The 231,000-nt window shown below is 42.6% G+C and overlaps 14 protein-coding genes across 23 annotated transcripts; 10 read left to right on the forward strand and 4 right to left on the reverse strand.

The window, feature by feature from the left end:
• The first annotated feature begins 18,761 nt into the window (after positions 1-18,761).
• On the forward strand, positions 18,762-23,279 carry LOC106570836 (perforin-1-like). Its single transcript, XM_014143397.3, has 3 exons — positions 18,762-18,859; positions 19,150-19,350; positions 20,243-23,279. The coding sequence occupies exons 2-3, from the start codon at positions 19,192-19,194 to the stop codon at positions 20,501-20,503; spliced, it is 420 nt and encodes a 139-aa protein (XP_013998872.2). The 5' UTR covers positions 18,762-18,859; positions 19,150-19,191; the 3' UTR covers positions 20,504-23,279.
• Positions 23,280-32,381: 9,102 nt separating this feature from the next.
• On the forward strand, positions 32,382-34,903 carry LOC145860857 (perforin-1-like). Its single transcript, XM_082961563.1, has 3 exons — positions 32,382-32,466; positions 32,887-33,087; positions 34,118-34,903. The coding sequence occupies exons 2-3, from the start codon at positions 32,929-32,931 to the stop codon at positions 34,376-34,378; spliced, it is 420 nt and encodes a 139-aa protein (XP_082817689.1). The 5' UTR covers positions 32,382-32,466; positions 32,887-32,928; the 3' UTR covers positions 34,379-34,903.
• A 10,406-nt stretch (positions 34,904-45,309) lies between these two features.
• dhfr (dihydrofolate reductase) lies at positions 45,310-55,138 on the forward strand. Its single transcript, NM_001141901.1, is given in 6 exon segments — positions 45,310-45,519; positions 45,944-45,993; positions 48,804-48,909; positions 50,455-50,581; positions 51,670-51,785; positions 54,954-55,138. Coding segments are annotated over 6 exon segments (573 nt in total). The 5' UTR covers positions 45,310-45,427; the 3' UTR covers positions 55,036-55,138.
• Positions 55,139-70,170: 15,032 nt separating this feature from the next.
• On the forward strand, positions 70,171-74,221 carry ankrd34bb (ankyrin repeat domain 34Bb). Its single transcript, XM_014143443.2, has 5 exons — positions 70,171-70,466; positions 70,773-71,010; positions 71,250-71,650; positions 72,458-72,620; positions 72,697-74,221. The coding sequence occupies exons 1-5, from the start codon at positions 70,264-70,266 to the stop codon at positions 73,468-73,470; spliced, it is 1,779 nt and encodes a 592-aa protein (XP_013998918.1). The 5' UTR covers positions 70,171-70,263; the 3' UTR covers positions 73,471-74,221.
• Positions 74,222-77,851: 3,630 nt separating this feature from the next.
• fam151b (family with sequence similarity 151 member B) lies at positions 77,852-85,623 on the reverse strand. Of its 2 annotated transcripts, none has more exons than XM_045695355.2 (6): positions 85,395-85,623; positions 84,894-85,019; positions 84,475-84,634; positions 82,703-82,923; positions 82,412-82,547; positions 77,852-80,380 (listed from the first exon to the last, which is right to left on the reverse strand). In XM_045695355.2, the coding sequence occupies exons 1-6, from the start codon at positions 85,522-85,524 to the stop codon at positions 80,233-80,235; spliced, it is 921 nt and encodes a 306-aa protein (XP_045551311.2). In that variant the 5' UTR covers positions 85,525-85,623; the 3' UTR covers positions 77,852-80,232. The 2 variants fall into 2 exon arrangements, with proteins under 2 accessions (XP_045551311.2, XP_045551312.2); XM_045695356.2 differs by lacking the exon at positions 77,852-80,380 and adding an exon at positions 81,455-81,530.
• A 6,424-nt stretch (positions 85,624-92,047) lies between these two features.
• Positions 92,048-112,559, reverse strand: ccdc125 (coiled-coil domain containing 125). Of its 2 annotated transcripts, none has more exons than XM_082961564.1 (13): positions 112,418-112,559; positions 111,568-111,705; positions 111,073-111,266; positions 107,056-107,111; positions 106,760-106,846; positions 106,586-106,663; positions 105,837-105,922; positions 105,642-105,724; positions 105,306-105,427; positions 99,819-99,923; positions 95,572-95,722; positions 94,131-94,243; positions 92,048-92,934 (listed from the first exon to the last, which is right to left on the reverse strand). In XM_082961564.1, the coding sequence occupies exons 2-13, from the start codon at positions 111,702-111,704 to the stop codon at positions 92,524-92,526; spliced, it is 1,623 nt and encodes a 540-aa protein (XP_082817690.1). In that variant the 5' UTR covers position 111,705; positions 112,418-112,559; the 3' UTR covers positions 92,048-92,523. The 2 variants fall into 2 exon arrangements, with proteins under 2 accessions (XP_082817690.1, XP_013998879.3); XM_014143404.3 differs by having other exon boundaries at positions 107,056-107,114.
• Positions 112,560-121,334: 8,775 nt separating this feature from the next.
• rad17 (RAD17 checkpoint clamp loader component) lies at positions 121,335-136,647 on the reverse strand. Of its 2 annotated transcripts, none has more exons than XM_014143407.3 (17): positions 136,522-136,647; positions 135,266-135,360; positions 134,891-135,157; positions 134,716-134,796; positions 134,185-134,365; positions 133,684-133,826; positions 133,412-133,464; positions 133,177-133,302; positions 132,958-133,027; positions 132,571-132,682; positions 128,810-129,010; positions 128,385-128,479; positions 128,165-128,311; positions 124,960-125,088; positions 124,586-124,706; positions 122,538-122,595; positions 121,335-122,412 (listed from the first exon to the last, which is right to left on the reverse strand). In XM_014143407.3, exons 2-17 carry the CDS (start codon positions 135,308-135,310, stop codon positions 122,097-122,099), a joined length of 2,145 nt encoding a protein of 714 aa, XP_013998882.3. In that variant the 5' UTR covers positions 135,311-135,360; positions 136,522-136,647; the 3' UTR covers positions 121,335-122,096. The 2 variants fall into 2 exon arrangements, with proteins under 2 accessions (XP_013998882.3, XP_013998881.3); XM_014143406.3 differs by lacking the exon at positions 136,522-136,647 and adding an exon at positions 135,722-135,874.
• Positions 135,886-144,260, forward strand: ak6 (adenylate kinase 6). The gene is made up of 5 exons (XM_014143408.3): positions 135,886-136,155; positions 136,564-136,656; positions 141,881-141,939; positions 142,109-142,254; positions 142,774-144,260. The coding sequence occupies exons 1-5, from the start codon at positions 136,119-136,121 to the stop codon at positions 142,961-142,963; spliced, it is 525 nt and encodes a 174-aa protein (XP_013998883.1). The 5' UTR covers positions 135,886-136,118; the 3' UTR covers positions 142,964-144,260.
• Positions 144,261-145,262: 1,002 nt separating this feature from the next.
• Positions 145,263-152,016, forward strand: marveld2b (MARVEL domain containing 2b). 2 transcript variants are annotated; one of them, XM_014143409.3, is made up of 7 exons: positions 145,263-145,383; positions 147,708-148,943; positions 149,053-149,088; positions 149,389-149,567; positions 150,205-150,376; positions 150,601-150,651; positions 151,140-152,016. In XM_014143409.3, the coding sequence occupies exons 2-7, from the start codon at positions 147,729-147,731 to the stop codon at positions 151,257-151,259; spliced, it is 1,773 nt and encodes a 590-aa protein (XP_013998884.2). In that variant the 5' UTR covers positions 145,263-145,383; positions 147,708-147,728; the 3' UTR covers positions 151,260-152,016. The 2 variants fall into 2 exon arrangements, with proteins under 2 accessions (XP_013998884.2, XP_013998885.2); XM_014143410.3 differs by lacking the exon at positions 145,263-145,383 and adding an exon at positions 145,400-146,856.
• Positions 152,017-153,844: 1,828 nt separating this feature from the next.
• oclnb (occludin b) lies at positions 153,845-174,082 on the forward strand. 3 transcript variants are annotated; one of them, XM_014143411.3, is made up of 9 exons: positions 153,845-153,989; positions 155,713-155,825; positions 156,155-156,863; positions 157,269-157,436; positions 162,498-162,613; positions 163,530-163,637; positions 170,103-170,274; positions 172,301-172,342; positions 172,465-174,082. In XM_014143411.3, exons 2-9 carry the CDS (start codon positions 155,764-155,766, stop codon positions 172,561-172,563), a joined length of 1,476 nt encoding a protein of 491 aa, XP_013998886.2. In that variant the 5' UTR covers positions 153,845-153,989; positions 155,713-155,763; the 3' UTR covers positions 172,564-174,082. The 3 variants fall into 3 exon arrangements, with proteins under 3 accessions (XP_013998886.2, XP_013998887.2, XP_082817691.1); XM_014143412.3 differs by having other exon boundaries at positions 153,855-153,989; positions 155,718-155,825; XM_082961565.1 differs by lacking the exon at positions 153,845-153,989 and adding an exon at positions 154,026-154,043.
• Positions 174,083-176,685: 2,603 nt separating this feature from the next.
• gtf2h2 (general transcription factor IIH, polypeptide 2) lies at positions 176,686-181,675 on the forward strand. Its single transcript, NM_001141701.1, is given in 11 exon segments — positions 176,686-176,716; positions 177,899-178,003; positions 178,495-178,609; positions 178,704-178,790; positions 178,910-178,960; positions 179,313-179,367; positions 179,586-179,691; positions 179,822-179,912; positions 180,279-180,474; positions 180,576-180,746; positions 181,044-181,675. Coding segments are annotated over 10 exon segments (1,182 nt in total). The 5' UTR covers positions 176,686-176,716; positions 177,899-177,947; the 3' UTR covers positions 181,298-181,675.
• A 4-nt stretch (positions 181,676-181,679) lies between these two features.
• Positions 181,680-201,320, reverse strand: erap1b (endoplasmic reticulum aminopeptidase 1b). Its single transcript, XM_082961566.1, has 20 exons — positions 201,084-201,320; positions 200,189-200,582; positions 199,668-199,838; positions 197,778-197,916; positions 196,827-196,961; positions 196,424-196,544; positions 196,095-196,249; positions 190,657-190,770; positions 190,269-190,400; positions 189,836-189,967; positions 189,662-189,745; positions 188,685-188,842; positions 188,359-188,438; positions 188,073-188,256; positions 185,386-185,542; positions 185,012-185,196; positions 184,727-184,888; positions 183,718-183,858; positions 183,367-183,448; positions 181,680-183,084 (listed from the first exon to the last, which is right to left on the reverse strand). Exons 2-20 carry the CDS (start codon positions 200,542-200,544, stop codon positions 182,899-182,901), a joined length of 2,874 nt encoding a protein of 957 aa, XP_082817692.1. The 5' UTR covers positions 200,545-200,582; positions 201,084-201,320; the 3' UTR covers positions 181,680-182,898.
• A 462-nt stretch (positions 201,321-201,782) lies between these two features.
• Positions 201,783-217,356, forward strand: naaladl1 (N-acetylated alpha-linked acidic dipeptidase like 1). 3 transcript variants are annotated; one of them, XM_082961567.1, is made up of 19 exons: positions 201,783-202,209; positions 202,519-202,691; positions 203,605-203,822; positions 206,068-206,187; positions 208,795-208,987; positions 209,412-209,505; positions 209,674-209,778; positions 209,874-209,959; positions 210,190-210,309; positions 213,075-213,160; positions 213,365-213,428; positions 214,021-214,088; positions 214,373-214,464; positions 214,650-214,743; positions 214,852-214,933; positions 215,165-215,338; positions 215,950-216,037; positions 216,131-216,308; positions 216,525-217,356. In XM_082961567.1, exons 1-18 carry the CDS (start codon positions 202,013-202,015, stop codon positions 216,279-216,281), a joined length of 2,205 nt encoding a protein of 734 aa, XP_082817693.1. In that variant the 5' UTR covers positions 201,783-202,012; the 3' UTR covers positions 216,282-216,308; positions 216,525-217,356. The 3 variants fall into 3 exon arrangements, with proteins under 3 accessions (XP_082817693.1, XP_045551315.1, XP_013998889.2); XM_045695359.1 differs by having other exon boundaries at positions 216,131-216,223; XM_014143414.3 differs by having other exon boundaries at positions 201,784-202,209; positions 203,605-203,726; positions 216,131-216,223.
• A 201-nt stretch (positions 217,357-217,557) lies between these two features.
• On the forward strand, positions 217,558-229,004 carry LOC106570847 (palmitoyltransferase ZDHHC19). Of its 2 annotated transcripts, XM_014143415.3 has the most exons (8): positions 217,558-217,817; positions 217,948-218,069; positions 218,898-219,037; positions 219,456-219,637; positions 219,723-219,825; positions 219,974-220,065; positions 228,293-228,612; positions 228,861-229,004. In XM_014143415.3, the coding sequence occupies exons 1-8, from the start codon at positions 217,693-217,695 to the stop codon at positions 228,929-228,931; spliced, it is 1,155 nt and encodes a 384-aa protein (XP_013998890.3). In that variant the 5' UTR covers positions 217,558-217,692; the 3' UTR covers positions 228,932-229,004. The 2 variants fall into 2 exon arrangements, with proteins under 2 accessions (XP_013998890.3, XP_045551316.2); XM_045695360.2 differs by lacking the exon at positions 228,861-229,004 and having other exon boundaries at positions 219,974-220,091; positions 228,293-228,582.
• Positions 229,005-231,000: the final 1,996 nt, after the last annotated feature.

Genomic DNA, 231,000 nt, shown 5'->3' on the forward strand with positions numbered 1-231,000 from the left:
CTACAGACCCTGGTTCGATCCCGACTGTATCACAACCGGCCGTGATCAGGAGTCCCATAGGGCAGCATACAATTGGCAAAGCATTGTCCGGGTTCGGGGAGGGTTTGGCCAGGTTAAGCCATTATTGTAAAATAAGAATTTGTTCTTAAAACCTCTTTGGGCTAGACGTGCCGCTAACGACCCACCTCGACAACATCCGGTGAAATTGCAGAGAGCGAAATTCAAATTACAGAAATAGTAATATTTAACATTCATGAAAATACAAGTGTCATACATCAGTTAAAAGCTTAACTTCTTGTTAATCCAGCCGTTGTGTCAGATTTCAAAAAGGCTTTACGGCGAAAGCACACCATGCGATTATCTGAGGACAGCGCATTCGCCAGTACGCGTAACAAACACTACAGCCAAAATGGGAGCCACTTAGAAAAACTACAAATTCTAGCTCATTTTTCCAAAAACCAGCATGAAACTCTTTGTAAAGACTGTTGACATCTAGTGGAAGCCCTAGGAACTGCAATCTGTGAGGTTTTCCCTTCATATTAAAAATGACAGCCATAGGAATCAATGGTGGGCTGAAATTTGTTTTTTTCTGGATGGTTTGTCCTCTGGTTTTTGCCTGCCATATCAGTTCTGTTATACTCACAGACATTATTTGAACAGTTAAAGAAACTTTAGAGTGTTTTCCATCCAAATCTACCAAGTATATGCATATCCTAGCTTCTGGGCCTGAGTAACAGGCAGTTTACTTTGGGCACGTTTGTCATCCAGACGTCAAAATACTGCCCCCTAGCCCAAAGAGGTTTTAACTTCTTATGGCTTGAATCCCGTTAGCAGGATTGATATGACAACAGCCAGTGAAAGTGCACGGCGGCAAATTCAAAGCAACAAATATCTCATAATTCAAATTTCTCAAACATACAAGTATTATAAACCATTTTAAAGATAAGATTCTCCTTAATCTAACCACAGTGTCCGATTTCAAAAAGGCTTTACGGCGAAAGCAAAACATTAGATTATGTTAGGACAGCACCTAAACAAGAAAAACCACACAGCCATTTTCCAAGCAAGGAGGGGCGTCACAAAAACCAGAAAGTCAGCTAAAATGATTTACTAACCTTTGATGATCTTCATCAGATGACACTCCCAGGACTCAATGTTACAAAATACATGTATGTTTTGTTCGATAAAGTTCATAATTATATCCATAAACCCCATTTTACATTGGCGCGTGATGTTCAGAAAATGTATTCCCTCCAAATCCACCGGTGAATAAGTACATCAATTTACAGAAATACTCATCATAAACGTTGATAGAATTTACAACAGTTATTGAAAGAATTATAGATATACTACTCCTTAATGCAACCACTGTGTCAGATTTTAAAATAGCTTTTTGGCTAAAGCACATTTTTCAATATTCTGAGTACAGAGCTCAGCCATCAAAGCAAGCTATACAGTTACCCGCCAAGTACTGGAGTCAACTAAACTCAGAATTAGTATTATAAATCTTCCCTAACCTTTGCTGATCTTCGTCGGAATGCACTCCCATGACTCCTACAAGAAATGTTATTTTTGTTCGAAATACTCCATATTTATGTCCAAATACCTCTGTTTTGTTTGTGTGTTCAGATCACTATCCAAAGGCATAACGCGTGAGCGTAAAACAAGAGACAAAAAGTCAAACAGTTCCATTACCATTCGTAGAAACATGTCAAACAATGTTTACAATCAATCCTTAGGGTCTTTTTAACATAAAACATCGATAATATTCCAACCGGACAATAGCGTATTCATTACAAATATGCTTTAACCTCTCTAGGGTCGGCGGGACGAAATCGTCCCACCTACGTAACAGCCAGTGGAATCCTGTGGCGCGTTATTCAAATACCTTAGAAATGCTATTACTTCAATTTCTCAAACATATGACTATTTTACACCATTTTAAAGACAAGACTCTCGTTAATCTAACCACACTGTCCGATTTCAAAAAGGCTTTACAACGAAAACAAAACATTAGATTATGTCAGCAGAGTACCCAGCCAGAAATAATCAGACACCCATTTTTCAAGCTAGCATATAATGTCACAAAAACCCAGAAGACAGCTAAATGCAGCACTAACCTTTGATGATCTTCATCAGATGACACACCTAGGACATTATGTTATACAATACATGCATGTTTTGTTCAATCAAGTTCATATTTATATAAAAAACCAGCTTTTTACATTAGCATGTGACGTTCAGAACTAGCATACTTCCGGTGAATTTACTAAAAATTTACTAAATTACTCACGATAAACGTTCACAAAAAGCATAACAATTATTTTAAGAATTATAGATACAGAACTCCTCTATGCACTCGATATGTCCGATTTTAAAATAGCTTTTCGGTGAAAGCACATTTTGCAATATTCTAAGTAGATAGCCCGGCATCACAGGGCTAGCTATTTAGACACCCAGCAAGTTTAGCACTCACCAAAGTCAGATTTACTATAAGAAAAATGTTATTACCTTTGGTGTTCTTCGTCAGAATGCACTCCCAGGACTTCTACTTCAATAACAAATGTTGGTTTGGTCCCAAATAATCCATAGCTATATCCAAACAGCGGCGTTTTGTTCGTGCGTTCAAGACACTATCCGAAAGGGTAAAGAAGGGTGACGAGCACGACGCATTTCGTGACAAAAAAATTCTAAATATTCCATTACCGTACTTCGAAGCATGTCAACCGCTGTTTAAAATCTATTTTTATGCAATTTTTCTCGTAAAAAAGCGCTAATATTCCGACCGGGAATCTGCGTTTAGGTAAAAAGACGAAAGAAAATAAAGCATGGAGTCGACTCGTGCACGCGCCTAAGCCCATTGTCCTCTGATCGGCCACTTGCCAAAAGCGATAATGTGTTTCAGCCTGGGGCTGCCTCGATATCATTCAGCTTTTTCCCGGGCTCTGAGAGCCTATGGGAGCCGTAGGAAGTGTCACGTTACAGCAAAGATCCTCAGTCTTCAATAAACAGAGACAAGAAGAACAAGATCTTGTCAGAGAGGGCACTTCCTGTAAGGAATCTTCTCAGGTTTTTGCCTGCCATATGAGTTCTGTTATACTCACAGACACCATTCAAACAGTTTTAGAAACTTTAGGGTGTTTTCTATCCAAAGCCAATAATTATATGCATATTCTAGTTACTGGGCAGGAGTAGTAACCAGATTAAATCGGGTAGGTTTTTTATCCGGCCGTGTCAATACCGCCCCCTACCCCCAACAGGTTAAATATGCTCTCTCTAATTCTCTTTCTCTCTTTCTTTCTTTCTCTCTCTCGGAGGACCTGAGCCCTAGGACCATGCCTCAGGACTACCTGGCATGATGACTCCTTGCTGTCCCCAGTCCACCTGGCCGTGCTGCTGCTCCAGTTTCAACTGTTCTGCCTGTGGCTATGGAACCCTGACCTGTTCACCGGATGTTCTACCTGTCCCAGACCTGCTGTCCCAGACCTGCTGGAACACTGACCTGTTCACCGGACGTGCTACCTGTCCCAGACCTGCTGTTTTCAACTCTCTAGAGACAGCAGGAGCGGTAGAGATACTCTCAAAGATCGGCTATGAAAAAGCCAACTGACACTTACTCTTGAGTTGCTGACTTGTTGCATCCACGACAACTACTATGATTATTATTATTTGACCATGCTGGTCATTTATGAACATTTGAACATCTTGGCCCCCCCACTCTGAAGTTTCTAAAACTGTTTGAATGATGTCTGTGACTATAACATAACTCATATGGCAGGCAAAAACCTGAGAAATAATCCAACCAGGAAGTGATTTGTAGTTTTTCTATCTAATCCCTGTTCAAACTACAGTGTCTGTGGGGTCATTTTGCACTTCCTATTAGATAGAAAAACTACAAATCACTTCCTGGTTGGATTTTTTCTCAGGTTTTTGCCTGCCATATGAGTTATGTTATAGTCACAGACATCATTCAAACAGTTTTAGAAACTTCAGAGTGTTTTCTATCCAAAGCTAATAATTATATGCATATCTTAGTTTCTGGGAGTGAGTATGAGGCAGTTTACTCTGGGCACATCAGTCATCCAAGTGACTCAATTCTGCCACCATCCATAAGAAGTTTTAACTGACTTGCCTAGTTAAATCAAAATAAAAATAATCCTTGCCACTTTGTCTTCTCAATTCCTCTCAAAGCTCTGAAGCTGGAGCCTTATATCTCCCTCTCTAACTTTAAGCATCAGCTGGGCTGCAGGCCGCCGCTGAAGACTCTGGGCTGCAGGCCGCCGCTGAAGACTCTGGGCTGCAGGCCGCCGCTGAAGACTCTGGGCTGCAGGCCGCCGCTGAAGACTCTGGGCTGCAGACCATCGCTGAAGACTCTGGGCTGCAGACCGTCGCCACAGAACTACCCACCACAACTGGATCAAGCAGCGTGCCCGGGAGGAGATGGATTCCTGGTCTCTGGAGGAGTTGGAGGAAGGGATAGACTGGACTTGGTGGCAAGTATTGGAGAGATACAGAAGCCTGCCGGGGAAGCAGGTGATGGCAGCGAGAGAGGAACAAGCACGGCAAGGACGGAAGCACGAGAGGCAGCCCCCCAAAAAATGGGGGGGGGGGGGGGGGCACACGGGTAGATTGGCGGAGTCAGGGTTGAGACCTGAGCCAACTCCCCGTGCTTATCGTGGTGAGCCTGTGCCTGCTCCTCGCACTCTCCCTCCAGTGAGTCTATTCAGCCTGGTATGCCCTGTGCCTGCTCCACGTACCAGGCTGTCAGTACGTCTCCTCAGTCCGGTGAGACCCGTTCCGGCTACACGTAAGAAGCCTCCAGTGATGATCCATGGTCCGAAGCCTCCAGTGATCATCCATGGCACGAAGCCTCCAGTGATGATCCATGGCCGGGAGCCTGTAGGGATGATCCATGGCACAAAGCCTCCCGTGATAATCCATGGCCCGGAGCCTCAAGTGATAATCCATGGCAAGAAGCCTGTAGGGATGATCCATGGCCCGGAGCCTGTAGGGATGATCCATGGCACGAAGCCTCCAGTGATAATCCATGGCCCGGAGCCTGTAGGGATAATCCATGGCCCGGAGCCTGTAGAGATAATCCATAGCACGAAGCCTCCAGTGATAATCCATGGCCCGGAGCCTCCAGTGATGATCCATGGCACAAAGCCTCCAGTGATGATCCATGGCTTGGAGCCTGTAGCAACGGTCCCCAGTACAGAACCTGATGAGACGGCCTACAGTACGGAACCTCCTAAGACAGCCTACAGTACGGAACCTCCTAAGACAGCCTACAGTACGGAACCTCCTGAGACAGCCTACAGTCCGGAACCTCCTGAGACAGCCTGCAGCCCAGAGTCTTCAGTGGCGGTCTGCAGCCCAGTCTTCAGCAGCGGTCTGCAGCCCAGAGTCTTCAGCGGCGGTCGGCAGCCCATATTCTTCAGCGGCGGCCTGCAGCCCAGAGTCTTCAGCGGCGGCCTGCAGTCCAGAGTCTTCAGCGGCGGTCGGCAGTTCAGAGCCTCTGGCGATGATCCACGGTCTGGTTCCTCCGGCGACACAGAAGCGGGGGGATCAGCGGGCAGAGTGGGGGCTACGCCCCGAACCAGAGCCTCCGCCAAGAATAGATGCCCACCCGGACCTTCCCCTATAGGTTCAGGTTTGCGGCCGGGAGTCCGCACCTTTGGGGGGGTTACTGTCACGCCCTGACCTGAGAGAGACGGTTTATTTCTCTATTTTGTTAGGTAAGGGTGTGGGGTGGGCATTCTATGTTTTGTATTTCTTTGTTTTGGGCCGAGTATGGTTCCTAATCAGAGGCAGCTGTCTATCGTTGTCTCTGATTAGGAATCATACTTAGGCAGCCTTTTCCCACCTGTGTTTGTGGGTAGTTGTTTTCTGTTTTGTGCTTCTGTACCTGACAGAACTGTGCGCTTTCGTTTCCCCTTTGTTATTTTTGTTCGAGTGTTTGTTTGATTCAAATAAATAATCATGAACACGTGCCACGCTGCATCTTGGTCCCCTCTCTACGACAGTCGTTTCAGCTTTGCTTTATCTTGGCCAGGTCGCAGTTGTAAATGAGAACTTGTTCTCAACTGGCCTACCTGGTTAAATGAAGGTGAAATAAATAAAAAAAATTATAAAGAATCTCATTGGAGGAAGAGAACCATGGGAAGGACCTTGGACCCTCTCCTCTCCGCCAGTGCACTTTGAGGGGAACTGAGGAAACAATGACATAGGAAGCAAGGATTTTGACAGCTAGTACTGTTTTTAGACACAGCCCAATAAGAGATCCTGTCCATCTTTTTCTGCTATTGACCTGTAGCGATGGGACTTAGGAACTGGGTGACACATTCCTTATTACCTTGTTTTACAATGGGTGGGTTAAAAGCGCATTCCAGCCAGTGTCTATTCCAGAAGTTACCACTGGCTAAATCTATGATGTTGAAATGCTTATTTGCTCTGTTCCATCTGACTGCTCAATCCACTGTCTCATCAGCCCAGCCAGGCAATTTATAAACTTGATCTCCACAATAAAAAGCATGTAGACATTATCTCATATTTCTTTTAGACTAACATTTCATTTTCAACATCAGAGATTTGTATAAACCTTGCTGTCTGTCTCTCTGACATTTGCAACATTGTTTCAATATTGTAACGGTTGTTGCAAGGAGTAGATCAAAGCGCAGCGTGGTACGTGTTCATGATGTTTATTAATAACTGAACACTGAAACAAAAAAAACAAAGTGGAACAAAACGCAACAGCTCTGTCAGGTGAACACACCAAACAGAAAACAACTACCCACACCAACCCTGTGGGAAAAGGCTACCTAAGTATGGTTCCCAATCAGAGACAACGATAGACAGCTGTCCCTGATTGAGAACCATACCCGGCCAAAACAAAGAAATACCAAAACATAGAAAAAAGGACATAGAATGCCCACCCTAGTCACACCCTGGCCTAACCAAAATAGAGAATAAAAACCTCTCTATGGCCAGGGCGTGACAAATATTCAAATTTGATCTCCAGCTGTCTCATATTAATGAACGTGTCGGGAGTCGGGACAAGAATCAGCTGCCATCATTATTATGGATATATACAAAGAAATATAAATTGAAAAAAGTTCAAATGAAACAAAGTGCACCTAGTTTTCAGTCTTTCCAGCTTCAGTTTGAAGTGATTGTGTTAGCTGTGTTGTTGGCTAGCTCCTCTCTGAACAACAGTGTCCACATTTCACTAGAAAACAGTTTAAGCAAATGCAAATGCATCTTAAACTGCATCAGATTACCTGATGTTGAGTTTATTTTTTGCTTATGTAGGTTTAAACATCAGATTGGCTTTTAGCTTGTTTTAAAAATCTCTTGGCAGGAGAGGGTGTGACTGCTTCCCAAATGGCATCCTATTCTCTTTGCACACTACTTTTGACCAGGGCGCATAGTAGTGCACTATATAAGGAAAAGGGTGTCATTTGGGATGCATCCTATGTTCATATTGGTGCTAGATACCACTGGGAACGAACCACATGTGGTTTAATATGAGCTTATTCTGCATGCCGCGGGGGCTTTATAAAGTTGTACGAGGCCTTGGGATAACTTGGGTGACGTGAGAAAGGCACATCTTTAGCCTCAACAGGTGAGTCTTCATCCATTTCTTGTCCCGCTTCCCTTCCCCCCACTGTCTTTCTCTTTCAGTCTGTGTATTGATTTTTCTCTTGCTCTCTTTTCCTCTCTCTTTCTCTCTCTTTCTCTTTCTTTCCCTCTCTTTCCCTCTCTTTCCCTCTCTTTCTCTCTCATTCTCTCTTTCTCTCTTTCTCTCTCTTTCCCTCTTTCCCTCTCTTTCCCTCTCTTTCTCTCTCTTTCTGTCTCTCTCTCTCTTTCTCTCTCTTTCTCCCTTTAGCAATGTTTTTGTTCTCCTCTCTGAACAATGTGTTTGTACTCTGTTTCCAACTCTTATCGACACCCTGGTAACATGTGAATATCTTTGTCCCCACATCCTTCCCCTCCACTCCCCTACTCTCTCTCTCTCCCACTCCCTCTCCCTCACAGAATTTTGCCTTCTCCCACTTCACAATGTCCTCATCTTGGCTGTCGTCCACTCATTATTATTACTTTATTATTATAATATGATTATTATTATTATGACTATTATAATTAGTATTATTGTTATTATATTATTATAATTATATTATTACTATACTGTTATTATATTATTATTATTATATTATTATTATTACTATATTATTATTATAATTATTATATGACTATTATTATTATTATATAATTATTATATAATTATTATATAATTACTATTATATGTTTAGTATTATGTGTTTATTATTATTACATTATTACTATTATTAGTATTATCATATTATTATTATTATTATTATATGTCTATTATTATTATCATTATTATTATTATTATTCTAATTATTGTATTAGTATTATTATTATAGAAATATATAATTATTATTACATTATTATTATTATATATGTATTATTATTACATTGTTACTATTATTATTATCATATTATTATTATTATTGTATTATTATTATGACTATATTATTATTATTTGTATTATTATATTATCATATTATTATTATTATTGTATTATTATTATGACTATATTATTATTGTATTATTATTATGACTATATTATTATTATATTATTATGATTATTTGTATTATTATATTATTATTATTATCATATTATTATTATTATTACTAAATTATTATTATATTATATTATTATTATTAATAAGTATATTATTATTATATTATTATTAAATTATTATTACTATAATAGTTATTATTATTATTATGTATCATAGGGAGAGTTTCTCGCCTCAACTTGATAAAGGAATTTATATGTTTAAAGTAATGACTAAATAATTCCACCCTGAAATGTATTTAACTGTGTGAAATGTATTAAAATTATAAGACTATAATCCAATAATGTGTGTGTAAGACAAGTTAAGACAAAAAACATTGTGTTACTATGTAGCAAGGTGAGAAATGTATAGTTGAGACAACAAAGGACAACTGAACTACAGATGACCTAGTTATAACTCTGAAAACTGACAACAGGAAAGAGGCCCCTTCAAAGGCCCCTCTAATCTAGGGAGGAGAGGAATGGCTAGAAACTGCCAGGCTGGTAGAAAAGTGATAAAAACTAGGAATGTGAACTGTGGAAAAAGATACAACCCGCCTAAAAGAAAGGTGGAGTTTCTATTGACAAGAATGAAGGTGTGTGTGTGTGTGTGTGTGTGTGTGTGTGTGTGTGTGTGTGTGTGTGTGTGTGTGTGTGTGTGTGTGTGTGTGTGTGTGTGTGTGTGTGTGTGTGTGTGTGTGTGTGTGTGTGTGTGTTATAAAGACTGTGTTCTCATTTTTGACTTCAGAGTACTCTGAATAAAGGTTTGATCTATTGCAGACTGGGGGCTTTGTCTAATTCTTCATTAACCAGGGTCTTACAAACTTCTGGGAATTGGTCATAGTTATAAAATAGTTCAGTTACAACATTGGAATGACATTTCTCGTGACACAACTTCTGATGCATTATTCGATTATTTAAATTAGTACCTCTACTCTACCCCTCTTTTCTGTTTACGTCAAGGTGTGGTGCCACCAGCATGGCTGACCCCATGTGGAGCGTTGAGTCCACCTCTGAACTGAAGCTGGAGGTGTGACTTAAAGTAGACAATATAGGGCCTGATAAACAATAGCACAACCATATGGACTTTTGCACAGCACTTTGATCATTGAAATACTTGAAATACATTGAAATACCTTGAAATCCATTGATGTATTTTGGTGTTCAATTTATTTTAAATTTTGTATGTCTTAATAAATGTGTTTGCACTGGTGAAACAAATGTTAGGTTTTTTATTGTAAATGTGACTAATAAAAACCCTTTTCAGTAAGGGGACCCACAGTGTGTTCTGTTAGTATGTTCTGTCAGTAAGGAGACCCACAGTGTGTTCTATCAGTGTGTTCTATCAGTATGTTCTGTCAGTAAGGAGACCCACAGTGTGTTCTATCAGTGTGTTCTATCAGTGTGTTCTGTCAGTAAGGAGACCCACAGTGTGTTCTATCAGTGTGTTCTATCAGTATGTTCTGTCAGTAAGGAGACCCACAGTGTGTTCTATCAGTGTGTTCTATCAGTATGTTCTATCAGTGTGTTCTATCAGTATGTTCTATCACTATGTTCTGTCAGTAAGGAGACCCACAGTGTGTTCTATCAGTGTGTTCTATCAGTATGTTCTGTCAGTAAGGAGACCCACAGTGTGTTCTATCAGTGTGTTCTATCAGTATGTTCTATCAGTGTGTTCTATCAGTATGTTCTATCAGTAAGGAGACCCACAGTGTGTTCTATCAGTATGTTCTGTCAGTATGTTCTGTCAGTAAGGAGACCCACAGTGTGTTCTATCAGTATTTTCTATCAGTATGTTCTGTCAGTAAGGAGACCCACAGTGTGTTCTATCAGTATGTTCTGTCAGTAAGGGGACCCACAGTGTGTTCTATCAGTATGTTCTGTCAGTAAGGAGACCCACAGTATTTTCTATCAGTATGTTCTGTCAGTCAGGAGACCCACAGTGTGTTCTATCAGTATTTTCTATCAGTATGTTCTGTCAGTAAGGAGACCCACAGTGTGTTCTATCAGTAAGGGGACCCACAGTGTAGAAGGGCATCCTCTACTACACCTATAGCTACGGAGGGTCTAGAGGGGGTCAGTCCCAGCAGGACGGTTCCTACGGAGGGTCTAGAGGGGGTCAGTCCCAGCAGGACGGTTCCTACGGAGGGTCAAGAGTGGGTCAATCCCAGCAGGACGGTTCCTACGGAGGGTCAAGAGTGGGTCAATCCCAGCAGGACGGTTCCTACGGAGGGTCTAGAGGGGGTCAGTCCCAGCGGGACGGTTCCTACGGAGGGTCAAGAGCGGGTCAGTCCAAGCAGGACGGTTCCTACGGAGGGTTTAGAGTGGGTCAGTCCCAGCAGGACGGTTCCTACGGAGGGTCTAGAGGGGGTCAGTCCCAGCGGGACGGTTCCTACGGAGGGTCAAGAGCGGGTCAGTCCCAGCAGGACGGTTCCTACGGAGGGTCTAGAGGGGGTCAGTCCCAGCAGGACGGTTCCTACGGAGGGTCTAGAGGGGGTCAGTCCCAGCAGGACGGTTCCTACGGAGGGTCTAGAGGGGGTCAGTCCCAGCAGGACGGTTCCTACGGAGGGTCTAGAGGGGGTCAGTCCCAGCAGGACGGTTCCTACGGAGGGTTTAGAGTGGGTCAGTCCCAGCAGGACGGTTCCTACGGAGGGTTTAGAGTGGGTCAGTCCCAGCAGGACGGTTCCTACGGAGGGTTTAGAGTGGGTCAGTCCCAGCAGGACGGTTCCTACGGAGGGTTTAGAGGGGGTCAGTCCCAGCAGGACGGTTCCTACGGAGGGTTTAGAGGGGGTCAGTCCCAGCAGGACGGTTCCTACGGAGGGTTTAGAGGGGGTCAGTCCCAGCAAGACGGTTCCTACGGAGGGTTTAGAGGGGGTCAGTCCCAGCAGGACGGTTCCTACGGAGGGTTTAGAGTGGGTCAGTCCCAGCAGGACGGTTCCTACGGAGGGTTTAGAGGGGGTCAGTCCCAGCGGGACGGTTCCTACGGAGGGTCTAGAGGGGGTCAGTCCCAGCAGGACGGTTCCTACGGAGGGTTTAGAGGGGGTCAGTCCCAGCGGGACGGTTCCTACGGAGGGTTTAGAGGGGGTCAATCCCAGCAGGACGGTTCCTACGGAGGGTCAAGAGTGGGTCAGTCCCAGCAGGACGGTTCCCACTAGATGGGGGGGGAAAAAGCCTTTTCATCAAAATTTATGAGAACAGAAATGTGCTTTTTGGTCTTCATTAAAGGTTAGGGTTAAGCATTAGGTTAGCAGTGTGGTTAAGATTAGGGTTAAGGTTAGGGTAGATTTAAAATCAGATTTTAAGAAGATAAATATTAGAAATAGACTCAGGACCTCAGGACTTTGCCACTTGCCCAGATAGTGACAACCCAGCAGGACTAGAAGCAGGGACATCACCATGACCTGGCTCTAAAGGGTTTAGCCCTGAATGATTTTTGGTCAGATCTGAATCTTTTGCACAGCTGCAATGGTGAAAATGCCCCGCTTAGTTCATAGAGCCTTGGTAACATGAAAAACCTGGACGTTATCCTATAATCAGGGGTGTAGTGCTGCCGGTACGCAGCAGAGTGTCCTCACAATGGTGCTATGTCTCGCAAGATCACTTAATGATGCATTAGTATTCTACATAACAAACTGAATATAATAGCATAGATAATGTTAGGCTACTGTTAGACCAAAAACACCACATCATTTCTCATGGCAATTTAAGATGATTGTGCTGAAATGTCACGTTTTTTTCTTTCATGCGGCCAGAACTCAACAGCACGTGACTTAGGCTAAATATGATTTGATTTGTATCTGTTTCATAATTTTCCTTCAATTCGCAAGGGGCTGAATGTATCTCACCTGTGAAACGGTGCCACTCTGTCTCTTTATGTGTAGGCCATCTATCTGATATTGTCTGGTCATACTCTTTTTGACATTGTTGCCTCTCGTAGCACTGAATGCAAGGGAAGCAAGCGAGCATTTGGCCTCCCCTTCATAAAAAATTTAATAATCATAATAATAACCAATCATCACTGAGAGAAACTGAGTGAGCTCAATTGTGAATGGTCCTGGCGCACCAAAACAAAAAGTGTAAAAGAAAGCCAGTTTGGATTTGGCTTCACAACGAGAGCAAAACGTCATTGACAGAGACAACTTGAATTGTTGCATCTCGTTGTGTTGTTGTCCTCCAGTGGCTATCTAGCTATAATTAACCCTTTTCTAAATTAGCCATGGATGGAGATAGGGATAAATTCATACATTGTTGTGCCCCTGAACTGAGAGGATGGAAGATCAATATGTAGCTAGACGTAGGAGGTTAATGTTAACTAGCTGGCTCATCATTGCCCATGAAAATAAGGTAGGCTAGCGAGCAAGCATTTTAGACAGGAAGCCTAGGACAACAAAATATAAAAGCGTGAACAGGTCAACATTCACAAAGCTGCTGGGCCAGATGGATTATCAGGATGTGTACTCAAAGCATGCGCAGACCAACTGGCAAGTGTCTTCCCTGACATTTTCAACCTCTCCCTGACCGAATCTGTAATACCTACATGTTTCAAACAGACCACCATAGTCCCTGTGCCCAAGGAAGCGAAGGTAACCTGCCTAAATGATTACCGCCCCGTGGCACTCACGTCGGTAGCCATGAAGTGCTTTGAAAGGTTGGTAATGGCTCACATCAATAGCATCCTCACGGACACCCTAGACACACTCCAATTTGTATACCGCCCCAACAGATCCACAGATGACACAATCTCAATCTCACTCCACACTGCCCTTTCTCACCTGGACAAAAGGAACACCTATGTGAGAATGTTGTTCATTGACTACAGCTCAGTGTTCAACACCATAGTGCCCTCGAAGCTCATCACTAAGCTAAGGACTCTGGGACTAAACACCTCCCTCTGCAACTGGATCCTGGACTTCCTGATGGGCCGCCCCCAGGTGGTAAGAGTAGGCAACAACACGTCTGCCACGCTGATCCTTAACACTGAGGCCTCTCAGGGTGTACTTTGTCCCCTCCTGTATTCTCTGTTCACCCACGACTGCGTGGCCAAACAAGACTCAAACACCATCATTAAGTTTGCTGACGGCACAATAGTGGTAGGCCTGATCACCGACAACGATGAGACGGCCTATAAAGAGGAGGTCAGAGAACTGTCAGTGTAGTGCCAAGACAACAACCTCTCCCTTAATGTGAGCAAGACAAAGGAGCTGATCGTAGACTACAGGAAAAGGGGTGCCGAATAGGCCCCCATTAACATCAACGGGGCTGTAGTGGAGCGGGTCAAGAGTTTCAAGTTCCTTGGCGTCCACATCACCAATGAACTATCATAGTCCAAACATACCAAGACAGTCATGAAGAGGGCACAACAAAACCTTTTCCCCCTCAGGAGACTGAAAAGATTTGGCATGGGTCCTCAGATCCTCAAAAGGTTCTACAGCTGCACCATCGAGAGCATCCTGACCGGTTGCATCGCCGCCTGGTATGGCAACTGCTGACCATAAGGCGCTACAGAGGGTAGTGTGAACGGCCCAGTACATCACTGGGGCCAAGCTTCCTGCCGTCCAGGACCTATAAAATAGGCGGTGTCAGAGGAAAGCCCATAAAATTGTCAGAGACTCCAGTCACCCAAGTTATAGACTGTTCTCTCTGCTACCACACTGCAAGCGGTACCGGAGCGCCAAGTCTAGGACCAAAAGGCTTCTCAACAGCTTCTACCCCCAAGCCATAAGAGTGCTGAACAATTAATAAAATCGCCACCGGACAATTTACATTGACCCCCCCCCCCCCTTTTGTACACTGCTGCTACTCGCTGTTTATTATCTATGCATAGTCACTTCACCCCCAACTACACTACCATTCAAAAGTTTGGAGTCACTAAGAAATGTCTTTGTTTTTGAAAGAAAATACATTTTTTGGTCCATTAAAATGACATCAAATTGATCAGAAATACAGTGTAGACATTGTTAATAATGTTGTAAATGACTATTGTAGCTGAAAACGGCAGATTGTTTATGGAATATATACATAGGCGAACAGAGGCCCATTATCAGCAACCATCACTCCTGTGTTCCAATGGCACATTGTGTTAGCTAATCCAAGTTTATAATTTTAAAAGGCTGATTAACCATTAGAAAACCCTTTTGCAATTATGTTAGCACAGCTGAAAACTGTTGTACTGGTTAAAGAAGCAACAAAACTGGCCTTCTTTAGACTAGTTGAGTATCTGGAGCATCAGCATTTGTGTGTTCGATTACAGGCTCAAAATGTCTTGAAACAAATAACTTTCTTCTGAAACTCGCCAGTCTATTCTTGTTCTGAGAAATGAAGGCTATTCCATGCGAGAAATTGCCAAGAAACTGAAGATCTCGTACAACATTGTGTACTACTCCCTTCACAGTACAGCCCAAACTGGCTCTAACCAGAATAGAAAGAGGAGTGGGAGGCCCCGGTGCACAACTAAGGAAGAGGAAAAGTTAATTAGTGTCTAGTTTGAGAAACAGACGCCTCACAAGTCCTCAACTGGCAGCTTCATTAAATAGTACCCGCAAAACACCAGTCTCAATGTCAACAGTGAAGAGGTGACTCCGGGATGCTGGCCTTCAAGGCTGAGTTGCAAAGAAAAAGCCATATGTCCGCCTGGCCTTTAAAAAGAAAAGATTAAGATGGGCAAAAGAACACAGACACTGGATAGAGGAACTCTGCATAGAAGGCCAGCATCCCGGAGACACCTCTTCACAACGTGTCATTGTAACACAGGAGTGATGGTTGCTGATAATGGGCCTCTGTACGCCTATGTTGATATTCAATAAAAAATCAGCCGTTTACAGCTACAATAGTCATTTACAACATTAACAATGTCTACACTGTATTTCTGATCAATTTGATGATATTTTAATGGACAAAAAATGTGCTTTTCTTTCAAAAACAAGGACATTTCTAAGTGACCCCAAACTTTTAAACGGTAGTGTACGTGTACAAATTACCTCAACTAACCTGTACCCCCACACACTGACTCGGTACCGGTGCCCCCTGTATATAGCCTCATTATTGTTGTTCTTATTGTGTTACTTTTTACTATTACTTTTTATTTTAGTCTACTTGGTAAATATTTTCTTAACTCTTCTTGAACTGCACTGTTGGTTAAGGGCTTGTAAGTAAGCATTTCATGGTAAAGTCTACACTTGTTGTATTCGGCGCATGTCACAAATAAGGTTTGATTTGATTTGGAATGAGAAAGCCATGTAACAGATGAGGGGTCAGACAAGGGAGGAGGAGGTCTAGCTACTCTAGCTGAGTATTGTTGGATTACAATTGTTTATGGAGGGGCTCTACGCTAGGCTTGGGGCTCTAGGGTGTAGGAGTAGTAATGGGTCTACTGTAGAGGCTCTAGGGTGTAGGAGTAGTACAAGTAGGGTGAGTACTTGCATGAACGCATGCACACACACACACACACACACACACACACACACACACACACACACACACGAGAGAGAGAGAGAGAGAGACAGAGAGAGAGAGAGAGAGAGACAGAGAGAGAGAGAGAGAGAGACAGAAATCAGAACCATGGACTGCCATGGCTGATTGGACTAAATTGTTTTTAGTTGTCACTGTATTAGACTAAGCAGAGGTGATTTGATAATGTTGAAATTGTGCTGGAATAGCACCTGTTTTCATTGAGACTTAAGGTAACCCTCCGTGGTTCTAAATCAATAGTTGTTTCGTAGTCCAAAAATGTCAAACATTTACTTGCTTGACCCTGCTGTAGGTCATGGAGTTGTTTGTTACATGCAATATCTTTTGTGGACTTCACTGGATAGAGGTCGCTCTCTGGTTTTATGATTAAACAAATGTGTGGTTGAATTCATTCTTTCCCTGTGTCTTCTTAATGTATTGGCCTTTAGGCATATGAACTAACAGGTTATAGAGCAAACAACGCAATTATCACAACACATACAGTTGAAGTCAGAAGTTTACATACACTTAGTTTGGAGTCATTAAAACTCATTTTTCAACCACTCCACAAATTTCTTGTTAACAAACTATAGTGTTGGCAAGTCGGTTAGGACATCTACTTTGTGCATGACACAAGTCATTTTTCCAACAATTGTTTACAGACAGATTATTTCACCTATAATTCACTGTATCACAATTCCAGTGGGTCAGAAGTTGACATACACTAACTTGACTGTGCCTTTAAATAGCTTGGAAAATTCCGGAAAATTATGTCATGGCTTTAGAAGCTTCTGATAGGCTAATTGACACTATTTGAGTCAATTGAGTTTGAGTTTATTTTATTTTTACAGGGACAGTGCACATTAATCAACGTTTCAGTAAAAGTGCCGGTTTTAGCCAGCCGGCTAATTTTCAACCGCAGGTGTACCTGTGGATGTATTTCAAGGCCTACCTTCAAACTCAGTGTCTCTTTGCTTGACATCATGGGAAAATCAAAAGAAATCAGCCAAGACCTCAGAAAAAAAATTGTAGACCTCCACAAGTCTGGTTCATCCTCGGGAGCAATTTCCAAACGCCTCAAGGTACCACGTTCATCTGTACAAACAATAGTACGCAAGTATAAACACAATGGGACCACGCAGCCGTCATACCAGTCAGGAAGGAGACACGTTCTATCTCCTAGAGATGAACGTACTTTGGTGCGAAAAGTGCAAATCAATCCCAGAACAACAGCAAAGGACCGTGTGAAGATGCTGGAGGAAACAGGTACAAAAGTATCTATATCCACAGTAAAACAAGTCCTATATTGACATAACCTGAAAGGCCACTCCACAAGGAAGAAGCCACTGCTCCAAAACCGCCATAAAAAAGCCAGACTACGGTTTGCCACTGCACATGGGGACAAAGATCTTACTTTTTGGAGAAATGTCCTCTGGTCTGATGAAACAAAAATAGAACTGTTTGGCCATAATGACCATCGTTATGTTTGGAAGAAAAAGGGGGAGGTTTGCAAGCCGAAAAACACCATCCCGTCCGTGAAGCACAGGGGTGGCAGCATTATGTTGTGGGGGTGCTTTGCTGCAGGCGGGACTGGTGTACTTCACAAAATAGATGGCATCATGAGGATGGAAAATGATGTGGACATATTGAAGCAACATCTCAAGACATCAGTCAGGAAGTTAAAGCTTGGTCGCAAATGGGTCTTCCAAATGGACATTGACCCCAAGCATACTTCCAAAGTTGTGGCAAAATGGCTTAAGGACAACAAAGTCAGGGTATTGGAGTGGCCATCACAAAGCCCTGACCTCAATCCTATAGAACATTTGTTGGCAGAACTGAAAAAGCGTGTGTGAGCATGGAGGCCTACAAAGCTGACTCAGTTACACCAGCTCTGTCAGGAGGAATGGGCCAAAATTCACCCAACTTATTGTGGGAAGCTTGTGGAAGGCTACCCGAAACGTTTGACCCAAGTTGAACAATTTAAAGGCAATGCTACCAAATACTAATTGAGTGTATGTAAACTTCTGACCCACTGGGAATGTGATGAAAGAAATAAAAGCTTTAATAAATAATTCTCTCTACTATTATTCTGACATTTCACATTCTTAAATAAAGTGGTGATCCTAACTGACCTAAGACAGGACATTTTTGTTAGGATTACATGTCAGGTATTGTGAAAAACTTAGTTTAAATGTATTTGGCTTAAGGCCATGCTGAACTAAAAAGCATACTTCATGGAGAATCCCTATTGAAAGGGCTTTTCTTTTTAGTCCAGGACCAAGTTTAATTTGTGTCCAGGAAACTAGCCCACAAAGTGTTCATTTCAAAGCCTGGCCTTCATTTCGTCAGCATCAGAGGTTAATAATACTTGTAGGTGTTGCTGTTGTTTAGCAACACAGAGTGTTATCTCATTGGTGGAGGCATCACTGAGAACAGGCCACCTGTCTCCATTGGCCCTCTGTGTCCCAAATGACACACTGGCCTAGATAGTGCACTACTTTTGACCAGGATCTATAGGGCTCTGGTCAATAGTAATGCACTACTTTTGACCAGGATCTATAGGGCTCTGGTCAAAAGTAGTGCACTATGTGGGGAATAGGGTGTAATTTGGGACAAAGCATCTGTGTTGTGGGAGTATGATGAGGGTGTATTGTGGATGCACAGGTGACGTCTTTATAAACAGTGAGAGGGTATAGGAAAAACCATAAGTAGTTGTTTCTCCCTGAGACAGACAGACAGACGCTCGTCTCCAGACTCTACAGAACACAGGTATTATGACCTTTTAGGAGTCATGTAACGAGAGTTTACTTTATAATGTATTATATTTGAAAATGTACATTATGTAAAGAACTCACTGGGCAAAAACTGGTTGAATCAACAATGTTTCCAAATCATAAAAATCAACGTGGAAATCTGATTGGATTTGCAAAAAGTTATCAATGTAACCTATATCCAATGACATTGTGAATTTTTTTGTTGATTTCATGTTGAATTTACATTAGTTTAATTCTCTCTTTCTGCCTCTCTTCTCTGTCTCTCTCCCCCTCTCTCTCTCCTAGTTGTCTTCCCTCCACGGATCAAGCCCTATCTGACTGAGAGACATGTCCTCCTCCTCTCTTCTGTGGTGCCTGCTGGTGGTGTGTGTTCTGACTGTGGTTCAGATCTATGCAGCAGAGGAACGTAAGGTCCTCAAGGTGTTCAACCTCAGAGCCAGTGACCTGGACAGCGACCTACTAGGGATTCCTGATGCCTACGTCGAGGTAAATCTCTCCTCACCTGAGTCACCTGTCCACCATCATTATTAGGGGGAGGGGGGACTTTATGTAAATCTAAACTAAGAATATATTAGGATTATTAGGATAATTATCATCATTATCATAATTCATAGAATTAGTTAGAGGACTCGTCTTTGTATCTGAGCATGGGCAGTGCTATTAAGGCCACCTCCATTTTTATTAAGTAGCACATTTTCTTATTATTTATTGAGAAAAAAGTATAAAGCTTATAATTGGTATTTTACTGCCACCTGCAGGGTTGGAGGCCTGAACCAAATCTTGTGTGATTCATTTATTGTGGCCACCAGATAGAGGTGATGAAGCTTAAAAACATTTGTAATCTATAGTTAACCCAATTTGAAGAAAAAGAAAATGCTCTACTTGGCTGATCCATCCCAACCCATAGGAATACCCACCGGTTTCGAAAACAAAAATGACATTTTTTTAGTCTTAATTTAAGGTTATGCATAAGGTTAGCAATGTGGTTAAGATTAGGTTGAAAATCAGATTCTACGAAGATACATTTTAGAAATAGGCGGGGTTTATGACTTTGTGGTTGTGGTAACTAGTGACGACCATACCCGCCCAGTTGACAACTTTAGAAGGGATACTGCGAGATTCTGGCAATTCTATTTTCTACTTACCCAGAGTCAGATGAACTCGTCGATATCATTTTTTATGCCTCTGCATGCCGTATGAAGGAAGTTACAGGTAGTTTTTCGAGCTAACGCTAGATAGGTATGCTAGGTTACCTGTAGAATTCCAGTCATTGTGCTATGCTAGCATACACTAATGTATCCTCATCGGCAAACAGGTTATATCCATGACGTTTCCTCTAACTAACTCTATGATCATAATCATTCTCATTATTATCCAGGTGTTCAGAGCTTACGGCTTTCTCGGGAGGACAGAGGTGAAGAACAACAACGCTGACCCCGCCTGGGAGGAGGAGTTCAGCTTCCTCAACGCCCATGAGAACAACACCTTGAGGTTGGAGGTGTACGACAGCGACATTTTCTTTGACGACCTGCTGGGGACCTGCGAGTGCTCCATCAAGATCGGAACTTGGCAGCATCAATGTTTCCTCAAGACAGGCGGGACCCTGTACTACTCCTACATCCTAGAGCCTCTACAATAGACCCTGTACAATTCCTACACCCTTACAGTAGACCCTGTACTGCTCCTACACCCTAGAGCCTCTACAATATACCCTGTACTACTCCTACTCCCTAGAGCCCCTACAGTAGACCCTGTACTACTCCTACACCCTAGAGCCCCTACAGTAGACCCTATACTACTCCTACTCCCTAGAGCCCCTACAGTAGACCCTGTACTACTCCTACTCCCTAGAGCCCCTACAGTAGACCCTGTATTACTGCTACACCCTAGAGCCCCTAGCCTAGAGTAGATCCCCCTCCATCAACTACTGTAATCCAACAATACTCAGCTAGAGTAGCTAGACCTCCTCCTCCCTTGTCTGACCCCTCATCTGTTACATGGCTTTCTCATTCCAAATCAAACCAAACCTTATTGAAGCCAGCAGCCACCATATTGGTTCTCCTCATAAAGAGCAGTCCTCCATAGGATGTCACGGACAAAATTACATGTATTTAAGTCTTTCTTTGTTGTAGTGGGGACAGTAACATTGGTACTTTTTAGAAAGGCTACTTTATTATACTTTAAAAGTATGCATTAAGGCATCTATAATAGATTATACTTGGCAAAAACAAATGTTGACGATAATAAATGCATTTCTATATATTCCCAAATTGTTTTAACAACGGTAAAGGAGTTGAATGGTGAAGGAGTTGAATGGCTGCGCAGTGACTTCCAAACAGTGGCCAATGTTCGTCATCTAGGGTTTTTATACACATCATTGATTCCTACACCCTCAACTAGAGAGTATGCCTGCTCTTACCAACAACAACATCCGGCCCCCATCTAACCCCTCTCCTCTGACATGGATTTCTTGTTCTCCTCAAACTGAGCTGAAAAACCGTCCTCCCCCTGACCTCATCCTCAGGCTCATCATAACAGAGTAGATTCTAGAACATTGAGCAGTACAAAACTCCACCTCCCCCCAACAGTTAGTTCATTGTAATTAGTGTCTACACTGACATCTCTCTCTCAGTCTCCCACCTTGTGTATTTGAAGTTTGACTCAGTTATATGACCCAGATCTGGTTGTCCCACTGTAGTTACAGGGTAGGTCATCTAAAGTTTTACAAGTACCGTGTCTATTTACCTTATGAACTGCAGTAGTGAATGAGTTAACCTCTGTCACTCACTGGTGTCTGGACTGCTGTCACTGTGTCTGGACTGCTGTCACTATGTCTGGACTGCTGTCACTGTGTCTGGACTGCTGTCACTGTGTCTGGACTGCTGTCACTGTGTCTGGACTGCTGTCACTGTGTCTGGACTGCTGTCACTGTGTCTGGACCGCTGTCACTGTGTCTGGACTGCTGTCACTGTGTCTGGACTGCTGTCACTGTGTCTGGACTGCTGTCACTGTGTCTGGACTGCTGTCACTGTGTCTGGACTGCTGTCACTGTGTCTGGACTGCTGTCACTGTGTCTGGACCGCTGTCACTTTGTCTGGACCGCTGTCACTGTGTCTGGACCGCTGTCACTGTGTCTGGACTGCTGTCACTGTGTCTGGACTGCTGTCACTGTGTCTGGACCGCTGTCACTGTGTCTGGACTGCTGTCACTGTGTCTGGACCGCTGTCACTGTGTCTGGACTGCTGTCACTGTGTCTGGACTGCTCTGGTCCTCACTTTAGTATGACATCAATGAATACAAATCTTGTTTCCCTGCACAATGGTCTCAGTCTGGCTCTCTCTAGTTCTTCATTGAAATACTAAATTACCATACTCATGTTATATAAATAAAAGCTAGCCTACAATTTGACAAGGAGGCTTACATCTTTTCAATCATAGTCTATTACCATGTTTAGTGTGGAGACCAGTCTTTGGCCACAAATTGTCAATAAAACATTGGAATTATGATATCAACAAGGTAATTGAACCTCTGTTAGAGATAATGGAATGTCTGTGAGAAAAATAATACAATTCCTAGAGAGAGAAATTAAGAAAACCTTTTAAGCTGAATGTGTTTGTTTACGGTCATAGTGACTAAATAGCAGCATCTTCCTGATTCAACATCGGTTCTCTTTCACAACAGCTAAAAATGTAAACAATCGAATAACATAGCCTTTCCCCTGCAAAGAACGTTGTTGTTTTTGGGGATTGTGATCAAGTAAGAAAGTAGTATTGAGCTATTTTTGGTATACCCGGCCAGATGTACAGATAGCTAAACTGGATTCTTCTTGTGCTGTAAGGAAACATGTTTTAAATGAAGCAATGTTGGAATGAGACGTACCAAACACATTTCAGGCCAGCTTGAACAAACACAGGTGTGGAAAAAACGTGTTGCCATGGGTATACGTCATGATGACAGATGATAAGTCACTCAGCTATTAGTCCCTGTTGTGTTCCAAATGGCACCCTATTCTCTATGTATGGGCCCTGGTCAAAAGTAGTGCACCATATAGGGAATAGGGTGCCATTTGGGATGGAATCCTTGTAAAGAACTAGTAACCTCCCCTTTATGGACACATTGGGCTGGCTGTGTATGAAAACATTACTAGCTGTCAAATCCTTGCTTCCTCCCTCCTTGTTTCCTCAATTCCTCTTAAAGATCATTGGAGGACAAGGTCCATGGGAGGGACATTGGATCCTCTCCTCCAATGAGCTTTAAGAAAGAGGTTACTGGTTGGTTACTGGGAGTCTGGGAGTAATAATGATGAGAATTCTGCCACGCTAAAGATAAGCACCTCATTGTCAAATTGTAGGCTAGCTGTTATTTCAACAACAACAAAAAATGGTAAAAAATAAATGTTTTATGAAGACTGTGAAGGCTGAAAGTATACCATGAGTAAGTATATCATTTGTATCTATTATTTGTTATTTGCTAACTTTTCTGTGAAAGGCAGTAGCATGAACCGTAATTTACGGACTATAAGCCGCAACTTTTTTCCCACGCTTTGAACCTCGCGGCTTAAACAATGACACGGCTAATATATGGATTTTTCCTGCTTTTTTTTTAAAGGAGATGACTTCAGTGGTTTCAGTGCACAGGAGGAGGAAGATAGTGACCAATGACTTTCTTGGTAGGCTACTGTTTACTGCTCATTTTTTATTTTTTGTTGCAAGCCGTGTTTCGTTAAAGCCTATTTATTTTTGTTACAAGCCGTGTTTTGTTAAAGCCTATTTATTTTTGTTACAAGCCGTGTTTCGTTAAAGCCTATTTATTTTTGTTACAAGCCGTGTTTCGTTAAAGCCTATTTATTTTTGTTACAAGCCGTGTTTCGTTAAAGCCTGTGTAAAGTTCATTTGTTTCAATGTACCGGTAGGCACCTGCGGCTTATAGATATGTGCGGCTTATTTATGTTCAAAATAAAAAATAAAAATTAATTCAGTGGGTGCGGCTTATATTCAGGTGCACTCAATAGTCCGGAAATTACGGTATTCATGGATGCAAAGGGAAGCCAGGCTTCCCCCCCCAAAAAAATTATTTAGTCTCTCTGTGTTCTCATAATTTTCCTTCAATTTGCAAGAGGCTGAATGTACACTACCGTTCAAAAGTTTGGGGTCAATAAGAAATTCCATTGTGCTCCAGTAGCTTCTCCACTGGTTATAATACATGATGATGTAATAATATAACAATAACATTGTGCTCCACTAGGCTTCTCCACTGGTTATAATACATGATGATGTAATAATATAACATTGTGCTCCACTAGGCTACTCCACTGGTTATAATACATGTAAATCATATGCCGTGTGTGGTCAACTGAGCATTCCAGCAGCGTTTTGATTGGGACAGTGCCATTGCGCATCTTTGAGACAAGCATGGGAACTCATCTTGATAAATCAATGTCATATGTTTGTTTTCACTGAATCTCTATTTTGATATTTGGGAAAATATTTGCCTGGGACAATGTTAGCTTAGTTGAGGTGAGAGCTCATGATCATTAGTCTAGCAAGTCAAAGCAATACACTTATTCTCTACACACACACATTAGCCCTACAGCCACTAGCTGATTAGCCTCCTTGACGTCTTCTGGAACTTTACAATACTTTTCTGATGCATTTCAGTCACTTAGCCTACTGATGCAAATACTGTATATATTTTTACACTTTTCCAATAGGCTGTTCAAGTAATTTGATATATTTTCTTATTAGCATTATAAACATAGAACCTGTGCTACAATGGTTAAAAAGGGCATAAGGCCTGCATCGTTTCTATGACAATATAACTAAACCACTATTGGCTAAACAGGGAAAATAATTGATTAGATACAAATACTTGTTCATTGACTTACTGACTTTACTCTCTTGTAATTGTAGGCTACTTGCTGATAGACCCTTTTAAATAGGATATTATTGTAAAAGTAGGCGTATCTATGCAATAACCTCATGGGATCCTGACCACAATCCATTGAACAAATAACAAGAAGTGTTGATTATTTGGCATTGGGGATGAAAACAAAGCCACAATAAGAGATAGGCTACTGTAAGTGCTGCAGATCAAGTCAAATACATTTGTCAAATGATAAAGGCCTAGTTGCTCCTGTCGTGTCTTTGGCTATGCTGGATTAAGTGATATGACATGCTAACCTATAAAATCCTTTCTCTGTAATTAATATTACCTGATTAAGCTAATCATGTAAATGTAATTAACTAGAAAGTCGGGGCACCACGGAAGAACGTTTATAGAGCCGTTATCTTCCGAATAAACTCTTAAAATACTTAGTAATATTTTACATCGATAGCAGTCAATATTAACCCTTATTTTATTTTCAGTCTCATAATGAAAGTTGTAAGTTCTTGGCTATCTTCACGAACCCTGGCTAACAAGTTGAATCAGCAATACAAAATTGGGTTTAATTATTTATTTACTAAATACCTAAACTAATCACACAGAATTACAAATACACCGAATACAAATGATGTCATACATGATGGCTGGTTACACAAAGGAAAGGGGGTTGGGCTTGAATGAAAGAGCGGGAAGACTTAGGAATAAAGAAACAGCAGCTATGCTATCGTAAATACATTATTTTATGCATTCTAAATTACCGCCCATTTGTAAAAGGAAAATGCAATAAATATTTACTCTGAGCTGCGCTTCGGTAGATTGGTCGTAGATGCTGGCCGGGTTGGCCAACAGATCTTCCTGTCCTCGGAAGAATGTCTCTGGTGGTAAATTGGATATGTGGTGGTATCTTCGTCTGTCTGTTAGACTGGATCCGTCGTCCGTCCTTTCCTAGCCCCCGTCTACAGCGGCCGCTGCTAACTCAACGGCTAGGAAGTATCACTTCTGTAGTGAATAAACTCAAAGTTCATACCATTCGCCACCAAAGCTCAAGCCGAGGTTGGCTTAGTTCTGTACTTGACGTGTGTCCTTCTAACGTAGAGGCTGCAGACCTCACGTACTGGAACATGTGGTTTTCTTTTCGTCAAAGGCTTATATAGTGGAGAGGGGGAAGGATGTGTTTCATCGTTTATAACCCCTGTCTCTTCACAGGGGTGGGCCACTGATCAAGCAGGGCACTTTCCTTATGAAAACCCAATTCTCTCATTTGGAAGCTAAAATTACATTTAATCTCCTAACAAACAATTTCAATATCAAACATTTCAATTGCATAACAATTCCATGTTACTCTGATAACTAGAGGGTGTATACTTTCTCAGGTACAGTTTATGTCGTCCTGTCATCAGTCATAATGTCTCAGATGACAACCGAACTGACATCCATACTCATTACGTTCCCAAGCATATTTCCAACTGGTTTTATTACCAAAATATGGTTCCTTTTCCCCATTTGTTTGATGTTCCCAGACTCTCTATATTTAACACAGGCTATTCAAGTCCTTCAGTAGGGTCAGAAAGAGAGGGGAAGGGAGAAAGGTATTTATGGGGGGGTCATAAACCTTACCCACAGGCCAACGTCATGACACTCCTGTCTGTACAGAAATAAATGAAATCATTGAAAATACGTCAGAGAGCATCATTTAGCCACAGAATAAAAATGGTTATTGTGTTTTGTCACATCACAAGCACATACAGTGGGGAGAACAAGTATTTGATACACTGCCGATTTTGCAGGTTTTCCTACTTACAAAGCATGTAGAGGTCTGTAATTTTTATCATAGGTACACTTCAACTGTGAGAGACGGAATCTAAAACAAAAATCCAGAAAATCACATTGTATGATTTTTAAGTAAATAATTTGCATTTTATTGCATGACATAAATATTTGATACATCAGAAAAGCAGAACTTAATATTTGGTACAGAAACCTTTGCAATTACAGAGATCATACTTTTCCTGTAGTTCTTGACCAGGTTTGCACACACTGCAGCAGGGATTTTGGCCCACTCCTCCATACAGACCTTCTCCAGATCCTTCAGATTTTGGAGCTCTCGCTGAGCAATATGGACTTTCAGCTCCCTCCAAAGATTTTCTATTGGGTTCAGGTCTGGAGACTGGCTAGGCCACTCCAGGACCTTGAGATGCTTCTTACGGAGCCATTCCTTAGTTGCTGGCTGTGTGTTTCGGGTCGTTGTCATGCTGGAAGACCCAGCCACGACCCATCTTCAATGCTCTTACTGAGGGAAGGAGGTTGTTGGCAAAGATCTCGCGATACATGGTCCCATCCATCCTCCCCTCAATACGGTGCAGTCGTCCTGTCCCCTTTGCAGAAAAACATCCCCAAAGAATGATGTTTCCACCACCATGCTTCACAGTTGGGATGGTGTTCTTGGGGTTGTACTCATCCTTCTTCTTCCTCCAAACACAGCGAGTGGAGTTTAGACGAAAAAGCTCTATTTTTGTCTCATCAGACCACATGACCTTCTCCCATTCCTCTTCTGGATCATCAAGATGGTTATTGGCAAACTTCAGACGGGCCTGGACATGCGCTGGCTTGAGCAGGGGGACCTTACGTGCGCTGCAGGATTTTAATCCATGACGGCGGAGTGTTACTAATGGTTTTCTTTGAGACTGTGGTCCCAGCTCTCTTCAGGTCATTGACCAGGTCCTGCCGTGTAGTTCTGGGCTGATCCCTCACCTTCCTCATGATCATTGATGCCCCACAAGGTGAGATCTTGCATGGAGCCCCAGACCGAGGGTGATTGACCGTCATCTTGAACTTCTTCCAATTTCTAATAATTGTGCCAACAGTTGTTGCCTTCTCACCAAGTTGCTTGCCTATTGTCCTGTAGCCCATCCCAGCCTTGTGCAGGTCTATAATTTTATCCCTGATGTCCTTACACAGCTCTCTGGTCTTGGCCATTGTGGAGAGGTTGGAGTCTGTTTGATTGAGTGTGTGGACAGGTGTCTTTTATACAGGTAACGAGTTCAAACAGGTGCAGTTAATACAGGTAATGAGTGGAGAACAGGAGGGCTTCTTAAAGAAAAACTAACAGGTCTGTGAGAGCCGGAATTCTTACTGGTTGATAGGTGATCAAATACTTGTGTCATGCAAATGAATTACTTAAAAATCATACAATGTGATTTTCTGGATTTTTGTTTTAGAGTCCGTCTCTCACAGTTGAAGTGTACCTATGATAAAAATTACAGACCTCTACATGCTTTGTAAGTAGGAAAACCTGCAAAATCGGCAGTTTATCAAATACTTGTTCTCCCCACTGTATAGGTCTACCGTCGGGAATCCCACAATTGGGCAGCCCACGTGGCAAATATCGAACAGCTGACTGTTGAGTTGTGTCTGTCAATGTGTCTGTCAATGTGTCTGTCAATGTGTCTGTCAATGTGGCTGTCAATGCGTCTGTCAATGCGTCTGTCAACGTGGCTGTCAACGTGGCTGTCAATGTGTCTGTCACGTCCTGACCATATGTATTTCTATGTTCAGTTTCTAGTTTGGTATTTCTATGCTGGTTTTGTTTGGTATGATTTCCAATTAGAGGCAGCCGGTTGCTGTTGTCTCTAATTGGAGGTCATATTGAAGTTGATGTTTGTCCCACCTGTTTTTGTGGGTGATTAATTCTTGAGTAGTGTGTTTTCTCTCTGCATCACAGTTTGTTGTTTTGTGTATTCAAGTATTTAGTGTTTGCATTTTGTTTCACAGTTAATAAAATATGTGGAACTATGAACTCGCTGCATTTTGGTCCGATCCTTTTGACAGCCGTGACAGAATCACCCACCAAAAATGGACCAAGCAGCGTGGTAAGGAGTATCCGGAGGAATGGACTTGGGAGGAGATTTTGGATGGTAAAGGACCCTGGTGGCAGGCTGGGGAGTATCGTCGCTCGAGGGAGGAAATCGAAGCAGCAAAAACAGAGCGACGATACTACAAGGCTCTATATGCACCGAGAGGCAAGGCTGAGAGGCAGCCCCCCAAAAAAATGTTTTGGGGGGGGGGGGCACACGGTGAGTTTGGCGATGTCAGAGGGAGACCTGATCTAACTTCCCGTGGTTATCGGAGAGAGCCGTGGAGTGAACCGGAGCCGGTCAAGGAGTCAAGCGCGGAGCTCAACGCAAGATTCCGGAGAGAGGTACTTGCATCGAGAGCACTGCGGAGTGGGCGTGCTGAGGCGAGAGTGGATGAACAAGCAATGGGTTATGGTGTGATGCGCACTATATCGCCCATACGCACTCACAGCCCGGTGCGGTCGGTGCAAGCTCCTCACCGGTGTAGGGCGAAGATGGTCATTCAGCCAGGAAGGAGTAGGCCTGCTCAGCATGCCTGGTCTCCAGTTCGCCTCCATAGTCCGGTACGTCCTGTGCCTCCTTCCCGCACTCGCCCTGAGGTGCGTGTTACCAGTCTGGCGCAACCTAGGCCAGTCCCACGCATCAGACCTCCAGTGCGCATGCCCAGTCCGGAGTGTCCTGTCCCTGCTCCCTGCACTCGTCCTGAGGTGGGGGTTACCAGTCTGGCGCCACCCATGCCAGTACCACGCATTCAGGATTCCAGTGCACATTCCCAGTCCAGAGCTTCCGGCGACAGTTCCCCGTCCAGAGCTTCCGGCAAAAGTTCCCCGTCCAGAGCTTCCGGCGACAGTTCCCAGTCCAGAGCTTCCGGCGACGTTTTTCAGTCCGGAACCTACTGAGACGGCCTACAGTCCGGAGCCTACTGAGATGGCCTATAGTCCGGAACCTACTGAGACGGTCTACAGTCCGGAACCTACTGAGACGGCCTACAGTCCGGAACCTATTGAGAGGGATCTTAGCCCGGAACCTCCAGCAACGCTCTCTAGTCCGGAGCCTCCAGCGACGCCTCCCAGTCCAGAGCCTCCAGCGACGCCTCCCAGTCCAGAGCCTCCAGCGACACCTCCCAGTCCGGAGCCTCCAGCGACGCCTCCCAGTCCGGAGCCTCCAGCGACGCCTCCCAGTCCGGAGCCTACAGCGACGCCTCCCAGTCCGGAGCCTACAGCGACGCCTCCCAGTCCGGAGCCTACAGCGACGCTCCCCAGTCCGGAGCCTCCAGCGGCGCAACCCAGTCAGGACCCTTCAGCGGCGGTCTGCAGCCCAGAGCCTTCAGCGGCGGTCTCCAGCCCAGAGCCTTCAGCGGCGGCCTGTAGGCCAGAACCTCCACCGGTGGTCTGCAGCACAGAGCTTCTGGTAATGATTTACAGTCCGATTCCTCTGATAATGATCCACAGGCTGGTGTTACAGAAGCGGAGGGATCTGCGGGCGGAACGGGGGTCACACCCTGAGCCGGAGCCACCTCCGTTGCTGGAGGATCGGAGGGAGAGGAAGGTTCTGGGTATAACACTAGAGCCGCCATAGACTTTTGTCACCCACCCTACCCTCCCTTTGGTTTTTGTTGTTGGGGGGGTTGTTGTTTGGGGGGGGGATTGTTGTTGTTTTGTGTAGGTGCGGTCGGAGTCCGCACCTTTGGGGGGGGTACTGTCACATCCTGACCATAGTAAGTTCTTATTTTCTATGGTAGAGTAGGTCAGGGCGTGACAGGGGGTGTTTGTCTATGTTTTGTACTTCTATGTTCAGTTTCTAGTTTGGTATTTCTATGTTGGTTTTGTTTGGTATGATCTCCAATTAGAGGCAGCCGGTTGTCGTTGTCTCTAATTGGAGGTCATATTTAAGTTGATGTTTGTCCCACCTGTTTTTGTGGGTGATTAATTCTTGACTAGTGTGTTTTCTCTCTGCATCACGGTTTGTTGTTTTGTGTATTCAAGTATTTAGTGTTTGCATTTTGTTTCACGGTAAAAAAAATATGTGGAACTACGAAAACACTGCATTTTGGTCCGATCCTTTCGACAGCCGTGACAGTGGCTGTCAATGTGTCTGTCAATGAACAGCAGGCAGCAGCTAAAAGGATTTCATAATATAAAAAATACAATTACGGGGGAAAAAAACAGTGTGGATGAGTGAGTGCCACTGGAAAGTTGGTTAAGTATAATTTCCTCCTCATACAATCTGTGTATCCATACTTGTCATTGGCCTATGCTATTGGTTGCATTTAAGACAGGGTCATTTGTTTTATTTATCTAAGTATGTCAACGTTGGAGTAGCCATTTTGGTCATTTGTGTGCTATTAAGAAATATTCTTGTAACGTCTCCAGTCATGTAAAATGACGTAGCATTTCATGAAATCAGATTTGAAAAGGCAATTTTTTCTTAGACCCGCGTATACGACGACATGCATGCAATGCTTTATTAAATGTGATCTGTTTTTAACCCCCCAGTCAGCCCCTGGTCTTCAGGGCTAAGGACCAAATGTTATGAAACTCTGGTTATGCCCCTGACCAGCAGGACCTCAACCTTTACACAACGCTGACCTTTGACCTCTGACCCCACGCTCATTCCAAACACCCTCTTGACCTAAGAGATGCACATACTAAGTACCCACCGCTATCACAGTGTCTGATTATCATATTTAAGTGCATTCGTTAATGAACTAACCCCAATAACTGAGCATATGCCAAATGCTCCCTATGACCTTGTCTCAACTGAATATTGGCTCACTCATCGGATATGACGATGGCATCAACAGAGAAACCTGCATCTCAGTTTTATGGTCTCAGTCTGGATATTTATTTTATCACGTAAAGTGTTTAGTTTTTATCTTAATATTTGTCAGTGATTATGAATTTGAATTTTCATGGATTTCCCTTTTTGAACTTTGAGGGCTGATTTCCCAGACCCAGATTAAGCCTAGTGCTGAACATAAAAGCACACTAATGTCACGCCCTGACCTTAGAGAGCTGTGTTATTTCTCTATTTGGTTAGATCAGGGTGTGGGGTGGGCATTCTATGTCATGTATTTCTTTGTTTTGGCTGAGTATGGTTCCTAATCAGAGGCAGCTGTCTATAATTGTCTCTGATTGGGAATCATACTTAGGCAGCCTTTTTCCCACCTGTGTTTGTGGGTAGTTGTTTTGTATTTTGTACCTGAGGGAACTGTTGGCTTTTCGTTTTGTTATTTTTTGTTCGGGTGTTTCTTTGTTTAATAAATTATGAGCACTTACCATGCTGCGCTTTGGTCCCCTTCTTCCGACGAACGCCGTTACAACTTAATGGAGAGTCCCTGTTGAAAGGGCTTTTCTTTTTAGTCCAGGACCAAGTTTAATTTGTGTCCAGGAAACTAGCTCACAAAGTGTTCATTCAAAAGCCTGGCCTTCATTACATCAGCATCAGAGGTTAATAATACTTGTAGGTGTTGCTGTTGTTTAGCAATACAGAGTGTTATCTCATTGGTTGAGACATCACTGAGAACAGGCCACCTGTCTCCATTGGCCCTCTAACTGTGTCCCAAATGACACACTGGCCTAGATAGTGCACTACTTTTGACCAGGATCTATAGGGCTCTGGTCAATAGTAGTGCACTACTTTTGACCAGGATCTATAGGGCTCTGGTCAAAAGTAGTGCACTATGTGGGGAATAGGGTGTCGTTTGGGACAAAGCATCTGTGTTGTGGGAGTATGTTGAGGGTGTATTGTGGATGCACGGGCGAGGTCTTTATAAACAGTGAGAGGGTATAGGAAAAACCATCAGTGGTTGTTTCCCCCTGAGACAGACAGACAGACGCTCGTCTCCAGACTCTACAGAACACAGGTATTATGACCTTTTAGGAGTCATGTAACGAGAGTTTACTTTATAATGTATTATATTTGAAAATTGACATTATGTAAAGAACTCACTGGGCAAAAACTGGTTGAATCAACATTGTTTCCACAAAAATACAAAAATCTATGTGATGACTTTGTATCAACGTGGAAATCTGATTGAATTTGCAAAAAGTAATCAATGTAACCTAAATCCAACGAACAACCAAATGTAAATCAGAAGTAGACTTTGAACTGTGAACAGTGGGTCTTGTCCTGATATTTCCTGTTCCCTCTATCTTCCAGTTATTTATGTATTTTAATGTCTCTCTTTTCTTGCTCTTCTTGCTCTGTGACATGCGCTTAGGGAAACAGGTGATGTGTTTATATTTTCTCCTTTCTTTCATCTCCCTATCCCCCCTCTCTCTAGTTGTCTTCCCTCCACGGATCAAGCCCTATCTGACTGAGGGACATGTCCTCCTCCTCTCTTCTGTGGTGCCTGCTGGTGGTGTGTGTTCTGACTGTGGTTCAGGTCTATGCAGCAGAGGAACCTAAGGTCCTCAAGGTGTTCAACCTCCATGCCACTGACCTGCACAGCAGCCTGCTAGGGACCCCTGATGCCTACGTCGAGGTAAATCTCTCCTCACCTGAGTCACCTGTCCACCATGATAGCTGATGTGTGATGTTAGGATTATTCAATCCCGGGCTGTATCACTACCGGCCGTGATCGGGAGTCTCATAGGGCGGCGTATAATTGGCCCAGCGTCATCCGGGTTAGGGGAGGGTTTGTCTTTGTAAATAAGAATTTGTTCTTAACTGACTTGCCTAGTTAAATAAAGGTAAAAAATTATTAGGATCATTTTCAGCATTAATATCATAATTCATAGAGTTAGTTAGAGGACTCGTCTTTGTATCTGAGCATGGGCAGCGCCATTAAGGCCATCTCCATTTTTTAGTAGTCAATTTTCACAAAGCTTATATAGGTAATTTACTGCCACCTGCAGGGCTGGAGTCCTGAACCAAATCGTGTGTCATTAATTTCATTAAAGCTAAAGTTAACCTAATTTGAAGAAAGAAACAATGCTCTCCTGATCTGCTCTCTGCTGATCATCTGCTCTCCTGATCAGCTCTCCTTGGCTGATCACTCCCGACCCATAGGATTACCCACTGGTTTCCACTAGATACCACAGCCACAAAGAAAAAGTATGCATTAATTTAAGGTTAGGGTTAGGTATGAGGTTAGCAGTGTGGTTAAGGTTAATGTTAGGGTTGGGGTTGGGTTTAAAATCTGAATTTTACAAAGATAAATTGTAGAAATAGGTGGGGTTCATGACGTTGTGGCTGTGGTAACTAGTGACGACCATACCCACTCAGTTGACTACTTTAAAGGGATACCGCGAGATTCTGGAGATTCTATTTTCTATTTACCCAGAGTCAGATGAACTCGTCGATACCATTTTTTATGCCTCTGCGTGCCGTATGAAGGAAGTTACAGGTAGTTTTTCAAGCTAACGCTAGCTAGGTATGCTAGGTTACCTGTAGAATTCCAGTCATTGTGCAATGCTAGCATACACTAATGTATCCTCATCGGCAAACGGGTTATATCCATGATGTTTCCTCTAACTAACTCTATGATCATAATCATTCTCATTATTATCCAGGTGTTCAGAGCTTACGGCTTTCTCGGGAGGACAGAGGTGAAGAACAACAACCATGACCCCAGCTGGCAGGAGGAGTTCAGCTATCTCAACGCCCGTGAGAACAACATCTTGAGGTTGGAGGTGTACGACAGCGACATTCTCTCCGACGACCTGCTGGGGACCTGCCAGCGCTCCATCAAGAACGGAACTTGGAAGCATCAATGTTTCCTCAAGACAGGCGGGATCCTGAACTACTCCTACACCCTAGAGCCTCTACAGTAGACCCTGTACTACACCTACACCCTAGAGCCCCTACAGTAGATCCTGTACTACTCCTACACCCTAGAGCCCTTACTGTAGACCCTATTCTGCTCCTACACCCTAGAGCCCCTACAGTAGACCCTGTACTACTCCTACACCCTAGAGCCCTTACTGTAGACCCTATTCTGCTCCTACACCCTAGAGCCCCTACAGTAGACCCTGTACTACTCCTACACCCTAGAGCCCCTAGCCTAGCATAGAGCCCCTCCATCAACTACTGTAATCCAACAATACTCAGCTAGAGAAGCTAGACCTCCTCCTCCCTTGTCTGACCCCTCATCTGTTACATGTCTTTCTCATTCTCCTGAGCTGAATGCTAGGGTCCTCCTCTCAGGGAACCCAGCCTCTACTATACCTACCAATGATGTTTATAAACCCTTGATGCTGATGCTATGTATTGGCCAACGAGATGCATTGAAGCCAGCAGCTGCCATATTGGTTCTCCTCATAAAGAGCAGTCCTCTGTCACTCACTGTGTTTTGACAATGAGGCTTACATCTTTTCAATCATAGTCTATTACCATGTTTAGTGTGGAGACTAGTCTTTGGCCACAAATTGTCAATAAAACATTGGAATTATGATATCAACAAGGTAATTGAACCTCTGTTAGAGATAATGGAATGTCTATGAGAAAAATAATACAATTCCTAGAGAGAGAAATTAAGAAAACCTTTTAAGCTAAATGTGTTTGTTTATGGTCATAATGACTAATTGGCAGCATCGCAGAACATTGGTTCTCTTTCACAACAGTTAAAAATGTAAACAATTAAATAATATAACATTTCCCCTGCAACGAATGTTCAGCTATTTTTGGTATACCCGGCCAGATGTACAGATAGCTAAACTGGATTCTTCTTGTGCTGTAAGGAAACATGTTTTAAATGGAAAGATGTTGGAACAGGGCGTACCAAACACATTTCAGGCCAGCTTGAACAAACAAGAGCGAGTGAAACAGCGCCCCTCTTTCTCTGTATGTGTAGGTCATCTATCTGATGGTGTCTGGTCTTAAAGAGTATAACATTGTTTGCCGCCACGTAGCATTGAATTCAAGGGAAGCCAGCGAGCATTTGGCATCCCTTCCAAAAAATATTTAAAAAATTGCCAATCAGCGTTGCGCTAAACTGAGTGAGCTCAACTGTGAATGTTCCTGGTGCACCAAAAACATCACTCCAGTCACATCACATCGAGAGAAAAATGTCATTGACAGAAATTGAATTGTTGCATATCGTTGTGTTGTTGTCCTCTGGTGGCTAACTAGCTAACTAAAATTGGCACTTTCATAAATTAACCATGGATGGAGATAGAGATTTGGACTTGTGGTTTTACTTAATTCTCCGTACTGGCCAATGATTATAACGGAAATTCTGATCCAACCATAAATTCCTGCATTGTGCCCCTGGCCTGAGAGGATGGAAGTGCAATATGTAGCTAGATGTAGAAGGCTAATGTTAACTAGCTAATGTTGCAAATGAAAGAAAGTTAGGCTAGCACGCAAGCATTTTAGTCAGGTTGCCTACGGCAACAAAAAATACAAGTGTGTATGACAGAGTGATAGACCATTTCATCAACATGAAAGAGGTGGATGGCATTGGCATTTCTCGACAAGTAGGATGAGTCAACATATTTTCTACACACACACACACACACACACACACACACACACACACACACACACACACACACACACACACGCACAAATCAGAAACATGGACACATCATATTAAGCTTATGTTGATTGAACTAAACTGTTTTTGGTATCTTTTAGTTGTCACTGTATTAGACTAAGCAGAGGTGATTTGATGATGTTAAAATATTGAAGTTGAAATGGTGCTGGAATAGTGGAGGCAGCTCCTGTTTTCTTTACAACTTGCTGTAACTCTCTGTGGTTCTATAGTTGTTTAGTGGTCCGAAAATGTCGGAAACATTAACTTGCTTGACCGTGCTGTAGGTCATGTAACTGTTACTGTACATGCAAAATGCTTTGTGGACTTCACTGGACAGAGGTTGCTATTCGGTTTTGTGATAAAACAAATGTGTGGTTAAATGTATTCTGCCACTCTGTCTTCTTATTGTCTCGGCTTTTGGGCCTATATATCACTGTCGCAAGGCATATTAATTAAGAGGTTATAGAGCAAACAACACAATTATCACAACACATAGGTTGTAATATGGCTTTTTTTCTGGCTTGGTTTCCCCAGTGATTTTACCCACGCACCACTACTGGTGAAGGGAGCATCAGTAGTACCAAAGAATCGCTAGACATTCACTCGCTAGATGCACAACTAAAGGGCCAGATGCACAACTAAAGGGCCAGATGCACAATTAAAGGGCCATATGCGCAATTAAAGGGCCAGATGCGCAACTAAAGGGCCAGATGCACAATTAAAGGGCCAGATGCACAATTAAAGGGCCATATGCGCAATTAAAGGGCCAGATGCGCAACTAAAGGGCCAGATGCACAATTAAAGGGCCAGATGCACAATTAAAGGGCCATATGCGCAATTAAAGGGCCAGATGCGCAATTAAAGGGCCAGATGCGCAATTAAAGGGCCAGATGCGCAATTAAAGGGGAATTACACAAGAAAATCCAAATTTTCTTTCAGACCTAAATAAAATTGTTTTCTGATGTGAATTAGGGATAATGAGTGGGGCAGCTGTCTAAGGCAGTGCTAGAGGCATCGCTACACATCCTGGTTCGATTCCATGCTGTATCACAACTGGCCGTGATTGAGAGTCCCATAGGGCGGTGCACAATTGGCCCAGCGTCGTCCAGATTTGGCCGGAGTAGGCCATCATTGTAAATAAGAATTTGTTCTTAACTGACTTGCCTAGTTAAATAAAATAAAAATTAAGCTGTAACATGGACATCACATTTAATCTACAGCTCGAAAATATAAGATAGAATTTGGGTGGAAATGACAGATTTATAGGGCTCGCCTTTGAGTTGTTTATAAACCATTATTTTACCAGGTATATTGACAGAACAGAAACATACTTTTTACTTATTTATTTATTATATTTCACCTTTATTTAACCAGGTAGGCCAGTTGAGAACAAGTTCTCACTAAGGACCTGGAGAAGAGTTGCAGGGGAGAGAAAAAAGAGAACAATGTGCCTATTTGAAAGCTAGAAAATTTGAAAATTAGATATTTTTTTAAGTAGCTCTAATCCCAGAAAAGGTTGAAGACCTCTGACCTACACTGTGGTTGTAGTGGAAGATGGGTTCCTTAAAAGGAGGGGTCTAGTTGAGGGTGTTGACTACAGTAATAGACATTGTTCTAGATGAAAGGAGTGGTCTAGGTTTCAGCTCAGGTCTGAGGAGAATGAGAAAGCTGATGGGGTGAGACATGGGACATTGTGGTAGATATAGATAAGAGGACTAAGAGATATGGGACCAGACGTTGTTGTAGATAAGAGGACAGAGATATGGAACCAGACGTTGCTGTCACACCCTGATCTGTTTCACCTGTCCTCGTTATTGTCTCCACCCCCTCCAGGTGTTGCTTGTTTTCCCCAGTGTATTTATTCCTGTGTTTCCTGTCTCTCTGTGCCAGTTCATCTTGTATGTTCCAAGTCAACCAGCGGTTGATCCACTGCATAATAACAGGCCCAATTTAGAGAGAGTATAAAACACATAATGCCATTCCATTCTATCAAAAGCTTTCTCTGCATCCAGCGATACTGCTACTTCTGGATACTGGAGAGAGCTAGCCCCTTGACTTAACATGGAAAAAGTCTCTTCATGTTGTTGGAGGATAGGCCACCTGGTACAAACCCCACCTGGTACAAACCCCACCTGGTCTAAGTGTACAAGGTGCAGGGCAAGGATCCTAAGAGATAGAAAGATGGATTAGCTGTCCTTTACCTCATCCTTGTAGCCTCTGAATGTTGTACATTCTACCCCTTTAAACATAACATACTGTACAGTCCCTTCAGTCCCCTCCACTCTAAAGGTGATAGCAACATACAAATGGTCAGTTCTCAAGCATTGTCTCAGCCAATGAGCGTCCACGGTGCTGGCTATGAGACGGCAACGCCCTATACTACGTGGCAAACAGGGATTTGAACTGAAATCTTTGTCGTGTTCCAAATGGAATTTGGGATGAAGCCCGGGTTAACAGAGATGGTCTCATTACATAATGAAAGGTAGGTTAGGGTACGCCTGTGAGAAAAGGCTTTCCTCCAACAGCTGGGTGACAACAGGGGCCAAGCAACGATACTATATTGAGGGTGATTACGGGGTTATCACAGGCCAAAACACATATCCTCTCATAGTAAGTAAATTAAGCCTTGGAAAAGTAAGTCTTGTCTAAGCCAGACCAGCCCATAGAGGCAGGAGCCCATCTCCTGTCTCTGTAATGTGACTGAGGCAGCTTGATGTTCAAGTACACCCCCTGAACAGGACGCCAGTAGCCTACAAGTACACCCCCTGAACAGGACGCCAGTAGCCTACAAGTACACCCCCTGGGCAGGACGCCAGTAGCCTACAAGTACACCCCTGAACAGGACGCCAGTAGCCTACAAGTACAACCCCTGAACAGGACGCCAGTAGCCTACAAGTACACCCCCTGGGCAGGACGCCAGTAGCCTACAAGTACACCCCCTGAACAGGACGCCAGTAGCCTACAAGTACACCCCCTGGACAGGAGCGCCAGTAGCCTACAAGTACACATCCTATGATACAGGCTAGAAAACAGCAGAAGCAGGTCAGCAACAACAGGTGTCCTTTCCCCCAAAGTCACTATCAGCAGTGGTGTTCCTCCTCTGGTCCCAGCTCAATCCCGCCAGATTTACCCAGGTCAGTCCTGGGATTACAGCAAACCAAAAATCCTGCAGTTACTGGCCAACTCTCTAGCCTATAGGCTACTGCCACCCTTCATATCCATCATACAGAGCAGATGAATAACATCAACAAACCGCAACATCGACATACATAAAACCACCATATTGAAACTATAGGCTACAGTAGGCCTGATGTGCAATACCTATGAGTAAAATCCTGTAACCTGACTGTGACCATGGGGGCTACTGAACAGTGTTTTGTTAATAATGTAAATACTAAAAAAAATTAAGTAAAGAGAGAAACAGAGAGAGAAACAAACAGAAACAGAGAGAAACAGAGGGAGAGAGAGAGAGAAACAGAGAGAAACAGAGAGAAACAGAGAGAGAAACAGAGAGAGAAACAGAGAGAAACAGAGAGAAACAGAGAGAGAAACAGAGAGAGAAACAGAGAGAGAAACAGAGGGAGAGAGAGAGAGAAACAGAGAGAGAACAGAGAGAAACAGAGAGAGAAACAGAGAGAGAAACAGAGAGAGAAACAGAGAGAAACAGAGAGAAACAGAGAGAGAAACAGAGGGAGACAGAGAGAGAAACAGAGAGAGAAACAGAGAGAGAAACAGAGGGAGAGAGAGAGAGAAACAGAGAGAAACAGACAGAGAAACAGAGAGAGAAACAGAGAGAGAAACAGAGAGAGAAACAGAGGGAGAGAGAGAGAGAAACAGAGAGAGAAACAGAGAGAGAAACAGAGAGAGAAACGAGAGAGAGAAACAAAGGGAGAAACAGAGGAGAGAGCAGAGAGAGAAACAGAGGGAGAGAAACAGAGAGAGAAACAGAGAGAGAAACAGAGAGAGAAACGAGAGAGAGAGAGAGACAGAGAGAGAAACAGAGAGAGAAACAGAGAGAGAAACAGAGAGAGAAACAGAGAGAGAAACAGAGGGAGAAACAGAGAGAAACAGAGAGAGAAACAGAGAGAGAAACAGAGAGAGAAACAGAGGGAGAGAGAGAGAGAAACAGAGAGAGAAACAGAAAGAGAAACAGAGAGAGAAACAGAGAGAGAAACAGAGGGAGAAACAGAGAGAAACAGAGAGAGAAACAGAGAGAGAAACAGAGAGAGAAACAGAGGGAAGCAGAGAGAGAAACAGAGAGAGAAACAGAGAGAAATAGAGAGAAACAGAGAGAGAAACAGAGAGAGAAACAGAGAGAGAAACAGAGGGAGAGAGAGAGAGAAACAGAGAGAGAAACAGAGAGAGAAACAGAGGGAGAGAGAGAGAGAAACAGAGAGAGAAACAGAGGGAGAGAGAGAGAGAAACAGAGAGAGAAACAGAGGGAGAGAGAGAGAGAAACAGAGAGAGAAACAGAGAGAGAAGTAGAGAGAAACAGAGAGAGAAACAGAGGGAGAGAGAGAGAGAAACAGAGAGAGAAACAGAGGGAGAGAGAGAGAGAAACAGAGAGAGAAACAGAGGGAGAGAGAGAGAGAAACAGAGAGAGAAACAAACAGAGAAACAGAGAGAGAAACAGAGAGAGAAACAGAGAGAGAAACAGACAGAGAAACAAACAGAGAAACAGAGAGAGAAACAGAGAGAAACAGAGAGAAACAGAGAGAGACAAAGAGAAACAGAGAGAGACAGAGAGAGAAACAGAGAGAAACAGAGAGAGAAACAGAGGGAGAAACAGAGGGAGAAACAGAGAGAGAAACAGAGAGAGAAACAGAGAGAAACAGAGAGAGAAACAGAGAGAGAAACAGAGAGAGAAACAGAGAGAGAAACAGAGAGAAACAGAGAGAGAAACAGAGAGAAACAGAGAGAGACAGAGAGAGAAACAGAGAGAAACAGAGAGAGACAGAGAGAGAAACAGAGAGAAACAGAGAGAGAAACAGAGAGAGAAACAGAGAGAGAAACAGACAGAGAAACAAACAGAGAAACAGAGAGAGAAACAGAGAGAAACAGACAGAGAAACAGAGAGAAACAGAGAGAAACAGAGAGAAACAGAGAGAGACAGAGAGAGAAACAGAGAGAAACAGAGAGAGACAGAGAGAGAAACAGAGAGAAACAGAGAGAGAAACAGAGAGAGAAACAGAGAGAGAAACAGACAGAGAAACAAACAGAGAAACAGAGAGAGAAACAGAGAGAAACAGACAGAGAAACAGAGAGAAACAGAGAGAAACAGAGAGAAACAGAGAGAGACAGAGAGAAATAGAGAGAGAAACAGAGAGAAACAGAGAGAGAAACAAACAGAGAAACAGAGAGAGAAACAGAGAGAGAAACAGAGAGAAACAGAGAGAAACAGAGAGAAACAGAGAGAAACAGAGAGAAACAGAGAGAGAAGTAGAGAGAAACAGAGAGAAACGAGAGAGAAACAGAGAGAAACAGAGAGAGAAACAGAGAGAGAAACAGAGAGAGACAGAGAGAAACAGAGAGAGAAACAAAGATACAGAGAAACAGAGAGAGAAACAGAGAGAGAAACAGAGGGAGAGAGAGAGAGAAACAGAGAGAGAAACAGAGGGAGAGAGAGAGAGAAACAGAGAGAGAAACAGAGAGAGAAGTAGAGAGAAACAGAGAGAGAAACAGAGGGAGAGAGAGAGAGAAACAGAGAGAGAAACAGAGGGAGAGAGAGAGAGAAACAGAGAGAGAAACAGAGGGAGAGAGAGAGAGAAACAGAGAGAGAAACAGAGGGAGAGAGAGAGAGAAACAGAGAGAGAAACAGAGGGAGAGAGAGAAACAGAGAGAGAAACAAACAGAGAAACAGAGAGAGAAACAGACAGAGAAACAAACAGAGAAACAGAGAGAGAAACAGAGAGAGAAGTAGAGAGAAACAGAGAGAAACAGAGAGAGAAACAGAGAGAGAAACAGACAGAGAAACAGAGAAACAGAGAGAAACAGAGAGAAACAGAGAGAGAAACAGAGAGAGAAACAGAGAGAAACAGAGAGAAACAGAGAGAGAAACAGAGAGAGAAACAAAGATACAGAGAAACAGAGAGAGAAACAGAGAGAGAAACAAAGATACAGAGAAACAGAGAGAGAAACAGAGAGAGAAACAGAGAGAGAAACAGAGGGAGAGAGAGAGAAACAGAGAGAGAAACAGAGGGAGAGAGAGAGAGAAACAGAGAGAGAAACAGAGGGAGAGAGAGAGAGAAACAGAGAGAGAAACAGAGGGAGAGAGAGAGAAACAGAGAGAGAAACAGAGAGAGAAACAGAGGGAGAGAGAGAGAGACAGAGAGAGAAACAGAGAGAAACAGAGAGAGACAGAGAGAGAAACAGAGAGAGACAGAGAGAAATAGAGAGAGAAACAGAGAGAAACAGAGAGAGACAGAGAGAGAAACAGAAAGAAACAGAGAGAAACAGAGAGAAACAGAGAGAGACAGAGAGAGAAACAGAGAGAAACAGAGAGAGAAACAGAGAGAGAAACAGAGAGAGAAACAGAGAGAAACAGAGAGAAACAGAGAGAAATAGAGAGAGAAACAGAGAAACAGAGAGAGAAACAGAGAGAGAAACAGAGAGAGAAACAGAGAGAAACAGAGAGAAACAGAGAGAAATAGAGAGAGAAACAGAGAAACAGAGAGAAATAGAGAGAGAAACAGAGAAACAGAGAGAAACAGAGAGAAACAGAGAGAGAAACAGAGAGAGAAACAGAGAGAAACAGAGAGAAACAGAGAGAAACAGAGAGAAACAGAGAGAAACAGAGAGAGATAGAGAGAGAAACAGAGAGAGACAGAGAGAAATAGAGAGAGAAACAGAGAAACAGAGGAGAAACAGAGAGAAACAGAGAGAGAAACAGAGAGAAACAGAGAGAGAAACAGAGAGAAACAGAGAGAGACAGAGAGAGAAACAGAGAGAAACAGAGAGAGAAACAGAGAGAGAAACAGAGAGAGAAACAGAGAGAAACAGAGAGAAACAGAGAGAAACAGAGAGAGAAACAGAGAGAAACAGAGAGAAATAGAGAGAAATAGAGAGAGAAACAGACAGAGAAACAGAGAAACAGACAGAAACAGAGAGAGAAACAGAGAGAAACAGAGAGAAACAGAGAGAGAAACAGAGAGAAACAGAGAGAGAAACAGACAGAAACAGAGAGAGAAACAGAGAGCAACAGAGAGAAATAGAGAGAAATAGAGAGAGAAACAGACAGAGAAACAGAGAAACAGAGAGAAATAGAGAGAGAAACAGAGAGAGAAACAGAGAGAAACAGAGAGAAATAGAGAGAGAAACAGAGAGAAACAGAGAGAAACAGAGAGAAATAGAGAGAGAAACAGACAGAGAAACAGAGAAACAGAGAGAAATAGAGAGAGAAACAGAGAGAGAAACAGAGAGAGAAACAGAGAGAGAAACAGACAGAGAAACAGAGAGAAATAGAGAGAGAAACAGAGAGAAACAGAGAAACAGAGAGAAATAGAGAGAGAAACAGAGAGAGAAACAGAGAAACAGAGAGAGAAACAGAGAGAGAAACAGAGAAACAGAGAGAAACAGAGAGAGAAACAGAGAAACAGAGAGAAACAGAGAGAGAAACGAAGAGAGAAACAGAGAGAAAAACAGAGAGAAAAACAGAGAGAGAAACAGAGAGAAACAGAGAAACAGAGAGAAATAGAGAGAGAAACAGAGAGAAACAGAGAAACAGAGAGAAATAGAGAGAGAAACAGAGAGGGAAACAGAGAGAGAAACAGAGAAACAGAGAGAAACAGAGAGAGAAACGAAGAGAGAAACAGAGAGAAACAGAGAGAGAAACGAAGAGAGAAACAGAGAGAAACAGAGAGAGAAACGAAGAGAGAAACAGAGAGAAAAACAGAGAGAAAAACAGAGAGAGAAACAAAGGGAAGCAGATGTGTGATCAGAGGACACATTCTAAGGAAGTGAAGGAGGAGGAAGAGGAGGAGGAGAAGGAGTGGATACTGATACTAATGATAATAATGATGATAATGTCAATAATAATAATCATCATCATGTGAGGTCCAGGTCATACCTCTTCTCTGAAGACGGTCTCTCTTCACAGTCTCAAACTGCCCACTCTTTTAAAAGACTACACAGACCCCCCCATGCCAACGTCACCACACTTCTAATCACACACACCCATCCCTCACCCTCTCCTCACCTCTCACCTCCCCCTAACCTACCCAACGCATCATACCCATCTTATCTTTCAGTGTTATGGTACAATTTTGATTGTTTATTTCACTTTTGTTTATTATCTACTTCCCTTGCTTTGGCATTGAAAACATATGTTTCCGATGCCAATAAAGCCCTTACATTGAAACTGAACTGAATTGAATTGAGAGAGAGAGAGAGAGAGAGAGAGAGAGAGAGAGAGAGAGAGAGAGAGAGAGAGAGAGAGAGAGAGAGAGAGAGAGAGAGAGAGAGAGAAGAGAAAGAGAAAGAGAGAGTAAACTACCTTACAAAAGTAGCCTTGCTAGGCCTAGCATTTCTAGGCCCAACATTTCTTCTCTCCACTGTATTTAGATTTCCCCCTGTTATCTATACATTGACATATACAGTATAGTATGTTCCAAAAATTACCTATAGAGGGCAGGGGCTAATATTTGAGAAATGTACTCCAAAGGACTGCCTCGAAGAAGCGTTGGGCCATACCACAGATAGAACAATGAAACCGATATTTCACTGGATGTAACATTTGTGACGCATATGCTTGGCGTTTCCACTCAATCCCAAAAATGGTAGTGAGAGGAAGTCCACTGGCTGGCAATGGGAGAAGATTGAAGAAGATGGTTTTTGACCAACATTCTGTAAGTTTTCTCATCGATTAAACATTTGATCTCAATACAGTTTTTTCTTCCCAAAATTAAAATCTACTATGAACAGAGTGAACTAGGTTTTGTATACTTTACCCTTTATCAAAATTGTACAAAAAAAATGCGTTGTTCGGAAGGAGAGCAACGGCGAATTTAGTTATTGCACACGCGCACTTCACGGAGTAGGCGTTCTCTAACTGAAATATGCAGATATATGCTAGAACAGGCCAATAGGATCTTGCTAAACCGTGCTTGGTTCTGCCCACTATGGCTCATTTGTTCCCATTGGAAACGACAGGCTGTGGTCTATCTGGGTTTAGTTATACAAAATCTTTGGCCACACCACACCGTTATCATATCCGGTTAAATACGTATCTCTGTTGGCGGGAACTGTACAGTAGTCCACAGTTGGCTGCCTAGTATATCTTCACTGTATATCTTCATTTTGGTTGAGCTAAAAATCATTTTTCATCATTGCACTTTTTCGTCAAGTTAAAATGTCTCGTGTGCTGAACTGCATTGTGGCTGTTTGTCCTGATATGGGGATTGGAAATAACGGGAATCTACCTTGGCATCCGAAGAGACTCAAGTAAGTAACGTTAGCCTAGCTAGCTAGCTACCGTCGTTAGCCTCATTCATTCATTTAGTTTCAACAGCTAGCTAAGCCATCTACAACAATAGCCTATATACACATCATATCTGTTTCAACTAGCTGGCAACGAATGGAAAGCTAACAACATTGTTGAAATGGCAAATATTGGTCTATTGATGTGTGGTACAGAAATCTAGCAAGAAATCTAGCAAGTCAGCTTGCTGATAATGCAATGAATGACAACGTTGGGGATCCAAAGTCCAGGGTTTGCACAAGGCTCAAGTATCATGGCATATAACAGGAAGTCATAATTTCTGTAGTTAACCCATAAAATTGACTTCACAGTTTCTCTACATTCTTACTGGACTGTTGTTTTTCCTCCTTGTCTCACATACAATAATGATGTTGACTTCTTTTACAGTAATGAATTTAAGTATTTCCAGAAGATGACAATGACGTCTTCAGTGGAAGGTACAGTGAGTTTCCATACATTTGACATGTTATTCATTTTAGCAGATGTTCTTGTCCAGAGCGATTTACAGTTAGTCCATTCATCTTAAGATACCGTAGCTAGGTAGGATTACCACATATCACAGGTATAAAAAGTTACTTTTTCCTCAATACAGTAGCTTTATCAGTAGAGTCATAGCTGGGTGTGTGGTGGGGGTAAAGGGCTGGTTCAGGTTATTACATATTATTTGTATTTTTTTAACCAATGAGGTGTAAATCACATGAGTTTACTCCACGCACGGATACAGTCATTGGCTGGTTCAGTTGTGAACACTGTGACAGTTGTAAACATGAAACGGTATTATTAATGACCACTAGGTGGCAGTATAGCACCATGTGCACAGTATCATGAGACGAAATATCATCTGGTAAATATTATTTTTAAAGGGCAATTCCGCCACTTTTTAACCTCGTATTCATTATCTCCAGCACCAAACCGTTTCCATGATCGGTGGTTAAAAAAAACATAAAAAAATGCCTCTCTGTGACATCACAGGGTAGGATTAAAAGTTTTTTAATAATTGTGATTTTCAAAACCTGCAACGAGTTTCTAGCCCAAGGGAGAGTATTTTCTTTCTCCCCACGTCACCGCGAATCTCAGTGTTTGAAAATCATTGTTTTTAAAATGTCATTGTTTTTGATGATGTAATCGGTGTAACTTTTTTACTTTATTGTCTACAAAACTTAGAAATGCACTGTTTTCACATATGTAGACACTGGTATTGTGCTCATCATAATGAAAATTAGGTTCAAAAGTGGTGGAGTTGCTCTTTAATAAAAAAAATAAAAAACACTCGTGGTCCAAATGAATACACCGGTACATACCCTCACTGCTTTTACAGTACTGAGTCCAAAGTCAGGAGCATCTACAGTATATAAACCAAATCAAATTTTATTGGTCACATACACATGGTTAGCAGATGTTAATGCGAGTGTAGCGAAATGCTTGTGCTTCTAGTTCCGACCATGCAGTAATATCTAACAAGTAATCTAACAATTTCACAACGACTATCTTAAACACACAAGTGTAAAAGAATGATTAAGAATATGTACATATAAATATATGGATGGCCGAACGGCATAGGCAAGATGCAGTAGATGGTATAGAGTACAGTATATACATATGAGATGAGTAATGTAGGGTATGTAAACATTATGTAAAGTGGCATTGTTTAAAGTGACTAGTGATACATTTATTACATCCAATTTTTAATTATTAAAGTGGCTAGAGATTTGAGTCAGTATGTTGGCAGCAGCCACTCAGTGTTAGTGATGGCTGTTTAACAGTCTGGTGGCCGTGAGATAGAAGCTGTTTTTCAGTGTCTCGGTCCCAGCTTTGATGCACCTGTACTGACCTCGCCTTCTGGATGATAGCAGGGTGAACAGGCAGTGGCTCAGGTGGTTGTTGTCCTTGATGATCTTTTTGGCCTTCCTGTGACATCGGGTGGTGTAGGTGTCCTGGTGGGCAGGTAGTTTGCACCCGGTGATGCGTTGTGCAGACCTCACTACCCTCTGGAGAGCCTTACGGTTGTGGGAGGAGCAGTTGCCGTACCAGGCGGTGATACAGCCCGACAGGATTGTGCATCTAAAAGTTTGTGAGTGTTTTTGGTGACAAGCCACATTTCTTCAGCCTCCTGAGGTTGAAGAGGCGCTGCTGCGCCTTCTTCACCACGCTGTCTGTGTGGGTGGACCATTTCAGTTTGTCCGTGATGTGTACGCCGAGGAACTTAAAACTTTCCACCTTCTCCACTACTGTCCCGTCGATGTGGATAGGGGGGCTGCTCCCTCTGCTGTTTCCTGAAGTCCACGATCATCTCCTTTGTTTTGTTGACATTGAGTGAGAGGTTATTTTCCTGACACCACACTCCGAGGGCCCTCACCTCCTCCCTGTAGGCCGTCTCGTCGTTGTTGGTAATCAAGCCTACCGCTGTAGTGTCGTCTGCAAACTTGATATAACATCTCACTCATCACATGAGCTGAGCACCTATATCACATGTTCTGTCATCATCAAATGTCATTCCCCTGTCCTTTTCTGGATGACTTTCCTCACTATATTCCAGTCCTGTTCTTTCTACCTGGTAGTTCATTTCACCCACCTGGTTCCCTAGATCTGAAACAGTCCTAGATTAGAATGAGAGCATGAAAACAAAAAGTGTTTTTGCCCTTCAGTTCTGGAATCAAACAGTCCTGTGCTAGACTGTAGGCCTGGCCTAGCCCTGAGACGTGGCCTCCATAGACACCATAGCAGGCCTCAGCCATGTCTCAGGGCAGTGTAGGACCCTGAGCTATTCTTGACCAGGGGAAACTCATGTCTGTCTGGGATTGGTTAAATAAACAGAATGTTGTCATCTTCTCTGACTGGGATTGGTTAAATAAACAGAATGTTGTCATCTTCTCTGTCTGGGATTGGTTAAATAAACAGAATGTTGTCATCTTCTCTGACTGGGATTGGTTAAATAAACAGAATGTTGTCATCTTCTCTGTCTGGGATTGGTTAGGTTAACAGAATGTTGTCATTTCTGTCTGGGATTGGTTAGGTAAACAGAATGTTGTCATTTCTGTCTGGGATTGGTTAAATAAACAGAATGTTGTCATTTCTGTCAGGGATTGGTTAAATAAACAGAATGTTGTCATTTCTGACTGGGATTGGTTAAATAAACAGAATGTTGTCATTTCTGTCAGGGATTGGTTAAATAAACAGAATGTTGTCATTTCTGTCTGGGATTGGTTAGGTTAACAGAATGTTGTCATTTCTGTCTGGGATTGGTTAGGTAAACAGAATGTTGTCATCATGGGGCGGAAGACGTGGTTCTCCATTCCAGAGCGGAACCGGCCACTCAAGAACAGGATCAACATCGTTCTCAGCAGAGAACTTAAGTAAGAGGCATGGAGGACATCTGTAATGACAGTCACTTACCAGCTACTCATTTCTATACAATGTGTTCATCATCCTGTGTTATCTGTACCTGCAAGAGGATAGTATAGGGAAGGTTGTCTTCCTCTGTGTGTCTATTAGTGTCATAAGGGACAATGTAATACTGAAGCCATTAAATACTATGAACCAAAACACATTGTTACTACCATGTTGTCTTAACATTACTAACGTGTTGCCCTGACATTACTACCGTGTTGCCCTAGCATTACTACCGTGTTGTCTTAACATTACTCCCGTGTTGTCTTAACATTACTACCGTGTTGTCTTAACATTACTACCGTGTTGCCCTTAACATTAATTCCATGTTGCCCTTAACATTACTACCGTGTTGTCCTAACATTACTCCCGTGTTGCCCTGACATTACTCCCGTGTTGCCCTAACATTACTCCCGTGTTGCCCTGACATTACTCCCGTGTTGCCCTGACATTACTACCGTGTTGCCCTGACATTACTCCCGTGTTGCCCTAACATTACTCCCGTGTTGCCCTGACATTACTCCCGTGTTGCCCTAACATTACTCCCGTGTTGCCCTGACATTACTCCCGTGTTGCCCTGACATTACTCCCGTGTTGCCCTGACATTACTCCCGTGTTGCCCTAACATTACTACCGTGTTGTCTTAACATTACTCCCGTGTTGCCCTGACATTACTCCCGTGTTGCCCTGACATTACTCCCGTGTTGCCCTGACATTACTCCCGTGTTGCCCTGACATTACTACCGTGTTGCCCTGACATTACTACCGTGTTGCCTTAACATTACTACCGTGTTGCCTTAACATTACTACCGTGTTGCCCTAACATTACTACCGTGTTGCCCTAACATTACTACAGTTTTGTCTTAACATTACTACCGTGTTGTCTTAAGATTACTACCGTGTTGTCTTAACACAACTACCGTGTTGCCCTAACATTACTACCGTGTTGCCCTAACATTACTACCGTGTTGCCTTAACATTACTCCCGTGTTGCCCTAACATTACTACCGTGGTGTCTTAACACAACTACCGTGTTGCCCTAACACTACTCCCGTGTTGCCCTAACATTACTCCCGTGTTGCCCTAACATTACTACCGTGTTGTCTTAACATTACTCCCGTGTTGCCCTGACATTACTCCCGTGTTGCCCTGACATTACTCCCGTGTTGCCCTGACATTACTCCCGTGTTGCCCTGACATTACTACCGTGTTGCCCTGACATTACTACCGTGTTGCCTTAACATTACTACCGTGTTGCCTTAACATTACTACCGTGTTGCCCTAACATTACTACCGTGTTGCCCTAACATTACTACAGTTTTGTCTTAACATTACTACAGTGTTGCCCTGACATTACTACCGTGTTGCCTTAACATTACTACCGTGTTGCCTTAACATTACTACCGTGTTGCCCTAACATTACTACCGTGTTGCCCTAACATTACTCCCGTGTTGCCCTAACATTACTCCCGTGTTGCCCTGACATTACTCCCGTGTTGTGGTAATGTCAGAAAGCCTCCAGCCGGGGCTCACCACCTGGCGTCAGACTTCCGCTCAGCACTCTGCCTGCTGGACATGGCTGAGATGGCAGAACGGGCCGACCAGGTCTGGGTGATCGGGGGCAGCTCTCTGTACAAGGTAAGAAATACACAGGCCTTAGCCATTGGTCCTTCATGTGGAGGATTGGATAGGGTCCATTTGGAATGGGTCAACAGTCTCTGAGCATGGCCTTGCACCAGATGGGAACTTGTGTAGAGGGATGTGGTAATAAAGACAGACTTGTAGAGAAATGGGTTTTGAGTGAGTGGGCGCTTTGAAACTGTTTACTAGAGTGGGAACTTCTTTAGTGTTCTAAACGTATTTTACCTCAGAAACTTGTGACGCAAGACCTCATTGACGACCTTGGTGCATTCTCCACTGTCAAAAAACACTGAGACACTTTTCAATTATGCTATTTGTCCACTAATCTGAAAGAAATTGAAAGTAGAAAAGTTTCAATCTCCATACACACACGCACCTCATACCTTTCTTTCCCTCGGTAGGTTGTCATGGAGACCTCATCGCTCAAGGATGCTTTTGACAATACAGCACACGCTCTTGAAGTCTCTTCACTTCTCCACACACACACACACACTCTCTCTCTCCACCTCATATCTCCATCTAAAGTGTTAACTCTTTAAATGTTAAGTTTGGGACTTTAGACCTTGACTATTTTCCATTTAACCACATAACCTTATGAACACACAAACTGTCCGGGTCGATCTACAATGGGGCATTTTAGTAGAAAATAACATCTTGGGTCTATTTGTCAAGAGTTTCAGAGTTGGAGTGCTGATCTTAGATCAGGTCTTCCCCCCCTTAATAATCTGATTCATTATGTTCTAAAGGGCAAACTGATCTTAGATCAGGTCTCCCCCCATCCTTAATAATCTGATTCATTATGTTCTGAAGGGCAAACTGATCTTAGATCAGGTCTCTCCCCCCCCCCCCCTTAATAATCTGATTCATTATGTTCTAAAGGGCAAACTGATCTTAGATCAGGTCTCCCCCCCCCCCCCCCCCCGCCCCCCTTAATAATCTGATTCATTATGTTCTAAAGGGCAAACTGATCTAAGATCAGTACTCCTACTCTGAAATGATTGACAAATGTGAGTCTCGGTCTTTAAATCCCAAACGTATACATTGTGTGTATTTATTTGTTGTTTATTTGTTGTCTGGTTTCCCAGGAGATGATGGAGAGTCAGGGGACCAGGAGGTTGTTTGTGACACGGATCCTGCAGCAGTTTAAGAGTGACACCTTCCTGCCTGAAATCAACCAAGACCAATACCGCCTACTGCCAGAGTGAGTATCGCACGCGTGCACACACACAGACATTCTGAAAGTATTCAGACCACTTCCCTTTTTCCACATTTTGTTACGTTACAGTCTTATTCTGAAAATAGATTCAATTAAAAATCTTCATCAATCTACACACAATACCTCATAATGACAAAGCGAAAACAGGTTTTTAGAAATGTTTGCAAATTAATACAAAACCCCCCCCCCAAAAAAAACAGATACCTTAATTTCATAAATGTTCAGACCCTTTGCTAATGGACTCGAAATTGGGCATGCTGTTTCCATTGATCATCCTTGAGATGTTTCTACAACTTGATTAGAGTCCACCTGTTGTAAATTCAATTGATTGGACGTGATTTGGAAAGGTGCACACCTGTCTATATAAGCTCCAAGAGTTGCCAGTGCATGTCAGAGCAAAAACCAAGCCATGAGGTCGAAGGAATTGTCCGTAGAGCTCTGAGACACGATTGTGTCGAGGCACAGATCTGGGGAAGGGTACCAAAACATTTCTGCAGCATTGAAGGTCCCCAAGAACACAGTGGCCTCCATAACTCTTAAATGGAAGAAGTTTGGAACTCTTCCCAGAGCCGGCCAAACTGACCAATCGGGGGAGAAGGGCCTTGGTCAGGGAGGTGACCAAGAACCCAATGGTCACTCTGACAGAGCTCCAGAGTCCTCTATGGAGATAGGAGAACCTTCCAGAAGGACAACCATCTCTGCAGCGATCCACCAATCAGGCCTTTATGGTAGAGTGGCCAGACGGAAGCCACTCCTCAGTAAAAAGCACATGACAGCCCACTTGGAATTTACCAAAAGGCATCTGAAGGACTCTCAGACCATGAAAAACAAGATTCTCTGGTCAAAAATATCATCAAGGACAACAACCACCTGAGCCACTGCCTGTTCACCCCACTATCATCCAGAAGGCAAGGTCAGTACAGGTGCATCAAAGCTGGGACCGAGAGACTGAAAAACAGCTTCTATCTCACGGCCACCAGACTGTTAAACAGCCATCACTAACTCAGAGAGGCTGCTGCCTACATACAGACTCAAATCACTGGCTACTTTAATACATTTAATAAATGGATTTAATAGAGGTATCACTGGTCACTTTAAATAACGCCACTTTAATAATGTCTACATTACTCATCTCATATGTATATACTGTATTCTATACCATCTATTGCATCCTGCCTATGCCGTTCGGCCATCGCTCATCCATATATTTATATGTACATATTCTTATTCATCCCTTTACACTTGTGTGTATAAGGTAGTTGTTGTGAAATTGTTAGATTACTTGTTAGATATTACTGCACGGTCGGAACTAGAAGCACAAGCATTTCGCTACACTCGCATTAACATCTGCTAACCATGTGTATGTGACCAATAACATTTGATTTGATCTACTGTAACAGAGAGGGACAGTGCATGTTGGCCCTTCAGAGGGGGAATGACACACTGGACTTGGGTTCTTGGTTCCCGGACCATTTGCCATGCAGCTCCAGGTGTTAGAGAGCACATCATTTAGGGTCGAGTCTACAAAACCCTAAGTAAAAACACAGTTAAAAAGGTGTTTTAAGATCTTAAAAATGTAAGATCTTTCTTAAAAGGAGGGGGTTATGCTAATGTGCATTTGCAGTGAATAGGCTCAGTTCAAGTCACGTTCTGAGGTTTTTATAACAGACAAAACAAAATGTGTTGCCACAACAACAGACATCCAGGCTGCTTTTCAAAGGTAAAACATCAAACACATCCCTTATGATTAGAATCATTTGTTTTGGTTATTAACTAGCTCGTCCCTGAACACAGAGAGAGAGAGAGAGAGTGTACTCATGGTGATGTCACCTTACTGAATGTTCTACCTGTCACCTTTTACTGAGACGTTCCGTGTGTTCTACCTGTCACCTTTTACTGAGACGTTCCGTGTGTTCTACCTGTCACCTTTTACTGAGACGTTCCGTGTGTTCTACCTGTCACCTTTTACTGAGACGTTCCGTGTGTTCTACCTGTCACCTTTTACTGAGACGTTCCGTGTGTTCTACCTGTCACCTTTTACTGAGACGTTCCGTGTGTTCTACCTGTCACCTTTTACTGAGACGTTCCGTGTGTTCTACCTGTCACCTTTTACTGAGACGTTCCGTGTGTTCTACCTGTCACCTTTTACTGAGACGTTCCGTGTGTTCTACCTGTCACCTTTTACTGAGACGTTCCGTGTGTTCTACCTGTCACCTTTTACTGAGACGTTCCGTGTGTTCTACCTGTCACCTTTTACTGAGACGTTCCGTGTGTTCTACCTGTCTGTATCCTCCTAACAATACATTTCTCTGACATCGCTGTCATGTTAGTGGTCACACTGATGCCTGCCAAGCGTGTGTGTGTGTGTGTGTGTGTGTGTGTGTGTGTGTGTGTGTGTGTGTGTGTGTGTGTGTGTGTGTGTGTGTGTGTGTGTGTGTGTGTGTGTGTGTGTGTGTGTGTGTGTGTGTGTCAGATTGCACACAACGAGACGTGGGAGTGAGACAAGTTTTCTACCAGACTGGTGCCTCTGGGTTTATCCTCTGTTTGTTGATGTCTGTCTGTCATCATGGCGATTTAGGATCAGATTAAGCCATGGAGATCAGATTAAGCCATGGAGATCAGATTAAGCCATGGAGATCAGATTAAGCCATGGAGATCAGATTAAGCCATGGAGATCAGATTAAGCCATGGAGATCAGATTAAGCCATGGAGATCAGATTAAACCATGGAGATCAGATTAAGCCATGGAGATCAGATTAAGCCATGGAGATCAGATTAAGCCATGGAGATCAGATTAAGCCATGGAGATCAGATTAAACCATGGAGATCAGATTAAACCGTATCTCAACTCAATGATAAATGTTTTTGTCTTCGTGGGGTCAACTCTCTTCTCATGAATGTTATCTAAGACAAATTTAACGGAGACAAACCCACAAGATGGTGTCGTTATGGTGTAAAGTACCATCTTGACCAAGTTTACGATGGCCCTAAAGAATTGAAAACGGCCAACCTGGTTTCAGTGAAGAGCCGAAATCATGGTCCTTGTTGTTGTGTGGTTGAGTGGAGCTGGAGGATAGATTTGAGTGGTTGTGTTTCTCTCGGTCTCTCTCTCTTTCTCTCCTCTCCTCTCTCTCTCCTCCTCCTCTCTCTCAGGTTCCCAGGAGTCCCACAAGATTTACAGGAGGAGGCGGGGCTACAGTACAGATTTGAAGTCTACGAAAGCATCGACCAATGAGCTATAAACACACCCAGGAAAACATCCTGTGGTTGTCATGTAAATATTTTCTCGCTGCTCATTGTTGTCACTCAAATGTAATTAATAAAATGTCTTTAATTCCATTACAAGTTAATTGTGATATTTTCACCGAAAAGAAACCTGGTTGTTTTGTGTTTTTTCTTTCTCCTATTCCTTTCTTTTTTGGTTATATTTTATTTCCTTGGATATTTTTTTCACAGAAACAGACTTTACAAACATTGAAACATTTTATTTAGATTTCTCGCACAAACCCATTAAAAACAGTGGTTTCTAAGGTAGATTGTTCCACTCTTGACTGCGTCAATGGGCCCTGGTCATAGGTAGTGTGCACTACGTAGAGAATAGAGTGCTGTTTGGGATGCAGCCTGAGACATGACTGCTCATTCCAAATGAGACATGGCATGAATATGCAGAAGGTTTCACTAGAAAGCTAATTAACTCACCAGGTGTCTGGAGTGGCCTATCACAGGAGAGGAGTACACCTTTCCATCTCACACACACACACACACTGTGGCTTTAATCATGTTAACCCTGCTCAATTAGGCCCCACTGCCCTGGCTGTAACTCGCGAGAACACACACTAGGACACACACTCCACACAGAACACACACACCTTGATTGGCACTTAAAGGAGAGTCATTATACAGAGATCAGAGCCATGTGCCCCTCAGCCTGCCGTGCACTGCCATGCACACGAGAGAGTCTGGGAAATGTTGAAGAGAACAGACATTAGCATTTCTGATGAGAGACACTCACTCGTATTATCACACAAACACACGGTGAGCGAGCACCTGTTTCTGGAGGAGATACACAAAAGCTGACTTGAAGGCGGATCGAAATCTGTAAATAATGAGATGAATTTACAGAACTGAATCCCATTTTTGTGTGCTAGCCTTTTTTGATAAATGTGATATTTTAACACACTTGTGACTTTAATCTGACCTAGGTCAGCCTCTTTCTTTGTCCATGAGTGAACTACTTCTGTATGACTCTGGGTGAGTAGTTAGTCTTGGACGTGAAGGACGCGCTATAAACGGTCTTATTCCTGTCTTCACAGGCTGAGCACAGTGCTGACAGGGTGTTGGGTTGTTCAAAAGGCCGTCTTTATTACCTCAGCCTTGAGTGACCAGGACCTGACGCTGTCTGACTGCCGAGTCGTCACACAGATCGATGGAGACTTGGACTGTTTTAACACCTGGAATATTCAACAGTTATGGCATAATGCCAGGGGACATACACACACTCTGTCTCTCCGTCTCTCGCTCTAATACACACATATACACACACCCCACAGAGTGTGAGTTTTCAATACAACAAAAAGACAAGGGGAGTGTTTACCTGTGCTCAAGCTCAACCTCAGACCCATGTTTTGTACCATCAGAGAAGTCCTCATTGGCTGTCCTGTGTTCTTCACTGAGAAACCAGCATTCCTCACTATTAACTATCCTCCTGCTGTCAACATTCTACTCTCCAGTCTCCTCACTATTAACTATCCTCCTGCTGTCAACATTCTCCTCTCCAGTCTCCTCACTATTAACTATCCTCCTGCTGTCAACATTCTCCTCTCCAGTCTCCTCACTATTAACTATCCTCCTGCTGTCAACATTCACCTCTCCAGTCTCCTCACTATTAACTATCCTCCTGCTGTCAACATTCTCCTCTCCAGTCTCCTCACTATTAACTATCCTCCTGCTGTCAACATTCTCCTCTCCAGTCTCCTCACTATTAACTATCCTCCTGCTGTCAACATTCTCCTCTCCAGTCTCCTCACTATTAACTATCCTCCTGCTGTCAACATTCTCCTCTCCAGTCTCCTCACTGTATTCTCTCCATCCCTGTCACACTCATTCTCTCCTCCCTCTCTCTCTGTGTCTGTCTCTCTCCTCCCTCTGTTGCTCTTTCTGTTTCTACACCCTCCCTCTCTCTCGGTCTCTCTCTCTCTCTCTCTCTCGGTCGCTCCCCTCCCTCTCTCTCCTCCCTCTGTCTCTCTTTCTCCTCCCTCCCTCTCTCTCTCTGTGTCTCTCTCTCGCTCTCTCTCCTCCCTCTGTTGCTCTCTCTCTCTTCCCTCTCTCTCTCTCCTTCCTCCCTCTGTGTGTCTCTCTCTCCTCCCTTCCTCTCGCTGTGTCTCTCCTCCCTCTGTCTCTCTCTCTGTCTCTCGCGCTCTCTGTCTCCCTCCCTCCCTCTCTGTCTCTCTGTGTCTCCCTCTCCTCCCTCTCTCTCTCTGTCTCTGTCTCTCTCTCCTCCCTTCCTCTCTCTGTGTCTCTCTCGTCTGTCTCTCGCTCTCTCCCCTCTCTGTCTCTCTCCTCCCTCCCCCCCTCCCTCCCTCCCTCCCTCCCTCCCTCTCTCTGTCTCTGTGTCTCCCTCTCCTCCCTCCCTCCCTCTCTCTCTCTCTCTGTGTCTCTCTCTCTCCTCCCTTCCTCTATCTGTGTCTCTCTCTCTCTCCTCCCTCTGTCTCTTTCTCTCTCTCCTCTGTCTCTCGCTCTCTCTCCTCTCTGTCTCTCCTCCCTCCCTACCTCCCTCCCTCTCTCTCTCTGTCCCTCCCTCCCTCCCTCCCTCTCTCTGTCTCTCTGTGTCTCTCTCTCCTCCCTCCCTCCCGCTCTCTCGGTGTCTCTCTCCTCCCTCCCTCTCTCTCTCTCTCTCTGTGTCTCTGTCTCTCCTCTCTCTCTCCTCCCTCCCTCCCTCTCTCTCTGTCTCTCTGTATCTCTGTTTCTCTCTTTAAAGTGGCAGGGTTGTTATCTTCCTCTTCCCCAGCTAGCCATCAGAACTGTCACACCTGCTCTCCTCCTCTCCCTCTCCACTCTATTCCTCCTCCTTTCTCCCACTCAAAGGATCTCTCACTCATAGATCACACTTCTATCTATCGCTCTCCTTGTCTCTTTGTTCCTCTGTAGTTGTGTTCCTCGGTAGTTTTGTTCCTCGGTGGGCATCTTTTGGTGCATTGTCAACTGTTCAAGCAGGATGTATAACAACAGTGAAGAGAATCCCAGGTGATTTGAGGGGTATAGCAAGATAATCAAAGGTAATTTTATGGATACAGGGCCATACAACTCATGGTGAGTTCCTTCATTGAAACAACTTATGTATATGCTGTGAATACATGTGATGCTGTGAATACATGTGATGCTGTAAATACATGTGATGCTGTGAATACATGTGAGTATTCAAACCAATTCCATTTAAATTCTAACCAGAAAGTAAACCAAATTCTAATTTGACATTTTCCTAATTGAAGAGAATTGGATTTTGGAATGTCAGTGTACTTCCTGAATTGACTGGAATTGACCCCAACACTTAATACTGAACAAACAAAGAAATGTAGTAAAATGATATTAACTGGACAAGACATACGTGGATGGATGAGGAGGTGGGAGAAATGCTCATTTTGACAGAAAAAATGAACTAGTACTATCTGTGTGAACGAGTGAAAAAGAATGGACTTTTGTTTACATTTGCAATTTTCACTATAGCGGTAGTTGACTAGATGGTATGCTAGGTTTATTGCTTTTGAATTCTCTACATGTCTGTTTGTGCACTAATAGTTCCCTACGCTGTGTGTAAATCCGTTCCTGGGACATCTGAGTGCAAGATATTGGCACCTCTCTTAAGTATTACCTTAGTCACGATTACTGATATATACAGTGACTCAATTGTAGACATGGGACTTCATCATCTCCTAACCACAGTCTGTTTGCCTTCTACTCGAGTCTGGTCGTTATGGAAAATATTATTATATTATTATTATTATGGAAAATATTGTTTACAATAACCACCTTCCTATGTGCAAACGGAAAAAATACCCTGCAAACAAACACACACACACATACGCAGGCAAGCAAACACACACACGCAGGTAAGCAAACACACACACACACATCTCCACTTGAAGTTGCTATCAGTCTTTTGAAGGAGGGGGAATTGAATTGTGGGGTAGAAAAACCATTTACTTCAAATTATTTAATAGATGTATTGAGGCATATTAAAGAACCAATGTCGCCTATCTGTTAATCTATAACTGAGACACACACACAGTAACACAGTAACACACAGTAACACAGTAGCACACAGTAACACAGTAGCACACAGTAACACAGTAGCACACAGTAACACAGTAGCACACAGTAACACAGTAGCACACAGTAACACACAGTAACACAGTAACACACAGTAACACAGTAACACACAGTAACACAGTAGCACACAGTAACACAGTAGCACACAGTAACACAGTAGCACACAGTAACACACAGTAGCACAGTAACACACAGTAGCACAGTAACACACAGTAATACACAGTAGCACAGTAACACACAGTAGCACAGTAACGCACAGTAATACAGTAATACACAGTAACACACAGTAGCACAGTAACACACAGTAGCACACAGTAACGCACAGTAACACACAGTAATACACAGTAGCACAAAGTAACGCACAGTAACACACAGTAGCACAGTAACACACAGTAGCACAGTAACACACAGTAATACACAGTAGCACAGTAACACACAGTAGCACAGTAATGCACAGTTAACACAGTAATACACAGTAACACAGTAAACACACAGTAACACACAGTAGCACAGTAACACACAGTAGCACAGTAACACAGTAGCACAGTAACACACAGTAACGCACAGTAACACAGTAACACTAATACACGGTAGCACAGTAACACACAGTAATACACAGTAACACACAGTAATACAGTAATATAAAGTAACACAGTAATACACATTAAAACACAGTAATACACAGTAACACACAGTAATACAGTAATATAAAGTAACACAGTAATACACATTAAAACACAGTAATACACAGTAACACAGTAATACACAGTAACACAGTAATACAGTAACACACAGTAACAATGTAATATAGTAACACAGTAATACACAGTAGCACAGTAACACACAGTAACACAATAACACACAGTAATACACAGTAACAGTAACACAGTAAAACACAGTAATACAGTATCACAGTAACACACAGTAGCACAGTAACACACAGTAGCACAGTAATACACAGTAACACAGTAGCACAGTAACACACAGTTAACACACAGTAGCACAGTAGCACAGTAATACACAGTAACACAGTAATACACAGTAACACAGTAATACACAGTAACACACAGTAATACACACTAACACACAGTAATACACACTAACACAGTAATACACGGTAGCACAGTAATACACAGTAACACACAGTAATACAGTAATACACATTAAAACACAGTAATACACATTAAAACACAGTAATACACAGTAACACAGTAATACACAGTAACACAGTAATACAGTAACACACAGTAACAATGTAATATAGTAACACAGTAACACACAGTAACACAATAACACACAGTAACACAGTAATACACAGTAACAGTAACACACAGTAAAACAGTAACACAGTAATACACAGTAAAACAGTAACAGTAACACACAGTAACAGTAACACACAGTAACACAGTAATTACATTTACATTTAAGTCATTTAGCAGACGCTCTTATCCAGAGCGACTTACAAATTGGTGCATTCACCTTATGATATCCAGTGGAACAACCACTTTACAATAGTGCATCTAAATCTTTTAAGGGGGGGGGGGGTTAGAAGGATTACTTTATCCTATCCTAGGTATTCATTAAAGAGGTGGGGTTTCAGGTGTCTCCGGAAGGTGGTGATTGACTCCGCTGTCCTGGCGTCATGAGGGAGCTTGTTCCACCATTGGGGTGCCAGAGCAGCGAACAGTTTTGACTGGGCTGAGCGGGAACTGTGCTTCCTCAGAGGTAGGGGGGCCAGCAGGCCAGAGGTGGATGAACGCAGTGCCCTTGTTTGGGTGTAGGGCCTGATCAGAGCCTGAAGGTATGGAGGTGCCGTTCCCTTCACAGCTCCGTAGGCAATCACCATGGTCTTGTAGCGGATGCGAGCTTCAACTGGAAGCCAGTGGAGAGAGCGGAGGAGCGGGGTGACGTGAGAGAACTTGGGAAGGTTGAACACCAGACGGGCTGCGGCGTTCTGGATGTGTTGTAGAATAATAATGTAATACACAGTAATACACAGTAACACAGTAATACACAGTAATACACAGTAACACAGTAATACACAGTAACACAGTAATACACAGTAACACAGTAATACAGTAGCACAGTAACACAGTAATACACAGTAATACAGTAACACAGTAACACAGTAATACAGTAACACAGTAATACAGTAACACAGTAACACACAGTAACTTTAACCAACGAACTAGAACAGTTCATTCAAATATTTCAGTGATGTATAATGTATCAACTAATTAGAAAGCCTTTATAAAAGTAATCTTACTCAGAGTATTGTAACATACAACATCATCTCAACCCTGCTCCATCTAGAAAGGAGACCCCCCCCCCAGGGTTCAGGTGACTCATGCAGAGTGCTTTTTTTTTAATTCAATATTTGTATTATGTCTATACATACAGTAAGAACCAGCAGCCTTTTCATTTGTCTGACTGTGACACCGTTGCCCTGCTGTAATGACGCAGAAACGTGTGTGTGTAAAGAGCGAAGCAGGTTTGAGGTGTTGATTTTATACCTTCTTTTGATAAACAAACTTATCTCAAATACATGTATATCATGTTGTGTCTGTGCTCCGTTTGTAGTTCATGTCCCTCTTTACTGTGTGTGTGTGTGTGTGTGTGTGTGTGTGTGTGTATGTGTGTCTCAGTGTGTGTGTGTGTGGGGGGGGGGGGGGGGTGACTAGAACGAGGTCAGCCTGCCTTACACTCTGAAAACTGCACATTGAAATATCACTTATAAATAACACATCCAGCCGGGTGTGATAAGTGGTGGACTTGACCTCGCATCTCAGATACACACACAACACAACACAACACAGATATACTCAGACACACAACACAGATATACTCAGACACACACACACAACACAGACATGATCAGACACACACACACACAACACAGACATGCTCAGACACACACAACACAGATATACTCAGACACACACACACACACAACACAGATATACTCAGACACACACAACACACAACACAGACATGCTCAGACACACACACACACACACAACACAGACATGCTCAGACACACACAACACAGATATACTCAGACACACACACACAACACAGATATACTCAGACACACACACACACACACACACACACAACACAGATATACTCAGACACACACACACAACACAGACATGCTCAGACACACACACACCACACAACACAGACATGCTCAGACACACACAACACAGATATACTCAGACACACACACACACACACACAACACAGATATACTCAGACACACACAACACAGACATGCTCAGACACACACACACACACAACACAGACATGCTCAGACACACACAACACAGATATACTCAGACACACACACACAACACAGATATACTCAGACACACACACACACAACACAGATATACTCAGACACACACACACAACACAGACATGCTCAGACACACACACACACACAACACAGACATGCTCAGACACACACAACACAGACATGCTCAGACTTTCCATCATCTTGACTGATTCTAAATATATATAATATATCCTGATATCAACAGCAAACATGGGGGGGAAAAAGCTTGTCTACATTTTCAAGGAAGTTAATTATAATGTACTTTAAAGGACATTGCATTGCTCAGAAACTTGATGTCATTTTGATAGAGAATATTTTTCATATTAATATTTCCCCATCTCATTTTCTAACATTTTCTCTACAAGATTTGTTAACTTTTCTAATAAATTCTACAAGTAGACGATGGTCTAATTCCTAATGGATGATTTAGGTCAGATCATTCGAATCAATTTCCAAAATGAAAATGTATTCAACACCATTTTGTTGAAGGTTCTGTTTCTCTGTCAAACGGAACAACAAAACCCCACAGGCTCGTCACGGTCTTTCTGACATCAATGACAGAATGACTCTCCTTTTTTCTTCTTCTTTTGTCTGCGAGTTGTGTTCCCCACTCACTCTCCAACCCAAACGGTTTGAAATCGTTCCTGTATTCCGCTGGCTGCCACTGAGTTGGCTGTCATCATGCATTCTCTCTGTACTCAGGCAGTTTGAAGGCCAGGGCCGGCTCTCAAAGCAAAGCACTAAAAGAGGTTTAAATGCCACCCTACAGAGAGAGCCCTTGTCACCAGCCCTGCTGCCTCTCAGGGTGCGTCCGCACCCTATTCCCTATATACACTGAGTGTACAAAACATTAGGAACACCTTCCTAATGTTGAGTTGCAACCCTCTTTGCACACAGAACAGCCTCAATTCGTCAGGACATGGACTCTACAAGGTGTTGAAAGCGTTCCACAGGGATGCTGGCCCATATTGACTCCAATGCTTCCCACAGTTGTGTCAAGTTGGCTGGATGTCCTTTGTGTGGTGGACCGTTCTTGATACACACAGGAAACTCTTGAGTGTGAAAAACCCTGCAGCACTGTAGTTCTTGACACACTGAAAACAGTTCGCCTGGCACCTACTACCATACCCCGTTCAAAGGCACTTAAATATTTTGTTTTGCTCATTCACCCATAAGGGATCGTAGCTTTCAGCTGGATTCACCTGGTCAGTCTATTTCATGCAAAGAACAGATGTTCCTAATGTTTTGTACGCTCAATGTAGTGCACTACTTTAGACCAGAGGCCTATGGCACCATATTCCCTACATAGTGCACTACTTTAGACCAGAGGCCTATGGCACCTTATTCCCTAGATAGGGCTCTGGTCTAAAGTAGTGCACTATGGGAATAGGGTGCCATTTGGTATGGATCCTGACTGTAGAGCTCACACTTCCTGCTGCTGCAAACACATGCAGCCACACACTGGCCAAATACACACACTCAAGTTGTACAACAGATGTAGAACGCATTTGGCAAAACAGTTGTGATACAACAGAGTTTTTCAGCACAATAATATTTACACAAGCATTGCGTCATAGCCGGAGTATATTGTCAGATATACTGTACACACGGCTGGAATGCTGTTTCAGCCAATCAGCCAGCATCAAGGACCCAAACTACCCGGTTTATGATATAGAATAATTATAGGCCTAAATCGGTTTCTCAACTCACCTGACATGAAATGAAAGGAAGGAGGGAGGAGGTCAGAGACCTGGCCGTGTGGTGCCAGGACAACAACTTCTCCCTCAACGTGATCAAGACAAAGGAGATGATTGTGGACTATAGGAAAAGGAGGACCGAGCACACCCCCATTCTCATCGACGGGGCTGCAGTGGAGCAGGTTGAGAGCTTCAAGTTCCTTGGTGTCCACATCAACAACAAACTATCATGGTCCAAACACACTAAGACAGTCATGAAGAGGGCACGACAATGCCTATTCCCCTTCAGGAGACTGAAAAGATTTGGCATGGGTCCTGAGATCCTCAAAAGGTTCTACAGCTGCACCATCGAGAGCATCCTGACTGGTTGCATCACTGCCAGGTATGGCAACTGCTTGGCCTCCGACTGCTAGGCATCTCAGAGGGTAGTGCGTACGGCCCAGTACATCACTGGGGCCAAGCTTCCTGCCATCCAGGACCTCTATACCAGGCGGTGTCAGAGGAAGGCCCTAAAAATTGTCAAAGACTCCAGCCACCCTAGCCATAGACTGTTCTCTCTGCTACCGCACAGCAAGCGGTACCGGAGCGCCAAGTCTAGGTCCAAGAGGCTTCTTAACAGCTTCTACCCCCAAGCCATAAGACTCCTGAACAGCTAATCAAAGGGCTACCCAGACCAATCTTTTACGCTGCTGCTACTCTCTGATTATTATCTATGCATAGTCACTTGAATAACTCTACCTACATGTGCATATTACCTCAATTACCTTGACTAACCGGTGCCCCAGCACATTGACTCTGTACCGATACCCCCTGTATATAGCCTCGCTATTGTTATTTTACTGCTGTTGTTTAATTATTTTTTTTATATATTTTTCTTTATTTAAACTTCTTAAAGCATTGTTGGTTAAGGGCTTGTAAATAAGCATTTCACTGTAAGCTCTACACCTGTTGTATTCGGCGCATGTGACAAGTAAAATTCGTTTTGATTTCAAAGCCCTTTAAGTCTTACAACAATAGTATCCTTGGTCCTCAGAGCTGACATGTTGGCTTCGTGTCACAGACTTCATTACCTGTTGGTTCCCGTGTTTCCTCAGTCACTCGGTTACTGTAGTTGGCAGACACTAACCCCTCTACTTCAATACAAAAGGCAGCTGAATGCAGCATATTTTTTATCCATCCATCCACGTACATCTTACCTGTTGAAATTATCAAACACACACACACTGCGATGATGAATACACACGCAAACACACACACTGCGATGATGAATACACACACAAACACACACACTGCGATGATGAATACACACACAAACACACACACTGCGATGATGAATACACACGCAAACACACACACTGCGATGATGAATACACACGCAAACACACACACACTGCGATGATGAATACACACGCAAACACACACACTGCGATGATGAATACACACGCAAACACACACACTACGATGATGAATACACACACAAACACACATACACACACGTATTCTCTCTCTCTCTCGCTCTAAAAGTCAGTTGCTATGGTAGCAACAGAAACACAAGGCCAAGCAGACAATGAGTTTGTGTTGCATACCGTCATATAGAGTTGTTTTTCGTAAGTTTACATATACCTTAGCCAAATACATTTAAACTCTGTTTTGCACAATTCCTGACATTTAATCCTAGTAAAAATTCCCTGTCTTACGTCAGTTAGGATCACCACTTTATTTTAAGAATGTGAAATGTCAGAATAATAGTAGAGAGAATGATTTATTTCAGCTTTTATTTCTTTCGTCACATTCCCAGTGGGTCAGAAGTTTACATACACTCAATTAGTATTTGGTAGCATTGCCTTTAAATTGTTTAACTTGGGTCAAACGTTTCGGGTAGCCTTCCACAAGCTTCCCACAATAAGTCGGGTGAATTATGTGTCAGATGCTCCCTAGGAGAGGTGGGTGTGAAGTCAGGCGTAGGAGAGGAATAATATAGAGAAGGCGTTTATTAAAGAGTCCATCCAGAGAACAGGCACAGGACCACAACAGCAGCCCACTAAATAATCTGGAACACAGTCCAGGAAATACACCTGTCTAACAGAACAAAATAAAACGCAACCCAAACCAACGACAGGTACACAAACAATCCCGCACGAAACCAAACTGGTAGGGCGAGATTAAATACCCCACTAATTAACCTAAACTAGACACAGGTGAAACACAAGACAGACAATTCCAAACAAAAAGAAAAAGGGATCGGTGGCAGCTAGTAGACCTGCGACGCCGAGCGCCGCCCGAACAGGAAGAGGAGCCACCTTCGGTGGAAGTCGTGACATTATGGCGCATTCCTCCTGACAGAGCTGGTGTAACTGAGTCAGGTTTGTAGGCCTCCATGCTCGCACACACTTTTTCAGTTCTGTCCACAAATGTTCTATAGGATTGCGGTCAGGGCTTTGTGATGGCCACTCCAATGCCTTGACTTTGTTGTCCTTAAGCCATTTTGCCACAACTTTGGAAGTATGCTTGGGGTCAATGTCCATCTGGAAGACCCATTTGCGACCAAGCTTTAACTTCCTGACTGATGTCTTGAGATGTTGCTTCAATATGTCCACATAATTTTCCATCCTCATGTGCCATCTATTTTGTGAAGTACACCAGTCCCGCCTGCAGCAAAGCACCCCCACAACATTATGCTGCCACCCCTGTGCTTCACGGATGGGATGGTGTTCTTCGGCTTGCAAATCTCCCCCTTTTTCTTCCAAACATAATGATGGTCATTATGGCCAAACAGTTCTATTTTTGTTTCATCAGACCAGAGGACATTTCTCCAAAAAGTACGATCTTTGTCCCCATGTGCAGTTGCAAACCGTAGTCTGGCTTTTTTATGGCGGTTTTGGAGCAGTGGCTTCTTCCTTCCTTGCTGAGTGGCCTTTCAGGTTATGTCGATATAGGACTCGTTTTATTGTGGATATAGATACTTTTGTACCTGTTTCCTCCAGCATCTTCACAAGGTCCTTTGCTGTTGTTCTGGGACTGATTTGCACTTTTCGCACCAAAGTACGTTCATCTTTAGGAGACAGAACGTGTCTCCTTCCTGACTGGTATGACGGCTGCGTGGTCCCATTGTGTTTATACTTGCATACTATTGTTTGTACAGATGAACGTGGTATCTTCGGGCGTTTGGAAATTGCACCCGAGGATGAACCAGACTTGTGGAGGTCTACAATTTTTTTTCTTAGGTCACTGAGTTCGAAGGTAGGCCTTGAACTACATCCATAGGTACAACTCCAATTGACTCAAATGATGTCAATTAGCCTATCAGAAGCTTCTAAAGCCATGACATAATTTTCTGGAATTTTCCAAGCTGTTTAAAGGCACAGAGTCAACTTAGTGTATGTAAACTTCTGACCCACTGGAATTGTGATACAGTGAATTATAAGTGAAATAATCTGTCTGTAAACAATTGTTGGAAAAATGACTTGTGTCATGCACACAGTAGATGTCCTAACCGACTTGCCAAAACTATAGTTTGTTAACAAGAAATTTGTGGAGTGGTTGAAAAATGAGTTTTAATAACTCCAACCTAAGTGTATGTAAACCTCCGACTTCAACTGTAGTCACTCTAGGAGCTTCAGTGTTGCATAGCGTCATATAGTCACTCTAGGAACACAGGGTGACAGCGGACAAAGTATTTTTCCTTCACAGAACACGTCATGAAGAGAGACCCTTTGTATGTACTGAAACTGTCGGGGGGAGAGGTGTGTGTGTGTGTGTGTGTGTGTGTGTGTGTGTGTGTGTGTGTGTGTGTGTGTGTGTGTGTGTGTGTGTGTGTGTGTGTGTGTGTGTGTGTGTGTGTGTGTGTGTGTGTGTGTGTGTGGGAGGAGTGGGGAAGACGGGGGTGAAGAGACTTCATTTACTCATGTCTCTCTTTCCATCCCCTCACTGTCCTTCCCCACTCGCACAAACACCGCCCCTCAAATCGAGCGGAGGTCGTCAGTGTTGTATAACATGTTGCGTCTGTCTGTTAAGTGTCTTCTTCATGTCCAGGTACCAAGGACAAGAAAACCAGGCCATTTACATTAGGCTCTTGAATACAGGACATGTGTCAGTGTATTGCACAAGATTTTCCCAGCTCAGGAGGAACTCATGCCTTCTGAGCCTGTTTGTAGACAGACTGAATGGGTTTTAATGTTGTACAGCAAAGCTTGGGCCCAACTAGTCAAGCAGTATGTTAGGTGGGGGAGTTTCATAGCATTGAAGTACTGTTTCACTACCCCTGTAGTCAAACAATTCTGTATGAATCGGAAATTGGCTAGGTTGAATTTGGTAATTTGAGTTACCTTTTTCACCTACTTTTAAAAAAATGGTTGAAATCAAGTATATTGCCATGGTACTTCAAATCAAATACCACCTGGAGCTTCTCCTCTGACACATAGACATCTGTCTCAGTCAGTAGCATCAGTTGCCCCCTTTGTGAAGAACATGCAGACAGTTTCTTTTCACATTGAGATGCAAACATGAGTCACTGAGCCACTTTGTAACCTCGACCATTACATTTGAACTTCAGACCCAGTACAGACAGAAGGCAGATCATTAATGTACAGGCTGAATAGGAGGGGCCCCATTACTGACCCTTGGGGCACACCCACATCATAGCTGAGAGTGGGAGACAGCTCATTGATCACTCTGACACACTGGGTTCTGCCTTCAAGGTATGATTTCATCCATCTGATGGCTTAGGGGGAAACATTGAACTTGAACAGTTTTGTGATGAGAACCTCATGGTTAATAGTGTCTAGAAACACAGCCATTAATATAGTCAGAGGTCTTTGACAATAAAGAGGAGAGACTGTAGGTGAGCAGGACATCATGAGTGGTCCAAGACAGTATCAATACATCATGTGTGGTCCAAGACGGTATCAATACATCATGTGTGGTCCAAGACAGTATCAATACATCATGTGTGGTCCAAGACAGTATCAATACATAATGTGTGGTCCAAGACAGTATCACTACATCATGTGTGGTCCAAGACAGTATCAATACATCATGTGTGGTCCAAGACAGTATCAATACATCATGTGTGGTCCAAGACAGTATCAATACATCATGTGTGGTTCAAGACAGTATCAATACATCATGAGTGGTCCAAGACAGTATCAATACATCATGTGTGGTCCAAGACAGTATCAATACATCATGTGTGGTCCAAGACAGTATCAATACATAATGTGTGGTCCAAGACAGTATCAATACATCATGTGTGGTCCAAGACAGTATCAATACATCATGTGTGGTCCAAGACGGTATCAATACATCATGTGTGGTCCAAGACAGTATCAATACATCATGTGTGGTCCAAGACAGTATCAATACATCATGTGTGGTCCAAGACAGTATCAATACATCATGTGTGGTCCAAGACAGTATCAATACATCATGTGTGGTCCAAGACAGTATCAATACATCATGTGTGGTCCAAGACAGTATCAATACATCATGTGTGGTCCAAGACAGTATCAATACATCATGTGTGGTCCAAGACAGTATCAATACATCATGTGTGGTTCAAGACAGTATCAATACATCATGAGTGGTCCAAGACAGTATCAATACATCATGTGTGGTCCAAGACAGTATCAATACATCATGTGTGGTCCAAGACAGTATCAATACATAATGTGTGGTCCAAGACAGTATCAATACATCATGTGTGGTCCAAGACAGTATCAATACATCATGTGTGGTCCAAGACAGTATCAATACATCATGTGTGGTTCAAGACAGTATCAATACATCATGTGTGGTCCAAGACAGTATCAATACATCAAAGTGCACTAAGGTTGGGCAACTCTGCTCCTCTGGGGCCTTCTGTCTTTCTTTCAAATCAGCGTCAGGTTTAGACCTGGGTTATCTTGTGTGAACATGCACTCAACCCAGGTCTAAATCTGACGCTATCTTGTGCTCAAATACTGTTGTCTGGATTATTTAGTGACCTGTCCATTTGTATTCCCACAGGGCCTTGACCAAATTGCATATACATAAATTACAGATGACCCTATAAGAAACAGTACAGGTACCTGCATTAGCGTGACCTTTCACCTTTAACCCTGCTGTCATGGAAGACACGATGGTGGTGCGTACGGACGGGAACTCTCTGCTCAAGGCTGTGTTCCTGAGCCGACTGCGTCTGACACGCCTGCTGCTGGAGGGAGGGGCTTACATCAACGAGAGCAACGAGCGCGGCGAGACGCCCCTGATGGTGGCGTGCAAGACGCGCCACACGGACGCACAAAGCGTGCCCAAACACAAGATGGTTCGGTACGTTAACGAGTAGGAACACCGCTCAGCAGAGCAGGAGTGTCCAAATGGGCCAGTGCAGGCTTTTACTACATACAGTTAAACAGCCAAAATAGTTACACACCTGACTTAACACAGTTTGTATTGAAGACTATGATTGGATAATTAGTTAAATCAGGTGCTATGGCTGGAGCAAAATCCTGCACCAAAAACATCCCTTTATGAATAATATTGGCCACCAATGGCCTGCCGTAGTGTCCATAAGACCCTGTACCTCCTCTTCAGGTGTTTATGTTTATGTTGTATTGATCAACATTACATCAACAGGTACCTGCTGGAGAGCGGAGCTGACCCAAATATCCAGGACAAGACCGGTAAGACGGCCCTGATGCATGCCTGTTTGGAACAGGCGGGGGCAGAGGTCCTCTCTCTACTGCTGGGAAGTGGAGCTGACCCCAGCCTGGACGACCACTCTGGCTTCTCAGCACTGGTCTATGCTGTCAACGCAGGGGAGAACGAGGCCCTGAGAGTCCTACTGGATGCCTGCAAGGCCAAGGGCAAGGAGGTAAGGATGTGGGTTTGATTCCACTTGGAAGGGTTGCAAAATTCTGGTAACTTCCCCAGAAATCCTGGTTTGAGGTTTCCTGCTGATCTCCTTCTGATTCCTGGAATCCTCCAACCAGGACTTCTGGACATTTTGGGAAAGTAACCAGAGTTTTGCAACCGTTTGCTGGGGCCACCCATTTGCACCCTCTACTAGAAGTGGCTTTGGATTAAAACCCATCTGATGGCCTTTTATTACAGGTCATCATCATCACCACGGACAAGCTGCCGTCAGGACGCCAGATGACCAAGCAGTACCTGAACGTACCCCCGCCTCCCGACCTGGAGGAGCGCCTGCACTGCACCCCTGGCTCTGCTGCCTGCTGCATGCCCCCCTCAGAGATCCAGCTCCGCACCCCTCCGCAGGGCACCTCAGCCACTGCCTCACCCCAGCCAGGGAGCCCCCTCCTGGGCCTCAGGGAGCACCACCACCAGGGTGGTGGAACAACCATCTCTGGTTCTGCTGGTTCTGGTTCTTCTCAGCCGGGCTCCCCGACCAGGGACCCTAACTTGTTTCGAGGCCCCGGTCCTGGGGTGGTGAAGCTGTTCCATCCCCAGCGGCTCCACTCTGAGCCCTGGGTGCAGCAGAACAAGGCCTCCAGGTAGGTAGCCTAGACTAGGTTAGAGAAGTGCGCCAGCAACTGGAGGGTTACCGGTTTGAATCCTATATCTGTCAGGGAAGAAAATCTGGTCCGGAGTGGGTCGGCAACTGGAGGGTTACCGGTTTGAATCCTATATCTGTCAGGGAAGAAAATCTGGTCCGGAGTGGGTCGGCAACTGGAGGGTTACCGGTTTGAATCTTATATCTGTCAGGGAAGAAAATCTGGTCCGGAGTGGGTCGGCAACTGGAGGGTTATCGGTTTGAATCCTATATCTGTCAGGGAAGAAAATCTGGTCCGGAGTGGGTCGGCAACTGGAGGGTTACCGGTTTGAATCCTATATCTGTCAGGGAAGAAAATCTGGTCCGAAGTGGGTCGGAAACTGGAGGGTTACCGGTTTAAATCCTATATCTGTCAGGGAAGAAAATCTGGTCCGGAGTGGGTCGGCAACTGGAGGGTTACCGGTTTGAATCCTATATCTGTCAGGGAAGAAAATCTGGTCCGGAGTGGGTCGGCAACTGGAGGGTTACCGGTTTGAATCCTATATCTGTCAGGGAAGAAAATCTGGTCCGGAGTGGGTCGGCAACTGGAGGGTTACCGGTTTGAATCCTATATCTGTCAGGGAAGAAAATCTGGTCCGGAGTGGGTCGGCAACTGGAGGGTTGGTGGCATCAGTGTCCTAGATACTATCTCCTGCCCTTGAGCAAGGCAATTTAACCCCTAAACTGCTCACAGGGAACTGCACTAGTAGCTTCCCATTGGTCCAGCCTCTCCAAACAAATATGTATGTGGGTATTCTTCTTCCTCCAGCCTGACCGAGGAGCTGCTGGACATCACCCCAGAGGAAGAGCTCTCCTTCCGGGTCAACAGCCTGGTTTTCTCTGGGTCCGGAAGGGTGGGGCCCGGGGCACATCCGATCGTCGCCCGCCACCAAAGTATCGACCCCAAGGATGCCACGGGGCAGCTGGAGCAGGTCATGATAATAATAAAACAAATAACTTATCATGTGCCTGTATAATAATTAATTAGTATATTTTTTTCTCTTTCAGGTGGTTGGGAGTGAGGGAGGTGGCGGGGGAGGAGGAAGAGGAGGCCTGAGTAGGAAGATGTCTTACGACAGTGCTGCAGCTTATTCCCACCCAAACCTCCTGCACCGGGGGGACGGAGGAAGCTATGGAGGCTACCCCTGTGGCGCCCATGAGCCTGTCCTCCCCGTAAACAAAACCTCTCCAGACTGTTGCCTTCCCAACCTGGCTGTGTCCAGCCTGAGAAATGTGGTCCGCCGCCGCAACATTGGTATAGACCATTACAGCTCTGACTCCCAGCTTCCCCAGTTTGGCAGCCACAGCAGCCACCTAGAGAGTGGAGACTCCTCCAGGTGTGTTGTAGGGGGAACTGAGAAGCGTAAACTGGTCAGTAGTAGATCCTCCACACTGTCGGGCTCCAGGGAGTCCCTGGAGAGTGGTGCCCAGAGAAGAGGCCCTGCAAACCTGGAGAGGAGAGGCTCGGGGGCCCTGCTCCTGGATCACATCTCCCACACCCGCCCGGGGTACCTGCCCCCTCTCAACCCCCACGCACCCATACCCGACATCGGGGTCAGCCCCACCTCAACCTGCCCCAGCCTGAGTGGAAGCACCAAGGCACTGAATCTGAACGGGGGTGTTGCAGGGCTGGGATCAAAGCCTCTTGTCCCCTGTGCTCCTGCCATCCCCAGAGATCTGAAGTCAAAGCAGACACTGCTGAGGAGACACTCCATGCAGACAGAGCAGATTAAACAGCTGGTCAACCTCCAGGAGATAATCCATGCAGACAGAGCAGATTAAACAGCTGTTCAACCTCCATGAGCTCTTTCGGCCAATAAGACGAACGATGCTAGATTGATCCCAGATCTGTTTGTACTGTCTTGTCAATGTTACTCCTTGGCAAAACAGCACAAACCGTTCTGGGACCAGGCTAAAAGGTTGCATTTTCTTTGTGTCTGGCTACTGTGTGCTTGGCTGACTGTGATCGCTTCCTATGTCAAGCATTGTTGCTGCTGTGTGACAATGACATCGTGCTGCTGTGACCATGGCATCGTTAACAAATAACTTCTTACCAGAAGACTTATTGCTCATCCCAGCTTTTTCAATGTGCTTAATTACACTTATTTTGCCAACCAGACTTGTCATTCCATCAAGCTCATGAAGGAATAACGATTGGTGCATCAGGACCATTGAGAACACGCCAGGAAACAGGGCTCTTATTTAATTAATTAATCGATCGATCTCCGTTTGAAGCCTGAGATGCAGAAATTGCATGGCACAACAGACAGAAATGCTTTTAACTAGTGATGTGTTTTTTAAAAATCTATAGTTACAATCGCAATATTATTTTGGGACGATATTACATCGATACTCTTTGCCTTGTAGCGTTAGCTTGCGCTAGTCGGCTGTACCAACGCCAAAACTCCGGTATTTTTCATCCTGTAGCTTGTTCTCCATCTTCTTTTGAAATAGTGAGCCAACATGTTTTCAGCGCTTTTATTTCCATTACGTGTCATAAAGAATTTTCCCATGGCTCTCTTGTCTCTCTGCAGCAGAGCAGTGGAGGCTGGTGGGAGGAGCTAAAAGGTGGACAGGCTCATTGTAATGGCTGGAATTAAATAAATGGTTTAGATATGTTTGTGGTTGATACCGTTCCATTAATTCCATTCCAGCCATTACAATGAGCCCGTCCTTCTATAGCTCCTCCCACCAGCCTCCTCTGCAGCAGACATATACTGAGTATACAAAACATTAAGAACGGCTCTGTCCATGACAGACTGACCAGGTGAAAGCTATGATCTCTTATTGATGTCACTTGTTAAATCCACTTCAATCAGTGTAGATGAAGGGGAGGAGACAAGTTAAAGAAGGATTTTTAAGCCTTGAGACAATTGAGACATGGATTGTATTCGTGTGCCATTCAGAGGGTGAATGGGCAAGACAAAATATTTAAGTGTATTTGAACAGGGTATGGTAGTAGGTGCCAGGGGCACCGGTTTGAGTGTGTTAAGAACTGCAACGCTGCTGGGTTTTTCATGCTCAACAGTTTCCCGTGTACATCAAGAATGGTCCAGCACACGAAGGACATCCAGCCATCTTGACACAACTGTGGGAAGCATTGGAGTCAACATGGGCCAGCATCCCTGTGGAACACTTGACACCTTGTAGAGTCCACGCCCTGACGAATTGAGGCTGTTCTGAGGGCAAAGGGGGGTGCAACTCAATATTAGGAAGGTGTTCTTAATGTTTGGTATACTCAGAGTATAGTGAGCAATGTTTGGGACATAAAAAAATCGCAATAACATCGCAGTATCGAATCGTAATACATATAGAATCGTGAGAATCACAATGCATATCGTATCGGCACCTAAGTGTCATGATAATATCGTATAGTGAGGTCCCTGCCAATTCCCAGCCCTACTTTTAACACATGGAATGAATTGGAATGAACTTTGTTGCAAGCCTTGAATTCTATAAACTCTCTGACAAGGACAGAATCTTCAAAGGGAAGGGGAAAGTGGGGCATTCTCTAACTAAATCATTCTCTGACTAAATCAATGACAGACTGAACGGAGTTGGCAAGACAGCACAAACACATCTGGGACTCAAGCGAACTCCTCTGACTGTCGAAGATCAAACTCACTAAGGAAAATGTACGCGTCAAAAGGGAAGAACGAAAACAAAAAAATGAAAACAAGACGATCAAGCTTCTTGACAATAAGGAGCAATGTTCTGCTTTAAAGTGATTAGTAAGAATTTCAGAGCATCCAATTATTGTCTTTACATTTTATTCAACAGGGTTGTTTTGTACACCATTTGACGAGGTAGTTGTGTTACCTTACACGTGTTCTGTTGTGCTCCTTCACTGCTAATTAAATACGTATTTTTAAGCTGAACAGGAAGTTTCAAGGGTGTCATCTTATATATAATGTATTAATATAATATGTATTCATATATATGTATTCATATATAATGTATTAATATAATATGTATTCATATACAGTGAGGGAAAAAAGTATTTGATCCCCTGCTGATTTTGTACGTTTGCCCACTGACAAAGAAATGATCAGTCTTTCATTTTAATGGTAGGTTTATTTGAACGGTGAGAGACAGTATAACAAAAAAATTCAGAAAAACACATGTCAAAAATGTTATAAATTGATTTGCATTTTAATGAGGGAAATAAGTATTTGACCCCTCTGCAAAACATGACCTAGTACTTGGTGGCAAAACCCTTGTTGGCAATCACAGAGGTCAGATGTTTCTTGTAGTTGGCCAACAGGTTTGCACACATCTCAGGAGGGATTTTGTCCCACTCCCCTCTTTGCAGATCTTCTTCAAGTCATTAAGGTTTCGAGGCTGACGTTTGGCAACTCGAACCTTCAGCTCCCTCCACAGATTTTCTATGGGATTAAGGTCTGGAGACTGGCTAGGCCACTCCAGGACCTTAATGTGCTTCTTCTTGAACCACTCCTTTGTTGCCTTGGCCGTGTGTTTTGGGTCATTGTCATGCTGGAATACCCATCCACGACCCATTTTCAATGCCCTGGCTGAGGGAAGGAGGTTCTCACACAAGATTTGATGGTACATGGCCCCGTCCATCGTCCCTTTGATGCGGTGAAGTTGTCCTGTCCCCTTAGCAGAAAAACACCCTCAAAGCATAATGTTTCCACCTCCATGTTTGACGGTGGGGATGGTGTTCTTGGGGTCATAGGCAGCATTCCTCCTCCTCCAAACACGGCGAGTTGAGTTGATGCCAAAGAGCTCCATTTTGGTCTCATCTGACCACAACACTTTCACCCAGTTGTCCTCTGAATCATTCAGATGTTCATTGGCAAACTTCAGACGGGCATGTATATGTGCTTTCTTGAGCAGGGGGACCTTGCAGGCGCTGCAGGATTTCAGTCCTTCACGGCGTAGTGTTACCAATTGTTTTCTTGGTGACTATGGTCCCAGCTGCCTTGAGATCATTGACAAGATCCTCCTGTGTAGTTCTGGGCTGATTCCTCACCGTTTTCATGATCATTGCAACTCCACGAGATGAGCTCTTGCATGGAGCCCCAGGCCGAGGGAGATTGACAGTTCTTTTGTGTTTCTTCCATTTGCGAATAATCGCACCAACTGTTCTCACCTTCTCACCAAGCTGCTTGGCGATGGTCTTGTAGCCCATTCCAGCCTTGTGTAGGTCCACAATCTTGTCCCTGATATCCTTGGACAGCTCTTTGGTCTTGGCCATGGTGGAGAGTTTGGAATCTGATTGATTGATTGCTTCTGTGGACAGGTGTCTTTTATACAGGTAACAAGCTGAGATTAGGAGCACTCCCTTTAAGAGTGTGCTCCGAATCTCAGCTCGTTACCTGTATAAAAGACACCTGGGAGCCAGAAATCTTTCTGATTGAGAGGGGGTCAAATACGTATTTCCCTCATTAAAATGAAAATCAATTTATAACATTTTTGACATGTGTTTTTCTGGATTTTTTTGTTGTTATTCTGTCTCTCACTGTTCAAATAAACCTACCATTAAAATGAAAGACTGATCATTTCTTTGTCAGTGGGCAAACGTACAAAATCAGCAGGGGATCAAATACTTTCTTCTCTCACTGTATAACGTATTAATATAATGTATTAATATAATATGTATTCATATATAACATATTAATATAATATGTATTAATATAATGTATTAATATAATATAGTAATATAATGTATTCATATATGTATTAATATAATACAATGCATTAATATAATATATATGTATTAAAATAATACAATGTATTAATATAATGTAGGCATATGTATTCATATAATGTATTCATATATATGTATTAATATATATTCATATAATGTATTAATATAATATTCTAATGTATTAATATAATATTTTCATATAATATATTAATATAATGTAGTCATAATATATTCATATGTATTAATATAACATATTTATATAGAATGTATTAATATAATACATTAATATATAATGTATTAATATAATACATTAATATATAATGCAGGGGTTCTTAAACTTTTTCAGCCTAGGACACAAATGACAAATCCTGTTTTCCTGGGACCCAAGCTTAGGAAAATATGCAACTATATGTACAAATTGGTACATTTCATTGCCCTTATGCCTAAAAAAAATGCAATATAGACAAAAAACAATAACAATGAAATACCCCATAGATTTATTTTCATGTTTATTTTTCCCCATTCAAAACACTCTTACATATCTGTCTAGGTTGGAACTGTTGCTGTTAAAACACTATAAATCATTTTCATTCTAAACTGGAATAAACTGATTGATCACATCACACAGATATATAAACAGAACACACGTGGCGTGTCATGTGGCGTTTAATCAAAAGCTTTGATTTGGGAATTCTAAATTCCAACAGAACAAAGTGTATAAATCAATATCAAATATTTCAATGCCCTTGGACACGGGAAAAATGGGTCACCTTTTTTTAAACACAAATTCTACCTGATTCAAAGTACCGACAGGCTTTTTGACCGTGCAACCCTAAGTAACAGTACAGATTAAAACTAAAACAAAAAAACAGGTCTACTGTACATCTTACTGTATACATTATTGTTGATTGAAAGTCTAGGTTTGAACTGTTGCTGTTAAAATACAATACATATATTTTATTCTGAACTGGAATAAACTGATTGATCACGTCGCACAGATCAGAAAACACACAACCCTAATGAGAGGTGTGTGGCTGGTTGAAGATTCAACAAGCAGGTCTATTCTGGACTCTGCTTTAGACAGTGCAACACTGAAGTCATGCTCAGCATTGACACTGTTTCTGTACTTGAGAACCCTGACTTGCATAGGTATGTGGTGCCAAACTGGATCAGAACATACACTGCTTTCTCAGTCAGGCTGGAGGCCGCTTCCTGCTGTAGATGAACAACCCACAACTGTATGAGTGTTTGCCTCAAAAAGCATTTTGCTTCAATCAGTTAATTGCAGTTCAGAATTAAAATTACTTGTATTTTAACAACAACAGTTCCAACCTAGTCTTGTTTTCAACAATAATTTCTACAGTAAAATGTACAGTAGGCATGAATTTGTCATCATCTGTACTGTTACTAGGGTTGCAGTCAGTAGCTAGCTAGCTATTAGCTGTGTAACGTTACAAGGCAAGGAGGATTGTTTGAAAGAGAAACTCACATCTACTACTATGAGATATTACTCCCTTATTTCTACTTATCATCACCTGTTATACAATGACAACAATGCCTTGCTAGTTGACATACTTTTCTGAATCATTCTGCCCTGTTCTGAACTAACTCCCTGGGTTTACCGTCGTGTTGTGCTTGGATGTTTAGTCAGGACGTGTCGTTTTATTCATTTGTTCCTTTTGAGAGACTCATTACTAAGCACTTCCCCACACATTGTGGGCGCTCCTTGTTATTTCTCAAAGTTTGTATGAAAGAGACAAAAAAAAAGAAAGTCGTCACTGTATTTTGCGTTTCATTCAGATTGAGCTCAGTCATTATTTGTAGCAAGCATGAGTCCATGTAATGACGGCGGTGAGTGATGGCGAGTGGGAATAACAAGTCAGTGGCTTGAACGACAGCGCTGCAGCGTGGGGGTCGCCGACTGATCTTCAAGAGAACTGCAGTATAAAAGATCCGGTAAACCTCGAAGCACACGGGCATCTCCCTCTACCACTAGCGCAGCTACCGAACGGAGCAGAGACCGCTGCTAAGCAGAGAGAGCACTGAACCGAGAGAGCAGATGGACTTGGCCAAATCAATTACAGTAATTCATGAAATAATTACACATTTACGTCACCAGCCACCATTATCAGGTCCGCGACCCATACTTTAAGAAACGCTGATATAATCTATTAATATCATGTATTCATATATAACGTATTAATATCATGTATTATTTGAAAAACTCATTGATATGAAAAATATTTTTTTGGGGCCAAATGTTCAAGGTAAATGTTTTCTTCAAACTGAAAACATTCTGCTACATCGTGATCCTGAATGTGGCCCTGATTTCACTTCAGAAATTGTAACTATTGTCTTTGACTTCTGAATGGTTAATTGGTCTTAAATAGTTCATTGGTCTTGTGTCACTCCAGTAAAATCCAGTCTGCTAAAGTCCTCTTCAACTAGTTTAGCTTTGAGAATCAGTTTCATCTGACTCCTTTCACAGGCCTGGCACCCCCATTCCTTACATCTGATTGAAAAGCACTGGTCCCTATGTCTCTGGTCAAAAGTAGTGCGTTACATAAGGGAATAGGTTGTACAACTGTTGTCCTTTCACGACTAGTCTTCTGAGCACTGGGCCCATATTCAGAAGTGCTGATCTAGGATCTGTTTTGACCTTTAAGATCATAAGGCCCAGGGCGATCAAATAAAATGTTATTCCTCACATGCTTCGTTAAAACAACAGGTGTAGACTAACAGTGAAATGCTTACTTACGTGCCCTTCCCCAACAATGCAGAGAGACAAATATATATATATATATATATATATATATATATATATATATATATATATATATATATATATATATTTTTTTTTAAATAACACAAGATCAGTAGCCTGTTAGTCCTCTGAGCTGTGCCCTCTGTGAGTCCAGCAGGTCGTAATATATCCTGGTCTTGTCGATGTCGCTCCTGTAAGGCAGTAGGTCCTTTACAACTAAGACATCAGTGTGGCCAGTCCACACCGTCAGGCTGTACCTAGGAGAGGGAACAGAACAGACAGGGTTATCCACACCGTCAGGCTGTACCTAGGAGAGGGAACAGAACAGACAGGGTTATCCACACCGTCAGGCTGTACCTCGGAGAGGGAACAGAACAGACAGGGTTATCCACACCGTCAGGCTGTACCTCGGAGAGGGAACAGAACAGACAGGGTTATCCACACCGTCAGGCTGTACCTAGGAGAGGGAACAGAACAGACAGGGTTATCCACACCGTCAGGCTGTACCTAGGAGAGGGAACAGAACAGACAGGGTTATCCACACCGTCAGGCTGTACCTCGGAGAGGGAACAGAACAGACAGGGTTATCCACACCGTCAGGCTGTACCTAGGAGAGGGAACAGAACAGACAGGGTTATCGGCACCGTCAGGCTGTACCTCGGAGAGGGAACAGAACAGACAGGGTTATCCACACCGTCAGGCTGTACCTCGGAGAGGGAACAGAACAGACAGGGTTATCCACACCGTCAGGCTGTACCTAGGAGAGGGAACAGAACAGACAGGGTTATCCACACCGTCAGGCTGTACCTAGGAGAGGGAACAGAACAGACAGGGTTATCCACACCGTCAGGCTGTACCTAGGAGAGGGAACAGAACAGACAGGGTTATCCACACCGTCAGGCTGTACCTCGGAGAGGGAACAGAACAGACAGGGTTATCCACACCGTCAGGCTGTACCTCGGAGAGGGAACAGAACAGACAGGGTTATCCACACCGTCAGGCTGTACCTCGGAGAGGGAACAGAACAGACAGGGTTATCCACACCGTCAGGCTGTACCTCGGAGAGGGAACAGAACAGACAGGGTTATCCACACCGTCAGGCTGTACCTCGGAGAGGGAACAGAACAGACAGGGTTATCCACACCGTCAGGCTGTACCTAGGAGAGGGAACAGAACAGACAGGGTTATCCACACCGTCAGGCTGTACCTCGGAGAGGGAACAGAACAGACAGGGTTATCCACACCGTCAGGCTGTACCTAGGAGAGGGAACAGAACAGACAGGGTTATCGACACCGTCAGGCTGTACCTAGGAGAGGGAACAGAACAGACAGGGTTATCCACACCGTCAGGCTGTACCTAGGAGAGGGAACAGAACAGACAGGGTTATCGACACCGTCAGGCTGTACCTCGGAGAGGGAACAGAACAGACAGAATCAGATCACAGATCTTTATTTTCTGTCGGCTGGTCACTGAAATGTGCTTTGCCTACAAAAGGTCCTGGGAGCAGCTGATTAGTAGAATCAGGTGTTTAAGCAGGGCTGGAACAACATCCTGGGATCTCATGCTATTAGATCTGAAAGAAATAATCATTAGCTTGCAGACCCCCAAGCCTTAAGACTCCTGAACAGCTAATCAAATGGCTACCCAGACTATTTACATTGCCCCCCTATTTGCATTGGAGGGATAGAGAGGAGAGAGTAGAGGACAGATGGAAGCGATAGAGAGGAGGGCAGGGGATAGAGGGATAGACTGAAGGAGAGGGATAGAATAAAGAGGAGCGTAGTGGACGGATAGAGACGAGAACATGGATTAGTGTGGAGCTTTGTGCCACAGAAAGAATGTATTAAAGTGAACCGAGGCAGGCATCTATATCCTAATCAAACCACTGTTGTTTAACAGTCAGGCATAATTACTGACTCCTGCTAACCTTTCTGACCTGTTGCCCATCTGAACCATAAGTCTGTGCTTCACAAAACTGGGTTAGCCTGCTGAGCTAAAGCCTAGCTGTTCAACACTTGGGCAAGGTTTCTTATCATGCAAGTTCGGCCCACCGAATCACTTCTGTTGCAAGGTCTCCCTTTGAAAAGAGGCTTTTCTGTGACGTCCTGGGGTGGCACGTAGCCTAGTGGTTAGAGCGTTGTGCCAGTAACCGAAAGGTTGCTAGATCGAATCCCCGAGCTGACAAGGTAAAAATCTGTCGTTGTGCCCCCGAACAAGGCAGTTAACCCACTAAGAATTTGTTCTTAACTGACTTGTCTAGTTAAACAAAGGTAACATAAAATCAAACCTTTCTGACTGCTGTAGAAGCCAGTGTAGCTGGGAGAATGACTGGGCCAGGAGGGCCGCTCTGACAGGGAAGGTGACTGGATGTGTTAGGGTCCGACACACTGCCTCCATCTCCCTCACCATCTCCCAGCTGTACCCTATGGAGCAGAGAAGTTAAGACATCATAAGGCTCCTACATACTTATGTGTTATTAAACATTATACCTGCAAATGATATTTACCAGGTAAGATGAATGACTACAGCCACGTAAACATGACGTAAACACCAGCTCATCTGTGTTCAGGTAACTCACCTGGGTTGTGTGTATCTGCCGTCCAGCCCGTTGTCCAGCCCAGGGAGAGAACGTCACCATGGGAACCAGGGGTTACAGCTGCCTCCAGGAAGACTTTGGGGTCAAGGGGTGTGGCCTTGCCTCCAGGGCCTGGCAGGATGTCAGCGTTGATCCACACAGGACCACGGAGCTCAGCCCGAACCTTTTCTAATAACACCATGGATGGAGCGACCGCTGCCAGGCTGGGATGAAGAACCAATGGGATCACACAAAACTGACAGAAAATTATACGGACGGTTTCCTGAACACAATTTAACCCTGGTCCTGGATTGGAAAATCTCCACTGAAATATACTGAACAAAAAATATTTAAAAAAAACGCAACATGCAACAATCTCTACAATTTTACTGAGTTACAGTTCATAAGGAAAATCAGTCGATTTAAATAAATTCATTAGGCCCTAATCTATGGATTTCACATGACTGGGAATACAGATATGCATCTGTTGGTCACAGATACTGTTTTTAAAAAAAGGTAGGGGCGTGGATCCTAAAACCAGTCAGTATCTGGTGTGACCACCATTTGCCTCATGCACCGCGACACATCTCCTTCACATAGAGTTGATCAGGCTGTTGATTGTGGCCTGTTGTCCCACTCCTTTTCAATGGCTGTGTGAAGTTGCTGGATATTGGCGGGAACTGGAACACGCTGTCGTACACGTCGATCCAGAGCATCCCAAACATGCTCAATGGGTGACATGTCTGGTGAGTATGCAGGCCATGGAAGAACTGGGACATTTTCAACATCCAGGAATTGTGTACAGATCCTTGCGACATGGGGCCGTGCATTAACATGCTGAAACATGAGGTGTTGGCGGCAGATCAATGGCACGACAATAGGTCTCAGGATCTCGTCACTGTATCTCTGTGCATTGAAATTTCCGTCAATAAAATGCAATTGTGTTCGTAGCTTATGCCTGCCCATACCACAACGTTGACATAAGCAAACCTCTCGCCCACACAACGCCATACACGTGGTTTGCGAGTGTGAGGGCGGTTGGACGTACTGCCAAATTCTCTAAAACAACCTTGGTAGGCGGCTTATGGTAGAGATATGAACATTACATTTTCTGGCAACAGCTCTGGTGGACATTCCTGCAGTCAGCATGCCAATTGCACGCTCTGTCAATACTTGAGTCATCTGCAGCATTGTGTTGTGTGACAAAACTGCACATTTTAGAGTGGCCGTTTATTGTCCCTAGCACAAGGTGCACCTGTGTAATTATCATACTGTTTAATCAGATTATTGATAATCAGCAGCTTTTTATGCACATAGAACATTTCTTGGATCTTACATGTTGCATTTATATTTTTGTTCAGTGTAGCATTTAGTCCAGAAAATAGGCTCTGTGCACCAATGTGTCGGCGGAAACACCGTCCAACTGGCGACCGTGTCAGCGTGCATGCGCCCGGCCCGCCACACGTGTTGCTAGAGCGTGATTGGACAAGGACATCCCAGCCTTAAAGCACTGCGCGACTCGGGGCTCTTAACAAAACTCCCCCAGTCAGAAGATACTATCGTCAATAGGCACTAAAGCATTAGCATCTATGAATGGTGGTAGCTCCTGCACTATGTGCCGATCAGGCTCAGACAGGCTACTTACTTTATGACAGGTTGTACGATACTCTATCATACTTACAGGTAATACACAAATGAGAGTACATCTATAGCTAGTTAAATATAACAAAAAGTATAACAAGTACTACACAAAAATTTGTAGAAAGATCGTTCACCTTTTGAAGTCTAGCTTTATCCCTTTGTGTGATGCCTTGACCTCCTTCAGCCAATCACGCAGCGTGACATCACTGTCGGTCTCAGGAGGATGAGCCATGATTGGCTCTTTAGGGAAGTGACTCCTCAGAAGTATGTCTGCCTCTATCATGTGGGCGGAGCCTTGGTGTATGGATAGGAAATACAGAATGAGCTAATTAATTGATGCACTGCATCTTGACAACCAGATAACTCCCTGGGTTACGTTGTGAACAAGTCACTTATGTATTTCTAATAGAGCCTCAACTTTCCACAGAATTATACAACATCTCTATAGGAATAATGGGCCTGTGTAAAGACAGGCAGCTTATGGCAACATAATGAATACAACCATATCCACTCTGAATTATTTGTTAACTCTCTCCATCCAAGGTGGTCTTACTCTGTAGTGCCTCTGTGATTTTTTTCTTGCTGTTGGCAGCATGGGCCCATTCAATATCTGCTGCATCCTTTACCTGGATCTTCCCCTGGCTGAGAAAATACTCCAAAGTCTGGTCAGTCATCAGTTCTAGACATGGACAGGAAATATGGGTTGTCATTCACTAATTAGCACAGCCACAAAGTTAAAATGGGCTATATCGTAAAAATTCATGAAAACAAAAAATAGCTTTTAGGTCTGAAATATAAGCTTAGGGTTAGGCATAGGGTTAGCAGTGTGGTTAATGTTAGGTTTAAAATCAGATTTTAAGATAACTTTTCTTTATTTATTAGTCCATCACGAATCACTAGGCTACCTGCATATTAAATGTGCTTATACTACTGTCAGCTATTAACATAGCTAGCTACTGTTACGCACAATACATTAAACTAGCCTGTTATATATGCCTGTGTAACAGTAATACTGGAGAGTAATTTAGCGCGTTTAGAGAGCATGCTAGCCTACCTGTGGATTTCTCTGGCGTTTTAGACTCCAAATTCCAGACGACACACAATAAAAAGCCGCAAGTCAATATAAGAACAATAACTCGTGCACGAAATAAACGGATTAAACTTGGGCTATTTAAAACAGCCATTAAATATTGCAAAATGCATGTGAAATACTGCAGAAACAAAGTTGATTTTGTTCAAAAGTGCGCTGCTTCCGTGATTATCTTATTCTATGATGTAATGGCGGTCCGCAAACCAACGTTAAAGGTGCATGCCGCCACCTACTGTGCTGGAGTGTGTGGTCAATCACGGTTTACAACATTTCTTAATCCTCCTACCTAACTCAGGACTTCTGAGAAAATAAAAAAGAGCCCTACTAACTTCTAATAGACCATCCCCAATCCCCAAAATCCCTTCCAACGCCATTCAATCTCAATGACCCTACACTTCAATCTTTCCCGTAAACAGTGTTTACGCCTACTGTTAGGCATGTGAATTCATTAGACTTTGTGACACAAAAGGGAAGTTAAAAGGACGGGAAAGTGAAAGAAGAATTGCCCTACCAACCAACCCTACACCCATTAAAACCTCACCACTATACCAACCAACCCTACACCCATTAAAACCTCACCACTATACCAACTAACCCTACACCCACTAAAACCTCACCACTATACCAACCAACCCTACACCCATTAAAACCTCACCACTATACCAACCAACCCTACACCCATTAAAACCTCACCACTATACCAACTAACCCTACACCCACTAAAACCTCACCACTATACCAACTAACCCTACACCCACTAAAACCTCACCACTATACCAACCAACCCTACACCCATTAAAACCTCACCACTATACCAACCAACCCTACACCCATTAAAACCTCACCACTATACCAACTAACCCTACACCCACTAAAACCTCACCACTATACCAACCAACCCTACACCCACTAAAACCTCACCACTATACCAACTAACCCTACACCCACTAAAACCTCACCACTATACCAACTAACCCTACACCCACTAAAACCTCACCACTATACCAACTAACCCTACACCCACTAAAACCTCACCACTATACCAACTAACCCTACACCCACTAAAACCTCACCACTATACCAACTAACCCTACACCCACTAAAACCTCACCACTATACCAACTAACCCTACACCCACTAAAACCTCACCACTATACCAACTAACCCTACGCCCATTAAAACCTCACCACTATACCAACCAACCCTACACCCATTAAAACCTCACCACTATACCAACTAACCCTACACCCATTAAAACCTCACCACTATACCAACTAACCCTACGCCCATTAAAACCTCACCACTATACCAACTAACCCTACACCCATTAAAACCTCACCACTATACCAACCAACCCTACACCCACTAAAACCTCACCACTATACCAACTAACCCTACACCCACTAAAACCTCACCACTATACCAACCAACCCTACACCCATTAAAACCTCACCACTATACCAACTAACCCTACACCCACTAAAACCTCACCACTATACCAACTAACCCTACACCCACTAAAACCTCACCACTATACCAACTAACCCTACACCCACTAAAACCTCACCACTATACCAACTAACCCTACACCCACTAAAACCTCACCACTATACCAACTAACCCTACACCCACTAAAACCTCACCACTATACCAACTAACCCTACGCCCATTAAAACCTCACCACTATACCAACCAACCCTACACCCATTAAAACCTCACCACTATACCAACTAACCCTACACCCATTAAAACCTCACCACTATACCAACTAACCCTACGCCCATTAAAACCTCACCACTATACCAACTAACCCTACACCCATTAAAACCTCACCACTATACCAACCAACCCTACACCCACTAAAACCTCACCACTATACCAACTAACCCTACACCCATTAAAACCTCACCACTATACCAACCAACCCTACACCCATTAAAACCTCACCACTATACCAACTAACCCTACACCCATTAAAACCCCACCACTATACCAACCAACCCTACACCCATTAAAACCTCACCACTATACCAACTAACCCTACACCCATTAAAACCTCACCACTATACCAACTAACCCTACGCCCATTAAAACCTCACCACTATACCAACTAACCCTACACCCATTAAAACCTCACCACTATACCAACCAACCCTACACCCACTAAAACCTCACCACTATACCAACTAACCCTACACCCATTAAAACCTCACCACAATACCAACTAACCCTACACCCACTAAAACCTCACCACTATACCAACTAACCCTACACCCATTAAAACCTCACCACTATTCCACTACTTGGCTGATCCTACACCAGGCCGGCAGCCTGGGAAGACGGCACACAATCGGTCAAAACACCTTGTAACTGCAGTAAAATCTCATACACAGTGCTTAACTTGGGCAGGAACTCACCGGAGCCAAGTACCGGCACCTCAAATGTTCTACTGTGTGAGCTCCTGTTCCTCCTATAGAATATTAGCTCAAAAGTATTGTGGAGCTCCTGCACCTAAATATAAACAGTACCGGCACACAAAATGAGTACCAGAAACCTATTTCAGTCCAAGTCAGGCACTGCTCATACACCCATCTAATTATCTGCAGCTGCCACTACAACATCTGTTTTCTGTGATTTACACTGAACAAAAGTTTAAACGCAACACGCAACAATTTCTAAGATTTTACTGAGTTACAGTTCATATAATGAAAATCAGTCAATTGAAATCAATTCATTAGGTCCTAATCTATGGATTTCACATGACTGGGAATACAGATATGCAGCTGTTGGTGACAGATACCTTTAAAAAAAAAAAAAGATAGGGGCGTGGATAAGAAAACTAGTCAGTATCTGGTGTGACCACCATTTGCCTCATGCACCGCGACATATCTCCTTCACATAGAATTGATCAGGCTGTTGATTGTGGCCTGTGGAATGTTGTCCCACTCTTCAATGGCTGTTCAAAGTTACTGGATATTGGTGGGAACCGGAACACGCTGTTGTACACGTCGATCCAGAGCATCCCAAACATGCTCAATGAGTGACATGTCTGGTGAGCATGCAGGCCATGGAAGAACTGGGACATTTTCAGCTTCCAGGAATTGTGTACAGATCCTTGTGACATGGGGCTGTGTATTATCATGCTGAAAGATGAGGTGATGCTGGCGGATGAATGGCAATAGGTCTCAGGATCTCGTCACGGTAACTCTGTGCATTCAAATTGCCATTGATAAAATGCAGTTGTGTGCAAAACACCAGTCTCAACGTCAACAGTGAAGAGGCAACTCTGGGATGCTGGCCTTCTAGGCAGAGTCCAGTGTCTGTTCTTTTGCCCATCTTAATCTTCTCTTTTTATTGGCCAGTCTGAGATATGGCTTTTTCTTTGCAACTCTGCCAAGGAAGGCCAGCATCCCGGAGTCGCCTCTTCACTGTTGACGTTGAGATTGGTGTTTTGCAGGTTCTATTTAATGAAGCTGCCAGTTGAGGACTTGTGAGGCGTCTGTTTCTCAAACTAGACACTCTAATGTACATGTCATCTTGCTCAGTTGTGCACCGGGGCCTCCCACTCCTCTTTCTATTCTGGTTAGAGCCAGTTTGCGCTGTTCTGTGAAGGGAGTAGTACACAGCGTTGTACGAGATCTTCAGTTTCTTGGCAATTTCTTGCATGGAATAGCCTTCATTTCTCAGAACAAGAATAGACTGACGAGTTTCAGAAGAAAGTTCTTTGTTTCTGGCCATTTTGAGCCTGTAATCGAACCCACAAATACTGATGCTCCAGATACTCAACTAGTCTAAAGAAGGCCAGTTGTATTGCTTCTTTAATCAGAACAAGTTTTCAGCTGTGCTAACATAATTGCAAAAGGGTTTTCTAATGATCAATTAGCCTTTTAAAATGATCAACTTGGATTAGCTAACACAACTTGCCATTGGAACACAGGAGTGATGGTTGGGCCTCTGTACGCCTATGTAGATATTCCATTTAAAAAATCTGCCGTTTCCAGCTAAAATTGTCATTTACAACATTAACAATGTCGACACTGTATTTCTGATCAATTTGATGTTATTTTAAAAATGGACAAAAAATGTGCTTTTCTTTCAAAAACAAGGACATTTCTAACTGACTCCAAACTTTTGAACGGTAGTGTGTGTGATATATATATATATATATATATATCACACACACACACACACACACACACACACACAGTATTTACAGTTCATTCGGACAGTATTCAAACCCCTTACCTTTTTCCACATTTTGTTACATTACAGCCTTATTCTAAAATGAATTAAATTACATTTTTTCCTCATCAATCTACACACAATACCCCATAATAACAAAGCGTAACAGGATTTTAGATATTTTTGGTGCAAATGTATTAAAATACAAAACTGAAATAACTTATTTACATAAATATTCAGACCGTTTGTTATGAGACTTGAAACTCTTTCCATTGATCATCCTTGAGATGTTTCTACAACTTGATTGGAGTCCACCTGTGGTAAATTCAATTGATTGGACATGATTTGGAAAGACACACACCTGTCTATATAGGGTCCCACAGTTGACAGCGCATGTCAGAGCAAAAACCAATCCATGAGGTCGAAGGAATTGTCCGTGGAGCTCCAAGACAGAATTGTATCGAGGGAAGGGTACCAAAATATGTCTGCATCATTGAACACTGGCCTCCATCATTCTTAAATAGAAGAAGTTTGGAAACACCAAGACTCTTCCTAGAGCTGGCCACCCAGCCAAACTGAGCAATCGGGGAGAAGGGCCTTGGTCAGGGAGGTGACCAACAACCTGATGGTCACTCTGACAGAGCTCCAGAGTTCTTCTGTGGAGATGGGAGAACCTTCCAGAAGGACAACCATCTCTGCAGCTCCACCAATCAAGCCTTTATGGTAGAGTGGCCAGATGGAAACCACTCCTCAGTAAAAGGCACATGACAGCCCACTTGGAGTTTGCCAAAAGTCACCTAAAGGACTCTCAGACCATGAGAAACAAGATTCTCTGGTCTGATAAGACCAAGATTGAACTCTTTGCCCTGAAAGCCAAGTGTCACGTCTGGAGGAAACCTGGCACAATCTCTACGGTGAAGCATGGTGGTGGCAGAATTATGCTGTGGGGATGTTTTTCAGCGGCAGGGACTACGAGACTAGTCAGGATCAAGGGAAAGATGAAAGGAGCAATGTACAGAGAGATGATGAAAACCGTCTCCAGAGCACTCAGGACCTCAGACAGGGTGAAGGTTCACCTTCCACCAGGACAAAGACTTTAAGCACACAGGTAAGACAGCACAGGAGTGGCTTCGGGACAAGTCTCTGAATGTCCTTGAGTGGCCCAGCCAGAACCCGGACTTGAACCCGATTGAACATCTCTGGAGAGACCTGAAAACAGCTGCACAGCAACACTCCCCATCTAACCTGACAGACCTTGAGAGGATCTGCAGAGAATGGGAGAAACTCCCCAAATACAGGTGTGCCAAGCTTGTTGCGTCATACCCAAGAAGACTCGAGGCTGTAATCACTGCCAAAGGTGCTTCAACCAAGTACTGAGTAAAGGGTCTGAATACTTATGTAAAATCATTTTTTTTCTATTTATGTATTAGCAAAAATGTCTAAAAACCTGTTTTTGCTTTGTCATTATGGGGTATTGTGTGTAGATTGATGAGGGGGAAAAACGATTTAATCTATTTTAGAATAAGGCTGTAACATAACAAAATGTGGAAAAAGTCAAAGGGTCTGAATACTTTCCGAAAGCACTGTATAATGTTGTTTGAGCTCCGCTTGTTGCCTTTTTCTCATGGCAACGGGCCACATATTTTGCTGCTGTGATTGCATACTGCGGTATTTTGCTTAACAGATATGGGAGTTTATCAGTGTTTGATTTGTTTTCAAGTTCTTTGTGGGTATGTGTGATCTGTGGGAAATATGTCTCTGTGGTCATACATTTGGCTTTTCTCTCACCAGACACCTCTGATCTCCAGCACCATGGGTAGCCCTACAGTTAACACACACATCTTTCCCCACCGATACTACACAATCCCTTGTCTCATGCCCTCCTGCACACTTCTCACATCTAGGAAATCTCCCCATCCTACACACAGCTGTCCGTGTTTGATCGCATTGGATTGTGGGATTTGATAACTAAGATTCCTGCTTTTATGAGCTTGAAAAGTCATAGGGCTCGTTTAAGCGGGTCAATTTTGTCACGTCGCTTTCAAAGTGTGTTGCATTATGGGGATAAAAATTGTCCGACTTGCACCTACATGTCGACTGCATGAACTTTACAGAAATCATGAGTTCAAAGTTAATTTAGTTGACTGCAGTCAGAGAGGTCAAGGGTCATATTTGAGAGCATGAAATCCGTGATACATTGTGGGTAAATTGTGACTTTCGGCTATCGCAGATACTGCTCGACTTTCGTCTACAGCCGGTTGATTTCGCCTTACAACTCAAAACGTGCCCTATGGCTTGAAAGGAGGCAGAGCCTATGTGTAATTGTGTAATCAATGACATCAACATTGGCACATATCCATTTCTTACATTTGCATGACAAAAAATAACAATTGAACAATTCTACACACAGCAACATAACATAATCCACTTCAATATTTTGACCATCATAACATTTTATATGTGGATACATTAAAACATCTTATCAGAGCTCAGGAAATATTCAGAACAAGAGGTTTAGCAAAATTTAAAGCATTCAGTCACTTTCTATCAATTCTAATGTGCTAGGAATTATTAATATAAAATGTAATCACAACGGCTACACAGAGGCCGATATATTCACGTAAAACCAGGCTTATTCAGGACCAGAGTTGTTCCAAGACCAGTCAGATGCACAGCGGCAGTGCTTGACTTGGGCTGGTACACATCAGTACAGAGTGCAGGCACCTCGAATTTTGTCCTAGTGTACCGGCACCTCTTACAGTACACTGCCCCTAATATATAATGAGTACCTTTCACCTAAATATCATGAGTATCGGCACCCAAAATGAGTGCTGGCACACATTTCATTCCACTTCAAGCACGGCACCGCAGTAAGAAGGCCAGGTAGGATCACTCTATGATGACAAACTATTCATAGTAGGGTGACCAGATGGTCCTCTCTTCCATCTCTCTCGTCAACTCCCCCTCTCTCCATGGGTGACTGCCCCAGAGAGAGGCCCTGTATCTGGAGGTCGGTGTCTTCAGTCTCAGCCTCTTGGATCTCAGAGGGCTGGAGGTCTGTGGGGTCTGATTCTGAGGATGACGCCCCACCATGACAATGGTCCACTCCTGCCCTCTCCTGGACATGGTTGGAACTGCAGATGCCTGTGCCTGCATGGTTGGACTTGCATGTGTCTGTCTCTGAAGAACAGTGTGGTGGTGATGTGACCTGTGTCTGCAGCATATAGTCTGTCTTCAACCGTCTCTCTAGTTCCTCTGTGTTGCGGGCTAGCATGAAGCTAACCTTCCTCTGGTGAGCTAGAGCTTCTTCCTTATCACTTAGCTACACCGGGAGAGATAAGGAGGATGGGATGGAGAACAAAGAAGGAAGTAGAGAAAGAGGGGGAGTGAGAGATAGAGAGATGGAGAGCGAGAGAGAGATGGAGACAGAGAAAACAAAAAGATAATTATTTGACACATTGGAAAGAATTAACAAAAAAACTGAGCAAACTAGAATGATATTTGGCCCTAAACATAGAGAACACAGTGGAAGAATACCTGACCACTGTGACTGACCCAAACTTAAGGACAGCTTTGACTATGTACAGATTCAGTGAGCATAGCCTTGCTACTGAGAAAGGCCGCTGTAGGCTATGTGCACACTGCCCACAAAATGAGGTGGAAACTGAGCTTCCTAAGCAAATTTATGACAATATTTCCCTCAGATTACACAGACCCACAAAGAATTTGAAAACAAACCCAATTTTGATAAACTCCCATATCTACTGGGTGTAATACCACAGTGTGCCATCACAGCAGCAAGGTTTTTGACCTGTTGCCACATGAAAAGGGCAACCAGTGAAGAACAAACACCATTGTAAATACAACCCATATTTATATTTATTTATTTTCCCTTTTGTACTTTAGCTATTTGCACATCGTTACAACACTGTATATAAACATAATATGACATGTCTATTCTTTCGGAACTTCTGTGAGTGTAACGATTACCGTTTAATTTTTATTGTTTATTTCACTTTTGTTTGAATATCCACTTCACTTGCTTTGGCAATGTAAACATGCTTCCCATGCCAATAAAGCCCTTAAATTGAATTGAATTGAGAGAGAAATATTGAAAGAGAGAGAGAGAGGGATGAGTGGGTAGGAAGGAAAAGCCAGATAACATTTTGAAACGTTTGAAATATTACTTGAACTTCGAGGAATATAAACCTCTATTCAAATGTATTTATCCACATGTACAGGAAATATTCAGGGCCCTAAGTATTATTAGGGTGTGGGTACAGTATACTGTAATAGGATGTGGGTACAGAACAGTATACTGTATTAGGGTGTGGGTACAGTATACTCTAATAGGATGTGGGTACAGTACAGTATACTGTATTAGGGTGTGGGTACAGTATACTGTATTAGGGTGTGGGTACAGTGCACTATATTAGGGTGTGGGTACAGTAGGATCTGCAGGGTGTGGGTACAGTATACTGTATTAGGGTGTACAGTATACTGTATTACAGTACAGACCAGGTCGAGGAGTTTGTGCAGAGTCTCTGTGGGGTCGTCTGTGATCTCTGTGTTGGACGGCAGCAGTCCTCTAAGTCTCTGAGCCACACTGAGAGATGCTGTCCTATCCTTGCCTGCAATACACAGATATAGTCAGTCATTCATTCATTCATTTATTCATACTGTACAAACAGCCTCACTTCTGTTGTCTTAAAAACACAATGATGTATCAGTGCCTTCGTAAAGTATTCAGACCCCTTCCTTGACTTTTCCACATTTTGCTACGTAACAGCCTCTAAAATGGATTACATTGTTGTTGTTTTTGTCCTCATCAATCTACACACAATACCTTATAATGACAAAGCAAAAATGGAAATATCACATTTACATAAATATTCAGACCATCTACTCAGTATTTTGTTGAAGCACCTTTTTTCAGCGATTACAGCCTCGAGTCTTCTTGGGTATGACTCTACAAGCTTGGCACACCTGTATTTTGGGAGTTTCTCACATTCTTCTCTGCAGATCCTCTCAAGCTCTGTCAGGTTGGATGGGGAGCGTCGCTGCACTACTATTTTCAGGTCTCTCCAGAGATGTTCGATTGGGTTCAAGTCCGGGGTCTGGCTGGGCCACTCAAGGACATTCAAAGACCTGTCCCGAAGCCACTCCTGCATTGTCTTGGCTGTGTGCGTAGGGTAGTTGTCCTGTTGGAAGGTGAACCTTCACTCCAGTCTGAGGTTCTGAGCACTCTGGAGCAGGTTTTCATCAAGGATCTCTGTATTTTGCTCCGTTCATCTTTCCCTCGATCCTGACTAGTCTGCTTATTTCCCTCAATAAAATGCAAATCAATTTATAACATTTTTGTCATGCGTTTTTCTGGATTTTTTTGTTGTTATTCTGTCTCTCACTGTTCAAATAAACCTACCATTAAAATTATAGACTGATCATTTCTTTGTCAGTGGGCAAACGTACAAAATCAGCAAGGGATCAAATACTTATTTCCCTCAATGTATAGACAGGTGTGTGCCTTTCCAAATAATGTCCAATCAATTGAATTTACAACAGGTGGATTCTAATCAAGTTGTAGAAACATCTCAAGGATTAACAATGGAAACAGGATGCACCTGATCTCAATTTCAAGTCTCATAGAAAACGTCTGAATAATTATGTAAAAAAGGTAAAAAATGTTTTTACTTTTAATAAATTTGCAAACATTTCTAAAAACCTGTTTTCGCTTTGTCATTCTGAGGTATTGTGTGTAGATTGAATAAGGCTGTAATATAACAAAATGTAGAAAAAGTCAAGGGGTCTGAATACTTTCCGAATGCACTGTATATCAATATTATATAGATATTTATATACATCATTCACTGTGATTCACTCAAACTTACAGAACATTAACTTCCATGTTTCTGTGTCTTGTTGAAGTGAGGACAATACAGTATATTTCAATACAGTATACCTTCTGGCCTTAGTGGGCGGGACTTGTTCCTGTCTGTCTCGGCCAGAAGCAGGAAGTGATCGCTGCGCCTCCTGAGCTGCTGTTCGAAGGCGATCCGAAATGCGTCCGCCATCAGCAACGCCTCCTCCATCCTCCTGCCATGACCCTCCAGCTACACACACACAAACAACTTTTACTTTTACTTCACTACATTCCTAAAGAATGTATTTACTTTTTAGTCCTATACATTTCCCTATGTTTGTAGATGATGAGTGTTGGAGTGTCTGTCCGTAAAAATAAATACAATCAATTGTGCAGTTTTCGTAATATAAGGATTTTGATGTACAGCATTGACTTTTACTTTGTACTTTTACCCAAGTATGAACATTTTGTACTTTTTCCACCCCTGCACTTAAGTACATTTAAAACCAGATATTTTTACTCAAGTTAGGGATGTTAACGGTTAGCTGCTGAAAATACATTTGACTGTCATGCTTATCGGTCTATAGGTTAATTTGCATAATTGTGTGGAATTAAATTGGCGCTTGTATATTTTCGTTAGTCGTCATGCATTTTATTTATCACACGGGCACAGCATACAGAGCCAAGATAGAGGAGAGGAATACCCTGCCACCTGCGAGAGAGTAGCTCCTCAAAAAGCCTGTAAACTACTGGAGTGAAACCTGCTGTTGTAAACTCAGTCATTGCGCAACAAATAACAAGTATTAATGCAATCGCGTGTTAAAGACTTTGGTGGCCACGATTAGAAAGGAGCTATTTTATTTCTCAATCTAAAACTCGTAAAGCGCGCCTCCAATTCGCCTTTCGGATGCATTAGGCTATAGCTTTCCTACGGTTGACTATCAGTGCTTCACCCACCACTTTAAAATGGGAGCTTGAGGCAGTGTAATTGTTTTAAACCTGAACGTTTTACTTTACTTCAAATAATGACCGCATGTCTTACCTTGCTTCAAAGTAGCCTAGCCAAAATCAGACCATAGAAACGTGGAGGCAATTATTTTATAAAGACTTCCTCATGCCATTAACCAGTATTTCTCTCCTGTTCTATTGGTTTTCATATCAACTTTATGTCGTTGTCCAGAAGCCAAAGGCACAATCCTCTTCATATTAACTAACCATCATAGTAGTTGCTATTAGATTCCCCCTTCTTCAAAATTTCTAACAGAGATTTTCATCTCTGTCACATTTCTGCACGTTAACACTAGAACCTTATTACCTAAACTGGATCAATTGAAAGTGTGGGTTCACAGCTCCAATTCAGATGTGTTGGTCATTACTGAGACGTGGTTAAGGAAGAGTGTTTTGAATACTGATGTTAACCTTTCTGGTTATAACATTTTTTTTGGCAAGACAGATCTTCCAAAGGTGGGGGAGTGACAATCTTTACCAAGGATCACCTTCAGTGCTCGGTTGTCTCCACCAAGTCTGTCCTCAAACAATTTGCTGGTTTTAAACATTAAACTTTCAAATAGCTCTTTGTTGACTGTTGCTGGGTGCTATCATCCTCCATCAGCACCGGCCTGTACCCTACCTGCCCTAAACTCTCTCCTGGCCCCTTACACTAAGTCTGAATTTGTCCTGCTAGGTGACCTAAGCTGGGACATGCTTAAACCACCTGACCAAGTCCTAAAGCAATGGGACTCCCTAAATCTTTCTCAGATTATTACAAATTCCACAAGGTATGACTCCAAACACCCAGAAAAAGCTACTCTTCTTGATGTTATCCTTACAAATAATTAGTCTGGTGTTTTCTGTAATGACCTTGGTGATCACTGTTTTACAGCCTGTGTTCGTAATGGCTGCTCAGTGAAACGACCTGTCCTGATTTGTCATAGACACCTGCCAAAAAACTTTAATGAGCAAGCCTTCCTTCATGAACTGGCCTCTGTAAAATGGTATAGAATCAGCTTGATCCCCTTAGTGTCCAACAAGCTTTCTCTACCCTTAACCTTGTTCTGAACACCTCCAAAACAAAGGTCATGTGGTTTGGTAAGAAGAATGCCCCTCTCCCCACAGGTGTGATTACTACCTCTGGGTTTAGAACTTGAGGTAGTCACCTCATACACGTACCTGGGAGTATGGCTAGACAGTACACTGTCCTTCTCTCAGCACATATCAAAGCTGCAATTAAATCTAGACTTGGTTTCCTCTATCGTAATCGCTCCTCTTTCACCCCAGCTGCCAAACTAACCCTGATTCAGATGACCATCCTACCCATGCTAGATTACGGAGACATCATTTATAGATCGGCAGGTAAGCCTGTTCTCGAGCGGCTAGATGTTCTTTACCATTCGGCCATCAGATTTGCCACCAATGCTCCTTATAAGACACATCATTGCACTCTATACTCCTCTGTAAACTGGTCATCTCTGTATACCGTCGCAAGACACACTGGTTGATGCTTATTTATTTTATTTTTTTATTTAACCTTTATTTAACTAGGCAAATCAGTTAAGAACAAATTCTTATTTTCAATGACGGTCTAGAAACAGTGGGTTAACTGCCTTGTTCAGGGGCAGAACGACAGATTTGTACCTTGTCAGCTCAGGGATTTGATCTAGCAACCTTTCGGTTACTGGCCCAACGCTCTGACCACTAGGCTACATACCGCCCCACTAGGCTAACCCACTAGGCTAACCACTAGGCTACCGGCCGTAGTTCAGGGGTACTAGTCCAACGCTCTAACCACTAGGCTACCTGCCACCCATTTATAAAACCCATCCCTAGATCGCTCATCTTTTCAGTTCGCTGCAGCTAGCGACTGGAACGAGTTGCAACGAACACTCAAAATGGACAGTTTAATCTCCATCTCTTCATTCAAAGACTCAATCATGGACACTCTTACTAACAGTTGTGGCTGCTTTACGTGATGTATTGTTGTCCCTACCTTCTTGCCCTTTGTGCTGTTGTCTGTGCCCAATAATGTTTGTATCATGTTTTGTGCTGCTACCATGTTGTTGTCATGTTGTGTTGCTACCATTGCTGTGTTGTCTTAGATCTCTCTTTATGTAGTGGTGTCTCGCTTGTCATGATGTGTGTTTTGTCCTATATTTATATTTTATTTATTTTTTAATCCCAGCCCCCGTCCCCGCAGGAGGCCTTTTGCCTTTTGGTAGGCCGTCATTGTAAATAAGAATTTGTTCTTAACTGATTTGCCTAGTTAAATAAAGGTTAAAACATTTTTTTTTTTTTTTACAAATAAAATAAAAATACGGAACTGCTCTCATCAGGTGCGCAGTTTAGAACGGTGTTTCCTGTGAATTGCATTATGGTAAATGATTTATTATTAGCTGCTTCATTACATGAGTTGCATGTTCACTAACAGGCTATAGCATTTTGACTGGGAGACGATAGGCTTGCTATTGTTGCATGTTTCCATCAAGCGGTCCTTGTATGCACGCATAGTATCAGAGAGGAATAGACGAAGCACTCTCGCCAAAATCTGTCCAAAATAAGTCCAATGTGTTTCTATAGGCTTATTTTGGGCATAAAGCTGGTAACCTGCCGCCTGCCTTGGGACGACTCCCACTGTTAGGGCGGAAACAAAAGCATCTCGCTATTATATACAGATCTCTGATAGTATTTTCTGTTGGTCACGTCATTTTACTGTTTGGGGAAAATGTAACCGTTTGTTGACCGGTTAATGAGGGTTACTTAGTCGGCAGCAAAATGGAACGAAATTTGTATCCTTAACTCAAGTAGTATTTGACTGAGTGACTTTTAGTCATTTTCTATTAAGATATCTTTACTTTTACTCAAGTATGACAATTTAGTACTTTTTCCACCACTGGGCATATAGGCACGCATGCCCGCACACACATTTCAGCTAATCATCAAGACCTTGATCAGTTGTATCCAGTGTTTTAGTGCTGGTTTGGAATAAAAGCCTGCACAGCCAGGACCAGGTGAACAATGTATTAGTAGTTAAGGTGGGTACCCTACCTCTTGTCTTAGTGGTTAAGGTGGGTACCCTACCTCTTGTCTTAGTGGTTAAGGTGGGTACCCTACCTCTTGTCTTAGTGGTTAAGGTGGGTACCCTACCTCTTGTCTTAGTGAGGTTAAGGTGGGTACCCTACCTCTTGTCTTAGTGAGGTTAAGGTGGGTACCCTACCTCTTGTCTTAGTGGTTAAGGTGGGTACGCTACCTCTTGTCTTAGTGAGGTTAAGGTGGGTACCCTACCTCTTGTCTTAGTGAGGTTAAGGTGGGTACCCTACCTCTTGTCTTAGTGGTTAAGGTGGGTACCCTACCTCTTGTCTGAGCTGGAGAACCTGTTTTCGGCTGGCAGCAGCACTCCTGGCACACGGGCAGGCCTCCCTTACATTGGGACACTGGCACGCACCCAACACAGCCAGCTACAGGGTACAGACAGCGAATTAGAACACAGCCAACTACAACACAGACAGAGAATTAGAACACAGCCATCTACAACACAGACAGAGAATTAGAACACAGCCATCTACAACACAGACAGCGAATTAGAACACAGCCAACTACAACACAGACAGAGAATTAGAACACAGCCATCTACAACACAGACAGAGAATTAGAACACAGCCATCTACAACACAGACAGAGAATTAGAACACAGCCATCTACAACACAGACAGAGAATTAGAACACAGCCATCTACAACACAGACAGAGAATTAGAACACAGCCATCTACAACACAGACAGAGAATTAGAACACAGCCATCTACAACACAGACAGAGAATTAGAACACAGCCATCTACAACACAGACAGAGAATTAGAACACAGCCATCTACAACACAGACAGAGAATTAGAACACAGCCAACCACAACACAGACAGAGAATTATACTGAACAAAAAATATGAACACAACATGTAAAGTTTTGGTCCCGTGTTTCATGAGCTGAAATAAAAGATACTAGACATGTTCCATACGCACAAAAAGCTTAATTCTCTCAAATGTTGTGCACAAATTTGTTTACGTCCCTGTTAATGAGCATTTCTTCTTTGCCAAGATAATCCATCCACCTGACAGGTGTGGCATATCAAGAAGATGATTTAACTGCATGATCATTACACAGGTGCACCTTGTGCAGTTTTGACACACAACACAACTCCACAGATGTCTCAAGTTTTGAGGGAGCGTGCAATTGGCATGCTGACTGCAGCAATGTCCACCAGAGCTGTTGCCAGATAATTGAATGTTCATTTCTCTACCATAAGCCACCTCCAACGTTGTTTTAGAGAATTTGGCAGTACGTCCAAAAGGCCTCACAACCACAGACCACATGTAACCACGCCAGCCCAGGACCTCCACATCCAACTTCTTCATCTGAGACCAGCCACCCGGACAGCTGATGAAACTGTGTGTTTGCACAACCAAATCATTTTGGGGCAAATTGTCAGAAACCGTCTCAGGGAAGCTCATCTGCGTGCTCGTCGTCCTCACCAGGGTCTTGACCTGACTGTAGTTCGGCGTCGTAACCGACTTCAGTGGGCAAATGCTCACCTTTGATGGCTACTGGCATGCTGGAGAAGTGTGCTCTTCATGGATGAATCCCGGTTTCAACTGTACCTGGCAGATGGCAGGTGGTTATGGCGTCGTGTGGGCGAGTGGTTTGCTGATTATCAACGTTGTGAACAGAGTGCCCCATGGTGGGGTTATGGTATGGGCAGGCATAAACTACGGGCAATGAACACAACTGCATTTTATTGATGGCAATTTGAATGCAGAGAAATACCATGATGCGATACTGAGGCCCATTGTCGTGCCATTCATCTGCCGCCATCACCTCATGTTCCAGCATGATAATTCACAGCCCCATGTCGCATGGATCTGTACACAATTCCTGGAAGCTGGAAAATGTCCCAGTTCTTCCATGGCCTGCATACTCACCAGACATGTCACCCATTGAGCGTGTTTTGCATATTCTGGATCGACGTGTACGACAGCGTGTTCCAGTTCCCACCGATATCCAGCCATTGAAGAAGAGTGGGACAACATTCTACAGGCCACAATCAACAGCCTGATCAACTCTATGTGAAGGAGATGTGGCTCTGCATGAGGCAAATGGTGGTCACACCAGATACTGACTGGTTCTCTGGTCTGAGACCCTACTTTTCTTTTTAAGATATCTGTGACCAACAGATGCATATCGGTATCCCCAGTCATGTGAAATCCATAGAATAGGACCTAATTTATTTATTTATTTCAATATACTGATTTCCTTATATGAACTGTAACTCAGTAAAATCGTTGAAATTGTTGTATGTTGCGTTTATATTTTTGTTCAGTGTAGAAGCCAGCTAAGACACAGACATAAAATTACAACTTCCTTTGGCAATGTAAACATTTGTTACCCATGCAAATAAAACCCCTTTGAATTGAATTCCAAAACTATAACATAATACATGATGTAATCATATAACATAATACATTATGTAATCATATAACATAATACATGTTGTAATCATATAACATAATACATGATGTAATCATATAACATAATACATGATGTAATCATATAACATAATACATTATGTAATCATATAACATAATACATTATGTAATCATATAACATAATACATTATGTAATCTCTCTCTGGAACCTCCTGCCCTCTCTCTCTCTCCTCCTGTTCCCTCTCTCCCTGTTCCCTCCGTCTCTCTCTCTCTCCTCCGGTTCCCTCTCTCTCTCTCCTCCTGTTCCCTCTCTCTCCGTCTCTCTCTCCTCTTGTTCCCTCTGTCTGCGTCTCTCTCTCCTCTTGTTCCCTCTGTCTCCGTCTCTCTCTCCTCTTGTTCCCTCTGTCTGCGTCTCTCTCTCTTTCTTTCCTCTTGTTCTCTCTCTCTCTCTCTCTCTCCTCCTGTTCTCTCTCTCTCTCTCTTTCCTCCTGTTCTCTCTCTCTCTCTCTTTCCTCCTGTTCTCTCTCTCTCTCTCTCTCTCTCTCCTCCTGTTCTCTCTCTCTCTCTCTCTCTCTCTCTTTCCTCCTGTTCTCTCTCTCCTCCTGTTCTCTCTCTCTCTTTCCTCCTGTCTCTCTCTCTCTCTCTCTCTCTCTCTCTTTCCTCCTGTTCTCTCTCTCTCTTTCTTTCCTCCTGTCTCTCTCTCTCTCTCTCTCTTTCCTCCTGTTCTCTCTCTCTCTCTTTCCTCCTGTTCTCTCTCTCTTTCCTCCTGTTCTCTCTCTCTCTTTCCTCCTGTTCTCTCTCGCTTTCCTCCTGTTCTCTCTCTCTCTTTCCTCCTGTTCTCTCTCTCTCTCTTTCCTCCTGTTCTCTCTCTCTCTCTCTCTTTCCTCCTGTTCTCTCTCTCTCCTTCCTCCTGTTCTCTCTCTCTCTTTCCTCCTGTTCTCTCTCTCTCTTTCCTCCTGTTCTCTCTCTCTCTCTCTTTCCTCCTGTTCTCTCTCTCTCCGTCTCTCTCTCCTCCTGTTCCCTCTGTCTCCGTCTCTCTCTCCTCCTGTTCCCTCTGTCTCCGTCTCTCTCTCCTCCTGTTCCCTTTGTCTCCGTCTCTCTCTCCTCCTGTTCCCTCTGTCTCTCTCTCTTTCCTCCTGTTCCCTCTCTCTCTCTCTTTCCTCCTGTTCCCTCTGTCTCTCTCTCTTTCCTCCTGTTCCCTCTCTCTCTCTCTTTCCTCCTGTTCCCTCTCTCTCTCTCTTTCCTCCTGTTCCCTATGTCTCCCTCTCTCTCTCTCTTTCCTCCTGTTCCCTCTCTCTCTCCCTCTCTCTTTCCTCCTGTTCTCTCTCTCTCTCCCCTCCTGTTCCCTCTCTCTCTCTCTCTCTCCTCCTGTTCCCTCTCTCTCTCTCTCCCTCTCTCTTTCCTCCTGTTCTCTCTCTCTCTCTCTCTTTCCTCCTGTTCTCTCTCTCTCTCTCTCCTCCTGTTCTCTCTCTCTCTCTCTCTCTCTTTCCTCCTGTTCTCTCTCTCCTCCTGTTCTCTCTCTCTCTTTCCTCCTGTTCTCTCTCTCTCTCTCTCTTTCCTCCTGTTCTCTCTCTCTCTTTCTTTCCTCTTGTTCTCTCTCTCTCTCTCTCTCTCCTCCTGTTCTCTCTCTCTCTCTCTTTCCTCCTGTTCTCTCTCTCTCTCTCTTTCCTCCTGTTCTCTCTCTCTCTCTCTTTCCTCCTGTTCTCTCTCTCTCTCTCTCTCTCCTCCTGTTCTCTCTCTCTCTCTCTCTCTCTCTCTTTCCTCCTGTTCTCTCTCTCCTCCTGTTCTCTCTCTCTCTTTCCTCCTGTTCTCTCTCTCTCTCTCTCTCTCTCTCTCTTTCCTCCTGTTCTCTCTCTCTCTTTCTTTCCTCCTGTTCTCTCTCTCTCTCTCTTTCCTCCTGTTCTCTCTCGCTTTCCTCCTGTTCTCTCTCTCTCTTTCCTCCTGTTCTCTCTCTCTCTCTTTCCTCCTGTTCTCTCTCTCTCTCTTTCCTCCTGTTCTCTCTCTCTCTCTTTCCTCCTGTTCTCTCTCTCTCCTTCCTCCTGTTCTCTCTCTCTCCTTCCTCCTGTTCTCTCTCTCTCTTTCCTCCTGTTCTCTCTCTCTCTTTCCTCCTGTTCTCTCTCTCTCTCTCTTTCCTCCTGTTCTCTCTCTCTCCGTCTCTCTCTCCTCCTGTTCCCTCTGTCTCCGTCTCTCTCTCCTCCTGTTCCCTCTGTCTCCGTCTCTCTCTCCTCCTGTTCCCTCTGTCTCTCTCTGGTTCCTCCTGTCCTCATGTTCCCTTTGTCTCCGTCTCTCTCTCCTCCTGTTCCCTCTGTCTCTCTCTGGTTCCTCCTGTCCTCATGTTCCCTTTGTCTCCGTCTCTCTCTCCTCCTGTTCCCTCTGTCTCCGTCTCTCTCTCCTCCTGTTCCCTCTGTCTCCGTCTCTCTCTCCTCCTGTTCCCTCTGTCTCTCTCTGGTTCCTCCTGTCCTCATGTTCCCTTTGTCTCCGTCTCTCTCTCCTCCTGTTCCCTCTGTCTCCGTCTCTCTCTCCTCATGTTCCCTTTGTCTCCGTCTCTCTCTCCTCCTGTTCCCTCTGTCTCTCTCTGGTTCCTCCTGTCCTCATGTTCCCTTTGTCTCCGTCTCTCTCTCCTCCTGTTCCCTCTGTCTCGGTCTCTTTGGTTCATCTTGCCCTTTCTCTCTCTCCTCCCGTTCCCTGTCTCTCTCTCTCTCTCTTTCCTCCTGTTCCCTCTCTCTCTCTCTTTCCTCCTGTTCCCTCTCTCTCTCTTTCCTCCTGTTCCCTCTCTCTCTCTCTTTCCTCCTGTTCTCTCTCTTTCCTCCTGTTCTCTCTCTCTCTCTCTCTCTCTCTCTCTCAATTAAATTCAATTTAAGGGGCTTTATTGGGATGGGAAACATATGTTAACATTGCCAAAGCAAGTGAGGTAGATAAAATACAAAAGGGAAATAAACAATAAAAATGAACAGTAAACATTACACTCACAGAAGTTCCAAAAGAATAAAGACATTACGAATGTCATATTATGTGTATATATACAGTGTTGTAACGATGTGCAAATGGTTAAAGTACAAAAGGGAAAATAAATAAACATAAATGGGTTGTATTTACAATGGTGTTTGTTCTTCACTGGTTGCCCTTTTCTTGTGGCAACAGGTCACAATTCTTGCTGCTGTGATGGCACACTGTGGTATTTCTCTCACTCTCTTCCTGTTCCCTCTGTCTCTCTCTCTGTGTGTCCTCCTACCCCCTCTCTCTCTCCTCCTGTTCCCTCTCTCTCTTTATCCTCCTGCCTCTCTCTCTCCTTCTGTTCCTTCAATCTCTGTCTCTCTCTCTGGTTCCTCCTGCCCTTTCTGTCTCTCGCTCTCTGTCACTCACCTCCAGCACAGTCCCCTGGTCCTCCTCTCTCCCCTGGGTGCATGAAGGCTTGGTCCCCTGGAAGGCTCTCTGTTCCCGGACATTCAGCATGGCTAGGAGTTCCAGACACTGCTGACTCACAGCTACACGTGCACACACACACACACACACACACACACACACACACACACACACACACACACACACACACACACACACACACACACACACACACACACACACACACACACACGCACAAAGAAAGAGAGAGAAGCACATACACTCTTTCTCAATTACATTGCAAGACAGCGACTCAAAAGTATAATTGTTGATTAAGCAGAAGGACTAGGTACCTACCAGTGTTCTCTGTCCTCAGCTCCTGTACCTCCCTCACCCTGTCTCCCAGGCTGTCACTCAGGGCCTTTTTCTCACTGCAAACTCTGCCCACACATACACACTGACCAATCAAAATCTGCAAACCCTACACATAAGCGCACACCAACCAATCAAAAACGGAAAAAAACCTGCCTTGAATGAAAACCATGACCTCACCTGACATATTTCTGCTCCCAGGACTGCTCAAAGTTCTTGAAGTGCATCTGGTTATAAGTGATCTCCCACTGCAGGCCATTCACTTCCTGTGACAGAGTTCATTAAATACATGTTCAAACTGTAAGTACACTGTAATAACCTAGAAAATACTGCATATTTAGGATGTATTAAAACAAGCAGAATTATTTGAAAGTACCAGAAAGCTCCCATTGTTACCACATCATTTACTGCAGTGTTTCTCAACTCCAGTCCTCCAGTACTCCCAAAAGCCCAACTCCGGTCCTCCAGTACCCCCAACAGCCCAACTCCAGTCCTCCAGTACCCCCAACAGCCCAACTTCAGTCCTCCCAACAGTCCAACTCCGGTCCTCCAGTACCCCCAACAGCCCAACTCCAGTCCTCCAGTACCCCCAACAGCCCAACTCCAGTCCTCCTGTACCCCCAACAGCCCAACTCCGGTCCTCCAGTACCCCCAACAGCCCAACCCCAGTTGACATGTTGAATCAGGTGTTCTAGTCCGGGCTACAATAAAAATGTGTACTGTTGGGAGTACTGGAGGACTGGAGTTGAGAAACACTGCACTAGTAAATACCAGGTAAATTCTAGTGGAAGCCACATAAGCCAGAGTCTGAAATTCATTAGCTAGGTGACTGATTCTTATAGTATGTGAAAGTAAACAAACCAATCCTTTATTTGAACTACCTTCCTGTGACCTTTTAACATAACAAGCCAGAAACAAACAACATTCACCTTTTCCAGAGCCTTGGTTCTCTCCTCACTCTTCTGGAGTAGAATCTTAGTGTGAGAGGTTGCCCTGTCTAGAATACTCTGGAAGAAAAAGAGGGGAAGTGTATTTTAAACAAATGAAAAGGGAGTGTTGAGAGAGAAGAGAGTTAGTGAGTGTGTGTGTGTGTCTGTGTTTACCTGTCCCTGTAGGATCTTCAGTGCTTCGTGTTTTCCCTCCAGGTGACGACTGGTGACCTCCAACTCACAGCGCAGTAGCTCTGCCTCCTGTTAGAACAGGCCACCAACATTCACCAATGATGGCAAAGAAAGTCCCACAAACAACCCTCTAAATGTGGTGTGTGTGTGTTTTAATGTCTGTGATTTTAATATTGATTGTTTTTTTCTGCTGCACATAACATTTCTTAATTAAGGGTAATAATCAGCTGCACCATGGCAAACCACATATCAAATGTCATCCTTCTTCCTGTCCTCACCTCGGTCACTTCCTGTAGCCTCTCTCTCAGCTCCTCAGTGGACAGATCGCTCACGGCTTCTAGAGCAGAGGGAAACACTTCATGTACTATACGAATCACAGTCAGAGAAAACTGAGTCAGGAGTGTGTGTGTATTAGACACTAATAGACTGTCTACAGTGAGAGAAAAAAAATATTTGAGCCCCTGCTGATCTTGTATGTTTTCCCACTGACAAAGAAATGATCAGTCTATAATTTTAATGGTAGGTTTATTTGAACAGTGAGAGACAGAATAACAACAAAAAAATCCAGAAAAAGGCATGTCAAAAATGTTTAAATTATTTGCATTTTAATGAGGGATTTAAGTATTTGACCCCCTCTCAATCAGAAAGATTTCTGTCTCGCAGGTGTCTTTTATACAGGTAACGAGCTGAGATTAGGAGCACACTCTTAAAGGGAGTGCTCCTAATCTCAGCTTGTTACCTGTATAAAAGACACCTGTCCACAGAAGCTATCAATCAGATTCCAAACTCTCCACCATGGCCAAGACCAAAGAGCTCTCCAAGGATGTCAGGGACAAGATTGTAGACCTACACAAGGCTGGAATGGGCTACAAGACCATCGCCAAGCAGCTTGGTGAGAAGGTGACAACAGTTGGTGCGATTATTCGCAAATGGAAGAAACACAAAAGAACTGTCAATCTCCTTCGGCCTGGGGCTCCATGCAAGATCTCACCTCGTGGAGTTGCAATGATCATGAGAACGGTGAGGAATCAGCCCAGAACTACACGGGAGGATCTTGTCAATGATCTCAAGGCAGCTGGGACCATAGTCACCAAGAAAACAATTGGTAACACACTACACCGTGAAGAACTGAAATCCTGAAGCGCCCGCAAGGTCCCCCTGCTCAAGAAAGCACATATACATGCCCGTCTGAAGTTTGCCAATGAACATCTGAATGATTCAGAGGACAACTGGGTGAAAGTGTGGTCAGATGAGACCAAAATGGAGCTCTTTGGCATCAACTCAACTCGCCGTGTTTGGAAGAGGAGGAATGCTGCCTATGACCCCAAGAACACCATCCCCACTGTCAAACATGGAGGTGGAAACATTATGCCTTTGGGGGTGTTTTTCTGCTAAGGGGACGGACAACTTCACCACATCAAAGGGACAATGGACGGGGCCATGTACCATCAAATCTTGGGTGAGAACCTCCTTCCCTCAGCCAAGGCATTGAAAATGGGTCGTGGATGGGTATTCCAGCATGACAATGACCCAAAACACACGGCCAAGGCAACAAAGGAGTGGCTCAAGAAGAAGCACATTAAGGTCCTGGAGTGGCCTAGCCAGTCTCCAGACCTTAATCCCATAGAAAATCTGTGGAGGGAACTGAAGGTTCGAGTTGCCAAAAGTCAGCCTCGAAACCTTAATGACTTGGAGAAGATCTGCAAAGTGGACAAAATCCCTCCTGAGGTGTGTGCAAACCTGGTGGCCAACTACAAGAAATGTCTGACCTCTGTGATTGCCAACAAAGGTTTTGCCACCAAGTACTAAGTCATGTTTTGCAGAGGGGTCAAATACTTATTTCCCTCATTAAAATGCAAATCAATTTATAACATTTTTGACATGCGTTTTTCTGGATTTTTTTGTTGTTATTCTGTCTCTCACTGTAACTGGCTCTCAGTGAGGGAAGGTGACAGATGGTTGTCCTGGTCTTCTGTCGTCACCTCTCTCTCCCACCAAAATCAAACAGAGATGGTAAACACAGACAGAGCACAGAGAGAGAGAGACAGTTCATCACAGGAACAGGCAGAACAGGTTCTGTCCCAAATAGTACCCTATCCCCTATATAAGACCCTATGGGTCCTGGTCAAAAGTAGTGCACTACACCCAATGGACCCTGGTCAAAAGTAGTACACTACACCCAATGGGCCCTGGTCTATAGTAGTGCACTACACCCAATGGGCCCTGGTCTATAGTAGTGCACTACATAGGGAATAGGGTGTCATTATTGATTCAGCCACAGGGCTCACACCAGAAGGGTCGTGTTCATTAGGGAACCAAATAGAAAACATTAGTTCTGTCCCAATAATATCTCACTTTTCCTGAAGTGTGCACTTGTTCACTACCCTTCAGGCCCATGCCTACACCAATCCAATGCTTTCACAAATTTGTGCAGAGTAGAGAAAGAGTGCACACTTCAGGAGGAAGGAGAGATCATTGGGACGCAACCATTTTAACACGTTTGGTGCCTAATGAATACGACCCAGCACACACTGATTAACCTCCATGTACTGGACTCCCTGAGGCCATAGAACAGCCTTTCATTGTGTTTACCTTCAGCCCTTCTGAGAAGGCACTTAGCACAAATCATTATTCATTACAGAGTTACTGTTGACTACAGCATGGTCATTATCCATTACGGAGTTACTGCTGACTACAGCATGGTCATTATCCATTACAGAGTTACTGTTCACTACAGCATGGTCATTATCCATTACAGAGTTACTGTTGACTACAGCATGGTCATTATCCATTACAGAGTTACTGTTCACTACAGCATGGTCATTATCCATTACAGAGTTACTGTTGACTACAGCATGGTCATTATCCATTACAGAGTTACTGCTGACTACAGCATGGTCATTATCCATTACAGAGTTACTGTTGACTACAGCATGGTCATTATCCATTACAGAGTTACTGTTGACTACAGCATGGTCATTATCCATTACAGAGTTACTGTTGACTACAGCATGGTCATTATCCATTACAGAGTTACTGTTGACTACAGCATGGTCATTATCCATTACAGAGTTACTGTTGACTACAGCATGGTCATTATCCATTACAGAGTTACTGTTGACTACAGCATGGTCATTATCCATTACAGAGTTACTGTTCACTACAGCATGGTCATTATCCATTACAGAGTTACTGCTGACTACAGCATGGTCATTATCCCTTACAGAGTTACTGTTGACTACAGCATGGTCATTATTACAGAGTTACTGTTGACTACAGCATGGTCATTATTACAGAGTTTCTGTTCACTACAGCATGGTCATTATCCATTACAGAGTTACTGTTCACTACAGCATGGTCATTATCCATTACAGAGTTACTGTTCACTACAGCATGGTCATTATCCATTACAGAGTTACTGCTGACTACAGCATGGTCATTATTACAGAGTTACTGTTGACTACAGCATGGTCATTATCCATTACAGAGTTACTGTTGACTACAGCATGGTCATTATCCATTACAGAGTTACTGTTCACTACAGCATGGTCATTATTACAGAGTTTCTGTTCACTACAGCATGGTCATTATCCATTACAGAGTTACTGTTCACTACAGCATGGTCATTATCCATTACAGAGTTACTGTTCACTACAGCATGGTCATTATCCATTACAGAGTTACTGCTGACTACAGCATGGTCATTATTACAGAGTTACTGTTCACTACAGCATGGTCATTAGAATGGTCATGTGACTTCAGAAGTTAAACCTATTGGAGAAAGATTCTACATCCTTCTCCTAATGTGAGTCCTTGCACATTTCCAGTCATGGATCTAAAAGCATTGGATTAGTGTAATCATTGGCTAGAGGGAATTTCCACCATTGCTATATCCCATGATAACCAGTGTGCAAGTGCACAGTTTGGGAAAAAGGGTGGAGAATCGGTGCGCAGCCAGTTACGGATCTAGAATGTTCCTCCACCGTGACTATGAGGAACTATAGTAGCGCAGGCCTCAAAACTGCAGAAGGAGAAACACGTTTTGAACAATACAATAAGTTTCGAACAACAGTTTTCTTCAGACATGCCTTTGACAGTTGTGCATGACTACACAACAAGAGTGTATAGATGTAAATCACTTGTGTAAGAAGCCTGTTTAGCCAGACACCATGCGATAGGTGATGTAAACACCCTTACCTATAGGGTTCCAACTACAGTGGGACTAGTCCCACCATAACAATTCATATCAGTGTGGGTACCCACAATAATGAATATATAACTCAAACCGTGCTTACCTGTCCCCCTGACCCTCCATTGCGGTGACGCCTGCTCCACCTCCAGCTCCTGTCTGAACACTGTGTACAGCCCACTGCAGGACGTCCAGATGAAGGCTGCCTCCCCTCCCTCGCTGCCCCTTTTCAGGAGCCCCGTCCTGGGCAACAGCTCCTCAGCATGCCCCCTGCTGCCGCTCCGGCTCTGGAGCTTCTTTCTGGTAGTAGGAGGAAGGAGGGCGCAATTAAGCCGTAACGTATGGCAATGTGTGGTCTACTGAGACATGTGGTTTGAATAAGAACAATAGAATTAAAACAATGGTTCAACTGCAACTTATATTCAAGTGGGTGCAGGTCTTCAGTTAATATATGCCATTTAGCAAACTATTTTATCTAAAGTGGCATTTCACATTAATTTGTTCATTTCATTTGTTCATTTTTGATGTGATCAACTGTTGGCTAGATCCACATACCCATTTAATTTATTCACGCAAGAGGATAAGAGATCTCTCCTTTCACCTGATAGTGGAGTCTGATCTGTTGCCCATCCCGTCCCCCAGGTCCCCCTCTGCCATGTCATCTTCACTGGGGCTGGGGCCGCCCTCGGACTGGGAAGCGTCGGGCCCTGCGGCTGGTTCTCTGTTGCCGCCCTGCATCCTGATGACATCACACAGACACACGTTAGAGTGACAGACAGAAACAGACAGACACACACGTTAGAGTGACAGACAGACAGACAGACAGACAGACAGACAGACAGACAGACAGACAGACAGACAGACAGACAGACAGACAGACAGCTGTCCGTCACCAGGATCTGATCTAGGTACAGTGTAGTCTGTCTCCACAGCAACCCACACTGTAATAATGTGTGTGGGTACTCTGTGAAATGTCATGAGCACTGTAGGCTGTCATTGTAAATAAGAATTTGTTCTTAACTGACTTGCCTAGTTAAATAAAGGTTAAATAAAAACGTTTTTGTTTTTTTAAAGACAAGCAGATGCCAGTTAAAGGATATTTGTGTTGAATAAATTACAAAAACTATGACTATGACCCTCCCACACCAAATGTGTGATCAGGCAGGTAACGTTTTTCCCCTCGTGGAGGTGACACAGCAACAAATACAATAGACTAGTAGTATCTAACTCTTCACATTGTCTAAGGCTACTCTAACCTTTCGTCGAAATAGTTTTTTTTAGAGTAGAGCTACGGGAACGTCGAAATGACAGTTATTCCGCTGACGTTGAACACACCTGTTTTCCATTGGAACAGGTGAGGCAGCCTACCGGAACGTTTCAGGAAACTAGAAGCGGTATGTTCCCGTTCACAAATCAGACAAAATTACCGCAAGAACTTGAAATAGGCCTACCTCCTTACACCCCGACGACTGTATCAAGGTGATACGGGTTTGTTCGTATCGATTTCAACCGACACAACTGTCCGACCAACGTGGCACCACCATCAGCGTGAACGTGCACCTCAACGATAAAAACGGTGCAGTTGTACTTTACAACGCGCGCAGCGCTCTACACCAGGTTGCCAGGAAGTCAAAATGTTGAGATACTAAGTCGAAATTTCTAGAAAGTATTTCAACATTTCGATATAGTAGATAACATAGGATATGTTTCTTAATTTGCAGTAGCGGTGCGTAGGTAAAATCACTGGAGCCCCCCCCCCCAAAAAAGCCATATTACAACATATGTGTTGTGATAATTGTGTTGTTTGCTCTATAACCTCTTAATTAATAAGCCTTGCGATAGTGATATATAGACCTAAAGGCCGAGACAATAAGAAGACACAGTGGCAGAATAAATTCAACCACACATTTGTTTTATCACAAAACCGAATAGCAACCTCTGTCCAGTGAAGTCCACAAAGCATTTTGCATGTACAGTAACAGTTACATGACCTACAGTATGGTCAAGCAAGTTAATGTTTCCGACATTTTCGGACCACTAAACAACTATAGAACCACAGAGAGTTACAGCAAGTCGTAAATAAAAAACAGGAGCTGCCTCCACTATTCCAGCACCATTTCAACTTCAATATTTCAACATCATCAAATCACCTCTGCTTAGTCTAATACAGTGACAACTAAAAGATACCAAAAACAGTTTAGTTCAATCAACATAAGCTAAATATGACCGGCTGTCCGTGGTTCTGATTTCTGTGTGTGTGTGTGTGTGTGTGCGCGTTGGTGCAAGTTGACTCATCCTACTTGTAGAGAAACACCAATGCCATCCTACTCTCTTGTGTGTTGACGAAACGGTCTATCACTCTGTCATACAGTGCCCGCTTTTGGTTGTGCCAGGCTACCTGGCTAAAATCCTTGCTCGCTAGCCTAACTTTCATTCATTGACAATGTTACTGTAGCTAGTTAACATTAGCCTACTACATCTAGCTACATATTTAACTTCCATCCTCTCAGGCCAGGGGCACAACAATGTAGGAATTAATGGTTGGATCAACATCACTGTTATAATCATTGGCCAGTACGGAGAATTAAGTAAAACCACCAGTGGTGGAAAAAGTACCCAAAATTCATACTAGAGTAAAAGTAAAGATACTTTAGTACAAAATGACTCAAGTAAAAGTGAGTCACCCAGTAAAATATTACTTGAGTAAAAGTCCAAAAGTATTTGGTTTTAAACATACCCATACCCAACATACCCGTATCAAAAGTAAATGTAATTGCTTAAATATACTTAAGTATCAAAAGTAAAAGTATAAATCGTTTCAAATTCCTTATATTAGGCAAATATTTTTAATTTACAGATAGCCAGGGGCACACTCCAACACTCAGACATAATTTACAAACAAAGCATTTGTGTTTTTGTGAGTCCATCAGATCAGAGGCATTAAGGATCGCCAGGGATGTTACCTTGATTAGTGCGTGAATTGGGACATTTTCCTGTCCTGCTAATCATTAAAAATGTAACAAGTACTTTTGGGTGTCAATGAAAATGTCTGGAGTAAAAGGTGCATCATTTTATTTAGGAATGTAGTGAAGTAAATGTAAAAGTAGTCAAAAAATATAAATAGTAAAGTAAAGATACCACAAAAAAAAACGTAAGGAGTACTTTAAAGTATTTTTACTTAAGTACTTTACACCACAAGTCCAAATCCCTATCTCAATCCATGGCTAGCTAGCCACAGGAGGACAACAACACAACAAGATGCAAGAATTCAAGTTTTTCTGTCAATGAGGTATGCTCTCAATGGGATTTGATAGTAGTAAACCCAAATCCAAGCTGGCTTCCCTTGACACCTTTTTTTTTTTGTTGGTGCACCAGGACCATTCACAGTTGAGCTTGCTCAGTTTAGCTTGATGCTGATTTGCATTTAAAAAAAATAAAAAATTGTCGAGAGGCCAGATGCTCCTTGGCTTCCTTTGCATTCAATGCTACTGGCGGCAACAATGTCATACTCGTTTGGACCAGACAGCATCAGATAGATGACCTACACATACAGAGACAGAGGGGCGCTGTTTCGCTCGCTGGGATGCTTTCTCCTGGGAGATAAATTCAGCCTCTTGCAGAAGTGAAGGAAACTTATGAAACAGAGAGATGAAAGACACATTATTTAATTTTTTTAGTCCATTTCTTTGGAAACCTAGCTTCCCTTGACACCCATGAATACACGCCACACATTGGGCTAACCTAATCAGGTAAAACTCTGGACTCAAGTTAAGTTGTAGGGTATGACATAGTAATAAATCAGCTGTAAAACGGTCTTATATGGTCTTATGACATTTTAGCATGGGCACCATTTTGGGTTTAGAAGAGTGGGGGGACATAACCTGGTGAAGGGGTCTGGGGGACCTAGGACAGAATTTTATGGGGCATCTAAAGCTCATTTCCTGAATTTTTTACACAATCCAATATGACATCTCTAGTTAGAACAAAAAAGTAAGCAAAAATGGCAACAGTCATCAAGCTAGTTAAGAGATGATTATTAAACATGTTTAAGTGATTAATAATAACTGGATCAAAGGTAATTCAATAATAAATATTGTGTTGCACCTTCAACCAATAGTCTAACAAATGAACAACTCTTAATAAAATGCAAAGACTTTTGATTGTCTTTATTAAGATCCTCTATTATCAACCAGCCAGCCAGATCAACCAGCCAGCCAGATCAACCAACCAGCCAGCCAGATCAACCAGCCAGATCAACCAGCCAGCCAGATCAACCAGCCAGCCAGATCAACCAGCCAGCCCGAGCCGCCTGCACGCCCGACCCCCACAAGTCTAGTCAATAACTCAACTCTCTCCCGACACAATTTCCTTCCCAGTTCACACCTTGATTTTTTTTCATTTCCAAGAGAAAGGTTTGGAAACAAACAAAAAACACATACACCTCAAATATACATTAACACACAGAAACAGCAACTTCCTCCATATAATTAATCTCATAGGACTAATAGTTCTGTAGAGCTCTTTTTACTTGCACACAGTATAGTTGGGTCACGCCACTGTTTAGCATATCGAATGCATGACCTGGACTGGGAAAATTCTGGATCATTGTTACTCTAACTTTCGCGATGCATACAAAGCCATCCCTCGCCCTCCTTTCGGCAAATCTGACCACAACTCCATTCTGTTGCTCCCAGACTATAGACAGAAACTAAAACAGGAAACGCCCGTGCTCAGGTCTGTTCAACGCTGGTCCGACCAATCTGATTCCACGCTTCAAGATTGCTTCGATCACATGGACTGGGATATGTTCCGGAACGCGTCGAACAACAACATTGATGTATACGCTGATTCGGTGAGCGAGTTTATTAGCAAGTGCATCGGTGATGTTGTACCAACAGCGACTATTAAAACCTTCCCCAACCAGAAACCATGGATTGATGGCAGCATTCGCGCAAAACTGAAAGGGCGAACCACTGCTTTTAATCAGGGCAAGGCGACCGGAAACAAAACCGAATACAAACAGTGTAGCTATTCCCTCCGCAAGGCAATCAAACAAGCTAAGCTTCAGTATAGAGACAAAGTAGAGTCGAAATTCAACGGCTCAGACATGAGAGGAATGTGGCAGGGTCTACAGTCAATCACGGACTACAAAATGAAAACCAGCCCTGTCGCGGACCCCAATGTCTTGCTCCCGGACAAACTAAACAACTTCTTTGCTTGCTTTGAGGACAATACAGTGCCACCGCCACCGACCGCCCTCTACCAAAACCTGCGGACTCTCCTTCACCGCAGCCAACGTGAGTAAAACATTTAAACGTGTTAACCCTCGCAAGGCTGCCAGTCCAGATGGCATCCCTAGCCGCGTCCACAGAGCATGCGCAGACCAGCTTGCTGGTGTGTTTACAGACATATTCAATCAATCCCTATCCCAGTTTGCTGTTCCCACATGCTTCAAGAGGGCCACCATTGTTCCTGTTCCCAAGAAAGCTAAGGTAACTGAGCTAAACGACTATTGCCCCGTACCACTCACTTCCGTCATCCTGAAGCGCTTTGAGAGACTAGTCAAGGATCATATCACCTCCACCATACCTGACACCCTAGACCTACTCCAATTCGCTTACCGCCCCAATAGGTCCACAGACGATCCAATCACACTGCACACTGCCCTAACCCATCTGGACAAGTGGAATACCTATGTAAGAATGCTGTTCATCAACACCAGCTCAGCATTTAACACCATAGTGCCCTCCAAACTCGTCATTAAGCCCGAGACCCTGGCTCTCAACCCCGCCCTGTGCAACTGGGTCGTGGACTTTCTGACGGGCTGCCCCTAGGTGGTGAGGGTAGGAAACAACATCTCCACCCCGCTGATTCTCAACACTGGGGCCCCACAAGGATGCGTTCTCAGCCCTCTCCTGTACTCCCTGTTAACCCATGACTGCGTGGCCATGCACGCCTCCAACTCAATCATCAAGTTTGCAGACGACACTACAGTGGTAGGCTTGATTACCAACAACGACGAGACGGCCTACAGGGAGGAGGTGAGGGCCCTCGGAGTGTGGTGTCAGGAAAACAACCTCACACTCAACGTCAACAAAACAAAGGAGATGATTGTGGACTTCAGGAAACAGCAGAGGGAGCACCCCCCTATCCACATCGACGGGACAGTAGTGGAGAAGGTGGAAAGTTAAGTTCCTTGGCGTACACATCACGGACAAACTGAAATGATCCACCAACACAGGCAGCGTGGTGAAGAAGTCGCAACAGCGCCTCTTCAACCTCAGGAGGCTGAAGAAATTTGGCTTGTCACCAAAAACATTCACACATTTTTATAGATGCACAATCGAGAGCATCCTGTCGGGCTGTATCACCACCTGGTACGGCAACTGCTCCGCCCACAACCGCAAGGCTCTCCAGAGGGTAGTGAGGTCTGCTCAACGCATCACCGGGGGCAAACTACCTGCCCTCCAAGACACCTACACCACCCGATGTCACAGGAAGGCCAAAAAGATCATCAAGGACAACAACCACCCGAGCCACTGCCTGTTCACCCCGTTATCATCCAGAAGGCAAGGTCAGTACAGGTGCATCAAAACTGGGACCGAGAGACTGAAAAACAGCTTCTATCTCAAGGCTATCAGACTGTTAAACAGCCATCACTAACATTGAGTGGCTGCTGCCAACATACTGACTCAAATCTCGTCACACTCCTCTTCGTCTGAAGATATGGAGAAATCGCGGTCGGAAAAAGTGGACCAATACGCAGCGGGTTGCATGCTCATCATATTTTATTTTTATGTGAACACTAGACCGACAGGAACAGTTTAGCAGGCTAACATAAAGCAGTGCTAAAACATCAACCCACAAACCCCAGGTGAAAAACACACTCCTAATATATGACTCCCAATCAGGAACAACGATAACCAGCTGTTTCTGATCGGGAGCCACACAGACCAACAAAGAAACAGACATACTAGAAAAACCATACAACACAAACTTCTTCTGCCAGGTCCTGACCAAAATACTACACAACTACTCCCTCTGCTGGTCAGGACGTGACATCTCTAGCCACTTTAATAATTAAAAATGGGATGTAATAAATGTATCACTAGTCACTTTAAACAATGTCACTTTATATAATATTTACAGACTCTACATTACTCATCACATATGTATATACTCTACTCTATACCATCTACTGCATCTTGCCTATGCCGTTCGGCCATCACTCATTCATATATTTATATGTACATATTCTTATTCATTCCTTTACACTTGTGTATAAGGTAGTTGTTGTGAAATTGTTAGATTACTCGTTAGATATTACTGCATGGTCGGAACTAGATGTAATAAAGTCTGTGTGAGCTGGTGTGGAGGGGTCAGGCGCAGGACAGCAGATATGAGTAAAAAACGTATTTACTCAAAATACAACGCAATAATGCGAGCCCACAATAAACGGACCGTATTACATACAAACAATTACTCACAAACAAACATGGGGGAACAGAGGTTTAAATAATGAACAAGTCATTGGGGAATTGAAACCAGGTGTGTAAGACAAAGACAAAACAAATGGAAAATGAAAAGTGGATCGGCGAAGGCTGGTGATGTCGACCACCGAACCCCGCAAGAACAAGGAGAGGGACCGACTTCGGCGGAAGTCGTGACACTAGAAGCACAAGCATTTCGCTATACTCGCATTAACATCTTCTAACCATGTGTATGTGACCAATAAAATTTGATTTGATCAACCCCCTGTCCTGTCCCTAGGTGTCCATCACCCTGCAGCGCCCCAAAACACTCCACTCAGCTTTAGGATCTTAGGGAAACGCTCATTATTGATTTTGGTTGTGTACTGCCAAGGCCAGACTGACAATCCACAGGATGGCAGACCCCCAGGGCCAGGACTGAGCAGCCCAGCAGCTAGGGATTGCTTAAATAAGGGGTGGTGGGTAGCCTAGTGGTTGGGTCAATAACCGAAAGGTTGCTGGATCAAATCCCTGAGCTGACAGGGTAAAAATCAGTCGTTCAAGGCGGAACGAGTAAGGAAGTCCTCTCTGATTCAGAGGGGTTGGGTTACATGCGGAAGACACATTTCAGTTGAAGGCATTCAGTTGTACAACTGACTAGGTATCTCACCTGACGTGGGCATGTTTTAAATACAGACTCCTTTAGTCGTACTGTATTCCATATAACACATCCAGACCATATGAAAGTTGCCCAGTATACCCTTAATCTGGTAATGAATCAAATCTAGTGATACATAACTTGACATTGTGGGAGGATAACCAATCTTACAATTAATGCAATGCATTTCTTAGCTGCTATAAATGCTAGGTTACACAGTTTCTTCAGATAACAAACATTTCAACATTTCCAAGCAAACAAAAACAGGGAGAAGGTAGAATCTGTAGACATGCTGAGATAAAAGAACATACTCTTTGCCAGAATTCAGCAAGCCTTCACCATACCAGAACATATGCAAATATGTCCCCTTTTACACCTCCAGCAGAGTAATGACATTTCTGAGTGCATGTAATTCAGTTTCACTGGCATATAGGATGTTCTATGGATGGCCTTCAACTGCAGTAATTTATGTCTGAGATGAAATGAACATGACTGGGCATTCAAGCACATCTGTATCCATTCATCATCATCAATAGCTTCTACCAGGTCTTCCTCACATTTTTATTTGACATGTTTTGTGTCATTGGAAAAAGCCTATATCAACCCTTGATACAGTTTGGAAATCAACTTTGGAGGTTTGTCAGACTGCCTTAAAATAGCATCTGGCTTGTCCAGTGATTGCAGGACAGAGAGAATAAAGTGTTGTATCTGCAAAAATTCACCTCACCTCTGTCACAGACTGGTCTTCCCTGGCTGCCTGTCCCTGCTGAGACCCCTGTCACCATCTGATCCCCTTAATTAAGATGAGGCATGACAAAGAACTACCTTGGTGTACATTATATTATGCAAGAATAGAATCAATGGTTCATTAATTGAAATAACCATTATTCCCAGATCCCAGACTGTAGATTTAAGCTTAATCTGCTGTACTGTAGCTACTGTAGGTCTACCCATTAATTCAAGATGGAACTTTGTAACATTCACCGGTATTGTTAATATACTGCAAATTCATCTGAGCTCCATAGACTGGTCTTCCCTGGCTGTCTGACCCTGCTGGAACCCCTGTCACTATCTGATCCTGCTAAGACATGATTAACATAGTGTTGTATACTGACTGCACTAGAGGGCTGCATTCCCACGGGATTCCTGCCTTTTTTATGTTGTGGGCGGGAGCGGACGGTCAGAGAGACGACTTTGGGATGAAAATATTTTTTGTTGTGCCACAGATTATTTGGAAATGTTCCTCTTTCTGCTTTGTGTGCGTTATCCTACCTACTGTATTAAAACACATATTTTTCACATTATTCACACACAACTTCAGTAGCCCTACCTCTCCTAGTTGGGCGTGAGAGTTCAAGTGTGCCTAGTATGTGTGGTCTTATTGAAATAGACTAGGCTTTCTACATGGGCGGAGAATCACGTAGCAGTTCACTTGAATATCAAATAAACTTACATTTGATTAGACTGTAGTTTACTTCAGTGTCTGTAAATAAATATTGATCATGGAAAGAAGTGGAGGACGCTCAACCAACGTGAGTCGAAGTACAATAAAACATGTAATCCTAATTGAAAAGAAAAAGACTCAACGCGCACATAGGTTAGGCTACCACGGTGAGCGAACGTTGCGCCTTTTCATTTTCAATAAGTATTGATTACTCATTTGTCTCTACCAGCAAATCGTGACCCCCCCCCCAATCACCAGTGAAAGTTGCGCCCCTTGCATTTTAGGATGGGTAACTGAATAGTCAGAAAAATGTATCATGCGGCCAAAACTGCGCCATTAGGCAGAACCTGCTTTAATTTAAACAAAATACAGGAAGGCTGTTTACACTGTAGTTTGTTAACACCATCCATTTTCTCACAAAACAGTCATTCAGAAAATATCTAAAAGCATATTTCCATGAATCTGATTGAGATCAAACGATTGGTATGCATTCTGTCGTTCTGCCCCTGAACAAGGTAGTTAACCCACTGTTCCCCGGTAGGACGTCATTGTAAATAAGAATTTGTTCTTAACTGACTTGCTTAGTTAAATAAAGGTTAAATAAAGTAAAATAAGATATATCTCAACATAAAACATTTGATAGTCGTTTAAAATTATTACTGTTATTCACTGCTTTGCTTGCTGTAGTTCTATAGGTATCTTAAAGAAAATTATTATGCCATATTGGGGTTCTCTGATATGATGCCCATAAATGGAAGAGACTTGGATGACGTTATTTCTGCACTCAAGAGAAAACATTACATTTTAACAAAATACTTTATTTCACTTTCTGTTTTACTCTTCCGTTGAGTTAAAATGGAGGCCACCATATTTAGTAATCTTTGCTTCAAGATTCAGTGGAAGCTAGAGAGAGGTGAATGTTAACCTTTCACTGCCAAGCACTCTTGGCATGGTCATTTACAAAAAGACAAGGATGAAGAAAAATCTAATTGAAAAGCCAGGCATGTATATTAAGCCTACCTACCACTGTACACATCTCCAAGTAATCAACAGTTCTAAAGCCAAACTAAATATATTCAAAGATAAGTGCTCTAAAACACACAAATAAATAAATCCTAACAAAAACTCAAAGTCTGCAATAAAGCTAGCTACGACATCTGTCATGTGTGTTTTGTTAATAAATGTTTCAAATAAATCAATGTGTCAGGTCCAATTCCATTTCAATATAAGTCACTTGTTCAGATATAGAATCAGACAGGAATTGGGATGGAATTTGCCCCCTCCCCCGAACTCACTGAGGCAAAACAGTAATGAATAATACCAGAAATTCATTGATATGAAAACTACAGTCATTACCATAAGAAACAATAACAGATACAGTGACAGTCAGACATTTAAAACCAATGAACGCAAACTTCTTCTGTTCTGTCCTGTACGTGATCACAGTTTTTAAGTAAGGCAGGAGGGCCGGACAATGTTAGAAGTCCTGTTATTGGAAAGTCAGCTCTGTCAATGACAAAAGGCGGGAGGTGAATGTATCAGAAGTCTCTGTACTGTGATTAGAGTGTCAGCTCTGTCGATCCCAAATCACTGTCGTATTCCTCTATGACCACGTCCTCCTCCTCCAGAAGGGCTGAGGTGGTAGTGGGCTGAGGCTGTGAGGCAGGGAGGTCTCCATCTGGTCCCCCAGCCCCTGGGCCCTGGCTGCCTGGTAGGAGAGGCTCCAGGGAGGGATCCCCCTGGTCTCCTGTCTCCCCAGAGAGGGTGCCCGAGGTTGGGTCGACAGATGAAGACACGAGCCCCCCCCCCTCCTCTTCCTCACTGTCCAACTCCAGCAGCCCTGGGTCTTTGTCTGTCAGAGCCTCCAGTTTCAACCTGGACAGATGCAGAGAGAGAGGAATACACATTTTTTAAAAAGGAGGTCAGTGGCATAGAAAATACAGAAGACAACTTCCCACTATGGTGCAAATATAGTAAAAGATTGCTTATTGGTGATGTACCTGCCAGGCAACTTTCTGCGGGAAAGACAACCCACGTCCTGAATGAAGGCTATCTGAGCTGTATGGGAGAGACAGAAGGAAAGGGAGGGGGACAGAAAGAGAGGGACAGGGAGACATGGAAGGGGAGAGGGAGTCAGACGTGTTAGTACTGGGCTGTAACAAAAACCTGCACACCCAGTAGGTGGAGACCCCTTTACTGTTCTAACACAATACTCCAATTAGACTTGCATAACATGCTACAGGTGGGTTATCTTAGTAGCATGCAAGCTAATCAAACCTGCCTGGTGGCTCGTTTCCTTAATAGCAACCTTGATTAAAGCCCTCAAACGGAAACTGAATGAAGAACAATGATATTCATTAAGACATAGTGTACATGTCACTGACATCGACAGTAGGGGTGTGGCAACCTGGCCATACCTGTAAATTGACAGTTGATAGTGGGTTATATGCCTAAATAGATTGTTGTTAAAATACCCATCTGCAAGTTTATAGACCAAAAAAACCTGCAGATTATGAGCAGCGTGGAGGGGTGCATGTCTGTGTCCTCGACTTGCAGCGGCTGTTTGCCGTCACTAAATCAGAATGCTCATGGGCAGTTCATATTTTGTCCCTAATATCGCCCCGCTACGGTATCAAACGTCACCATTTGATTTATCATAGTACCAGGCTAACATGAGGCAGCATCGATATAAATGATCAGACCTTAAAACATGCGAGGAGAAGTGATCGGGTGAAATTATGAAGCAAAGAGAGTTGACCATGCCTAAAATTAACACCAGTCACCTGGCAAATGTGGGTTGATTTTGGCATTGGTCCGTAAGATGTCTATTTCACCAGCCACGTTGGTTGGTGGGTGGTCAGGGCTCCACAGTGTGAGCATTTCACGAGCATTTGTGATTTAAAAAAAAAATAGTCAAGTATGATCACATTTATAGTAAAATAAATGCTGCAGAGGCTGATTTGTTTCATAGCTGGAAAAATGTAATTGCACAAAGAACTACGAATCCTTTATCCTAATCGGACCTCCCGCTGCAACACTGCCTGGCAGGCGGCTGTGCGCACGTGAACAGCGGAATGAAATATACATTTTTAGAAGAGCTGCTTACAGGCATAAAAGTTTGTCTAATTTAATCCCGTAGCAGACAGAGCTCAAGAATAAAAAGGACATCCTGTTTAGAACTTCCAGACGTCCTGAGACACCAGACCCGGTCTCAGAGACAGCCAACTCCGGAGATCCTGTCCATCTCCACTCGGTTAGGTAAAGCTGCTTTCAATTTTCCTTTTTTGTACCTTACTTTTGTAATAATCTCCAAGGCTCTCTAAAATGTTAGAAATTGTGTGCATCTAGGACATGGGTTGGAAACAGGTGGCCCACAGGTCCAAAACGGCCCGCAAGTGTTATTTTATGCCCCTAAAAGTGTGTCACCGGGAATGAGTTTAATTTAGGAAATCCGTTCCCAAGTTTTCCCACAAATCATATAAATAAATATGTTATCGTGTCTCAATGTAATCAAGGTATGAAATTGTTATTTTCAAATACAATCTCTTTTGGGGTTTAGTTGGTCAATTTATGTTGTACAAATTATTTGAATTATCTTGCAGCCCCTGACCACCCGCGCCGACAAAAAAAAGAACAGGCCGTGGCTGAATCTAGTTGCCTACCCGCCGTAGGGAAATTCAGATGGCTGACTGAGGACCTTTTTACTGAACAATGTGTTTGTTTTCTATCATTGTGTTTTGCGCTATGTGTACTGATGTGTGTACTGATGTGTGTATTGATGTGTGTACAGATGTGAATAGATGCGAGTATTAATGTGTACAGATGTGAATATAGATGTGTGTATTGATGTGAAGATAGACAGATAGCTGTGAATATTTTAGAAATGTATGTATACAGGGCTCATTTGGAAACTATCAAATAAAAGGTTCAACAAAGATGAGGATGTTTCTGTTCTGGTAATCTATTTCTATACTCTGTGTGTGTGTGTGTATAATCTTTCATTCTAAGGTTGTAGGGCAATGCAGGTCACGTCACGTGTGTGTCTAACCTGGATTCCTCAAGGGGTTGCTGAGCTGGGCGAGGTAAGGAAGTAGCTCTGTCTGGAGACTAACAGGCGTCAGGCAGAAACTGATGAAGAGAGACTGGGCAGCCTGGCAGTTCTCGCGGTACTGAAATCACACACACACACACACACACACACACACACACACACACACACACACACACACACCAGAAAGTCCCCTCATGTTACTGGTAACAACCCCAATGTATGTGTGAGTGTTTCCATCATAACCTTCTGATCTTTCACCATATCTTGACCAGTAGCAAGTTTGTGTGAGTGACTGTGTAAGCATGCACGTGCACGTGTGTGTGTGTGTGTGTACATAAGTGTTTGTGTGCGCTTATGCGTGTTAAAGTTACCTTCTTGTTGACCAATAGCCAGTTGGGTTTGTGTAGGGGTCTGAAGCCGCCAGCCACGTGACCAGAGTTGGAGTGTAGAAGACCTCTGGTGGCGACAGAAGAGCCGTACTCCCCCATGGTGCTACGAGACTACACACACAATGACACTGCCTGCTAGCCGGGAAACGTTTTGCAACAGTAACTCAATAAGCATATGCATTGCTTGTGATATGATACCAGTGGGGCATCATATGAAAAACTTGACTATGGGACATTGTGCCAGTACTCAATGTTAGATATAAATATTTCATAGCCTCATGGTCCTGGCATTTTGACATCCAAGTGCTCGATGTTGTCATGTACATTTGGACAATGGTGTTTTTTCTATTCTTTAAAACCAGGAATTGTATTGGTTTGTGAACAGTTCTACTCACGCTGCACTTGTGCAATAAGGATAAAACACAACTCTATAAAGGAACTGGGAAAGCAGTTGTCATTCTGAGAAATAAGGCAGGCAACTTGATTTCAACATCTGAACAAAGTGGACAGGCTGGCATGCTGATCAAACAGAGACTGACAGAATGGTGTGTTCACAATTCAACTGTTCCGTCTTGTTAGCTAGCAGGCTGGTCAAACAGAGACTGACAGAATGGTGTGTTCACAATTCAACTGTTCCGTCTTGTTAGCTAGCATGCTGATCAAACAGAGACTGAGAGAATGGTGTGTTCACAATTCAACTGTTCCGTCTTGTTAGCTAGCATGCTGATCAAACAGAGACTGACAGAATGGTGTGTTCACAATTCAACTGTTCTGTCTTGTTAGCTAGCAGGCTGATCAAACAGAGACTGACAGAATGGTGTGTTCACAATTCAACTGTTCTGTCTTGTTAGCTAGCAGGCTGATCAAACAGAGACTGACAGGATGGTGTGTTCACAATTCAACTGTTCCGTCTTGTTAGCTAGCAGGCTGATCAAACAGAGACTGACAGAATGGTGTGTTCACAATTCAACTGTTCTGTCTTGTTAGCTAGCATGCTGGTCAAACAGAGACTGACAGAATGGTGTGTTCACAATTCAACTGTTCTGTCTTGTTAGCTAGCAAATAGATCTGAAATGGCCTAAACTAGAAATATAAAGATTAGCTGAATGTTGATGAGACCTGTGTTAATTGTCTATATTGCCTGCTACATGCAGTCATTCATTATTAGTGAATGTGCATTATGCATGGTTCTGGTAAAACATTGTTTTTACAAAAAGCCCATTTTCAGAGACTAGAAAGCCAGATCAGTGATTATTGCAAAGAACGCTGGTTAAAACTATTTTGATCAAATAATTACATTATTAGTGGGTGTTATGATTGTGGAAGGCTTATATTTAGCCTAGGTATAACTTCACAAACCCTGAATTACTTAGATTATTACTGACTGTTCGAAATGTAGTTTATTTGACCTTTAAATTGTACAACAAAGGCAAATGTAGAGAAAATGTTATGAAACAAAAAAATTGAGATATAAAGATATATATATATATATATCTCTCTATATCTCAATTTTTTTGTATATATATATATATATATTATACTGCTCAAAAAAATAAAGGGAACACTTAAACAACGCATCCTAGATCTGAATGAAATAAATAATCTTATTAAATACTTTTTTCTTTACATAGTTGAATGTGCTGACAACAAAATCACACAAAAATAATCAATGGAAATCCAATTTATCAACCCATGGAGGTCTGGATTTGGAGTCACACTCAAAATTAAAGTGGAAAACCACACTACAGGCTGATCCAACTTTGATGTAATGTCCTTAATAAAACAAGTCAAAATGAGGCTCAGTAGTGTGTGTGGCCTCCACGTGCCTGTATGACCTCCCTACAATGCCTGGGAATGCTCCTGATGAGGTGGTGGATGGTCTCCTGAGGGATCTCCTCCCAGACCTGGACTAAAGCATCCGCCAACTCCTGGACAGTCTATGGTGCAACGTGGCGTTGGTGGATGGAGCGAGACATGATGTCCCAGATGTGCTCAATTGGATTCAGGTCTGGGGAACGGGCGGGCCAGTCCATAGCATCAATGCCTTCCTCTTGCAGGAACTGCTGACACACTCCAGCCACATGAGGTCTAGCATTGTCTTGCATTAGGAGGAACCCAGGGTCAACCGCACCAGCATATGGTCTCACAAGGGGTCTGAGGATCTCATCTCAGTACCTAATGGCTGTCAGGCTACCTCTGGCGAGCACATGGAGGGCTATGCGGCCCCCCAAAGAAATGCCACCCCACACCATGACTGACCCACCGCCAAACCGGTCATGCTGGAGGATGTTGCAGGCAGCAGAACGTTCTCCACAGCGTCTCCAGACTCTGTCATATCTGTCACGTGCTCAGTGTGAACCTGCTTTCATCTGTGAAGAGCACAGGGCGCCAGTGGCGAATTTGCCAATCTTGGTGTTCTCTGGCAAATGCCAAACGTCCTGCACGGTGTTGGGCTGTAAGCACAACCCCCACCTGTGGACGTCGGGCCCTCATACCACCCTCATGGAGCCTGTTTCTGACCGTTTGAGCAGACGCATGCACATTTGTGGCCTGCTGGAGGTCATTTTGCAGGGCTCTGGCAGTGCTCCTCCTGCTCCTCCTTGCACAAAGGCGGAGGTAGCGGTCCTGCTGCTGGGTTGTTGCCCTCCTACGGCCTCCTCCACGTCCCCTGATGTACTGGCCTGTCTCCTGGTAGCGCCTCCATGCTCTGGACACTACGCTGACAGACACAGCAAACCTTCTTGCCACAGCTCATATTGATGTGCCATCCTCGATGACCTGCACTACCTGAGCCACTTGTGTGGGGTGTAGACTCCGTCTCATGCTACCACTAGAGTGAAAGCACCGCCAGCATTCAAAAGTGACCAAAACATCAGCCAGGAAGCATAGGAACTGAGAAGTGGTCTGTGGTCCCCACCTGCAGAATCACTCCTTTATTGGGGGTGTCTTGCTAATTGCCTATAATTTCCACCTGTTGTCTATTCCATTTGCACAACAGCATGTGAAATTTATTGTCAATCAGTGTTGCTTCCTAAGTGGACAGTTTGATTTCACAGAAGTGGGATTGACTTGGAGTTACATTGTGTTGTTTAAGTGTTCCCTTTATTTTTTTGAGCAGTGTATATATATAGTGAAATCGGCCATGTTTGATTTTTAGGCCATAATGCCCAGTCCTAGTGCTACTCACGCTCCATTCGGCAGTGAGGAAGTCAGCATCAGACAGGTACTCTGAGGCCCGGGCCACATCCTCCACATCAGAGAAGAACTCCAGGTAATTCTGCTGTAGGTACAGGCTGAAGAACTCTCCTGACATGTGGGAGCGTTCTACTACAGCCTGATAGGGGAGAGGGAGGTGGGGGTTATATGATGACACATTAGGTCTGTCTATGTGTTGGTCTGTGTTGTACCTCTGGGTCCACCAGTAGCCTGTCTCTGTGGTGCTCTGAGAGGTGTGCAGGCAGACTGGGTCCTTGGGAACCTTCTGAACCCTCAGGGCTCTCCCCTGTCAAATCATAAAACACACCAGCCAATCAAAATCCATCCACTTCAACAGAGCCCCTCCTCCCAGCAATGTAACATTGTGGAACATTACTGGTATAATTGTGACGAACAGAGCTGTTCTGATTCCTTATTCTACATGTCAGAGACGCACGTTTGTTCTCTATAATACATCTCTATCTGAATGTTCCGCAGTGTTGTATCCCTGCTGAATCTAAATGCTATGAAAAGGCTTCCTCTCCATCTCTCTATTCCGTTCACACTGGACAGGTAAAAGCCATTTCCCTGATGGGCAGTACATGGTGAAAGCCTATTTCCCCCTGACGTCACTCACTCTTGCAGTAGAGGATCTTGCCGAGTGCTCTGAAGAGAAAGAGGGAGGCGTCTTTCCCCCCTATCGCCTGCTCCTTGTCCCGCCCCTCTGCGTCTTTGGCCTTCCTCTTCCCACGCGTTGCCTTGACAACGGCTCTCCCCGACGAGGTCGCCGTGGCCTTCCCCCTTTCCACCGCCCAGAACCCCTTCTTCATAGACTGGTCTGGAACATTAGAACCGTGGAGAACAACTTTTACAGGTGGTTCACTGACTTTAATATATGAATTACTTCAGCAGTTCATCAGTAGACTACTGGTCTGTTATTACCTTTCAGTCAGCGGTTCATCATCAGTAGACTACTGGTCTGTTATTACCTTTCAGTCAGCGGTTCATCATCAGTAGACTACTGGTCTGTTATTACCTTTCAGTCAGCGGTTCATCATCAGTAGACTACTGGTCTGTTATTACCTTTCAGTCAGCGGTTCATCATCAGTAGACTACTGGTCTGTTATTACCTTTCAGTCAGCGGTTCATCATCAGTAGACTACTGGTCTGTTATTACCTTTCAGTCAGCAGTTCATCAGTAGACTACTGGTCTGTTATTACCTTTCAGTCAGCGGTTCATCATCAGTAGACTACTGGTCTGTTATTACCTTTCAGTCAGCAGTTCATCATCAGTAGACTACTGGTCTGTTATTACCTTTCAGTCAGCAGTTCATCATCAGTAGACTACTGGTCTGTTATTACCTTTCAGTCAGCAGTTCATCATCAGTAGACTACTGGTCTGTTATTACCTTTCAGTCAGCGGTTCATCATCAGTAGACTACTGGTCTGTTATTACCTTTCAGTCAGCAGTTCATCAGTAGACTACTGGTCTGTTATTACCTTTCAGTCAGCAGTTCATCATCAGTAGACTACTGGTCTGTTATTACCTTTCAGTCAGCAGTTCATCATCAGTAGACTACTGGTCTGTTATTACCTTTCAGTCAGCGGTTCATCATCAGTAGACTACTGGTCTGTTATTACCTTTCAGTCAGCAGTTCATCAGTAGACTACTGGTCTGTTATTACCTTTCAGTCAGCGGTTCATCATCAGTAGACTACTGGTCTGTTATTACCTTTCAGTCAGCAGTTCATCATCAGTAGACTACTGGTCTGTTATTACCTTTCAGTCAGCGGTTCATCATCAGTAGACTACTGGTCTGTTATTACCTTTCAGTCAGCAGTTCATCATCAGTAGACTACTGGTCTGTTATTACCTTTCAGTCAGCGGTTCATCATCAGTAGACTACTGGTCTGTTATTACCTTTCAGTCAGCAGTTCATCATCAGTAGACTACTGGTCTGTTATTACCTTTCAGTCAGCGGTTCATCATCAGTAGACTACTGGTCTGTTATTACCTTTCAGTCAGCGGTTCATCATCAGTAGACTACTGGTCTGTTATTACCTTTCAGTCAGCAGTTCATCATCAGTAGACTACTGGTCTGTTATTACCTTTCAGTCAGCAGTTCATCATCAGTAGACTACTGGTCTGTTATTACCTTTCAGTCAGCAGTTCATCATCAGTAGACTACTGGTCTGTTATTACCTTTCAGTCAGCAGTTCATCATCAGTAGACTACTGGTCTGTTATTACCTTTCAGTCAGCAGTTCATCATCAGTAGACTACTGGTCTGTTATTACCTTTCAGTCAGCAGTTCATCATCAGTAGACTACTGGTCTGTTATTACCTTTCAGTCAGCAGTTCATCATCAGTAGACTACTGGTCTGTTATTACCTTTCAGTCAGCAGTTCATCATCAGTAGACTACTGGTCTGTTATTACCTTTCAGTCAGCAGTTCATCATCAGTAGACTACTGGTCTGTTATTACCTTTCAGTCAGCAGTTCATCATCAGTAGACTACTGGTCTGTTATTACCTTTCAGTCAGCAGTTCATCATCAGTAGACTACTGGTCTGTTATTACCTTTCAGTCAGCAGTTCATCATCAGTAGACTACTGGTCTGTTATTACCTTTCAGTCAGCGGTTCATCATCAGTAGACTACTGGTCTGTTATTACCTTTCAGTCAGCAGTTCATCATCAGTAGACTACTGGTCTGTTATTACCTTTCAGTCAGCAGTTCATCATCAGTAGACTACTGGTCTGTTATTACCTTTCAGTCAGCAGTTCATCATCAGTAGACTACTGGTCTGTTATTACCTTTCAGTCAGCAGTTCATCATCAGTAGACTACTGGTCTGTTATTACCTTTCAGTCAGCGGTTCATCATCAGTAGACTACTGGTCTGTTATTACCTTTCAGTCAGCAGTTCATCATCAGTAGACTACTGGTCTGTTATTACCTTTCAGTCAGCAGTTCATCATCAGTAGACTACTGGTCTGTTATTACCTTTCAGTCAGCGGTTCATCATCAGTAGACTACTGGTCTGTTATTACCTTTCAGTCAGCAGTTCATCATCAGTAGACTACTGGTCTGTTATTACCTTTCAGTCAGCGGTTCATCATCAGTAGACTACTGGTCTGTTATTACCTTTCAGTCAGCGGTTCATCATCAGTAGACTACTGGTCTGTTATTACCTTTCAGTCAGCAGTTCATCAGTAGACTACTGGTCTGTTATTACCTTTCAGTCAGCAGTTCATCATCAGTAGACTACTGGTCTGTTATTACCTTTCAGTCAGCAGTTCATCAGTAGACTACTGGTCTGTTATTACCTTTCAGTCAGCAGTTCATCATCAGTAGACTACTGGTCTGTTATTACCTTTCAGTCAGCAGTTCATCATCAGTAGACTACTGGTCTGTTATTACCTTTCAGTCAGCAGTTCATCATCAGTAGACTACTGGTCTGTTATTACCTTTCAGTCAGCAGTTCATCAGTAGACTACTGGTCTGTTATTACCTTTCAGTCAGCAGTTCATCATCAGTAGACTACTGGTCTGTTATTACCTTTCAGTCAGCAGTTCATCATCAGTAGACTACTGGTCTGTTATTACCTTTCAGTCAGCAGTTCATCATCAGTAGACTACTGGTCTGTTATTACCTTTCAGTCAGCAGTTCATCATCAGTAGACTACTGGTCTGTTATTACCTTTCAGTCAGCAGTTCATCATCAGTAGACTACTGGTCTGTTATTACCTTTCAGTCAGCGGTTCATCATCAGTAGACTACTGGTCTGTTATTACCTTTCAGTCAGCAGTTCATCATCAGTAGACTACTGGTCTGTTATTACCTTTCAGTCAGCGGTTCATCATCAGTAGACTACTGGTCTGTTATTACCTTTCAGTCAGCAGTTCATCAGTAGACTACTGGTCTGTTATTACCTTTCAGTCAGCAGTTCATCAGTAGACTACTGGTCTGTTATTACCTTTCAGTCAGCAGTTCATCATCAGTAGACTACTGGTCTGTTATTACCTTTCAGTCAGCAGTTCATCAGTAGACTACTGGTCTGTTATTACCTTTCAGTCAGCAGTTCATCATCAGTACACTACTGGTCGGTCGTAGTCTATTACCTGTCCTGGCTAAAGAGGCCGGTTTCTCTGACACAGATTAAGCCTAGTCCTAGACTTTAAAAAAAGCTCTTTAAAATGTATAATTTCCATTGAATATGCTTCTTAGTCCAGGACTAGGCCATGTGTCTAGGAAACCAAAAACCCAAAAGCTCTACGTGTGTTACAATGCTAAACGGTTAGGAAGCTATTGATTTTAGACCAGTGGTCAGCAGGATTAGGAGCAGCAGGTGACTGACCACTGAACCGTTGTGTGGCGTTTATGGGTGCGTGGCGCCCTCACCTGTGAGACAGGAGAACTGCAGGCTGTTGATGGCACTGCGGATGTCCCCAGAGGATCCTGAACACAGCAGCTCCAAAGCTGCTTTGTCAGGAACACACATCTTTCCTCCACTCTGTGAACACACATTATTATTATTAATATATATATATTTTTTTTTTTAAACATTTAACCTTTATTTAATTAGGCAAGTCAGTTAAGAACAAATTCTTATTTACAATAACAGCCTACCGGGGAACAGTGGGGTTAACTGCCTTGTTCAGGGGCAGAATGACAGATTTTTACCTTGTCAGCTCGGGGATTCAATCCAGCAACCTTTTGGTTACTGGCCCAACAATCTAACCACTAGGCTACATACACTCCCATGCATACAAAGACATGTTGTTTTACCTTTACTGCCTGTACAGACACAATCCGGCTCAGAACCTTCATCATACTGGTGGGAGCCACAGGGTTAAAACTGGAAACAGAAGAAGGAGGCCACTGGGTTAGAGAAAGATAACCTGTCAACAATCTACCTGATGTCGCTAATGTTCACTTCCTCCTGTACATGTTTAGGGGACAGTGGGCAGTGTGTTGGGTTAGTGTACAGAGTTTACTGTAAAGTACCTGATGTTGCAGACCCCCAGCTCTTCCTGTACATGTTTAGGAAACAGCAGTCTGGAGCTGCTGTCTCCACTCAGACTGTCAGACACGATGAACAGCAGGGGACGCCGGCACGTCTTCACAAACCGCCTGACAGAGGAGGAATATGTACATACACACACAAATTAATACAGAACAAAACCTCAGTATTAATATCTTCTGCAGCCACAGTGAGTCGCTCAAAACACGATGAGCTCACCTCAGAATATCATGCAGGCACCCAGGCTGCCTGTAGAACTGGTTAGGAAAGTCCTGAGAGCGTGCGAGAGCGAGAGAAAAAGAAAGAGAGAAATTAACACCAGATACACAAATGATTAACTCAATGTCAAGAAAGAAACTTCAAAAATACGTAAAGCTTTTATTACTACTGTAAACATTTAAGTGCAGTGTTGTTGTGGCAACGATACTGTATTTTTTATATTTTTTGGCAACAATACTGTCTGTAAGTACTAAGTAGGTAGTGTACTGTACCTCCACCAGTATGAGCTTCCTGTCTGAGTCCGAGGCCCCTCCCTCTCCGCTCATCTGCAGGCGGTTGTACTTGTTGGCCCTGAGAAGGAACTCCTGGAACAGGCCTGTTTGAGAGCTGCCATAGAAACCATTGAACCTCGAGTCTGGGGAGGAAGGAAGAAAACTGTAAAGTTCATGTGATTATGTGTTGGATGTACGCTGGCAATCCAACTGTTATTTGTCCAATGACCTTTATTGCGTCAACTTCTTGAACATACAGTACAATAAAACGAATGACCAACAAAAAACTAAAACGGGAAAACACAAAATAGAGGTACTAGCAGGTTTGGTCCAGACAGACCTCTGGCCTGTTTAGGAGGGTGCAATGTTACAAAAATGTACTAAACAGATAGGATAGTTTGTTATGTAGAATAAGGAATCATGTCAGCCCCACACAATCCATTTCTATCTGCAACGTTCAGAAACTTTTACAGCACTGAATACACACCAGGTTTTTCTCACCTGGGTCGAAGGTCTGTCTGTAAGTGTCAGGGTCTGAGCGGTCTGCGCTGGGTCGGTACTCTGAGAGGCTGGAGGGGTTGCTCCACTCCTGTACCCTGTAGCCCAGTTCCTGGGCCAGAACCTGCACTGTAGCTGACTTCCCACACCCCGACGGACCGGTCAGCAGCAGGACAGCGCCACCCTGTGGACATGAGGGCACAGTAAAATTTGAGTACTGAGAGCTTTCAGAAAACTTGTGTTTAGATTAGATTTCATAGAAATGGGAAAATGTTTGGGGTGGGGTGGTGCAATAAAATGTGCTTGTGCACAATATATATATTTAATATTTATTCCGATTTTTCATGGGGTTCTGTTGGTATAAATGAGCAGTAGGTCATGTTTTAGCTTTGATTTGGTGTATTATTCTCAATTGAAAACATAAATATTCATAATTTGAAGTGATAAAAGTGTCTCTAAAACTGTGATGAATGCATAGTGCCAAAACAGTGATCTATTGCCATCTTTTGAGCTTTAAAAACATCAGAGCCAAACCTTTGCAGTCTTGGGGTCCACATGTACTCTCATCCAATCCTCCACCTCTTCAATCTTCTTTTTGTGGACGGCCAGTTCAGCCTACACAAGGCCAAACAGAGATAAGTGTGTGATGAAATTCACAACTTCACTCCAGTGGGGTCTGGTGGTCTAGTCTTTCCCCCAGGATGGTTACCTGAGAGTGGGGTTTGTGTGTGTCCACCCAGGGCTCATCCTGGTCCCCCTGTGCAGGCTCTGTGGAGGTAGAGGTCTGGAGCTTGGAGGCGTTGGGGTCTGCCCTCCTCTTACGGAGGCGTTTGCTGCTGTTGGGGTCGGTGCTGGACGGCCGGGCCTTGCCAACCCAGGTACCTCCAGAGGGGGCTACGCCTCCAATGCCTGAGGAGAGCGAGAGGTTGGCATTGCCGAGGTGTTCACCGAATGATGGCTCCACCCAACGATCCAGCTGGGGGGAGAGAGATGTTAGTGAAGTGACAGTGCATCCTTACGTGCTAGCGATCTACTTTGAACTCGCTCACAGACCCGAATCCACACTCGCACACCATGAACTCACTTTATTTGAGGCTACTTTTCCTCTCAGATAAAGTTTTGACATCATAAGATGTGGTACTTCACATTGACAAAAGGAGCCAGCTGGTCAATGCAAGACTGAGGAAGATGGAATAGAAAACAAACATTAGCTTATATCATAACGAATGCAGAAAAGACTAGCTTAGCTAGCTAACGTAGCTACCTAGCGCTAATTCTACGAACGTTTGCTAGCGATTGAGTTTGCTACTGAGTAATAGTTATCTACGTGGCATAACTAAGTAAGAATAAGGTCGATTACGTCCCCAGAGCTACAATAGTAGCTAACACATCCAACGTTTCGAATAGTCTAGCTAACTCCAGTTGGCAAACAAGTTAACAAAGTAACGTTAAGCTAAAGTTGCTAGTTAGTTAGCTACCGACGCAGAATTCACTTCTCACGCACAAACCTAGCTAGATAAACGAAACAAAGTAAGCATACCTTTCTTGGCCATCCTCTGAAGTAATTCCAAAACTTTGAAAGTCACATGTATTATAACTTAACTTTGTAAACAGAAACGCAAATACATAACAAACGTCGATTGAAAACACCACAACGGGGAACGTTTTCCCTTTAAAATCGAGGTCCTTTCGGCAACGCGGCGCGCAATACTGACGTCACAACACTCACAGGGGGCGCGTGTTCTCTCCAAATACACGATTCACGAAGCTTTGTTGTATTTTACTCATAAGTAACTTTGATTGAGTGGTTTACTGATTGTTACAAATTGTCTGGTTTTGTTTAAAAAAAAGTAACCAACAAAATAGGATAACTTTACGAGTTCTAAGGTACCTGTATTTGGTCACGTGCAGAGCACGCAAGGCGAGGAAAAACAGCGATGAAAATCATGAAGCGACCAAATATTCTACTGACAGGTAATGTTAAACAAGTCCCCATCCAACGAGTTAACTATCTATTTAACTATCACCGTCTACCCGCCTCTATAACGATATTTAATTTGTAAGTGTATAGACCGTCCAGGGCGGTTATGTGCTTGTGGTTAGCCAATGATGCACCACAAATAAGCTCGAAAGATGCTGCGTGGTCGAAATTCCTGTCTGGTAACGTTAGCTAGCTACTAGTATGTGATGTACCTAACAACCCCCTTCGTAACTTTAGCATCATTCACTTTCAAATGGTTTGCATAGATACCACATTTAGAAATATAAATTGTATGATGTTTGGAACGTAGTTGCAGATGTACAACGGCGAAATAGGTTAAAATTGAGGTAGCTACCTACCTAGTTAGCACGTTGTTTATAATGATTATGCCGTCCTGACAGGCACCCCTGGCGTAGGGAAGACCACCCTGGGAAAAGAGCTTGCCCAGAGGACAGGACTAACCTATGTCAATGTAGGCGACCTGGCACAAGAAGGTAAGAAGACACACTAGGGGTCTATTCATTAGTCTGATCCCGCTGCAAAACGTTTTGCAATGGAAACCGTTAACTCCAAACGGAAAATGTTTTGCAGCGAAAACGAGTTTCTATTGGTCAGTTAGGCCTCTCCCCGTTCTTTGCGTTTGGATCATAAAGGGTTACTGTTGCGGGGGAAAAAAACGTTTTCCAAACGTATCCTGACTAATGAATAGACCCCAGATGACCAAGTGCATAAGGGTACTCTAGCTACTGTCTCTTCAGAAAGTATTCACACTCCTCGTCTGTTTCCACATTTTGTTGTTACAGCCTGAATTTAAAATGGATGAAATTGAGAGAAAAACATTGTCATTGGCTTACACACAACACCACATAATGTCAGTGGAATTATGTTATTTTACATTTTTACTAATTGATAAAAAGTGAAAAGTTTAAATTTCTTGAGTCAATAAATATTCAACCCCTTTGTTATGGCAAGCCTAAATAAGTTCAGGAGGGAAAATGTGCTTAATAAGTCACGTAATAAGTTGCATGGATGCACTCTGTGCGCAATAAGTGTTTAACATGATTGTTTAAATAACTCTCTGTACCCCACACATACAATTATCTGTAAGGTCCCTCAGTCGAGCAGTGAATTTCAATCACAGATCGAACCACACAGACCAGGGAGGTTTTGCAATGCCTCGCAAAGAAGGGCACCTATTGGTAGATGGGTAAACATTTTTTAATAAGCAGACATTGAAATATCCCTTTGAGCATGGTGAAGTTATTAAAGATACAGGCGTCCTTCCTAACTCAGTTGCCGGAGAGGAAGGAAATGTCTCAGGGATTTCAACATGAGGCCAGTAGTGACTTTAAAACAATTAGAGTTTAATGGCTGTGATAGAAAAAAACTGAGAATGGATCAACAACATTGTAGTTACTCCATAATAATAACCTAATTGACAGTGTGAAAAGAAGGAAGCCTGTACTGAATAAAAATATCCTGTTTTCAACAAGGCACTAAAGCTTTGTGGCCAAGCAATTAACTTTTTGTCCTGAGTACAGTGTTATGTTTGTGCAAATGCAACACATTACTGAATACCACTCTCCATTTTTTTTCAAGCATTTATTTATTTCATCTTTATTTATTAACCCGTTGAGAACAAGTTCTCATTTACAACTGCGACCTGGCCAAGATAAAGCAAAGTCGTGCAACAAAAACAACAACACAGAGTAAAACAAATGTACAGTCAATAACACAATAGAAAAATCTATATACAGTGTGTGCAAATGTAGAAGAGTAAGGTAGGCAATAAATGGGCCCTAGAGGTTAAAATAATTACAATTTAGCATTAACACTGGAGTGATAGATGTGCAGATGATGATGTGCAAGTAGAGATACTGGGTGTAAAAGAGAAAGAGGACAAATATAATAATATGGGGATGAGGTAGTTGGGTGTGCTATTTACCGATTGGCTGTGTACAGGTACAGTGATCAGTAAGCTGCTCTGACAGCTGATGCTTAAAGTTAGAGAGGGAGATATAAGGCTTCAGTGATTAAAAAAAATATAAAAAAAATTGTTCCAGTCATTGGCAGCAGACAACTGAAAGGAACGGCGGCCAAAGGAAGTGTTGGCTTTGGGGATGACCAGTGCAATATACCTGCTGGAGCGTGTGCTATGGGTGGGTGTTGCTATGGTGACCAGTGAGCTGAGATAAGGCGGGGCTTTAGCTAGCAAAGACTTATAGATGAGCATAGTGGTGGCTGCGTCATGTTATGGGTATGCTTATAATCAGACTGGGGAGTTTTTCAAGATAAAAAAGAAACGGAATGGAGCTAAGCACAGGCAAAATCCGAGAGGAAAACCTGTTACGTCTGCTTTCCACCAGACACTGGGAGATTAATTCACCTTTCAGCAGGACAATAACCTAAAACACAAGGCCAAATCTACACTGGAGTTGCTTACCAAGACAGTGAATGTTCCTGAGTGGCCGAGTTATAGTTTTGACTTACATTACCAGTCAAACGTTTGGATACCTACACATTCCAGGGTTTTTCTTTATTTGTACTATTTTCTACATTTTAGAATAATAGTGAAGACATCAAAACTATGAAATAACACATATGGAATCATGTAGTAACCAAAAAAGTGTTAACCTGTTAGGGCTAGGGGGCAGTATTGACACGGCCGCATAAAAAACGTACCCGATTTAATCTGGTTACTACTCCTGCCCAGTAACTAGAATATGCATATAATTATTGGCTTTGGATAGAAAACACCCTAAAGTTTCTAAAACTGTTTGAATGGTGTCTGTGAGTATAACAGAACTCAAATGGCAGGCCAAAACCTGAGAAGATTCCATGCAGGAAGTGGCCTGTCTGACAAGTTGTTTCATCTTGGCTCTTTTTATTGAAGACTGAGGATCTTTGCTCTAACGTGACACTTCCTACGGCTCCCATAGGCTCTCAGAGCCCGGGAAAAAGCTGAACGATATCGAGGCAGCCTCTGGCTGAAACACATTATCGCTTTTGGCAAGTGGCCGATCAGAGTACTATGGGCTTAGGCGCGTGCCCGAGTCGACCGACTGCTTTATTTTCTTTCGTCTGTTTACCTAAACGCAGATTCCCGGTCGGAATATTATCGCTTTTTTATAAAAATTGATTTTAAACAGCGGTTGACATGCTTCGAAGTACGGTAATGGAATATTTAGAATTTTTTTTGGTCACGAATTGCGCCATGCTCATCACCCTTATTTACCCTTTCGGATAGTGTCTTGAACGCACGAACAAAACGCCGCTGTTTGGATATAACTATGGATTATTTTGAACCAAACCAACATTTGTTATTGAAGTAGAAGTCCTGGGAGTGCATTCTGACGAAGAACACCAAAGGTAATAAACATTTTCTTATAGTAAATCTGACTTTGGTGAGTGCTAAACTTGCTGGGTGTCTAAATAGCTAGCCCTGTGATGCCGGGCTATCTACTGAGAATATTGCAAAATGTGCTTTCACCGAAAAGCTATTTTAGAATCGGACATATCGAGTGCATAGAGGAGTTCTGTATCTATAATTCTTAAAATAATTGTTATGGTTTTTGTGAACGTTTATCGTGAGTAATTTAGTAAATTCACCGGCAGTGTTCGGTGGGAATGCTAGTCACATGCTAATGTAAAAAGCTGGTTTTTGATATAAATATGAACTTGATTGAACAAAACATGCATGTATTGTATAACATAATGTCCTAGGGTTGTCATCTGATGAAGATCATCAAAGGTTAGTGCTGCATTTAGCTGTGGTTTGGGTTTATGTGACATTATATGCTAGCTTGAAAAATGGGTGTCTGATTATTTCTTTTTGCATTTTTGAGGTTTTTGAATAACATGCCACGGGATTACAATGGCTGTTACGTAGGTGGGACGATTTGGTGCCACCTACCCTAGAGAGGTTAAACAAATCAAAACATATTTTATGTTTGAGATTCTTCAAAGTAGCCACCCTTTGCCTTGATGACAGCTTTGCACACTCTTGGCATTCTGTCAACCAGCTTCACCTGGAATTCATTTCAATTAACAGGTGTGCCTTGTTAATTTGTGGAATTTCTTTCCTTCATAATGCGTTTGAGCCAATCAGTTGTGTTGTGACAAGGTAGGGGTGGTATACAGAAGATAGCCCTATTTGGTAAAAGACCAAGTCCATATTTAGGCAAGAACAGCTCAAATAAGCAAAGAAAAATGACAGTCCATCATTACCTTAAGACATGAAGGTCAGTCAATCTGAAAAATTTCAATAACATTTAATGTTTCTTCAAGTGCAGTCGCAAAAACCATCAAGCCCTATGATGAAACTGGCTCTCATGAGGACCGCCACAGGAATGGAAGACCCAGAGTTACCTCTGCTGCAGAGGATAAGTTCATTGGAGGTAACCCAAATAAATGCTTCAGAGTTCAAGTAACAGACACATCTCAACATCAACTCTTCAGAGGAGACTGTATGAATCAGGTTTTCATGGTCGAATTACTGCAAAGAAACCACTACTAAAGAAAACCAATAAGAAGAAGTGACTTGCTTGGGCCAATAAACACGAGCAATGGATATTAGACTGGTGGAAATCTGTCCTTTGGTCTAATGAGTCTTTGGTTCCAACCGCTGTGTCTTTGTGAGATGCAGAGTCTATTTATTTAGAATTCAAGGCACACTTAACCAGCATGGCTACCACAACATTCTGCAGCGATAAGCCATCCCATCTGGTTTGTGCTTAGTGGGACTATCATTTGTTTTTCAACAGTACAATGACCCAAAACACACCTCCAGGCTGTGTAAGGGCTATTTCACCAAGAAGGAGAGTGATGGAGTGCTGCATCAGATGACTTGGCCTTCACAATCACCCGACCTCATCCCAATTGAGGTGGTTTGGGATGAGTTGGACCCGCAGAGTGAAGGAAAAGGAGACAACAAGTGCACAGCATATGTGGGAACTCCTTCAAGACTGTTGGAAAAGCATTCCTCATGAAGCTGGATGAGAGAATGCCATGAGTGTGCAAAGCTGTCATCAAGGCAAAGGGTTGCTACTTTGAAGAATCTCAAATATAAAATATATTTTAATTTAACACTTTTTGGGTTACAGGATTCCATGTGTTATTTCATAGTTTTGATGTCTTCACTGTTATTCTACAATGTAGAAAATAGTAAAAAATTAAGAAAAACCCTTGAATGAGTAGGTGTGTCAACTTTTGACTGGTACTGTATGTAAATCTGCTTGAAAATCTATGGCAAGACCTAAAAATGGTTGTCTAGCAATGATCAGCAACTAATTTGACAGAGCTTGAATAATTTCGAAAATAATAATGGGCAAATGTTGCACAATCCAGGTGTGAACAGCTCTTAGCGACTCAGACTCACAGCTTTAAATCACTGCCAAAGGTTTGACTTGGGTGTGAGTACTTATGTAAATGAGATATTTCCTATATTTCTCTTCAATACATTTGCTAAAATTCCTAAAACATATTTTTACTTTTTGGTGAGGAAAAAAAACAGATTTAATCCATTTTGAATTCGGGCTGTAACACAAAAGTGGAATAAGTCAAGGGTATGAATACTTTCTGGAGCCACTGTATCTGTCATAACACTACCCCATCACAACTCATTGTGTTTTCCCATGACGGGAGTATAAATAGGCCTATCTATCTAATTAGAAGTTTTGAAGACCGTACTGATGACGTTGTTTGTCTTGGTCTCTTCAGGGCAGCTGTTTGATGGATTTGATGAAGAGTACCAGTGCCCAGTGTTAGATGAAGACCGGGTGAGTCTTGTTTCATCTAAAACAGTCTGAGTGTTTTACATGAAATAAGTCTATTCACATCATGACAAAGCCTGTGTAATTTAGGTACTGCAGTTACCCGCCACACAACTTGTGTGTGTTTGTTTCCCCTCGCTGTTTTAAGGCTGACTGTTTTATTACCTTGTTCCAGGTGGTGGATGAGCTGGAGGATAAGATGGGGGACGGAGGGGTGATAGTGGACTACCACGGCTGTGACTTCTTCCCAGAACGCTGGTTCCAGATTGTCTTCGTGCTCCGTACGGACAACACCAACCTCTACAGCCGGCTGGAGGGCAGGTGGGGTTTCTCCTGGCCAATTGAAAAAGCTTTAACGGTGTATTTGCTAGACGTGGTGAACACGGACTACATTATCACTGCTGTGCTGTTTTCCAAATGGGCTACAGACACTGACCCTGTGTGTGCCTCCTTACTTTTTTTTTTATTTTCATACTATCGTGCTAACCTAAATCTTTTTGCGCTGGCTCTGAGGTTTTATTTGCTCATCGTGCTTTCAGCATCTATGGTTGGCGCGTAAACAGGCCAGTGGATCACAACCCAGTATGGCTCGGCTCAGTAGTCTAAAAAGGGTCTCTCTCTCCCTCTCTCCTACCACTCGCTGACATGCTCCTCCCTTTCCTTCTCCTTCATGGGGGGGGGCTACATAGGGAAGTGTTTTGTACAATCTCTTATTTCTCTCTGTGTACCCCCGAGAGAGAGATCAAAACTCTTCCCTGGTAAGACCCTATGGAGTATTCAGAAAGCTCTAACACATGTGTATTTTTCTCTCTCTCTTTCTCTCTTTCTCTCTCTCCACAGGGGCTACACAGGGAAGAAATTGCAGGACAATGTCCAGTGTGAGATCTTCCAGACCATCTATGAGGAGGCCATGGAGGCCTACAAGGAGGAGATTGTCCACCAGTTGCCCAGCAACGAGCCTGAGGACCTGGAGCGCAACCTGGAGCAGGTAGTCCAGTGGATAGAGCAGTGGGTGAAGGACAACAACTAGCACGGACACAAACCCTAGAAACCAAAACAGTGCATGGCTGGAATCTTCTTCATACTAGAAAAAACATACCAATGGACTCTTGTTTGTTGAAAAAAAATAAAAAATCTATATGCCTTTAACTTATAGCAATCACACACATACTAGGATAGTACTGAGGCTTTAAATCCTGGTCCTGGTTTTGGTTTGAGCACAACATGTATCACACCTGATTCTGAATTGATCAACCAATCATTGAGTTGTTGAAATAGGTGTGATAGTCTTGGACTGGAACAAAAATATGCCCCAGGTCTGAAAACGAAATTCATCTAGCATAGTTGACAACATTGATGACATAAAATTGGTAAACAGTTCACTCTTATTGTAGACATGTTTACAGTCTAAGACGTGGACAAGCATGGTTACCTCACTGAGCAGAGGCCCAGTGTAATGATAATAAATATCTACGTCTCAAATGAGCCTGTTTGCTATATAGTGCACTAATTTTGACCAGGGCCTAGGACACTGGTCGACGGTAGTGCACTATATGTGGTAACTGGTGTCAGTTGGGATGCACCCATTGGCTGTGTTTATTCCCTTCTTGGACTGTATGGTTAACCACACCTTCATTTAGGATGAAAACTAGAACAGTAAAGCATGTTTGGATACTGACTTGCGTTGCAAGAGCTGTTCATGTACAAGCTAGATGTCATGAAACGCCATGTCATCACAAGATTTGGGCAGTATTCAAGTCCAAATGCATGCGTCACTATATCTCTACTCTCCTAAGGGAGATGTTTTGTCATTTTAGAGTCTTAAGGATGGGCAAAATGTAATGTGTATTAGTTAGATGCATGCTGCATTTTCTTGTGGCATAGATTGATTTAAAACTGATTTCAATTTATTGCATTCCAATGGTTAATCTACATTTAAAAAAAACATGCCTTTTGGTTAAATGAGTCTTTTTTGTTTTACTTTTTTTTTGTTTTTCAATAGTATTATCTTCTTAAATTCATAATTTCTTGTAGACATTGGTAGTCATAAACCTAATCATGTCATTCAGATTTCAACAACACTTAATATTGCAGGAATTATGTTTTTGCCAGAAGTTTTTTTTCTTTCATTTTAGGTTTCATATTTCCGTTTTATTTTGAAAAGATGCATGAAACATTTCATTTTGTCGTCATACAGCTAGTATTTCCATGAAATACTCACAGGTTTTAACAGTAGACAGTGGTCGTTTTTGTATGGCTAAAGCTTTATACTGTACAAGGAAGGAATGATGGTGGAACAACATAATAAAGAATACAAATGCATTTAAGATGAACTGGTGATTTATTGGATCTGTAGCTAAAGGCCAGGGGTGTCAAACTCATTTTGCCCTGGAAGCTGCATTCGGTCTCAGACGAGGTCCGGATTGGTTAAATTTCCTCACCATCAAAAAGTTTGGAGAATTTTTTGAAGTTCCCTGATTGTCGGACTTTCATTTCGGTGATTATTAGCGAGCTGATGAATGTAGGTCCATTATAATATCTACACAGGGATAATCTCAATCGCATACCCCGCGCCACCTTTTCTTGACTCCTCATAATCCATTGGAGGAGAAGGTCAGAGGGGAGGGACCTCTGTTTAGATTTGGTTTCGTCATTTAAGTAAATTGTTGTTTTTACTCAAAACCACCAGTAGGCTGGATTGGACCCCCACACCCCTGCTATGAACTAAACTGAGCTTTTCTATTGATGTGCTGCATCTGTAACTGAAATAGCCAGCTGGAGGAGCAAGCCTAGTCTGCAAAAAAAAATTGTAAAATGCAAATTAGAGTAACGGCAAAAAAGTTGCAATTAGTAGTCAAAAGGGCCAAGGGGGGTTTCAGATCATATCGCTGGTTTCGATCCCCGTTTTAAAGAGCGCGCCAGTTACACCCACCGCACCAGGGGTGCGTTCAGTTCGATTGAACATGTGCTGCGTTGCGTACGGGTTTGTACTGAACGGCACGTTTCCCAAAACCGCAACCAAACCCCTCCCCGTTTTTTAACTAATCGCTTAGAAACGAGCCGTTCCCGTGTAATTGAACGTTGCATTACGTTTTTTTTCAGCCCAGTTAAATCTTGAGTTGTATGCATTGCGTCTTGCAACAGATCGTTTGCCGTTTAAGAAACAAACGGAACGAAACGATGAGCGACCTACCTACATTTGTCCAATAGAAACTCGTTTTCGTTGAAAAAAGTTTTCCGTTTGGAGTAGGCCTTAAACAGTTCCGCAACAGACGAACGTTTTGCAAAATAATTGTCGTAATGAATACACCCCTGGTCCGACCTGCCAGCCCAGGTGTGTTTCTGGTCAGACGGCTCTGTCACGCACAGGGACTGGTTGGTCACATGGTCCACTCCTACGTTATGCGGAAATTAATTAGCGGAAGAAACAGGTGGATGTATCATCGGCAGGTAAGCAAAATTCAAATAAAATTCATAATAGGACATCAACGGAGTTGTCACATTTAGGAATAGATATTACCGATGTTTTAATAAATGTGCTTATCAGTTTTATGTAGGTTATATGTGATGATGCAAATAGCAATTTCATGGGGATGGTAAACTGTCTGGACAGCAACCTGGTAACATTACAAATCAGGTTAATATGAATAAAAACATAGATAATGCCGTGAAAGATCAGTAGTTCTGTACTCAGAAGTTAGGCCGATAATAATAATAATAATAATAATAATGTGTTTGTAGAATGTTCCCGAAGCTCTTCTTCGCCATGTGGTGGACTGCATGCCAAAATGTCAAACAATCAGACAATGTCTATTGATTTAATGAAATTGTGGACCCGAGTTTTAGTTCAGATTTGATGTAGCCTTGTCATGTGGTTTAGATTAGCTTTTTTTTTTATGTCGACAAAGACACACACCAAACTTCCAAGTTGTAATGGAGTTGTAACCGGCTACTACAGTCTCTTTTAAAATTGCTATGTTAGGTCAGAACAAATAGGTCATCAGATTGAGCCTTTTTGCAAACCTACAGTACAGTTATGAGTATGTAGGATATACTGTAGATATTCAGTACACAACCTTGCTCCCGCTTTACCTACATGTACAAATTACCTCGACTAATTTGTACCCCTGCACATTGACTCGGTACCGGTACCCCCTGTATATAGCCTCGTTATTTTATTACTTTTTATTTAATTTTTTACTTTAGTTTATTTAGCACATATTTTCTTAACTGTATTTTTTTTAAACTGCATTGTTGGTTAAGGGCTTGTAAGTAAGCATTTCACGGTAAGGTCCACACCTGTTATATTCCCGAGCATGTGATAAGTAAGATATTTGATTTGATGCATGTAGGTCATTGAGGGAGTTGTATTACGCTGGCCCGGGTTGAACTGGGCAATGGCCAGTCACGTTATTGGGCAAAAGCGTGGAGGGAGGAGCGCTCGTCTCAAATCAAACAGTAATCTGCGCTGCTAGGTCATGTTGTCAACAAGGCAGCATGACGTATCATCCAGAAACATGCATATCTTTTCCATAAAATACATTTTAAGAATTTTTTTATCTAGTTGTCATTGCGTTTTTATCAAAATCAATCACATCTGAATGTGAAAACACATAATCCTACTGATCACTCTCCACATACTTAATTATGTCACTTTTGTTTTCATCCGACTTCGCCATCAACGAGAGAGAGCAGGCACTTGGCTCACGTCGGGAGGCAGCCTGGCATCACTTTTCTCCTAGTTCAAACTTCTTCCACCGGGGTAACCCGGGCCAGATAAACAAACTCCCTCAGTGTAACTGACTGTCACCTGTTTGTCCTCATTCCTGGTGACACAGCCAGAGAGGAAATCAGAGCCATATAAACATATTCATACTGAACAGCAAGGACATGTGAGTCTGGCCCGGTGACTGTGTAAAAGAGGTATTATTCCAACTATTTTCCATATTTTTTTGTTGTTTTGCGATGTTACTATTGATGCAAGATACAACAATGCCAACATTGTGAAGAGATGTTGATAGTGTGGTCATTTGGTGATGGGAGATTTACTTGAGTTACTTGACATGCTATAGAAAACTATAAACTTGTTACCACATTGTTTGTGGGAGACATTTTTTATTTCATTTTTATTGATTTAACCACCAGTATAGTCCACTCACTAAAAAATGTATTGCTTTCCAGTAATCCACATGAGGTTTAGGTGAATCTGGGGTTACGTGTAGGTTCTTTGTTATCTGGGGGGTAACAGTATATCTGGCATTGCCAATACCCAGGAAGCCCCTGATTGAAGACAGTGCCCGTTTGCATGCAACTACTGCCCCCCCCCCCCCCTCCCCCACATGCACACACACACACACAAATCAAATCTAATTTTATTTGTCACATGCGCCAAATACAACAGGTATGATGATACCTTTCCGTGAAATGCTTACAAACCCTTAACCAACAATGCAGTTCAAGAAAGAGTTAAGAAAATATTTACTAAATAAACTAAAAAAGAATAATGCATAAAAAATCAGAAAGTAACAAGAAAATTACATAACAATAATTATACATATCAACACACTGTAATAGTAATCTAGATCATGTCTCATGTCTTGAGGTTAACGATCTTTGTCCTGTAATGCTTTTGTAAAGGTAGTTTACAAGGCGGCGAGAGGTCACATAAAGTATACTGCATAGATTCAAGACTATCAAGCAGCTCATCCTTTGGCAATATTGTCCTGCATTTTCTAACCACAGCCTCTCTCCTCTCCTTTCCGTGTCTGTACTAGGGCAGAGACCAGTGAGTCCCCATGTCTGCTAGAGGAGGTTCCTCTGGCCGTTTCAATGCAGAACCTCACTACGACCAGGTCCCAGTGGGCTCCTTATGGAGGGACCAGGACTTCCCTCCTCCTCCCCGCTCCCTTGGGGGTTTCAGGGGGGCAGACCTGGCTGTGAGCTCTGACCCCCTGCCCCCCCCTCCCCTCCCAGACCAGCCCCCCGTGGGCCCTGACTTCTACCCTCCTAGCGACGGTGCCTCGGAGCGCCTTGACGACGACAGCGCGGCCATGGACATCAAACCCGTCCACCGCTTCATTCCTGACTCCTTCAAGAACTTCTTCCGCGGCAACAGTGTCCGTGGTAGCAGCAACAAGCCCTTCTCCTTACCCCCCTCCCCGCCGCTGACGGAAAAAGACGACCTCAAACCAGGAACCACTAGAGGTGTCCCCTGCTCCCCTCCCCCCTCTCCCTCCCTCCCCGGCTCCTACCTGGACCCGTACGGAGGCTCTGGCGGCAGCTACAACTCCCGAAAAGAACGTGACGCCATGTTGCTAGGGACCGATGCCTTCGAGTCTGTCTCGGGCGTCACATTCCGCTCAGCCAAGACCTACAGCGAGCGGGTGGAGGATTACCACCAGCGCTACGCCTATATGAAGTCCTGGGCGGGGTTACTGCGCATCCTGGGCTGCGTCGAGCTACTTTTGGGCGCTGTCGTCTTCGCCTGCGCGTGTGCTTATGTACACAAGGACAACGAGTGGTTCAATATGTTCGGCTACTCCCAGCCACAGTTGTTCGGGGGGTTAGGGGGCGGCGCAGCAGCTTACGGAGGCAGCGGATCGTTCAGCTACGACGGACCCAAAACCCCCTTCATCTTGGTAGTGGCTGGCCTGGCCTGGATAGTAACAGTCATTATGCTAGTCCTGGGGATGACCATGTACTACCGTACCATCCTCCTAGATTCGTCTTGGTGGCCCTTGACTGAGTGTGTGATTAACCTGGCCCTTGGGTTTCTCTACATGGTAGCAGCGGTAATGTACGTCAGGGACACAACCAGAGGAGGCCTCTGTTACATCCCTGTCTTCAACAACGGAGTCAACGGGGCCTTCTGTCGCACAGAGGCCGGCCAGACCGCCGCCATTATTTTTCTGTTCGTCAACATGATGATATATTTTGTGGGCGCTGGTGTGTGTCTGAAGCTGTGGCGGCACGAGGCGGCGAGGCTGAGGAGGGAGGGGTTAGCGCAGGAGGTGAGGGCGGAATTAGACACACACACAGTTGTCCGTTTGGGTTGCAATTTTTGTGTTCCATGACAAATCCTTTGCCTCATCCTTTCCCATTGGTCTTCTTTGTTCTCAGATGAAAACCATTGGATCTTCCCTGCCAATATCTGCTGTAAGTCTCTTAGTACACTAGTAGAAAACTTGAATTAATATTAATTCATTTCATTTGTAAAGCTCTTTTTTTTTTTCACAACCAAGGCACAAATGTCACATTCTTCATGCCATTACGCTGAGTATACATACTGACAACCATGTTAAATTCCAGTTAATTCAGGAAGTACACTGACTTTCCTCTTGAACATTTAGAATTGGAATTTGGTTTACTTTCTGAATTGACATGAATTAAAATGGAATTTACCTCAACCCTGCTGACAACATAGTAACCATACCTCCGATCCCCATCCTTCCCCAGCTGGGCGGTTCCAGGACCTCAGAGCAGACCCCTCTCCCCACCCTCCAGACTATCCCAGAGGTATTGGACGGCCATGTTGCCTCTCCAGCCGTCCCTCTGATGATGGAGCCAGAGATCCTCAGAGGACACATCCCTGCAGGACACATCCCAAAACCTGTAATCATCGCAGACTACGTGGCGTGAGTACTGATCACCCATCTAACTTTATTTGACCTGTTCTCTGACAGATGGAGTTTTTAATCGTTTGTATTGTTGTGTATCATGCTCCTGCCTTTGTTTGTTGTCATTTGTATCACTGCTTCATTATTATGTACTTTGTATTTGCTTCATTTTTTGGGAAGAAAAAGAGACTTTGGTCTCAATGGAACTTCCCTGCATATATAGGTTAAATCAAATCAAACGTATGGACCTTAAGTACCAAAGGCTAGCTGACTGCCACACGCTGCTTCCTACTAGACTTATCTGTCCACGATCATACGGCGCAGAACTCCATCTCACGAGGGCCACACTCAGTCCTGCTTTTTCTATTTCTCTCTCTCTCTCTCTCTCTCTGCTACTTAATTGATCAGTTAATGTCATTGATGGGCTTGGCAAGAGAGTTCACACACACCTGGTTGCCCAGGTGATAGACATTTGTTTCTACATATAAAGGCCTTAAAAAACCAACCCTGTGTGTGTGTGTGTGTGTGTGTGTGTGTGTGTGTGTGTGTGTGTGTGTGTGTGTGTGTGTGTGTGTATAGGACGAGTCATTTTAGACTATTTGAGATGCACCCATGTTTGTTGATGACCTCTGCTTTGTATTTGTTGTGTGAACAGGAAGTACCCGATCATCCGTACAGAGGAGGGGAGGGACCAGTACAAGGCTGTGTTTAAGGACCAGTATGCTGAGTACAAAGAGCTGCATGCAGAGGTCCAGGCCATGGCCAAGAGGTTTGACGAGATGGACGAACTGATGAGGAACCTGCCTCCACGGCCCTCCAGTCAACTGGTACTGAGACCGAGAGAGAGAAAGATACACAAGCACGTCACACGTAGACTTCTCACTCACTCACTCACTCACTCACTCACTCACTCACTCACACACACACACACACACACACACCAATCATATTGACAAACATAAAGTTACCATAAATTATAGCCTAATGTCCATTCACGTCATTCTACTGCTTTTTACCAATCCCTTGTTCAAAGTTAAATATCTTCTTTCAGGAGAAGGAACGCATCAATACCATAGTATTGGAGTACCAGAGAAAGAAAACGGTAAGTGATTTTTGAGTCTTATTTTAATAGAAAATGTATATAAGTACTACAGATCCTGAGCCGTAACAATGACCTGTGGAGTAGTTTTAGGTTTCAGTAATATGTTTATGGACGATGCCCAGTAGAAGTTGATCTGTAAAACCGGTTTGTGTAGGCGGGGAGTTTCACATAGTTTCAGGTAGTTTCCCTTTCAGGTAAACCAATGATGTGTGATGGACTGACAGTAGATCAGGGCACTTCCTGTTTGAAACGTTTATCTCTGTCCTTTCTACACGCACACTGCAGACTAGGACATTTGCTAGATACATCAAATGCAACTATGCCCTTATCTGATGGCTTTCGGTTCCACCATTTATTACCTTATGAAATGGCAAGACATGATATGGGACTTGTGTGTGTGAGTGAGTGAGAGGCAGATGGTGAAAGAGAGAGATGGAGACAGTAAGTGAACGAACAAATGTTAACTGTTCTCTCTTTCTTGTTGTCAGGATCCTACGTTCCTTGAGAAGAGGGAGAGGTGTGAGTACCTGAAGAACAAACTGTCCCACATCAAACAGAAGATCAACGAATACAACAAGGTCATGGACTGGAACGACGGATTCAGCTAGACGAACACACACACACTCTGAACTGTGCAGCTTAACTGAGCCAGGTCAAGCTCGAATGCTGAAGTTTACCCTCCATTACATTATGTTGGATGCCACTCCTTGCCAGTTATATGCATTATGTGGACATGCCATGGGTCAAATCATATAAAGATTTTAGTGCCACAAAAATGTATATTGAGGCTGGTTTTATAATCTACACGTTTTCTTATCTGATGCATTTTGTTTTTATTGATGTCCGTGATATTTTTGTTTACTGCCATAATTGTAAGTTGGTTGCCACTGCCCAACCCTGAAGTACAGATCAGTCTCTACACAGTACCCCAGCATCAATTTGATCATGTGGGCAAATGTCGTTCTTTGTTGTGTATAATTATCTTTTGTACCATTTTGTAAACTCTAGATACTGTAACAGTATGAAACTAAACAAATCTGTTATGATTTCCTCAACAAGACTTTTCTGTAATAATTGTTTAAATTAAGTGACAAAGCACCTCCTATGTATTATATGTCGTTGTTGACTTGTGTTTTTCAAAAAAATATTTTTGCAGCTTCTGGGTGTACTGATGTCAATCGATGTGATTTATTTGGAACACATGGCACCTCCGGTATCTTTTGTACGTTTATGTGTAAAAACGTTATCCAGTATCATATATTTCTGTTACGACTTGCTTACTGATGTACTTGTAATTTCTTGATAATTGAAGGAAAGTCTGCAAAGTTTGATTTCAGCACAGTTTGATAAAGATCCTAAAAACTATGATGCCTTTTTTTTCTAGTAGAAATGACCACAGAGTGTGTCAGTGGGTCGATGAATGTCAGAGCAGACTAGACGCTGGATCCTTTTTCTGTCAGTCAGTGTCTGTTACAAAAGGGAATCTTGTCTAAACAATGTCTCACTCTCACACACACACACTTCCTGTCTGTGTGGAATCTTGCCTAGTCCTCATGACATGGCTGTTGTTGGTCTCGTTAAAGCCTTGAGGACTGGTTTGGTCATGATGGACACTGGGAGGGGGGGGGGGGGGGTTGAGCGTCACAGTCCCCTATTCCAATCATAACGGTGCAGGGTTCTGGCTCCACTGCAACTCCCAAGCACCAAGGTGTCATCTTACACACACACACACACCATAGGCCCTTATAGGTTGAGGATAAACAAGTTAGGGAAAGTTACGATTCCATGCGGAAGCTTTTGAAAATAAACAGATTCATGGGACCAGCGCTGTGCTAAATAGCATATCTGGTGCCTTAGTTTAGAATGTGTCCTTATTTATGCAAAGATTTCTGGGATATTAGAACCCTCATGACTTAACCTTGGTTATCTTCAACCTAACATAGGACCAGGAAGTTATTTTTTATTTATAATCATTTTTTCTATTTTTATTGCAACAGTAACAATGTTACACATCAATACAAATCAAATTGAATTAGAATCAAATGCCTCGAATACAACAGGTGTAGTGAAACCTTACAGTGAAATGCTTACTTACGAGCCCCTAACCAACAATGCAGTTAAAAGAAATACAGATAAGAAATAAAAGTAACAAGTAATTAAAGACAGGGACATTATTGTGAATACAATGAAAAAACGGAAATAATAAAACACTAGGCAAATGCAACAATAAGTAGATACGATTGGTAGTTAATGAAGTAATTTTTGGTGATTATAATTCACTATATTGCTATGGAAGTGACTAACCCATGCTGTGGTCAAAAGTGACAACCTTTTATCTTCCTTGTCCAGTTATCCCAAAAGTTAAAGAAACTCCTTTTCAAATATTTCCTTCCATCTACCCTGTTAATGATTTCTTACACAAAAAATTCAATTTTGACAAAATGCCTTGTGTTTTTTGTTCCTCTGATTCAGAATCTGTAGAGCATTTTTTGTTCATGTCACCATTCTAGTAAACTATGGATTGAAATCCATGAATGGTTGTCTATAAAATCTCCAGAATTACCTACGTTTACCTTTGATGATGTTAAATTGCATTATGCTTATCCTTGTAATTCCGATCATAACTATTTTATTAACATTATTATTCTCTTGGACAAATATTATGTTCACAAATGTAAATGAGGTGGAAAAATTCCTATTTTTTTTTTCATTGAACTGTTACAATTTTATAAATCCCTCAAACTTGGGAAACTTAAAAAGTTGGAAAAATTATTTGAAGTCATGTCTGTTAATGTTTCCTTGTCACATATTAAAGACCAGGAAGTTAACAGATGTCAAGGAAACAAAGCCTATCTACTTCTGTATCACCTACTCTGTCAGCGAACATTTTTGACCTAATGTTTCAATATTATTTGGATCCCGTTTTATCCATTATTGATTAATAAACACATGGGTGACAAACAACAATAATTTTGTCTGTCCAAATGTACCTAAACTCTCCCATCGACAATTTGTTCTTGATCTACTAAATGTTTTTGCATATTCGATGTTGGTGACAATTAGGCCTAAAGGAAGGAATGTCATACATTTCGACAAGGAATGTCATACATTTCAAACAAAGATTGGAGGCACAGACAGGGTAGTTTTCCTTCACACTAGTAACCTGTTCTGCATAGGGGAGTGACAAGGAGGAGACAATTCACTACTGTTATCTCCAATGAGAGAGAGCGACCTGCACGCAGTTTTGTTCAGCGACGTGCATAGGCGTGTTCGACAGTAGCATACGAGTTTCAGCCTGCACCCGTAATCAAAAGAGACGCCGATTCTCGTCGGAACAGGTGAGTTTTTTGTTGTTGTAACTTTTGGTGATATATTCATATGTAATTTACCATGTAAGTCTACCAAATTACATTTTTTTTCTTGGATTTTCAATCATGTGGTGTATTTTTTTTTAATGCTGGTCTGTGAATTTTGGATAAATGTTTATTTTATCACAAAGCTGGAGACCTTTGCGGACATGATTGAAGTTGACCTGTATCATGTACATATTTTATTCTGTAGAATTACATTTTAAAACGTCCCTCGACTGTGTTGATATTTGGGGCGTTTGCTATACACGCAGATAATTCTTTCCTACGATTTACAAACTGAGGTGTAAAAAAAACACACACAAAAAAGGCACTTTTGCCCCCTCATTCATCTGGTTATTTTCATCACTTAACAGGTTATTTTCATCCCCCCCCCCCCCCCCCCCCCAAACATTCAAAAATATCAGGGAAATTCATTCTAAGTATAGCCTATAGTATACAACTATTGTATAACGGCACCCAACTCCAGCCTGTTATAATACCAAACAATTCTGTAGGTCAGGATTATCCCTTGATCATGACTCTGTTATTACATTACACACAAATCATTGGACAAAAGCATTTTCTGTAAAGGGCCCCGGACGCTCAATCTAAACATTAACACGCGGCACTTGCAGTACGGTTTTGGAACCATAAGAACCTTTCATAGCAGCAATACATTATTTTCGAAAGACAAAAGGTTAAATTGATACACATCTTGCTTGGGTTAGTGTTTCTGTTTCCACACCGCCATATTTCCATGTTACAGCGCTTGTTTACGGAAAACGGATGAAAGACAGAGTGGACTACCTGTGCTAATTACATATCTGCGTCTCTGAACACCTGTGTGTAAACGGAAGACGGATGCCACAAACGTGTTGTCACTGAAAATCACTTTCGCTTGCAACTGCGTTAAAACCAATTAGAACAATGTACATTAAGTGTCTATTTCGCATTTATTTTGATTTGCTATGAAAGTATAGGGATTTATGTTTCTATAACTGTACCGCAATTGAGAATCGATTCACGTTTAGATCGAGTATTATTGGGCTGCCAGAGCCAATTTGCCTCTAAAACAGGACACGTAATGTCCTTGGACTATACGGAGTAACGTTAGGCTCCTTTAGTCTATTGGATTAGTTTCTGGAAAGAAAGACAACATGTGGAGAACATGCTATTGCTGCTGTGCTCTTCACCTCTATTAGGCAGCAGAAGGGCCTACTATGCGGTTAAATGTTTGCTTAGTCAGTAAATTTGTTCCAAATGGCGCCCTGTTCCCTACATAGTGCACTACTTTTGGCCAGATTCCTAGAACCGGGATCTATAGTGGTGCGCACTATAGAGATTAGAGTGCCATTTAGGAGATGTGCAGTTTGTGTAGTCAGTAGTAGCAGCAGGACACATTTGGAAAGGCCACCTCCCTTCAAGTCATGTTCAAGTGTTTGTACTACATCCCAGGGTTTAGCAGATTCTTCTTTAGGAAAAGGTTAAAGATAATATTTGGGGTGTTCTGATCTCGATATAAAAAAAAATAAACTTCAAAAAAAGTAATGTACTGTTAAACCACATTTTCTTTGGAAATTAACGGTAACATACTGTACCTAATTTACAGGTAACTGGCTTCCAATAACCGGAAAAACAACAGGATTCTTTTTTACAGTGTACTGTTTTTGTTGTGGTTGCTAACGTGATTTTTATTTTGTTTTTTAATTAGTGCAGCAGCGACTGGATAAAGTGAAGAGTTGAGACTTAGGAGGACCAGAGGATGCCCAGTATGCCCTCTCACAACAAACGCACCTCTCCTTCCTACCATCCCGGAAGCAGACGGTAAGTCCTCCCTCTCTCATCCCACACAACTCCTCACCCATCTATCTACACTCATCCTATGTCCTCATCCCATCTCACTCTTCTCCCACCTCACCTCATCATACCCTTCCCTCTACATTAATATACTCAACCCACCTGTCGTTCTCCTCCATCAGATCATTCATACCACCCTACTCTTCCACCCCAGCCTATCATCACCTACAACCTACCTAACCAACAAGTTAATAGGAGTAATACATTCTATGTCCACCCCTCTAACATCTCCTCCCCTCCTCCTCTTCTTCTCTGTCCTCTCCTTCCAACTCCCCCCCCCCTCCCTTTTTTTCCAGCCATGAACACAGGCACAAGCATAGCGAGCATGTCTCCAACCCAGCCTACTCTTTCTACCCAGACGAGGAGCTCCTCCACTTCTACCGTTGGACCTCTCCTCCAGGGGTGATGAAGATCATCTCCATCATCATCATCATCATGTGCGTAGCGATCTTCGCCTGCGTGGCGTCTACGCTCGCCTGGGACTACGACATGAGCACGATGGGAATGGGCGGCGGCATCGGCGCTGGGCTGGGCATCGGAGGTGGAGGATATGGTGGGAGCTATGGTGGGAGCTATGGCAGTAGTTACGGCGGTGGCTCCTCCTATGGCAGCGGTATCGGTGGAGGCTCGTCCTATGGCGGAGGTAGCTACGGAAGTGGGACAGAGACTGACCCCCTGGCGGGGAAGGGCTTCATCATTGCCATAGCAGCCATCACCTTCATCGCCGTGCTCATCATCTTCATACTAGTGGTGTCGCGGCAGAACGCGTCTCGCTCGCCAAAGTTCTACCTGGGGGCCATCATCGTGTCTGCCATCTTGGCGATACTAATGATCATCGCTACTATAGTCTACCTGGTGGCAGTGAACCCCACAGCCCAGTCCTCAGGGTCTGTCTACTACAACCAGATAATACAGCTGTGTTCCCAGTACCAGAATCAGAACCAAGCCCAGGGCATCTTCATCAACCAGTACCTCTACCATTACTGCGTGGTGGAACCTCAGGAGGTAGGTAGCATCTTCATCAACCAGTACCTCTGCCATTACTGCGTGGTGGAATCTCAGCAAGGGGTCATTAAGTGCTGCATCTCTGCTAGCCTATGGGATAACACGTCTCAAAGTAAGCAGCTTGATTACACCACGTTCTTGCCCTTTCCTCACCAGTCTCAAGCTGGATTCCATTTTATCACTAGTCTACAGTCACGTACATTTTTCGCCCTCAGTGCACAATTCAATACAATTTGTATATTTCTTGGTACATATTACAATGAGTTAAAATAGCAGATTTCCTCCTCCTTCACCCTGGTGAATTATCCCTCTTCCTGTGTGGAACATGCTAACCCACTGACCCTCCTCTCTGTCCCGGGTCATAGCCATCTTGTTTACAATGTCTCTCGCCCCTTCTCTCTTTAGGTCATAGCCATCATCCTGGGAGTCTTGGTATTTGTGGGTCTGATCATCCTGCTGGTGTTTGCTGTGAAGACGCGTCAGAAGATCAGACGCTGGGGCCCAGACAGAATCCTCTGGGAGGAGACCAAGGTTATCAGCAACAGCCTGCGCACACACACCATCGGAGAGTGGGTGAGTGTGTGTGTGTGTTTCCAGATAGGGGATGTTTACAGAGGTGTGTGTGTGTGTGTGTGTGTGTGTGTGTGTGTGTGTGTGTGTGTGTGTGTGTGTGTGTGTGTGTGTGTGTGTGTGTGTGTGTGTGTGTGTGTGTGTGTGTGCGCTGTTAAAACAAGGACAGGTCCATGTAATCTGTGATGATTTGATGTACATAAAACATTTAACTACCTCCATGGTTACCAGGGAAACTGCATTCTACTAGTGTACATCCACGGCTAATTGTGTGTGTGACAACATGACAAACGTTCAACGGAATTAACTCTCACAGTGACAGTATAGAGTAATGGAACACTACAGTGCCTTCAGAGAGTATTCACACCCCTTTACTTTTTCCACATTTTGTTGTGTTACAGCCTGAATTTACAATGGGTTCAATTGTGATTTTGTGTCACTGGCCTACACACAATACCCCATAATGTCAAAAGTGGAATCATGGTTTAGCAAATTAATTAAATTAAAAAGCAAAAATGTATTGAGTTATTAAGTATTTAACCCCTTTGTTATGGCAAGCCTAAATAAGTTCAGGAGTACAAATGTGCTTAACCAGTCCCATAATAAGTTGCATGGACACACTCTGTTTTCAATAATCGTGTTTAACGTTATTTATGAATGACTGCCTCATTTCTGTACCCCCACACATACAATTACCTGAAAGGTCCCTCAGTCGAGCAGTGAATTTCAAACACAGATTCAACCACAAAGACCAGGGAGGTTTTCCAATGCCTCACAAAGAAGGGCACCTATTGGTAGATGGGTAAAAAAAGAAAGGAAAAAAAGCTGACATTAAATAACCCTTTGAGCATGGTGAAGTTATTACACTTTGGATGGTGTATCAATACAGCCAGTCAGAACAAAGATACAGGCGTCCTTCCTAACTCAGTTGCCGGACAGCAAGGAAACCACTCAGGGATTTCACAATGAGGCCAATGGTGACTATAAAACAGTTAGTTTAATGGCTTTGATGGGAGAACTGAGGATGGATCAACAACATTGTAGTTATTCCACAAAACTAACCTAAATGGCGGAGTGAAAAGGAGGAAGCCTGTACAGAATACAAATACTCCAAAACATGCATCCTGTTTTCATGAGGCACTAAAGTATAACTGCAAAAAATGTGGCAAAGAAATTATCACAATGTACTGAATGCAAAGCATTATGTTTGGGGCAAATCCAACACATCACTGAGTACCACTATTCATATTTGGTGGTGGCTGCATCATGTTATGGGTATGCTTGTCATCGGCAAGGACTATGGCGTTTTTTATGATAAAATAAACGGAATAGAGCTAAGCACAGGCATAATCCTAGAGGAAAATCTGGTTGTCTGCTTTCCAACAGACACTGGGAGACAAGTTCACCTTTTAGCAGGACAATAACCTAAAACACAAGGCCAAATATACACTGGAGTTGGTTACCAAGACGACTTTGAATGTTCCTGAGTGGCCTAGTTACAGCTTTGACTTAAATCTGCTTGAAAATCTATGGCACGACTTGAAAGTGGCTGTCTAGCAATGATCAATAACCAACTTGAAAGAGCTTCTAGAATTTTCAAAAGAATAATATGCAAATATTGTACAATCCAGGTGTGCAAATCTCTTAGACTTTTCCAAAAAGACACTGAGCTGTAATCGCTGCCAAAGGTGATTCTAACATGTATTGACTCAGGGGGTTGAATACTTATGTAATCAAGCGATAATATTGTTTTATTTTTCATCAATATTTTACAAATGTTATTTTTCTTCCACTTTGACATTAGAGTATTTTGTGTAGGTCGTTGACAACAAAATTAATATTCAATCCATTTTAATCCCACCTTTGTAACACAACAGAATGTGGAAAAAGTCCAGGTGTATGAATACTTTCTGATGGCACTGTATCTGTGCTACAGGGCCAGTGTTCAAAGCGTTTTGGGAGAAGTAGTCGAGTGCTGATCTGGGCTCAGGTCCCCATCCCCCCCGTCCGTCCGTGTGTGTTTATCTAAGCAGACAGTCACAGCAGAAGCATAGCTTTCACCACAGGTGCTTAAGGATAGATTTAGTGGATAGGTGCAGAGGGAGGTGAGGGGAGTTTCATGTCCAGTTTCTGGGAGTGGCTTCCCAAGGCACTAGTCTCATTTTTAGTGATGTCTTGCTATGTCATGGTAAAGATTTGGTTGTTAAAGAGTGACAGCCCCTAAAAAGCAACTTCTCGTTTTGAAAATGAACTATGTTGCATCAATATGAGTCAGTTATTTTCCACTCCCTATATATATAGCCATGTTATTTTTATTAATTATTCACCGTTTCTATTTATTCCTTGTCACGACATAATTTAAAAAAATCTTATCTTTAACTCTGCATTGTTGGAAAATGACCCATAAGTAAGCATTTCACTGTAGGTCTACACCTGTTGTCAATGAAGCATGTGACACATACAGTTTCATATGAAACATTGATTCTAGTGTAAATAGGATCATTTTGGTCGTGAAGTAAGTCAGGGATTTGCGTGATGATGGGGAAACAATGGTATGTCACAGAATGAAGGGTACCGCAACAGTTGTCAGTGGGTTGGGTTTATTTCAATCATTCCCACATGCCCACAGCTGGCAGCACCCAAGTAATCATCAATTCGGAGCGATCGTAAATGCCCCATGGTCAATTTGGTTTGGCATTCGATATCCGTATGGGGCTAGTTGGGGACCATCAGTAAATTTACACAATGAACGTGGGATAATATTTTTAAAAGGTTAATAGCAAAACATTTCAATGACTTAACGTCAAACCAACTTTAATGAGACAACTAAAAGATGTGCAACAAGAAAATATTGTCCCGTTTACATTTGTTCTTTATTGACGGTCCCGAACTATCCCCAGAGATGAGCTATACAAAGTCAAAACAACTTGGCCACGGTCGCAAACCAGCCAGCTGAATCTAATTGGCTAAATGATTTGGCTAACTCTTCCCAACTGCGAACACACATAAGAGACACCCACATCAAGCTACACCCCGAACCCAACTCAAGTTTGAATTCAATCATGGCAGCTAGCATTTCTTAATGAATCAAATCTAAAAACAAGGCCTAATCAGGAAGTGCAGTCGCCCTCTAAAATAACATTCTAAAGGAAAGGTGCTTTCATGTTTCAAAATGGACAAAGCATTGTTTTTATTAAAACTGGAAACTTGACAGACATGCGTTGCGCATATTTCATGTTTCGACTGTGATTGGCTATAAGCTGTTGTCCTGTGGTTTCGTCCCGTCTCTGGTTATGATAGTATCTGTGGTGTTTGGGCTGTGGAGGATGGAGTGAGAAGTGGAGAAACCGGTCAGTCCTGAGTGGGAGCGCTCAGACTGCCACACCATTTTACCTCACAGCGACAACAATAATGGTACACTATCTGTGCTACAGGGCCAGTGTTCAAAGCGTTTTGGGAGAAGTAGTCGAGTGCTGATCTGGGCTCAGGTCCCCATCCCCCCGTTCGTCCGTGTGTGTTAATCTAACCAGACAGTCACAGCAGAAGCATAGCTTTCACCACAGTTACTTTAGGACAGATGAAGTGTATAGGTGTGTGTTGTGTCAGGTGTAGAGGGAGGTGGGGAGAGTTTCATGTCCAGTTTCTGGGAGTAGCCTCCCATGGCATTAATCTCATTTGTAGCAATGTCATGGTGAAGAATTGGTTCTTAAAATAGCATTCTGATCATGTAGTACAAGGAGCAGTTGTGATTGGCTATGAGTTGTTGTCCTAGTGTTCCTCCCTGTCTCGCGTTGTGATCATATCATCTGTGTTATTTAGGCTGTGAAGGACGGAGGGGGAAGTGGAGGAACTGGTCGGTCCCGGATGAGAGTGCTCAGTCAACCACACTATTTACCTCGCAGCGACAACCACACCTCTGAGTAATATGTGAGAGGGGGGAACATTAAGGCAACCTCCAGGCAACCATATAAACAAAACCACTTCAGTCAGCAACCCTAAAGTTACTCGATTCACAAAGATTCAGATTCAATGTGTTATTGGATTCACAAAGATTCAGATTCAATGTGTTGTTGGATTCACAAAGATTCAGATTCAATGTGTTGTTGGATTCACACAGATTCAGATTCAATGTGTTATTGGATTCACAAAGATTCAGATTCAATGTGTTATTGGATTCACAAAGATTCAGATTCAATGTGTTATTGGATTCACAAAGATTCAGATTCAATGTGTTGTTGGATTCACAAAGATTCAGATTCAATGTGTTATTGGATTCACAAAGATTTAGATTCAATGTGTTGTTGGATTCACAAAGATTAAGATTCAATGCGTTGTTGGATTCACAAAGATTCAGATTCAATGCGTTGTTGGATTCACAAAGATTCAGATTCAATGTGTTATTGGATTCACAAAGATTTAGATTCAATGCGTTGTTGGATTCACAAAAGATTCAGATTCAATGTGTTATTGCCATATCAACTTAATCAACTTGGTGCAGCTATAAAACTAGGCAAACTGCACATACATGGGCTACAGCCATACCCGGTAGCCTAGGCATAAAGTTCACATGAGACACTGTTCAACACCATGCCATATCTGTTTAATGAAGACAATCTGGTACTGTAGTTGTCAGGCCATCGACGTTGAACTAAAGACTGGTTTGGTTGGATCAGAAGTCTGCTCGCAAAGGTTTCTTCAGTCGACAAGTCGGTTCATCATTAACATGACGTGCTTTAAAGGCATTGCCTGAAATTATGAGTAGAAGATGTTTATTCAGGAATTTCATAAACATAATGTTTACATTGATGATTTGCGTAATGTTTTCTGGTAATTGTGTTTATACCTCTGTTCCTGGATGCAGTCCACCAAACTGTAGGATTTGATGTCTTCTTGAGCCTTTTGTTCTTACCAACCTGTGGTGTATTATTTAAACACATGCTGTGTGAAGGTTTTACATTAGTGGCTGTTTGTTACCCTCTGTCTCAGTATGATGCCTGACTCTTGACCTCCTCCTGTATTGAATTCAATTGAATAAACTTTATTGATCCCTGTCTCTTCCTGTAGGTGAATAACGTGTCTGGTCAGCCGGACACTCTGGTGAATGAATACAACGACAAGGTGGGGGGCTCCAGGAACTTCCTGGACCAGCTGCCAGACCACAGACCTCTGTATCTGCCTGGGTAAGGTCACCTACACACTGAGATTTTCGCAGTGTCAAAAAACTGAGCCAGAGAAATGTATTTCAATGAGAACCTGAAGTTGGTGAGGGGTGACCCCATGGGTATGAGCTGGAACAATGCTCTGTTGCACATTTTAATTAATTGAACTTTTTTAAAGAATCTGTGGTCAGCTAATCCTAACCATAAACTTTAGTTGGGAAAGACCCAAAGCTGACCTTGCCTGTCCACAGGCATCTTCATCATTCTCACTCAGGACAAGAACCATTTTGTTTCCTTTGGCGAAAGTTAAAGGGCTATGTTTGTTTTGGGTTGTTTCACCCGCATGTTTTCACCTGGCAAAGAGAAAGTATTTCCTGAACACAAAGAAGTGTTACTCAAGACATTATTTTGGCAAGGGAAGGCCATTAAGCTATTTGTTATAATATGCTTAGATAAATGGAGAAGCACGTCAAATCACCTTTTTCCACCATCAATGGTGGTCTGTCACACCAATATACTCGGTGTATTTACCACGCCAAATGAACTCATGACATAGTCATGAATTAGTTGTTCCATTTGTCACGTTAGAACTAAGAAATCAGAAAGTATATTTCCTGGTTGAATGCTGGGGCTTTTTATGCACTTACCAGAAGTTGGTAGAATGTTGGGAATGTGTTCTTCGGCTCAATCTTGTTGCTGAATGATTTGAGGTTTTGTGTGACGCCGTCATCCTGACCTCACTCGATCAGGACGAGCTTGTTTCAGAGAAAAACAAACACTTCTGTTATGAGAAGACAGATTCTAGTGCTGCTAGTTTACAATCCTCTAATACACAGTTTTACTGATTCCATTTAACTGGAGTTTATTAGAATAATTGTGATGATATTTAGGTTATATGCAAAAAGGTGTATTATTTAATAAGTACATTTTTTTTCAGGAGCTCAGACATAACAAGCTCGTTGGGCGGACTGAAGAGCAAGCTGAGGGACTACGACACTGGTGCAGAATCGGGAGGAGAGGATCTGGACGAGATCGACTTTAACACGTGAGTGGAGGGACGACTGGTGGAATGAAAGTTGCCTGCTTTCAGATCTGTTTTGTAAAGTATAGCCAAATCCTAAACAGTTTGCCATACTTAAAAGATCTGGGATCTGGCTAGAATGACAGTAGTATCAGGGTCTGTACTTAACAAACAGATCTGGGATCAGGCTAGAATGACAGTAGAATCAGGGTCTGAACAAGATCCTAATAAACTGCATCAGTTCAAGTAGGTTGTAGCATTATTATAGATGTGGGATAGGAGTAATAATATATTCCCCAAATAGGTGTATAGTAGACATGGGCAGGAAATAATTGTATTTTTGTACTTTATTAGAATGTACTAACTTTTTAAATACTCATAGTCAAATATTTATATGGAGTTTGAACGAAAAGGCAACTAGTTTCGTTGATATTTAAATACAGGTCTCAGACGAGAGGCTAACACGACCAAGAGGGTCGAGAAAGACTGTCAGAGGACAGAAACAGGAAGTCGGGCATCTATAAGTGGGGTTAAAAGAACAGTAAAAAAGCCACTCTCTCTCTCCGAGGCACCGTTGTCTGCCAAAGCGAATGGAAAAGAAAAGAATGTTCACTTTATTGCAAAGTAACCACATTTCCTGGCTCAGTACGGGAGATTAAAGTTATGCTTGATAAAGTTCTATATAATATACGGTGCCTTCAGAAATTATTCATACCCTTTTACTTTTTGTCGTGTTACAGCCTGAATTCAAAATGGATTAAATATGTTTTTTCTCTCCTCATCTACATAAAATACACCATAATGACGAAGTGGAAACATGTTTTTAGAAATGTTAGCAAATCTATTAAATTAAATACATAGCTAATTTACATAAGTATTCAGTCCCCTGAGTCAATGGGGCTCCTGAGTGGCGCAGCGGTCTAAGACACTGCATCTCAGTGCTAGAGGCGTCACTGCAGTCCCTGGTTTGAATCCAGGCTGCATCACATCCAGCTGTGATTGGGAGTCCCGTAGGGCGGCGCACAATTGGCCCAGCGTTGCCTGAGTTTGGCCGGGGTATGCCGTCATTGTAAATAAGAATGTGTTCTTAACTGACTTGCCTAGTTAAATAAAAAAAATGATCGTATTTTAATATATACAAGTTAATATTTATTTGATGAACCAAAAACTACAACAGTTTGTTGAATTAGTGTAAATGTATGACTATTATAGCCGATGGTTCGGAGGGCTCTCAGATATGAATTTTAATGAGGGACATGGAATCACAGTAGACCACTTTTACAGTTTCAAAATGACCAACAAATGTATGTTCACAATGAGCGAGACATAAGATAATACAGTAACACTTCAAATCAAGTTCTTACACACGTGTAGTAACTTTGATCATTACAATAGCTTTGGTTGTTTCGTAGGACTTTGTAAATTGCTTTTTAATTGCATAACGATGGAGTTCTTACATGTGGAATAAGGAACGTTAGCTCAAACTCTCAGCTCATTGATATGCAATTACCAAAGTATCATGTAACAACATGCTAATAAATACACAGGCACAAGGGCAGTTTAATGTTAAGTGTTATTGAGAATGCTAACAGTAACAAAATATAGCTATTAAGTGTCGAAAGGAAAATAAATATCCAAAAACTGCCTTCTCGAATCAACTACAGCCAAGGTAGTTGGAAAATCATGTTATTTTTTTTAAAAATTGAGTAAACTATCCCTTTAAATATGGTATACGGAGTGTTTGAAACAAGAACACGTGCCCTCTGATGGACAAAGATGTTCGAAGTTGTTTTTGCTAAGCATCCAACTGTTTGCAAATGGCTTTGAATTACTCTGCAGTATTTTCAGCTATCAACAAAATGTATTGCAGCTTTCAACCTTTTTCAGTGGCATGTTGAAAGAGTCATACAGTAGTTGAGCATCACAACTTATTTATACTTCTCTGTACAGAATATAATTGGTTAATTGGTTTGACTTGATTATGGACTGTCAGGAGAATGGCTATTTTACAGAATGTTCAGCTCAAATTAACTTTAATTCCAAAACGCTATATTGTATATCAATTTTCAGAATTTCTGGTAAATTCGCTTTTATTGTTTAAATAACTTAGAGATTGGTGTGTGTTTGTGCCATTTCTAATCATGGAATGGGGTTGTTCAATGACAGACATGTATTTGTTTGAAATATATCACTTGATGGTTTCATTTCAGAGAGACAATCATGTTGTTGCAAAACCTTATATATCCACCTCACTCTCAGAAACACGTAGTACTGCTATGTTTTACACTCAAATGTAACTAACTATTAAAAAAATAAAATAAAGAACTGTATGAATGATTCATTTGTGACATCAATATTGTAAAAAAAAATATCAATATAGTAATGAGATCTGTATGTTAAATATTTACATTTGACATTTTATTCTCTTATCCAGCGCGACTTAGAGTTAGTGCATTCATCTTAAAATAATGTAGCTCAGTGAGACAACCACAGATCAGTCAAATCCACAGGATACAAACATTCCATTTCAGCTAAACAACGGATATATAGCGTTTTTGCAACAACCAATTTTAATACACATCTAAAAATCTATCAATTAAAAATCAGAACAGCAATATTTAACACAAACATAAGCAATCATTTCTGATGAAAAAAATGAAATTGATGTGTGTATATAGCATTTTGGAACAAAACTTCTAATAGGATGGATTTATTGAAATAGTATGTACTATTCAGGGTAATTACTATTAGTTGAAGGCAGCCAATCAAATAGTTTCAGAAAAGTAGACACTTCCCAAGATCTGTATTAAAATATACTTTTTAAGAAGTTGCTTTCTTTGATCTGTATTCAAATAGTTTACAAAAATAGTTCATTTCTGAGCTCTGTATTGAAGTAGAATTAAAAAGTCATAATTTTTGTGGATCTGTATTCAAATAGTTGTAGTAACCTCAAGTTACAATTTGTTCCCCTGGAAAAAGTTACTTTCCACAAAGCAGAGTTAAAAATGGTTGTCCTAGGTCTGTAGGTAATACTAGACTTGTCCCAGGTCTGTAGTTAAAACTAGACTTGTCCCAGGTCTGGTGTATAGAAGTTTTGGAAGGTGATTATAGAGGTATTTGTGGGTAGAAAGTCAAAGACATCAACTTGAGTTTCCATCCATCAAAGATAACTAGGGGAAGGGGTATATATATATATATATATATATATATATATATATATATATATATATATATATATATATATATATATATATATACTGCTCAAAAAAATAAAGGGAACACATAAACAACACAATGTAACTTCAAGTCAATCACACTTCTGTGAAATCAAACTGTCCACTTAGGAAGCAACACTGATTGACAATAAATGTCACATGCTGTTGTGCAAATGGAATAGACAACAGGTGGAAATTATAGGCAATTAGCAAGACACCCCCAATAAAGGAGTGGTTCGGCAGGTGGTGACCACAGACCACTTCTCAGTTCTTATGCTTCCTGGCTGATGTTTTGGTCACTTTTGAATGCTGGCGGTGCTTTCACTCTAGTGGTAGCATGAGACGGAGTCTACAACCCACACAAGTGGCTCAGGTAGTGCAGCTCATCCAGGATGGCACATCAATGCGAGCTGTGGCAAGAAGGTTTGCTGTGTCTGTCAGCGTAGTGTCCAGAGCATGGAGGCGCTACCAGGAGACAGGCCAGTACATCAGGAGACGTGGAGGAGGCCGTAGGAGGGCAACAACCCAGCAGCAGGACCGCTACCTCCGCCTTTGTGCAAGGAGGAGCAGGAGGAGCACTGCCAGAGCCCTGCAAAATGACCTCCAGCAGGCCACAAATGTGCATGTGTCTGCTCAAACGGTCAGAAACAGACTCCATGAGGGTGGTATGAGGGCCCGACGTCCACAGGTGGGGGTTGTGCTTACAGCCCACACCGTGCAGGACGTTTGACATTTGCCAGAGAACACCAAGATTGGCAAATTCGCCACTGGCGCACTGTGCTCTTCACAGATGAAGCAGGTTCACACTGAGTACATGTGACAGAGTCTGGAGACGCCGTGGAGAACGTTCTGCTGCCTGCAACATCCTCCAGCATGACCGGTTTGGCGGTGGGTCAGTCATGGTGTGGGGTGGCATTTCTTTGGGGGGCCGCACAGCCCCCCATGTGCTCGCCAGAGGTAGCCTGACTGACATTAGGTACCGAGATGAGATCCTCAGACCCTTTGTGAGACCATATGCTGGTGCGGTTGACCCTGGGTTCCTCCTAATGCAAGACAATGCTAGACCTCATGTGGCTGGGGTGTGTCAGCAGTTCCTGCAAGAGGAAGGCATTGATGCTATGGACTGGCCCGCCTGTTCCCCAGACCTGAATCCGGCACATCTGGGCCAGCCGCCCCCCCACGACGTCCGGGTGGCGGAGCAGTCCAGGCTGGGGGGTCCCTCGGGCCTCCGCCCCCATCGGGCAGCCCAGGCGGGGAGGTCATACAGGCACGTGGAGGCCACACACACTACTGAGACTCATTTTTACTTGTTTTAAGGACATTACATCAAAGTTGGATCAGCCTGTAGTGTGGTTTTCCACTTTAATTTTGTGTGACTCCAAATCCAGACCTCCATGGGTTGATAAATTGGATTTCCATTGATTATTTTTGTGTGATTTTGTTGTCAGCACATTCAACTATGTAAAGAAAAAAAGTTTTTAATAAGATAATTTCATTCATTCAGATCTAGGATGTGTTATTTTAGTGTTCCCTTTATTTTTTTGAGCAGTGTGTGTGTATATATATATATATACAGTGGCTTGCGAAAGTATTCGGCCCCCTTGAACTTTTCGACCTTTTGCCACATTTCAGGCTTCAAACAGAAAGATATAAAACTGTACTTTTTTGTGAAGAATCAACAACAAGTGGGACACAATCATGAAGTGGAACGAAATTTATTGGATATTTCAAACTTTTTTAACAAATAAAAAACTGAAAAATTGGGCGTGCAAAATTATTCAGCCCCTTTACTTTCAGTGCAGCAAACTCTCTCCAGAAGTTCAGTGAGGATCTCTGAATGATCCAATGTTGACCTAAATGACTAATGATGATAAATAGAATCCACCTGTGTGTAATCAAGTCTCCGTATAAATGCACCAGCTCTGTGATCCTCTCAGAGGTCCGTTTAAAGCGCAGAGAGCATCATGAAGAACAAGGAACACACCAGGCAGGTCCGAGATACTGTTGTGGAGAAGTTTAAAGCCGGATTTGGATACAAAAAGATTTCCCAAGCTTTAAACATCCCAAGGAGCACTGTGCAAGCGATAATATTGAAATGGAAGGAGTATCAGACCATTGCAAATCTACGAAGACCTGGCCGTCCCTCTAAACTTTCAGCTCATACAAGGAGAAGACTGATCAGAGATGCAGCCAAGAGGCCCATGATCACTCTGGATGAACTGCAGAGATCTACAGCTGAGGTGGGAGACTCTGTCCATAGGACAACAATCAGTCGTATACTGCACAAATCTGGCCTTTATGGAAGAGTGGCAAGAAGAAAGCCATTTCTTAAAGATATCCATAAAAAGTGTAGTTTAAAGTTTGCCACTAGCCACCTGGGAGACACACCAAACATGTGGAAGAAGGTGCTCTGGTCAGATGAAACCAAAATCGAACTTTTTGGCAACAATGCAAAACGTTATGTTTGGCGTAAAAGCAACACAGCTCATCACCCTGAACACACCATCCCCACTGTCAAACATGGTGGTGGCAGCATCATTGTTTGGGCCTGCTTTTCTTCAGCAGGGGCAGGGAAGATGGTTAAAATTGATGGGAAGATGGATGGAGCCAAATACAGGACCATTCTGGAAGAAAACCTGATGGAGTCTGCAAAAGACCTGAGACTGGGACGGAGATTTGTCTTCCAACAAGACAATGATCCAAAACATAAAGCAAAATCTACAATGGAATGGTTCACAAATAAACATATCCAGGTGTTAGAATGGCCAAGTCAAAGTCCAGACCTGAATCCAATCGAGAATCTGTGGAAAGAACTGAAAACTGCTTTTCACAAACACTCTCCATCCAACCTCACTGAGCTCGAGCTGTTTTGCAAGGAGGAATGGGCAAAAATGTCAGTCTCTCGATGTGCAAAACTGATAGAGACATACCCCAAGCGACTTACAGCTGTAATCGCAGCAAAAGGTGGCGCTACAAAGTATTAACTTAAGGGGGCTGAATAATTTTGCACTGCCAATTTTTCAGTTTTTTATTTGTTAAAAAAGTTTGAAATATCCAATAAATTTCGTTCCACTTCATAATTGTGTCCCACTTGTTGTTGATTCTTCACAAAAAATTACAGTTTTATATCTTTATGTTTGAAGCCTGAAATGTGGCAAAAGGTCGAAAAGTTCAAGGGGGCCGAATACTTTCGCAAGGCACTGTATATATATATATATATATATATATATACATATACATATGGTTCTAAAACTCTATCCATCCTGTCTCTCAGCAAGTTCTCTGCCATCATGAATGAGCAGGAGCGTCTGGACTACAAGAGGGAGTTTGACCGGGACCATCTGGAGTACAAAGAGCTGCAGGCTGAGCTGGATGACCTCAACATGGGCCTGGCTGACCTGGACAAGGAACTGGACAGACAACCAGAGGGCAGCCCACAGTTCCTGGTGAGGACTTTAGAGACACTATATAAATGTTATATTTAGTGTTCTATTTCTTTGTTCTATTAAAGTGTGTGTGAGTCAATAGCTATGTTTCTATTAACTTGTCCAGTGATTTATTTATTTTTGGACGACATTTAGAAAGTTAGAAAATAGATTAGACAATTTCCTACGAGGTGCATTTCCATGTAACCAGCTTGTGTCGATTAAAAACAGCTGGACATAATGACGTAACTCCTACAGTAACCAGGTTTCCATCCAAGAGTCCATGTCAGATTAAAAAAATGTCATGACAGGCCTGATGGAAACAGAACATTTGTCGGTAAACTTTTCAAATGTCGACAAAAGAAAATGCACTAGACAAGGTGGGAACTTTTTGTCAGTAAAATGAATTAGGTGAGAAATGTCGGTGGAAATGCTTTTATGCGCAAATGTTGATATAACCATAATATTGAAGTGAACTTGGAGTCATACGATGACGTGTGTCCTCCCACTACAACTCATCAGGAAAGCATGCAGTTTATTAGGCTACAGATGAAATCAATGATTAACTCCACAGGCTGGTGGAAGTACAAGGTGATGAGCTTGATGCTCCTTTTCAATAAATATTGAGGGTGATATATATGATATGATTATTGATATTTGGCTGCAGATCGATAAATACAAATAATCTGTCGATAATAATCTCATCATGTAGGCCATATGTGTCAAACTCATTCTACGGCGGGGCCCCGCTCCACCATTGTAATTGATTGATGAATTAAGGTCACTAATTAACTCTTTGTCTAGGTCTTAATTGAAAGGAAAAACCAGAAACCCGCAGACACTCGGCGCTCCGTGGAATGGGTTTGACACCCGATGTAGGCCCTTCACTCAACCCAAGACCTCAAAACCAGTTCCACAGCATTTTTTTCATGGTTCCCCTCTAATCAGGGACTGATTCAGACCTGGGACACTAAGTGTGTGCAATTAATTATCAGCTACAACAGAAAACCAGCAGGTTGAATACCCCTGCTCTGCTGTAGGCTATACCCACACTGTATCTGTGAGTTAAATGCGATGGAAACCTATTTAACCACAAGGTATTTTTATGTGGACTACTGTACGTCATCACGCATAGTCTTATTTGTAACAAGTCAATTTGATGGAAACATCTCTGGTGGGCAAATGCACATTTATTTTCATGCACATTTTAGAATATTTACATGGAGACCTAGCTGCTTTCAAATTTTGGTTGGTCAAATTGCGTATTAATAAGTTGTCGACAGCCTGTATGCCTTCCCACGTATTTGTTTCATGTCTCAGGTAACCCCCGCGAAAGCAAGCATGGATAGAATGCAATCATTTTGTAATATTTGCCATATTCTAATAATTCCCATGTGCCAACGTATCGCCACGTTCCGTGGTCGCCATGGTGAAACTTGCACTCCTCTATATCTGAAATAATCGGATGGTGAAACTTACCAGCCAACCAAAGAGCAAGGCGAAGCAATTCAGGAATTTTTGAAAGTCAGGACAATCTTTGGCCTGCAAAGAAACCATTTTTACAGTTAAATAAACATTTTGCAAGCAGTAGGCATTTAGAATTTAAATGTGTAGTGGAGCTTAATAGTTAAGTGATGACATCACGTGCACGGCATACCTTCAATTATTTGGCAATCATCATTTAAAAAACAGTGGTTTCCTTCATTTGTCACAAAGTTTGACAACAACAAAAAATCCACCCCATCGAACAGATACAAATGTTGTTGATCTTTCAAAAATGTCTCCTATATCTGCCGTTTCCATTACACATGTCGCAATGATTTTGCAACATTGGTTTTGTCAACGAAAAAACTTCTTCAATGGAAACCTGCCTATTAAGGTGACATGATATCCTTAACACAATTTCAAAGAAACCTCTAAAAATCTGAATCGTAATTTAAAAGGTAGACTCAGCATTACAAATGTCGAAAGTACTGTAGCATATCGGGCCAACTTCCACAATAAGAAAGTGTGACGCTAATTATTTTTTTTCTATCCTTAAAAACAGGATGCTATGGATAAGTACACCCGGCTGAAGAATATGAAGAAGGTATGTTCCACTACACCACTATTACCTTTTTGAGTAACATTTTGTGATAATTTGATTCAACCAAACCCAACCACAGTAGGTTTCAACGTTTTTTAAAAGTTAACCTCCACTTCTCTTCACAGTCCTCAGACTATCAGCTGAAGAAGAAGAGGTGCAAGCATCTGAAGGCCAAGCTGTCTCACATCAAGAGGAAGGTCAGCGAGTATGACCGCAGACCCTGAACCCTGACCACTAAACCCCAGTCCAGAGCAGACTCCACCCTTGTCTGCCCAGGAAACTGGCCTCAAAAGAAGGAAGACCATAATGGGAGAAGGAGCCAGAGAAGGCTTTTTTTCAATGTAAAGTCATATGAACTGTTTTTAAGAGGGAGAATTCTCTGAATGTCTAATAATGTTGTTTATTTTTTATTAAAGTTAGATTGATGTTGAGTTCCCTCCCACAGCCCCAGGATTCTACCCATAGCCGCGGGAGGTAGGGATGCTAAGAGTGCTGCCGCACCCCCTGAAAAATCCTGATGATGTGACTGTTGGTAGAGCCTTGTGCTTGCTATGCTAGGGTTCTGGGTTCGATTCCCAAAGAGTGTCTACTAAAATGGAAAAGGAATGAATAGACCATTTCAGTTTTCACATAGAAATAAGTTGCAAAGTATTTCAAGAAAATGGATAACATATCAATAAAGTTTTTTTTATATTCCACAAGTATTTTAAGATGACGTGTTTTTGTACAGATAATTATCAGACTCAAGTTACAAATGCTAGTAAACACTCAAATACATTTAGTAAATTTTTTTCTCTCACAAAAGCAGTGCACTGGGCCTGTATTAACGGACCGATATATAGACACTCCATATAGACCCCCCCCCCCCCTTCACCCTCTGTCGTCGCAGCAACCCCACCCCCAAACTACTTCCAGCGGCTATGATTCTACCTCTAATATGTGACCTCTGCCGAGTCCCCAACCATTGGATGTTCCGGTTTGGAAAGAGCATGTGACTCGACTTCCGCTTTTGGACATGAACAAGGTGACCAGCCATCTTAACTCCTCCTCCACATTTACTGGATTGATTTAACAGTACAGAAGAGAACCTCCCCAGACAGTTATTTTTTTACTTTGATAAACAACATTATTTATGGGATCTAGTTTCAGGCGTTTATTTTAAACCTGCTACGTTAGGTTAACAGTTGGTAATGATGGTTGGTGCAAGATGCTAAAGGTTATTAGAGCGCCCACTAGGGTATAGATACATGACATGGCCAATGTTTTTTTTTTACATGTTTGTACATTTTTGTTGTTTTAACAAATGTTCTCATGGGATGGTCCTGTATCCAAATAAAATATTTTATCTATAAAAAATAAATACCCGGGTGTGACCTTATGGAATTGTACAGTTATCAGCTTTCACAAATTCATTTTGTAGTTGTCTTTTACAGACATCCGGGCACCGGATGTATAGTAAGCAAAATAAAGATGTTTAACGTTTTTCGTACCTAGATCTTATTGTGAATTTCTGAAAATGTTTTACCATTCATGTAAATTGTAATTTTCTCAGACATTTATGTCTGTTTAGTTAAAAAAATAAATGTGAGCATTGTGATGTATTGAAGATATTCATCTTCAGGTTAACCTGAGGTTAAATATTGTCCATACAGAGATGCAGGCAAGTAAGCTACTACCATAGTGATTATGTACAATGTAGGATTTATTGTGTAAATATTATTTAATAAAAATAAATACACTTTATTTGCAGCTTCAAATTGTTTTATTTTAATGAGATTTAAAAAATATATATATATATATACTGCTCAAAAAAATAAAGGGAACACTTAAACAACACAATGTAACTCCAAGTCAATCACACTTCTGTGAAATCAAACTGTCCACTTAGGAAGCAACACTGATTGACAATAAATGTCACATGCTGTTGTGCAAATGGAATAGACAACAGGTGGAAATTATAGGCAATAAGCAAGACACCCCCAATAAAGGAGTGGTTCAGCAGGTGGTGACCACAGACCACTTCTCAATTCCTATGCTTCCTGGCTGATGTTTGTCACTTTTGAATGCTGGCGGTGCTTTCACTCTAGTGGTAGCATGAGACGGAGTCTACACCCCACACAAGTGGCTCAGGTAGTGCAGCTCATCCAGGATGGCACATCAATGCGAGCTGTGGCAAGAAGGTTTGCTGTGTCTGTCAGCGTAGTGTCCAGAGCATGGAGGCGCTACCAGGAGACAGGCCAGTACATCAGGAGACGTGGAGGAGGCCGTAGGAGGGCAACAACCCAGCAGCATGACCGCTACCTCCGCCTTTGTGCAAGGAGGAGCAGGAGGAGCACTGCCAGAGCCCTGCAAAATGACCTCCAGCAGGCCACAAATGTGCATGTGTCTGCTCAAACGGTCAGAAACAGACTCCATGAGGGTCCGACGTCCACAGGTGGGGGTTGTGCTTACAGCACAACACCATGCAGGACGTTTGGCATTTGCCAGAGAACACCAAGATTGGCAAATTCGCCACTGACGCCCTGTGCTCTTCACAGATGAAAGCAGGTTCACACTGAGCACGTGACAGACGTGACAGAGTCTGGAGCCGCCGTGGAGAACGTTCTGCTGCCTGCAACATCCTCCAGCATGACCGGTTTGGCGGTGGGTCAGTCATGGTGTGGGGTGGCATTTCTTTGGGGGGCCGCTCAGCCCTCAATGTGCTCGCCAGAGGTAGCCCGACTGCCGAGATGAGATCCTCAGACCCCTTGTGAGACCATATGCTGGTGCGGTTGGTCCTGGGTTCCTCCTAATGCAAGACAATGCTAGACCTCATGTGGCTGGAGTGTGTCAGCAGTTCCTGCAAGAGGAAGGCATTGATGCTATGGACTGGCCCGCCCGTTCCCCAGACCTGAATCCAATTGAGCACATCTGGGACATCATGTCTCGCTCCATCCACCAATGCCACGATGCACGACAGACTGTCCAGGAGTTGGCGGATGCTTTAGTCCAGGTCTGGGAGGAGATCCCTCAGGAGACCATCCGCCACCTCATCAGGAGCATGCCCAGGCGTTGTAGGGAGGTCATACAGGCACGTGGAGGCCACACACACTACTGAGCCTCATTTTGACTTGTTTTAAGGACATTACATCAAAGTTGGATCAGCCTGTAGTGTGGTTTTCCACTTTAATTTTGTGTGACTCCAAATCCAGACCTCCATGGGTTGATAAATTGGATTTCCATTGATTATTTTTGTGTGATTTTGTTGTCAGCACATTCAATTATGTAAATAAAACATTATTTTATAAGATTATTTATTTCATTCAGATCTAGGATGTGTTGTTTAAGTGTTCCCTTTATTTTTTTGAGCAGTATATTTCACCTTTATTTAACCAGGTAGGTTAGTTGAGAACAAGTTCTCATTTACAACTGTGACCTGGCCAAGATAAAGCAAAGCAGTGTGACACAAACAACAACACAGAGTTACACATGGAATAAACAAGCATACAGTCAATAACACAATAGAAAAAAATAAAGTCTATACACAATGTGCAAATGGCGTGAGGAGGTAAGGCAATAAACAGGCTATCTCTGTAGTAGATTGCAACTCATCCCCCTTTGGCAGTTCTATCTTGACTGAAAATGTTGTAGTTGGGGATGGAAATCTCAGATTTTTTGGTGGCCTTCCTAAGCCAGGATTCAGACATGGCAAGGGCATCAGGGTTGGCTGAGTGTGCTAAAGCAGTGAGTAAAACAAAGTTAGGGAGGAGGCTTCTGATGTTAACATGCATAAAACCAAGGCTTTTTCGGTTACAGAAGTCAACAATTGAGAGCGCCTGGGACACGCAGGGCCTGGGTTAACCTCCACATCACCTGAGGAACAGAGGAGGAGTAGGATGAGGGTACGGCTAAAGGCTATCACAACTGGTCGTCTAGTGCGTTGGGGACAGAGAATAAAAGGAGCAGTTTTCTGGGTGTAACCGATGTGAAATGGCTAGTTAGTTAACGGTGGTGCGCGCTAATAGCGTATCAATCGGTGACGTTACTCGCTCTGAGACCTGAAGTAGTTGTTCCCCGATGCTTCGTGGGTGTCAGTTGTTGATGTGGGCAGATGGTCCCTGCTTCAAGCCCAAGTTGGGGCGTACTGTTACATGGGCGTGGTAGGATAGATCTTATTGCTGTCTAAACAGCTGCCCACTTAAATACTAAACTTTAAACGTTTTTAATGACAAAAGTTTCGGGCAATTTATGAGCTCATCATCAGCCACAAAAAACATACATTTACCCACTGCTCCCCCCCAACAAAAATCTGAAATCGGAACTATTTTTCCTTTAGAGCATGTTTCCTGGGGCGGGAAGCTTTTCGGTTACACCAAACATGGTTGCTTCCTTCAGCAGGTATGCGAATGTTGTGTTTTTCTTTTAATCTTATTTGAATGTTTCTATTTCTGCATCATAGTAAACTATAGTACATTTATTCAGCCGACGATTTAACTAATTTAGTCGAGTAACTCATTCATGAAATGTAGACGATTAATTTAGCAATGCATTCGAATAACATCTGCCAGTTTCACAGCAAGGCGCAGCCACAGACGAGGAGTTAGTTAGAAAATATCTTTGGCGCTGCTGAACCAGAATCTTGGGTTTACAGGAGACGTTGAATATGGTGATTCAACTTGCCATTCTCCAGCTTTTCAAGATTAATGTCATACGTTTGGTACTTACCAAAGAATGGAGTTTGGCTGAGCAACTAACGTTAGTATTGTAATGCCGGTACTGCCGTTCCGGCCGGTATGTACTCCACCCCCCTAAAATCAAAATACAAAGTTACACGCAACCGAAAATAATCGTATTGTTTTTGAGAAAATGCCAAATCCACCTCTTCTGCACCACCAATAAAATCACCAATTACTACCACGCACAGGTCGGCTGATCCAGCAGCAGTAAAGGTCATTGATTTTATCACCTTCAACAGTTTATGAACGCCAAACCTATCTGTTGTTTCACCCGCGCTACACGGAACGCAATAATATTTAATGTAAGTAGACAATATAGGGTACTTTTTTAAATCCATTACTAATATTGCAGGATGTGTAAAACTGGCATTTATTCGATTGCATGTAGCTTTTTATTTACACCATTTTTGGAAGTACATACCGTTAAAAGGTAGTAATGACGATAGTTGCTCAGCGAAACTCCATTCTTTGGTAAGTTCCGAACGTATTTTGACATTATTAAGCTTGAAAAGCTGATGAATGGTAAGTGGAATGACCGCTTCCTGGGTTTAAAGGAAAATTGACGGATCGAGTGTTTGTGATTGCTTGTTAACTGTCCATGGCTTATGCTTACCCATAACTTGTATTATCCCTAACACAAGGTGCACCTGTGTATTTTTTTTTACAGACTAAATATACATAATTGGTTACAATTTGACTAGTATGGGGATGATGAGCGGGCAGCTATGTTGTTTTTGAAGATAATTGTATTTGCATGATAATGCCATTGTAATGCTTTGTAGCTATTATATTATAAACAAACTTTTTTTTTTAACTTCTAATTCCCCTCGTGTCATTTCTACAGATACTTTTAGTTTTTGATTGAACTGCATTTGGAGGTTGACTCAATCAAGATGGACGAAGAGCCAGAGAGAGCCAAGCGTTGGGAGGGGGGTTATGAGCGAACATGGTAAGGCGCTCACTAAACATAAACTTAGGATGAATATAATTATTGGACTGTTGTGTTTTTACATTCATCAACTTCATCCTGCAGCAGTCACCTGCATTGTAGGAGACTCTATTGGCAACCAATCTTTAGGGTGTTATTGTTTGACTCAAGCGAACATGACCAAAGACGTGACTGAAACGGGAACCAATTTGCCGTAATTCATGAGTGGCCCACAGTGAATAACTACGTGATTGAGACTCTTTCTCACTAATTGGTTGTGTAATGTACACACACATGATTTTAGTTTGTGTGTTAAAATCATTTTAGAAAGAATGGCAACACTGCCACGTTGATCTGAGCCTCGCTGTTAAAAAAACACATTAGTGTCTGACTTTTGGCTGTCGCAGATGCACCTCCCCCGACTGAACTCCTCGACTTCGGTCTACAGTGAGGCTGCAACAGCCTTACCACTGAAATGAGGACAATGACTGACTGACTGTCTGTCCATATAGGGAGATCTTGAAGGAGGATGAGTCTGGATCTCTCAAAGCCACTGTGGAGGAAATCCTTTTCCAGGCCAAAAGGAAAAGGGTGTTCGAGAGCCATGGACAAGTTCGGCTTGGGATGGTGAGTTGATTCCTTACCCTCTATTTGCCTTCTCAGATTCAATGAACTTCTTCAGAAAGTAATGATGATAACACTACAATATCATGTGTTCCAGATGCGTCACCTGTACGTGGTGATTGACACCTCTAGAACCATGGAAGACCAGGACCTGAAACCCAACCGCCTCACCTCTACACTCAAGGTGAGGAAGGTCGAGGAAGAGGAGGGGCTGGTAGAGAGGAGGAGGAGGAATGAAAATACTTGTGAAACATATGGAGCTGAAAAATATTTAGTGATTGTTTTCTCTCTTCAACCCTGCAGCTGGTGGAATATTTCGTAGAGGAATACTTTGACCAGAATCCCATCAGTCAGGTAGGCCCTCATTCCACCATTCAATTAGTGGGTTTTGTTGTCCCACTGTCATTCGTTCCTGAGCGTTTGTCTATGTAAGCAGCCCTTGGAGCCTGGCTCCTCTCTAGGTTTCTTCCCAGGTTCCAGCCTTTCTAGGGAGATTTTTTCTGGCCACAGATACCTCTGCATTGCTTGCTCTTTGGGGTTTTAGGCTGGGTGTCTGTAAAGCACTTTGTGACACCTCCAGATGTAAAAAGGGCTTTATAAAATACATTTGATGGATTGCTACGTCAACAACGGTGTGTTGTCATCCTCCTACTATGTGGTCTAGTAAGCTAAGAGAACTTAGACCCTCCTATGGTCTCCTCTTCAGGTGGGCATCATCACCACAAAGAACAAGAGAGCAGAGAAGTTGACTGACCTGGCAGGTGAGAGGTCAGCCTTGGGTCATTCTACTAGGTGTCCCAATTTCCCCTAAGCTTAATCAATATAAGTGCTGTACATTTTTTGTTGTTGTTGCATGTTTAAAATAGTTTTCATTTTATAGATTTATTTTCCATTTTAGGCATTACGTCTGTGGCTTGCTAGTGTTTCGAGTGTGCATGTACGTTGTGTGCTGGTTACAGTGCTGTTATTCTATTCACAGGGAACCCAAAGAAGCACATCGATGCCCTGAAGAAAGCAAAGGACTCTACGTGTGGGGGAGAACCCTCTCTATATAACTCCATCAGCCTGGCCATGCAGACACTCAAGTATGCTTCCTGTGTGGTGTTTGTGTGTATATCCATATACTTTTATTTTGTCCCAAGATGTATGATCCACTTTGTCTTTTCACCACCTCTCTCCTCAGACACATGCCAATCACACTCTGTCTCTCCTCAGACACATGCCAGGCCACAGCAGCAGAGAAGTCCTCATCATCTTCAGTAGTCTCACCACATGTGACCCAGCTAACATCTACGAGCTGGTCAAGGTAACAGCAGATCTGGCTGTCTCTGTCACTTACATCCAGGCTGTATCACATTCGGCTGTGATTGGGAGTCCCATAGGGCGGCACACAATTGGCCCAGCGTCGTCCGGGTTTGGCCGGTGTAGGCCGTCATTGTAAATAAGAATTAGTTCTTAACTGACTTGCCTAGTTAAATAAAGGTTAAATCATTTTTATAAAATCTTGCTCTCTATCTCTCACTTTCCCTCTCCCCAGATGTTTTTCTCTGGTGTTTTGTCTCATGTAGAAACTCTGGTGTAGTTTCTATGTGGTCTTTCTCCTTGTCTCCCTGATCTCTCCTTGGTGTCTCACATTTCATATCTCTGGTGTTTTCTCTGTTCTCTCCATCAGACTCTGAAGGCTCTGAAGATCCGTGTGTCTGTGATTGGCCTGTCAGCCGAGGTGCGTGTCTGCACCGTGCTCACCAGAGAGACCGGGGGGTCGTACCATGTGATCCTGGATGAGAGCCACTTCAGGGAGCTGCTGATGTTTCATGTGAAGCCTCCTCCTGCTACCTCCTCCTCTGAGTGTTCCCTCATACGCATGGGTTAGACACACATAGAGCTTCAGCACATAGACTGGCTCAGTCTTAACCACACAACGTTATTTCTGAGCTCCAGTGTTTCCATTCTGTCTCTCTCCCTCCAGGTTTCCCCCAGCACACCATAGCCTCTCTATCAGACCAGGATGCCAAGCCTTCTTTCAGCCAGGCCCATCTGGACAGCACTAGTGGTGGTCCCGGTCTGTCTATGGGAGGGTACTTCTGTCCACAGTGCCAGGCCAAGTACACTGAGCTACCTGTCGAGTGTAAAGTCTGTGGTACGTGGTGCCTAGCTAACTGTGAAGTCTGTGGTGCCGAGTGTTTAAGTCTGTGGTGCGTGATGTCTAGCTGAGTGTATGTCCCAATCGTCTCTCCTTCTTCACTCGTTTACTATTTCCCACATTTTAAAGCATTGGTTTGCTGTAGGCACGGGGTAGAGGGAGTTTCTCATAGCAATAATTTCCTTCAGGAGAAAGGCATTTTGGGAAATAGCTTCTGTGTATATAAATTGAGATGACCCGTGTGTGTGTGTGTGTGTGTACTACAGATGTGACTAAAGTGTATGTATTCCCCAGGGCTGACGCTTGTCTCCGCTCCTCACCTGGCCCGCTCCTTCCACCACCTCTTCCCCCTGGAGGCCTTCCAGGAGAGTCCACTGCTGCTGCACCACAGAGAGAGGTTCTGTGAAGCCTGCCAGGGGGAGCTGAAAGACAGAAGTGTGTTCACATGTCCGTCGTGCAGCAGTGTGTTCTGCGTGGAGTGTGACCTGTTCATCCACGACACGCTGCACTGCTGCCCCTCCTGCATCCACAGCCGCAGTGCCCCCTGAGATGCTCTGGTCAAAAGTATGTAGGATATATAGGAAACCTCAGACAAGTGCCAATATACCTGCACACACTTTAAAGATGTTTACTAATTTGGAGGGCGTTCAGTGCTTTGGGCCCTTCCTGAATTTACCTCTGGAGTTGTGTTGCTAGGAAATTTGGAATTGACTTTGGCCGTATTGCTTGGAGTTGACTTTGGAGTTGTCCTGTATCCAGACTGACATCTAAAGCTAGAAGACTTGACTTTACTTCAATGTTGGTTGGATTGAGATGGGAACTGCTGAAACTCTGAGCATCGATATCGCCGGTTGGCTAGTGCCGGATGGCTCTGGCAGCAGCATAGAATGGACCAAACCTTTTCAATAAACTTCAGCTCTTTTGTAGAGATATTATTGTATGTTCTCTTTATTCATTTAGACTCGTCTGTCTGTCCCCATCTCTTAGCTAGAGCCATCCAATAAATGACAGGGTATCACAATCAATATTTTTCATTCTATATTTTAACAAAATACAGATTCTTGTCAACATTTAATTCTCACAAAATCTGAAAAACACACAGGCCAAAAAAAAAAAACCTCCAGCAGGGCATCATCTGAGATCAGAGCATGTACTGCATTGAGACATTATGAAGCCAAATCATTACATCATAAATGCAACAAATGCAATAGAAGGAGCCTCCTCTGAGATGCAGGACTGTGCTGTTTCTCCTGGAAACGCTTATGTGGAGAAAATCTCCTGGTGGTTATGATCCCGTAAGAAGTGGGGACAACCATTCTATATTAAAAAAGAAAGTAAAGGCTCACATATTTATGCTGACAGTATTGTAAAATAAATTCATCACAAAAAAATGACAAACAGTCATAGTCACACGTCTCTTTAAGGTTGGGGTGAGGATAACTAATTAACCGAGTCAATTCTTATAAATTTACCTAAGATGAAAAATATAAAAAAAATAGTTTAGGGTTTTAGCCTTGGGCCGACCTTCGTCTCAGACAGAAATGTGACATCCAGTGTTACCAACACTGCTCAATGCACTGAGGAAATATTATTCTTTAAAGGTGAGTTGAGACTGACTAATCTACAAATGATCTTGCATCATAAATAACTACTCAATATTATTTCTACGTCAGTCAGTCACAATTTACACACAATACATCCCGGTTTCGATGCTCTCAAACACGGCCATGCTCATTCTGCGCTCTAGACCAGGGATCATCGACTAGATTCAGCCGCGGGACGATTTTTCTCTTGAGCAGGGGGGGCCGGAACATAATTACAAATCATTTGTTGCCCGCAAGAAGCCCAAAAAGATATGTTTGACTAAAACATAAATATTTCAAATCTTGCTTACGATCACCTGTCTCTATTATACGTGGGAATACTTGAACAGATTTCTTAAATTAAAATCACTTGGTTGATTTCCTGGTGTTTTTACAGTCTTATGTCCAACAATAAAAAATAATAAAAAAATATATATATATTTAATTATTTTCTCAGAAAACTTGGGGGGCCAAATAAAACCTGCTGCGGGCCAAATTTTTCCCGCGGCCCGTTAGTTGGGGAACCCTGCTCTAGACCCCTCCCTGCCCTGTACTGCATAGAAGGCCTATAGATCCTCGTGGCCCTGTGTCTCTGTCCTGGCTCCCTGGGCCTGTCTGTCCAGCCAGGCCTTTAGCTGGGGCAGGTGCTGGTCCATCCAGCGGATGTTCTCCTCAATGCTTTCATATGTCTGCTGGATACACCTCAGACCAGAACCTGTCTCCTCAGACAGAGAGTCAAAGAACCCGCGAACCTGGGGGGAGGAGACATGGGGAGACTGCTTAGAATAGATCTTAAACATATCTACTATATACAGCTGAGTGTGAGCCTATGAACACACAGACACACACCAGTAATACACTGACAGTGGGGTAGTTATTACAGCTGAGGGAAACACCAGCTGCTACCATGCACCTGCAAAAAAGATTGCTCAGATGTGCGAGTGCCTTTTGAATTTTGAAGTAGTTATTACAGCTGACATAACATAAGGTAATAGTAGTGGTATTATCAAACATCAGAGTAGACAGACTCTTACCTCGTCCAGCATCTCCCTGGTGGAGTACTGGTTGGTCACACCGGTCACCATGCCTGAGATAGAGTGGGACCCCAGGTCAAACCTACAGGTCAAAAGGTCATGGGGGTTAGGTAAACAGACACCTCAAAAGAGAAAATTCAAACTTTATGCAAATGATCAGCAACGCAACCAAATAACAATCAATCAGAGTGAGGGTTTTGCTAGCTAGCTTTGACACCATGCTGGACAGGCTAACAGCCAACGTTCCCCTTTGCATGCTGTTCTGAAGATACACCATGAGTGGAGATCTTGGTGATTCCTTGCTACAAGATAGTTTCTAGTATAACCACGGCGTAAGATCATCAGACTCACTTCTTCACCAGTGTGTGCCAGTTGTGTCTGAGGAAGTCCCAGGCCAGCTTGTACCCTTTGGGGTTCCTGCTGACAGAGATGACCACATGAGGAAGGTCCTGAGTCTTCATCACCTCGCCCGCAAGACTCTGCTCCATTAACCTGGGGGGGGGGGGGGGGACACAGGGGGTGTGAGGGAGAGGTCAAACCACCGCATCTGCTATGGAATGTGGCAGAGCTAAAGTGCTGTGTATGTCAGACCAAGAGACATCCCGCAAAACGGTCTTCTCATGAAAACGTAGCGCCACGTAACGGTGAGACTCACGAACACGATGGCGTTCTCCGTTTTGCTCTACGATGCCCACAAACCCCACGGGACTCGTCTGAAGGTAACCCGGTATCAGTTTAAAACATTTATGGAAGTATGAAGGTATTTTTGAGCCAACATAAAAGGAGTTAAATATGTGATATAGATTTAGGGCAGACAATTGAAAACGTTATTCCTTATGTTTATAATTCTGGACTGTCTGTTTTTCCATTTATGAATGTTATTCAATGTGTTTCTATGGGCTATAGTAGTTAAGCCCAAATTGTAGATTTTTTGATACCTACAGGGGTCCTAAAATTCAAAATCAAATAGCTAAATGATTCATGGTATGACCCCACCCCAAAGGTTTAGACTTTTACAGGTTTTAATGCAATACAGAGCAGCAAGAAAGCAGAGCAGCAACTTCTGAATACTGTAAGCAGGAGAGATAGTTCTGAGTGCTGTAAGCAGGAGAGATAGTTCTGAGTGCTGTAAGCAGGAGAGATAGTTCTGAGTGCTGTAAGCAGGAGAGATAGTTCTGAGTGCTGTAAGCAGGAGAGATAGTTCTGAGTGCTGTAAGCAGGAAAGATAGTCCTGAGTGCTGTAAGCAGGAGAGATAGTCCTGAGTGCTGTAAGCAGGAGAGATAGTTCTGAGTAGGAGAGATAGTTCTGAGTGCTGTAAGCAGGAGAGATAGTTCTAAGACGTTCTTCATGTTAACCCACCGCTTTAGCTTGTGTTGCAGAGGGCTGATGGACAGGGCAGACTTGATGCGGCTCTTGACAGATGTGTGCTGCGAATGGCGGTACTTCTCAAAGAGGAAATCCCACCCCTCGGGGTCACGAGCACCAATGGCAAACACCGCCAAGCTAACATCACTGGGGAGACTGAGGAAGAAGAGAGAGAGGGGATTGTCCCAATACTCTAGCATGCTCTCCTTCTTTTCTCTCTTTACCTTTAGGACAAAAAAAATGTTTGTTTTCATTGAATTGAATGGTTTGACCTCTGACCTCATGTTGCCGTCGGAGGCCCTCCACTTGTTGAAGAGGTGTGTGGCGGTAGCGACACAGGGGGGATGGTTCCTGACAGAGCCGAACAGCAGCAGGTAGCTCCTTAGAACCCTCTGGGAAACAGAGCCGTCGTCACTCCACGTCTGACGGTCTATCAAACCCCGGAACAGCTCCACGATGTAGCCCTGACAAACAGATATTATGTCTCTATTCAATCCATCAGTCAAATGTATTGATAAAGCCCTTTTTACATCAACAGTTGTCACACAGTGCTTATACAGAAACCCGGCCTAGAACCCAAAGAGCAAGCAGAAGCACAGTGACAAAAGCTCTGTCAAAAACTCTGGAAGAAAGAAACCTCAAGACTCTCTTACCTTCATCTGGTTCTCCAGACCCTCCATGTCTCTCTTCTCCATCAGTTTGTAGAGAGGGACCAGCTCCCCCAGACCCTGGGTGACAGGCATGATGTCTGTCTCCTTGGACAGATACAAAGACAGGTCCAAGGCTGTGTCCAGTCCTACCTTACCAACACTACAAAGGAGAAAGGGGACATGGGGTTAGGGACAGATACTGGGACATGTCCAGGACTGTGTCCAGTCCTACCTTACCCACAATGGGGGACACAGACAAGATCACTCAACCCACTCACCTGAAGACATTTTGAATACGTACCACTAGGGCTGTGGAGGTCATGAAAGTGTCAACCTGTAACTGTCATGCAAACTGTCATGCATCGTTAAGGCTAGCCTACAAGCCACTGATGCGCATCTACAGTACATTTAAAAAAAGTCTAATAAACCCATTCAATATAGCCTACACCATCACAATAAATCCATTATTTAAAATGTTTCCAAAGAACAGACAACTGAGTTGTCCTTATGTTAGGTCCTGATCTGGCAATGCCATATGGCTGTGGGCTACACTAGTTCATTTAGCAGACAAGATTTGCTTATAATTTCCACTATTTTATAGTAAGAACAATACAATTGAACAAAGCTGAATAAAATAAAAAGTAGATTTTCCCCAAAATGATTTCCGAGGCAGTGCACACATTCGGCTATTCTGTGTTGAGCGGTTAAAGTGATCCTGTTGAAACAGGTCCTCCTATATTCTTACAGTTATAATGTAACTTTAGTTGTGATACAAACCTTAGGCTCTTGTTCTGATTTCTAATACAAGGCTGCATGATGCAACTCTAATTTGAAAAAAAGTCTCATGAAAGGCATACGCTCTTCTCTGTTTCTTGCGCAGGCTGCACACACTCCATCAGTCTCTCATTCACAATTGTTGTCCTTGATAATATTCTCACCCATCAGACTATTCTCAATTGAATCAGGTCTTTACATATAGCCTAATAATATATGTGTGGAAGTAGTTTCGATTTAGAACGGCCCACAAATAAAACACGGCATCCATAGCATGCACTCCAATAGTGAACGGAGGTTACCCGCGGTTACATTTTGAATATGCCAGGTAAGCTACACAGATTGTAAAGCAGATTAAATGTGCTTCATGTTAAGAATTTAACAATAAATATAGCAGTATTAGAAAGTTGGGATCCTCTTTTAAATAGTGTCACGTCAAAACTATTATTTTTTTTGCACAATGACTGGGCTTATAAGAACACGTTTCACTCGACTCTGTAGGCTATGTGCTCTCCAACCCTGTTCCGACACTATAGGCTATGTGTTCTCCAACCCTGTTCCGACTCTGTAGACTATGTGCTCTCCAACCCTGTTCCGACTCTGTAGGCTATGTGCTCTCCAACCCTGTTCCAGGTGTCCTATGCCTATAGGGTATGCTTAGAGTTATTTGGCCACTTTTGTTGTGATACAAACCTTATCAAAACATATAGGTCTATGGGCTAGGATACATCATGATGCCTGCGACTATGATTTGAAAAAGTCGCAAACAAAATGCATGCGCTGTTTCTTGCCTTAGACTGTTCACGTTGGGCATCGATTCATTCCATGCATCAACCAGCGATGAGGAGCTGGCTCTCGCTACGCAACAGTCTGCTCAAACTGAATGCCAGGGCTTTCATGTAGTGTTTCATTTGATTTTTGATAGTATTGGATTGATTACAGGGAAAAGTGATTATAGGGAAAATAGAGCACTGAGTATCAGGCCGTTAGCGACTGGCCAGTTAGCAAGTTTGGTAGGCTACGAATGACCATCAGCGGCATCAGAGGACAATTTTGGAGTTTGTTACCGTGACTCAACGGCCATGTGGAATATCACTGCGGTCATGACTTGTGACTGCCGGTTGTACCATGACTAATCTAACCAATCCGAAGACATTTCAAATTTGGAAAAGTTCATTTAAATTTTTTTAAAAAAAACACAACCACTTGACATATAAAAATACACTGAACAAAAATATAAATGCAACATGTAAAGTGTTGGTCCCATGTTTCATGAGCTGAAATAAAAGATCCCAGAAATGTTCCATACGCACAAAAAGCTTATTTCTCTCAAATTTTGTGCACACATTTGCTGGGGACAATAAAAGGCCACTAAAATGTGCAATTTTGTCACACAACACAATGCCACAGATGAGTGTGCAATTGGCATGCTGACTGCATGAATGTCCACCAGAGCTGTTGCCAGATAATTGAAGGTTAATTTCTCTACAATAATGTCGTTTTAGAGAATTTGGCAGTATGTCCAACCGGGCATACAACCATAGACCACGTGTAACCATGCCAGGACTTCCACATCCGGCTTCTTCACCTGCAGGATTGTCTGAGACCAGCCACCCGGACAGCTGATGAAACTGAGGAGTATTTCTGTCTGTAATGAAGCCCGTTTATGGGGGAAAACGAATTCTGATTGGCTGGGGTGGCTCCCAAGTGGGTGGGCCTATGCCCTCCCAAGACCAACCATGGATGCGCCCCTGCCCAGTCATGTGAAATCCATAGATTAGAGCCTAATGAATTTATTTAAATTGACTGATTTCCTTACATGAACTGTAATTTTGTAAAATCGTGATCAGTATACATAAAAAACGACATTGAAATAATACATTTTACAATATTATACACTGTCATGACAGACTGACCTGACCAATTGGAAGGCATTGTTGATGAGGGAAGCGCGGTCGTTGGAGCTCAGAGCCCTGTGATTGGTTAGCAGCAGGGAGGTCAGAGAACGCCAGCCTTCCCCCTCGTAATGGACCATGTAGTAACCACTCATATCCACGTTAAACTTGATCCACCCCACCTCCTCTGGTAGGTACAGCACGTCTAGAGGGGGAGGCAGTTAGTTAGTATACTGTACCTATACTGTTACCAGACGAGACTAATGCTAGAACTGTTAGGTCACAAACCACAGACAGAGACACCTACCTGTCCTGGTCTTGAGCAGGAAGCGATGCACTGTGCTGGAGCTGCTGGTGATGTAGGTCAGAGGAACCTGCCACAGGAAGCTGCATGGGGGGGTCAGGAGGTTAAATATATATTGAATGAGTTGGTTATTCACAAACCCCTGAATTACCAAGTCTGAACTACCATCTTTACAAAGGAAATGAAACCATGATGTTTCCTGGATATCTAGTTCCAACTGCACAGTCAAAGAGGGGTCAAAATCTTCCTACTGCCCTCTGAAACATTCTCTCTCAATGACATCTGTTCAATAAAACCAGAAAATACGAAAGGAGTGGGAATTATCTTACCCGTGTGTCTGTGAGGGATCGTCAGTCTTGAGGTATCTCTCCTGGCTGAGTCTGACCTGGCGACCCCTGACCTCTACAGTGACCAGGGGAAACCCCTCCTGCAGCGTCCACGTGTCCATGATGGCCCTCACATCCAGCTGATCGCCTGAGTACCACTTCTACATCACAAACACACAGACACAGTCACCTGAGTACCACTTCTATAGCAAGCCAGGAAGGACACAGCACAGGACAGGATACATTACCACACAGGACATGAACACCACAAGACATTGAATGTTACAGTGTGTTGACTGTGACAGTGTGTTGATTGATAAAGTGTGTTTACTGATAAAGTGTGTTTACTGCTAGTGTGTTGACTGTTGAAAGTGTGTTGACTGTTGAAAGTGTGTTGACTGTTGAAAGTGTGTTGACTGTTAGTGTGTACTGTTACAGTGTGTTGACTGTTAAAGTGTGTTGACTGTTAAAGTGTGTTGACTGTTAAAGTGTGTTGACTGTTAAAGTGTGTTGACTGTGACAGCGTGTTGACTGTGACAGCGTGTTGACTGTGACAGTGGGATGACTGTGACAGTGGGTTGACTGACTGTGACAGTGGGTTGACTGTGAGTGTGTACTGTGACGGTGGGTTGACTGTGACAGTGGGTTGACTGTGACGGTGGGTTGACTGTGACGGTGGGTTGACTGTGACGGTGGGTTGACTGTGACGGTGGGTTGACTGTGACAGTGGGTTGACTGTGAGTGTGTACTGTGACGGTGGGTTGACTGTGACAGTGGGTTGACTGTGACGGTGGGTTGACTGTGACGGTGGGTTGACTGTGACGGTGGGTTGACTGTGGGGGTGGGTTGACTGTGGGGGTGGGTTGACTGTGACAGTGGGTTGACTGTGACAGTGGGTTGACTGTGACGGTGGGTTGACTGTGACGGTGGGTTGACTGTGACAGTGTGTAGGAGGGGTTTGCTGGTGTGTTGTGACTTACAGGAGCTCCAGACTGGGCCTTCTCCTGAGAACAGAACCCCTCGTCTTTCAGTCTGCCCTCATCCAGATCATCTGACTGGCAGATCTGTTAAGACACACACATTATTGGCTTGGTTGGGTTCGATTCAGTAGTGTGAAAAGGGTATGAAGCTCAGGTAGCTGTATACACACTCACGTTAGTGAGGCTCTCCCACAGATGGCTGTTGACAGTGTTCTGATAGCTGTAACGTCTGAGGTAGCGGACAATGCCAATCTTAAACGCCTCTGGGGTCAGGAAGTCTCTCAGCATGTTCAAAATACACGCCCCCTGGAAAACAATAACACATGAATTCACAGAAATCAACTCACTGACTAGACTGGAGTACTTTCAGAAGAGGTAGCAAACCGGTGTTCAAATACTATTTGAAATCTTTCTAGTACTTTGAGTGTTTGTTTTAGCCTGCCTTGAGTTTCAGGTGAAGGGGATTTGCATTTTTGGGGCTCTTCTATTGGTTCCATTGCAGTGAAGTATTTGAAACTTGGTCTGACAGATAGTCAGCATGAAGTGAATAGACTGGACAGGAGTCAGACCTTGGTTGATTGATTGATTGATTGGATGGGAGTCTGACCTTATCATAGGAGACATCGTCAAACATCTCCTGGATCTGAGTAGGAGTGTCCACCTGGCTGGAAACAGGGTGGGAGGAGCTTAATGAATCCACCTCCATCGCCTCAAAACACTTCCCTAGGAAGAAGTCATTCTGAGGGGGGAGGGAAAGGGAGGAAGGAAGAGATAGAGAGAAAACAGAGAAAGAGAGAAGTCATTTGTCAGTTAGTGATATCACAATAACCCTGATTTCCCTACACATACATCCAGCAGCCTGCCTATCAACTAGCTCAGTATTTGTTCAGGTACGTTTCTATACAAACTCTCTACTATACTCTTTAATTTCATACTAAATCAACAAAAGAAATACAGAAAATGAATATTAGAAACCAAACCAAACAGAGGCTTACCACTTGCAGCTCAGGGTTGGTGATGTTAACTGACACAAACTCCATGAACTTTGCAAAGCCCTCGTTGAGCCACAGGTCATTCCACCACTGCATGGTCACCAGGTTACCGAACCACTAGAACAACAGGAGAAGAGACAGGGTTAGGACAAGATAGTCACTAGGTTACCAACCCACTAGAACAACAGGAGAAGAGACAGGGTTAGGACAAGATAGTCACTAGGTTACCAACCCACTAGAACAACAGGAGAAGAGACAGGGTTAGGACAAGATAGTCACTAGGTTACCAACCCACTAGAACAACAGGAGAAGAGACAGGGTTAGGACAAGATAGTCACTAGGTTACCAACCCACTAGAACAACAGGAGAAGAGACAGGGTTAGGACAAGATAGTCACTAGGTTACTGAACCACTAGGTAAAAAACATAAAGAAAACTCACAAGAAATGTAATGCATTACCCAAAACTACTAGAACACTGGTAACACTTTACATTAGAGCACAGAAACAAGCTAATAATAAAGCAATAAGGCACGAGGGGGTGTGGTATATGGCCAATACACTACGGCTAAAGGCTGTTCTTACGCACGACACAACGCAGAGTGCCTGGATACAGCCTTAGTCGTGGTATATTGGCCATAAGGTGCCTTATTGCTATTATAAACTGGTTACCAACGTAATTAGAGCAGTAAAAATAAATATTTTGTCATACCCGTGGTATACGGTCTGATGTTAGCCCATCAGCATTCCGGGAATATACCACATGCCTTCAGAGAGTATGCACACCCCTTGACTTTTTCAACAACAAAAAAAATGGTGTTACAGCCTGAATTTAAAATGGGTTTTATTTAGATTTTTTGGTCACTGGCCTACACACAATTCCCCATAATGTTCAAGTATTTTTCAAAATGTTAACAAATTAATAAAAAATGAAAAGCTGAAATGTTTTGAGTCAATAAATATTCAACCCCTTTGTTATGGCAAGCCTAAATAAGTTCAGTATTCAGTAAAAATGTGCTTAACAAGTCACATAATAATTTGAATGGATTCAATCAGTGTGTTTAATATTATTCTGTACCCCAAACATACATTACACACTGTGTGCAATAATAGTGTTTAACATGATTTTTTACTGACTACCTCATCTCTGTACCCCAAACATACAATTATCTGTAAGGCTCCTCAGTCAAGAAGTGAATTTCAAACACAGATTCCACCACAAAGACCATGGAGGTTTTCCAAAGCCTATTGGTAGAATACCAATAGAATATTCCTTTGAGCATGGTGAAGTTATTAATTACACTTTGGATGGTGTATCAATACATCCAGTCAGTACAAAGATACAGGCGTCCATCCTAACTCAGTTGTAGGAGAGGAATGAATCCGCGCAGAGATTTCACCATGAATCCTATGGTAACTTTAAAATAGTTACAGAGTTTAATTGGCTGTGATATGAGAAAACTGAGGATGGATGAACAACATTGTAGTTACTCTACAATAATAACCTAATTGATAGAGTGAAAAGAAGGAAGTCTGTACAGAATATAAATATTCCAAAATATGCATCCTGTTTGCAACAAGGCACTAAAGTAATACTGCAAAAAATAAGGCAAAGCAATTCACTTTTTGTCCTCAATACAAAAGTGTTATGTTTGGGGAAAATCGAATACAACACATTACTGAGTACCACCCTCCATATTTTCAAGCGTAGTGGTGGCTGCATCATGTTATGGGTATGCTTGTAATCGTTAAGGACGGAGGAGTTTCAGGATAAAAAAGAAACGGAATGGAGCTAAGCACAGGCAAAATCCTAGAGGAAAATCTGGTTCAGTCTGCTTTCCACCAGACACTGGGAGATGAATTCACCTTTCAGCAGGACAATAACCTAAAACACAAGGCCAAATCTACACTGGAGTTGATTACCAAGAAGACGGGAAATGTTCCTGAGTGGCCAAGTTACAGTTTTGACTTAAATCTGCTTGAAACTCTATGGCAAGACTTAAAAAGAGATGTCTAGCAATGATCAACAACCAATTTCACAGACCTTGAAGAATTTTGCTCTTAAGATTAAGAGACTTACCCAGAAAGACTCACAGCTGTAATCGCTGCCAAAGGTGATTCTAACACGTATTGACTCAGGGTGTGAATACTTATGTAAATGAGATATTTCTGTATTTCCTTTTGGGCTGTGCGGTATACCGTATTTGACTATACACCAGTATTGATGTACGGACCAGTTTGAGTTTTTACTTTACTTTCTATAATGGTATTTTAATGTTTGGTTTGTTAAATGTGATACGCCGTGTGTAACGTCTATTTGTATAGTTTACTCCGCTACTTGTGTCATCTCTCTCCGCTCTATCTCTCCATGCTGCTTTCCACACAGACCTAGTCCCATCCTGTCACTCAAGGAGCGCATTTGTCGTTGCTCGACCACGATACACTCGAGTGCAGTCCGCATGGTCAATGAAGCACATGCAACAATGTTGATGACTACGACGCTGTTTCCATGTTGCTTCTTAATATAAATCCACAACCGTTCTATAATTACACTATTAATTTGTATTTCTTACATCTGGAAACAGCTAGTTTGTCTTTTCTTAGCAAGTTGTGGTTAAGTCGTGTTAGCAGCGAATGCAAATCACTAGTTAGCTGGCTAGCTTGTTAATAAATGTACTGAGTCAGAGCAAACGTAGCTAGCTATACAGCCTGATATCAGTGATGGTGAAGGCCTAAATCAGCATGTTGTTTGTGCAACAGTATCTTGTAAGTAAAGAAGAATAGGTGAAGCATGAAAATGCTACATGAACTAGCTGAGAGAAAACATTACATTGTTTAGAGTCTAAGACATTGGGGGGGGGGGGGTGCTAAGCTGACATATGGAAGTGTTTTAAGATGGTCATACTATGGATCATTTAGCTATTTGATTTTGAATTTTAGGACCCCTTTCGGTATAAAAAAAATATATATATATATAAATATATATATATATATATAAAAATTTACTGGTAAAGCCGATAGTAATGCATTGAATAACACTTTCATATATGGCAAAAAGAACAGTCAAAAAATACATAATGAGAAACAAGGTTTTGAAGTGTATGTCCTTAATCTAGGAGATATAATTGTAAAAAGAAAAGGAAATAGTTTATTATATATACAGTACCAATCAAAAGTTTAGACACACCTACTCATTCAAGGGTTTTTCTTTATTTGGTATCGCTGCAGAATGCTGTGGTAGCCATGCTGGTTAAGCGTGCCTTGAAATCAAAATAAATCCCAGACACTGTCACCAGCAAAGCACCCCCACACCATCACACCTCCTCCCCCATGCTTCACGGTGTAAACCACACATGCAGAGATCATCCGTTCACCTGCTCTGTGTCTCACAAAAGACACGGCGGTTGGAACCAAAAATCTCAAATTTGGACTCATCAGAACAAAGGACAGATTTCTATCGGTCTAATGTCCATTTCTCGTGTTTCTTGGCCCAAGCAAGTCACTTCTTCTTATTGGTGTCCTTTAGTAGTGGTTTCTTTGCAGCAATTCGACCTTGAAGGCCTGATTCACGCAGTCTCCTCTGAACAGTTGATGTTGAGATGTGTCTGTTACTTGAACTCTGTGAAGCATTTATTTGGGCTGCAATTTCTGAGGTGCAGTTAACTCTAATGAACTTATCATCTGCAGCAGAGGTAACTCTGGGTCTTCCATTCCTGTAGCGGTCCTCATGAGAACCAGTTTCATCATAGCGCTGGATGGTTTTTGTGACTGTTCTTCAAATTTTCCGGATTGACGGACCTTTATGTCTTAAAGTAATGATGGACTGTCGTTTCTCTTTGCTTATTTGAGCTATTCTTGCCATAATATGGATTTGATCTTTTACCAAATAGGGCTATCTTCTGTATACCACCCATACCTTGTCACAACACAACTGATTGGTTCAAACGCATTAAGAAAATAAATTCCACAAATGAACTTTTATCAAGGCACACCTGTTAATTGAAATGCATTCCAGGTGACTACCTCATGAAGCTGGTTGAGAGAACGCCAAGAGTGTGCAAAGCTGTCATCAAGGCAAAGTGTGGCTACTTTGAAGAATCTCAAATACAAAATAGATTTTGATTTAACACTTTTTTGGTCTACTACATGCATTTGATGTCTTCACTATTATTCTACAATGTTGAACATAGTAAAAATAAAGAAAAACCCTGGAATGAGTATGTTTGTCCAAACTTTGACTGGTACTGTATATTTATATATATATAATATATATTATTTTAACCCCTTTTTTGGGGTAGGCACAAAAATCCCTTCATACTTCCATTCATTTTTTAAAAACCGGTACCAGTTAACTTCAGACAAGGGGTCATAGAGCAAAACGAAGAACACCATCGAGTCTCCCTTTTCCATAAAGATGTCATAATAGTTTGTAGGTCAAACCATTCAGACGCTACAGAAGTTTACGTGTGAAGGACGATTTTCAGAATGTCTCATGGTCTGACAAACACCGCTCTAGCTCTCCCATCTTTCACCGCAGATGCAGAAGTGCGACGCCGGTGGATGTGATGGATTGAGATGCATCCAATGCAAAAGATATCTCTAGCTTAAGTTGACTGATTTTGCTGGAATGTTTTTGTTATGTAGCTTAGATTGACACACCTGTGTGTCAATCGACTCTAGTGGGTTAATGTAGCCAAAGATTATAGGGTCCCCTAGGAAACACTGACCAACACTTTGGTTCCTATCCTGTCACAATAACTCCTCCCTGGCATTTTCATTTGTTGTCATGGCAAACAACACCGTATTCAAAGTGCCCACTATCTTCTAACTATAGAATTAGAATAACTATAATTTTTTCATGATTCCAACAGTTCACCCAAGTGTTTTGATCTAAATCGCAAGTCAAATCGCAATTGCAACATTTGGTTAACATTTGCCCATATCGTGCAGCCCTACGTGGCAGCGTGGAAATGATCTCAAATGAGTGCAGGAAATGCAAAAAATTTTTTGGGGGTTAAGTTGAATTGAACAGTATAAAACAATGAAAATGGAGAGAGGCCCATTGAAATCACTTAGAGTGTATGTGTTGCCACCCTAGGGTCACTCACGACTTACTGAGGAAGCACATTTAGGACTTGTATTATTCAAAAACATAAAATACTGTCAAATACCCATCATACATTAAAACTAATACTGTGATATGATATTTTGGCCATATCGCCCAGCCCTAATTTAATTTTCAATAAATGTGCAAACATTTCTAAACACTTGTTTTCACTTTGTCATTTTTGGGGTATTGTGTGTAGATGGGCCAGAAAAAAATGTATTTTGTCAGTTTTGAATTCAGGTTGTAACATAACAAAATGTGGAATACTTTCTGAAGGTACTGTATATTCTGACAAAGCATCTGATTGATGAACCAACAGAGGTTAGTCCCACTTACCTGGTGTGCCAGCTCATGTGCGATCACCATGGTGATGCCTAGCTTGTCAGAGGCGGAGCTCTTGTTGGGGTCAAAGAGCAGCCCAGCCTCTCGGTATGTGGTCAGACCCCAGTTCTCCATCGCACCCGACTGGAAGTCTGGGATAGCTGCCAGGTCTGGGAGGAACACATAGCAATACATCAGGAAGTGCTTTATTTGAAGGTCTACTTACAAAAATGTGTATAAACCATTATTAAACATAGACATACATTAGCATAAACTGTCAGCTAGTGCCACTTCCTGCTACCAAATGCACCCCAGTAAGTCTATGTGCGGTGTGTTCTACTCACCCTGTTTGGGTAGAGGATATGGGATGTCAAAGTAGTCATCGTAGAAGTCCAACAGTCTGACTGCAGCATTCAGGGCAAAGTCTGTCTGGTTGATCTTGTCTGGTACAGCATACACTGAGATCTGATAGGACAATACCGAAGAGGTCAATCATATAAATATTTTGTTGCGCACTTACACATAGCAGGGGACTAGGGAGCTATAATGATGTGTACGTATAAACTAGTCAGTCAGTGAAACAGAGAAGTAGCAATACATAAGGTTTCAGATAGAACCTGAATAACAAGACAGGGTACAACTCCCCTTTTCCACGTGAAAGTTATTCAATGCACTTCATTTCTATTTGCAGGTTGGGCATCTTAAGTTACCCTTTCATTCTGACCAATGAGAGGACTTCCTGCTCACCTTGACTCCGTGACTGGTGGTCTTGCTGACAGACTGGAAGTCAGAGACGATGAAGGCCACCAGGTAGGTGCTCATCCTAACGCTGGTGTCAAAGTGGTCCTCCAGCACGCCACCTGGTAACTCTACTGTCTTTACCTGTGGAGGGAAGAGGTAGAGGATATGTTCATTATGACACCTGCCTCTCCCTGGCATTCAGACGGTGTGGAGAAACAGGTACTTTGAGATGCTCATAAAGGGGCTTGACAGGTGAAAGCGACATAGTGAAAACGTTTAAATGGATAAAATGTATTTGCGTTCATCTGCCCCATTTATCACCTGTTAATAGATCTGTTATATCACCTGTTCATAGATCTGTTATATATCACCTGTTAATATATCTGTTAAATATCACCTGTTAATATATGTTATATATCACCTGTTAATATATCTGTTATATATCACCTGTTAATAGATCTGTTATATCACCTGTTCATAGATCTGTTATATTTCACCTGTTAATAGATCTGTTATATATCACCTGTTAATAGATCTGTTATTTATCACCTGTTTATATATCTGTTATATATCACCTGTTAATATATCTGCTATATCAGCTGTTAATAGATCTGTTATATTTCACCTGTTAATAGATCTGTTACATATCACCTGTTAATAGATCTGTTATTTATCACCTGTTTATATATCTGTTATATATCACCTGTTAATATATCTGCTATATCAGCTGTTAATAGATCTGTTATATTTCACCTGTTAATAGATCTGTTATATATCACCTGTTAATAGATCTGTTATTTATCACCTGTTTATATATCTGTTATATATCACCTGTTAATATATCTGCTATATCACTTGTTAATATATCTGTTAAATATCAAGTGAAGGAACGGTGACCAGGAGAGAAAGACACTTGAGACTATTGAGATGCAGCCCGTGGTGTGTTTCCCAGGGTACCTTGGGCATGTTGGAGAGGGCGATGTGGCGTGACTCCCGCCGTATCTGAATGGTGAAGTTGGCTTTGAACGCCGGCTCATCGAAACAGGGGAAGGCTGCTCGGGCACTGGTCGCTTCAAACTGAGTGGACGCCATAAACCTAACAGAACAGAGGAGAAAATAAAAGTGTCGTTTACAATTAAGATATACAGTAGGTCTAGGGAAAATGAATGTAAAGCTTATGATTGAGTAATTCATTATAGTGGCACACCTTTTAGCATTGTTGTAGTACTCGATTCAAGGACTCAGACTTGACTCGGACTCAAGTCACGATTTTCCTGACCCGTGACTCGACCAGTTGTGACTGTTGTCAGAAAATCTCTATATTTTGCATAATTCAACATACGAGCTACAGCAGCAAATGTTAGATAGATAATACCGCTATGTAGCCTTGCCAATGTGCAACACTGGAATAAAATGTAACTTAAAAAATGGTTGTACAGCTACTTTTGGCACTACCAAGGGACTCGTGACTCGATTCGTGACTCGAACTTGAACAATAAGGACTTGGGACTAGGTTTAGTGACATGACTACATCACTGCCTCTTCATGATCGTATCCAAATACAGGACAATTTGATCACCTTAAGTGGTTGGTCACTTTCACTGCATATTCTTTTGGAATGCACTGTAGAATGATTGACATGAGTTTTCAGTGCTCTAGGTGACCACCTATACTGCCCAGGGCCAATGCTCTTAAACGCTAGTAAAACCAAATGCATGCTTTTCAACCGTTCGCTGCCCGCACCCGCCAGCCCGGCTAGCATCACCACCCTGGACGGTTCTGACCTAGAATATGTGGACAACTACAAACACCTCGGTGTCTGGTTAGACTGTAAACTCCCCTTCCAGACTCATATTAAACATCTACAATCCAAAATCAAATCTAGAATCGGCTTCCTATTTCGCAACAAAGCCTCCTTCACTCACGCCGCCAAACTTACCCTAGTAAAACTGACTATCCTACCGATCCTCGACTTCGGCGATGTCATCTACAAAATAGCTTCCATTACTCTACTCAGCAAACTGGTTGCAGTCCATCACAGTGCCATCCGTTTTGTTACCAAATCACTTTATACCACCCACCACTGCGACCTGTATGCACTAGTCGGCTGGCCCTCGCTACATATTCGTCGCCAAACCCACTGGCTCCAGGTCATCTATAAGTCTTTGCTAGGTAAAGCTCCTCCTTATCTCAGTTCACTGGTCACGATAACAACACCCACCCGTAGCACGCGCTCCAGCAGGTGTATCTCACTGATCATCCCCAAAGCCAACACCTCATTTGGCCGCCTTTCCTTCCAGTTCTCTGCTGCCAGTGACTGGAACGAATTGCAAAAATCGCTGAAGTTGGAGACTTTTATTTCCCTCACCAACTTTAAACATCAGCTACCTGAGCTGCTAACCGATCGCTGCAGCTGTAGATAGTCCATCTGTAAATAGCCCACCCAACTACTTACCTCATCCCCATACTGTTTTTTATTTTATTTACTTTTCTGCTCTTTTGCACACCAGTATCTCTACTTGCACATCATCATCTGCTCATTTATCACTCCAGTGATCTGCTAAATTGTAATTATTCGCTCCTATGGCCTATTTATTGCCTACCTCCTCATGCCTTTTGCACACACTGTATATAGACTTTCTTTTTTTTCTACTGTATCATTGACTTGTTTATTGTGTTATTGGCTTGTTTATCATTTACTCCATGTGTAACTCTGTGTTGTTGTCTGTGTCACACTGCTTTATCTTGGCCAGGTCGCAGTTGTAAATGAGAACTTGTTCTCAACTAACCTACCTGGTTAAATAAAGGTGACATAAAAAAATAAATCCTGATGGTTCGTATTCTTACCTGACCTCTCCCTTAGTTGTGCGATAGGAGCTCTTGTAGAAACCGTGGAAACTGTCAGACAGGTTGGCAGAGAACTCCAGACGAACCTTGTACATCCCACCTCTAACCAGCAGCACATCAGACATCAGAGCTAGCTGGTGGAAGGCTGGGTACTCCAACACCTGCAGAGGCCTTGAAGAATCAGAATAAGAAAACTTGATTGCCATGCAACAAATGTTACTAGGATTTTTATATTGGTGTTGTAGCTACATAGAAGCACCAACAATCACATCCACATCAACAATTAATCCATTTACCATCTACACAGTTAAAGACATCAGTATCAATAGAAATACACATGACAACCAGGGTTGGGTTCAAGTCCATTTGAATTCCAGTCAATTCAGAAAGTCAACCATATTCCAATTTCAATTCCAAAATGTCCTCCTTGAAAGGCATTGAAGAGAATTTCTGGAATTTAAATGTAATTGACTCCAACCCTGATGACAACACTTGTAGAAAAAGAAGGGACCCGATCATACACTGGCAGTGACCCTGGACCTTCCGGTGCCAAGAGCTCAGCTTTAGCTATCTGGAGGTCCTTGCTGTGGAGGATGATGGTAGAGGTGTCCTCGAAGACCTGGAGTTGAATCTGCACCTCTCCGGTGAAGTCTAGGCTGGTCAGGTTAGGGTGGACGAGGAGGTCATAGTGGATTGGAGAGACAGTTTCAGGAAGTCTCATATGGATCCAGGGGAAAGGTTGGCCATTAGTGGCGATGGGAGGTAGAAGTGAGGAAGACTTGTCGTTGGTATCATGGTCTCCTGGAAGCTGTGCCGCCAAAGACGGGGCAAAGGATACATGCAGGAGCACCAGGATGGTGACAGTTAACGTCCTCATCCTCACGCCTGAGAAAAACGCGGGAAGTCAGCAGTTTCCTACAGATGGAAGAAATTAAGTCAGGTTACATTGTAGCAAACCATTTACATTTTAGTCATTTAGCAGACGCTCTTATCCAGAGCGACTTACAGTAGTGAATGCATACATTTCATACATTGTTTTTGTACTGGCCCCCCAAACCGAATGGTGGAGCATGGTGAAGGTGGAGCATTGTTACAGTATGACTCATTGTATCAACTAGTAGCACAGTAAATAATGTATCAATCAATCTGTAACATTTCTATTGAAGTGAATAGCCCAATAATGCACATTTGAAAGCTATATAACACATTCAACAGGAACGCGTGGACATGACATTGCAAATGTAAAAGTTACTGTTACTTTCGATTTCAGCTCAAGATTCAAAACCTGTGCTATTCATTAAACAAAACCTTGCATTAGCCTATTCATCCACAACATTAGGCTAGCTAGGCTACAGCGAAACGTACATTTAAACAATTTAAACAGCGAACAGTCAACTAAGACATTACAGTACTTACTGTCAGGTTATCTGTCCGACTTGATTGTGAAAGTGAAAATAAAAAAGACCTGTACAGATTTGCATTCTGGGACAATCTGAATGACAGCCCGACTCATACTATGAATGCCCCACCACTTAAAACACTGACAATGTTAAGAGAAGCCTTGAAATAGGTGAGATAATGATTGGATCCACAACAAACCATTATTTGCAAACGGCTCATTTCAATACAGGAAGTCAAATAAACCAAGCTCTGTTTTGGTTTTGACCCGTAGTGCATACTATTGGCCACTAGGGTGCACCAGATAGCCATATTTATTAATAAAAGTGTAGTCAGTGTTTTACAAGTGCCATGCATTAGCCTACCAGTCCAACAGCACCACCTGACCTGAGCACAATATTTCCAGAATCCAAAATGATAATGCCAGTGAAATGGATGCTTTGCAATGACTACATTGACATTGAACTGAGAAAGAAAAGTACAGGGAGAGAAAGGAAGTCACAACACTGGTTTGTGGTAACTGCCTGGTAAATTAATCATGATTTACAATCAAACCACTCATCCATATTTTGGGAAGCTTCTCCAGAGGTTGGACAATGTGCAACAGTGAACAAGTGTGTGTGTGTGTGTTTCAAAGTCCATCACCTCTGAAAAAAAGTAATCATTAAACTTTACAGTGGGAGTTGGGGAGGGCTTTTAAGGGCTCATTATGCAGACAGTAAACCACAGATCCTGCTGGACATCCTACTTGCACACACCATTGTCTTTCACCCTCTGGAACTCTGAAATAGACTTCATATGTGTTTCTGTGTTCAGGTGAAACTTGTGTTTGTCAACGACCATTACTCAGAGACTTGGTTCAGAGTGTTAGAGACCTGGTTCTAGAGTGTTAGAGACATTGTTCTACTGTTCCAGAGTAGATCTCCAGGAAGAGGACCAGGAGGACCATGCTGAAGAAGGTGCTGCTGGGTAGTCTCGGAGCAGTTCTGGTGCTGACTGCAGGCATCCTGTTGGGGCACTTCGGCATCCAGAGGGGCTCCACCACCCCTGACTGGGTAGTGGACGTGACCCAGGATGTAGACGAGGCTCTCATCCAGAAGTTTATCGCAGAGGTGGACAACATTGCGATACAGGAGAACCTCAGGTCAGATGCTGGATATCAATCAATCAATTGCTCAATCAGATCACACGCTGCTGGATACTGTACCAGTGTCTTTAGATTTCCTTTTTTTAATCGCTAATCTTCCACATCTTTTTTAATCTGTTGAAGCAGGTCAGGAACAATATGGGCTAGATTATACACACACGCACGCACGCCGCCGCGCGCGCACACACACACACACACACACACACACACACACACACACACACACACACACACACACACACACACACACGTCCTCAGAGAGCATCTCTCTCATGATCGTTCCCTCGTCCCCATGTGTCTCTCCAGGGAGCTGACTAAAGTGCCCCACATGGCGACCTCGCCAGGGGACGAGAAGACGGTTCAGTACATGTTAAAAAGGTGGCAGGACCCAGAGACAGGTCTGGACCAGGCCTGGAGGGAGGAGTACAAGGTCTACCTGTCCTTCCCAGACCCCAACACCCCCAACAAGGTCACCGTGGGTGAGTCATGGGCTTAGGGTGCGTCCTAACTATAACCCTGGTCCCTGGCCCATATCATATAGTGCACTGCTTTAAGACCCAGCCAGGCCATGTAAAAGTCACATGTTATACTTACTAGTACAACTAGTAGTTGCTCTTCTGCTTGGTGTTGTGTGGCATTAGGAGGTAAACCAGGCTTGGTGTTGTGTGGCATTAGGAGGTAAACCAAGCTTGGTGTTGTGTGGCATTAGGAGGTAAACCAAGCTTGGTGTTGTGTGGCATTAGGAGGTAAACCAAGCTTGGTGTTGTGTGGCATTAGGAGGTAAACCAGGCTTGATGTTGTGTGGCATTAGGAGGTAAACCAAGCTTGGTGTTGTGTGGCATTAGGAGGTAAACCAAGCTTGGTGTTGTGTGGCATTAGGAGGTAAACCAGGCTTGGTGTTGTGTGGCATTAGGAGGTAAACCAAGCTTGGTGTTGTGTGGCATTAGGAGGTAAACCAAGCTTGGTGTTGTGTGGCATTAGGAGGTAAACCAGGCTTGGTGTTGTGTGCCAGTAGGAGGTAAACCAAGCTTGGTGTTGTGTGGCATTAGGAGGTAAACCAAGCTTGGTGTTGTGTGGCATTAGGAGGTAAACCAAGCTTGGTGTTGGGTGGCATTAGGAGGTAAACCAAGCTTGGTGTTGTGTGGCATTGGGAGGTAAACCAAGCTTGGTGTTGTGTGGCATTAGGAGGTAAACCAAGCTTGGTGTTGGGTGGCATTAGGAGGTAAACCAAGCTTGGTGTTGTGTGGCATTGGGAGCTTAAGTAGTCCATTTTACTCTGTCTATTATGTTTATACTCCTTGTGAAATGTCTTTGGTTGTTATTATTTTTATGGATATGATTCTGCATCAAAATCAACATTTTCCTACTACTGTGTGTGCGTGTGTGTTGCAGTGAGCCCCTCTGATGCTGTCCTGTACACTGCCAGAGAGAAGGAGAAGGCATATAGTTCAGACCAGGAGGATGCTGAGGTGGTTCAGCCCTATGCAGCCTATGCCCCCGCCGGACACCCAAAGGTAGGTCTTTACCCACCAACACACAGACAGGCAGACCAGGAGGATCCTGGGGTGGTTCAGCCCTATGCAGCCTACGCCCCCGCCGGACACCCAAAGGTAGGTCTTTACCCACCAACACACAGACAGGCAGACCAGGAGGATCCTGGGCCTATGCAGGACACCCAAAATGTCAATTTCTTAACCACATCCAAGATCCAAGGATGGTCATGTTCTTTATGTTATCTTCTCCACAGTTTATCAGTTAAATGACCTGTTCTGGGTCAAACAACTCACCGTAGGCTAGTTATTTAGAATGATAGCGTGACTGTGTATAGACAATATGTGGACGGACGGACAGGACAGATGGAAAGAAAAGGTGTCTTTCATGACCTCTATTTGTTCTCGAGGTTATTGGTTAACCAGTTTTATTTAGTTCATGTCATAAATGTCACCTCTCTGTGCCACCCACTGCATCGTCAAGGCATGACCTTTGAGGTTGCTGTTAAAATCTTAGTAAGATTTTAGATAATCCGCTCAAGGTCAAAAGGGAATATGTTTTATGATGTGTCTCATCAGATAACATTCAAATGTCTTTATTGCGTTGTGTTAAATTAGTCAAAACTCTTCTAAATAGATGATCAAAAAGGCAGTTGTTTCAAAACTCTAAGCACATTTTCAATTTACTAAGTACAACACAAAATCATACAGTCCCTTTTTCACCAAACTTAATCAATGTTTAACATTGCAATACATGTTCATATAAAGTAATTTCCTTTCGAAATGCTCACATTACTTTTGATATGCTTCTCTTATTTTTTGTTAAAATATATTTTCCTATTACATCATCCGACAGTTCTTAACCGATGATCAGTTAAACGTTTGGTGAACCTATAGATTTGACATGTAAACTGGTTTGTCTACAACAGAGTTTGAGGGGTTCACACTACTCCAATAGTGTACTGTAATAAATGCCATTTACATAGCAGATGTTTTGATCCAAAGGGACGACAATCCACACATTTTGGTATGTGACCGCAGTGGGAATAGAACCCACAACTCTGGTGTTGCTAGTGCCATACTCTTATGAACTGAGCCACTGTACAGGACCACTACAATGCTTCATTTTTTCCCTTCAATCCAATGAAGTGTATAAAGCCTGGATGACTGACAGGAGGCACTGTATTGAAGTCACCGCCCAGCCATCTTGGGTACACCTCCTCCATTGAAAAAAATAATATTTTGAAAGCTATAGAAATTCATTTATTAACATCTACATTCGTGTTTGACACTTTTATTCTATGACAGACATCTTACTGCATACTTTTAAGATTAGATTATGTGAGCTACATTTTTCTCAAAGTTTTGTTTGTTTGTTTAGAGTACCAATGTTACTGTCCCCACTACAACAACAAAAATACTTAAATACATGTCATTTTGTCCTTGAAACATTCAATTGAAATACTGTAGAATTCCATTCATTCCAATGGAGGACGTCTCCTTCTGGGGAGGGCCAATATGGGCGAACTGTGGCTTCAAAGCGTCTCAACGGCCATTATATAGCGTCGACAATCTAGGGTTTATGTGCATAATTGTTTCAATCGCTTTGGCGCTATTTACTCAAGTATGGCTTGATGGGAAACTAGTGCCTGCTAAACATTGTTTTTTTTCTTCATTTAATTTCATTTATTTAATTTGATTACAGTACATCTATGTTGTAATTATATCTGAACAAAAATGTGATGTTCAGTCAATTTTAATAGGTAGTGCAAGTATATTGCCCAATGTGAAAACAGTGTAATATACTGTAATCTACAGTACTGCACTGTACATTCAAAGGGCAATTTTGAAAACATGTATCTCAAGTCTTTTGCTATTGAAATAACTAGTTGTTATTATATTTCACAGTAACTTCTATTTTGGACCAATGGTTGTGTGGTGAAAAACGTCTACAAACAAAATTAATGCACAATGAAAAGTTTTGAACGTTAGACCGTTACAAGTCGTACCAGTTTGGAGTATTTGTACACAGAGTTTAGAAAATTCACCACATACAGTACTTGTGAAATCCAAAGTGATAAAACTGTAACGATGATATAGAAAATAATAAAGCAATAACAGGCTATAATGCACAATGAAAAGTTACTACTACTACTAATATGTTACTCCTACTACTAATATGTTACGCTTGTGGTGTCTATCTCCTGGTATTGTCTACTGTGATACCAGACTGATATCTACTACAATCTACTGATCACTCGGATATCAGTTTGATATCTCCTACAGTCATTTGATATCAGTCTTAGTTTTAGATTGAGGTAGATTGTGGTTCAATGATTGTGTGTGTGTGTGTGTGTGTGTTCAGGGGAGACTGGTCTACGCCAATCAAGGGAAGCCCAGTGACTACTTCCTACTCAACCAGACCCTGGACCTGACAGGGACCATCGCTATCACCAGATATGGAGGAGAGGGGAGAGCAGGGAAGGTGAGTCCAATTCATTGGCTGCAAATGCCATTACATTATTTTTTGTTTTTAGGATGACATTTGGTTGGTCAGAATTCCATGTAAATATTCAGACTCCTAGGGTAAATATTCAGACTCATAGGGTAAATATTCAGACTCATAGGGTAAATATTCAGACTCATAGGGCAAATATTCAGACTCCTAAGGTAAATATTCAGACTTCTATTGTAACTATGGTATTTTACATCACTTGTAGCCTACTGTAATTTGAAACATTAAAAAAAATGTCAAAAATCCTGTAAGAAATGGTTCACATACAATGCCTTCAGTAAGTATACACACCCTTTGACTTATTCCACGTTTTGTTGTGTTACAGCCTGAATTTAAAATGGATTAGATTGAGATTTTCTGTCACTGGCCTACACACAATACCCCATCATGTCAAAATGGAAATATATATATATATATATTACAAATTCATTAAAAATGAAAAGCTGAAATGTCTTGAGTCAATAAGTATTCAACCCCTTCGTTATGGCAAGCCTAAAGTTCAGGAGTAAAAATTGCTTAATAAGTCACATAATAAGTTACATGGATTCACTCAGTGTGTTTAACATTATTCTGTACCCCAAACATATAATTATCTGTATGGTCCCTCAGTCGAGCAGTGAATTTCAAACACAGATTCAACCACAATGACCAGGGAGGTTTTTCCAATGCCTCGCAAAGAAGGGCCATTATTGGTAAAAAGCAGACATTGAATATTCCTTTGAGCATGGTGAAGTTATTAACTACACTTTGGATGGTGTATCAATACCCCCAGTCACAACAAAGATACAGGCATCCTTCCTAATTCAGTTGCCGGAGAGGAAGGAAACTGCTCAGGGATTTCACCATGAGGCCAATAGTGACTTTAAAACAATTACAGAGTTTAATGGCTGTGAAAGGAGAAAACTGAGGATGGATCAACAACATTGTAGTTACTCCACAATACTAACCGAATTGACAGAGTGAAAAGAAGAAAGCTTGGATAGAATACAAATATTCCAAAACATGCATCCTGTTTGCAACAAGGCCCTAAAGTAAAACTCCCAGAAATGTGCCAAAGAAATTAACTTTTTGTTCTGAATACAAATCATTATGTTTGGGGCAAATCCAACATATCATTGAGTACCACTCTTCATATTTTCAAGCATGGTGGTGGCTGCATCATGTTATGGGTATGCTTGTCATCGGCAAGGACTAGAGCGATTTTTAGGGTAAAAATAATCAAGTAGAGCTAAGCACAGGCAAAATCCTAGAGGAAAAGCCTGCTTTCCAACAGACACTGGAAGACAAATTCACCTTTCAGCAGGACAATAACCCGAAACACAAGGCCAAATATACACTGGAGTTGCTTACCAAGATGACATTGAATGTTCCTAAGTGGCCTAGTTACAGTTTTGACTTAAATCGCTTGAAAACCTATGGCAAGAATTGAAAATGGCTGTCTAGCAATGATCAACAACCAACTTGACAGAATAATAATGTACAAATATTATACAATCCAGGTGTGGAACACTTTTAGAGACTTACCCAGAAACACTCACGGCTGTAATCGCTGCCAAAGGTGATTCTAACATGTATTGACTCAGGGGTTTGAATAATTATTTAATCAAGATATTGTATATTAGTGTTTTATTTTTTTTAATTTTTTTTACGAATGTTAGAATTTTTCTTCCACTTTGACATTACAGAGTATTTTGTTTAGATCGTTGACAGAAAAATACAATTTAATCAATTTTAATATCACTTTGTAACACAACAAAATGTGGAAAAAGTCAAGGGATGTGAATACTTTCTGAAGGTACTGTACATAAAAGAAGGAAGAATTTTCAAAGTATTGGAACAAGGCATGCATCCAAAATGGTACCCTGGCCACCAAAATAAAATTGGTTCTGTGAAGTTTCCCAGAAAATGTATTTGGTCATGACAAATGTTCTTATAACACAAAAACTGTTCAGTCGTGGTGATGATTTTGGAATGTTTGTATTAACCATAAAAAAAACAGACAAAATGTGTTCTGGGAATGAACATCAGGTCAATGTTTTTTGCACCCCAAAATAAACATTGTAGAATCATCCGCACAACTGGACAGTTATTTTATGGGAACATATATTTTGTGATGTCCCCACAATGTTCCCACCAGACTGTTCCCACAACCTAATGAAGCATTCTGGGAAGCTTTTGATTAACAGATTAACTGTGTTATAGGAACATTATTGCAACATCAGGCAAACGTTTTATACATACATGTTCAGTAGTGGTTGTTATAGATGTTGTGCACAACATTTTAGTGAAAGTTAGGAGAAAATTCCAAAGATATTTCATCTAAAACATTTTTGACAAATAACTAGATTTTTATCAAAAACATTCTCTGAATGTTTTGGGGCTGTTATCATCCTATGGTTAGATAATACTCTAACTAGAACATAATAGGAATCTTAGCTAATGTTCTGGGAATGTTCCTGGTTTGCTAGGTGGTAGTGCACTAAAACTAGTGCACTGTATTGGGAATAGGGTACTATTTCAGATACAACCCATGACTAACATCACCACTTTGACTGTCATGTCGTGCCTCTTCTCCAGGCCATCAATGCAGCTCCGTACGGTGTGATCGGGGTGCTGGTCTACACCGACCCGTGGGACATCAACGATGGCAAGATGTCCGACAACAACGAGACGTACCCCTATTCCTGGTACATGCCCCCCTCAGGGGTGGAGAGGGGCTCCTTCAACACCCACTATGGAGACATGCTGACACCCTACCTGGCCGCTAAAGGTAACCCATGATGCATTATGATGTGATGGTAAATAATTGACTTGTTATAAGAAGGTAGGACCTATGACCCTCAAAATGATCTTGACTAAAAGTAACAGCCATTTTTAATCAGTTACCACACATTTCAGTCTATTTCAAGAGATACTCTATCTGCTAAACTTCCTGTTAAATTACCTTTTGACCTTTGACATTATAGTGACAGTTGGAATCAAAAGGTAATAAACACCTAACTATATAGTTGCAGAATTGTCTAGATTGAACTAAAACAGGTTACAATTTGACTGCTGTAGAGGCTACAAAAATTGGCCATCATTGACCGTATTCACATGTATGTGATCGCCGTCGTAACTACATTGATCATCTTAGTCACTTAGACTTTCCAAGGCGTTTTCACAGTTCCCACTTCTGAAATGTCCATATGTAGACGACACATACAGAATACCAGAAAAGAATATCACCGGGATCCCGCCAATCCCGACTCAACCAATCGGGTTTGAGGATGCCTACGCTTTGATCTGGTGAGTGGGGTTTACCATTGGTCCATTGTGACGTCATTAACTTTTGTGGAGAGCTGATTGCTCCCCATGAGCCATTGGTCAACCAGAGTATTTGGTGTCCAAGAAGGGTCCGCCCAATGTGATTGGTTCTGAATCCCGCTTGGCATATTTGATTGGTCATCTCTGCAGTGAGCTGGGTGGAGAGCCCGCCCCATCCGAATGGCAGGGAGCATTCAACTGCACGTATAATTTTGGGGGACCAGGATTCAAACCAACATCTAACTTCAACAACAGGTGGGATTTGGTAAATCTCTATAAAGTACGACAATATCAAGTTTAGCTGTATGTTTGCTAAAAAAAAAAAATGTATGTAAATGTCTCTGTTCCAGCGATGTAAAACTGGACATCTATAACCGTGAGGAGCTGAAGAATTCTGCCAATGTGATGGGGGTGATTCGAGGCAGTGTTGAGCCAGGTGAGAAGGATTCAGCTCTAGCTACCAAACCACACTTAGGCCATGGTGAAGAAGTTACCTCGAGTCAAGCACTGAGTCAAGCATTATGACAACATATGCATTGTGCATCATACAGGCAAAACAGTTAATATACAAAAACACAGACAGTGAAGAATCATACACACACATTTAAAGCAGACCAGTGTCAAACTAAAGTTTTCTCTAATCTAATTCAAGTCTTTGTCCCATAGACAGGTATGTGATCTACGGTAACCACAGAGACAGCTGGGTCCACGGGGCCATCGACCCCAGCAGTGGAACCTCCGTGATGCTGGAGGTGACCCGGGTGCTGGGACGGATGGTCAAGCAGGGTGAGCATCACAGTTAGACCTGGGTTAGGGAGTTAGACCTGGGTTAGGGAGTTAGACCTGGGTTAGGGAGTTAGACCTGGGTTAGGGAGTTTGTAACGGGCGTCGTAAGGATTGGACCAAGGTGCAGCGGGAACGTGTATACTCATCTTCTTTATTTTTATTAAAAGACGGAAAAACAAAAGAAACACGTATACAAAACAACAAACGACACTAAACAGTCCTGTCAGGTGCACAGACACAAAACAGGAGACAACTACCCACAAATCCCATAGAAAAAACACCCCTCTTAAATAAGACCTTCAATTAGAAGCAACGAGGAGCAGCTGCTTCCAATCAAATCAAATCAAATGTATTTATATAGCCCTTCTTACATCAGCTGATATCTCAAAGTGCTGTACAGAAACCCAGCCTAAAACCCCAAACAGCAAGCAATGCAGGTGTAGAAGCACGGTGGCTAGGAAAAACTCCCTAGAAAGGCCAAAACCTAGGAAGAAACCTAGAGAGGAACCAGGCTATGAGGGGTGGCCAGTCCTCTTCTGGCTGTGCCGGGTGGAGATTATAACAGCACATGGCCTAGATGTTCAAATGTTCATAAATGACCAGCATTGTCAAATAATAATAATCATAGTAGTTGTCGAGGATGCAACAAGTCAGTAACACAAGAGTAAGTGTCAGTTGGCTTTTTCATAGCCAATCTTTGAGAGTATCTCTACCGCTCCTGCTGTCTCTTGAGAGTTGAAAACAGCATGTCTGGGACAGGTAGCACGTCCGGTGAATAGGTCAGGGTTCCAGCAGGTCTGGGACAACAGGTCTGGGACAGGTAGCACGTCCGGTGAACAGGTCAGGGTTCCATAGCTGCGGGCAGAACAGTTGGAACTGGAGCAGCAGCACGGCCAGGTGAACTGGGGACAGCAAGGAGTCATCAAGCCAGGTAGTCCTGAGGCATGGTCCTAGGGCTCAGGTCCTCCGAGAGAGAGAAAGAAAGAAAGAAAGAAAGAAAGAGAAAGAGAGAATTAGAGAGAGCATATTTAAATTCACACAGGACACCGGAAAAGACAAGAGAAATACTCCAGATGTGACAGACTGACCCTAGCCCCCCGACACATAAACTACTGCAGCATAAATACTGGAGGCTGAGACAGGAGGGGTCAGGAGACACTGTGGCCCCATCCGATGAAACCCCCGGACAGGGCCAAACAGGTAGGATATAACCCCACCCACTTTGCCAAAGCACAGCCTCCACACCACTGGAGGGATATCTCCAACTCGACAAGGCCGAGTATAGCCCACAATTATCTCTGCCACGGCACAGCCCAAGGGGGGGGCGCCAACCCAGACAGGAAGACCACGTCTGTGACTCAACCCATTCAAGTGACGCACCCCTCCCAGGGACGGCATGGAAGAACACCAGTAAGCCAGTGACTCAGCCCCCGTAATAGGGGTAGAGGCAGAGAATCCCAGTGGAAAGAGCTTCCCTGTAGCTCAGTTGGTAGAGCATGGTGTTTGCAACGCCAGGGTTGTGGGTTCGATTCCCACAGGGGGCCAGCACAGAAAAAAAAATGTATGAAATTGTATGAAATGTATGCATTCACTACTGTAAGTTGCTCTGGATAAGAGCGTCTGCTAAATGACTAAACTGTAAAATGAAAAAATGGGAAACCGGCCAGGCAGAGACAGCAAGGGTGGCTTGTTGCTCCAGCCTTTCCGTTCACCTTCACACCCCTGGGCCAGACTACACTTAATCATAGGACCTACTGAAGAGATATGTCTTCAGTAAAGGTTGAGTCTGCATCTCTCACATGGGTAGGCAGACTATTCCATAAAAATTGAGCTCTATAGGAGAAAGCCCTGCCTCCAGCTGTTTGCTTAGAAATTCTAGGGACAATTAGGAGGCCCGGGTCTTGTGACCGTACGTGTAGGTATGTACGGCAGGACCAAATCAGAGAGATGGGTAGGAGTAAGCCCTGTAATTCTTTGTAGGTTAGCAGTAAAATCTTGAAATCAGCCCTTGCCTTAACAGGAAGCCAGTGTAGGGAGGCTAGCACTGGAGTAATATGATCACATTTTTTTGGTTCTAGTCAGGATTCTAGCAGCCGTATTTAGCACTAACTGAAGTTTATTTAGTGCTTTATCCGGGTAGCCGGAAAGTAGAGCATTGCAGTAGTCCAACCTAGAAGTAACAAAGGCATGGATACATTTTTCTGCGTCATTTTTGGACAGAAAGTTTCTGATTTTTGCAATGTTACGTAGATGGAAAAATTGCAATTGACCTTCCAATTGAAGGTCAACCCCATTAACTAAACATAGACATAGAAAGACTAGAACTAACATAGAAATAAACTAACAAGAACATAGCCCAACAAACCCCGAAACACTCTAAACAAACACCCCTCCTACATAGTACATAGCCCAACAAACCCCGAACCACATAAAACAAACACCCCCTGCCACGTCCTGCCCAAACTACAATAATAAATAACCCCTTTACTGGTCAGAAAGTGACAGAGTTAGACCTGACTTAGGGAGTTAGACCTGGGTTAGGGAGTTAGACCTGGGTTAGGGAGTTAGACCTGGGTTAGGGAGTTAGACCTGGGTTAGGGAGTTAGACCTGGGTTAGGGAGGTGAGGTGGTTTTATCTAACTGGGCTCAGTTAGATAAAGGAGCTGAACAAAAAAAAGAGGAACTACTGTAAGACAACAGAATGATACCCAGTCGTTGTTGTTGGGAGCAGTAAACAGTGAACAACATTACCGCCTGTCTGTCAGGGAAATGGAGGCCACGGAGGTCCATCATTTTTGGGAGCTGGGGAGCCGAGGAGTTCGGTCTGATTGGATCCACAGAGTACACTGAGGTGAACAATCTAAATCAATCAAATGTTATTTATAAAATCCCTGTTAACATCATCGGTTGTCACAAGGTGTTTCACAGTAACCCATCCTTCAACCTCTAAAGGCAAGCAGCAACATAGGGTCAAGGAAAGGATTCCCTAGAGGGAAGAGATCCACATTATGGTGTTTCTGATAGAGATAAGATAACGTAACATTCTCCTCTCCAGGAGTACTATAGCAAGCTGAGTGAACGTTCTGTCGCCTATATCAACGTGGACATAGCTGTATTCGGTAAGAGTGATTTATTTTATACCTTTATTTAACTAGGCAAGTCAGTTAAGAACAAATTCTTATTCACAACGACAGCCGAGGAACAGTGGGTTAACTGCCTTGTTCAGGTGCAGAACGACAGATTTTTTTACCTTGTCAACTCGGGGATTTGATCTTGCAACCTTTCCGGTTACTAGTCCAACGCTCTAACCACTAGGCTACCTGCCACCCCAGTGATGACAGAGGTAGCATGTTAAACTGATGGTGTTTTTACTCCAACAATCAAGGCCCGTATCCACAAAATCATCTCAGGGGAGGAGTGTTGATCTCAGATCTGTAACATTATTCATTATGATGTAAAAGGTAAAGCTGATCCTACTCTGAGATGCTTTGTGGATACGGGCCCTGGGCAACTGTTCACAGTACACATAGTTATCAGTTAATAAGTACTGGTTTCTTGGACACAAGCCAAGTCCCGGACTTTTAAAAAGCACTTTTAAATGGAGAATATGTGTCCAGGAAACATTCTCTGTGTGTAGTGGAAGCATTGTGTTTGAACTAGCCCTGTCTGAAACACTGACCTCCAGTATCCCTTGTCATCCCCCTGCTCCAGCTAACGCTACTCTAAGGGCATCGGGGTCCCCCTCTGCTCAGAGTGTTATCCTCAAGGCCTCCAAACAGGTGAGGCCTCTAATTCTCTTCTCAATGCCGTCTGGAGTTAAAGAAAGACCTCCCATTGTTGTATGCTCACATAAACTTCATAGAAAATGTTGCAAAAAAAAGTATGAGCGTACAACAGTGTGTGGGTATTTATACTCCTTTCATCGTCTGTCAAACTAACAATGGAGGATTAAATATCTGACTCTTACAGTAGTGCCAAAACATCTGACCATTTATCAATCTATCTTCTTTTTTTTGTCCAAAAAGAAGCCATCACTATATGGTGTTTGTTTGTTTTTCTACAGGTGAAGACACCTGGATCAGACTCGACATCCGTCTACGACAACTGGATTCGCTACTTCAACCGTACTAGCCCCGCCTACGGAGTCATCCCCAAGTGAATAGCCTACTTTCTCTTTACATGAAACAGTAGGGTCATGTGACGAGACCTAGAGGACTATTTAAGAAATGGGTTAAGATGTCAGTGAAATGATTTTAGGGATTTTAATTCGCTCTTCACTTAATCTGAAGTCATAGCAGACGTTTGATTGGTTAATGTTTTTATTTTTTTATTTATTATAGTGTGGGTTTTCTGACTGGGGCAGGAAGTGATTACGCTGCCTTCATCCACTTCCTAGGAATCACCTCCATGGATATCTCCTACACCTACGACAGAGTAAGACATGAGACACACACACACACGATGAGGGTCGTTTCACTGACTTAACAGATGATCAGTTAGTCTTCTAAGTCACATCCCATGATCCATGCTGTTTTCATGCAGACCAAAACCAGAGCCAGAATCTACCCAGCGTACCACACGGCATACGACACCTTTGACTATGCCTCCAAGTTCATCGACCCAGGTGAGCAGGGAGGTATGGGCCAGGGGGCTACAGGAGGAACATAAAGACAAACCCACTGCTGTTGGCCTTATGAGTTCAATATCTCTCTCTTTATATATATACTGTATGTCTCTCTATTGTCTTTCTCCTTGGTCTCTCTGTCCCTTTCCTGTCAATATCCTTACCCTGTATATATCTCTATCCCTCCCTCCATCCTTCCCCTCTCTCCCCTTCTTCCCTTCTTCCCCTAAGGGTTCACCAGTCACCAGACGGTTGCCAGGACGGCAGGGAACGTCCTGATGCGATTGGCTGATAGCCTTCTGTTGCCGTTCAACTGCAGTGACTATGCAGAGACTCTGGAGGGATACCTCAATAAAGCCATGGAGCTGTACACTGATGGACTGGCAGCACACATGATCGCTATAGGTGGGTCACAGTCACTAGAACACACACACACAGGGATAGCGAAGGGGTAGGGGTGAAAAGGTGGATGGAGGGATAGAGAGGTGATGGAAGGGTAGAGGGGTGGATGGATAGATGGAGACAGTAGCTGATGCTATGTTTGTGTCTAAACAGCTAACAGCGTTTCCCACATCAGTAAACCCCGTTAGCCACTAGCTGCTGTAACAGAGCGGTTTCTGATAATGTGGCTTTATCTTTTGAACGGTTTAATCGACAAAATACTATGACCCCATTACTGAACGACAACAGTGATAATGATGAGGTTCATATCAGTCACTTCAAACCATACTTCCTTCAGATTGAAATGCTGTCAAAAGTACTGTCAGACTGATTTGTAATACAATTAAAAAAGTAAATATTGTCCGTTGATTATATCACTTTTTTTATATGGTGGAGTCACAATTTCTTTTTATATATCAAGATGAGGTCGTGGAGCCAAAAAGTTTGGGAACCTCTGGTTTAAGTTGTTTAGAGAAAACAGACACACAGACACAAACAATCTCAGGGACCAGTCAACAATATTCTATGGTTGAGAAACACTGTTCTAGAATATCCTGTCCCTGCTCCTATTTCAGAGCCATTACAGAATGCTGTGAGGAATTTCCGCTCTGCAGCCGCCAGACTGGACCAGCTGATCAGAGATTCAGACTTGGCCAATGAGACGTGAGTGGTAGCTCTTTACACACACACACACACACACACACACTCTCTCTCTCTCTCTAAACCGTTCTAAACCAGTGCTTTGTCCATATTAAGGCCCCTGAAGGTGCGTAGGATCAATGACCAACTGATGCTCCTGGATAGGGCTTTCCTGGACCCTGGGGCGTTCCCTGATCGATATGGATTCAGGTTGGGAAACTATGTTACGATCTATCCCCTAGATGAGCCTCCACTTTTTACCATCTAGCATATTTGATGATCGATATGGATTCAGGTTTGGAAACTTTGTTATGTTCTATCCCTTAGATGAGCATCCACTTTTTACCATCTAGAATATTTGATGTTTTGTACACCTTTCATTAAATGCTTCATTGAATGCTTAGGCCACTCCCCCTCTCTTCCCTCCTCTGACCATCTAACATCACTCACCATACCTTCTTTCTACCCGTTACTCTCTCTCTCTCTCTCTCTCTCTCTCTCGCTCTTCCAGACATGTGATCTGGGCGTCCAGTAAGGCTGGACAGGCTACCTTCCCAGGACTGGCTGATGCGTATACCAGAGCTAGGTCGACTGGACTGGACAGCGACTGGAAAGAAGCACACCGTCAGCTGTCCATCCTGATCCAGGCCATACAGGGAGCCGCTCACACACTGGGAGACGCCATTTAGAGAGAACATTGAGATACTGATATATGTTATGATATACAGTTTACATATATAATAATAAAGTTTTAATTATATTGTATTTCTGTGGATGAGAGACTATCTCATGGAATGTCATCCTATGTGCAGCTGGGCATTAGAATTGGAATTAGATAGAATGGATAATACCCTTATTATCATCGTAAGGTCAGCCATTTTGGTCAGGGATTTGGTCAACCATGGTTTGGCAGTGCTGTGATAAGATATTGTCTAAAATAATGAATTTGAAGACTTTATCTTCCTTGTATGTTTGTTAGCTAGCTAGCTTTATAATTATATTACACCATTTCTGGTCAAATGTCTTACTTTTATTTTCCTGCATAAGTAAAATCAGAATTATACTTCGACAGCCATTCGTAAATAGACTCCACCTCTAGAAATGTTATAGGATCTCTGGGGTCAGCACCAGATTGCTATAACATTATGATGTGGTTCGCTGATATGTCAAATGTCTATCCAGACGTTATAAGATCTGGTATGCGTCAGCAACGTTTGAGCAGATTGTGGTTAGCAACCCGTCTGCTTAGGGAGACTAATGACTATCAAAATAATAGCCTAACGTTATAAAAAGCTCTGTCTACATATATATTTACTATTTAATAAACAATTAAATAACAATCATAGGCCTATATGGCTTAATAGTGTGTGCGTTTTTCTTATTATTATTTTTAATCTAGGCTATATAGTCTATGTTATTTTAAATAGACTACCAAGTATTTTCTAAGTAAACACTTCCTGGCTTGAGCGCGTTCTCTCATATATGGTTTCCATGACAGCAGCATCGGTGTCCTCTATCATCAGGAAGTGGAAAGCTGGATAGAACTACATTCATTGTAGCTCAATGAAAATAATGAATTTTTAGATGAAAGAGTAAAGAATAATTTTTTTTTCTTTTTTTTCCCGAAAAGTGTTTTGAATGTTAGCTAGAAACTAACATAAATTTGAAGTTTGGACGGCATGGACTCGGACAACGAGAAGCCGCGCAAGAAGAAGAGACGGCCGCACTGGATTGTGAGAGGCCTCGGGCCGAGTTTTACTGCCTGCATGGGTTTCGTAATAAGCGTGCTGTACATCACTTTCCCGTAAGTTTACAAGCTAATTTTCTCCTTATATTAGGTTGTCCCTAAATGTCACATTCAATCAAAACCCATTCCACCTATAGTTTTCTGCGAGGATGACTTGACAGTTGACTTTATCCCCTGTCCTTGCCAGGTGCGCGTGGTTGGCTACTCATGTTTCAGTGGCCTATCCTGTGGCCTCTGCAATGTTACTAACTGGGACCTTGGTAACTTTCCTGGTGTCAAGTTTCATGGATCCTGGCATTCTCCACCAAGGTAATATTATCATGTTAACAACAGCATTATAATAGGATTATTAAATATAGCTAGATGACATCTAAGGGAGCTTTGATATTCCTTTCAAGAGTTATTAATAAGTAAGCAACTAGGCTACTTCCTATACCAAGAGGTCTATCATTATTGCACAGGTGCTACAGATCTGCTCTCTTCATTTGAATCATTTGTTGTTGCAGAGAATTTTCCTGTGCAGCTGAAATGCAAACGTTTAATGCATTCGAGTTTTAAAAAGCCTTCTAAAGTTTGTAATTCCCACTTTAGAATGTCAGACTCGATTTGCCCTTGTAACAACGCAGCTTCTGTCCTTCTCCTCTCCCCAACCTGGGCTTGAACCAGGGACCCTTGGCACACATCGACAACAGTCACCCTCGATGCATCATTACCTATCGTTCCATAAAAGCTGCAGCAATGCAGAGCAAGGGAAACAACTACTTCAAGGTCTCAGGGCGAGTGACGTCAGTGATTGAAATGCCACTAGCATGCATCGTTAACTAGCCAGCCATTTCACACCGGTTACACCCTAACAAAACAATTATCAACCCCTACATGAATGTCCATTAATTACAATCCACATAATAATTAATTTCCTGTTGCTGCAGGATTATTTTCCTGCTGTGAGAGACTGGTCAAATTAAGATCTTACATCTGTATCTGAGTCAAGTCCTGCTCCAGATTCTCCTTTAAAGTCGCTACATTTTTATCCAGAAGTTCCCATGAAGGAGCAATGTTTATAAAGCCTTTCTCTCTCTCTCTCTCTCTATCCCTCCCTCTTCTTCCACCTCTCTCCCTCTCTTTCCTCTCTCTCAGGCCCCCCATGGCCAGGCACAGCAGAGGTGGCCTATGTGATAGTGAATGGTCAGAGGTATGATATGGACTGGTGCAGTAGGTGTGAGATCTACCTTCCCCCTGCTGCATGGCACTGCCGTCGCTGCAATGCCTGTGTGGACGTAAGTTGTATTGAAATGCGCGTGCCAAACATATCAGACTGGAACCACAATTCAGGAAAGTGTCATCAAAATGGCTTTATCTTAATCTACCTCCCCCTGTTCATTATCGTTACCTACTTCCCTCTTCATTATCACCTCACCCTGTTAATTATCTACCTCCCCCTGTTCTTTATCTTTATCTACCTCCCCCAGTATATTATCTTTATCTCATGTAGTCTCAGGCTTTATGTGCTATCATCAGATCTGTTTGCACCTGTTATGTGTGTCTTTTCTGTGTGTGTGTTGTCTGTCTGATTGTGTGTGTGTGTGTGTGTGTGTGTGTGTGTGTGTGTGTGTGTGTGTGTGTGTGTGTGTGTGTGTGTGTGTGTGTGTGTATATGTTGTCTGTCTGGTTGTGTGTCTGCATGTGTGTTACACAGCGGTTCGACCACCACTGTGAGTGGCTGAATAACTGCGTGGGGAGACGTAACTACCGTGTGTTCCTGCTCTTCCTCCTGCTGCTGACGTCATACCTGCTCCTGGTCCTCTCCTCCTCTCTGTTCTACCTCTTCCTCACCCTCCTCACCCTGCACCAGCCCTTCAGCCTGCCCCACGCCACCACGTATCCACACACACACACACACCTGGGTCACAGTCCCAAAGTGTATGCATACTATTCTCTTTAAACCTTAACATTAACTGGCCAGTGTGGTCGTCATGGTTACCAGCCTGGCCTGTGTACTCTTGGTCTTGGTTATACTCATCAGTAACATCAAGCTGATCTCCAATGGAGAGCCGTCTTCTACTATAGTAAGTCACTACACTCTCTCCCCGTCACGCTCTCTCTCTCTCTCTCTCACACACACACACACACACTAATTGGAGCAGCATTCTGTTGACTGAGGATGTATTATAATCTGGTGCCCCATCTCTCCCTCTCTTTCTCTCTCCTCTGTAGGAGCCCTACTTTGAGCCTGATGATAAGAACCCGTTTGATCAGGGCTGCTGGAAGAACTGGACCCACGTCCTCTGTTCCCCGACTGGACCCAGGTACACTACATCACTAATACAAACAGGTACATCACTACTACACTAATACAAACAGGTACATCACTACTACACTAATACAAACAGGTACATCACTAATACACTAATACAAACAGGTACATCACTACTACACTAATACAAACAGGTACATCACTACTACACTAATACAAACAGGTACATCACTACTACACTAATACAAACAGGTACATCACTACTATACTAATACAAACAGGTACATCACTAATACACTAATACAAACAGGTACATCACTAATACAAACAGGTACATCACTACTACACTAATACAAACAGGTACATCACTACTACACTAATACAAACAGGTACATCACTACTACACTAATACAAACAGGTACATCACTAATACACTAATACAAACAGGTACATCACTAATACAAACAGGTACATCACTAATACACTAATACAAACAGGTACATCACTACATCACTAATACAAACAGGTACATCACTAATACAAACAGGTACATCACTACTACACTAATACAAACAGGTACATCACTACATCACTAATACAAACAGGTACATCACTAATACAAACTGGTACATCACTACTACATCACTACTACACTAATACAAACAGGTACATCACTACTACACTAATACAAACAGGTACATCACTAATACACTAATACAAACAGGTACATCACTAATACACTAATACAAACAGGTACATCACTACATCACTAATACAAACAGGTACATCACTACATCACTAATACAAACAGGTACATCACTACATCACTAATACAAACAGGTACATCACTACATCACTAATACAAACAGGTACATCACTAATACACTAATACAAACAGGTACATCACTAATACACTAATACAAACAGGTACATCACTAATACACTAATACAAACAGGTACATCACTAATACACTAATACAAACAGGTACATCACTAATACACTAATACAAACAGGTACATCACTAATACACTAATACAAACAGGTACATCACTAATACACTAATACAAACAGGTACATCACCACATCACTAATACAAACAGGTACATCACTAATACACTAATACAAACTGGTACATCACTAATACAAACTGGTACATCACTAATACAAACTGGTACATCACTACTACACTAATACAAACAGGTACATCACTACTACACTAATACAAACAGGTACATCACTAATACAAACAGGTACATCACTACTACACTAATACAAACAGGTACATCACTAATACACTAATACAAACAGGTACATCACTAATACACTAATACAAACAGGTACATCACTAATACACTAATACAAACAGGTACATCACTACATCACTAATACAAACAGGTACATCACTACATCACTAATACAAACAGGTACATCACTAATACACTAATACAAACAGGTACATCACTAATACACTAATACAAACAGGTACATCACTAATACACTAATACAAACAGGTACATCACTAATACACTAATACAAACAGGTACATCACTAATACACTAATACAAACAGGTACATCACCACATCACTAATACAAACAGGTACATCACTAATACACTAATACAAACTGGTACATCACTAATACAAACTGGTACATCACTAATACAAACTGGTACATCACTACTACACTAATACATCACTACTACACTAATACAAACAGGTACATCACTACTACACTAATACAAACAGGTACATCACTACTACACTAATACAAACAGGTACATCACTAATACAAACAGGTACATCACTACTACACTAATACAAACAGGTACATCACTAATACACTAATACAAACAGGTACATCACTAATACACTAATACAAACAGGTACATTACTAATACACTAATACAAACAGGTACATCACTACATCACTAATACAAACAGGTACATCACTACTACACTAATACAAACAGGTACATCACTACTACACTAATACAAACAGGTACATCACTACATCACTAATACAAACAGGTACATCACTAATACACTAATACAAACAGGTACATCACTAATACACTAATACAAACAGGTACATCACTAATACACTAATACAAACAGGTACATCACTACTACACTAATACAAACAGGTACATCACTACATCACTAATACAAACAGGTACATCACTAATACAAACTGGTACATCACTACTACACTAATACAAACAGGTACATCACTAATACACTAATACAAACAGGTACATCACTAATACACTAATACAAACAGGTACATCACTACATCACTAATACAAACAGGTACATCACTACATCACTAATACAAACAGGTACATCACTAATACACTAATATAAACAGGTACATCACTAATACACTAATACAAACAGGTACATCACTAATACACTAATACAAACAGGTACATCACTAATACACTAATACAAACAGGTACATCACTAATACAAACAGGTACATCACCACATCACTAATACAAACAGGTACATCACTAATACACTAATACAAACAGGTACATCACTAATACAAACAGGTACATCACTAATACAAACAGGTACATCACTAATACAAACAGGTACATCACTACATCACTAATACAAACTGGTACATCACTAATACAAACAGGTACATCACTACATCACTAATACAAACTGGTACATCACTAATACAAACAGGTACATCACTACATCACTAATACAAACTGGTACATCACTAATACAAACTGGTACATCACTAATACAAACTGGTACATCACTAATATACTAATACATCACTAATATACTAATACAAACAGGTACATCACTAATATACTAATACAAACAGGTACATCACTACTATACTAATACAAACAGGTACATCACTACTATACTAATACAAACAGGTACATCACTACTATACTACTACAAACAGGTACATCACTAATACAAACAGGTACATCACTAATACACTAATACAAACAGGTACATCACTACATCACTAATACAAACAGGTACATCACTACATCACTAATACAAACAGGTACATCACTAATACACTAATACAAACAGGTACATCACTAATACACTAATACAAACAGGTACATCACTAATACACTAATACAAACAGGTACATCACTAATACACTAATACAAACAGGTACATCACTAATACACTAATACAAACAGGTACATCACCACATCACTAATACAAACAGGTACATCACTAATACACTAATACAAACTGGTACATCACTAATACAAACTGGTACATCACTAATACAAACTGGTACATCACTACTACACTAATACATCACTACTACACTAATACAAACAGGTACATCACTACTACACTAATACAAACAGGTACATCACTACTACACTAATACAAACAGGTACATCACTAATACAAACAGGTACATCACTACTACACTAATACAAACAGGTACATCACTAATACACTAATACAAACAGGTACATCACTAATACACTAATACAAACAGGTACATTACTAATACACTAATACAAACAGGTACATCACTACATCACTAATACAAACAGGTACATCACTACTACACTAATACAAACAGGTACATCACTACTACACTAATACAAACAGGTACATCACTACATCACTAATACAAACAGGTACATCACTAATACACTAATACAAACAGGTACATCACTAATACACTAATACAAACAGGTACATCACTAATACACTAATACAAACAGGTATATCACTACTACACTAATACAAACAGGTACATCACTACATCACTAATACAAACAGGTACATCACTAATACAAACTGGTACATCACTACTACACTAATACAAACAGGTACATCACTAATACACTAATACAAACAGGTACATCACTAATACACTAATACAAACAGGTACATCACTACATCACTAATACAAACAGGTACATCACTACATCACTAATACAAACAGGTACATCACTAATACACTAATATAAACAGGTACATCACTAATACACTAATACAAACAGGTACATCACTAATACACTAATACAAACAGGTACATCACTAATACACTAATACAAACAGGTACATCACTAATACAAACAGGTACATCACCACATCACTAATACAAACAGGTACATCACTAATACACTAATACAAACTGGTACATCACTAATACAAACAGGTACATCACTAATACAAACAGGTACATCACTAATACAAACAGGTACATCACTACATCACTAATACAAACTGGTACATCACTAATACAAACAGGTACATCACTACATCACTAATACAAACTGGTACATCACTAATACAAACAGGTACATCACTACATCACTAATACAAACTGGTACATCACTAATACAAACTGGTACATCACTAATACAAACTGGTACATCACTAATACAAACTGGTACATCACTAATATACTAATACATCACTAATATACTAATACAAACAGGTACATCACTAATATACTAATACAAACAGGTACATCACTACTATACTAATACAAACAGGTACATCACTACTATACTAATACAAACAGGTACATCACTACTATACTACTACAAACAGGTACATCACTTCTACAAACAGGTACATCACTAATACAAACAGGCACATCACTAATACACTAATACAAACAGGTACATCACTACTACAAACAGGTACATCACTAATACACTAATACAAACAGGTACATCACTACATCACTAATACAAACAGGTACATCACTACATCACTAATACAAACAGGTACATCACTAATACAAACAGGTACATCACTAATACACTAATACAAACAGGTACATCACTAATACACTAATACAAACAGGTACATCACTAATACACTAATACAAACATGGAACATCACTAATACACTAATACAAACATGGAACATCACTAATACACTAATACAAACAGGTACATCACTAATACACTAATACAAACAGGTACATCACTAATACACTAATACAAACAGGTACATCACCACATCACTAATACAAACAGGTACATCACTACATCACTAATACAAACTGGTACATCACTAATACACTAATACAAACAGGTACATCACCACATCACTAATACAAACAGGTACATCACTACATCACTAATACAAACTGGTACATCACTAATACACTAATACAAACAGGTACATCACCACATCACTAATACAAACAGGTACATCACTACATCACTAATACAAACAGGTACATCACTAATACAAACAGGTACATCACTACATCACTAATACAAACTGGTACATCACTAATACAAACAGGTACATCACTACATCACTAATACAAACTGGTACATCACTAATACACTAATACAAACAGGTACATCACTACATCACTAATACAAACTGGTACATCACTAATACAAACTGGTACATCACTAATACACTAATACAAACAGGTACATCACTACATCACTAATACAAACTGGTACATCACTAATACAAACTGGTACATCACTAATATACTAATACAAACAGGTACATCACTAATATACTAATACAAACTGGTACGTCACTACATCACTAATACAAACTGGTACATCACTAATACAAACTGGTACATCACTAATACAAACTGGTACATCACTAATACAAACTGGTACATCACTAATACAAACTGGTACATCACTAATACAAACTGGTACATCACTAATACAAACTGGTACATCACTAATATACTAATACAAACTGGTACATCACTAATATACTAATACAAACAGGTACATCACTAATATACTAATACAAACAGGTACATCACTAATATACTAATACAAACTGGTACATCACTAATATACTAATACAAACAGGTACATCACTACTATACTAATACAAACAGGTACATCACTACTACACTACTACAAACAGGTACATCACTTCTACAAACAGGTACATCACTTCTACAAACAGGTACATCACTAATACAAACAGGCACATCACTAATACACTAATACAAACAGGCACATCACTAATACACTAATACAAACAGGTACATCACTAATACAAACAGGCACATCACTAATACAAACAGGTACATCACTACTACAAACAGGCACATCACTAATACACTAATACAAACAGGTACATCACTAATACACTAATACAAACAGGTACATCACTACTACAAACAGGTACATCACTACTACAAACAGGTACATCACTAATACACTAATACAAAACAGGTACATCACTAATACAAACAGGCACATCACTAATACACTAATACAAACAGGTACATCACTAATACAAACAGGTACATCACTAATACACTAATACAAACAGGTACATCACTAATACACTAATACAAACAGGTACATCACCACATCACTAATACAAACAGGTACATCACTACATCACTAATACAAACTGGTACATCACTAATACACTAATACAAACAGGTACATCACCACATCACTAATACAAACAGGTACATCACTACATCACTAATACAAACTGGTACATCACTAATACACTAATACAAACAGGTACATCACCACATCACTAATACAAACAGGTACATCACTACATCACTAATACAAACAGGTACATCACTAATACAAACAGGTACATCACTACATCACTAATACAAACTGGTACATCACTAATACAAACAGGTACATCACTACATCACTAATACAAACTGGTACATCACTAATACACTAATACAAACAGGTACATCACTACATCACTAATACAAACTGGTACATCACTAATACAAACTGGTACATCACTAATACACTAATACAAACAGGTACATCACTACATCACTAATACAAACTGGTACATCACTAATACAAACTGGTACATCACTAATATACTAATACAAACAGGTACATCACTAATATACTAATACAAACTGGTACGTCACTACATCACTAATACAAACTGGTACATCACTAATACAAACTGGTACATCACTAATACAAACTGGTACATCACTAATACAAACTGGTACATCACTAATACAAACTGGTACATCACTAATACAAACTGGTACATCACTAATACAAACTGGTACATCACTAATATACTAATACAAACTGGTACATCACTAATATACTAATACAAACAGGTACATCACTAATATACTAATACAAACAGGTACATCACTAATATACTAATACAAACTGGTACATCACTAATATACTAATACAAACAGGTACATCACTACTATACTAATACAAACAGGTACATCACTACTACACTACTACAAACAGGTACATCACTTCTACAAACAGGTACATCACTTCTACAAACAGGTACATCACTAATACAAACAGGCACATCACTAATACACTAATACAAACAGGCACATCACTAATACACTAATACAAACAGGTACATCACTAATACAAACAGGCACATCACTAATACAAACAGGTACATCACTACTACAAACAGGCACATCACTAATACACTAATACAAACAGGTACATCACTAATACACTAATACAAACAGGTACATCACTACTACAAACAGGTACATCACTACTACAAACAGGTACATCACTAATACACTAATACAAAACAGGTACATCACTAATACAAACAGGCACATCACTAATACACTAATACAAACAGGTACATCACTAATACAAACAGGTACATCACTAATACACTAATACAAACAGGCACATCACTAATACACTAATACAAACAGGTACATCACTAATACAAACAGGTACATCACTAATACAAACTGGTACATCACTAATACACTAATACAAACTGGTACATCACTAATACACTAATACAAACAGGTACATCTGTAACGTTCGTCGCCTGGTGATGAGGAAGCGGACCAAAACGCAGCTGGGAGCGAACACATGTTTATTCTTTACACTGAAATAAACACGTACACAAAATCAAGAAAATGCCGATACGTTAGCTGCTCAAAACAAAGAGACAACACCCCACCAACAGCGTGGGGGAAAAGGAACTTAAATGTGATCGCAATCAGAGACAACTAGCGACAGCTGTCTCTGATTGGGAATCGACAGCACCCAACATAGAAATAAACCACGGAAAAATACCCAACATGACACACCCTGACCCAAAATACCCGAGTTCACCTGGTCAGGGCGTGACAACATCACTAATACAAACAGGTACATCACTAATACAAACTGGTAGTCCTTTACTGTAAATGCTCCATATGTCAGTCAGCTCAATTGGAAATTACCTTTAAATTGCGCATTGTCCAAATCCACCATCAGATTGAATCCTGCACCGATAGTGATAACCTGTTGTTGCTGTTGTTGTCCAGGTATCTGGGGGCTGTGAAGCCCAGCAGCAGAGGAGACACTGAGGGGGACTGGAGCAGTCTAACCCTTCTCCATCAGGAGGACCAGTGTTTGTACAGCTGCAGCTCAGTCCCCTGTTGTAATACTTGTAAACATCACCAGGTGGCGGTAGGCCCAGCCAGCCCAGGCCATTTCAAGCATAGCACACTGAGTCTAGACAGTCTGAAGGAAGGGAGAGGGTGTTGCTGCTGCTACAGGGAAGTAGTACCAGCCGGCTGTGTGACAACAGACAAACACAGCGACAACAACAAGCCCCCACAGAGCTCTGCTGTGGAGATCCCAGGTGAGGTACAGGTTCAGAATTGGGCAAGTCCTCTAGTGACTGACTGGTTTGGGTTCTTTCATTCAGCTTCTGATGTAGACCTGAGAATTATTTTCTGTGCTATGAATGGTGATGGATTATTGAACCTGCTGCTAGGTTACCAGAACATCAACAAAAATGCTGTAAACATCACAACATATTTCCATCATAGAGTGGTATTCCTAGTCCACTTGTAAAAATCTTTATTTGATTCTGAATCATACTCACAGATATGTTGGCTGCTGGTGATGAGGACTTGGACCAGGAACGGGATGGAGTTCTGATCAGAGCAGCAAAGTAGCTTTACATCCTGACCACCAGAGGGAGCTGTGTAGACAGTGAAGAGGGGGGAGGGGCTGAGTGTGAAGCGGGGGGAGGGGCTGAGTGTGAAGGGGGGGGAGGGGCTGAGTGTGAAGCAGGGGGAGGGGCTGAGTGTGAAGGGGGGGGAGGGGCTGAGTGTGAAGGGGGGGAGGGGCTGAGTGTGAAGGGGGGGGAGGGGCTGAGTGTGAAGCGGGGGGAGGGGCTGAGTGTGAAGCGGGGGGAGGGGCTGAGTGTGAAGCGGGGGGAGGGGCTGAGTGTGAAGCGGGGGGAGGGGCTGAGTGTGAAGCGGGGGGAGGGGCTGAGTGTGAAGCGGGGGGAGGGGCTGAGTGTGAAGCGGGGGGAGGGGCTGAGTGTGATGCGGGGGGAGGGGCTGAGTGTGAAGCGGGGGGAGGGGCTGAGCACCAAAGAAGAAGCAGATCCTCTGCTGTTTTAAAAAATAAATGAATATTTTTTTCTCAACAAGGTCCAACTTCGTTTGATCATCACATTCAGCATCACATTGATCGTCACATAAATCATGACACGTTGATATCTTATTTCTTCTGCTCTCTGTGTGTGTTTGAGTGAACAAATTCATAGCAGTGTGTCTGTGTTAGTCCAGGTCTTTTGAGGCAGGTAAAACTACAACTCTTTTTGTACAACACGTTATTCAAACCCCCGGGCTAATCTATTCTGACCAAATTCACTTGAAAATCACTTGGTTCTTTCTTTTGAAACCATTCAACCAAAGGAGAGAGACATTTCTCTTATTGCCCAGATAAAGTGTCCTCTCTTTTCGACAGTCTTATTTAAAATATTTACATATTTGAAGCAGTGATCTGATATATGATATGTCTATTTGAATGGGGGAGAAGGCTACTCTGGCTGTATCTCAATACAGCTGGACAGAACTCTAGGAACCGCTCTGGTCACTTTCAATACACAGTATCCTCCTCTCCCCCTCCTTCCCCCCCTCTCCTCTCCCTCTTTCCCTCGTCCCCCATTCCTCTCCTCCCTCCCTACTCTCTCCTCTCCCTCTTTCCCTCGTCCCCCCATTCCTCTCCTCCCTCCCTACTCTCTCTCCTCTCCCTCTTTCCCTCGTCCCCCCATTCCTCTCCTCCCTCCCTACCCTCTCCACTTCTTCCTCTCCCTCCCTCCCTCTCCTCCCCCCCCTCCCTCCTCTCATGTAAACCAACACAAAGACTGCCATCCCCTCCTCCCTTCCATCTCCCTCTCTCCCTCCTCCCTTCCATCTCCCTGTCTCTCTCCCTTCTCCCTTCCATCTCACTCCCTCTGTCTCTCTCTCTCCCTCTGTCTCTGTCTCGCTACCTCTTCTCTCCCTACCTCCTGCCTCCCTTCCCCCTTCCTTAACGTCAATGTTCCCGTGTTCGCGGACACCGCATTCACAGTAAACGCTGCATATGTAGCATAAATCAGAAATTACCTTCAAATGGCGCATAGCTGACAAAGCGTGATCGGATTGAATCCTTGCCTTAAACTCCAGTTCAGATCTCCTCTATAATACATGAGAGTGTGGGACACTCAGGGCAGTATTGAGGTGAATTACAGTGTGTTTTACAGGGAGCCTCAGGGCAGTATTGAGGTGAATTACAGTGTGTTTTAGAGGGAGCCTCGGGGCAGTATTGAGGTGAATTACAGTGTGTTTTACAGGGAGCCTCAGGGCAGTATTGAGGTGAATTACAGTGTTTTAGAGGGACCCTCAGGGCAGTATTGAGGTGAATTACAGTGTGTTTTACAGGGAGCCTCAGGGCAGTATTGAGGTGAATTACAGTATGTTTTAGAGGGAGCCTCAGGGCAGTATTGAGGTGAATTACAGTGTGTTTTAGAGGGAGCCTCGGGGCAGTATTGAGGTGAATTACAGTGTGTTTTAGAGGGAGCCTCGGGGCAGTATTGAGGTGAATTACAGTGTGTTTTAGAGGGAGCCTCAGGCCAGTATTGAGGTGAATTACAGTGTGTTTTAGAGGGACCCTCGGGGCAGTATTGAGGTGAATTACAGTGTGTTTCTTGCCACTACTACATAGGGCTGCATGTGTGACTCTGGATGGATAG

This window comes from Salmo salar, chromosome 15 (genome assembly GCF_965601325.2).
Source record: "Salmo salar chromosome 15, fSalSal1, whole genome shotgun sequence".
In the NCBI taxonomy this organism is placed as follows: Eukaryota; Metazoa; Chordata; class Actinopteri; order Salmoniformes; family Salmonidae; genus Salmo; species Salmo salar.

Excerpts from the sequence above, each read along its gene's own strand:
- LOC106570836 (XM_014143397.3), top strand. The coding sequence starts at position 19,192 with ATGTCCTCCTCCTCTCTTCTGTGGTGCCTGCTGGTGGTGTGTGTTCTG. Across the intron at positions 19,351-20,242 it reads TTCCTGATGCCTACGTCGAG|GTGTTCAGAGCTTACGGCTT; the intron begins GTAAATCTCTCC and ends ATTATTATCCAG.
- LOC145860857 (XM_082961563.1), top strand. The coding sequence starts at position 32,929 with ATGTCCTCCTCCTCTCTTCTGTGGTGCCTGCTGGTGGTGTGTGTTCTG. Across the intron at positions 33,088-34,117 it reads CCCCTGATGCCTACGTCGAG|GTGTTCAGAGCTTACGGCTT; the intron begins GTAAATCTCTCC and ends ATTATTATCCAG.
- ankrd34bb (XM_014143443.2), top strand. The coding sequence starts at position 70,264 with ATGGAAGACACGATGGTGGTGCGTACGGACGGGAACTCTCTGCTCAAG. Across the intron at positions 70,467-70,772 it reads CCCAAACACAAGATGGTTCG|GTACCTGCTGGAGAGCGGAG; the intron begins GTACGTTAACGA and ends TTACATCAACAG. Across the intron at positions 71,011-71,249 it reads GCAAGGCCAAGGGCAAGGAG|GTCATCATCATCACCACGGA; the intron begins GTAAGGATGTGG and ends CTTTTATTACAG.
- fam151b (XM_045695355.2), bottom strand. The coding sequence starts at position 85,524 with ATGGCTGTTTTAAATAGCCCAAGTTTAATCCGTTTATTTCGTGCACGA. Across the intron at positions 82,924-84,474 it reads ATAAAGCTAGACTTCAAAAG|CCTGGCAGCGGTCGCTCCAT; the intron begins GTGAACGATCTT and ends TCTTCATCCCAG. Across the intron at positions 80,381-82,411 it reads CTTCTACAGCAGTCAGAAAG|GTACAGCCTGACGGTGTGGA; the intron begins GTTTGATTTTAT and ends TCCCTCTCCTAG.
- ccdc125 (XM_014143404.3), bottom strand. The coding sequence starts at position 111,704 with ATGCAGGGCGGCAACAGAGAACCAGCCGCAGGGCCCGACGCTTCCCAG. Across the intron at positions 95,723-99,818 it reads TTCTCCAGCTCAGACAAGAG|CTGGAGGGTCATGGCAGGAG; the intron begins GTAGGGTACCCA and ends GTGTGTGTGTAG. Across the intron at positions 92,935-94,130 it reads TGCACAAACTCCTCGACCTG|CTAAGTGATAAGGAAGAAGC; the intron begins GTCTGTACTGTA and ends CTCCCGGTGTAG.
- rad17 (XM_014143407.3), bottom strand. The coding sequence starts at position 135,310 with ATGATGTCAAAACTTTATCTGAGAGGAAAAGTAGCCTCAAATAAA. Across the intron at positions 125,089-128,164 it reads TCCTCACTGCCGAATGGAGC|TCTCGTAGCACCATGGGGGA; the intron begins GTGAGTAGCACT and ends TTGTGTGTGTAG. Across the intron at positions 124,707-124,959 it reads GGCTATTGGTCAACAAGAAG|TACCGCGAGAACTGCCAGGC; the intron begins GTAACTTTAACA and ends GTGTGATTTCAG.
- ak6 (XM_014143408.3), top strand. The coding sequence starts at position 136,119 with ATGAAAATCATGAAGCGACCAAATATTCTACTGACAG. Across the intron at positions 136,156-136,563 it reads ACCAAATATTCTACTGACAG|GCACCCCTGGCGTAGGGAAG; the intron begins GTAATGTTAAAC and ends CCGTCCTGACAG. Across the intron at positions 141,940-142,108 it reads CAGTGTTAGATGAAGACCGG|GTGGTGGATGAGCTGGAGGA; the intron begins GTGAGTCTTGTT and ends ACCTTGTTCCAG.
- marveld2b (XM_014143409.3), top strand. The coding sequence starts at position 147,729 with ATGTCTGCTAGAGGAGGTTCCTCTGGCCGTTTCAATGCAGAACCTCAC. Across the intron at positions 150,377-150,600 it reads CACGGCCCTCCAGTCAACTG|GAGAAGGAACGCATCAATAC; the intron begins GTACTGAGACCG and ends ATCTTCTTTCAG. Across the intron at positions 150,652-151,139 it reads AGTACCAGAGAAAGAAAACG|GATCCTACGTTCCTTGAGAA; the intron begins GTAAGTGATTTT and ends TCTTGTTGTCAG.
- oclnb (XM_014143411.3), top strand. The coding sequence starts at position 155,764 with ATGCCCAGTATGCCCTCTCACAACAAACGCACCTCTCCTTCCTACCAT. Across the intron at positions 155,826-156,154 it reads TACCATCCCGGAAGCAGACG|CCATGAACACAGGCACAAGC; the intron begins GTAAGTCCTCCC and ends CTTTTTTTCCAG. Across the intron at positions 170,275-172,300 it reads AGGGCAGCCCACAGTTCCTG|GATGCTATGGATAAGTACAC; the intron begins GTGAGGACTTTA and ends CCTTAAAAACAG.
- erap1b (XM_082961566.1), bottom strand. The coding sequence starts at position 200,544 with ATGAGGACGTTAACTGTCACCATCCTGGTGCTCCTGCATGTATCCTTT. Across the intron at positions 197,917-199,667 it reads ACAACTAAGGGAGAGGTCAG|GTTTATGGCGTCCACTCAGT; the intron begins GTAAGAATACGA and ends CTGTTCTGTTAG. Across the intron at positions 189,968-190,268 it reads ACGATGTCTCCTATGATAAG|GGGGCGTGTATTTTGAACAT; the intron begins GTCAGACTCCCA and ends ATTGTTTTCCAG.
- naaladl1 (XM_045695359.1), top strand. The coding sequence starts at position 202,013 with ATGCTGAAGAAGGTGCTGCTGGGTAGTCTCGGAGCAGTTCTGGTGCTG. Across the intron at positions 208,988-209,411 it reads ACCCTACCTGGCCGCTAAAG|ACGACACATACAGAATACCA; the intron begins GTAACCCATGAT and ends GTCCATATGTAG. Across the intron at positions 215,339-215,949 it reads AGCACACATGATCGCTATAG|AGCCATTACAGAATGCTGTG; the intron begins GTGGGTCACAGT and ends CTCCTATTTCAG.
- LOC106570847 (XM_014143415.3), top strand. The coding sequence starts at position 217,693 with ATGGACTCGGACAACGAGAAGCCGCGCAAGAAGAAGAGACGGCCGCAC. Across the intron at positions 219,826-219,973 it reads GAGAGCCGTCTTCTACTATA|GAGCCCTACTTTGAGCCTGA; the intron begins GTAAGTCACTAC and ends TCTCCTCTGTAG. Across the intron at positions 220,066-228,292 it reads TGTTCCCCGACTGGACCCAG|GTATCTGGGGGCTGTGAAGC; the intron begins GTACACTACATC and ends GTTGTTGTCCAG.